The sequence below is a fragment of the Mytilus trossulus genome, chromosome 1 (assembly GCF_036588685.1).
Source record: "Mytilus trossulus isolate FHL-02 chromosome 1, PNRI_Mtr1.1.1.hap1, whole genome shotgun sequence".
Taxonomy (NCBI): Eukaryota; Metazoa; Mollusca; class Bivalvia; order Mytilida; family Mytilidae; genus Mytilus; species Mytilus trossulus.
In genome coordinates, this window is record NC_086373.1 from 97619642 (window position 1) to 97907999 (window position 288358).

General features: G+C 32.2%; 12 protein-coding genes across 22 annotated transcripts; 6 read left to right on the forward strand and 6 right to left on the reverse strand.

Moving 5' to 3' along the window:
• The first annotated feature begins 29500 nt into the window (after positions 1–29500).
• LOC134705112 (heat shock 70 kDa protein 12A-like) lies at positions 29501–34000 on the forward strand. Its single transcript, XM_063563875.1, has 4 exons — positions 29501–29896; positions 30895–31113; positions 31968–32127; positions 32825–34000. Exons 1-4 carry the CDS (start codon positions 29594–29596, stop codon positions 33958–33960), a joined length of 1818 nt encoding a protein of 605 aa, XP_063419945.1. The 5' UTR covers positions 29501–29593; the 3' UTR covers positions 33961–34000.
• Positions 34001–39210: 5210 nt separating this feature from the next.
• LOC134692409 (SMC5-SMC6 complex localization factor protein 1-like) lies at positions 39211–75894 on the forward strand. Of its 2 annotated transcripts, none has more exons than XM_063552869.1 (21): positions 39211–39328; positions 45551–45680; positions 48267–48577; positions 49559–49742; positions 50277–50430; positions 51003–53038; positions 53568–53651; positions 54063–54093; positions 54519–54667; positions 55476–55654; positions 56075–56173; positions 56487–56646; positions 59511–59661; positions 60365–60519; positions 64114–64184; positions 64742–64914; positions 67516–67587; positions 71068–71202; positions 71921–72040; positions 72683–72808; positions 73398–75894. In XM_063552869.1, exons 2-21 carry the CDS (start codon positions 45555–45557, stop codon positions 73775–73777), a joined length of 4896 nt encoding a protein of 1631 aa, XP_063408939.1. In that variant the 5' UTR covers positions 39211–39328; positions 45551–45554; the 3' UTR covers positions 73778–75894. The 2 variants fall into 2 exon arrangements, with proteins under 2 accessions (XP_063408939.1, XP_063408931.1); XM_063552861.1 differs by lacking the exon at positions 54063–54093 and adding an exon at positions 54148–54178.
• A 12686-nt stretch (positions 75895–88580) lies between these two features.
• On the forward strand, positions 88581–91750 carry LOC134692424 (uncharacterized). The gene has a single exon (XM_063552879.1). The coding sequence runs from the start codon at positions 88610–88612 to the stop codon at positions 91658–91660; it is 3051 nt and encodes a 1016-aa protein (XP_063408949.1). The 5' UTR covers positions 88581–88609; the 3' UTR covers positions 91661–91750.
• An 11004-nt stretch (positions 91751–102754) lies between these two features.
• Positions 102755–110292, reverse strand: LOC134692445 (large ribosomal subunit protein mL55-like). The gene is made up of 3 exons (XM_063552900.1): positions 110193–110292; positions 103396–103600; positions 102755–102925 (listed from the first exon to the last, which is right to left on the reverse strand). The coding sequence occupies exons 1-3, from the start codon at positions 110207–110209 to the stop codon at positions 102770–102772; spliced, it is 378 nt and encodes a 125-aa protein (XP_063408970.1). The 5' UTR covers positions 110210–110292; the 3' UTR covers positions 102755–102769.
• LOC134692435 (cystinosin-like) lies at positions 110261–119258 on the forward strand. Its single transcript, XM_063552889.1, has 9 exons — positions 110261–110542; positions 111267–111360; positions 111817–112023; positions 112374–112514; positions 112833–112932; positions 114323–114442; positions 115734–115904; positions 117388–117505; positions 118517–119258. Exons 1-9 carry the CDS (start codon positions 110488–110490, stop codon positions 118702–118704), a joined length of 1194 nt encoding a protein of 397 aa, XP_063408959.1. The 5' UTR covers positions 110261–110487; the 3' UTR covers positions 118705–119258.
• A 4131-nt stretch (positions 119259–123389) lies between these two features.
• LOC134692465 (DNA-binding protein RFX2-like) lies at positions 123390–146062 on the reverse strand. Of its 9 annotated transcripts, none has more exons than XM_063552924.1 (17): positions 145758–146062; positions 144139–144210; positions 139925–140033; positions 138655–138790; positions 136571–136594; positions 135863–135950; positions 134550–134702; positions 129859–130040; positions 129578–129694; positions 128969–129194; positions 128555–128646; positions 128113–128267; positions 127650–127747; positions 127248–127397; positions 126488–126696; positions 125971–126124; positions 123390–125338 (listed from the first exon to the last, which is right to left on the reverse strand). In XM_063552924.1, the coding sequence occupies exons 2-17, from the start codon at positions 144199–144201 to the stop codon at positions 125003–125005; spliced, it is 2292 nt and encodes a 763-aa protein (XP_063408994.1). In that variant the 5' UTR covers positions 144202–144210; positions 145758–146062; the 3' UTR covers positions 123390–125002. The 9 variants fall into 9 exon arrangements, with proteins under 9 accessions (XP_063408994.1, XP_063408987.1, XP_063409021.1 ...); XM_063552917.1 differs by having other exon boundaries at positions 125962–126124; positions 145758–146055; XM_063552951.1 differs by having other exon boundaries at positions 125962–126124; positions 138697–138790; positions 145758–145960.
• Positions 146063–164055: 17993 nt separating this feature from the next.
• Positions 164056–172649, reverse strand: LOC134692521 (coiled-coil domain-containing protein 25-like). The gene is made up of 9 exons (XM_063552981.1): positions 172552–172649; positions 170911–170958; positions 169923–169962; positions 167783–167834; positions 167334–167409; positions 166682–166785; positions 166155–166357; positions 165333–165378; positions 164056–164255 (listed from the first exon to the last, which is right to left on the reverse strand). The coding sequence occupies exons 1-9, from the start codon at positions 172574–172576 to the stop codon at positions 164223–164225; spliced, it is 627 nt and encodes a 208-aa protein (XP_063409051.1). The 5' UTR covers positions 172577–172649; the 3' UTR covers positions 164056–164222.
• Positions 172650–172838: 189 nt separating this feature from the next.
• On the forward strand, positions 172839–191147 carry LOC134692455 (uncharacterized). Its single transcript, XM_063552910.1, has 15 exons — positions 172839–173002; positions 174307–174400; positions 175082–175176; positions 177824–177957; positions 178957–179055; positions 180244–180396; positions 180855–181013; positions 181471–181584; positions 182733–182861; positions 183496–183600; positions 183807–183965; positions 185422–185517; positions 186293–186992; positions 187476–187615; positions 191038–191147. The coding sequence occupies exons 1-15, from the start codon at positions 172933–172935 to the stop codon at positions 191128–191130; spliced, it is 2340 nt and encodes a 779-aa protein (XP_063408980.1). The 5' UTR covers positions 172839–172932; the 3' UTR covers positions 191131–191147.
• A 5767-nt stretch (positions 191148–196914) lies between these two features.
• LOC134705133 (neurogenic locus notch homolog protein 1-like) lies at positions 196915–245724 on the reverse strand. The gene is made up of 28 exons (XM_063563891.1): positions 245613–245724; positions 244394–244482; positions 236778–237244; positions 235985–236154; positions 234362–234520; positions 233986–234057; positions 231733–231864; positions 231196–231333; positions 230196–230330; positions 229539–229650; positions 228337–228446; positions 227140–227204; positions 223837–223908; positions 221808–221949; positions 221519–221644; positions 220608–220923; positions 220054–220241; positions 218842–219036; positions 214214–214329; positions 211710–212188; positions 211303–211466; positions 210793–211035; positions 207979–208110; positions 207086–207220; positions 202375–202509; positions 201408–201519; positions 200160–200287; positions 196915–197464 (listed from the first exon to the last, which is right to left on the reverse strand). Exons 1-28 carry the CDS (start codon positions 245656–245658, stop codon positions 196968–196970), a joined length of 4875 nt encoding a protein of 1624 aa, XP_063419961.1. The 5' UTR covers positions 245659–245724; the 3' UTR covers positions 196915–196967.
• Positions 245725–252217: 6493 nt separating this feature from the next.
• On the reverse strand, positions 252218–253195 carry LOC134711350 (uncharacterized). The gene has a single exon (XM_063571901.1). The coding sequence runs from the start codon at positions 253093–253095 to the stop codon at positions 252619–252621; it is 477 nt and encodes a 158-aa protein (XP_063427971.1). The 5' UTR covers positions 253096–253195; the 3' UTR covers positions 252218–252618.
• Positions 253196–255575: 2380 nt separating this feature from the next.
• Positions 255576–267144, forward strand: LOC134692532 (protein aveugle-like). Its single transcript, XM_063552992.1, has 6 exons — positions 255576–255682; positions 257773–257898; positions 258267–258432; positions 260065–260131; positions 262438–262514; positions 263148–267144. The coding sequence occupies exons 2-6, from the start codon at positions 257851–257853 to the stop codon at positions 263216–263218; spliced, it is 429 nt and encodes a 142-aa protein (XP_063409062.1). The 5' UTR covers positions 255576–255682; positions 257773–257850; the 3' UTR covers positions 263219–267144.
• Positions 267145–268913: 1769 nt separating this feature from the next.
• On the reverse strand, positions 268914–281632 carry LOC134692543 (trimethylguanosine synthase-like). Of its 2 annotated transcripts, none has more exons than XM_063553010.1 (11): positions 281588–281632; positions 280241–280335; positions 277685–277910; positions 275802–277107; positions 275127–275238; positions 273726–273806; positions 272266–273038; positions 271696–271827; positions 271076–271294; positions 270025–270101; positions 268914–269470 (listed from the first exon to the last, which is right to left on the reverse strand). In XM_063553010.1, the coding sequence occupies exons 2-11, from the start codon at positions 280333–280335 to the stop codon at positions 269114–269116; spliced, it is 3378 nt and encodes a 1125-aa protein (XP_063409080.1). In that variant the 5' UTR covers positions 281588–281632; the 3' UTR covers positions 268914–269113. The 2 variants fall into 2 exon arrangements, with proteins under 2 accessions (XP_063409080.1, XP_063409073.1); XM_063553003.1 differs by having other exon boundaries at positions 268915–269470; positions 281486–281621.
• Positions 281633–288358: the final 6726 nt, after the last annotated feature.

Sequence of the window (288358 nt, forward strand, 5' to 3'; positions counted from 1 at the left end):
TATTCAGAGGTCAAAATATAGGACTCTGTGACATATTTTCAGTATTCATATGACGTACTGAACTTCTAAGAGTCTAAACTTTTACTAAACATCTATACCACCCTTACCTCTATATTTAAACCTCCTTAGAATCAAAATTTAGGCGCTACCATGGTTTTCTATACTGGTTACATTCCCAAATGATGTCTTTACGAGATGAAACGCAGAGATAATAATTGGGAACCAATTATCATATCTATGAATATTATATATCTCCCCAAAAGAGGCGTGATTTGAGAAACTGCTGTATTTAAAAAGTGTAACCTTTAATGAGATCGTGATTCTGCAAAATACCTCCAACTGTTAGAAAATTAATCAAATCACTCAATAGATTGATGTATATTAAAGATATAAACACAGCAAGTATTTACAGCACATTTCAGTCAGTATGTAGCTAATGGTAATATCTTTGGTTAGCTTGCTTGTTATCTGAACCGTGAAGTCATTGTTAGGTAAGGTAAACTTCTCTCCTTTTAAAGTGGCTTAGTCCTACAGAGAGATAGATTGTTTTTCTGTTGGGCTAGTCTACTATTAAAGGAGGGAAGTTTACCTTACCTAACAATGACTTCACGGTTCAGCTCACAAGCAAGCTAACCAAAGATATTACCATTAGCTACATACTGACTGAAATATGCTGTAATTTTAAAGAGGCACAAGCTACGATACGAGATATATAAAAATTCTAAAGTTTGATGTTTTTTGTTCAATCATTAATGAAAGTGAAATACTGAAATAATAATTATTTTTTTAACAGTCAGAATGGTGCAATTTTGTCAAATGAAGTTTAAGGTAAGAATCTTTGATTGGATCCGTATTCATGTGATCTTCAATTTCACCCCTTAGCTAGAGGTGGATAACGCATGCAGTGTGCGTGTTAGGTTATTTAAAGAAAAAAAGATATCAACATTGAAAGTGGATCAAAAGTAAACCATTCGATTAACGGAATCGATTCACACAAATCATAGTATGGTAATATATCAGATACCGTCATATAAATATATGCTTTAAAATTGAAATATAATTTTAAATTCATTCTGATAGTCATCCACTCTTTAGATAAATATAAAAGTAAAAGTAAATATTTGCAAAGGTGTGAAGTTCTCAAATGTGCAAAAACATCTGTAAAACAAACGGTTTTCAGCTGAAGATATAAAATACTTACATGTCTAAAAGAAATTTGAAACTTAGTGCAGAAAATTCAAAGTTAGTTAGATAATGGTTGCAAGAAAAATAATAAAGGAGATAAATAAATTTTATGGAAATGTTTCATCAGAATCTTTGGAATCAAGGGTCTTTTCGTAGAATGCCCAAAAAACAGAGAACAGCTAGAAGTAATAAACAGAGTTCACTTCCAAGGGACAGTTTGGTTTACTTTTAAAGAAAAATTCATTCTGATATTATGAAGTTTAAAACTTTATATTATTATTAGATCATCCCTAGCAATATTTTGAATGATTTCATGAAATCCCTAAGAATTTCAGGGATCTTTTTCAAAATTACTGAAACTGTAAGTGTTTTTACAAAACAGAATCTCTAATTTAAAGGAATTTTACAAAATCCTTGATTTTGCAAATTCACTGTTGTCTATATAAGGGATGTATGTTTCATGTCAGGATATAATATTAATTTTTCATTTGTCTTTTGTGTTTGAGCTTTAGATTTTTGACAATTGAAAAAAGACTTTCCGTTTTGTATTTTCCTTTGAGTTCTGTATATTTGTCATTTTATTTTTTACTAACACGTCTTTATATAAGTGAAGGTTTACAATAATATTGACATAAGATGAAGTTATTTTATATTTGAGGTTTCAATCTGATATTGTGTTTTGATTTGATCATCAAACAATCTTGTTTCAAACTGCGGTAATACACGAATTTAATGATTAACCATAGATGTATTACATAACAATAAGGGACAAGAAATCCTGGAAGACCGAAAGGCACATGGAGGAGAGATGTAACAGCAGAGATAAAAAGACATGGATACACCTGGAATCAAATAGAAAGAATCGCGAAAGATAGAACGAGTTGGAGGTCCCTTGTATGCCTTATGTTTTTAAGAACATGAAGAGGGTTAAGTAAGTAAGTAAGTAAGTATTACATAACCATAGATGAATTATATCTATGGATTAATTATCCAAGAGATATATCATGTCTGTGGACGGCAATTTTCATAACCTTGCTAATTTTTTTCGCCATATAACATTTCATGACAGGAAATACATCGATTAATACATTTTCCAGAACTTCTTTTGCATTACGCATTCGACATAATTATATTTTACAGTGGCTTTTTTATTTTATATTAAAAACGTTCGTCTATATGAAAGACAACTCCCTCCACTTCAATTAATGTATCGTACTTAGGAATATTCAAATTTATATAAAAATTAACGTTTCACTATTTGACAGACTTCGACATTTTCATATAGTATAAAAGAAATTTCTACAATCAAGTAAGATAGATAATTAGGCTTAAAATATTTGGTAATAAATCTTTACCTGACGGTTATCCATTTCCAATGGTTGTAAGCAAGTTCCAGCTCGTCAATTAGCAAGATTATCAACTTCCTTGTTATACAACCGGTCGTATCATATTAGGATATAACGCTGAACAGTTCAAGGTATAGTAGCTTGATTTTATATAAATTGTATAATGCTCTTTCTTTTACGATTATAACTGTTACAGTAAAAATATGTTTTGTATATCATTTGCGAAATTTGTAAAAATAAAGTATATGACATATATAGATTGACTAGAATTGAAAATCAAATACATTTTAATTCATTAATGTCCATTTCAACAGCAAAACTGCACTTAGCTACATGTATACCGGTAATATATAGACTAAGTAGAATAAAAGTCATTTATTGTAAATTAAGGAACTGAAAACTGAAAGAAAATGTCAAAGGGAAAAACAAGATTGGTTGTTGCAGCAATAGACTTTGGGAGTCATGGATCTGGATATGCTTTCTCTTTTCGACACGAATTCGAGGCTAAACCCATCAATGTTTCATCACCAGTGTGGTCTCCACGAAGCGGTGGTGACAGTTATTATAAGACTCCTTCTGCCTTATTATTGGATTCTAAAAAGAATTTTGTGGCTTTTGGACATGATGCCGAAGACCGCTACTCGGTTATATGCGAAGACAATGAACAAAATGCCTGGTATTATTTGAAAAGCTTTAAAATGAAATTGTATAGAGCCGTTTTGGAAGGCAAGGTAAACAGTCTAATCAGTTTAAGTATAATACATTATCAATATAGTTTCTAAGGACTTATCTCAAATTTTGTTTTGTGTGTTTATATAATTTATCTATCGATAATCAATATTAAATAAAAGTATTAGCAAGCAAGTTTCGAAGCAACCGAGACGACAACCAAATTTTGCTGGTGTTGAAATTGAACTTTAGTTCTACGGTTTAGTGCCTTATAGATTTTTGCATGACTTTTCATAGTTTTTTTGTCTTCGCCTTGTCATTTTTTAGACTTATCATCTTTGTTCCTTTGGCTTCTTTCGCCTCTTTTTAACATAGAACGTACTTGTCTGTCATTTAAGTTTCTTTTTGAAGTTGAGGAGATGGGGTAAGAACTATTTTTGTCAAATCTAATTATAAAATGTTTGTGTGACTGAGCAAATTAAACGCAAGTGGATGACACACTATTTGGGACAAGGTATGCAATTCATTCAGATAAGCGAAAATGGAAGCTTTTTCCTCAGTGCCTCTGCTCATATCTTAAACTTGGATATGTATGATGAGTCTTTTCGAATCTGAGCATTTTCAATAATAATGACAACAATAATATACCGCTGTTCAAAAATCATAAATCGATTAAGAGAAAACAAAAAGTAAAATAACAAAACTTCCGAACTCCGAGGAAAATTCTAAACGGAAAGTTTGTAATCAAATGGCTAAAACAAAAGCTCAAACACATCAAACGAATAGATAATAACTGTCGCTTTCAGAATTTTACTACGTGTGTGAAGCAAATTGAAAGGAAATTTACCCTACCTTACGACATATGTTTTCAAATATAAGCATACTATCTTCTTTTAGGATAAAACTCTTGGTATACTATCGAAACATAATAAATAAAATTGTCAAAAATAGGGGTACCGCAAAAACAAACCCTAATGCATCAAACATAGAAACGATTTGTTTGATATCAGCTGTCATATTTCTGACTTGATACAGGATATTTCAAGAAACAAATTGTGGGTTTTACCTAGTTTAATAGCTAGCAAAACCTCCCGCTTATATGACAATGTTAAAAACATTCTGCCAAAATGTCAACATTACTTAGCACAAGAACACTTAGCACAGAAAAGTACATAGTAAATAATTGAATACTAGTAGTACATGGCAACATGTAAACCACAGAATAACAACGGACACCTCCCATGAATTTACGACAGTACACCAGGACACCACGAACGAGGAATAACTACATTACACGAATATATCAACGCTATAAAAAGTGACATTTTTGTTATATCTATACTATCACAGTTAAATTTCCAAAAAAAAGAACAGATTTGTTTTATAATAGACACGTACAAAAATATAGGATTTGGATTTGAATGTTCTTCTAACTAGTATATAAACATCAATGTTACAAGCACATTATGTAAAAATGGTTGAGTTTTTTTTTAAATAAAAGAAATACTGATAGAATCGATTGAGAACTGCAAAAGGAGCAAGCCGGAGTCGTATTCTGCATAAACTAATGTCCGTTTCACTTCATATTAAAAAAAAATGAACTTCTTCCAACTGTATAAGATATTACGAGGAAATATCACGTCCGTGTAGTGCAATTTTTAAGTTGTTGATAATATGTGATGGCACAAATCATATTTTGACTGAGCACACATCTCGTATAAGAATGAAACGAATTTGAACCACCAAACACTTCATTATTCTTTATATGTGTTAAGTTATGGGCTATATTAGAATTCAATTGTCTTCCAGGATATTCGAAACGACTTTGAAATGTCAGAAATCAATGGTAAAGCTATTTCAGCCAAATTAGTAATTAAACTAGCCATCCAATTCCTCCGCACACATTTACTTGATCAGTTTGAACAAAGAAATATTGGTGTAAATCCAGATGAAATAGAATGGATAATCACTGTCCCGGCTATTTGGAATGATGCCTGTAAACAGTTTATGAGAGAAGCTGCTGAAGGGGTGAGTACTACACCGTACACCTTGCACATCTTAATTTCTATACATTTCTAGGAACATGATTGATTAAACAGTGTGAACACCATTTATATTTAATATTGGGTTAGTAGGAGTGGTTTATTTCAATACACGGTAAGTAGTGGTGTAACGTCCTTTTGTAAACACAACATGGTGTTGAGGAAAAAATAGATTTTTTTTTTAAATGTTGATAAACACATGAAATATATTCATGAAACACATTAAAAAATGAGAATTTGTTATCGTTGGCATTTATTTTTGATTACTCCAAGAAGGTTCTTCTTAAAGACAATATTACTTTGAAATGTCACTCATCTAAATAAATCATGCTGAGATAGTCGGTAAGATATAATATGCGTTACAAAGTGTGCGAGTCACCAAATACGATATATATGGGGTCAGTAAATTCTATATGCTTTTGTGTTATTATTTGTCTTTTTGTAGTTTTTCATTTTTTATATGGGGTCAGTAAATTCTATATGCTTTTGTGTTATTATTTGTCTTTTTGTAGTTTTTCATTTTTTTTGCAATGGCATTGTGAAGTTGATTTCGACTCGTGCGCTTGAATATACCGTTGGTATTTTTCGCCTGTCATGTATAAATAAAAATTAAAAGATTTAATTATTCCAAACCATTTTTATTTGTGAAGTATAGCTATAAGTTATCTTTCGAATAAAATGATATTCATACTATTAGACATGTTACGAAAGGTATATTCACGACGCTGAGGTTTGACAAACTACACTTGAAATTAGGGGAATGTGTCAAAACCTGTGTGTATATATATATATATATAAGTACGTCTGAGTAAGTGACAACTCTACAACAGATTTATCCATCGGATCGCCATCAATGATTGTGATACATGGCTGTGTACATAATGTATATACAACTCGTCTAAAAATCAACCCAACATCGTTAGATCTGTAAATTTGCTTTCGCAAATTTTTGGTTCTTCCCACGCCGGGATTCGAACCCATGCTACTGTGATATCGAGACACCAAATCGCCTGCACTGCAGCCGTCCCGCTAGACCACACGACCACCTGGGCTTCACTAAAGTAAAGCTTTCGGTGGGCATGTGTTACCTTTCCACGTCAGTTTTAATCTAGCGGCGTACTGCAGTACATGATATATAAGGCATGGAGATGTTATTGTTACAGATCAGCTAAACTATCTATAGTAAAGGATCCTACAAATTCATGTAAGATACAGTCACAGAAAATAATTATATTCATAAGTACGTCTGAGTCAGTGACAACTCTTAAAAACAACGTACTTATGACTATGTGATGATTTTGCATCTAAGGTTAAATTGTTTACATTGGCTACAGTTCGTTATTTTATATAAGTATATATACTTTAATAAAACATAGAAAAGAGTAAGATGTTTCGCGGGTAAACTTTTGGTCAGGACAAATGTAAAGGGGTGTTCCTTAGGAAAGTCAGATACGAGTAACGAGACACTTTGGTAGAACACCCCTCCTTCAAGAATGGGACAGCTCCCATCGGGTATATAAGTAGGAGAGAATCCTAGCTCAGGGTCAATGTCATAAAGTCTTCAGAGACATAAGACCAAGGTACGGTACGTTGATTTTCGAGATCGCTTGCTCGTATATATTATTACTAAGTGTAATAAAGAACAGGTCGGTGCCTGTTATAAATACGGACTTGTTCATTTACAAGCGAAACCGTATTGTACCGTATAGGACAAGTGTGAGTCTGTGTGACCACCTTGTAAAGTACATAATTGTACAAGAGGAACAAAGACAAGTGGGTAAACTTGTAAGGTACATTATTGTACCAGGAGGACAAGTGTGTTCCTGACCCAGGACAAATTTGTAAGAGACAAATTTGTAAGAGGAAGAGTACAAATTTGTACCAGTTGTATATATTATATTTGAGTAGAACAGTTTATAGATAGTTTATCAACGATTGCAAAAAGCAGTTGTACATATTTTGGTTCATTGTTGTTAATATTTGAATAAACCTTATTTGTTATATGTTTTGTAAATAGAGCAATTTTGAATCCAGTATCAAACTGGTAACGGACTCATTCTAAATAGAAACAGACACGCTTACCCTGTGTACACGTTACATAATTTGGTGGCAGCGGTGGGATCCAAATTGTTCATTTTTAAATCCATAGTGGAAGATTAAATATCCAAATTTGATCAAATTATAACTCAAATATAAACTATCTTGTGAGAATTTACTGTTCACTTTTGCACAGATCATATTTGTTCAAACTGTTCACTTTTGCACAGATCAAAATTGTCCTGTTAACGTTTTAAATTTCCCACGGTTAAGTTACGATTATTATTTACATTGTAAGGGATTAACGATCGATAGTGGTGCAGGCAATATTTTGATTGACATTTATTACATTGTACACTTATGACATTGTGTATGACATTAGAAATATATTGTGTATGCATGGTTACACCGCAAATTAAAATACAAACATGTCTTTTGATGATTCAATCGACGAGTACACGAAACAAATTTATGATATGGAAGAAGGAACACCAAAAGACCAAGGTGTTCGTCCAAATATAATATTGTATCAAGAAATGATTCGGGTCTGGGATCAAAAAGGTCCTCATTGTCAAGAAAGGGAGATAATGAAAAAGTTGATTTACCAACATTCAACAACCCGAATACGCACAAAAATGTTAAATTTTCCCAAATTGATTTATAGAAAGGGGATACTTTAACCCATAGATAATAGTTACATTAGGGAAAAAAACAAAACTGACAAATCAAAGTACCGACATACTGGTTACACAGATAATTCTGGCGTAAAGAATCAAACCATGTCAATAGGATGGTAGCACATCATGGACGGACTATTTGTCCCATTTTGAAATGTGTGCACTTGTGAATAATTGGTCGGAAAATCGAAAAGGGTAATACTTAGCGGTATTGTTAATGGGACAAGCACATGCTGTACTTGGAGATTTACCAAGTGAGAAAAGACAAAACTTTTCCGATTTAGTCAGCGCACTTGAAGAGCGATTCGCGCCTTCTAGTCAAACTGAGTTATACAGAGTTCAGTTTAAAGAAAGACGTCAAAAAGCGAGCGAATCACTTCCCGAATTAGGCCAGTCAATTCGGAGATTGTTCAACTTGGCATATCCTACTTCCCCATTGGACGTACGTGAAACTCTCGAGAAAGAGCAGTTTATTGACGCTCTCGTTGATTCGTGATACTTGCCGTTGAATAAGAGGCGTACAATAAAGCCGAAAATAAAGTAAAAGAGGGACGAGATTATTTACGGCAAACTAAGAACGATGACGAGTTAGATAGGGAGGAAAAGAGTACTAGTAGTGACTCTACGACGAAAGACATTGCATCATGGATGCAAACAATGGAGAAAGAAAAGTCTAAGTACTCTAACGACTGAAATGGCCAAATTAAAATATAGTGGTACAAATGAGGGGACTTCTTATAATAAAACGAGATATACCCAAAGTAAGAGGACAAATAAGGGTTGTTACAATTGTGGCAAATTTGGTCATTTAGCAAGGGACTGTCGCCTACCCCGAAGAAATCAGAACAATTATAATGGAAATAAGGGGGATGGGACTGTCAAAACATTAATGAAAACTAGGAAACAAAATAACCGTAAGACAAACGAAGGTGCGGTTACAACAGCATCTGAAGATGCTGGTATGTATGTCAAACTAAATGTAAGAGACATTGAAGCCAAGTTTGTGGTTGATACAGGAGCAACTTTGACATTGGTATCTTCCAAGTTATACGATATGTTGACTCCATTAGATAAATCATATCTAAGCGAAGTTAAGACAACTGTTAGGTCAGTGTGTGGCACTAAACTAGAGCTTCGTGGAAAAGGCAGGTTCAATCTTCATTTCGGTCCAAATATGTTGCAATCTGAAGCTGTTGTGACTGATCTGCAAGTTGAAGGTATACTTGGTTTGGACTTCATGAAACGACATAATTGTTTAATTGATGTTAAGAATGGACACTTTTGTATTGGGGATTTTAAGGTAGATTTGTGTTTTCAGGGATCAATAGACTATTACCGAGTGGTTGCTTCAGAAGCGGTTGTTATACCGCCAAGGTCAGAAATTGTCATTAATGGCACGGTTTGCTTAGCAGAAGGTCAGAAATTACCTGCTGACAATGCTTTGTTAGGAGCAAATGAGCATGCAGAGACAGACTACATTTTGACTGCTAGAACGTTGGTAAGGTCAGGCGAAAAAGTCTCTGTTAGATTAATGAACACAGAACTAGATCCTACGACAATCTATCCTGGTACAACTATAGCCCAAATGTCTGGAGTTGAACAAGTACTAGATGGTAATATTAGTTCAAATGAACAGATACATGACGGACTTAACCCATATTTACAAGATATGTTAGACAGGACATCATATGAATTGACTTTGAAAGACAAACAAAAAGTTAAATCTTTGTTGATAGAAAATCAGAACTTGTTTGCTTCATCTGATGTTGACTTGGGAAGGACCAATCTTGTAAAACATGAAATCAATACGGGAAACGCAAGGCCGTTTAAAGAACCGCTTCGTCGTACACCGTATCATTTGAACAAGGTAGTTAATGACAACCTTGACAAAATGTTACCAAAAGGGATTGTTGAACCCCCCATAGTCCCTGGGCGGCAGGGATAGTCTTAGTTAAGAAAAAGGACGATAGTTATCGTTTTTGTGTAGATTATAGACGCTTAAACAGTGTGACCCTTAATAAAGACGCGTATCCTCTACCAAGGATTGACGATTCGTTGGATCATTTAGCAGGAAATAAATGGTATAGTTCTCTGGACTGTTGTTCAGGATATTGGCAGGTGGAGCTGGCCGAAAATGACAAACACAAAACCGCTTTTGCAACGCGAAGGAGTTTATTTCAATTTAGAGTCATGCCGTTTGGGTTGTGTTGCGCTGCACAGACATTTGAACGATTGATGGAAACCATACTAGCTGGTTTGCAGTGGGAAACATGTCTGGTTTACATTGACGATATAATCGTTTTGGAAAAACACTAGATGGTATGCTTGATAATTTAAGAGACGTTTTTGCTAGGCTTAAATCGGCTGGTTTAAAGCTGAAGGCAAAGAAGTGCACCTTGTGTACCACCAAGGTTCGTTTCTTAGGACAAATTGTATCTGAGGAAGGAATTTCCACTGATCCCGATAAGATAAAAGCTGTTAAAGAGTGGCCTACCCCTACAAATATAACTGAAGTTCGTTCCTTTTTAGGTCTTTGTGGGTACTATAGGAAATTTATCAAAAAATTTGCTCACATTGCTAAACCGTTACACAAAATTATAGAGAAAGAAACAAAATTTGTTTGGAATTTAGAATGTCAAGACTCTTTTGATCAGTTGAAAGGTAAATTGATAAACGCACCAGTTCTTGCATATCCAGATTTTAACAAAGAATTTATTTTGGATACTGATGCAAACAATTTGGCAGTTGGAGCTGTCTTGACTCAGAAATCTGATGAAGGACTAGAACATGTTGTAGCTTATGTTAGTCGTACTCTTTCAAAATCAGAACGAAGGTACTGTGTGACACGCAAAGAGTTGCTCGCTGTGGTTTGTTTTGTTAAACATTTCAAACCATACCTTAACGGTAGAAAATTCATAGTAAGAACTGATCACGGATCATTAAAGTGGTAACTTAACTTTAAGAATCTGGAAGGACAGATAGCTAGATGGATAAAGACATTAGGATCATTTGAGATGCAAATTCAACATCGACAGGAGTGCGACATAGGTATGCAGACGCACTAAGTCGCATTCCTTGCAAACAATGTGGTTATCATTCTGGTTTAGAAAATGAAATTGCTTCGGCTGAGACTGAAAACCAACATGGCAATGTTAATGCTATCACCCATTTTGATAGTAGTAATGACAGAGATAATGACAGTGAAGATCATGATGTTTTTAAAGGAAATTCAAAATAATGATCATGACTTGAAAAAAGTGACAGAATGGGTAGAAAAAGACGAACGTCCTGATTACAAAGATATTTCCGATAAGGGATTTTTCTTAAGATCATTTTGGAATCAATGGAACAACTTAGAATTTAGAGACGGACTTATCTACAGACAGTTCGAAGACCCTGCAACTAAAATTGTAAAAATGCAGGCTATCATTCCTTTATCAGAACGCAAAAAGGTTTTACAATTTTCCCATGATGATAAATGTTCTGCTCATTTGGGTATCCATAAAGCTTTGGCAAAAATTAGACAATCTTATTATTGGCCTGGGTTTCAAAACGACATCAGGACTTATAAAAAACGGATGTGACAAATGTGCAAACGGAATCTTTTGCCATGCCAAATACGGAAGCTAAGACTGTAGCTAAGATTATTGTTGAAGAATTCATTGTGAGATTTGGTGTTCCTCATTGGCTACATTCAGATTAAGGCAGGCAGTTTGAAAGCTTGTTGTTTTAAGATATGTGTTGTATTCTAAACATTAAGAAAACACGTACCACTCCATATCACCCAAAATCTGATGGTATGGTGGAAAGGTTTAATAAGACTCTTGCAACAATGTTAAGTTCATTTGTGGAACAAAACCAGAGAGACTGTGATGAATACATTCCTTTTGTCATGATGGCATATAGGGCATCCGAGCACGAGACGACTGGAAAACGCCAAATAGTCTCATGTTAGGTAGAGAACTATCAACCCCTTTAGGCATCATGTACGAAATGCCACCATCAGTTAAAGATATACCTGCACATAAGTGGGCTTGGGAACTTAAGGAAAAGTTAGAAAACTCCCACAGTTTTGTCAGAGGTAAAATAAAAGGGCAAATGAGAAGACAGAACACTACCATGCCCTCAAATCGTCATACCGAAATTTCAGAAAAGATGACGAGGTGTACGTTTATTTCCCAGTAAAGAAAACTGGGATGTCTTCAAAACTGACTAGTTTCTGGAAAGGTACTTTTAAAATTCTTGACAAATATGGCGACCTTACATATAAAGTTGACTGTGGGTACAGAGGGAAACCACAAATCATACATGTCGACAGACTTAAGAAAAAGAACAAACAGACATTAAGGACAGAATCGGATAACACTTTTGTTCCATTAGACACTGAAAACAAAAGTGTTGAAGATGGCCCTATGGACATGATAGAGACTCCATATCTGCAAGACATTGCTGAGTCAATGTTGCCTATTGAAGATACACAAGAAAGTAGTTATGAAGGGCGTCGTACTAGGCGAAACCCAGCTTGCTAAGTGTAATAAAGAACAGGTCGGTGCCTTTTATAAATACGGACTTGTTGAAGGCCGTACTTTAACCTATAATGGTTTAATTTTTAAATTGTTATTTGGATGGAGAGTTGTCTCATTGGCACTCACACCACATCTTCCTATATCTATTGTACATTTACAAGCGGAACCGTATTGTACCGTATAGGACAAGTGTGAGTCTGTGTGACCACCTTGTAAAGTACATAATTGTACAAGAGGAACAAAGACAAGTGTGTAAACTTGTAAGGTACATTATTGTACCAGGAGGACAAGTTTGTTTCAGACCCAGGACAAATTTGTAAGAGACAAATTTGTAAAAGTAAGAGTACAAATTTGTACCAGTTGTATAAATTATATTTGAGTAGAATAGTTTATAGATAGTTTATCAAAGATTGCAAAGAGCAGTTGTACATATTTTGGTTCATTGACGTTAAATATAGAGCAATTTTGGATCCAGTATCAAACTGGAAACGGACTCATTCTAAATAGAAACAGACACGCTTACCCTGTGTACACGTTACAAATAAAATTATTTTCTGTGACTGTATCTTACATGAATTTGTAGGATCCTTTACTATAGATAATTAAGCTGTTCTGTAACAATAACATCTCCATGCCTTATATATCATGTACTGCAGTACGCCGCTAGATTAAAACTGACGTGGAAAGGTTACACATGCCACCGAAAGCTTTACTTTAGTGAAGCCCAGGTGGTCGTGTGGTCTAGCGGGACGGCTGCAGTGCAGGCGATTTGGTGTTACGATATCACAGTAGCATGGGTTCGAATCCCGGCGAGGGAAGGACTAAAAATTTGCGAAAGCAAATTTACATATCTAACATTGTTGGGTTGATGTTTAGACGAGTTGTAAATACCAAATTTTACTATCCATACTAAGAAACTTAGTAAAATTTGGTATTTTCACAACTTAGTATGGATAGTAAAATTTGGTATTTTCACTAAATCGTTTAAATCACTCGAAACTAGGTGAGACATGTACAGAAGTGATAGATATGCATATGATACAATTTTATTTATTTTTTTATATTAAAATATTCAATTTTCTTTATTTGTAATGCATACCTATCACTTCTGTACATGTCTCACCTAGTTTCGAGTGATTTAAACGATTTAGTGAAAATACCAAATTGTACTATCCATACTAAGAAACATTTCTCGAAACTGGGTGAGACATGTACAGAAGTGATAGATATGCATTATAAATAAAGAAAATTGAATATTTTAATATAAAAAAAAAATTAAAAAATTGTATCATATACCCAAGCGCCTGTGAAAAAAACCGGTGTACTTTTACACCTTGGGTTTCTTATATACTGGTCATAATGTTAAACTATTTTGACAGACAGTTTAACAAAAAAACGGGGGGGGGGGGGGGGGGGGTATATATATTTTTTATATTAACAATAAGGGACCGTTCAAAATTTATCAGATGGATGGGCCGGTGCATTCTTGATATTGATTCATTAAAAGTGATGGCCCATCCTTTTAAAAGTCCTCGCCCATCTAAAAGAAATCTGAAAAAAAATTTCTTGCCCATCTAAAGTTTAAAACATCCCAAAAAAAAAAAAAAATTTTTCTATTTGAAAGTTGGCAAGTTTATGTCTTGAAATCAAAGAATAGACCTTGGTGTAAATACAAAATTTAAAATGTGCTAGTTAATTCCATTTATATATAAATATTTATGTGTGTATCAGAACCATACATTTTATTGTTTTTAAAACCAGTATGAGTATACATGTATATATTTGATTTCATATTTGCAGCCTCAGATACAATATTGATTTGAAATAAAGGAAATAATTTACACTAAGGGACAATAACTCTTGGACTAGTAAAAATATTATCATATGCTGAATTACTAATTATTGTCTTAATAACGCAGCATTTTAGATATAGTTCAAATACCAATGTCCCTTTATCTAATCTACTTGTCAAAAAAGAAATTATGGTCTTTTTAAGCAATTTAGGCAGGCATATTTTTGACTTTGATGTACCCTTTTTCACCAATTGATTAATTCCGTACATTTGACAAAAAAACACCAAACAACCTGGCATTCTGTAAGATTAATATATAAATGAGATAGCTGCATAGAGTTATATGAAGATCTAAATTGATTTAAAAAAAGTTATAAAAAAAGTTTAAAGATGACTATCCAATGATTTAGTCTAAACTAAAAATTTAAGCTTTTTATTAACATTTGTATTAAATCCATAGAATGACAGCAATTCACCAAACTACCAAACAACCTGGTATTCTGTAAGAGTTTTATGAAAATCCATGTTGATTTGAAAAAGTTATAAAAAAAATTTATAAAGATGACTATCTTGATTTAGCCTAAACTGAAAATTATTGTTGAGACCATGGGCCTGTTTATCGAAATTGTCCTAAGATCGGTCCTAAGAATTTCTTAGGACCGACTTACGACACGTCTCAGCATCGAAGCTATCTTAGGAACATCTTAGCTAGGACGTCCTAACTGATGTCCTAAGTATTAGCGGAAAAGAAAATACAAGCCAAATATAAAAAAAAAAAAAATTATGATATCATATTTCATCAATAATTTTATTTCAAATAAGGTTAATTAGAAACTAATAACTAATACTAGTATGTAGTTTTAAATTAAAGGTAATAAATATTTTTTTTGTAAAATAATTGTACATTCAAACTGTATGAAACAAAACATGACACAACAAGAATGTGTCCAAAGTACACGGATGCCCTACTCGCACTATCCTTTTCCATGTTCCATGGACTGTGAAATTGGGTAATAATCTAATTTGGCATTAAAATAAGAGAGTATACTATAGGGAACATATGTACTAAGTTTCAAGTTGATTGGACTTCAATTTTATCAAAAACAACCTTGACCAAAAACTTTAACCTGAAATTCCCACTTTCATTTTCTATGTTCAGTGGACCGTGAAATTGGGGTCAAAAGTCTAATTTGGCTTTAAAATTAGAAAGATCATAGCATAAGCAACAAGTGTATCAAGTTTCAAGTTGATTGGACTTCAGCTTCATCAAAAACTACCTTGACCAAAAACTTTAACCTGAAACTCTGACTTTCATTTTCTATGTTCAGTGGACCGTGAAATTGGGGTCAAAAGTCTAATTTGGCTTTAAAATTAGAAAGATCATATCATAAGCAACAAGTGTACTAAGTTTCAAGTTGATTGGACTTCAGCATCATCAAAAACTACCTTGACCAAAAACTTTAACCTGAACGAACGGACGCACAGACGGACGAATGGACGAACAAACGGAGCCACAGACCAGAAAACATAATGCCCCTCTACTATCGTAGGTGGGGCATAAAAATAAAAAATTAGCAAACTAACTGTAAACAAGATATATAATACGTAAAAATCATAACATGTTTTTGAGTGAGTTGAATTCGAAGTGTCACATTTTTGTTTATTTAACAGTGCAAATGCAAGTCTCGTGCATTATTCATATCATTATGGAGAAATTCAACTATGTTTACTACTGCTTTAAAAATAATACGCGTGAAAATGAACAAAAGACGAAATTCGAATGTATCCTAAAGTTAGGACCATCTTATACCATCTTAAGACACCTAAATTGGTATCTCAAAGTTAGGACAATTCCTAGGATTTTCCTAGGTCGCGACATGTTCGATAAACCCATTTAGGACTAAGATGTGTTCTAAGTTGATCTTAGGACACGTCCTAATCCTAAGAGAGCTTCGATACACAGGCCCCATGTCCCTTATATTTTTTGTGCATGCAAAAGAAATTTCCTACACACCGATAAAATTGAGAGCAATTTTTTTCCAATAAAATAAGTTCTAGCCCATCCACTATATATATTTAAAAAAGTTCTTGCCCATTCAAATATTTCCACAAAAAAGTGCTTGCCCCGCCCCATTTTGCACCGGCCCATCCATCTGATAAATATTGAACGGTCCCTAACAACGTACACACATGTTGGCGTATGAATACACAACGTTAGAGTGGGCGTGTCGCCATCAAAATTAACAACATTGAAAATAAAACTAATAATTTTAACCAATCAGAAGACAGTAAAAACACCAAATTTATTTATTCCTTCGTAAACATTTTTTTTTCTCGATAAGCCGAATGCCACCAGTTGAAATGTGACAACTCATTCCGTTGATTGATAAAGTAGGCGTTTTTTATTTTGTTATGTTTAATGGACTTCCCACCTTGTGTTCGGTATCTTTTCTGTACATTTGTTTACATGGGGATAAATGTTAGATAAATAATGAAATAAGAATGGTTTAATTTTAGGCCGGTATACATGGTGATATGTTCTCAATCGTGTATGAACCAGAAGCTGCATCTGTTTATGCCAGGCTATTGCCAGTTGAAAGTTTTGCAGGCGAAAACAAGACAACAATTCTGAGGACTTTTGATCCGGGAACCAAATTCATTGTTGTAGATGCAGGAGGTAAGGTTTATTTCCACAGAGACATACACATTTTGTATCTTATTTCTTTATATTATTGCTGTATCTTACTGAATATAAATATAAAATTATTTAAAACACTTAAGTTTTTCTACAACCAGGTAGATTGCCTGAGTGGTATTTGGAAGAATCATTCTGATTTTTCTTCTCTTAAATCTCTTCAATTTTGTATTTTATTTGGCCTTCTAACTGTTTCAATTCGAATACCATGGATAAGTCTTTTATAGATCAAACCTACGTCTGGCCTACAAATTTATAAGCATGGTATATTTTGATGCGTTTTTCAAATCATTATATTACAGATAAACAAAGAACTAAAGGAGTAGGTCCAGTAATACCCCTTTTTGGTCCCAAAATAAAGTGGTTTTACAAAATTGTTATAAGGTAAACTTTTAGCTATTTATTGGCAAGTAGAATACTTCTGTAAGTGTTACATATATATGGTCGTCTCTTACATGTATACAATGTACATGTATCGGGTACTACTATAGCATCGTTAAGTCATGCTAAATTAACCACCAATTACTCCCTCAAATTTAGAACGTAAAAAGTAGTCCTACTCTGACACAAAATAGTGCGTTTGATGTCCTAGTTTACTTAAACTAACCAACACATTTGCAGAAATGAAACTTTTGGTTAAAGAGAAATATATGAAATAAATTTAGACCATTTTCAGCCAAAATTTACTTGTCTATGAGTTTGCATTAAGATTAATGCGCTCCAGAGTATACTAATTTAAGATTTCCAGAAAACCAGCGGTTATTTTTGGAGTAACTCATTTTGAAGGTCAGTTTTTTCTTGGAAGGCTTTAAATGTTTGTTGAAAATTGGCATCCAGAAAGCTCATACATGTACAATTCATGATATACATGTTTTCTATGAAGTAAACCTTAAGGTAAAATATTTAGAAAGCTGTAAAAATTGCAATTTGGTTGAACAGATAGGGATATTTAATTGGTGATCTGACACCTATGAAGGTTGAGAGGGAACACGGATGCGGCCACTTTCATTTTTGACAAAAACCATCTGAAAAGTATCATGTTGTGGCATATTTGATAGATTTTTCATATTTAAGCCTGAATTTGAGCGTCTTTGATGACTAAATCAGTTCAAATATTCTCATAAATTAATTGAATTGACTGAAGTAGACACGTAAGGGTTTAGAAAGTGTCCAAAATCTCTCATCAGATGAACCTCAAATTTGATGCAAAAATCGTCCCTTACCGTACCTATAGATATACTCCTTTTTGAAACATAAGGGCAACACTTGTTTTTTCGGTAATCAATTTATATGAAATGATAGCTTGTGGAAAAAGTACTTGATAATTCAGATATTAAACAAACCATGATAAGAGATTATTTCAACAAAGAATTTAGAGGGACATATCAATTCAGTCCTTATAGTCCCCTTTTTATCATTCTATTCATGTTTTTTTTCAGGTGGAACTGTTGACATTTCTACTCAAAAAGTTGCTCCGAATTGGAAATTTGAAATTATTCACAAAGTAGGCGGAGGGTCTTGGGGCGGTGAAATAGCCAATGAGAACTATAGAATCGTTCTTACAAAGCTTGTTGGAGGTCCGGTTTTACAACAATTTAAAAGAGAACAAGGTGCAGATTATAATGAAATGATGAGAGATTTTGAACGTAAAAAGAAAACATATAAATTAGGCAGTACCGAAACTGTAATTATGAGATTTCCTGTTTCACTGAATGATCTTACTACAGATTCTATGAATTGTTCAATTGATAGTCTTATTAACGAGTCGACTTTTAAAGGTAAAATAATCATAAAACGGGATAAAATATTTATAAAACCAGATTTATTTCAACAATTTTTCAAGGAATCATGTGATCTGACAATTGAAGAAATCAGGTCTGTTCTCAACCATCCACGTTGTGTAAACGTCTCAGCTGTTATGATGGTTGGTGGGTTTTCAGAATCTGATGTTTTACAAGATGCTGTCAGAAAAGCATTCCCAAAATTGGAAGTATTTGTTCCGGTAGATGGAGGTCTTTCTGTTCTTAAAGGTGCTGTCATTTATGGACATAATCCAAACATCGTTGCTTCGCGAGTATGTAACTATACATACGGTGTTAGTTTAAGTGTTCCGTTCAAAACAGGGGTTCATCCTGAAAGCAAAAGATATTCTTGGGACAAAGACGAATGGTGTCGTGAGAAGTTTCATGTTTGTTTTAAAGCCGATAGCGTGGTTACGATCGGGACTATGATACAAATTGAAATGAACGACACTTTTGAAGAAAAACAATCTCAATTTAGACGGATACAACCGCTAAGAGCAGAAATATATATTTCTGATAAGCAAGATCCAGAGTTTGTAACAGATGAAGGTTGTCAAAAACATGCCACTATATACGTAAAACCACCCGGGGGACAGTGGCCTAAACAGGTCAAAGGATGGGTAGAACTGGAAGTGGCGGGAACTGAAATGATTGGAACCTACGTAAATGCCACAACAAAAGAAAGGACTTCAACAAAATTTGAATTCCTACCTTCAGGTTATAAATTCACCGAAGCAGAAAAAAAAAGATTGTTTGATCCCGCGGCTTTTGAATGACCTGATTCGAATTATTGTTTATTCATTTTCATAGCGTTTATTGTTAAAGATATGCTTAATGTTTGATTTTGATAAAACATGATCAATGATTATCCTGCTCAGTGTTTCAAAAGGTATTTAGAAACAAGAACTATATCTAAAGATATCCGACGTATTTAAATTTGAGTATATGTTTAAAACTATAATTTCGATAACCTTCAGAAGCACAATGACTATTAATGATGCAGGACCTTTTTGATAAAATCTACATCAGAATGTAACTACAAGAAATTCTTTACTAAGTCTGGTTATATTAAGGCAATAATATATAAGAATATTGTGATGACACCTAAAAAAATTATTTGTCACAAATCCAGTGCAAATAACAAGAAACAAATATACATTTAATACTGTTTACATTAAACTTAATTCATGGTTAACAAAGCTAGAAACTATTGGTAGTATAAGTAGTATCTTTCTGTTTACATTCACCAAAACCCCGCGGAAATCGGTCCTACTAAAATGCGCCCGGGAGCGCCCGGGTGAAGAAAAAGCGCCCGGGGAAAAGAAAAAGCGCCCGGAGAAGAAAATATAGCGCCCGGGGAACAGAAAAAGCGCCCGGGAGAAGAAAATAATAATTTTTCATAACAATATTTGTTTTCCTTAAAAAATAACTAATCATTGATTGTTTTGTCCTAAGTAATAAAAATGGGGGTTTGTACGATGCTACATCTAAAGTGTTGTTGTACTTTTACATTTTACATTTCAAAATTGTATATAAGTAAATATAAATAAGAGTATATAGAAGAATCATGATTGCCGGTTATTAAAAATAATCGGTGCTTGAGGTCTATTATTTTCGAAACTGCATGTTGAAACATGTCTTTGATGTCTCACATGTTATAAATCTGCCGCATAAACTGTGATCCATTAATATTATTATCAGTCTTTCGAAATAGTATTCATATAATATTGTTAAAATTGAAATACTCATACTTGTTTTTGTGCTTTGTTACAAATGTCTATTACCTGAATTTGCAAATTACTTGTCTAAAATTTGCAAAAAAATCAATGTCCATTACTTAACAAAGTTGTCTCATGCAAATAAAATATCTAAATATTTTCCCCGGGCGCTTTTTCTGTTCCCCGGGCGCTATATTTTCTTCTCCGGGCGCTTTTTATTTTCCCCGGGCGCTTTTTCTTCACCCGGGCGCATTTTAGTAGGACCCGCGGAAATCTCACTTGCGTAGGTGCGTTCTAAACGTCATGTACGTTCGTACAACAAAGTTTACATTAACAATTATATAATTGTCCCGAATAAACAGCTGTCATGGATGCAAAGATCTGTTGGAGAAACAATTATTTTAATAAATATATAAATCTTTGTAAGATCTAGTTCAAATATTTATATTTTTTCACTTGCTTTCCATCACGATATAATTTTCGAGACGTTTTTTCAAAAACAACCAAATCACCCACCATGACAGCATTTTGTCCAATCACAGAAAGGATTTTCGAGCCTGCGTATTCTGTTGCCATAGTTAAGCGTCATTAAGTTCAAAGGGCACAAACCGAAACTATGCCGACTACGATAGAAGGAGAGTAGCGGATTCTACCGAGGATTGCCGAATGCGTCGGAAAAAGTAAAATCACTGTAAGAAGTTTAGTTTCGCATTATGAATATTTTAAATATGAAAGTTTTTGTACATTAAAATTGATTTTTAGATAATTGAGGAATAATATAGCCTTCTTAGTGGGTTTAAATGAACATTTAGATTGATTTTAACATGTTTTATAGGCCATTTCTATGATTGACAGTCCGTATTTTCCTATCCGTACCGTTCATAGGTCCATAAATTATTGTAGTGTTTATCAACAAAGATTTTGCGCTCGATCTTTTCAATTCAATTTTATGGAAAAACGAGTAGGAAGGCATATGATTTTTTTTTGACCACTTGATAGATATAAACCTATGGATTCAGAAAAGGTATCACTGTAATTCATTGAAATTTTCCTTTATACCAAATTTTGGAGACTTTTGTGACATGTTCACCCCCCTTTTTGCTATATTGTGTTTCTAAGAAATGCAGATTGTTGCCATGGTTACACCCAAAAGGGATTTTATTTCACCCTTATGACCATTAGAAATCTAATCTATGGAAGATTTTCTTTCTACAAGTATATACATGCATAACACACATACAAAGCCTTCTTTGTTAGACAAGAGGGGAAAGAGGGTGTTTAAAGTTATGAGTGTCAATTTTAAGTTTTTTTCCTAACTGTGTATTGCTACCTAAATGCTGAACTCCGGGAACATACTTACCTCGAAAACCCGTATCTGCTTTATTATTTTTTTTTTATAGTAGATGGCTTTCCAAGCACTATAATATGTTATATATATATATATTGAATTGACTTTTACTTTAATAATTAAGAAAGTAAACGGTTATTAACTGCACAAATATATTTAAGAGAAGACTTGTATCTTTTGTCTATCTGATGAGTTACGCCTTTTTCAACTGATTTTTATAGTTCGTTCTTATGTTGTACTGTTATACCACTGTCCCAGGTTAGGGGGAGGGTTGGGATCCCGCTAACTTGTCATGTTTAACCCCGCCACATTATTTATGTATGTGCCTGTCCGAAGTCAGGAGCCTGTAATTCAGTGGTTGTCGTTTGTTTATGTGTTACACACATATTTGTTTTTCGTTAGTGTAAACATATTTATTTATAGTGGATTGGGAAACAAGTTTTGCAACTTATATTAATCCCTTTCCACTTTGCGGGTGCGTGTCAGCCGTTTAACGTCCCCTTCCGACGGACTATCATCGTTTCCTTAAGACCATACTCGCAAATGGTGTCAAGGGAGAGCCGAAAATTGAGTTCCTGAAATTTTCATCCCGAACGGGAATCGAACCAGGAACCTTTGTGTTAGTATTCCTATGCACTGACCACTACACCACGGCTCTCATTCATTTTTTTACAAATAAGGCCGTTAGTTTTCTCGTTTGAATTGTTTTACATTGTCTTATCGAGGCTTTTATAGCTGACTATGCGGTATGGGCTTTGCTCATTGTTGAAGGCCGAACAGTGACCTATAGTTGTTAATGTTTGTGTCATTTTGGTCTTTTGTGGATAGTTGTCTCATTGGCAATCATACCACATCTTCTTTTTTATATTACAGATAACCGATCTAGCAAGCTCTATGTAATGACTTCACAGTTCAGCTAGCAAAAAAACTCATCATAGATACCAGGATAAAAAATTCTTATCTTCGCCAGACGCGCGTTTCATCTACAAAAAACTCACCAGTGACGCTCGAATCAAAAAATGTTTAAAAGGCTAAATAAAGTACGAAGCTGAAGAGCATTGAGGACCAAAAATTCCAAGCAAGCTTATTAAAGATATGACCTATACCTACACATTCAATGCCATCGGCTTTAATCAAAACTGTATACGATAGTTTTAGTCTGCCCTTTTACGAAATATTTGAATAGATTTTTTTTTTAATGTTTTTGAACTTTCGAAAAAAATCCATCTGACAACCGAACAGACAACAATATTAAGTTGACTGAATGTAGAAAGTACCATAACATGAAGCTCAATAGCTAGTAGATATGGTGGCCGGTTAAGGCCATTTCGCGTTTTCGCGTTTTCGCGTTTTCGCCCATCATATTATATAGGGCGAAAACGCGAAAACGCGAAATCGCGAAGTCGAAAACGCGAAAACGCGAAGTCGAAAACGCGAAAACGCGAAAACGCGAAGTCGAAAACGCGAAAACGCGAAGTCGAAAACGCGAAAACGCGAAATATTTTTTCTTTCCGATTTCGCGTTTTCGACTTCGCGTTTTCGACTTCGCGTTTTCGCGTTTTCGACTTCGCGATTTCGCGTTTTCGCCTTTTCGCGTTTTCGCGATTTCGCGTTTTCGCGTTTTCGCGATTTCGCGTTTTCGCGTTTTCGCGATTTCGCGATTTCGCCTTTTCGCGTTTTCGCGATTTCGCGTTTTCGCCTTTTCGCCTTTTTGTCTCGGTACCATAAAACAAAATCTTAGATATCAATTCGTGGATTATAATCCAAACCCGAAAGTTGAATTATCGATTTTATATATATCTATGGGGGTTGTTGTTGTTTGTTCATGCAGGTCATATGGTCTTATTAAGGAAGGCAGTAAAAATCGTAAATTATTTTGTAAATTAGGCCGTTAGCTCGTTTGAACTGTTTCATTTTTTTTGTCGGGGCATTCAATGTTCAAAGCCACACAGTGTCCTTTGATCACTTTCTATTTTAAACATATTTTATTTGATCAAGTTCAAATTGGATAAGACACAAGTCAAACAGATTTATGAAGTCTTCTCCATTTAACATTTTTAGCAATATAATACAAAATGTATGTATGAGCATTCATGTATAGAATGGTATATCTATAAGTATATATTGATTTATGTCAAAAGACAGAGAAGAGCAGATAGAAAAAAAAAAAAAAAAAAAAAAAATATATAAAAATAAATAAATGAATAATTAGAAAACTAAAACACAAAAAATAAAAATACAAATTAAACAAACGAGAAAAAAGGATAGACTGTCACGTAAATGAAGATGTGTGTGCGATCATGGTTTGCTATCTAGAAAATTAGAAATCTTTCCGAACTTTTAATATACTGGAAGACATTTTTTAAATTAGTTTGGTTTTAACTAGATCAGTTTGAGCTGTACAAGATCTGCAAAGAGACCCCGTCTGCAATAAACTGATACAAATATCCACTGGAGTTAATTAACTCATGTAGCAGAAAGTGATGAACATCATTATACCATTCTGCAGACTAATGATTCATTTATTCCATCAACCATACGTCTTTGGAATAATCTTGATGATTCAACTCGTGATGCGGAATCAATAAATAATTTTAAAACTGAACTAAAAAAACTTTATCCTCAGAGTAACATATTTCTACCGAAGAAATTTGAGTTAGAAATTCGAAAACTTAATATTATTCTAACCCAACTTCGATGTTTTTGCATCATCCTTAAACTATGATCTATATAGGGTCAATATCATCCCTGACCCTTTTTGCCTGTGTGGTGTTAATCGTGAAGATTTCTATCATTTCTTTTTTAAATGTATATTATATTCAGAAATACAAAATGATATATTTGAAAGTCTGCGCTGGCTGTAAAATTAACTAAGAACTGCCAACCTCGGGTAGTTGTCTTCTTTCTCTAGATAAAAACCAAACTAATTTAAAAAATGTCTTCCAGTATATTAAAAGTTCGGAAAGATTTCTAATTTTCTAGATAGCAAACCATGATCGCACACACATCTTCATTTACGTGACAGTCTATCCTTTTTTCTCGTTTGTTTAATTTGTATTTTTATTTTTTGTGTTTTAGTTTTCTAATTATTCATTTATTTATTTTTATATATTTTTTTCTTTTTTTTCTTTTTTTCTATCTGCTCTTCTCTGTCTTTTGACATAAATCAATATATACTTATAGATATACCATTCTATACATGAATGCTCATACATACATTTTGTATTATATTGCTAAAAATGTTAAATGGAGAAGACTTCATAAATCTGTTTGACTTGTGTCTTATCCAATTTGAACTTGATCAAATAAAATATGTTTAAAATAGAAAGTGATCAAAGGACACTGTGTGGCTTTGAACATTGAATGCCCCAACAAAAAAATGAAACAGTTCAAACGAGCTAACGGCCTAATTTACAAAATAATTTACGATTTTTACTGCCTTCCTTAATAAGACCATATGACCTGCATGAACAAACAACAACAACCCCCATAGATATATATAAAATCGATAATTCAACTTTCGGGTTTGGATTATAATCCACGAATTGATATCTAAGATTTTGTTTTATGGTACCGAGACAAAAAGGCGAAAAGGCGAAAACGCGAAATCGCGAAAACGCGAAAAGGCGAAATCGCGAAATCGCGAAATCGCGAAAACGCGAAAACGCGAAATCGCGAAAACGCGAAAACGCGAAAACGCGAAAAGGCGAAAACGCGAAAAGGCGAAAACGCGAAATCGCGAAGTCGAAAACGCGAAAACGCGAAAACGCGAAGTCGAAAACGCGAAAACGCGAAGTCGAAAACGCGAAATCGGAAAGAAAAAATATTTCGCGTTTTCGCGTTTTCGACTTCGCGTTTTCGCGTTTTCGACTTCGCGATTTCGCGTTTTCGCGTTTTCGCCCTATATAATATGATGGGCGAAAACGCGAAAACGCGAAAACGCGAAATGGCCTTAACCGGCCACCATAAGTAGATGCATTTATCTTTTAAATTACAAGTGGCATATGTGGATCGTAATGGTGCTCTGTGGCGTAATAGGGAGATACTTTTGACAAAGTAGAATCTTGACTGTGTGTGCTTTTCTATTTATATACTGATATTCAAGTTATCCTGAAGGTGAAAAAAAAACATTAAGAAAAAAAATCAGCAATTTGTTCTTTTTAAATAAACTCTTCATAGAAACCAGGATCGAGATTTTGTATTTACGCCAGACGCGCGTTTCGTCTACAAAAGACTCATCAGTGACGCTCAAATAAAAAAATGTTAAAAAGGCCCAAAAAGTTGAAGTGCATTTAAGCCTCACAAAACTATATCATATGAAAAAGAAGATGTGGTATGATTGCAAATGAGACAACTTTCCACAAGAGATCAAAATGACACAGAAGTTAACAACTATAGATCACCGTACGGCCTTCAAAAATGAGCAAAACCCACACCGCATAGTCAGCTATAAAAGGCCCCGAAATAACAATGTAAAACAATCTTATTTATGTACAAAAAATGACTGAAAAACACACATAAACAAACTACAACCACTAAATTCACGCTCCTGAATTGAGACCGGCATATACATACAGAATGTGGCGGGGTAAACATGTTATCGGGATCCCAATCCTCCCTCTACCTTGGACAGTAGTATAACAGTACAACATAAGAACGAACTACAAAAAACAGTTTAAAATGGCTTAACTCATCAGATGGACAAAACTACAAGAGGACGTGACCGAGTACTTGTACGTCTTTTAACAACAAAAATACACTAGGTAAATATCAGAGGGTACTCGCAGTCAACTGACAGCTAGTTCAAAGCCACTAGTAAATAAATTCATGCATCTAAGACTAAATTAGCAATCCGTACACATCAAACATCCCAGGGATTTAGTGTAAAGACGTCATAAACTATCAGAGAAAAACATGAAATTGTGCAATGCCAAGATACAGGTATCGCGGGTTGAGATTTCAAGAAAACATGTTTAACCCCGCCGCAATTTTTGCGCCTGTCCCAAGTCAGGAGTCTCTGTCCTTTGTTAGTTTAGTATGATTTTTAGTTTCTGGTGTATAATAATTTGGAATTTAGTATGACGTCCATTATCACTGAACTATTTGTGTATAAATATTTGTTTAGGGACCAGTTGAAGGACGCGACCGGGTGCGGGAGTTTCTCGCTGCATTGAAGACCTATATTGTTGACCTTCTACTGTTGTCGACTCTATGGTCGGGTTGTTGTCTCTTTGTCACATTCCACATTCTATTCTCAATTTTATTCAAAACCAAATATTTATATATATGGAAAAAACTAGTAAAGCTTTTAAGTAATTAATGGTAACGAAATCCCTGGCTTAATAATTTCAGTTGCGCGCTTCGGTCGGTATATGACGACGGTGAAAATACATTTTGAAAATGAGACAAGCAAATATCATTGATCTTTTTTATATTAGAACCAGTATAAGTCACACCATCTTTCACTAACGCACTTGATTTCTTTTTTTCGATTATTTATGATTGTCCAAACCGTTTTCTGATTAATATCAAGGTAACTTTCAACTGTTTTTGTTACATTGCTTTCATATTCATAAACTGCTTTTCTTAAAGCTGTACGAAATTCTCTTTTTGCAGATTTGTATTTTTGAGAAAAAAAAATAACAGTTTGTATCATGACACTGATAATTGAATATCAACTCATTTTATAAAGATATATTTATGAGTGCACATTCATGTATATGAATGATTTTGTGGGGCGGACCAGTCAATGAAATGATTATTCCTGTTGTCTCCTTTTCCTTTCCATAGATTTTTTAAGATGGATTTGTCGAATTGGGATCAAATAAAGATATTCTTTATTTCGCTTTTATAAATGATTGAAAGAAAGTAAGAGAAATATTTTCAATGGCATGTCTGATTCATAGCACGACTTGAAAGTGGCGGAGTGAAGCCTGTTTGTCAGCAATAAATTCTCCATTTAAACCTGTGTCATTGATATAATAACAAAACATAAAAGCAAATCGTAAAAATCATTTGAAAATGGCGTAACTCATTAGACGATTCACAAAATAATCACATTTTAAAAGACGAAAGTAAAGATATATGGGTACTCGCAGTTACTTACGTTAATAAAAACTTAAAATAAATCATGATCTCCCAGAAAGATGTTCATTTGTCAAAGGAACAAACGACCTTGTGATTTTTCTCTGTCTGTTGTCTTTCTTGCCCGCCAGTCTGTTTTATTGTTTAACATAAACGTTTGTCAACGGAAGGAAGCCAAAGATTTTTTTAAATAGAAACAATGTTGTAAATGCAAATCTACAATTGAACAACTGTCTCATAGCTTGTCCAATTGTGCGAAATCAGAGACAGGTTTGTTTCTGACGAAGAGAACAAAAAATGTAATGAAAGACGAATACGTACGACAGCAGTTTCATTTCAATTTTCTGGACGCAGTTTATAAATAACCAAATGAATTAGAATCAGAATAAAGAAATATAACTATGATAATTATTTTCCATTTTACTTCCTTATGTAATGATTTTTTTTAAATAAAATTAAAAGTCCATCTAGTTGCCAAATCAAACTAGCATGAAAGCGGTAAGTAATGAAACAGATTAGGTTTCAATGATTGATTCAAGCAAAATTGTGAAAGAACCGTGTCGAATGATAAAATAAACACGCTCTAAAGTGAAAATTTATTTTATGCAAAGGCTTAGTTATGTTTATATCAAAAGTTATATGCTATCGTATGGTCAATGAGACAAATATCCATCCGAGACCAATGGACAAGATGGTACACACCAGCATAGGTCACCGATTAGTCATCAATAACGAGTTAAAAAACATATGCCGTACAGTAATAAGTCATAAAAGACATCAGCGGGAAAATGTGAAAAAAAAATCAAAAGAGAAAACCGATGGACTAATTTAACTTTTTGAAAAACTAAGGATTTTCTTATCCCAGGCATAGATTACCTTAGCCGTATTTGGCACAACTTTTTGGAATTTTGGATCCTCAATGCTCTTCAACTTTGTATTTGTTTGGCTTTATAATTATTTTGATATGAGCGTCACTGATGAGTCTTATGTAGACAAAACGCGCGTCTGGCGTACTAAATTATAATTGGTACCTGGTACCTTTTGATAACTAATTATGCTTAAAATAAGAAACCGTAAAAACAAATGATTTAGACTACAGCTGTTTTAGCCAGTTTGTAATTATAATATGATAGAGGTAATCGTAAAACATAGTATGAATTCGTTTCAAACGGATGCATTGTGTGTTTTACCTCACACCATCGCCCTTTATCTTTAGGATCAATTGTTTTAATTAATATTGAACTTATAGTACGGTTTACTCAAGAAGAAGACAGTGTACAGATGTAATGTGATATGTCGAAATTATATTTGATAATTGTGATTGTCACGAAAAGGATTAAAAATGCTAAAGCGGAAGACATTTTAATCGATAATTTCAATTTAAAAATATCAATGTAAGATCATGTAAGGCAGCAGTGAAAAATACAACATTGTGTTTTGTTAATAGTGCATAACGAGTCGGCGGCCTCAGCAGAAAGGAAGATGTTTAAATTCATTTTTAGAAAATGAATCGACAAAAGCTTATTCCTTGTTAACTTTCATTATATAAATTTAAACCTCAAAACATTCAATTCTATACTCATAACTTGTCCCATAAACTTTATACGACCGACATGACAAATTTTAATGTATTAAAATCGATATTAAATTATTAAATTATTCACAACAAGTAATGGAATCCGACAATACAGTGTTAGTGATTGGGATAGATTTCGGGACTTCTGGATCAGGATATGCATTTTCATTCAGACACGAATACAAGAACGATCCTTTGAATATTTCTACATATTCTTGGACAGGATCTGCTTATAAAACACCGTCAAGTATCCTTATAAAACCAGATCAAACGTTTGATTCCTTTGGAGATGAGGCTGAAGAGAAGTATAAAGACTTGTGCGAAAATGGATTGGAGAGAGAATGGTATTTTCTTCAGGGATTCAAAATGCAGCTATATGAAGCTGTAGAGAAGGGTCAGGTGTGTTGTACTTATTAGTAAGAATTTGTAATCAACTATAACAATGACAATGTAATCGACTGTTTCTAAGTTACGTTTGTAATTGGGCCGTTCTGATCATGTTGAAAGATATTAGCTTTTGGTCTGGGTTGCTTTCGGACAAAGAGCAATACCAGTCTAAAAATCAATTTGCGTACAAATAATACCTTGACATTCGACTGTTAATGTAACTAATGAATGGCAAGCTATAAACATCTATTAGATGGAGAGGTGGTACCAATACCACATCTTCTTGTATCTGTTTTATGCATATTTCTTGTCTAAATCAAATGTTCAGTGACTCATGTAAAGACTGTGGTAATTCGCAGTTGTGATAATCAAGTGGCATTGAAGCAAAAAAAAAACCAAGTTGCCAATACATTGTTGCACAGTTTGTAATGCTTTATTCAACATATGATGCGAATGATCACAGACAATTACTGCCGGTACCCCTATTTTCGACCTTATGTGTAAAAAAAATTATACACAATTTATTTAATCATCGGATGTTTTAGACATGTTAGAGCTTGACAATTTAAAATATAGGCACATATAATTTTTGAAGACCGTGTTAGTTTTCAAATGTCTTTTGATATTTTTCTCTCTGCTTAATTAAAATAAGGAGATGTGAAAATATTGCGGCAGATTGCCAATGAGACGATAATCCGCCAAAGTTGTAATGAAGTGGATGCAAGCGATTATAAGTATTCGTATAGCCCTTAGCAATGAGAAAGGCCCTTAACGTATAGTCGGCTATAAAAAGGACCCGACATTAATCACGGTTCTTTTCTAACTTAACCTTTTAGTCTTTATTTTACAATATGTCTGCAACCGTTGTTAGAAAACCAAACAAGTGAAAACTTTTAAAAAGTAGATGTGTTTTATTGGAATAGTTATCCCTTTACAATTAATAACCTAACTGTGGCAAATAATACTGTAGCACCATTATTAATTGTCCGCCGTACATATTTCATACACAGGATGCGCGACAGGACATACTTATGAAAGACAATAGCGGGAAAAGGATTTCAGGCAAATTAGTTTTGTCTTATGCCATTGGTTACTTGAGGAAGCACGTGATTGACCAACTTGAACACAGAAGTACTGGGGTACCAGAAGAATACATTACTTGGGTAATCACTGTTCCAGCGATATGGGATGATGCATGCAAACAATTTATGAAACAGTCAGCCCAACAGGTATGTAGAATACACCAACTTTAAACCAAAACAGGATAATTTAACGTTTTACAAGATAAAAACAGGTAATACATTTTGCATTTATTCTGACGATTTCCCAATCATGTAATCGATTAAGAAGAGACAAATCAAGGCAACAACCAAACAACAGAAGGTAATGTTTCACCTCAAAAAGGAGCGCGACAGGGAAGCCACACTCTGCGATCTATTCATCATCTATCATTCAAATCAATAGTCAATCAAAATGTCATAATCGGGGGGAAAGAACACAATTTATAAGATTCTATTACAGATCATACGACTCTACTGGTATCCAAACATCTAAAACCACAAAAACAAGATCCTAACCATTTGCAGCACCGACACATCGTGTGGTGAATGTAAAAGAACATGTTGTTCGGATTTCTTCCTCCCTACTTGGATAGATCTTATTTTGTTTAAGAAGCACACTCATGGTAATTTTGTCCGTATAGTGTGAACATGATAAAACAGATGAAATAACAAAACTAAAAAAAGTTCGCGGAAGATGACACAAACAACTAATACTAATTTAAATATAATCAATTTAATAAAGATAAATACAATATTTATAGAGCGCATTATATAATAACAACAATAAGATCTAGAATGGACTGAAATGCTCAGAAGGGTACGTGTTCAATCCTGCCCCTCGTGTGGCACTTTTTTTTCATGCGGTATATCGACGGTGACAAGAATATCAAAGTACGACAAACGATATTTATTTTAAATTATCAGGTAAAAAGCAGTTGAAATCAAAATTGTAAATATTTTAAGATTTCCAAACTTTTTACTATTTAAAAGATTCTTTTTGTACTTTTTATTTGCTATTCTAGGCCGGTATTCATTCAGATAAATTTTCATTGGTTTATGAACCAGAAGCTGCTTCTATTTATGCCAAAAGTTTGCCTCTAGAAAGAGTAGCTTGTGATGATAACACAATTTCATTGAAGAACTTTGACCCGGGAAAAAAATTTATAGTTGTAGATGGTGGAGGTTTGTGCTTTTTGTAATCGACTTTAAGTAATTTAAGATAAGGCGGGAAAATGTTATTATATAAAAAAGAAGATGTGGTATGATTGCCAATGAAACAACTATCCACAAACGACCAAAATGACACAAACATTAACAACTATAGGTCACCGTACGGCCTTCAACCTACTACAGGAATGTATGTTCATTCGCATTTTTTGATATTATCAATATGCATCTCAAATTTTTTCAACTAACTGGGTGTTTTTATTTCCGCCGATTGGTAGCAAACGTATGATTGATGTCGACCAAGGGAAAATATCTACTTTCTCGCCTATAATTGACAAGTAGCTAGTAAAAATATTAACAGGTTGTTAAATGCAATTTTTTTAATAAATTATAGTATCTGTATCGTAATGATTCTCTCTATCGTTTTAAAAATTCTATACAAACAATGTGTCATTTTCGTGCAGATCCATTTTATTAAAGTTTTAAACTTTAATTATGCATAAGAGAATATATCTCAATTATAAACTTATTATAAGGACACGTAATGTTTTAATTTGGATCAGTTAAATAAAAAAGTTCATCGAGAAAGTGGAAGTAACAGAATTTTCCTTTGCTAGTTTGCTGCCCAGGGGCATCTTTATTCCTCCTATTCTTCACTGTAATGCATACAATGCAATTTCTTATAATAAAAAAAAACGTATTTAAATTTTAGGTGGGACAATTGACATATCAGCCCAAAAAGTGGAAGGAAATGGCGGTCTTGCCATAATACATAGGGCTGGCGGAGGACCGTATGGCGGTGAATATATTAACCAAGAATACAGAAAAATGCTCACAAAAATATGTGGTGGAGAAGTCCTTCGTCAATTTAAGGAAAACCATATTTATGATTATACAGATATGATGAAAAACTTTGAAACCAAAAAGAAAACATTTGTAGGTAAAAATGTCGTTGTAAGATTACCAGTTACATTGTGTGATATTCTTTCTGAAACAACCGGCTGCAGTTTTTCAGATTTAGTACAAGACGGTAGCATGAGAGAAAATTTGAGCATAAAAAGAGATAAGTTAATTATCACAGAAAAAATATTTCGTAGCTTTTTTGCTGAATCCATCAAATGTATAGTTGATGAAATAACAAAAGTTTTAAAAGATCCACAGTGTTCTGGAGTCTCAACTATTATGATGGTTGGGGGATTTTCTGAGTCAGAAATAATACGTGTTCGAATAAAAGAAGCATTTCCTGACAAAGAAGTATTCATTCCGCAACAGGGAGGGCAGGCTGTTCTTCAAGGGGCAGTACTTTACGGTCATAATCCAAGAATCGTCTCATCGCGTACTTGTAATTATACGTACGGGGTGGCTGTCACAGCTCCGTTTCAACGTGACGTACATGACCCCACAAAATTATTTATTGACAATGATGAAGAAATGTGTGACGATATTTTTCAAAAGTGTTACACCATTGACGAACAAGTTGATATGGGAGAAAGACGAAGTATATCTTTAACTTATAATTATGAAGATGAAACCACACAAGAAAAAAGAAAAGAAGATGGTAAAGTAGAAATATACATTTCTGAAACCCAAAATCCAATGTACGTTACAGACCAAGGCACAACATTGCATGCAGTTATACATGTGCCGCCACCTGGTGGATTATGGCCACCAATTTCTCATGGTAGAGTTGAACTAGAGAGAGGAGGAACTGAGATGATTGGTACTTATATTGATAAGATAACCGGGGCAAGGACATCTACCAAATTTGAATTTCTTCCAAAACGGGAAAACGAGTTTCGACGAAGGTTATACGATCCGCAAAATGTTTTGCTGCAGTCTGATGACTAATATAGTTAGTTGTATCATTTATCATGCAATACAGAGCAATATCAAAAAGAATCAATCAAAAAGAATATCAACAAGATTGGTCTGACGTCTGATGACTCTGTGCAGTGGACTTGCTTGGGTAGTGGGACAAATGTCCCAAAGTTACATTTTGTGATTTATTGAATGCATTCACAACTTGACTAAACTTAGAAAATTTGGATAAAGGTATTGCTTCTTACATATATCATGCCAACCACTGTGTTTTCAATATTGTGAGTTTACTAATGCAAGACATTTTAATTTTCAATTACAAGTAGCTCCTACAAAGTAATCTTTAATGTGTTTCAATTAAATCTCAATTACCCGAATCATATCACCACTTTAGATTGCTCACTGAAATACATTTTCATCATTAACGATTTTGATATTGTGCGTTTTTAAACAGTATATGGCATTAGTTTATAGGATACAACAGCTTTGATACAGTTTTCAAAAGCTTATTTAAAAAAAAGGCGAGTATTCCAAAGGCACAGTCAAAAGTCATTACAAGAGAAAGACAGACTGCGCAATGACTAAATACGCACTATTGATTAACATCGCTACCGGGTTTGGTAGCAGTCACTTCACATTTGACACCTCTTTGATTCACGTTTGACACCTCTTTGTTGTTCAGAATACCTATTTGTTATAAATAATCATCTCTTAGTCTTTTAAATTTTGCCCATGGTAAACGTCTTTTACACCTAGTTTTGGTGGGATTCGTTTTGCTTAGTTTTTAGTTTCTTTGTTTCATATGCTGTTGTCTGTTTTCTGTTTTTGTTCTTTTGTTCTTTTTTTTTGCCATGATGTTGTCAGTATATTTCATGAGTTTGAATGTCCCTTTGGTAATTTTCGCCGCTCCTTTAGTACCGCTGCTGATGATCTGTCAAACTTCTTCTTATCTTTATATAGTCCGTCCCCGATGGTCACAGATCCTCTCGAAGGCATTTAAGTTGGCATTTGAAATAATTTTTACATAAGATTGGTTTATGCAATGTTGTACCGAAACTGTGAGCAACTCACTTAAGCAAAGATTGTTTTATTTGTATCTTAGTAATAGCTTACCAATTATTTTTTTCTCGAGCGAACATGATGAATAGTAGTTCGGATACATCAGTCATGTACACTGTATTCGGTATCATATGTTTAAACATTACATTACAAAATATTATGAACATGTTGTGTCAATTTGAAATTTATATTGTTACCAATTTAAAAAATATTATGTTTATATTAAGCTTTCAACTGTTGGGTGTGTGTTCCCTATATCTTTTAATGTGTAATCACACTGTGGTACTCAGCTTTCGCAATAAAGCAATAAAGCAATACAGTCATATAAACTTTTCCTAATCTCAAATTGATATTTACAGTTTTCAACGTAAAGCAAGTCCAGTCAATTCAGACTGAAAAGCTTTTCCCTTTAGAGAAAAGATGTTGAGTCTCAGCATTTTGATGGATCTAAGTATATTGGATTTTTTTTTCAATTCATGGACATTTGTAAAAAAAAAAGTCAAATTATGGGAATTTCTTTTTAAAATGTTTGCGGTTTATATAGGCCATTACATGGATGTGGAAGATCGGAAGAGACTACAGGGTCCGTGTATTCGAACGAACTCTATGCAGTCAAGAGTAATGTACTGGTTTAAAAATATTACAAATGAAACTGTATCAACGTTGTGGAATGTTCAGCATAAACAAAACCTTAATCCCCTACTAAAAGGCAAAATTCTGTGCTCCAATAAATAACAAAAGCTACATATCATTGTCACTCACAAAGCAACTAAAAGCTTTACAATAAAAGAGAGGCGAAAGCTACCACAGGCATATATAAACTTATATAATGGGAAAACAAACTGACAATTTCAGTGCAAAAAAAACTAAGAAAAAACGACGAAAAGACAAAAAACAGTGTACAAAACGCAACATAAAGAACTCTAAAGACTGAGCAATACTATCCTTACCAAACCAGGAAGTGATATCAGATGATCCAAAAGGGTAAGCAGATTCTGTTCTACATATGGCATCCGTCATGTTGCTCGTGTAAGTACATATCCGACGAAAAGTATTACTCGGTATGTCACATTCGAGGTCAAGAGAATGGGATTGTAGTTACAACAGTTGGAATATATTCGGCGTCATCTGTGAAACAGAAATTATATAATGGTCCAAACATCAACCCTCTATCAAAGAAGTCATAACAGGAAAGGTAAGTTCTGGAATGTCGTATCAACTTGGAGATGTATACTTCATATATGTAGGTGCTTCTATAATGTTGATACATAGAAATGGAGAAATCACAATTAGGCCTGAGATTGGCATCATCCCTTTTGTTTTCAATCGACCTGCTTTGTCAATTTCGATATGCTAGTCAAGATATGAAATAGACTTAACTGTCGCTATTGTATCCGTGATATTGAAATCGATGTGTTCAACATCATTATCACCAAACTCTGAAGTATTTAGTGAGAAAACATCATCTATATAGCAGAACGTACATCAAAGCTAAAGGATATCCCAAATTTTTTTTCATTCTTCCTAAGAAGCTCATGTAAGTATTGGGCATCATATGAATAAATGAACTTATCAACAAGAGGAAAAAGACAATTTGTTTCCCTTGGGAATGCCGATTGTTTGTCAGTGTCCTACAAACGTAACAAATATGTTGTCAATAAAAAATTCAAGCAACTTGATAATGTCAGTTTTGGAGAATTTGTTGTGTGAATCAGGGCGACGTTTTATAAAGCACGATTTATCATTACTTTAAACAAGATACTTGTATCTGTATCTGTATCTGTATCTGTATGTTACACAGTGCAGGATCCGATCTCGGATATATGCGCACTGGAAGGAGAGCGGGTTGGTTAGTCCACCCGTTGGAGGGCAGCCGTGAAACCCTCAACTGTCTTTTGACATGCAGTTACCTCGTCCAGATGGTTCCACTCAACTATTGTTTTTGGAAAAAAAGAGTTCTTTCGAATGTCTGTTTTGCAGTCTATTAATTTATACGATCTGCTATTTCTGGTTTCTTGTCTTTCCACTATGTTTGAATATTGGAAGTCACTAAAGTTTTTTGCTTTGACTTGGCGTTTATTTCTTGTCTTTTGTAGATAATCTGTTGGATCAATAGCCGGCACCAATCCCTCAACCACTTTGTAGAACATAGTCAGCCTCTGATGTTTCCTTCGCTCTTGGAGAGGTGGTAGTTTTAGCTTAGAAAGCATATTTGTGACGCATCCGGTGTCTCTGGATTTATAGTCGTGCAGAATGAAACGTGCTCCTCTTTTCTGTATACTTTCTATTTTTTCTATTTCCCTGATGGTGAATGGGTCCCAGATGACAGCACCGTATTCTAGTACGGATCTTACCATGGCTAAGTAGGCAAGTTTTTTGCACTCTTGGGGGCACTGGCGTAAGTTTCTTCTCAGGAACCCTAGTGTACAGCTTGCCTTGCTTGTTGTTTTCCCTATGTGGCTGGTCCATTTTAGGTCATCAGATATGTTAAGACCTAGGTAAGGATTAGTTTGTACCTGTTCTAGTATGTGGTTGTCTAGTTGGTAGAAGTGTGTCGATTTTTGTTTGAAGCTCATTATATAGCATTTTTTGGCGTTGAATTTCATTCCCCAATTTAGTGCCCATACTTCCAGAGCTTTTAGATCTTCTTGGAGAGTTTGGTGGTCTTTTGTGTTTTTAATCTCTCGATAGAGTAGGCAGTCATCTGCAAATAAACGAACTTGAGATTTTACGCTTTCCGGGAGGTCGTTGATGTGGCATAGGAAAAGCAGCGGTCCTAGTACTGTGCCTTGTGGTACGCCAGAGTCTACGTGGGCGTATTCTGAGTGCTCACCTTCTACAACAACCCGCATTGATCGTTTTTGCAGAAATGCTGCTAACCATTTGTTCAGATTTCCATCTATTCCGAAGCTGTTTAGTTTTGCCAAAAGTTTGTTATGTGGCACAGTATCAAAAGCCTTTGAAAAGTCGAGTATAGCCATATCGAGTTGAATGCCACTGTCGAAGCTCTTTAGTAGGTCTTCTGTTGTGACCAAGAGCTGTGTTGTACAAGAGTAACCTGATCTGAATCCATGATTTAAATTTGTCAGTATTTTGTGCTTTTCCAGATGTTTAAGGATGTGTTTACAGATGATGTGTTCCAAAAGCTTACATGATACACAGGTCAGTGAAACTGGTCTGTAATTTTCAGCTGCGTGGACGTCCCCCTTCTTAAATACTGGAGCTATGTTTGCACTTAACCAATCTTCAGGGAGAGTGCCTGTGTCAATTGATTTTTGAAAGATGGCGGATATACTTGGTGCGAGTTCTTCTGCACATGTTTTAAGGACAGTGTTTGGTATTCCGTCTGGTCCCATTGCTTTGGATGGATTTACGTTTTTCAATAATTTTTGAACTCCTTCTGATGTTATGTCCAATTTTGAAATGTTTGAAGTTGATCTTTTCTTTAGTGGTGGTATTTGTGAGTTCGGATCTAATTTAGTGAATACTGATTTGAATTGGTTATTTAGAATTTCTGCCTTTTCTTTGCTGTCGTTTGTAAGGCCTCCATTTGACTTTAGTGGTGCTACTCCTATATTATCTTGTTTCTTTGCTTTCATGTAGTTCCAGAATGGTTTAGAACTATTCTTTTCAAAACCTGCATTGATGATGTCATTAATATAGTTCCATTCTGCTTTTCTAAATTGGCGTTTGCAGTCTTTTTGGAATTGTTTATATTCTTTGTAACTTCCAGTTTTTCTAGCATGTTTGTCCTACTTGTATTTCCGTTGACTTGTCCATTCTTTTTTATGAAACATAATTATACAGAATCATATTATTTCAATTTGTCTTATAAGTTTGATATTTGAAATACTTGAATAAAAGAGAGAAAAGGCCAATTGGTTTAACGCTGCTGCAAGAGGAAAGAGACCTAGAGTTATGTCTGAGTGTATGTTCTGTAACAGACCTTTATAAAACAACCAACTGATTCAGTGGTGTACCGGTTCTGGATGGTTCTCGAATTCCAACTTATCTTCTATCCAATTCTTTTAAACTGAATAAAGAAAAAGGGATTGAAGTAATAGTAAAATTGGATCATTTATTGTTATTTGTCGATTGCTGTTTAATCAGAAATCCAGTAGTTTCACAGTGTATCCAAGGAGGTTATATCTAATATAACCTCCTTGGTGTATCTATATAAACCGTTTCGCGATAACGGGTTTCGTCGTGTACATTCCGTATCCGATACGGATATTATTATTTTTAGTGCTAAAATTGGAAAAATTGCGGGGAAATGAAAGTTCTGTTCATCAAGATAATTCGATAATTTATTGTAAAGACGTTCTTACAAAGACTTCAGGTATGAACAGGGTTGATTTTGTATAATTAATATATTAAATGAAAGAATACACAAATTTCCTATAAATGAATAGATACCGCTGTAATTTTTGGTATATTGAACATGGGTGGCCAGCTGTCTTTTTGCACTACAATGTTGACTATTGTAGACCATGTTAGATAGCCACATGATAAAAGATTGTCCAGACTGAGGAAAACTAAAACCTGACCATCCTAAGTCACCATACCTGCCAACTGTCACTATTTACTGGGGATTTCTTCCATAAACAGATGAAGGATCTCAAATGGAAATTTTGAAAGAGCAATTTTAAATCTCTAGTTTGATGGGTATTGGGATAGATGCGTACAACATAGTCGCCAAATTTAGAACTATTTATAAAGAGAACATCATCTATAAAGCGTTAAGTAAAGTTAAAGGATATTGCTAACTTCTTACCTTTCTTCCTAAGAAGTTAGTACGAAGTCAGCCTAAACATGCACAATAATTTGGGAATTCTATTCAAATTGGCACCTGGTTAAATCAGCATCTTGTCAAATCAGCACCTAGTCGAATCGGCATCTGGTTAAATCAGCACCTGAAATAGTTACTTCGGCACCCATGTTAAAAATGTTGAATATATAGTTGAAACTTTATTTTGTATTTTAAGCAAAAAATTTAAATAAAGAGGGATGTCCAGAAAAATTGAATTACTATTAACATTTGTTTGTTGTTTCTGTGTGTATTTTTTCTTTCAACCATGTGTGTATTCTAGGTATTGAATAAATGCACGTTTTAACCAGTTGGGCATTTTGCATGATTGTTGGTTTAATGCCGTGAAAACTTTCCAGAAATACCACATTAATTGCTGATTATTTTGCATTTGAATGAATATTCTTTTATTACAAGTCTATATATGGGATATGTTTAAATCATATTATAAGTTTACTAAAGAAAAAAAGGAAGAGCTTTAACCTATAAAATCTGATAAGAAAGTTACAAGATTAAAGTAAAAAGAAAGGAATTACGCACATACATGTACCAATTCAAAACATATTCTATTGGACATAAAACCAAAATTCTTTATATTTAAAAATAACAATTTGTTTTAGCACAAACAAGAGAAACAAAAACTTTCGTTTGTTTGTTTTATTAAATGATTACTTAATATATATATATCAAAAATAATATAAATCTTTTTATTTGTAATTACAAAAATGAATTATCTATTCAATACACAAATGTAGATATTTATCAATATAGGAAGATGGTTATGAACATCTTTTACATTTAAAATTCTATTTTTATTACAGCTAATACATTAATGCTAGCAAGACAAATCTTTGTTTGGCTTGCTTGCTTTGCTTGTGTCAATGTTTGCTCAAGCATGGCAATTAAGATAGGCGGGGCTTCAGCTTGTATACATCAAACTTAAATTTTATTGGACAATATGTTTTAGGTTAAGGACACTAGATTTTAAAACATCACAGGATGACAAATATAAAGCGCAATTGTAGAAATGGAAGCCAAATTTTTTTTATTTTTTTCCCAAAGATATGCCTTTTCATCATCCAATTTAAAAGACTATCGTCAAGTACTTTTAGTAAAACAAAAAAGCTATTCGAACACACCCTCTCTGATTTTGTGATTCAATACATAGGTATTTCATTTGACCCATATATTTCATCTTTAAGTACTAGGATTTTATATGTTATAAAGTCAACCTGTAGCTTTGCTATATAAAAATGATAGAATCTGAAGCGAGATGATGTATCAAATGTTCTTGCATTGCACGTTTTTAAGACAAAATATTCATCTCAAACACACCCTAACATAACAAGGTGCACTCGATTTTCTAATAAAATGGATAAATTAAGAAGGGGGGATGACTAAATTCATCTCTCTTATTTATTATGTCCATTGTTATTGAATATTGCGCACTTTGGATTAATTTTTGCTTGCTCTTCAAACTTGTACTCTATTTGGCCTTTTTAACTTTTTTGGAATCGAGCGTAACTGATGAGTCTTTTGTAGATGAAACGGGCGTCTGGCGTATATACTAAATTTAGTCCTGGTATCTATGATGAGTTTATTTTGCTTGTAAACCTTCAAACTGATTATACTTTGTTTATAGAGAAGGCGATAAATGCTTTCTGTAATGTTTACTATAGTAACGATTTTTTTAAAGCTAATAGAAACAAATAAAATAATAATTTTCTTCTCAAATATTATAAGAAGTGTTTTATTGTAAAAAAAAAACATTTGCATAAGTTTTCAATTTATCGTTTACAGAAGTTAACAATTAGATATCAAGTCGACAACATGGTTATCTATCAAGTTGGATGAAGAAAATGCATAACCTTCGATTTTTTTAAATTACCGTGGACGGAGTACATATCAATATATAATTACAGCTATTTCCTTGTCTGTCCTTCCATTATGTGACTCAAGAAAAAAAAAGAAGAAAATTGGTAACAATTGTATCAAAAAGAGAAAATCGAGTGCACCTGCTTATGTAAGGGTGTGTTTGAGATAAATATTTTGTCTTGAAAACGTACAAAGCAAGAACATTTGATACATCATCTCGCTTCAGATTCTATCATTTATATATAGCAAAGCTACAGGTTGACTTTATAACATAAAAAAATCACAGCACTAAAAGATGAAATATATGGGTCAAATGAAATACCTATGTAATGAATCACAAAATCAGAGTAGGTGTGTTTGAATAGCTATTTTGTTGTACTAAAAGTACTTGACAACAGTCTTTTAAATTGAATGATGAAAAAGCATAATTATCTTCGAAAAAATCAATTTTTTGCTTTACATTTCTACGTTTGCGCTTTATATTTGTCATCCTGTGATGTTTTAAAATTTAGTGTCCTTAACCTAAAACATATATTGTCCAATAAAATTTAAGTATGATGTATACAAGCTGAAGCCCTGCCTATCTTAATTGCCATGCTTGAGCAAACATTGAAACAAACAAACCAAGCAAGCCAAACAAAGATTTGTCTTGCTAGCATTAATGTATTAGCTGTAACATTAAGATAAATTTTAGATTTGATATATATATTAAACAAATTCTTTAACATACTAAAGGCGAAGATTATAGAAATTATGAATAATATATTAATACTTAATAGCAAAAAATATATTCTATAACGTGTTAGTCTGACAGACAAAATAACAGAAAAGCAAAATAAAGTTAGAAAATACTCAATTCTGTGAGGACAACACAAGTAAATTTACCTGTTCAGCTAAATATTATATAATCAAGACTTAAATTTCTACCTATTAATAGATTTGAAACACATGTCCCTCTACTTTTCATTTTCCCAGCATCTAATCTGACCATCAGCCAGTGATTTATGACCACCAATAAAAGCCCAGCAGGTGGTATAACCATCAGCCAGTGATTTATGACCCACAATAAAAGCCCTTCATCTAATGCCAGACATGCATCATGCTGATGATTTTTTCAGACTACCCTATCAGGTCCCAGTGTGTACTGTATATTTTTAAATTCACCTTCATAGGTTTAAAACAATACAATTTATAGAGAGTAGATACATGTAAACATATGCACCAGAAAAAATATGTAATGAGTGTTTGGACCTGTAGAAACATGTATGTATACATTTATATAATTTCTATGCATAATATGCTTTTGAATGGTAAAATCTTACCTGAGTTTTGCCATGTACTTTTTCCTCATCTGCAAAAGATGGAAATTAGGTACACAAACAAAAGTTTAACTTGACTTTGGACTCCCAAGTTACACAGTTTAAATCGCATACATTTGTATATTATTTTGCAGATATATATTGTCACCTAATGTTCATGTCAATCAATTCAGTTAATTACAATTATTCTAAGTAGGGAAGTTCTCAAACATGTTTTACAGCTAAGTTAATCATGACACCTTTTGCAGGAACCAATATAAAGGGGGTAACAGAATCCAGTTAATTTTTAGCTTTTCTCATCACTTGGCGTCCGGCGTCGTTAACTTTTACAAAAATCTTCTCCTCAGAAACTGCCGGGCCAAATTAAACCAAACTTGGCCACAATCATCATTGAGGTATCTAGTTTAAAAACTGTGTCCGGTGAACCGCCCAACCAACCAAGATGGCTGCCATGGCTAAAAATAGAACATAGGGGTAAAATGCAGTTTTTGGCTTATAACTCAAAAACCAAAGCATTTAGAGCAAATCTGACGGAGTAAAATTGTTAATCAGGTCAAGATCTATCTGCCTTGTAATTTTCAGATGAATCGGACAACCCATTGTTGGGTTGCTGCCCCTGAATTAGTAATTTTAAGGAAATTTTGCTGTTTTTTGGTTATTATCTTGAATATTATTATAGATAGAGATAAACTGTAAACAGCAATAATGTTCAGCAAAGTAAGATTTACAAATAAGTCAACATGACTGAAATTGTCAGTTGATTCCTTTAAGAGTTATTGCCCTTAATAGTCAAGTTTTAACTATTTTTCGTAAATCTTAGTAATCTTTTACAAAAATCTTCTCCTCTGAAACTACTGGGCCAAGTTAATTATAGATAGAGATAATTGTAAGCAGCTAGAATGTTCAGTAAATTAAGATGTACAAACACATCACCATCACCAAAACACAATTTTGTCATGAATCAATCTGCGTCCTTTGTTTAATATTCACATAGACCAAGGTGAGCGACACAGGCTCTTTAGAGCCTCTAGTTTATTTTCTCAAAACATTTAAAATGCATTAGAAATTTATTTGTTCTAGGTCTAGTCACCCCTTAAACTTTTCCGTGTATATGTTCCAGACCATATGAGTTTATGACCTATATGCAAACTTTTTTAAAAGATGCATTTGTTCGAACTGTATGCATATGGTCTGTCTGATATTAAGAAGTTAGTCAAATTTATAAGACACAAATGTATATATATTACAGATCAACATAACTTTAACAATCATAAATTGATATAAAAAGTTTAATTGTAATTTTGAAATGGTCACACCAAATAATCTATTAATCTTCTGTATTTAGCATGTCAGTTATCATGGTTAGTTACATAAATTGAATTATGCTTACAATGTGAAAAAATATCAATTATATGATGTCCTTGTGGTAGCAATATTGTGTCACCTTGGGAGAAAGTACCAAAATAGGATTGAAATGGACAACTACTAGTACATGTAGTAGTAGATATTTAATTTCTATTGATTGAATGTTCGCTTATTAAATTTATTCATCTTATTGTAATAATATTAATTTTTAAAACTTAATAAAAGGTTAGGAATGTTTGTCTAAATCCATATGATCCAAAGCCATGTAAGGTCTAGCTCATACTAGGCCGCACAAGTATATATACTCATATGGTCCGACCATATGTATACAGTGCAGACATTAAGTGTACAGTCTAAATACTACATGTATATGGTCAGGAACATATACACAATCATTTTCTCTGAAAGTAAACATTAGAAGTGTTATGATTAGGTAGGAATGATAGGCCTATTGAATACTGTAATGCATCAATGAATGATCATATAGAAGGACTTCAAAAAGTTGTATAATGTTTGTGGAATATCATTTTAAAATTTAAAATCTGTAAAGTTATCCTACTGTTGATTCATTATTACATGTTGGATACTAATTTTTTTATGGGTTTCTTGGGTACAGGTAAACATCAAATTTTTATTTTCAACAAAATACAATTTTTAATAAACATGATAAAGTTGTATCAAGACTTTGGAAGAACCACAAAATCGCATGTCCACAGAAATGCAAGATTTCAACAATCCACAAAAATTTGTACCGACGAAAATGAATGAATCCACAGTATATATATATGCATTTGTGTAAATGTCTAAAGACAAATGTTAGTAATAAAGGAAGTTGAGAGCTTTAATGATACACTGCAAGTCTGAAGGAAAATTTACATAAAAACACTGAAACATAATTATTCTTTATAGAAGACAGTTTCACAGTTGCATGGAAGTTTTGTTTTGGTTGCTGATGTCCTACCAGACAGTATAGATGTACCAACAGCGATATGGCTTGTGGAAGAAATGGCTCCAGAACAATAGTATCTTCCTATGGTCTGATGTATATATTGACATTTATAATGTGTTTACATTTTACTTGCAGAGATACAAACTGTATGGCTTGTGGATGAACTTGACTCCAGAACAGTCAAATATTCCTATTGTCTGTTTAGATTAAATGTATATTTATAACATGTTTACATTTAACTTACAGAGATATGGCTTGTGGAAGAACCAGACTCCAGAGCAGCAAGATCTTCCTATTGTCTGGTATAGATAGTGAAGAAAGGAAAGTTCTGTCTACTTCCATACATCAACTTGGAGGACTATACTTGAATGTAGATGTAAGTCTTGTCAAATATGTTCAATATAGATATAGTTAAAAGAACAATTTCCCTGAGATTCTAATACTTTGTTCAAAAATCTAATCTGTCAGTTGGCAAGCCGCTTTGTACCTAATGCATAGGACTAAAGATATGTTAAGAAATTCTTTTTTTCTTTTATAAATGCTAAGTCTGTTATCTACATTTTGTAAATTGGCAGTTGTATTATGTCATGTATGTGATATACTGTGGATTAATATACTCCAGCTTTAAAAAAAGGGGGGGGGGGGGGGGGGGTATACTGTTTTACCTCTGTCTGTCCTTCCGTCAGTCCGTCCATCCCATGAATATTTTTCGTTGCATTTTTTTCAGGAACTAAAATACAAGGATTTCTGAAATTTGGTTTCAGGGTTTATCTAAGTCAGCTATACCGTGTGATGTGTTTTCAGATTGATCACTTGACAACTTCCTGTTTACCGAACACTTGTATGATTTTACACATGATGGCCAAGTTGAAAATTTTCGTCACAGTTTTCTCAGGAACTACAATACAAGGAATCCTGAAATTTGGTTTCAGGATTTATATAAGTCAGCTATACTGTGTGATTCGTTTTCAGATTCATCACTCGACAACTTCTTGTTTAGTGAACACTTGCATAATTTTACACTATTTATATTATCCACTTGCGGCAGGGGTATCATCAGTGAGCAGTAGCTCGCAGTTTCACTTGTTTGTTTTGATGGGATCCAATTTTCATGGACAAAGGAAAACTTGTATGTTTGTGTATATTTAATTTTGTGGTTTTGCTGAGGTCTGCATACAATTTAGAAAATTTGTCATTCGTTGAACTTTTAATTTCGTGGTTTACCTGTACCCACAAAATCCACAAAAAATTAGTATCCAACAAATAATTATGAATCCACAGTATTGTTCAATTTGGGATTTAAAATTTAACATACTGTATGGATGGCAATCTATAGTTTAAGACTATATATTACCTTCTAAATATCTTTCAATTATTTTAGTTGTTGAAATGTTGTCTCACTGAAATATACCCCACATATTCCTTTCTTCAAAGATATGTTTTGTTCAATGAATTATTTTTTTTTTAATACACTAATTCATTAAACTAAATATTAACTGAATAAAAAAAAATGTGAGGTATAAAAAAGGGGCACATCTGTGTATGACAGGGCTTATTTCAATGTTCTTTGTTTAACACTATGTTTTCTTATTACATATAGTAAGACTTTGATCTCTTACAGATTTAACTTATAAAACATTAATTAACATGATAAATGTTTGTATTTAAGTAGGTGACCCTATAAAAAAAACCTACAGAATGCTTGTAAATTATAAATAAAGACTACTAGCAGAAAAAGGTTTGACAGTTGAAAAGACAAAAAAAAAGAAAGAAAAATGCAGTAAAACCTATCTAAACTGAATCTTGCTTAAACTACAAACCTGTCTTAACCAAACATGTTCTTCTTCCTGTTTAATCAAATTCTATGCATTGTGAGCCTGATAAAACCAAACATCTGCCCAAACCAAACAAAAACACATACCTGTCAACTGACCCGTTTTCTGCGGGTGTGAACCGAGATTTTCACAATTCTGAGGGATCACCCGGGACACCCGTCGGGTCATTGAAATAACCCGGAAATTCCGAAAATGACCCGATTTCACCCGTATTTCTTAGCCTTGAGATTGATTTCATAAGTAATATTCCTTTGAAATACCGGCAAATTCGTATTCTTCCATGAACAGGAAGTTCATCTAGCTATGTAAACTGTCAAAGTAAGTGACCCATTAAGTGCATGGCTTCATTTGACAGCTTTGGTATCAAACACACTGTTCATTAACACCAATTACCTTTAGCTTTAGGTCGTAAATAAATTGCACTATAAACATAAACAAACATATTTCAACTAGTTACTTCCCCTTATTTGTCACCATTCAAAATTATTCCTTATATTTATGGGTGAAAAAGATTAAATCATAAGAAATATAAAATTCTAATACATATTGAAAAATAACTTTGCAATATTTTAATACCTTTATACAATATTTAAAAAAAAGTTGAAAATTATTTTTTACATTTATACTTCCTTTTACTGTATTTCTATATTTTATCATACTCTAATTTCCCTACAAACTAAGAGATGGTTTGTTTAAAGGCAATATAACTAGTAATCTTACACTTTCTAAAATTACAATAGAATATTAAATGGTAGTGGTTGATGATTACAAAAAGTAAGGGATACAAGACTGACTTACACAAATTTATAAAAATCTTTAAGAGTGCAATGAAACAAAAATTAATAAGATTTAAAATGACTGAACCAAGTGAACATGCATTGATGTTTTGGTATCTTTGATATACATTGTAAGAAGATGTACCTTAAATACTGAAATTCAGCTCGAAAAACTTCTTACGCGTTATGACCTGAGATTTGATTCTTCAATGCAGGTCATGACCTGCATTTTCATCGTCACAGGTTGACAGGTATGAAAACATGATGCCCAAAGAAGTTTGGTTTGGACAGATTTCACTGTATAAATATTTATGATATATTATTGACAGTGATGAGGTCACTTTTTTGTAGAGTTACCAGACAAATGTCACTCATGTTGTTTGTGGCAAACTGAGTAGGAGTGAAAAATTTCTGGGTGCTTGTGCCATGGGCAAATGGGTATTGCACCCAGACTTTATAAGAAGGTCAGCAGAACAAGGACACTGGTTGCAAGAAGAATTATTTGAATGGAGCAACTACAATGAACCCAGTGTTTCACTCGATATGAAGACAGCAGGAAGTAGATGGCGCTTTAACTTGGAAGTGTTTCAAACACTGGCCTTCAGTGACTGGAATGTGGCTGTTGTTGTTTCTGATCCCAAGAAAAGATATGTTTACAGAAGGTTTATAGCTTATATGTTAATTGCTATACCCATACATTTTTTTCTTGAAAATCATGAAATAACCAAAAAATCAAATAATTTACTATTAACTATTGTCAAGGCACAATGACACAATATTGTATTGTATGCATGCAAACTTGAGCCAAAATATGCTTATTGAGTTATTGTTATAAGCTCATAAAATTTTGGTAGATATACTAATAAAATTGAGAATGGAAATGGGGAATACATTTTTAGTTCTATAAAAATATTACGACTTATATTAAATTACAACATAGATAGAAAAATCGGAGATAGAAGTTAACTATTTAACTTGCAGTATCATAAGGGGAAATAAAACCAATATCCTTTAAAATTGGGTATACCAGAACATTTTTTCTTTTCCACAAATATTAACATTGTACACATGGCCTCTGTCACCATCCACATCTAGATTAATACACATGTTTATAATTGTGTGTGCAGGTAGAACATTTAAGTCCAGAATTAATAGAAGGTAAGGTGACAGTCATAACATGTACAGGTTTATTTAAGTTAATGCAACAGCCTTTTATCAAACTAGGTAATTCTTGCATACATTTCACACTGACACTTAATTTTGTGTCTTCAGTTTTAAGATACTTTCTGACATGTACTTATATACAGTCAAAATTGCTGTGAAGGACCTCTGTATTAAACGAAAAACCTGCTTTGCTAAGTCATATTTTCTGTGATCCACTGTAGCTATGCATTATGAACCTTGATTTCTCAATTATTTTCCATAAGTTTAACGAATTCCGATTTAAGAGCTATTAATGGCATTCTAATTAAAAAAAAACCTATAAATTTTTAACTGCTTATTTTACATGTATATGTTCATGTATACCTATTGATTTGGTGTATAAATTTTAGTCTGAGTCAAACTTAGCACTGATCTACTGGTCATTGGCAAGTTTAAACTTATTTTTCTTGGTAGAAAGAAGTTTTAAATTTTCATTGTAGATTGTTGGCTTGTGGAGGAGCCAAAGTGTATAACCTGAATTTACCTGTCAAAGATATTGCAAAGGTGGCAAATACACTAACTTACATATTTGTAAGTGAGAAAACTGCAGCAAGTCTACTTCATCTGGTTGAATATGGTATTCTGTGTTTGAGGCCTGAATATATTGGGGATTACCTTGTTAAGGTGAATACAATTTTTAAAATTGCTTCAATTTGCTCTTCTATTTACAGCCATATATTTTGAGACTCTAGAACCTTATGTTTTATTATACTCGTTATACATTTGAAGTTTTTTTTGTAAAGGTGGAATGTATTTTGGAAAAATCAGTACTTACATACAGCATGAATGTACCTTTATATTTTTGATTTTTTTTTTTAACTTAAATCTTATGATATGGCTTTTATTTTTGTAGCGTTTGGTGTCATTGGCTGATCAAGAAATTTTCATAAGGGAGGGCCTGCTGACTGACCTAAAAAAAAAGGGGGACGCTGGGCTCCAGTTATGCTTCAGTGATTCCCAATATCGTCAACCAAATTTTCCCACTAAAGGGCCCCTTCCCCTGGATCTGCCTATGGGCGTCATAATAAATCAGCAAAGATTTTAATATGATGTTATTAAAAAAAATAATCTATTTTAATACCAAAAGCTTTTTTTTTTAAATTATATTTTATAAATATCTCCATCCTGATAATTAATTTTTGTAAAATGTCTATGTAGGATCCAACACCAGACCCTATGGAATATTTAGTACAGCCGAGTTCTGATGGAGCAGAACTTGATGTTTCAATGGATATAAACTGCAGCCAACAGACAGACACTCCTTACAGCAGCCAGGAAGTGCCTCAATATCTCAGTCCAACAAATAGTCTGGGTAAATTTATTTCATGTTACAGTTTTAAAGTTTTCAACTTCAAAATTGATTTAACTAGTAAAATACTATTACCTCCATACTAAAATGTATTGGGAACATTAATGTTTTGACCACATGAGGAAAAGATTGTTCTAATATTTTTTTCATATAAAACTCAATGCAATGCTATAAACTAAAGATTTATTTTACGCATAGCCAATAATAGAAGGGGTCATGTTTATCAGTATCCCTATTAAAAAAAAGAAGATAGGTAGGATTGCCAATGAGACAACTCTTCACAAGAGACCAACTGACACAGAAATAAACAACTATAGGTCACTTTACGGCTTTCAACAATAAGCCAAACCCATACTGCATAGTCTGCTATTAAAGGCCTTAAAGGACAACTGTAAAACAATTCAAACGAGAAGCTCATTAGAGCTTGTGTTTATATAGTTTGTTGAATATGATTTATATTAAAGACTGTTAGCTCAAAGATGGTCAATAGATTATTCATTTTAATGTGTACATTCTAGACTATATTTCTCAAATCCAGTGATTTAATTGATTTAAATGTTTTAATATTGTTGTAGGCTTTCTACCATTGAGTCAGCATGAAACAAACGTCATTGATACTATCACCAAAAGAACTAGACATAAGTTACAAATGACCTCGAAAAAGTCCCCAGCATCTGATATTGTTTTTGGGCTGACTCCACAGCATAGTGCTACTCCATCTCCACAGGAAACACCATTGAAGTCTGTCAACACCTGTAGAAGGTTATTAAATCAGAACACTGTTGTGTCAGACGTGTCACCAAGTAATAGCAGCAGAAGTTCTACATCTACAAGAAATACCCCAGAGCAGACAGCAGAAACAATATTGTATACAAGGAATGTTGTTCAGACTAGATCTAGAAGAAGTTTGATATGTTCTGATCCTTTGGCGGAAGGAGTATCAGCAGATGTATCACAAAGTGCTTCTGTTCGAACTCGGTTACGCAGAAATACACCAAACACAGATCAATCTCTTGAAGGAATTTCACCCTGCCAGTCGCCTAGTAACTTTATTAGGACAAGGTCAGGCAGAAATACACCAAACACGGAACAATCTTTTGAAGAAATATCACCTGGTCAGCCGCCTAATAACATTGATAACTTTATTAGAACCAGATCAGGCAGAAATACACCAATCACAGATCAATCTCTTGACAAAATATCACCCGGTCAGCAGACTAAAAACATGAATAACTTTATTAGAACAAGATCAGGCAGAAATACACCAATCACAGATCAATCTCTTGAAGGAATATCACCCAGTCATTCAACTAGTAAATTTATAAAAACAAGATCAGGCAGAAATACACCAAATACAGATCAATCACTTGAAGGAATATCACCCAGTCAGTCGCCTAGTAACTTTATTAAAACAAGGTCGGGCAGAAATACACCAAATACTGATCCATCACATGAAGGAATATCACCCGGTAGGCCAAATAGTAATTTTATAATAACAAGATCAGGCAGAAATACACCAAACACAGATCAATCTGAAAAAATATCAGCAGATCAGTCACCAAGTAATTTAAATAGAAGATCAATCAGAGATGCACCAATCATAAATCAGTCTTCTGAAGTAATATTGCCCGGTCAACTGCAGAGTGACTTAATTAGAAGAAGATCAGGCAGAAATTCACCAATCACTAATCATTCTTCTGATGGAATATCAATGGATCAATCTCAATGTGTGATTAAATCTGTGTCAGGCAGATTAACATCTGATACAAAGCAATCTATAGAAAATTCTTCCTGCAATACGATCATCTCACCAAGGAGAACAAGAATGAGTTTGAATAGAAAATCAAATGTGGTTAAACAGTTATCTGATTCAAAAGACAGTTGTAACAAAAATGGGGATACAGCAGGTTCTAAGCTAGCCATACAATCTACCAGTAATGAAAAAGTTATTGAAAAATCCATAAATATTCATCAAATTCATATAAAACCATTAGAATCTCAATCAACTTCAGGTCAGTCCAGTTCATCAGGTACAGAGGAATTCAGTCCTGTTTACTCAGTGGTTAAATCTAATGCTGTCCGTGTGGACAGTGTATTGCCTACACAGAATGAGGCTGGTTCTAAAGAAATATCCACTAAGGTACCAGATGATCAACAGATTAGTGCTAAACAGTTCAATAGTGAGGACAATAACATTAACATAGATGGGGGAACATGTGCAAGTACAACAGATTTATGTAAGACAATATCGAAGCAATGTCACTCTACTCAAGTGAAGGTCAAATCAGAGGAAAGGTTACAGACTAATCTAGAAAATGAAGTAATGTCCATAGATAAGGAGAATTCATGTAAACCAATGAAAAAGTATGTGTATATAAAACCTGTGACTCGAAGACAAAATATGCAGATAATTGAAGCTCAGAAACTTATAACAAACAAAGACAGTGTTAAAAACACAGTTATTTTGGACAAATTTGAAAGTTTTGAAAGTAGAGCTGAGAGTGCAAGTACAAGTTCAGATGTTGGAAGCAGTACAAATTCAATATTATTAAATGTTCCCACTAAGAGGAAAGCAGAAGATTTAGACTTTGGAAATGTCAAACGACAAAAGGTAAAATGATGGGAGGTTTATATATTTATTATTTTTATTTGTCAGTTAGATTGTTAGAAAAAGTCTTCAAATTTGGTGGAGAAAAAATGAAGTGATAGATATTTTAATTGTAAAAACAAATAGTATATTTGTATATGAAACCAAATGAATGATGACAAGTTTTTTCGTGAAAATTTTCTTATGAAAAAGTAAAAAAAGGAGGGATGATACATTGCACCATAAGGGGAGAGGATTTCCACTTCAAACATCATTTGTATTGTTCTGGGCAAGTAATTATAGTGACATCCTATAATCTCATAAGCAAGGAAGGGAGTACAACATTTGGGCTACGACAAGATATATGACTGGGATATATATATCAACAGTCATCTGTGAAGTAGATATTCCAGAACAATCAACCAAATTATGATGGCATCAATAATTGTATAGGAGATTGTAAGCAGCTAAGTAGAACTGCAAACTATATCTGCTTATCACATGTGAATACATTCAAATAGAATGTAATACAAAACACTGTTTTATTTTACAGGTATATGATGACAAGTATCACTGGTGTCCTGTTGTTGGAACTCTTAATCTGTTTTTATCAGAAGAAGATATGGAAGTTGAAAAGGTAAGTAAGATTAAGCTTTCAATTAGAAGACTTCACAGTGTATATGGATATCTCTAGGTAGATGTAAGGATGATATATTTACCTAGATCACTGGCATCAAAGTTAAAGATGTTAGTTTAACTGGTGGAGTTTAATTTCATTTCCCTGACAGATTTATGGTAATGTGTTGCAAAAAACAATCAAACCTCTTTAAAAACGTCACCAATGGGACAAGAGAAAGCTATCCTTGCCAAAGAGTCGACAGTTGAACTGTGTCCAAAATCTTTAGGAATCACTACAGTAGGACTAAAAGAGAGTGACACCAGGATTTTGACTTAAAAGAGGTAACCTCAAATGCAAGTTTTACTGTACAAAATACAATTGATTAAGGTTTACCTTCTAGAATCTTTGTAATTATTTTCTGTATTTCAGGTAGAAGAGACTCCTTTCCAGTTCTCCACAGGTCTTACTAATATTATACATTACTGTTTAGATGTAATTATTTTCTGTATTTCAGGTAGAAGAGACTCCTTTCCAGTTCTCCACAGGTCTTACTAATATTATACATTACTGTTTAGATGTAATTATTTTCTGTATTTCAAGTAGAAGAGACTCCTTTCCAGTTCTCCACAGGTCTTACTAATATTATACATTACTGTTTAGATGTAATTATTTTCTGTATTTCAGGTAGAAGAGACTCCTTTCCAGTTCTCCACAGGTCTTACTAATATTATACATTACTGTTTAGATGTAATTATTTTCTGTATTTCAGGTAGAAGAGACTCCTTTCCAATTCTCCACAGGTCTTACTAATATTATACATTACTGTTTAGATGTAATTATTTTCTGTATTTCAGGTAGAAGAGACTCCTTTCCAATTCTCCACAGGTCTAACTAATATTATACATACCTGTTTAGATGAGACGTGTGGAATGCGTTTCCTGTTTGCTGGTTTGGAGGTGTTTAAGTCAAGTCTGACTGAGAAAAAATATCCCAATTCTGCCACTTTACATCTTCTAATGGACCAAATATTAATGGTATGCTATTAATATTATAAGGGATCTCCATGTCCTGAAAAAAAAAACAGAAATAAAAAACTAAAGAAAATAGACAGTCAACCTTATGGACTGTCTCAATCATGCTGTTAGGTGTGAATTGTTTAAAATTTAGTTTTCTTTCATGTACACCCCAAAAAAATACAAAGTGAAAATAAACAGGTTATACGTACTATTTCGGTTTGTCTGGTTTAATAGACAAGAGTATAATTAAAACTCATTTTATCATTGGCACATAAATGTGATATATAGTTGTTATGGAATTTTACTCCCTGTAAGTAAATGTTGGTAAAAACTATCTATTAAGGGGGATAAAAAGCTTGTCACATCATATATAGACACTTGCCTATTTTTGAAAAGTATGTTGACATAAAATCCCATCTATATATGAACATAAAGGAGATTTGGTATGATTGCTAATGAGACAATTATTCAAAAAAGACCAAATGATGTGGATGTAAGCAATTATGATCACCCTATGACTTTCAATAACGAGCAAAACCTACACCAAACTCATGACAAAATGTTTAACAAGTTAATTCAGAAAACCAACTGATTTACATTATTAAAAAAACAGCAACCATTAACATTGCCTGAATTACAGGCTCCTGATCTCCTTTAATTTATATTGAAAACAAGTTTTGGAAATTAATGAATACTGGAGCATTTTAAGCCAACAATACTGTTATGCAACATACACAACTCCTTTTAGTTTTAGGTTTGTAAAAAATATGCACCTGTGCAGGATAAGAGAGTACATGAATTTGACCTAAATATTTGATTATTGCAGGGAGAGAAAACCATTGATTTAGTAGGTCAGCGGACATACTGTGCTCTTATGAAGGTTCTACAGTTACATCCACCTACCTCACAAGTTGCTATCAACATGTATAATGAATCGTTGGTGAACAGCAAAAATAATGAATACGTGGAAGGGCAAGACTGGACTTTTATAAAAAATGTTATAAGGTATTGATTACTGTGATATTAGATATTTGCATTTTGAGTTTTTTTCTTGTAAAGACAACCCACTTTCAATGTTAATTTGGGTCAATCTGTTCCATTTAGGTTTCATAGATCTTTTTCCTTCGGGATAACCAACACCAACTGAAATAGATTTGGCTGGTTTTTAGTTTGCATGAAGTTTGACAAAATAGTACTTTGACCTGCTGACAAAAAAATAAAGAAATTTGAACCAATTTATATGAATAATTTCACTGCATATGTATCTAAATTTGATCATTCAGAAAGTTTTAAATTTCTGTTTTAGTATGTGATTAAAGCATTCAACTGATTGTAAAAGAGTTAACTCCCTTGTTTGTTACATACCCCCTCAATAACACTTGAGAAAAGACATCCAACATTTATTGAGGTTTAATATCTTTACAGTGATACAGTCCATGGTGATGTTCGTAGAAGTAATGGTATACACCTGTTAAGGTACCTGGTAGCTGTTTTAGAGCAGAACTACTCATTTGTAATACAGAAGTATGTACTATATTGATGATTTGGTGATAAAAGTAGGAAGAAAGTGATAACCTTAATCTTGACAGAATATTGTAAAAAACCTTGTATTATTTATTAGCTGTAATAGAAGCCTGCAACATTGTTCTTAAGCAGGTCATGCGCTGAAAAGGGATATTAAAAATTACAAAATATCTTTTAAACAAAGAAGCTAAATCAAGAATTGCAGGATAACTGAACAGCAAAATACAAAAACAATTCAAACATTTAGACAACTATACGGTTTTATACATATATAATTTAGATCACTTGACAGGAAATGAATATGTAATTACAGGTATAAAGACAGTCCAGGAAGTGTACAGAAGTTGAGATCCTCCATGTTAGGTCAGCTCTTGTGGTCATCACTAAATCAGATATTCTTTAACAGTAGATGTAGAGATCTTTTGGTATTTGTGGAAGAAGTTATCACATCTCAAATCTCACCAGACGATAAGGTTTGTAAAAAACTTTTGGTGTTAGCAGTTTTATTAACTTGATTAAAATCATTACCTAAATATTTTATCATTTTCTTAACCAGCATTTATATAAGTAGAACAAAGATGATATCAGCACACATGCTTCATTTATTTATATTATATAAGTTATCTTCTTTATATCAGTAGATATGGATATTTGAATACCCTGAAGTATCCAAGCAAAAAGCCTAAGGGTGTACAGGGTACTAAATGGACACATTCTCAATTTATTTATATATTACAAGATTGGTCGTTTATATAAATATACAGTGTTAATTTCCATTGTTTAACGCAAGCGTACATTTTAGGTAATGAAAACTACGGTTCCTTATTTGTGCATTGTGATTAAAAATTCGTGTATCATTATTTTCATTTGTTTACAACTCTGTCTTGTATTGTTCTGGTCGTACTATTGCAACTTTTAAATTTTATGATTGTATCATGTGTTTCCATCAGTTTACCATAGAACTATTTCATGGTTAGGTTTGAAATTAATGGTAAATCCTAGTTTTTAGTGCTTTCCGTTTTAATTTATTGACATAACTGCACGACTTGATTCTCAATTGATAGTGATAAGATAATCGTTGCAAAGAATCCTGTTAATCTTTTGTGAAAGACGGTTTTAATTTTGCAGTGTTGCGAGAGTTTATGTTCTATTTTGAAGGCAATTGTAGTGACCTACAATACAAGTACCGTTCCATTGATTTTAGTTATATGTGTTGTGTTCCTGTCTCTGACCTAGGTTTTCTGTATTTGGCATGTGCAGTGCATCATGACATAAGACATTGTTAGGTGTACCATGATGAACTTTCGTGCATGACTGCTGTGTATATTTTTGACATGGAACTATTGACCAGAATATGACTGTTTGACTCTTGACCTACATGTATGCACGTTAGGTGTGTCATCGGGATACAGTGTGTATATTACCTTGACCTCAAAATATAATTTTCAATTGACCTTGCTTCTGAATATGTGGCATGTAGATGTATTTTCATAAGATGGTAAGTCTAGTGGCAATAGAAACTTCATCTGAGCTTGACCTTTGGCCTCAATGTACAACTTGTATATTTTGTTTGAATTAAATGAGGAATTGTCTGATTGGCACTCATACCACATCTTATTATATCTATTTTAGATATAAAGATATATATTTTTTAGTTTTGTGTAGCACGATTATATAATAAAGAAGATGTGGTATGATTGCCAATGAAACAACTATCCACAAAAGACCAAAATGACACAGGCATTAACAACTACAGGTCACCGTGCGGCCTTCAACAATGAGCAAAGCCCATACCGCATAGTCAGCTATAAAAGGCCCCGATAAGACAATGTAGAACAATTCAAACGAGAAAACTAACGGCCTTTTTTATGTAAAAAAATGAACGAAAAACAAATATGTAACACATAAACAAACGACAACCACTGAATTACATTACTAGTATACACTTTGTTTAGGGGCCTCTGGTCGAGGGATTTTCACGCTTTGTTGAAGACCCATTTGTGGCCTTCGACTGCTTTCTGCTCTTTTGTCATGTTACTGTCTGTTTTACACATTCCACATTTTCATTCTCAATTTTTAAGAATGTTGGGTTCAAATGAAAACTAAATCCTTTAATTTCCGTGAAAAATTTGAGTGGGTCGCATTGGGGTCTAAGAGTGACGCAGGATTGCTGACTTTTTGTAAGCGTTACACGTGAAAGTCTAATTATTGTGCCGTGAAAACGGGAATTGAAGTCTAGCAGGACACGGGAATTTACAAAGATGAGAATTGCTTACGTACATAGTGTGAGTTGGATACGGGAATCTGACAAAACAGTTAGCGGGATCCGGGATCAGAACCCCCAACGAGACCCCCATTAGAGAGAACATTTACTGCTTTAGTAGCATCATGTGCTGCCAGCTGTGATAGATAATGCAAAATGTTTTAATCATTTTACCTTGGATTTCATTTCATTTCATGGACATGCAGACATGTAAAAATTCACACAGAAGGTATACGCATATCAATAAACTGAACTCAATGCAAAGAACCTTTAAAGTACACTTCGACAGAGAGTTCAATCTAGTGAAACACTTTCAAATTTTTATGCTGGTCACATGTAACTTGAAATATCGTTGTCTGTTACCAACTGCACCGAGATACTGAAAAAATATGTAAATTAATTTTAGAAGTAGAATTTAATGGAAGTAAATAAGCTGTTTACTTAAATAAATGTAAAATATGTCAATGGGCCACAGATGCCCCTGCTTGTGAAAAAACATCAGTTAACTTCCACATATAGATGCAGGATTCACATTATTTTGACCGATTTGTGACCATAAGCATTATGTATAAGTTTCAAAATATTTGGTTAAGGCAAACTGAAGTTGAAGAACGGTAACAACAGATTTAACATTTTTCCTATCTTAATTAAGGCTCTGTGTTTACATTTGTATCATTGGTACTCTATGTTTTTATAGGGACACGATTTCTCATAAACGGTCAAAGTGACGCTACCAAATTTAAAATTTTATTTTGTGTTGTGTGGTAATAAGCATTGTCCCAGGTTAGGGGGATGGTGGGGATCCTGCCTTATTCGGTATGTATGTGCCTGTTTTGATGCCTGCCTACAAGGGGGATTATATTTCTTGGTCTATGGGTTTGTCTGTCCTTTATCAGTTCAAAATCATCAATTAAAAACTTTGCAAACATATTCATTCTGAAGTGAACTGTTCAATATGTATGCCAAATTAGTTTTTTTTCCCCCATATTTCATGGTTCACTAAACATTGGTATATATTTGATAATGCAAGTCAGGCTTGATATTATCTATGTTTGATTACTTTCTTTTTTTCAGTCTGACTTACTGAAGTTGTTATTGAGTATATTTAGTATGGCAATGAATCTGTGTTACCTTGTTGAAAACAACATGTCACAACAGAATGTCGGTACAGCTATATTTGGTAAAACAGTTTCCATATTTCTACATGAAGTTACAAAAGTTATAAGTAAGTATTTTGTGTTAAAGGATATTTTACCTAACAGCTTATATAATCTAACACATAATTTGAAGTCTAGATCAAGCATTTAGTTATTACATTTGGTATATCAAGGAGCCAACAAGATTTTATTGCTTTATAAACATTTGCTGTTACAGACATACACGGCTTACCTGTAATTTTAACTTTTCAATGCAAAGAAGGGTATGATAAATTCCAATGATGAAAACATTGGAAAAAATAAGTAGATTGTGTTGCATCCAGTCAATGTCTAAAAATATCTTCACACTTAACAGTAGAGAGTTTTGTGACACAAGGTTTTGGTGATCATGGTTCCTTAAGATTAGGGCTATTCCAGGAAAAAATGTATGGGGGGATGGAAGGCAGTTTTTGTCAGCACCCGTCACCCAGACAATTGTAATTGAGAATTATAGTGCATTATAGTGTGAAAAGTTGCTCTGATACCAATCACCCATGTATTATTAATACAATGTGCCTTCCACCCAACCCCCTCCCCTACATTTTTTTCTGGAATAGCCCTTACATAAATTAATGGGGTGAAAAAGCTTTCATACCTGAAAAATATGACCTCTTTTCTTGTCATGTAAAAGGTTTGAAAGTCACAATTTGGGAACTTTATCTGAAAACCTCTTTGAATAATTATTTAGTTAAGTTTGTAGTTGTTTTAATACTATAGATTGTTAATTTTCAGATAACAGCTTAGATGAATGTTTGTTGAAGGAAGTACTGATGACTTTACAACCCTCCTGGTTTTGTCTTGGTGTTTGTACTTATTTATTGGCAGAGTATGACGATTATCTTCTTGTAGAAGGACTACCCAAAGATAGAATATCACTTAAAGATATAGTAAGTACTCTTCTTGGTGTATGTAATGACTTCTTGTAGAAGGACTACCCAAAGATAGAATATCACTTAAAGATATAGTAAGTACTCTTCTCTGTGTATGTAATGACTTCTTGTAGAAGGACTACCCAAGGATAGAATATCACTTAAAGATATAGTAAGTACTCTTCTCAGTGTATGTAATGACTTCTTGTAGAAGGACTACCCAAGGATAGAATATCACTTAAAGATATAGTAAGTACTCTTCTCAGTGTATGTAATGAATTCTTGTAGAAGGACTACCCAAAGATAGAATATCACTTAAAGATATAGTAAGTACTCTTCTCGGTGTATGTAATGACTTCTTGTAGAAGGACTACCCAAAGATAGAATATCACTTAAAGATATAGTAAGTACTCTTCTCTGTGTATGTAATGACTTCTTGTAGAAGACTACCCAAGATAGGATATCACTTAAAGATATAGTAAGTACTCTTCTCAGTGTATGTAATGGATTCTTGTAGAAGGACTACCCAAAGATAGAATATCACTTAAAGATATAGTAAGTACTCTTCTCTGTGTATGTAATGACTTCTTGTAGAAGGACTACCCAAAGATAGAATATCACTTAAAGATATAGTAAGTACTCTTCTCTGTGTATGTAATGAATTCTTGTAGAAGGACTACCCAAAGATAGAATATCACTTAAAGATATAGTAAGTACTCTTCTCAGTGTATGTAATGAATTCTTGTAGAAGGACTACCCAAAGATAGAATATCACTTAAAGATATAGTAAGTACTCTTCTCTGTGTATGTAATGACTTCTTGTAGAAGGACTACCCAAAGATAGAATATCACTTAAAGATATAGTAAGTACTCTTCTCTGTGTATGTAATGAATTCTTGTAGAAGGACTACCCAAAGATAGAATATCACTTAAAGATATAGTAAGTACTCTTCTCAGTGTATGTAATGAATTCTTGTAGAAGGACTACCCAAAGATAGAATATCACTTAAAGATATAGTAAGTACTCTTCTCTGTGTATGTAATGACTTCTTGTAGAAGGACTACCCAAAGATAGAATATCACTTAAAGATATAGTAAGTACTCTTCTCTGTGTATGTAATGACTTCTTGTAGAAGGACTACCCAAAGATAGAATATCACTTAAAGATATAGTAAGTACTCTTCTCAGTGTATGTAATGACTTCTTGTAGAAGGACTACCCAAAGATAGAATATCACATAAAGATATAGTAAGTACTCTTCTCAGTGTATGTAATGAATTCTTGTAGAAGGACTACCCAAAGATAGAATATCACTTAAAGATATAGTAAGTACTCTTCTCGGTGTATGTAATGACTTCTTGTAGAAGGACTACCCAAAGATAGAATATCACTTAAAGGTATAGTAAGTACTCTTCTCAGTGTATGTAATGACTTCTTGTAGAAGGACTTCCCAAAGATAGAATATCACTTAAAGATATAGTAAGTACTCTTCTCTGTGTATGTAATGAATTCTTGTAGAAGGACTACCCAAAGATAGAATATCACTTAAAGATATAGTAAGTACTCTTCTCTGTGTATGTAATGAATTCTTGTAGAAGGACTACCCAAAGATAGAATATCACTTAAAGATATAGTAAGTACTCTTCTCAGTGTATGTAATGAATTCTTGTAGAAGGACTACCCAAAGATAGAATATCACTTAAAGATATAGTAAGTACTCTTCTCTGTGTATGTAATGACTTCTTGTAGAAGGACTACCCAAAGATAGAATATCACTTAAAGATATAGTAAGTACTCTTCTCTGTGTATGTAATGAATTCTTGTAGAAGGACTACCCAAAGATAGAATATCACTTAAAGATATAGTAAGTACTCTTCTCAGTGTATGTAATGACTTCTTGTAGAAGGACTACCCAAAGATAGAATATCACTTAAAGATATAGTAAGTACTCTTCTCTGTGTATGTAATGAATTCTTGTAGAAGGACTACCCAAAGATAGAATATCACTTAAAGATATAGTAAGTACTCTTCTCTGTGTATGTAATGACTTCTTGTAGAAGGACTACCCAAAGATAGAATATCACTTAAAGATATAGTAAGTACTCTTCTCAGTGTATGTAATGAATTCTTGTAGAAGGACTACCCAAAGATAGAATATCACATAAAGATATAGTAAGTACTCTTCTCAGTGTATGTAATGACTTCTTGTAGAAGGACTACCCAAAGATAGAATATCACATAAAGATATAGTAAGTACTCTTCTCAGTGTATGTAATGACTTCTTGTAGAAGGACTACCCAAAGATAGAATATCACTTAAAGATATAGTAAGTACTCTTCTCTGTGTATGTAATGACTTCTTGTAGAAGGACTACCCAAAGATAGAATATCACTTAAAGATATAGTAAGTACTCTTCTCGGTGTATGTAATGACTTCTTGTAGAAGGACTACCCAAAGATAGAATATCACTTAAAGATATAGTAAGTACTCTTCTCAGTGTATGTAATGACTTCTTGTAGAAGGACTACCCAAAGATAGAATATCACATAAAGATATAGTAAGTACTCTTCTCAGTGTATGTAATGACTTCTTGTAGAAGGACTACCCAAAGATAGAATATCACTTAAAGATATAGTAAGTACTCTTCTCGGTGTATGTAATGACTTCTTGTAGAAGGACTACCCAAAGATAGAATATCACATAAAGATATAGTAAGTACTCTTCTCTGTGTATGTAATGACTTCTTGTAGAAGGACTACCCAAAGATAGGATATCACTTAAAGATATGGTAAGTTCTCATCTCTGTGTATGTAATGACTTCTTGTAGAAGGACTGCCCAAAGATAGAATATCACTTAAAGATATAGTAAGTACTCTTCTCAATGTATGTAAGGACTTCTTGTAGAAGGACTACCCAAAGATAGAATATCACTTAAAGGTATAGTAAGTACTTATATTCAATTATATTTTGTCAGAGTTCTTTTTAAAGAACTACTATATGATTACCTTTTGATAGAGTTCTTGCTACCATAGCTAGGTTATCTGTTAGTAATTCTATTGTTATATATTGTTGGATATTTCCCCATTTAATTTTAGTTAATTGTTAATTTTCTATCATAAATATAAGTTCACTGTTCAACTCCATCCATAGTTTCCAAGTAAGAGGAGTTTTATTTTGCAGAATGTTCATTCAAGACTGAATGTGTGCATGTGGTCAAGATATTGATTTTCTTGGATTACTTTAGAATTTACAAAAAGTTTCTTTCTAGTTAAAACTTTTAATTTTGCTGTATGTATGCTAAATATTTCATACATTTTTCATTTTATTAAATAAGTACTTAAAAGAAATGCAATTTATCAGGGTTTTCCATATTTAAGTGAATTTTAACAGAATTAAAAGATGTTGAAATTTTTATAACTACATAAATAATGCATTTTATCTGCTCAACTCATTATGTTTCCGAGCTAAATTATTTGAGTGAAGAATATAAACATTTAAGTGTGCATATTTTTCTTACAGATTGTGAAACTAAAAACAAAATATTGATTGTCATAGATTTAAATTACATTTGCTATGCCTTGAAAGTTCTTAATGCTAAACTTTATTTTGCAGGTATCAAAATATTTTTATTTATTGCCACATATAAATTCTCAACCTGTAATCAGAAGTCCACACAAGAAAAGGTAGGTTTATAACATATCATGGTGAGATTGTTGGGGTGGCCACCTTGATTGTGGGATGTGATGGGTTCAATTTCTGGCTTGGTCAAATAAAAGACTGTGTTTGCGGATTCAGTATTAAAAAAAAGAAAATCAGAAAGTCTGATCAAAATGATGTTTTCCTGCATACTGCTTTTTATCATATCAATGTTGTTCCAACACTAGACAATTTTACTCATACATGTCATATATCATTAACTTGTGTTTTTTGTTTTAGAACAATGTTGAGGTAATATTCCCTGGCTTTCCATAAAACAATTTATGTCAAGTTATTCTTGTTGCATACATTTACTTATGATCTTGAAGAAGATGTTTTCAGATTGAATCAGATAAATAAAAACATCAATAAAACATTTTATAAAGGCCTATCACTTCGCCATCTTTGACAAATCTATGCCTAAAGCATTGTGTGAACATAACTAAATAGGAATAAACTGATCTGGAAAACCTTTTCTAAATGTAAATGATTTATATTGTGTTCTTTAAACATTTTTATACAATTGAATTTATTATGCTTGTAGAATTACTACATCTCGACCTTCTACACCTCAGTCTCCATCAATGTCACAGAGAATGTCACTACTGTCAACTCCACAAAAAGTAGTTCCATTATCACCAGCATCATCAACAAGTAATACACCTGAAAGGAGAACAAATAGACTCATGAAGAATATAAATAAAAAGAATTTCAAAGGTACCAATATATATGTTATATGTAAATCAGATATGATTAAAGATTTCTTTCCTTATGAAAAGGCAATTTACCAAAGATTTTCAGATATCTGTTATTATAATCAGTCTACTGAATCCTTCAGATCATATCAATGCAGTGTCATATAAAATTTTGTTTCTCCTTTGACCTTTGATATTTGTCTCAAGATATAAAGATAACTAACTGGCAGCATTTTGAACTATATGTATAAAGCTTCATGTTTCAGAAAAGCAGAAGGTTACTTATGTTAAAAAAGTTTATATGATAACTTGTAGTAAAATCTTAATTTTGATTTCTAAGACTTTCAACCTTAAATCAATCCTGGATAGTAAAGCAGGTAAGACATTTCAGCATGTACACTCTTGTTTATTATGGCCCTGCCTTTAGGCGGGTCGCCCTATAGTGATCCATCTGTCTGTCCGTAACACTACTTTGTGTCCGCTCCATATCTAGAGAACCATTATGATTTCATACTTTATACTTTACATGTTTATTAACCACCACCAGAGGGCGTGTCATGATGTATGTACAACTTCCTAGGTCAAAGGTCAAGGTAAATAAACTGGTTTCAGTTGACAACCCTGTGTCCTGTGGTGAAGATCCTGTCCGCTCTATATCTTGAGAACCATTATGATTTCAAAGTTTATACTTGACACCCATTTTAACCAACACCAGAGGGTGTGTCATGATGTATGTACAACTTCCTAGGTCAAAGGTCAAGGTCAAAAACTTTGGTTTCAGTTGACAACCCTGTGTCCTGTGGTGAAGATCGTGTTCGCTCCATATCTAGATAACCATTATGATTTTATACTTAATACTTAACATGTTTATTAACCAACACCAGAGGGTGTGTCATGATGTATGTACAACTTCCTAGGTCAAAGGTCAAGGTCAAAAACTTTGGTTTCAGTTGACAACCCCATGTCCTGTGGTGAAGATCCTGTCCGCTCCATATCTAGATAACCGTTATGATTTCAAAGTTTATACTTGACATCCATTTTAACCACCACCAGAGGGAGTGTCATGATGTATGTACAACTTCCTAGGTCAAAGGTCAAGTAAAAAAAACCTTTGGTTTCAGTTGACAACCCCGTGTCCTGTGGTGAAGATCGTGTCCGCTCTATATCTTGAGAACCGTTATGATTTCAAATATTATACTTGACATCCATTTTAACCAACACCAGAGGGTGTGTCATGATGTATTTACAACTTCCTAGGTCAAAGCTCTGTCTGTTTGTTGGTCTGTCCATGGCTAACAAATTTGATCCACGCTATATTTTGAGAGGACTATGGCAAGCCAAAGTGGACAAAAAGAGCTATTTTCTAATATTAGAAAATCATTTTCTAATATTAAAAAAGAAAAAGTCTATTTATTAATATTAGAAAATGATTTTCTAATATTAGAAAATGATTTCTTAATATTAGAAAATGCTTTTTTAATATTAAAAAATCATTTCTTAATATTAGAAAATCCTTTTTTAATATTAGAAAATCATTTTCTAATATTAGAAAATCATTTTCTAATATTAGAAAATCATTTTCTAATATTAGGAAATCCTTTTTTAATATTAGAAATTCATTTTCTAATATTAGAAAATCAAAAGTAATTTCTTATATTATAAATTCATTTTCTTATATTAATAAATGATTTTTTAATATTAGAAATTCATTTTTTAATATTAGAAATTCATTTTTTAATATTAGAAAATCATTTTCCAATATTAGAAAATCATTTTTTAATATTAGAAATTCATTTTCTAATATTAGAAAATCAAAAGTAATTTCTTATATTAGAAATTCATTTTCTAATATTAATAAATCATTTTCTAATATTAAAAAATCATTTTCTAATATTAGAAATAATCATTTTCTAATATTAGAAAATCATTTTTTAATATTAGAAAATGATTTTCTAATATTAAAAAATAAGGTACTTTTTAATATTAGAAAATGATTTTCTAATATTAAAAAATGGTTTTCTAATATTAAAAAATGATTTTCTAATATTAAAAAATGATTTTCTAATATTAAAAAAGGATTTTCTAATATTAAAAAAGGATTTTCTAATATTAAGAAATGATTTTTTAATATTAAAAAATCATTTTCTTATATTAAAAAGTACCTTATTTTTTAACATTAGAAAATGATTTTCTAATATTAAAAAATGATTTTCTAATATTAGAAAATGATTTTCTAATATTAAAAAATGATTTTCTAATATTAGAAAATGATTTTCTAATATTAGAAAATGATTTTTTAATATTAGAAAATCATTTCTTAATATTAGAAAATCATTTTTTAATATTAGAAAATAGCTCTTTTTGTCCACTTTGGCTTGCCATAGAGGACAGCTGTTATTATTCCATACTTTATACCTGACAAACAATAACATGAGACTATGTAATAACTTCAAATAATGCTTCATATCAGATTATCCATACAACTTATTTATCCCACGTTATTGACAGCGGGGCCCACAGAGATGGCTTCCATCTCAATGGCATCTAGTTCTCTTATAGTTCAAAGATATTTTTCTCAGTATGTCTGTTTGCATCATATGAATTGTTAATCATGTAATTTCAGGAGAAACTCCATTACATGCTGCCTGTATAAAGAATGATGTACTCAAGTTGAAACAGCTGTTGAAAATTCCAGGTAAATATTTCTTAATGAGAATTATCAAGTGTATATCTAAAACTTCATATACAATGGCTGTACATATTTAGATAAGTGAACAAAGTTTGAAGTGATCATTATGAATCAATCATTTCATGTGTTGTGTGATGAAATCCCTTGCCCTTGATTTAACTAGGGATTGACTTGAATGCCTGTTTTTATAAAAGCACAAGAAATTCAAATTCAAAATACAGATTATAAATTAAAAACCAATTCTTCAGAGAACAATTGAAGGTCTTTCCACCTCGATAATTAAAATGAAATTTAGAAAAAGATGTTAGAAAGGGTCACTCCTTGTTGATGTAATTTGGTACCTCAACTGATATAGAAAAATAAGATTGATAGGTATATGCAGACGACTTAATTGTTTTATAATGAACAAATTTTTTTTAAAGCAAAGGTCAAAATCTAGAACGTCAATTTGAACTTTGACCTTGACCTCAATTTCAAGGTCATATATCAGTGATCTCAAATCAAAAGACCCCAGGTCAATCACTTGTATGGTTGTAGAGAAATATCGATTTCAAATACAAAAGGGGAGGAAACTCCTAAAAGGGTTGACCCAAACACTTCGACTTAAATGGGTTGAAGTTGCCCCTTGTTGTAAACAGTAATTTGGCAAACACATCGTATCATTAACTGTTACAGTTTCTTTTGAATAACGATAACAAGCAAAATTCAAAATTTATATCTTGAGGTCATGGGTCAGTGAACTCAAATTAGAAGGTCCAAGGTCAATCACTTGTATGGTTGTAGAGAAATACCGATTTCAAATACAAAAGGGGAGAAAACTCCTAAAAAGGTTGACCAAAACACTTCGACGTAAATGGGTTGAAGTTTCCCCTTGTTGTAAACAGTAATTTGGCAAACACATCGTATCATTAACTGTTACAGTTTCTTTTGAATAATGATAAGCAAAATTCAAAGTTTATATCATGACCTTGACCTTTGACCTTGACCTCAATTTCAAGGTCATGGTTCAGTGAACTCAAATGAAAAGGTCCAAGGTCAATCACTTGTATGGTTGTAGAGAAATAATGATTTCAAATACATAAGGGGAGAAAGCTCCTATAAGGGTTAACCAAAACACTTCGACTGAATAATTTGAAGTTGCGCCTTATTGTAAACAGTGATTTTGCAAACATCATATCATTAACTGTCAGAGTCTCTTTTGAATAACGATAACTAGCAAAATTCGAAATTTATATCATGACCTTGACCTTTGACCTTGACCTCAATTTCCTTTATATGGACCAAGGACTTCATATCAAAAGACTGTAGGCCTCTACAACTTATACCGTATGAATTAACCCAACATTTCGTTTATTATAAATTTTCAAAGGGAAATAACTCCCATCAGATGTCTTTTGATCACCTCAGTCAAAATAAAACAAATCATTCTTAAGAGTAGACGAACAATTTGGTGAAAACAGTTTGTAATAATCTTTTACAGTTTTAGAGATATAGCAATAACAAGAAAAAGGGGACGCGGGGAGATAACTCCTATAAGAATAAGTGTTCGGTCACACAGGGTGAGTTTTGAAACCTCCATCACTGAACAACATCATTGGCCAAACATCCATTCGGTATGTTGTAAAACAAAAAAGCATCTCAGACGGCAGAAGAAAAAAAAAAAAAAAAAAATCAGAAGAAAAACATTAGGTCTTTCCACGAAAAGTGGAAAGACCTAATAAATGCTTTATTAAAGGTAAACCCCTTGGTTGAAATCTGACACTATTTCAGAGATTGATTAAAATGATTCATATGGGGCAATATGCGCAATAGTTTCTCCATAGACGGTAACATTTTCTTCTGTTGCTCAGCCCATATCGTAAACTTGTATATGTATGATGGCTTGTTTCGAAGCTGGGACATTTTTGTCGAGCCTTTGACTTTAGTCGAAAAAGCGAGACTAAGCGATCCTACTTTCCGTCAGCGTCGGCGGAGTCGTCGGCGGCGTCCACAAATATTCACTCTGTGGTTAAAGTTTTTGAAATTTTAATAACTTTCTTTAACTATACTGGATTTCTACCAAACTTGGACAGAAGCTTGTTTATGATCATAAGATAGTATCCAGAAGTAAATTTTGTAAAAATAAAATTCCATTTTTTCCGTATTTTACTTATAAATGGACTTAGTTTTTTCTGCGGGGAAACATTACATTCACTCTGTGGTTAAAGTTTTTAGAATTTTAATAACTTTCTTAAACTATCCTTGGTTTGAACCAAATTTTGACAGAAGCTTGTTTATGATCATAAGATAGTATCCAGAAGTAAATTTTGTAAAAAAATAAATCCATTTTTTCTGTATTTTACTTTTAAATGGACTTAGTTTTTCTGCGGGGAAACATTACATTCACTCTGTGGTTAAAGTTTTTAAAATTTTAATAACTTTCTTAAACTATCCTGGGTTTGTACCAAACTTGGACAGAAGCTTATTTATGACCATAAGATAGTATCCAGAAGTAAATATTGTAAAAAGATAACTCCATTTTTTCTGTATTTTACTTTTAAATGGACTTAGACTTTCTTCCAGTTAACATTACATACAGTCGGCAGTTTAAGTTTTCAAAACATTAATTAGATTCATTAACTATCCTAGATTTTTACCAAACTTGGACAGAAGCTTCTTACAATCAAAAGATAGTATCAAGAGGATTTTTTTTATCGATTTTTTTCCTCATTTTTTGTTGAGCCTGCGATTTACAGCAAAAGTAGGCGAGACACTGGGTTCCGCGGAACCCTTACAAATTTTTACATATGTGGTTAAATTTTTGGGGTACAAAGTGTGATTCATTTTTCCGTAAATTAGCAAACCCTGATAATCCTTTTGCGATGCGGCTCCTCATGGTCAAAAATCCCATTTTTAACACAATAAGTGGTTTGAAAATTTAATTATTTGAACACATTTAATAGTTCCATAGTTTTACACATTTATTCTGTGTTCCCCTACTTTCTAAATTAACACAAATGGTTCAGCTCAGTCATTTGTTTAATATAGAAATGTGTCAAATATCACGACACAGAGATTTTTCGTTTACACGTGACCTTTGAGTTCCTCATTTCAATGGGCATTAGGGATATAATTTTTCCCATATGTTAGTTGAAAACATATATGCCTTTGGCAGGGTAAACCATTTATCTTCAGTCAGTACTTGACACATTTATCACATGTTAAAATGAATGTACTTTGTCATATTTGCATTGACCTAAAAGGGAGTAAAACACCCTGTCATACTTGATATAGAATGATGAATGTACACAGTGAATGCTGATTTACTAAAGCAATCAAGATACTTCAGAATATAGTTATGAAATTTGGATTATTTAATGACTTTTTAATTAGGCTTGAAAGTCTCCTTTCACATCTGTCTACATAGAAAAAAAATCATTTTTCATTATTTGTTTTTTTTCAGTTTGGGATGAATTAAAAAAAACAATTACAACTTTATTCTTTTAGGTGTAGATGTAAATGTTCAGGACAATGCAGGATGGACACCTATGCATGAAGCCTGTAATCATGGTAGAGTTCAGTGTGTTGAAGAATTATTACATTTTGTACCAGCTAAAACAGTAGATCATTACTTTAGTACAGGTAATTGTTTTACTAAAAAATATTGTTACAGGAAACAACAAACATTATTCCACTGTTTATTCATATAGATAGTTTAATCAATATTTGATTGGTTGAGGCCACATGTCATTGAACAAAACTTCATATTCCCCTCTGAGTATCATATTCCCCTCTGAACATTATATTCCCCTCTGAACATTATATTCCCCTCTGAACATCATATTCCCCCCTCTGAACATCATATTCCCCCTTCTGAACATCATATTCCCCCCTCTGAACATCATATTCCTCTCTGGGCATCATATTCCCCTCTGAACATCACATTCCCCTCTGAAGATCAGGACCTTGTCGTATGACGTTACCTACGGTTATATGATACCGTTTTGAAGGTGTTTGTTTTTAATTAATGTAAGTAAAGTCATTACCATGTTTAAACTAGTTAAAGCTTTTAAAATAAGACTAATAATTTAATTTTGATCGGTACTGTTCATCAATGTTTATGTCGTGTTTAGTTATTTTTATAGAACTTGTGACAAGCGGATAAGAAAACAAATGTATGTAAATTAATAGCATTTATTCAGATAATAGGCATAAAACGTAGGTAGTGGAATAAAACATTCATTTCCCTTGGCATCGAGAGTTATGAAGATTTGTTCACCCTGGAAAATCAAGATGGCTTCACTATTTTAAGATTTTTAATGATTAATTTGTTCCATGCTGACATTTTTATTTTTTACAGGTGGTCCCAGGTGTAAGAAGGCTGACTTGCTCATTGGGAATGATGAAGGGATTACACCATTACATGATGCTGTGCTAAATAGCAGGAAAGACATTTGTCAGTTACTGCTACAGCATGCAGGCAAGTAGTTGTTTTATTTTTGTTGATGTCAGAAATGTTTGAGGAAATCCTACATATCTGAGGAGTTATTTAACAGAAAAATCTGTATGCCTTATGTTATTCTTTTTATGATTTAACCTTAAAAAATAAAGTTCCACAATGGGTTTTTTGAACATTTACACTGATGATAGCAAATATCACAGGGATGTAATGTAACACTTTTGGGATCTTTTGAATGCCTACTTTCTGTTTGCTGGTTTGTTTAATTTTTCAAAATTTTGAATGAAAACAAATGTTTTTGTCACACTTTTCTCAGGTATTTTTTTTTCTTGATTTTAGCAATATTACAGTGAACCTTTCACGTTGATCCTGTTGTTTTGCACGGATATTTAAATTTCTTGTTTTATTTTATTGCGAAATAAGCAAATACATCATCACAAAGATTAACTAGAATTTAATTTATTCAGATCAAGATGGGGAAAGTTGATACCCGGGAAAACTATGATTTTGGTTTCTTCAGGAAATCTTGGGGACACTTCATACATGTGGTTATTTGAGAAATTTAATATTTCCCATAAGATGTTAAAGTGAGTTTCTAAACTTGTTGTTGATTAAGCTATGCATTGTACAATGTATTAATTCTATATTCATTGAAACATTTAGGTGGTGTTCTCTTAAAACAGAAAACTGTGATTGGATATACACCTATTGAGATGTCTGAAGATGATGATATGAGAGATTTATTAATGTCTTACTCAGATGATCATTCTGCCGTTACTAGTTCACAAGGTAGGTAGAAAAATTGCTGGATTTCCATTACTTGTTTGTTATTAGTTCCATGTCAACGTATATGATAAGATGGAAATAAATATTTAATTTTACACATTTACCAGTGTTCTTACAAAGACAGGTACAAAAGGTTTGGAATTAAAAGAATTGATTAATTTGATATCATATATCAAGTTTATATGGTAAGGAGAAGAATCCCAGGATTTTATGAAAACTGTCATTTGTTAATCAGTACCTGTAATCTGTAAGCGTTAACAGTCACAATTTTTTTTATGAGAAAAGCCTGAATTTACACTTATAAGTCACTACTTCACTAGGTACATGGAAATAGCCCCATTTTTTACTTGATTTTCAAAAGTTATAAAAGCTACAAGGAGAAAGGTACGACTAGTAACAAAACTAAAAAATGTATGTAAATGTTAGATAACAATAATTGATTAATATTTTGATAATCTGAACTACCAAAATAGTGCCATTTTTTTGCAAACTTGGTATTATTCCAGGTCCAGTATAAAAAAAAGTATAAAATATCTCAAAAAACAATGATTGTAATTATTAAAAACTTATTGTTATTTTTTTTCTTTTTCAGAAAGTAGCCAGGGACAAATACCCGGAAATCATCTTTATGACCAAGTCTTAGGTCAAGGACAAAAGGTCAGATGTTGTTCTGTTGAAGACTGTGTGAAGTATGTGTCACTTGTGTCGTTCCTCATCACTTCCTATATAAATGCTACAAAGACAACAACCATGTCTTTATACAATGACAAGGAAAATCACACTGGCAGTGCTGTAGATGAAAAAGAGAAACTGATTTACTCTGATGTCAAAATATTACGTAATATGAAGAAATATTTGATGAAGTTTGAGTACCATGTTAGAAAGATATGTGACACTAACACAACAGACAGACTAGACATGCAGTTAGCTTTGTTGATGTGTATACAAAGTAATGGCATGGATGTCAGCTAAAGTCTTAACATTATTTTATGTTTACCAATACAGTATTGAGAGGAGCAAAAACAGTTATTTTATTACTGACATAGTTTATTTCAATTTTTTCAAGGAATGTTATGTAATATTTTAAAGTGTAAACGACAAGCAAATATTTCTTATTAATGACTGTATAGGTTCTTGAGTCATATATTGAATTTGAAAGTTGTATTGCTGGTTAGTGAAAAGTCAAAGAAAGTTGTTTTGACCTATTCCAACAGTGTAAATAAATCCTTTATATTGCAACAGATATGCAGTGCTCTTTATGGGTGGCTTTTGAAATATGGCATAGACTTTTGATAACCCAGAACACAAAGTTAAGGATATAATGGGTTTGACTTATTATTCAGACATTTGGCTACCACTTTGTTGTCACTGTGTTAGCGCCTTCATTCTTTTGCCAAATCATATTTGTATGAAGGTATCCACTCATCTAAAAATCTGGTTGAGTATGATAGTCCATAAATCTGAAAAAGGAGCATTTATTTTTAGAGAAAGGAAAATGTAAAAATTTTCAATAATAATTTCTTTATTTTTACATTTGTTTGTTAATTAGTGTTTGAATACATAAATACTCATTTATCCAATATTTTAAAAGAGTCTGCCATTGAGATTTTATTGATAAAGTGTATGATTTTTTCCAACAAGAATGTGATAGGGGTTTGTGTGTGTGTTTGGCAAACATTTCCTTTTGAAATGAAGCAGAAGAGACAAATTGAAATTCTTCAGGATAAAATAAATAATGTAATAATTTTGTAGGAAAGAATAATAGTTATGTATAGTGCATGAATTAAATTGATTTTTATATGTTGATCAAACTACTCAATCATTGATTACCAAGGGCTTATTATTATGATATTATGTATCTGTGGTTTTAGTTGATAGATATGATTTCTTATTATACCTTGGTATCATCTTGTGCCATTCATCCTCATTTGTTTACAAGTTAAGAAAATATGTGTTGTTGTTAGCTCACCTGGCCTAAAAGGCCATGTGAGCTTTTCTCATCACTTGGCGTCCGTCGTCGTCGTCATCGTCTGTCGTCGTTAACAATTTTTCAAACATCTTCTCCTCTGAAACTGCTGAATGGATTTGGATGAAACTTAAAAGGATTGTTCCTTAGAGTATCCTGCACAAAGTGTGCGCTTTGATTTTTGATCGGTCAAAAAACATGGCCGCCGTTACTTAAAATAGAACATAGGGGTCAAATGCAGTTTTTGGCTTATATCTCAAAAATGAAAGCATTTAGAGCAAATCTGACATGGGGTAAAAATGTTCATTAGCTCAAGATCTATCAGCCCTGAAATTTTCAGATGAATCAAACAAACCATTGTTGGGTTGCTGCCACTTAATTGGTAATTTTAAGGAAATTTTGCAGTTTTTGGTCATTATCTTGAATATTATTACAGATAATGATAAACTGTAAACAGCAAAAATGATCAGCAAAGTAAGATCTACAAATAAGTTAATATGACCAAAATTGTCAATTGACCCCTTAAGGGGTTATTGTCCTTTAATGACAATTTTTCACAATTTGTTCATCATATTTGCTAACTTTAAAAAATCTTCTCCTCTGAAACTACTGAATGGATTTGGATGAAACTTAGCATGATTGTTCCTTAGATTATCCTGCACAAAGTGTGTGCTTCGATTTTTGATCCGTCAAAAAACATGGCCCCCGTTACTTAAAATAGAACATAGTGGTCAAATGCAGTTTTTGGCTTATATCTCAAAAACCAAAGCATTTAGAGCAAATCTGACAAGGGGTAAAAATGTTCATTAGGTCAAGATCTACAAGCCCTGAAATTTTCAGATGAATCAAACAAACCATTGTTGGGTTGCTGCCACTTAATTGGTAATTTCAAGGAAATTTTGCAGTTTTTGGTCATTATCTTGAATATTATTATAGATACAGATAAACTGTAAACAGCAAAAATGATCAGCAAAGTAAGATCTACAAATAAGTTATATGACCAAAATTGTCAACTGACCCCTTAAGGGGTAATTTTCCTTTAATGACAATTTTTCACTATTTGTTCATCATATTTGCTAACTTTGAAAAATCTTCTCCTCTGAAACTACTTAATGGATTTGGATGAAACTTTTTTTTTTTTTTTTTTTTTTTTTTTTTTATTCAACAATATATTGCTTGCTGTTAACAATTGACTCCACTAGTCCAGCCTCCTAGTGAAGAGTACCTGCATTTTAATATCATTTCTCTCTGTGTAACAATGATAAAGTACAATTTATCTAGACTATAGTGTATATAATTCATTTTCAACCGTAAAATAAATAATTATATATGAAATTCTAATTTATCAATATGTATATCTAGTTTGTTTAGAAGTAAAAAGTTTCCGGAAATAATTCACACTTGCCGTTATCGGTTTCCTATTATTGAATTGATATCTCTTCTTGGTTTGGAAATACCAGTTTTAATAATGATTTATGATTAATATAAGCAATTCACAGGTATGTATAAACAAATATTACAATATATGTGTATCGATTCTGATAAAAATAGAATGTAATTAATTTTTTTCCCATTTTTTTAACGATAAAAAAAAGTGGAGTGCAATACCGTTATCTCCACGCTTATCGGTGAAAGGTGAAATTATTTCTCGAAATCAGTTCCTGATCTGGACATTTTAAATTATTTATCTTTTTCTTTCTTATTTTTTGCTAGATTATACATTTGCAAACATCAAAATTATTACAACAATTTGACAACTTTATCAAGTAGACATTTATTCTTAGTATGTTTACTAGTTGCCTGCATTTTGTAGCTGTACATGAATTCTGTTTTAAATACAGTATATACATCTAAAGATTTTGTTTTCTGTTCAGACATATAGTTTGCCTTGTATATACAAAACATTATAATTGTAATCAAATAATTAATTTCATAGTATTGTTCATCATTTATTTTATAACCCCAAACTAAATTTTTTAATGTTAGAATATTATTATTAATATTCAGTTTTTCTAAGAGTGTTTTTACTTTTCTCCAGAAATTATCAAGATAGTGACATGTTAGAAACATGTGATCATAATCCTCTGTGGTGTTGCAATAATGACAATTTGAAATATCGCATATCTTCCACTTTTTCAATAAAACTTTACAAGGTAAAATAAAGTGTAGCAATTTCCAACGGAACACTTTGTATTTATTATCTTTTAAAAAATAATGAACAAACTTTAACATATTACATGAAAGACTCTTAATGTATACAAGGTTAAGCTTTGTCTTCCATTTATAAAAACCAACAGGTATTTCAATTTCATTCTCAATTAATATATTATAAATTTTTCTGGTATCTACATTTTCTAATTTTTCTTTTTTATTGCAATTATCAATAATATGTATTGCATAGGGCGTTTTTACTTTAGTTTTCTTTGAGTTTTCCTGTTTTAAAATCTTTAACCATTCTCTTGGAATAGCTTTCTTTAATTGGTAAAATTCTGACATCCAGTTACTTTTTATTTTAAGCTTTTGTAAAATAAAATTTTCTTCTATATTACCATTTTCATCAATGATGTCATTAATAAAGATAAAATTACTATTTATCCAGTTTTGGAATAAAAGGCATTTATTTTTTATCTTTAAGAAACGATTTCCCCAAATAACTTCTTGACGTTTAGATCTAAAGTTTTTTGGCTGTTGTACTTTTTTATTATTTATCCATGCTTTTACAATGTTGAAATAAAATTTTGGCAGCTCCTTTAACTCTGGAATAGAGTCAGTGTTATCAATATTCATGTGAAAGATAAGGAAATCTTTTCCAAACTTATTAAAATAAAAAAGTGGAATAATTTTCCAATTTTTTAAATCTCCATTAATTAACCTTTTGATCCACCCAATTTTGATAGATTCTATATATTTATCTATGTTAATCATTTTTAAACCCCCATCTAGTTCACAAAAACTTAGTACTTTGGTTTAACCTTTTCTCTTTTGCTTTTCCATAAAAAATTATAAATAATTTTTTTAAATTTAACAATATATTCTTTTTCAATATGTGAAACAGACGCTAAAAAGGTAATGTTTGGTATGATCAATGATTTGATAACTGTTATTTTACCAATCATTGTTAAATGTCTTTTCTCCCAATTTTTTATGATCTTTTCAGACTTTTCTATTTGTTTTTCTGCATTTAGTTTTTGGCATTCATTTTTGTTACAACCGAAAAAAATTCCTAAACATTTCACTGGTTTGTTTGTAAAGTTGATATTTTCATATTTTTCTTTGCAATGTTTTTGTTTTCCTAACCAAATTCCTTCTGTTTTTGATCTGTTTAATTTAAGCCCTGACAAAGTGCCAAAAATTTCAATCATGTTTAATACTTTTGAAATGTCTTGTTTTGTTTTTAAAAATAGTGTGGTGTCATCTGCAAGTTGACTGATTTTTAAAGAATGTGTTTTCCATCTATTTTGATTTCAAATCCTTTAATATTATTGTCTTGTCTTATTCTACATGCTAATATCTCGACAGCAATAACGAAAATTAAAGCACTGCACGGACATCTTTGTCTAATCCCTCGAAAAATGTTGAGGGGTTCAGATATCCATCCATTATTGATCACTGAGCTTTTAATATCTGTATACATAGTTTTTATCCATTTGAGCATAGAATCTTGAAAGCCAAATTTTTTTAATGCTGAGAACATGAAATCCCATTCTAAAGAGTCGAATGCTTTTGAAAAGTCTAAAAATAATAATGCTCCTTCTATATTAAATTTTTCTGCATAATCAATTATATCCTGGATCTGTCTAATATTATAACCTATATATCTATTTTTAACATACCCATTTTGATCTTCATGGATAATTTTTGGTAAGACATTTTTAATGCGCTGAGCTAATGAATATGCTATTAATTTTGTATCAATATTTAATAAAGTAATTGGTCTATAGTTATCTAAACTCAGTGGATCATTTTTTTTTATGGATAAGAGAGATAACTCCTAATTTCTGATAAGTTGTTAACTCCCCTTTTTTATATGAAAAATTAAATGTGGATACAATGAATTCTTTTAATTCTTCCCAAAATGTTCTATAAAATTCTACGCTTAAACCATCAATTCCAGGCGCTTTGTTCAATTTCATCTTAAATAGTGAATCTGTACATTCATCTATAGTTAATTTTCCTTCCATAATATCACTCTCTTGTGTTGTTAATTTATGATCAATATTTGTATCATTAATATAATCATTTATAGATTTTATATCTGGATTTGTACTTTTATAAATATCTTTATAGAATTCTGTCTCTAATTGTAAAATTTTGGATGAGTCAGTTTGTATCACTCCTTCTTTATCTCTTAGTGCAGTTATAGTTTTTCTTGTTTGTCTAGCTTTTTCTAAGCCTAAAAAGAATTTAGTATTTTTTTCCCCTTCTTCTACCCATTGAATTCGTGACCTGATTTGAGCTCCTTTTGTTTTTATTTCATATTTGGATGAAACTTAGCATGATTGTTACTTAGATTATCCTGCACAAAGTGTGTGCTTCGATTTTTGATCCATCAAAAAACATGGCCACTGTTACTTAAAATAGAACATATGCAGTTTTTGGCTTATATCTTGAAAATGAAAGCATTTAGAGCAAATCTGAGATGGGTAAAAATATTCATTAGGTCAATATCTATCAGCCCTGAAATTTTCAGATGAATCAAACAACCCATTGTTGGGTTTCTGCCACTTAATTGGTAATTTTAAGGAAATTTTGCAGTTTTTGGTCATTATCTTGAATATCATTATAGATACAGATAAACTGTTTATAGCAAAAATGTTAAGCAAAGTAAGATCTACAAATAAGTAAATTTGACCAAAATTGTCAATTGACCTCTTAAGGAGTTATTGCCCTTTAAAGACTTTTTTCAAAATTTGTTCACCATGTAGACTTACTTTAAAAAATCTTCTCCTTTGAAACTGCTGTATCAATTTCAGCCAAACTTAGGCTAAATGAGTGTCAGAGTTTCAGAGTATCTAATATAAATTTTATATTTCATTTCCTTGTATGTCAAGAAACATAGCTCCTATGGCTAAAATAGAACATAGGAGAAAATGATTTTTTTTGCTTTTGAAGAAAATAGGACGATTCAAAGAACATTTAAATAAATTGAAAAGCCAAAATAATCATTGATGAGAGATTAAACCAAAAAAATTCAGGTGAGCGATTCAGGCTCTTGAGAGCCTCTTGTTTTTATCATTGTTTGTAAAAGTTGAGACCATGTCACCGTAGAACAAAATAAATGGCATCGAAAAACTGTTTAATTGAGAGAGAAAAACATTTGCCAAAAAAAATAATATTGAAAAAGTGATCTTTATGAAAAAATAAATATGGTTAGTTTTGCTAGGTGAGCAGTTCAGGCTGCCTCGACATTCTTGTATAAAAAGCCATACTTCAATATTTATCCTTAGATACATTTCATACTACCTCATACAGTCATTTAGGATTAGTTTAAATATGTCTTATTAAGTCAGCTATTGAAAAATGGGAATGTACTATGAAAGGTTTAATTAAATGTGTGTGATGTATTTCATATTTCTGAAAAGGAAATATTATGGTAACTTTATATCTATCTATCTATAATGAAAGGTGTTTAGATGTGAAAACTTTATCATAAAGTGTTTGGATGTGAAATCTTTATAATGAAAGGTGTTTAGATGTGAAAACTTTATCATAAAGTGTTTGGATGTGAAATCTTTATAATGACAGGTGTTTCGATGTGAAAACTTTTTAATGAAAGGTGTTTAGATGTGAAAAATTTATAATGAAAGGTATTTAGATGTGAAATCTTTATAATGAAAGGTGTTTGGATGTGAAAACTTTATATTGAAAGGTGTTTAGATGTGAAAACTTTATATTGAAAGGTGTTTGAATGTGAAAACTTTGTAATGAAATGTGTTTGGATGTGAAATCTTTACAAGTTGCATAGTTTGCATCAATGGAAGCACATTCATTAAGTGAAATTATCGTTTATATTACTGTTTAAACATAACAATTTTTAGTGTTAATCAATTTTGAAATATTTAGATGAAATGTAAAATTTTAATTTTCTATTTTTCTAAATGAACTTTGTCAATTTTATGAAATGTAACATTTTAATTTTCTATTTTTCTCAATGAGCTCTTGTCTATTTTTCAGTTAGTAAATTTTTTTTCATAAATTCTTGCTTGAAATTTTAACTTTGGCAAACAAAAACATTAGAAATACAACTTTAGCATGTTTATATACTTTAAATTTGAATTTGAATTTGACCTACCGAATTAGACTATTTACCGGATTTGTAATCACATAAGCAACACGACGGGTGCCGCATGTGGAGCAGGATCTGCTTACCCTTCCGGAGCACCTGAGATCACCCCTAGTTTTTGGTGGGGTTCGTGTTGTTTATTCTTTAGTTTTCTATGTTGTGTCATGTGTACTATTGTTTTTCTGTTTGTCTTTTTCATTTTTAGCCATGGCGTTGTCAGTTTGTTTTAGATTTACGAGTTTGACTGTCCCTTTGGTGTCTTTCGTCCCTCTTTTAATGATCACCCATTTAAAGGAAGTTGATATGTTATTAAGTTCTGTCTTAGTTTTTATCAAGATAGTGTTTTATCAGGAAGAGTGAAGTATTCAATTCATTCCAAGATGTAGGTTAACCTACAAAACCCAGTACTTTATTATATTAGAAAAAATATTTCAACAGTTTGTTTTAATTTAGTTTATATGAATTATTCATTTTACATAAGGAATGTCATAAATACTTGGAAATAATACAGACATTTACAACATATAATTCTTCATTTGTTATTTAGAAAGCATGTGGACAGATGTTATGCCAAGCCTAAGTTTATAACAAACATTATGATTTCTGTATATATAGCATCTAATTTTCTGGTTTGTCAGGTCAAACTGTTCATATAAAGTTGTTCACCATGAAGTGGCAGCCATATATGGATATGATATGGCTCAACTCACTAGAAAATATCATCACAGTCTTACTGATTGTGTTCTATTAAGAATTGTGACATTCTGATTTTAGTGTGAATTCCCTTGGTAGTTGATGCATAAATACCAGCTGACACTCACCTCGTCAACACACCAGATCCCACTGCTTTTGAGGTACACACAATCCCCTCAGCTTTAATTTCAACTGGCCCAAACAGCTGTGAGAGCTTTGACAATCACTGGGCCTCATTGGTTGTCCATTAACTATTTTGGAAAATTTTGTCTAAAACTGAAATGTACTCTAACCAAAGTTTGTATGTGTCATCTTTATGATGTCAGTTATAAAGCTTTAGATTTTTGTTCAGGTTGACCAACCTGGTGACCTCTATGTCTAAGAAAAGTATGCAGGGCTGAATCTGTCAATAAGTAATTAACCAAATAAATAATATTTTTATGCAGTTTTTGCTGTCATGGTTATCAGGTGAAATATAGCAGCAAGGGTAGAGGGTAAATTGCAAAAACAGGATAACCAAAGGTAGCAATACACAGTTAGAAGTTTAGTTTCGCATTATGGCCCCTGTGGATTTTTCAAATAGGAAAGTTATTGTGTAATAAAATTCATTTTTAGACAGATTAGTGCTAATTTAGCCTTCAAAGATGGTTTATAAGAGCATTAAGATTATTTTTTACATGTTTTATGGGCTGTTTTCTGTTTGACAATTCGTATTTTCATAGCTAGACCGGCCATCGGTCCAGAAATTAATGTACTGTTTACAAACACTCTTTTTCTACACGAAGTTTTTGACGCAATTTTACAAACAAATGAGATGAAAGACATATGATTTTCATTGAATTTGCTGAATGATATATGTACACAATTTCAGAAAAGGTATTACTTCAAACGATTGAAATTGTACTTTTAGCCAAATTTTGGGGAAATATGTGACATCTTTCCCCCCCCCCCCCCCCCTTTTTGCAATATTTTATAACAAATAAATGCAGATTGTTGCCATGGATACACCAAAATGAAATTATATTTTACCATTTTATATACTGGATATAAAATCTATGGAAGATTCTGATTACATACATATGCCCATATATGATAAAAACAGTAAGCTTGATATTGCAAGAAAGCAATGAAAAGGGGATGGTAAAATTCATAAGGGCAAATTTTAGTATTTTTTCCTAACTGTTTATTGCTACCTTATGGCATACTTACCAAGCTCAGAGTTGTATAATTTAAGACTTTTCATGCCACAAATCTATTGATATTTTGATTCTAAATAAACTTCTGAGTAAATTAAGTGTTTAAGAATGACAATATATGTCAATTTTATTGTTTACAGTCCTTAGCAACCAAAATTAGACATTTTTGACTCAAGGCTTATATTTATACTCTATCAGCTTAAATCTTGCTTCTGATGGATTAGGCTGCATGTAGTAGCCTAAGAATTGAACGCGTTGGTTTTTTAACTTGCGAATATATCAAATTATTGTTTTTATCAAGATTTCATGTTACATTTTGGTATATATTAAATGTATAGTTAAATCAGATGTAAGAAATTGATTCCCTATCACCAAGTTTTTTAATCAAGTCTTTGGTATGCAATAAGCATAAAGATTAACATTTTTATGCTTGAAATTGCGAAATTTTGTACAATGTTGCATCATCAGAGATCTTATTAAGATATTCAACATTAACAAACTGACAAAAGAGGTACAGTTTTTAAGATTTGGCTAAAAATTGAGGTAGAGACAAGATTTTACACATTGACTTGGCACCTTTCTTTAAAATCAGTTTTTGTCGCGTTTCAGTGTCAACTGCTAACCTTCATAAAATATTCATTACTCAACCAATTTTCAAAAATAAAAGGCCATTTTACTTGTATTAGCTAGCAAAACTCAGATAATAAGTTAAAAAGGAGAATTTGAAAAAAATATTTACTATTAAGGTAGCAATACACAGTTAGAAGTTTAGATTCGCATTATGGCCCCTGTGGATTTTTCAAATAGGAAAGTTATTGTGTAATAAAATTCATTTTTAGACAGATTAGTGCTAATTTAGCCTTCAAAGATGGTTTATAAGAGCATTAAGATTATTTTTTACATGTTTTATGGGCTGTTTTCTGTTTGACAATTCGTATTTTCATAGCTAGACCGGCCATCGGTCCAGAAATTAATGTACTGTTTACAAACACTCTTTTTCTACACGAAGTTTTTGACGCAATTTTACAAACAAATGAGATGAAAGACATATGATTTCATTGAATTTGCTGAATGATATATGTACACAGTTTCAGAAAAGCTATTACTTGAAACGATTGAAATTGTACTTTTAGCCAAATTTTGGGGAAATATGTGACATCTTTCCCCCCCCTTTTTGCAATATTTTATAACAAATAAATGCAGATTGTTGCCATGGATTCACCAAAATGAAATTATATTTTACCATTTTATATACTGGATATAAAATCTATGGAAGATTCTGATTACATACATATGCCCATATATGATAAAAACAGTAAGCTTGATATTGCAAGAAAGCAATGAAAAGTGGATGGTAAAATTCATAAGGGCAAATTTTAGTATTTTTTCCTAACTGTTTATTGCTACCAAATCTTTCTACAAATGAACTTGATATCCAATAGCATATTTAGCAAAGGTTTGGTTTGTTTTTTTCCCCTCGTTTTGTTAGGGAGTTGGCTAATTATATTATTTTGTCCGATTAAACTGTATAAACAGAATGACGCTTCTTTGTTGTGGTTTTCCAGTGTCAATTGTAAAGGGCGATTAAATAAAGTTATCGCGAGGAAACCAGAATTTCCTTAACTAGTTTTAAGCTTCTTATTTTTGAACAGACCCTGTGTTTCAGGTCAGAACCAAAGGAGACTTCAAACTTTTTTCTGCTTGATAACTCACCAAGGATAGCAACTTAAACAGTGATATTGTCTGCTTTTAATTTATGGAGAATAAAGGCTTTTTCCCCTGGAGAAGAATCCCAATTTGAAAAAAAAATGGCTTAAAATTATTCCAAAAAGACCTTTTTTTCCCAAACAGTGCAGTCTGAATAGTAATTGTGCACCAATACAAACTGAAAAACACACATTTACACATTTTTATGTTTAAAATGGCTATTTGTGCAGATCTGAGGGTCTTTTTATGTATCATCACTTTCAAAAAGGGGTACTATTTCAAAGCAGGGTTTGACTCTTGAAAGGGGGTCTGTAAATTGAAGTCTCCGCCATTTTCATGGTTTATTCTAAATTTCCCAATTTGATGAAAAATCCGCATATTTTCCCAATAAAAAGGGGTAGAGGTAGTTTTGAAAAAAGCCAACAATAATAAATCACTATTTTTTTGGTGATAAAATTATGTTCTATTATCTGTCAACTTTTTCTTATAAGGCTAGACCAAATTTTAATTGTTGTCACAATTACTGTTCTGAATTTGTTTTCTGTTTATAGATTTAAGACTATTGAACAGGGGTATATAGTTATCAAAGGTACCAGGATTATAATTTAGTAAACCAGACGAGTGTTTTGTCTACATAAGACTCATCAGTGACGCTCATATCAAAATATTTATAAAGCAAAACAAGTTAAAAGTTGAAGAGCATTGAGGATCTAAAATTCCGAATGGTTGTGCCAAATGTGACTATTGAACAGGGGTATACTACTTTTGCCTTTTTTGCCTCTTGTAATATACAACAATTGTTAAAACAGTGCATTCAAACTGAAAGGTCTATCAGGGTCTATATGGCAAGTTTGAATTGCACAACACTTGCAAAATGATGCTTTCATATACTGTGGATTCATTATTATTCGTTGGATACCAATTTTCGTGGTTTTCGTGGGTACAGTTGAACCACAAATTAAAATGATCAACGAATTACACATTTTCTTTAGGATATGTATGAAGCAATTACTAAAACCATGAAATCAAATACCCACGAAAATGCAAGTTTTCCTCAATCCACGAAAATTGATACCCACGAAAATAAATGAATCCACAGTAGTGCAATTGTACGGCCTACTATGATATGCGGATCAAGTTTGATTTTACCGTAGCTAAAACCACCAGATTTCAGCCTCATGAATTGTCTAAAATTGGAAACAAAATCAATTTCGGGATAACAAAAATCTACCAAAAAATTTAGTTTTTTTTTTAATAGAGATAATCATTGACAAGCCGCAGGAAAATCATAAAAACAGAGACTGAAAAGTTTGCATGAGTGGGGATTGCAATAGAAATATGATCAAATGTGCAAATCATATGATTTAGTTTTTAACTTATTTCATGACTGTATAAACGATTACGACAATAACAGATTACAACCATTATCAAATGATTTTAAGAAACAAAGTATGAAAGCTTTTATGTTTTGTTAAATTATCTCACAAATTAGGAACTGGTTTATAGTAGTACACGTATAATTATTGGTTTGAGAAGAAATGAAACATTTGACACAAATGGGGAACTTTTACCCGAATATGGCATACTTTCAGATAAATTGAATAGAAAAATAACTTTTAACTACTATCCAATTACTCCAAGGCTGGGTATCTTTGTTTCCATGCAATATCCTGATTTGATAAGACAATCTCATGTGTTTATAAAGAAACATAAAAATGTGAAGTTGAAGGTGGCCTATAATTAGGGCCCCGCCGAAAAGGCGGGTCGCCCTATAGTGATCAGTCTGTCCGTCCGTCCGTCCGTCCGTCCGTCTGTCCGTCTGTCCGTCCGTCTGTCCGTCCGTCTGTCCGTCCGTCTGTCCGTCCGTCCGTAACACTTTCGTGTCCGCTCCATATCTAGAGAACCATAATGATTTCATACTTTATACTTTACATGTATATTAACCACCACCAGAGGGTGTGTCATGATGTATGTACAACTTCCTAGGTCAAAGGTCAAGGTCAAAAACTTTGGTTTCAGTTGACAACCCTGTGTTCTTTGGTGAAGATCGTGTCCGCTCCATATCTAGATAACCGTTATGATTTTATACTTAATACTTAACATGATTATTAACCAACACCCAAGGGTGTGTCATGATGTATGTACAACTTCCTAGGTCAAAGGTCAACGTCAAAAAAACTTTGGTTTCAGTTGACAACCCTGTGTTCTGTTGTGAAGATTGTGTCCGCTCTATATCTTGAGAACCATTATGATTTCAAATATTATACTTGACATCCATTTTAACCAACACCAGAGGGTGTGTCATGATGTATGTACCACTTCCTAGGTCAAAGGTCTGTCTGTCTGTTGGTCTGTCCATCGCTAACAAATTTGATCCACACTATATTTTGAGAGGACAGCTGTTATTATTTCATACTTTATACCTGACAAACATTTTCAACTTAACATATATATTAAATGTGTCATAATGTATGCATCCTAGGTCAAAGGTCAGTCCGTTGGTCTGTCCATCCGTTCGTTGTTCTTAACAAATTGTGTCCGCTTTACCTCTCGAGAACCGTTAATATTTCATACTTTATACTTGGTGGGTCATAATATATTGAAGGCATAATTCTAAAAATATGTGACAAATATCAATTGGGCAGCATCTTTAAACATTGTTCAAACATCAATCCATATATCCAGAAGTCACCTTAGAGTAGTCAACAATGAGTTCACATCATGCAGTCATATCACTATTATACTATGAAAGTAAGTTGAGAATATTTATCAGTTTTAACTTAAAATCTTAGATTAAAATCACATGTGAGACTATGTAATAACTTCAAATAATGCTTCATATCAGATTATCCATACAACTTATTTACCCCACATTATTGACAGCGGGGCCCAAAGAGATGGCTCCCATCTCAATGAAATCTAGTTGCTTCAATTAATGCCATTTAAACTCCGGCAGAACGTTGTCTCATTGGACCTTTACCTTAACTAGTAACTGAGTCCACTTAATCCGTCAATCTGTATGAAAGACCTTCGATAGAGTAATTTCGTGAAGATTGTCCTGGCTTGCATCGTAAAACGTAACTTTATATTTGGTCTGGAGCTTGATAACGTTTAATTCCAATGTCAAATTTTACATCAGCAATGAATTTGCAATTTAACAAAACTTACTGTACAAGGAAAAGATTCATAGAAGCCAAATGATTCTACAATGAACGGAGATCTTTCTTTGTTTTTTTCCCTTTGATCTCGACTTGATAATATTCCGAGTACGGTCAGCTAAACAATTTAGTAGTTCATCTATCATTGGTAATGCAACTGTCTTTTTGCGTTTAAAATAACCTGACGATAATCAATGCACAGTTTGTGAGTCCGTCTTTTTCTCAACAAATAATTAGTTACACAGTTTTGGTAAATAATACGGTCTCATTATTCTATTATTAAGAAGTTGACGTCAGTGCGAAGGAATTTCATCTTGTTTTTGCAATTTAAATTCTAATGTATCTCGCTCTAAATAGCTGTCCAAATATTAACATCGCCTTTTTATAATGCATCATTATATGAATTAGGGACGACATCAATAGTTCAATGAAGGATAAAGAACTTAATTCACATAGTTTTTTTCACTGACCCCCACCCCTTTTTTTTTCCTAACTTAATTTGGATATATGTAAAAATCAATAAACAAAACTTGCATCAGTTTAACCCCTTCTTGAAATTGCTCATCTGTCAAATGTATTTGCATGATTCCTTTGTACTTCATATATACTAAAGATATGACTTGTTTAATTTTCGGTCGTATTGATGACAGTATTGATTTTATGATGAATCTTGTATGAAGCATAACGACATTTGATTTTTTAAACATCCTGATTTAGGAACTGTCACTTCCGTTTTCAATGACAAGGAAGTAAATCAACAAGTTTGAAGCAAGTATAACAATTATTTATGATCTATTAAGTATGACCAAGGAGACAAATCGTTGTTATTCACGTGAATTATTTGAAGCATTCGATGATAACGACGAGGGAACTTTTGTAAAAATACTGGAAAGTGGTGTAAGTACCAATTCATGCCTCTATGATAGTGAACAAGGAAACGTTTGCATATTATCAAACGCAGTAAGGAAAGGATCAACAAAGTTCGTAGATATATTATTGAAATATGGTGCTGACCCAAACTACGAAGACGAAGATGGAGAAACCCCACTGTTTGAAGCCCTTTTTTCCGATTGCGATAATTCAATTCAAGAGCGTCTTTACAAATATGGGGCCAACAAGAACCATAGAAATAAAGCTGGAAATACTCCGTTCATTCAGTTGATGATCAGATGTGCTGATGACCATACTTATAACTTTCAGTCTACAACATTGTTCTATCTTTTAGAAGGTGGAATTGATTTTCAGCTGAGAAGCAGCAGAGATCAGAAACTTATTCATTTCCTTGCTTTAATTCATAGGTGCCATATATCAAAAACAGACATTTCAAAGAGGCATATTTGTATTCGATACTTAGAAATCCTTATTAAAAATGGATTGTCTGTTCATTCAAAGGACGGTTCTTGTTTAACTCCTCTACATTATGCAGCCATGGCGTGCTGTGAAGGCGCTGTAGACTATCTTATTGGTCATGGAGCTAAAATAAATGCACAAACTATTTCTGGTCAACAACCGATTCATTTTCTTGGTCAAAATGCAGATCGTTCCGGTTTTCAGAAATGTTTGAGACTTCTTCTTGACTCTGGTTCCTCCATTCAAAATGTTGATAACCAGGGACGAAATATCCTTCACTACTTGACAACAACAAACAAAGTAAGTAAGTTAGCAATAGAAACAGTGATAAATGAAGGGATGAGCCCCGATATAAAGGACAATTGTGGTTTAACACCATTACATCTTTGTGTCATTCCGTCAATATTTGTTCATCCAGATGAATTGGAAGATGACGAAGAAGACAAAACAGACATTTCCAATATTCTTACATGTTTGGTGCATTATGGTGCTAGTGTAAATGCAGTAGATAAAAATGGATTAACACCACTTCATTATTCCCTGAGATATGAATTAAAACAAGAAATTATTAGCACATTACTTAAACTTGGGGCTGATATCAATTTGCGGACTATGACTGGTGAAACGGCATTACATAGAGCTACCTTATATCCTAATCTTCTACTAGAAGTGTTAAATAGTGGTAAAACATTTGAAATAAATGCCACAGACAATTTTGGGTCAACATCACTGCATTGGGCTATCTATTATTTTGAAGAAGATTGTATCTTTCAACTTTTAAAAGCTGGAGCCGATGCGAATATTTGTGATTTCGAAGGGAGATCGCCCGTACACTATGCAGTTATTTCCAAACGAACTTCACTGTTCAATGCGCTGGGTATAATCTACTGTAGAGAAACCGATCCACTACCATGCAAGATAGATCCGTCAGAAGAAACTGATCTTAATGTATTCATAGAAGCTCGTATGCAAGTAGATGGGACTAATTTGGACGAAAAAGTTCCTAAACAAATCAATGTTTTGGAACAGGCACACAATAGCCTGAGTGGTGATTGCAAATTGTCATCTGATGAATCACCAAGTGACTTCTCTGAGCAAAATATTACATATTCTAGGTCAAATACCATTGATTTGTCAGAAGAAATGTACACAGATTTGTTTTCTGGTTTAGATGAAGAATGCATTGGTGAGGACCACATGTTCTGCGATTGTCCACTACTGCAAACAGTCTTTAATCACGATAAAATGGTTAATACTGTTAAATGGACATTTCATTGTGAGAAGCACAGACAGTCGTTGGCTAATTATATGGAACTCATCCTTAATACAAATAATATGGGTCTATATATAGACACAACCGAGAACAGCTTAGTAGCAGAGAACATCAAAAAGCTTCTTGAAAAACTAACATTCGGTGTCAAACAGAGAAATTCTCTATTCGAATGCGAGCTTCAGCTTGCGGGAAGCTGGAAAGAAGGAACAAAAATAGTATCTCCCGATGAATTTGATTTTAAATGGATTTTAACGAAATTCAGTACGGCTTTTGAGGTGATTGAATCTGATGAGGAGAATCTACGAAGTTATGTTAAGTTCCATTTAAAAGAGCAATATAGAGATTCGCCGTTTAGTGAGTTCCTAGATGAACACTTTTTCCTAGACGGACGAAAAGTTATACGAGCACTTTATACTTTAATCAATGACGTTTTGTTCGAGATGCTTCCACACGCACAGTTGTATCCGGTAAAATATTTGAATACAGAAAAAGACTCCATTGACACTTTATCATTCAGATGGGTTGGTTGCACGTATAAAAACATGCTTATAGACATTGATATTGTGCCTACGCTTACTCCGCCTAACTGGATTCCTACATACATGAACAATACAAAGAAACTATTACAGAGCCTTCAACTGGGAAATGATAATACTTATTCAGTAGTTCTAAAGACTCCGGATTCCAGATTTGTTAAAAACTGGAATACTTTATTCCGACTTTCTTTGTCTGACGTCGAAGTGGCAATATTCAAAGCGATTCCAGCATCATCACTGAAAGGTTATATACTAGTGAAATCATTGACCAACACGTTGTATTTTCCACAAATATATGTAACTGATGAAGACTGTTATCTGAAGAGATTCATTACTACTTATATTATGAAAACATGTTTCTTGCATGAACTTGAAAAGGACTTTACCAATATCTCCCAAAACCAAGAATGTCCGGATCATTTAGCTAAAATATGGGCGTTGAAGATAGTCAGAAGTGTCGAGAAAGCTATAGACAGTGGTCATTTAGAACCATACTTTTTTTCTGGAGTTAATCTTTTTGTAAATAATAGCTTAACACTGTTCAATAACAAACTTTTTTACACATGTGAAATTGAATGTATTCAACACTTGCTTCGGATAGGGATTGAGACATTATGCATTCGCCATGGGGATGTTGATTTTATACAACCTTTTCTCAACGACATCTATAGCAAGAAAACAAATGCTATTTAAAACCCAGTGTTTCTTTCGGAATTAACTGGTAAGCGCGTACGTACTATTTCCAATCGAATTTTATTGCAACAAACTGAATTGCTTGTCTGAAACAAAATATATATTATGTCAAAATGATTTTTTTTAATTTGCCTAAGATAGTTACATGTGACATATCGACAATTTTAATTCGTTACTTAACCTTTCCTTGGAAGCTTCCTCGAGATATTCACCCTGGAAGGATAATTAAAAGATATTCTTGAATTTTTTAAGCATACTCTTTGTTAAAATAAACCCATGCATAATGTTTTGTTGTGATTATACCATGTAATTGATTATACAAAAAAGCAAGGTAAAGTTTGGCCAATTATTAACTACAAACAGAAAATGGGGCAAACCCTTCTCAATTGTTCTGTGGACATTATAAAACTTTCCAAACCGTTAATCAAGCTATCAATATCGCATCTATAATGATATGCTGAAAGTCTGTCATTGGAGATTTCACCACAGGTTACACATAAACTCAACATTGTCAATGAACCATAAAGATAAGATCAAGATAAAAAAAAACTGACATGATAACATGTAAACATTACAATAATTTCATATATATTAATATTAACATATTTCTTATAGTATTTCAGAAAATCATCTATTTATGCTTTAATTGGTTGACCATTGAACAAAAGAGGAGCGAAAGAAATCAAAGAGACAGTCCAACTTATAGATGGAAAATAAACTGACAACGCCGTGGTTAAAAAAAATGAAAGACAAACAGACAAATAATAGTACATAAGACGCAACATAGAAAACTGAAGACTAAGAAACACGAACCCCACCAAAATCCGGGGGTGATCTCAGGTGCTCCTGAAGGGTAAGCAGATCCTGCTCCACATGTGTCACCCGTCGTGTTACTTGTGTTATTAAAATCCGGTAAATAGTCTTATTCGGTAGATCACATTCGTGAATAGGGAAGGGTATTGTAGTTACGACATAAAGAGCATATCGATATCATCTGTGAAACGGTTATTCCATAACGGTCAACCAACTCGTGATGGCGTCTGTAAGAAGGGATGACTTCGCCATTTTGGAAATCTTGGTTTAATAGCTTCCTTGTAAGCAGCAATCCTTTATCAAGGAAATCATGATAGGAAATACATGCCTGGGAATATCGGTTTTAAGCTTTATATTCATGGACGTATGCAGGCGGTGCTGGAAATTTGCTACATAGAAATGGCAAGTTCACAATTGGGAAGCTGAAATCATCTCTTTTGTCATAAAGACAAAGTTTGGTTTTCAACAGACCCTCATTTTCAATTTCTAGATGTAAGTCAAGGTATGAGGCAGACTTAACTGTATCTAAAGTATTCTTTACCTCTAGTCCGTTCAACATAGTCACCAATTTTTTATTTAATGAGAGAACATCATCTATATAGCAGAACGTAAATTTAAAGGATATGGCTAACTTCTTATCTTTCTTCTCAAAAAGTTCCTGTACAAAGTCAGCCTTATAATAATAAAAATAACCAAGTCGACAAGAAGAAGGACACAATTAGTTCCCATTGGAAATCCGAGTCTGTTGAAAAACACGTCCTCTTAACGGAACAAATATGTTGTCTGTCAAATAACGAAGCATCTTGATGTCAGTTTCAGAGAATGTTTTGTTTGAATCGGAGTTATTCTTTACAAAGAAGGATTTATCCCTCCCCAAGCAAGATACTTGTATTTACGTTCGTCATTTTTTTTTTTTATGAAACAAAGCAATACCAACTCCTTCAATTTGTCTTTTAGTTTGGAATGAGGAAAACTTGTGTAAAGTGTAAAAAAGTCAAATAATTTTGAAAAATACTATTGCAAGATGAGAAAGTCTTAGATTGTATGTACTCTAAAAGATGTTTGTTTTTTTAGCTCACCTGGCCCGAAGGGTAAAGTGAGATTTTCTCATCACTTTGCGTCCGTCGTCCGTTGTCGTCGTCGTCGTCTGTTAACTTTTACAAAAATCTTCTCCTCTGAAACTACTGGGTCAAATTTAACCAAACTTGGCCACAATCATCATTTGGGTATCTAGTTTAAAAAATGTGTGTGGTTACCCGGCCAACCAACCAAGATGGCCACCATGGCTGAAAATAGAACATAGAGGTAAAATGTAGATTTTGGCTTATATCTCTGAAACCAAAGCATTTAGAGCAAATCTGACGTGGGGTAAAATTGTTTATCAGATAAAGATCTATCTGCCCTGAAATTTTCAGATGAAGCAGAGAACATGTTGTTGGTTTGGTGCCACGTAACTTGTAATTTTAAGAAAATTTTGAAGTTTTTGGTTATTATTTTGAATATTATTATAGATTGAGATAAACTATAAACATAATAATGTTTAGCAAAGTATGATCTACAAATAAGTTAACCTGATAAAAATGGTCAGTTGACCCCACCAATTTTTTGTAATCTTCTACAAAAATCTTCTCCTCTGAAACTACTGGGCCAAATTTTATCATCAAACTTAGCCACAATCATTATTAGGGTGTCTAGTTTAATAAATGTGTGCAGTGACCCGGCCAACCAACCAAGATGGTCGCTGCAACTAAATTGGTAATTTCAAGAAAATGTTGAAGTTTTTGGTTATTATTTTGAATATTATTATAGATAAAGATAACCTGTAAACGTAATAATGTTCAGCAAAGTATGATCTACAAATAAGTTACCATGACCAAAATGGTCAGTTGACCCCTTACTGAGTTATTGCCCTTTATAGTCATTTTTTACCAATTTTTTGTAATCTTCTGCAAAAATCTTTTCCCCTGAAACTACTGGGCCAAATTTGATCAAACGTAGCCACAATCAGTATTGGGGTGTCTAGTTTAATAAATGTGTGCAGTGACCCGGCCATGGCAACCAACCAAGATGGTCGCCATGGCTAAAAATAGAACATAGGGGTAAAATATAGATGTTGGCTTATAACTTTGAAACCAAAGCATTTAAAGCAAATCTGACAAATAGTTAAATTGTTTATCAAGTTAATATCTATCTGCCCTGAAATTTTCAGATGAATTGGGCCGGACAACAGGAGTCGATTTCACAAAAAAACTTACGACTAAGATTAATCTTAAGTATTCTGAATTGTTCATGACTTACGATCAATCTGAGTCGTAAGTTTTTTTGTGAATTTGACTCTTGAAATTGTTGGGTTGCTGTCCCCCAATTGGTAATTTTTAAAGAAATTTTGCCATTTTAGGTTATTTTCTTGAATACCATTATAGATAGAGATGAACTGTAAACAGCAATAATGTTTAGCAAAGAAAGATCTACAATTAAGTCAAATGACCAAAATGGACAGTTGACACCTTAAAGAGTTATTGCCCTTTATAGTCAATTTTTAACAATTTTCATTAATTTGGTAATTTTTTGTAAATTTATACAAAATATTTTCCCTGTAACGAAAGGGCCAAGTTTATTATAAACAGAAAAAAATTGTAAGTAGCAAAAATTTCAGAAAATAAAGATCTACAAACACATCAACATCACCAAAACACACTTGTCATGAATCCATCTGTGTAATTTGTTTAATGTCGTTAATATGCACATAGACCAAGGTGAGCGACACAGGGTCTTAAGAGCCTCTAGTTTAGTATCTACATCTGATTCCCGCCACATCTAGAATAGGCAGTTTCACAATAACTTTAAGTTATAACGCCCTGATTTGATTGCTGATAAAATAGATGTTAATAATTTAGAAAGATATTGCTTAGAGCACTTGGAAGAACCAGAAATATACCGTTGTTTGTAAGGACACTGATGTAGTTTAGGTATCAATGATATGGGGGTCAAGGTCAGATGAACCATACTAGATAGACATATATACACCTTACAACTTATCATTATATTCACCAAATACAGCTGATCCGTTGCATATAGTACCTCAGAAACCGAAATAACCACGAAAATTGGACGTTGATTACTTTGTATATAGATGCCTCATGATATGAAGTTTCATTCTTTCATGTGTCGGTTGTCCTTGTCCTCATTTTCATGGCTCAATGACTACTTGAAAAAAAAGTTTTGTTTTTTTGTTATGTTACTTATCTCTTATTATGAGTAATAGGATAACTATGCCAATCAGACAGTTTTTATCTAACCTCAATCTGATTGTATGGTCAGTTTTCATGTCAAGTTCATATATCATATACTATAAACAATAGGTCTTCTATATTTGGTATGGAATGTTTGTAAAGTGTACATTTTCAACTTGCAGGAGTCGTCTGACCTTGTCCTTATTTTCATGGTACATTGTTTGAAGTTACGTTTTTGTGTTTTGAACTTTTTCCCTGATAATAAATGGAATAAGTAAACTATATTTGATGTAGGGGAATATTTTACGATGTACATGTCGTTGGCAGGTTTTATTTTACCTTGACTTCATGTTCACGGTCCATTGTTCAGTGTTAAGTAGTTTGTGTTTTGGTCTGTTTTCTTGAGCAATAACCAGTACGTCAACTATTTTTGTTATATGGAATGAGTGGAAGGTGTATATGTCTGTCTGGCAGATATCATCTAACCATGACCTTATTTTCATGGTTCTATGATTAGTGTTAAGATTTCAGGGTTAGATTTGTTTCTTAGATACTATAAGCAATAGGTCAACTATATTTAATCCAAAGGTTGATCGTAAGGTGTACATATCTGTCTGGCATGGTTCATCTTGCCTTGACCTCATTTTCATGGTTTATTGGTCAATGTTTAGTTTTCCTGTTTAAGTCTTTCCGAGGAACGATAAGCAAAAAGGTCAACTATATTTGGTGTATTGAATGATTGTAAGATGTAAATGTATTTCTTGGTTTATCTGACCTTGACCTTATTTCCTTGGATCACATCAAGTTAATGTGATAGTTGTAGTAAAGCTTTATATTTAGGACTATCAACATAAAATCAATGGTCAGTAAAGAAGGAATAAGAATAAGAATTTTATTAGTTTAAAATTCCAAAAAATAGGATTGTTACTAAATAAACAAACCAATACAAAATAAAAACAAAACAAAACAAACAAACAGACAGGCATATTAATGACAAAACAATAGTCATTAAACAATACAAACATGTGGCATTGAAGAAAAACTAGAGGCTCTCAAGGGTCTGTATCGCTCACCTGATTCTACTTGGGTTTTTGAAATCATATAAAATAATATAAAATTTGGCTAAAAGTATCAACACAACCTCATAAGGAAAGGAACATACAGGCTATGTTCGATTTCATTCAAAAGTCCCCCCACTAGCGGCCATCTTGGATGATGGATCGGCTACAAAGTAACAACACTTGGTCGGCACCTCATAAGAAACATTCATGCCATGTTTGGTTTCATTCCATTCAGTGGTTCTCTAAAAGAAGTGATTTGTTTGCATTTCCCATAGGGTTCTATGTTAAACTAAGTCCCCCGCTGGCGGCCATCTTGGATAATGGATCGGCTACAAAGTAACAACACTTGGTCAGCAACTCATAAGGAACATTCATGCCATTTTTGGTTTCATTCCATTCAGTGGTTCTCTAAAAGAAGACATTTGTATATATTTCCCATAGGGTCCTATTTTAAACTAAGTCCCACGCTGGCAGCCATCTTGGATGATGTATTGGCTACAAAGTAACAACACTTGATCAGCACCTCATAAGGAACATTAATGCCATGTTTTGTTTCATTCCATTCAGTGATTCTCTAAAAGAAGTCACAAGTCATGTCTTCTTTGACTATTAATGAAGTTAAAATACTAAATCCCTGTGATGTGTTTTAGTCGATTTTAGTCTCTGATGCATGATTTTTTACTATTAATTGGTTTTGGTTTTTAACTAGCTGTCAGTAACTGCGAGTACTCTCAAATCGTATTTTCTTGTTAATTCTACCTGTTGATACTGTTTATAATGCTTTTTTGTTATTTTTTATTTATATGGATCTTGTCTGTACACCAGCTTTGATTATTTGTAATATCTTCAATTTTTCACTTATTCTTACAACATTTGTATAAACTTCAAGATTATAAAAAAACGGTTTTCTTCTAAAGTGAACATTGATTGGTTAAATATTTCTCAGTGTGTTTGAATTTGTTTGTTAGCTTTTTGGTCATGAATGTTTGTCTCTAACATTTAATTAACTGTGCATTTGTATTCAGATATCGCAGATCAAATTTATTCGTTCATTGTGTAATCATACGTTTTTTGATTGAGTTAAGTCTGCCAATTGATATTTTATCGTATGTTTTTCTATGTTGTGATGTTATGCTATTGTTTCAGAAAAAGGGAGAAGGTTTGGATCCATTAAAACGTTTAATCCCGCTGCAAATGTTTGCACCTGTCCTAAGTCAGGAATCTGATGTACAGTAGTTGTCGTTTGTTTATGTAATATATACGTGTTTCTCGTTTCTCGTTTTGTTTATATAGATTAGACCTTCCCGTTTGAATGGTTTTACACTAGTAATTTTGGGGCCCTTTATAGCTTGTTGTTCGGTGTGAGCCAAGGCTCCGTGTTGAAGGCCGTACTTTAACCTATAATGGTTTACTTTTTAAGTTGTTATTTGGATGGAGAGTTGTCTCATTGGCACTCACACCACATCTTCCTATATCTATTTGTATGCATTTCCCATAGGGTCCTATGTTAAAATAAGTCCCCTGCTGGCGACCATTTTGGATGATGGATAGGCTACAAAGTAACAACACTTGGTCAGCACCTCATAAGGAACATTCATGGTATGTTTGGTTTCATTCCTTTCAGTGATTCAATAGAAGAAGTCATTTGTATGCATTTCCAATAAGGTCCTATGTTAAACTAAGTCCCCCTATGGCGACCATCTAGGAAGTTGGATTGACGACGAAGTAACAACACTTGGTCGGCATCTCATTAGGAACATTCATGCTATGTTTAGTTTCAATCCATTCAGTGGTTCTCTAGAAGTCATTTGTATGCATTTCCAAAAGGGTCCTATGTTAAACTAAGTCCCCCGATGGCGGCCATCTTGGGTGATAGATCGGTTACAAAGTAACAACACCAGGTCAGCACCTCATAAGGAACAATTTTGCTTTGTTTGGTTTCATTCCATGGCGGCCATCTTGGATGATGGATCGGCAACAAAGTAACAAAACTTGGTAAGCACCTCATAAGGAACATTCATGCCATGTTTAGTTTCATTCCATTCAGTGGTTCTCTAAAAGAAGTCATTTGTATGCATTTCCCATAGGGTCCTGTTAAACTAAGCCCCCTGCTGGCGGCCATCTTGGATGATGGATCGGCTACAAAGTAACAACACTTGGTCAGCACCTCATAAGAAACATTCATGCCATGTTTGGTTTCATTCCATTCAGTGGTTCTCTAAAAGAAGTCATTTGTATGCATTTCCCATAGGGTCCTATGTTAAACTAAGTCCCCCGCTGGAGGCCATCTTGGATGATGGATCTGCTACAAAGTAACAACACTTGGTCAGCACCTCATAAGAAACATTCATGCCATGTTTGGTTTCATTCCATTCAGTGGTTCTCTAAAAGAAGTCATTTGTATGCATTTCCCATAGGGTCCTATGTTAAACTGAGTCCCCGGCTGGAGGCCATCTTGGATGATGGATCTGCTACAAAGTAACAACACTTGGTCAGCACCTCATAAGAAACATTCATGCCATGTTTGGTTTCATTCCATTCAGTGGTTCTCTATAAGGAGTCATTTGTATGCATTTCCCATAGGGTCCTATGTTAAACTAAGTCCCTCGCTGGCGGCCATCTTGGATGATGGATCGACTACAAAGTAACAACACTTGGTCAGCACCTCATAAGGAACATTTATGCCATGTTTGGTTTCATTCCATTCAGTGGTTCTCTAGAAGAAGTTCAAAATGTAAAATGTTAACAACGACGACGACGGACGACTACGGACGCCAAGTGGTGAGAAAAGGTCACTTGGCCCTTCGGGCAAGGTGAGCTAAAAAGTTAACGACGACAACGACGACGGACGACGGACGCCAAGTGGTGAGAAAAGCTCACTTGGCCCTATGGGCCAGGTGAGCTAAAATAAGAAGATGAGACATAACAGTGTGTGCACTCTTATTTTATCACAAGTATCACATACACTTAAAGTTATCAATGAACACTGGAGCTGGCATGTCAGTTAACTGCTAGTAGTCTTGTTATTTATGTATTATTGTCATTTTGTTTATTTTCTTTGGTTACATCTTCTGACATCAGACTCGGACTTCTCTTGAACTGAATTTTAATGTGCGTATTGTAATGCGTTTACTTTTCTACATTGGTTAGAGGTATAGGGGAGGGTTGAGATCTCACAAACATGTTTAACCCCGCCGCATTTTTGTGCCTGTCCCAAGTCAGGAGAATCTGGCCTTTTTTAGTCTTGTATTATTTTAATTTTAGTTTCTTGTGTACAATTTGGAAATTAGTATGGCGTTCATTATCACTGAACTAGTATATATTTGTTTAGGGGCCAGCTGAAGGACGCCTCCGGGCGCGGGGAATTTCTCCCTACATTGAAGACCTGTCGGTGACCTTCTGCTGTTGTTTTTTTATTTGGTTGGGTTGTTGTCTCTTTGACACATTCCCCATTTCCATTCTCAATTTTTAAAATATTGTTAACCTATTACTTATAGCATCTGAGACATGGACCTATTTACAGCAACATAAAGTTGATCATAGAACCACACAAATGAGTAAAAAGTCGGGTGACCCCTACAAGATGGACATGTTCACCCTACATGCATCTAATTCACCAAATTCAGCTGGCCATTTGCTTATTGTATCTGGGAAACAGAATAACTTTGAAAGTTTAATGTTTATCACTTTTCCACAAAATGTTACCACGGTCAGATGAACCCTGGCATACATGTGCATTCCTGTATACCTTACTTATTATTAATTACCAAATATACATGTTTTATTACTTACTTTAACTGAAGAAAAAAAATGTCACTTACAGCTTAAATAATAAAGCAAACAAACAAGAGTTTAAATGACTTGCTTGCAAAGTTTGTTTGGTTGTTTGCTCTGACATTGTAATTAAGATTGAAACTTAAATTCAATAGGTAGGTGGAGTATAACAATCTGTTTATTATATATAAAGGTTTGATTGGTCAATGAATACTAAAACTGTTTCCAATATAATATCCATTGTCCAATTAACTCTTCTTCTTTTTTTATATATAAACTAGTGTTGTCAACGGTTAACTGGTTAACCGGTTAATCGGTCGAATGACCGAATACCGAATACCAAAAACGCTTACCGGTTAACCGGACTTTTTTGGCAATTTCGATAAATTTGATATAAATTTGTGTTGAAAATCAAATCATTGAAAAGTTAATTTTTATTTTAAAATTGTCGTCGAGGTTATAAGTTTGACAGATCAATTGTCCAGTATATTGATTGCTATTGTTAATCCTTTATCAATTAATTAGAGTTCTGGGTAGGATCTTTGAAAAACATAATAATTAGTAAACACTTTTTTCTTAACAGTAACTTTAAATCAGTAATGAGATTTAATTTTACTAATTACTTCATTACTTCGTTTTCGATCTTATTTTGTGTAAACCTAAATTTAAATGTGCAACCTCCGTATAGTGCAAGGGTTAGTCTTACTTTAAATTCACAAATTGTGAAATACAAACCAATGTGAGTGTACTCAATGTATATGTGAAAGTAAGAGTAACATGCTTAAAGAAAAACTCGGCGAAGAAACAGGTCTTACAGCATGTAAAATGACCTAAAGTTGTTAATTTCTGTGTCATTTTGGTCTCTTTGAAGAATTGTCTCATTGGCAATCATACCACATTTTTTTTTTTAATTTTTAAAAAACATTTCAAATTGAAACACACTCCATTATTTTCGAAGAATAATCGGTTTCAGACATATGACACATTCAATTCTACGAGATTAAGATTGTTTTTTTTTTATTTTTTAATCTGAAGTTAGTACAAACGCTATAGTTGGATACGGTGTTTTTGATTATTAAAAGTCAAACTTCGCCAGGAATCCTCACAGTCAAGCCTTATAATGCTAAAGAAAAGATCAATTCTATAAGCGTATTTATGACTTGGATGAAAGGTTGTCAAATTGACACTCATACCACATCTTACATCTATGTGTAGGGTTCTATTGATAAGGCTTTTAAACACCAGCTTAAATTACCGGTTAACCGGTTAATCGGTCGAACAATTATACGAGTAACCGGTTAGGCAAAAGTGTACGATTTGACAACACTAATATAAACAGACTGTTACTCTACCTATCAAGCAAGTAATACATTTAAACTTTGATTTGCATGCTTTATTATTATAACTGTAAAAACAATTAATCATGTATGACAAACACTTCAGAACATTAAAATTCTACACAAGATATGAGAAATGAGGATCTCATGCCTTTTGAAATGTAAAACTTTATATTAATACATGTAGTTATTGTTGCAGTTGTTAGATATTATCCATTATGTCTTGCATTCTGAGACATTAGTAATAGGTGAGATACAAACCAAAAAGATATGTTCATGTTTCAGGTCCATTTCATGTACCATAAATGTTTCAAAAAGGCAACAATAGCTAACCAATCATGAATGATAATCATTGGCGGATCCAGGGCAATCAATGCATTTGAATGGGGACGTGTGATTGGAACCCCCCCCCCCCCGGATCCACCCCTGATAATGTTATAAACTCAAGTCCATTTTCAATATATTAACAAAAAACTTTCGTCACAACCCTCAAAAGTGTCGAAAGAAGATTTACCTAGAGCTATTTTGTTATTAATCTATTAAATAGACATGTGTGTTGTAGACCCTACTTTGAGCTATAATGGTTAACTTTTACAAATTGTGACTTGGATGTAGAGTTGTCTCATTGGCACTCATTCCACATCTTCCTATTTCTATTGTTAATATTTGCAAAGAAAACACAATTCTCTTTCAATGAGAATAAATTAAAACCACAGAAGCCAAATGAGAATGGTCTTGCTCTTATCAAAGCCTTTCAAAAAAAAAGATCATTTCATAAAAGCTTTGAATTTTGTACACTGTATTTTTTGTCCACCTCAACGGAATTTGCAATATATATGAAAAGCAAAAATAAGAATCTAAAATGTTAAAAAAGTATTAAAGTAGATAATTTTATTTTTTCTTATTTTTCCATAAATACTGATATTTGTTCATACTAAAGTCATCTTCATTTCCATCATCTTTGACTTCTATTTTCCTTATCTTGGTCCTTCTTTTCAGTCTCTTTTTCCTGTCTTCTTCAGACAATGTTTCCACATCTAATGGCAACTGTAAATAAACACCAGAGCAATGATTTAATACACAACTAACACACGTTCAAAATATAATCATTATTTGTTTAACACGGCTATAAAACTTTAAATGAAGCATTACAATTTTGTCTTGTCATATAGTGAATTTTTAATTATTACTGTAATAAATAAGGGTTAAATGATTGACATACAAATAATTAGAAATGTAGTGTATTGTCTTTGTTTTTTATGTAAACTTGTTCTATGATAAGTACTGCAACAAGTCTGTTTGGGTTGATATAGCCAACTGGGACAATCATCACTTGAAAATCAACTCCACAAGAAAAATATAATGATCACTTATAATTTAATGCAAAATGAGTTTTATTCACATGTACATGTATATGATAATATATGTGCATTGTTAATACAATTATTTGGTGCATTGTTAACACAATTATTTGTTTTCATAATCATTATATAATTAGTAATATGTCCAGAAATTACCTTTATTATTCTTCTAGGTTCATGATATCTGATATTAATTGTTGCTCCATCTGGTAAAACTAAAGTTGTAGGATACATTTGTCTAAAGATAGATCTCTTCACACGACATACAGATGTTCTATTGGAATTCTGACGACTTGAGATCATTACTGTCTGTAGTGGTAAGTTGAAGAAGGAACATTTTGGACAATGGTTTAATGTGTTCCTGCAAATAAAAAACTTTATAATACTTCATTCTAATTAGTGTGCAATTATGTGCAATTATGAAAGTGGTAAAAATTATACCAGAATTTTAAATAAATGATTACTAGTAAATGATGAAAGCAAGAAGATATATACAGAAGTCATATGAATTTTCTTACTAAAGCTATGCCTGAGAAAAAAAAATGTTTTGCAAACTTGCCATGCATGCTAAATCTACCAAAAAAGGTATAATATCTTTATTATACCATAAGGAGCAAACATGGCAATAGGGTTTATTTGCAGGGTCAAACAACTAATTTCTCTCACATCTTCAACAAAAAAGCTATCAATGAAACCTTTTATTTCTTTTGGGTACTTATTGTAAAACATACAGAAGCATACAATTTTCTACAAATATGATCAGATGAGCGAACATTTTCCAGAATTTCGTTTCTGGGAAGTTTAAGATTTCCCTGTTTGCCCAAATGTATGATATAATAGATAATATTAAACAATAATACATGTACAAATTAACCTCTTGAGCTCATAAGGTAGCCTGGTATTAAACAGTGCTCACAAGCAATTTCCTTCTCCTCAATTGAAAAGTTGAGGTGAACTATGTCCTGTATAGCCAAAAATATAGGGCACAGCTACACTTCAGCCATTCTTTACTACTTTCTGTCCTTCTTGTTCACACATAGACATTTTTTCCCTCAAAGCAAAAGAATGACTTCTTTTTGCAAAAAAAAAAATGTGGACACAGAGATATGTCTGGCCAAAAAGCAGAAAACTTAGAGAAAACAAGAGTGCACACGCTAGAATGTTTCGCCTTCTTTACTAATCATTGATATTATGTTGATAGTCCTAAGTATAAAGCTTTATTACAACTGTCACATAAACTTAACATTAACCAAGATAACTAAACAAAGACCAATGAACCATGAAAATGAGGTCAAGGTCAGATGAACCATGCAAGGCAGACATGTACAACTTACAATGCTTCCATACAACAAATATAGTTGACCTATAACTTATAGTTTACGAAAAATAGACCAAAACACAAAAACTTAACACTGAGCAATGAACTGTGAAAATGAGGTCAAATAAAACCTGCGCGACTGACATATAGATCATAAAATATTTCCATACACCAAATATAGTTGACCTATGACATATAGTATTAGATAAAAAGACCAAAACTCAAACACTTGACTTTGACCACTGAACCATGAAAATGAGATCAAGGTCAGATGACATCTGTCCGCTAGACATGTACACATTACAATCATTCCAAACAACAAATATAATAGAACTATTGCATAAAGTATGAAAAAAACAGATTAAAACACAAAAACTTAACTATATAACCACTGAACCATGAAAATAAGGTCAAGGTTAGATGACACCTGCCAGTTGGACATGTACACCTTACAGTCCTTCCATACACCAAATATGCTAGCCCTATTGCTTATAGTTTCTGAGATATGGACTTGACCACCAAAACTCAACCTTGTTCACTGATCCATGAACAGGGGTTAAGAAATTTTGTATTAGCTCACTAGCCCACGGCTAATTGGTAGCATGATTTTACTAGCCCTGTTGGAAGAACCACTAGCCCAGCAAAACTGACCCGCTAGCCCTAGTATGCCTCACAAATTCAGAGTTTGCTGCAAAAACAATGAATTATATAAAGTTAACAATTGTTATCCATTTTACAGTAGATTTGTGCAAATTAAATACTCAAAACTATCCAATTACTGGCATTAGGAGATATATATAAGTAATTGATAATTGAATATTCACTGAATATTCTTTAATAATGAGTTGCTTAAATCCCGACATGATACAAGTCTTCAAGTACTGGAGGGTTTTTACCAGATACATTATCGCGTTTGTTTAAAAGAATTATCAGCTGATTAATTACGTAATGCTCATATTGGTTATCTGTTTATAAAATCATAACCACTAATATTTATGTGAATAAATATCACCATCTATAGCTTTTATCTTCTATAATTGTTTTATAAACAAAGTTCAGTAATGTCCATATTTACATTTATTACAGGTAAGCTAATTGTGGCCTTTAATAGATTACAACCTAAGCACGGCCTTTTAACTGAACTGAAATTGTATTTGTAAAAAGAAACAATTTCTTTAAACATCGATTGATTGATTGTTGGTTGCTTAACGTCCAGTGGCAAATATTTCATGCATTATCAGGACGAGAACATGTTCACAATAAATACAATAGGTAGGTTGATACAATAGAGGCTATCTTGGAATATGCTCGGGAACACTTGGACTTGCCTTTTGTTATCTATTAATCATGTGTTTTTTTTTTTGTCTAATATGTTCTCCTTTTTATTTGTATTGTAGTCCTGTATGTTGTCATTTTAATGTTATATTTAACATTGCCATTAAAGTGTTAGGCTTGGCATGCCTCAAAACCAGGTTCAACACACCATTTTTTGCTTTAAAATGTCTTGTACCAAGTCAGGAAAATGGCCATTGTTATAATATTGTTCGTTTTAGTGTGTTACATTTTAACGTTGCGTCGTTTGTTTTCTTTTATTTTTAGTGTAAATTCACATTGCGACAATACGTGTCACGGTACTTGTCTATCTCAAATTCATGTTTTTGGTTTAGATGTTATATTTGTTATTCTCGTGGGATTTTGTCTGATGCTTAGTCCGTTTCTGTGTGTGTTACATTTTTGGTGTTGTGTACTTGTTCTCCTGTTATATTTAATGCGTTTCCCTCGGTTTTATTTTTTTACCCAGATTTTGTTTGTTGTCCATGGATTTTCGAGTTTTGTACAGCGGTATACTACTGTTGTCTTTATTAAAGTTTTCCGAGACTGTTCATGATTAGATCATGGTTCTGGAGGCTTCTTTACAGTATGTAACCAATAACAAAATGACGTCCATAACAAGTTTTAAAAGTTATATCTGACAAACGTCAGGTTTCTGCTGCCAAAAAGGATTCACATTTATATTGCAATAAATTATTCAGAAGGAGGTGCAATCAGGTTTCATATAAAGCCTGTACTGATACATCGATATTGAAAGTTCGGGATCCATTCAGAGTTATTTGTTCTATTTTAAAACTTGTACAAAATATGTTAACATTCTGATGACATAGTCGAGAATCTGATTGGCTTGGATAGAAAAGTGATGAGGGGAGTTGTCCCGTTCTATTTTAGAAACGCCAATAATTTTTTCTCACTAGTCCGTCGGGCTTATTGGGTTACAAATTTGGTTGCCCGAGGCCTAAATGCTGTAGTCCCGGGCTTCGGGCTAGTGGATTTTTTAACCCCTGAATGAAATGAGGTCGAGGGTCAATTGAAATCTGTCTGACGGGCATCAGGACCTTGCAAGGTACACACATACCAAATATAGTTATCCTATTACTTACAATAAGAGAGAATTCAACATTACAAAAAATCTGAACTTTTATTTCAAGTGGTCACTGAACCATGAAAATGAGGTCAAAGACATTGAAACTTCGCAAAATGAGGCATCTATATACAAACTATGAAGCATCCAGGTTCTCCACCTTCTAAAATATAAAGCTTTTAAGAAGTTAGCCAACGCTGCTGGATCGCTTTCCCTATGTCAAGCTTTCTGCAACAAAAGTTGCAGGCAGGCTCGACAAAAAACCACAGGCACTTGTTTCTGTCAATATTGGGTTTACTATCCATACTCGTACAAAAAATCTAAATTGTTGATTAATTACAGATGATTATTGGAAATTTATCAAGTAAATTATAGGCCTTACTTGAATACCTTTTTAATATTCATATCTATATTCATATTTCCATTTTTTCAAAGATTTTGTTAATCCATTAATCATTTATCTTTCATATATAATTTACAGAAATTCAGAATCACCCCATGTAATGTAGATCAAAAGTAATTGGCAATAAATAAATCTACGGTACCATCCTTATATATCAAACATCTAATATATACATTTGTGTATTCAATTATGAGGTCAAATATTTGTATATTCAGATGTATATTTGGTCTGTATAATTATGTAAGACTGAGGTTGATAAGTAATGAGGTCAATTTGATTGACGGTTTCGGAGGTGGGGCATTGTAATTAAAGGTCTACCTTGTCTCTGATTGTTTAGTGATAATGACAGTTGTCAATCATACTAGTATTGTATCAACACCCAATTACCTCATCAAAATGTTTTAAAAAAAAAGCCTGCAAATCAACACACCATAATGACAAACTGTTCCAATAATATACAAAAATTTTTCAGTTTATATGTGTATTACGTACACATATGAGAACCATAGGGAACTATATTTCAGTGTGAATACATTTAGTAACAGTAGCTAACCTGTTGTGTTGTTAGGGAGGTTGGTGCCTCAGTAAAGATTTAGAACAAGTTCTAATCTTTCCAAAAAGCAGGTATGTTCATAAAGATCATCATTATAAATATAGTGTTTACATTCAACATGGCAACCAATATATACCATGTGACATGGTCGCCATGTTGGATGGACACACCTATTGACACTATATTTATAACGATCTTAATGAATTTACCTGCTTGCTGTAAATCATTTTTAAGTTATCAAATACACTTATATTATAATTTTATTTAATAATCAATGTTTAAGATAGAATATAGGTATAAGTTTTCTGGGATAGACTTTCTTATACTTTACCAGAATGAAAATTTCACTATGCTCTTATAAAAAATATAATAAAAAGGATGGGTCACTGTGCTATTTTCCAGGCTAAAAGTCGTTGAAATTAGCCTAAATTTGCTGAGACTAATCATGAAACAATAATGTGTCTAAAGTATACATATGCCCCACTCGCACTATCATTTTCCATGTTCAAATGAATTTGTTTTATTGCTACAAGTAAAATAAACTAGAAGCTCTAAAGAGCCTGTGTCACTCACCTTGGTCTATGTGAATATTAAACAAAGGATGCAGATGGATTCATGATAAAAATTGTGTTTTGGTGATGGTGATGTGTTTGTACATCTTACTTTACTGAACATTCTTGCTGCTTACAATTATTTCTATCTATAATGAATTGGCTCAGTAGCTTCAGTGGAAAATGTTAGTAAAAATTTACAAATTTTATGAAAATTGTTAAAAATTGGCTATAAAGGACAATAACTCCTTAGGGGGTCAATTGACCATTTTGGTCATGTTGACTTATTTTTAGGTCTTACTTTGTTGTACATTATTGCTGTTTACAGTTTATCTTTATCTATAATAATATTCAAGATAATAACCAAAAACAAAAAAATTTCCCATCAATTATCAATTCAGGGACAGCAACCCAACAACAAGCGGTCGGATATATCTGAAAATTTTAGGGCAGATAAATCTTGACCTGATACACAATTTAACCCAGGTCAGATTTGCTATAAATGCTTTGGTTTTTGAGTTATAAGCCAAAAACTGCATTTTACCCCTATGTTCTATTTTTAGCCATGGTGGCCATCTTGATTGGTTGACTGGGTCACGCCACACATTTTTAAAACTAGATACTCCAAAGCTTATTGTTGCCAAGTTTGGAATAATTTGGCCCTGTAGTTTCAGAGGAGAAGATTTTGTAAATGATTACATAGATTTACGAAAAATGGTTAAAAATGACTATAAAGGGCAATTACTACTAAAGGGGTCAACTGACCATTTTGGTCATGTTGCCTTATTTGTATATCTTACTTTGCTGAACATTATTGCTGTTTACAGTTTATCTCTATCAATAATAATATTCAAGATAATAACCAAAAACAGCAAAATTTTCCATTAATTATCAATTCAGGGTCAGCAACCCAACAACGGGTTGTCGGATTCATCTGAAAAATTTCAGGACAGATAGATCTTCACCTGTTACACAATTTAACCCCATGTCAGATTTGCTCTAAATGCTTTGGTTTTTGAGTTATACAATGTAAGCTAAAAACTGCATTTTACCCCTATGTTCTATTTTTAGCCATGGCGGCCATCTTGGTTGGTTGGCCGGGTCACGCCACACATTTTTTTAAACTAGATACCCCAATGATGATTGTGGCCAAGTTTGGTTAAATTTGGCCCAGTAGTTTCAGAGGAGAAGATTTTTGTAAAAGTTAAAGACGGACGACGACGACGGACGACAGAAGACGGACAACGGACGCTGAGTGATGAGAAAAGCTCACTTGGCCCTTTGGGCCAGGTGAGCTAAAAATGTCCAGTAAAAACTTTGCCCTCAAAGAGTTGTCTCCCCCCAGAAAAAGCTTAGTTGAAAAAAAGATTTTCAAAGAGAGATAAGGTGTATTAGGGATGCTTACTAAAACAAATGAAATAGCTTTAAATACTAAACCAATCTTATGTAACATACATGATCCTAACACAAGACCTAATCGTAAAACTATCCTAAAACCTTTCCTAACTGGGACCTCCTTTGGCAAAGGACAAAAAATGCAATATTCTGCAACTGCTTTCTGACATGTTTGGACTGTGAAATGAAAGATAAAATAAGTTTCTGGCAGAAGAAAGACTATGTTCAAGAACTGGAAGATTTTTTCATAAGGTGAAGTCTTGCGTGAATATGGTACAATGATCATTAACAGATCAAAAAGTTTGTTGTCATTTCACCTCAATAAGGCAGCCATGTTTGTAATTTTCTACTTCAGGTTTATATCATTGCAAAAAAACCGTGAATAGGCTCAATATAGAGTACGTGTTCTTATCTGGTCTAAATAGAACTATTATTTGTAAATAATTGTCATAATTAAGAGAAAACAAATAATAATTTATATAGAAAATAATTAGCTTACATCATGTACAAAAATACAATGTCATGTGACAAATCATGTGTGCAGGTGTGTTTACATCCAACATGTGAAAATGTGAGAGCTATTTTCATTTCTCTAAGAAGTTTGAACACCTTATGATGGCTATATTTTCAGTAATCACTGTGTGCTTTGTCGCTTTTCTAATAAGAGGTAAATTGTATACATATTTGAGGTTCCAATATATTTAAAAGGGAATGTTAAATGCATTTGTCATTACAAATTATAAATTGTTTTATTTGATAAAGAAAACAAAATCATTTGTATAGGATTTGTAAAGTGTCTCACTATACAAATCCTTTAGAAAACTTTGTAAACTTCACTTCAAAAAGCAACAGCACTTTTAATGAACAATAATTTGTCAATATGAAATTAAAACATAAGAGTTTTTTTTATTGATTTTTATGTTTTGATGCTTAAATCCAGGTTAAAGGTAAAGTGAATTATAAGTTTGAATATGTACATGTATTGTCATCTTTTGTAACTCAAATAATTCAGTGCCCTCCATCCACTGCTATTTCTCATCAGTTTGATTGTAAGTGACAGGCATATATGGAGTGATAGTCATGATAGTTATGATAGTAGTGGTAGGAATTAAATGACTGGATTATTTTGTTTAAATGAAGTGTATATATTTGAAAAGATGTTTGATTAAAATGTATGTTATTTTATAATGTATGTGTATGAAGAATTAGACAGTCTGCAAATTTGTAACTTACATTCTAAAAATATAAAAAATCCTTTTAAAACATTCCATCATTCTACTAACATTTCTACTAACATCCATTCCACAGCTATCTAATACTGTAACTGATATTTTAAGCATTTATTATAATTTCTATATGAATTGTAATTTAATGGTTTCCTTTTTTTATAGGATGTACAGGTACAGGTTTACCATCTTTGACATTCTCCAAGACTGATATACAATTAGCTGTTGATTCTACTGAGCAATTAACACTAACTCCACAGTAAGTTTAAATTGCACAGTTGATTTTACAAACTCACTCTCTACATGTATTTAGTGAAAACTTGTTATAAAGATATTAAAACATCCTCCATAGCAAATTAAAACTCTGCAGCCCTTTTCACAAAAAATCTTAAGTGTAAAATTGATCACAAGTCTAAAATATTCCTTAACAATTCAACTAAATATTTTTATCGTAAGATTAATTCTACACTTAAGATTTTTGGCGAAAAGGGCTACTGAAATGACATATTGGGAAAATCATTTGGAAAGGGCTTGACTCATCTGATCTTTTCTAAGCACAAACACATAGTATTGATCTAAGAGTATACAAAGTTAACTAAATGCTACACACAATTGTTCAAAGCCCATTTCAGCTAATAAAAAAAGCCATATTTCAAGACTTTAAAGAATTACTAGAATCTGTAAACATGTAATATGTTCAAATCTTATATTACAGATCACACATCATTGAAGATGCAACAATTTTATTTATGTATGAAAGTGGTAAAGACACTTCTTACAAAGAGAAGCATAATTTAATAGTACCAGTACCTAATGTTATAATACATGGAAACACAACAAAAGGAGTGAAGGTTAATATAACAGCAGTAACTGCAGGTCATCTGACGTTACGAGTCAATTCATCATCGCCAGAAATAGAAAAGTATGGATGTTACTTATGTGTATAAAATAAATATGCATGTACATGTATGAAGTCACAAAAATGGCTAACAGTACATTGTGTTACAGTGATTTTTTTGTTACATTTTGAAGATAGTTCAAGCAAACCCTTACTTATTGTTGCATGCAGAAATTAATTTGTTTGAAAGAATATTGGGAAAAAAAAGAAAAAGCAAAGCATTTGATACCAAAAATAACAACATTTGATATGTCCTTATGTGATTTAATGTACAGTAATGGAAATTTTATTTTACTTACATTACAGTTGAAGGTTATATTTTTTATGACATCAAACACATTAAATCATTCAATGCTCTCTTTTATCTACTTCAGCTTAGAGAAATGTTTTGTAAGAATAACATTAGTGCATAATAAAGCTCTAGTCATTATCAATGCTGTTATTGGATGGATATACTTTGTTGCTTGGTCAATCTCATTTTATCCACAAGTCATCTCCAACTGGAAGAGAAAAAGGTATTATTGTAACTGAATAAGTTCTTTTTGTTAATGGAACAGTTCAAATGTCTTATCACTTTAGTTATTTTGATTAGATATTTCTTCTCAACATCTTGGAAGCTGAGTCTCAATTATTTTAGAATATTACAAAGTCAAGCAAGTTTGCATGTATCACAACAACATTTTAAAGAAGTAACTTCTGCTAGAAAACTTACTTGACCTCCAGCTAGGTCAAACAAAAGATTTCAAAACTTATGTACAGCTTTCTGTAATAGCATGTTAAGAGGGAACAAAATTAATAATGATTAAATAAAACGGTTCAAACTTTTTTTCCAGTGTTGTTGGACTGAACTTTGACTTTCTAGCTTACAACCTGACTGGTTTCCTTGCCTATGGATTTTTCAATGTTGGAATGTTTTGGGTAGATAGTGTGAAGGTATGGTATATGATAGTAATATAAGTAAGCTTACAAAAAAAAAATCATCTGTAATAAAAACAAGTTTTTATGAACTCCCCTCCAAACAAAGTGGATGGGTATATAAAATAAAAAAAATCTGACTCTTTTAACCTAAGTTCAAATCATGCTTGACTCAGAACTTGAATTCCAAGAAATTAATTCATTTGTGCTGCCCTAGAGCAGAGAATGTAAGGATGGAAATTCTGCAAGGTCAGGGTCATAAACTTCATTTAATGTTGAATATCCTATGTATGCAATATTTATAAAAAAAATGTCTTAGCCTAGAATTTTTGATGAAATTGATCATACTTTGTTCTTAAAAAAAATTGTACCCAGAATAAGTGAATTACTGTATATTCATTACTTTTTGGGATCCAATTTTTCAGGTATTTTCATGGATATTTAATTTTGTGGTTATGCCAAAGTCTGTATACCAGATTTTTGTTATACTGTATTTCATTGAACATTCAAATTCTTTGTTAACCCATAGTTACCATATAATATCTGAAAATTGGTCTACCACAAATAATATTGAATTTACAGTAGGTTGGAATGTCTATCTTCAAGATCAAAGTCACAAAATTAGTAATGTTAAAGATGGCTTATACAACTGAAACATATAAAACACAGACATTATTTAAGGTGATGCAATGATGTTTTGTAGATATACATTGGGAGGCTATTTCCAATGGCATTTCATAGATTTTAAAATGACTAAGGTAAAGAAATTTAAGTGTTGGAAATACCAATTACCAACAATTGCTTTTTTGGTTAAATTTTTATTTTTTTCTAATAACACAAGAAAGGCAAGGGTGAGAATCAAAGAACTTTTTCAACATTTTATCTAACATTGGTTTGGCATTTTTTCTTTTTATAAAAATGGATATCAATAGACAATTACTCTTAAAAATAGATGTTTTCTTTCAATGGTAGTACTATAGACTTCGGGTTATTCCCCAAATATCAGTAGGTGCTGTGCAGAAGAAGAAAACAATAGTATTTTTTTTTACTTAGATGTAAAGTCAAATTAATCAAAATAATTATATATTTTTTATGCCACACCTATAGGAGCATAAGGTTTTTCAGTCTGTGCTTCCATTTGTTTGTCTGTCTGTCCCACTTCAGGTTAAAGTTTTTGATCAAGGTAGTTTTTGATGAAGTCCAATCAACTAAAACTTAGTACACATGTTTCCTATGATATGATATTTCTAATTTAATCCCAAATTAGAGTTTTGACCCCATGTCAAGGTCTACTGAATATAGAAAATGATAGTACAAGTGGACACATTCTTGTTTCTTTGAATACCCACCTGTTATCATTTTTTTTATGTATTGAAGTTAGTATATGATTATTGACTTGTGTTTACAGAAAGAATATGCAGATGCACATCCAAGGGGAATTAATCCAGTACAGCTTAATGATGTTATATTTACAATACATGCAGTGTTTGTCACTATTATAACTATCTTCCAGTGCACAGTGTATGAGGTATGCCTTTTTTGTTTGTTTTTTGTCATTTCACAGGTTTAACAAATTGAGAATATGTTGCATTAAAAAATAGAGATACTGCCTTTAAATTACATTATTTTTGTCTATTTTCTACAAAATCGTAATAGATAGTTTAATTTTTTACTGGTTTAAAAGGATTGGAGAAACATACAAAGGGATCTTTTTGAAATAAAACAACAGTACATTCTAAAACATCAAGTGCACACATGATTACCATATGGCAAAAATCAAAATATTTAAATGCCCAAAAAGGTGCAAGCCACTCACTCACTGGGCCTACCATGCATGAGCTGTATAGCCAATCGGCTGTTAAAAATTTCCATCATCACACAATTTTATGGTTTTTTTTTGCATTCTCATTTCTTATATGAGTACTACAAACACATTTATTTTGAAAAGAATAGCAAAATGCTCTAAACTTTTCAATCAGTTTAATTGAGGTCTGAAGCTGGCATGTCAGTTAACTGCTAGTAGTCTGTTGTTATTTATGTATTATTGTCATTTTATTTAATTTCTTTTGTTACATCTTTTGACATCGGACTCTGACTTCTCTTGAACTGAATTTTAATGTGCGTATTGTTATTCTTTTACTTTTCTACATTGGCTAGAAGTATAGGGGGAGGGTTGAGATCTCATAAACATGTTTAACCCCGCCGCAATTTTGCGCCTGTCCCAAGTCAGGAGCCTCTGGCCTTTGTTAGTCTTGTATAATTTTAAATTTTAGTTTCTTGTGTATAATTCAGAGTTTAGTATGACATCCATTATCACTGTACTATTCTGCATATTTTTAGGGGCCAGCTGAAGGACACCTACGGGTGCAGGAATTCTCGCTACATTGAAGACCCATTGGTTGACTTCGGCTGTTGTCTGCTCTATGGTCGGGTGGTTGTCGCTTTGACATATTCACCATTTCCTTTCTCAATTTTATAGTTAAGTGGGGAGAAACAACTGAGGGGTAAAGAGAGGGATTGATATGTTGCCAATCACATCACATCTCCCTTTTTTGTATAAAACAAATAGTAGATGTTGAATGACCATTCTTGAAAGGTATGTCAAAGCTAATGAACACCATGTTATAAAAAAAATTCTGACCTTTTTTTATCAGTCAATATATATGTTTTATCAACAAAATAAAGGTATATTGACTTTGGACTGCATCCTAGGTTATTAATACACTTTCCTCAGGTGGATAAAATGTATAAAATTCATCAAAAGGCTAAAATTGTATTTTATTTGATTATAACTGAAATATGTTGAATTATCTTTTCAGAGAGGTGGACAGAAGATATCCAAAGTTAGTTTATTTATAGTGATAGGAGCATGGTTGTTTATACTGGTGTCATTATTTGTAACCGTAGCGAAAGTTATAACATGGCTGACGTATCTGTACTACTTCTCCTACGTCAAGTTAGGAGTAACTCTTATAAAATATGTTCCTCAGGTAAGCATGCCTCACATATCTATACTTCTATGTTAAGTTAGGAGTTGCACATATAAAATATGTACCACAAGTTGACATGCCTCACATATACTGAACGGCTTTAGAAACGCAACACTCGTTTTGTTGATTTTTTTTACCAAATCTTGTTTGATTCTCTGATAACTTTTGTCCATGCTTATCATACTTCTTTTCTCCTTACAAAAAATCAAAATCTGACTTACCTGTGGTTATTGAACATACCAAATTTTTAAGTCGCACGAATTTCTTAAAGCGAAATTTAGGACCCATGAAAGATTGTTTCAGGTTTTTTTGCTTTGTCAAACAGTTCTTTAAATCCTTTGCCTCACTTAATTCAGTTTAAAAATGTTGCATCCCCATTTTGCCAAGACTGAGAAATAAAAAACTGAATTATCCCTTAAAAATGCTGCAAACATGAAAACATAAACGTGCTGCAACCATACTTTATGACTTCAGAAACTCGTCTTACTGTCCTTCCGACAACGAAACAAGTAGACTAGATTTGTTTCTAGCCATCAATGAACAAATCAACGTGTAGTGATAATGAAACGTCAACAGAATTTGAATACGCAACGTCATTTGCAAGACATGTTTACGGCCGCAACGTCAACTGCTAATCAAATTGCCGAGTGTCATTGAGTACAGATTCATGCCATAAATGTTTCCCATAAACTGAATTACCAAAAAATCGACTGAAGGAAAACCTTTAAAGCCCTCAAGTTCCGACTGCATAATTGCCAAAAGCAATTAATGGGTCGAACAAATGCAAAATCAGAAGGTGTAAAACAGAACCTAAAACATGTCAGACAGTATTTGTTGACCTTTCTGACAATCATTTTGGCGTTTGTAACAGGCAGTCATCGCTTTTGACGGTGACACATTCATTCAAAAACAACACAAAAATAATCTAGTGTTGCGTTTCTAAAGCCGGTCAGTATATCTGTACTTTGTCTGCTATGTCAAGTTAGGAGTTAATAATATAATGTATCATATATGTTCTTTAGTTAATCATTGCTAAGTACAAATTGTATCATGTGGATTACGAGAATCTTAAGCCACATGTAGGGTAAAAAGCATTTAACAGCATCTTTGAAATAACAGTGCATTAGGGTTCTCTAGTTGTTCAATGGACCATGTCAAATATTATTTTACAACCAACTTTAAAAATTTCTTGTCATGACAACACATAACTTTTATCTTTGAATGGTATATGTTATACTCCTTTGATATTTAATGTTTCGGATCCATATTTCCGTGACATTTACTTGTTACATAGTATTTTTTTTATAAAATGCAATGATAGGAACTCGCATTCTGATATCTGATTGATATATTTGAAAGCAGTTTTTCCTGAAATTGCAATATTTAATCTCACAGTTTTGTCCATTCTTAAAAAAAATTGCAATAATTTCTTAATTTACAGTAACAATAGTAAATGAGTTGTACTTATTATTTTTTTAAATAGGCTTATATGAATTTCAAGAGAAAAAGCACTGACGGTTGGAGTATTGGAAATGTTATCTTAGATTTTACTGGTGGATCATTTAGTTTGTTACAGATGTTTTTATTGGCTTACAATAGTGGTAAGTTTATTTTTAAACTCTACTCCCTAGGAAAGAGGTTATAATATGGGTTTACCACTGTCTGTCAACCCATTACTCCATCTATGTGTTCATTTGTCTGTCCCATGAAATTTTTGTCTCATTTAAAAAAAAATAGTTTAGGACAATAAACTTGCAGCAATGAATAAGTGGATGTCAAATAGTGTGCATACTGTTGATTCAGTTATGTGCATGGTAACTTATATTCATTGATTGAGAATAGAGTTTTTATATAGATAGTGGGTACTGTACTTAATTTTTTGGTTCTAACATATTATATGTAATAAGACTATAAAAAAATTGTACGTTTTTTTAGAAAATAGAATTGTGGTTATAAACCTAAAATACTATTGAAATCCACAAAAAAATAGTATTCCATTGTCCAAATAGCGGATATATAAGTGTTTTATTGTACAGAAAGAAACTGTTATGTTTAAAGGAACAATGCAGGGTTATTCCATTTATACTGCATCACTCACAATTGGTTCCAATGAAACTTTTGGGGTTAAGCAGATTGATGTAGAATTCTGAAAACATATTATTTATTGACACCATGAATAAAACTACAGAAACACATTGCCAATGTGAAAAAGAAAGATAATAAACATTGATTGATTGTTGGTTGCTTTACGCCGCGTTAACACAAAAAGTAGATAATATACAATCTGTGTCAATGGGACAATAAACTTGCGTTTTTCCAAGTAACCAGAAGATCATTGTTTTATTATACAGAAAGTACAAAATGTTTGGCTTCCAGTAAAAAGTTGATGTACAGTTGTTGATACTATTTACCCATTGATAGGTTTTTTCATAAAATTTTGTAAAATGAATAAATTTATTAATCGAAGACTTTTTTTAAAGAAAAGATATTATGATGCATAATATGACATATCAGACTCAATGGTAAATTAAGGCACAGCTTCCTAATCAGTAGGAGTAACATGTCATTCATCAAAATACAGATTAAAAAGTTTATGTTTGTCTTTTTTTCAGATGACTGGGGTTCTATATTTGGAGATCCAACAAAGTTTGGTCTTGGATTCTTTTCCATCTTATTTGACATTTTATTTATTATCCAACATTATGTGCTATACAGAGGAAGAACACCATACTATACAATCATACCAGACACAACTGAATATGTTGAAAAGCCTGTCAATACACCAGTTGCAACAGGTTAAAAATGAAAAAGTGAGGGAAAAAACCCCACTTTTTTAAAGAAATGGATCTTGTATATATTTTTTTAATATTTATATGTTTATATATGTAAAAAAAATTAGCGTTCAATTAATCATGTTGGAAAAATTAGAGAGAATGCATTTAATAAAAGTTATATGGTAAAGAAGGATTGCCCATGGGTGGCCTTAATTGGGCTGTTTTCTGCATTTTGGTGTGGTTGTTGTCTTTTTAAACATTCAACATTTTCATTCTCAGTTTTAGTTTGTCAAAAATAAAAATAACCATTATAAATATTCTGTAAGCCTTTAAATAAAGGAAGTACTAGAATGTTTACACTTTTGTTTTACACATTTGTGAACATGATAATATCTGAACTCATAGCTCATGCTCATAACTATTGCCTAGATCATGTGTTTAAAAAGTTCTGTAAACTCTGTTTACACATCTAATGGCAATTGATATTGTTATTTCTTGTTGAAAAATTGTTGATATGTGACTACTGTAATGAATACCATATTGTTGTCATGAATTGTATATGAATAAACTTTTTATTATATTTTGAATGTATCAATTTACTTTTCAAAACTGATATTATGCCAACAATCGTTCTGAGGGTATTTGCAGTACAAAGTCCCCTACTGCCTGGAACATTTACATAAGATGTGTTTAGGGTCATATGGGACAAGCTTTAAGTTGCTAATAATGTAGAGGGGTCTCTCCATCATATCATTAACTGGACCAACATATTCATGTTCAGATGCTGGGATTGCAAACAACTGCTACCTCAGCCTGGCCAAACCAGAGTCCTTAGGCATCTATTTTAAACCAATTTTATATGTCTTGAAGTCACAACTTCAGCAAAAGTCATTCAACCACAACAAAACTAAAATTTCTGAAACTGAGTTTGACTTTTAAAAGAAAAATTAATTAACCGATTTAGGCTAAACTTGATCTGTTTAATACTTGTAATGCTATTGCTGGATACCAAATATCAAATCAATATTGCCTAAGGCTTACAGAAAACTAAGATTGATTTCTATCATACTATTGAGGTCAATAATTGTGTATTGAGTTGTTATAAAGTTTCTAGTTAATTATGTGTGACAAAAGTAGATTGTTTTGTTTTAACCCTTACCATGTGGGGGCCGTACTATTCAGCATTACCCTAAATACCATTATTTGGCTCCAATGGCTCTCCATGCTTTTTTTTTAACTACTGATCTTGTTGATTATTGAATTATGCCTTGGAAACAACTGCTTCTGGTTGCAAGTCCAGTTGAGGTAAAGCATCTTGAATTTAGGGTCAAAATGACCTTCTTTAGACTGATGTACGAAGATCAGTACCACTCTGACCGAAAAACTGTTGTGGTAAATGTGTTCACTGCTTCCACTCTACAGATGGTAAATCTATCAGCATCCCTCGATCTTCCAGGTCAAGAAATGGGACGATATATCTCCAAATTGACGCTTTGCACCTGATGACCAACTTATAGCTCTTTAATACATTCATTCCTTACATCAAATATAGTTAGCTTACTGCTTTTCCACAACAATTTAACATTGGCAAATAATTGAGGTCAAAATCATATGAACCTTGTCAGACAAGTGTGAACAGTCACCTTATGAATCATTTTACACTAAAATACAGTTGACCAATTGCTAATGGTTTTGATAAATGGACTGATTCACAAAACTTGAACATTGACGAAGGAACCATGACACCTTACAGAAAGACATGTACATCTTACAATCATTCCAAACATAAAATATAGTTGACCAACTACTCATAGGATCTGAGAAATTGACTTGATCACTGATCTATGAAATAAGGTTGAGGTCAGGTGAACCCCATCTTGCAGGCACATAGACCTAGCATGGATCCCATGTACCAAATATTTTATTATCCTATTACTTGTAACATTAAAATGAGAAATTCCCATGACAAACAAAATAGTTTTTCAAGCAGTAAATGACCCATCAAAATGAGGTCAAGGACAATGTACATATGACAGAAGTAAATGTCATTACCGGTATATAAGGCATCAATATTTCTATAGAAATTTTAAAATCAAGGTATAAAGCTTCCACATCTTATATCATCGGAATAACAAAAACTGAAAACCCCACAGACTGTGTTGTCCATTCTGTGCCTTTCAATTAAGACCAGACCAAATCACCTAGCAAATTGTCAACTATTGACATGCTTACAAGAAGTATCTATTCTTAAGATTTAACCAATATTTTTAAGATATCATTCTTACATAGACACGTAAGTACATAATAATGAACTGTAGTTTTGTGTATAAATTTAGTGGCTAACATCGCTACATCCATCACTTTACATTTAAGAATGTAATCTACTGTTGTGGTTATGATTTCTTAAAGCAGTTGGGTGATGAGGTCAATGCCTTTGGAAAACATTAGTTCTAATCTTTCAAAAAGAATGGAAAACTTACCTCTCAAACTGTCCGATAGCAAACCTTTACATATAATCTTTTGTTTATTGGAGTCATTTTAACATGTTTCCTATTTGAGAGGGGTATATTCAGATGTCCAGGTATAATGGTGTGTGTAGTGACAACATGTCTGAATACAATACTTGTAAGAGACTGTTAAGCATTAATAATATCTTTTACAAGGAAGCCATGTTTACTATAGTCTATACATCATTTAACACAGTAAGTGTTGTCATTCATCAGGCATCTCTAGACAACACAATACAGTATATATTTTTCCTCTAGGAGTTGGTGCCTAGAACAAACTCCAAGGTCATCGTGATAAGAAAAAGACTATATTGATTGATATTGGAAACATTTCATGAAGAAATTTGAGAAGCAATGTTTTCAATTGGATGATTTCATTATAAACATTTATAACAGTATTCATTTAAATAAGATGAAGGTCAAGTCATCAGCTAGACAGACATATACTTCTAACAATCATATGGTACATTAAATAAATGGGGCTTATTGCTAATATCATCAGAGATATATTTATAAAAACTAAATATTGATCAATGAACATTTAAAATGAGGTCACAATGAGATGAATTGATTATTCTGCCAGACATTTTTACTATGTAATCATTCCAGACCAAATAAATTTGATTAATTGATGTTAGTATCAAAAGCATAGATGCTGTGGTCTGACAGGGATGTAGATGTGTCTATGATACACCATGTAGACAGATGATGTGTCCATCATATAACAAACATTAAAGAGACATCACACATGAATGCTAAAGTTTCACTTCCCAAATTCTTGAATTTTGTGGTGATAAGCATTGTGTACAAGTTTCATGACTATTTGTCGAGTCAAACTTAAGTTGGGGAACAGAAAAGAAAAGAACCAATTTTTCAATTTATAAAGGTGCATAACTCTAAATCAGTTAAAGTGATGCCACCAAAATTCGAGCTTGATCTGTGCAGTGTGGTATTAAGCTTTTTGCACAAGTTTCATAACATTTGGTTGCAGCAAAACAAAAAATTGAAAAATGATTTTTTGGTCTCGAAGTGTGTGCAAAATTATGAGATGCCAGTACCTCAAGCCTTACTTACCATTTTGGTTAAAACCTGAACTAAAACAAAGACAAGAGTGCACACGCTGAAATGTCCCCTTCTTTACTAATCATTGATATTATGTTGATAGTCCTAAGTATAAATCTTTATTAAACACGGTCACATAAACTTTACATTAACCAAGATAACTAAACAAAGACCAATGAACCATGAAAATGAGGTCAAGGTCAGATAAACCATGCCAGTCAGACATGTACAGCTAACAATGCTTCCTTACAGCAAATATAGTTGACCTATTACTTATAGTTTAAGAAAAATAGACCAAAACACAAAAACTTAACAATGAGCAATGAACCGTGAAAACAAGGTCGAGGTCAAATAAAACCTGCGCGACCGACATATAGATCATAAAATATTTCCATACACCAAATATAGTTAATAATAAACATAATGTCGACCTATGGCATCTAGTATTAGATAAAAAAACTAAAACTCAAAAACTTAACTTTGACCACGCTAACATGAAAATGAGGTCAAGGTCAGATGACATCTTCCCGCTAGACATGTACATCTTACAGTCCTTCCATACACCGAATATACTAGCCCTATTGCTTATAGTATCTGAGATATGGACTTGACCACCAAAACTTTGTTCACTGATACATGGAATGAGGTCCAGGTCAAGTGAAAACTGTCTTGACGGGCATGAGGACCTTGCAAGGTTTGCACATACCAAATATAATAATCCTATTACTTATATTAAGAGACAATTCAACATTACAAAAAAATCTTAACTTTTTTTCAAGTGGTCACTGAACCATGAAAATGAGGTCAAGGACATTGGACATGTGACTGACGGAAACTTCGTAGCATGAGACATCTATATACAAAGTATGAAGCATCCAGGTCTTATGCCTTCTAAAATATAAAGCTTTTAAAAAGTTAGCCAAGTCGAGCTTTCTGCAACAAAAGTTGTAGGCTCGACAAAAATGAGGGTAGTTTTCCTATTGTCTTTTTTATAATATCTCTGGTTTCTGTAACTACTGTAAAGCTACTGCATACATTTTGTTTTTTGTGCATAATGTTATTGTTTATGACATATTTGTTTTCTATAACGATGGTCCACAATGGCCTAAGTTTTAAATCCTAAAGAAACGAAGACAATTAAATTTATCAGTAACCTTTATTCTGAATGACATTTTTCTATGTTTAATTATCCAAAATAAAATTTGTCATCTGTTGTTTGCAAAATGTGACAGCAGTCTTTTTTATGGCCACCTTATGAACACAATGTGCCAAAAAAATAATAAATTACACAATAAATAATAGCAAATGTCTGCTTGGCTACTATTTACAATTGTATTGTACATTAATAATGATATAAATAATGTTATCTAAGGCAAACATACAAAGAAAATAAGAACATTCATTTTAACAATTGATATTTAAAAAAATACATAAAAAGTAACATTTTATTCTGAAAATAAGAATATGCAGAAAACTGGTAAAATGTCAAAAATGTTTTTAAAAAGATAACATTAATAATATATGATAATACTGTTATTTATTTTAAGAATCAGATGGTAGTAGCATTCTTTTGAACAGTTACCTGCAATATTCTCACATTGCTGTATACAGCATGTTTAATGTTTCATAGATCTAAACTAAAAACACTGTTGAGAATAAACAGTTGTTTGATTTTGATGTATTAAAAAATATATCACAATTTGATACTTATTCTTGAATGATCAACATTTGATTAGACTATGGTACAGAAACACTGATCAATTAATCATAGATTTTAGTACAGTTAGAAAATGTTGTAACAAAAACTTCTTAAAAGTATACAAGTCTTGTGTTTACTTAACTCAGACTTGTATCAATGTAACACAAGTCTTTAGCTTGTTTCTAAGGCGTACAATCTTAAATCTCGTATACTTAAGTCTGATGCATGTAGAAAGGTTGCTGGTATACAAATTTCATGTTCATGTCTTAGCATGCCAAACATGTTTTTTTCTTGTAAGTAAATGCCAAAAATATGTATAAAATGATTATTTGTTAAAAACAGCACCTTGAATGACAAAATGAAATGAAAGCAAGTAATGGCAAAATCAAAACAGGCAGTGAAAAAATATAAATGTTTTAACCCAGACAACTTGTCTGCGATGCAGTATGTTCACCATCATTATAAATGAAGATGGTAAGATTAAAAAGTTGAGTATCATCTGAAAATTATTGATTTTTTAATTGTCTAAACTATATTTAATATTTCTTCTAGTAGTCAGTAAAAGACAATGGTTAAGAACAATCTGTGTTCATTGTTTGTTCTTGTTCATAGCCTGTATCATCTTACTGGTTTAAATAGAAATCAACAGCAAATAAGAAAAAAATAAAGAAACCATGCTGCATGCAGAAAACTGGATATTTAAAACCTGTACGACTTGGGAATATGAGAAAACTTTGGAGATTTCATTTTGGATTGGTATATTTTCTGGAATGTGAAGGGGAAGTAACTATTTATCTAACAAACAATAAAAATAAAAGGAAATCAAGCTAGCTAAATTATTTCAATCATACAAGAATAAATTTCATTGTAAAAACCATTGATTTTCATTGTTTAAAAAAAGATAAAATAGTAACACAACAATCTTAATGCTAAGAAAACACTACTAAAATGTCTGAATATCACAAATCTTATAACACTAGCAACATTGTTTATGCATATGAAAAAATATATACACATGAGATATGATCAAAGATCCTTGTCCTTGATACGACTAGCTTATTCAACTTTCAGTCTTTTGGCACTTGCATCACCAGATCCAACTGCATTGGAAACTGGCATAACAACAATTGTTTTTGCCCCTGGGACAGAATTTTGGGCGGTAGCTGCTCTGACTGTCACTGTTGTCGGATTAGAGGCTGTAGATATCACATTTCCATTGACATTGTGTGAACCTGAATTTGAAGTCAGAACCATAAGTGTAGTTGTATGTTCCTGACCAGTATGATCTCTGGTAACTGTTGGTTTACTGGCTGGAGCTTTGTTTATAACAGGTGAAGGCACAGAATCAGATTCTAATGTTCCTAACATAACAGCACTACTAAGGTCAATGAACTGAAATATAAATAAATACATTTTTATCAAATAAATCTTCCTATATAGTTTAATCAAGATTTCCCAAGTTACTGTAGATTCATCATTATTCTTCAGGTACTAATTTTCATGGGTTTCATCGGAACAGGTGAATCATGCATTTAAATGATAGACAAATTACAAATGTTTACTTGCTTGTGTGCAGATAAAAGTGAAATCTGGTATCTAATAATAAGTTTTTCTAAATCTACGAAAATATTCAAATGAATCTACAGTTAAAATTAACTGAAATATAAATACATACATTATTATTAAATAGATCATTCTTATAACATAGTAATTAGTTATCAAAGGTACCAGGATTATATATAAAATCTTCCTTTTTCTCACAGCTATGACAAACACAGCTATGAATTCTAAAACAATGTACAGCTACATGACTCTTTTAATATATCACTTTATTTCATTTTTGTTTTCTTGATAACAAGAGTTTTATAATCATCAAGACTTAAAATAATCTATAGACTATCATTCTGAAATGTTATACATTTTGATGTTTTGCTTACAGATCTATTGCTTTCATGATTTGATTAACATGAAACAAAAGAAGATCATCTGTAAAACAGATGAGTATTATAACAAACCTGTCTGACCTCTCCCATAACAGCTATAGGGGTTTCTCCTGTGGCTGCTGCTACTTTATGTTCCACCAAATAAAACATGTACTCATCATATAGTAATCTAATCAGGTGAAAGGATCCAAAACTTGCTGCACTACGTAAGGTCAGGTCTCTGATCACCATTGAGCTGTTCAAATAAACACACAAACGTATGAAAATAAGTTAAAGATTAAATTCAAGATTATTTCATTGCTGTGTGAAATTTTTAAGGCAAGATATCCTACTTTTCAACTGAGATCATACAGAGAACAGATAGTTTATGCCTCGCCATATAGTAATACTTGTCTGGCATGTCACAGGCGAGATAAAAACTACAGTACATCCCTCTAGCCCAATTCAATGGGAAAACGAAAATAAGGTAATTTTAAAGACATAACTATGAAAAAGAGATACTCTGATATAGTTTATTGCTTAACATTTTCCAATTTAAAGCAAAATTATATAGTTAAACAACTATTTTTTTAAAATTAGTTCTAGAATTAAATCTCACCTATAAAAGGACCATTTTAACAAAAACTGTCTTGCAGCTTTAGGAAAGTTATCTGTGTTTTCATGTGGTTTGAGCACTTTGTTTACAACACTTTCTAGCCATACAGCCCATTGTTCTAAAGAGTTTTGTCTTTCTAATGTCTGTTTGAAATCTTCTTGCAACTGTTGAACAACTGTGTCTTCACACTGGCATACCCATGATGCTTGTTCCTGTATTGATAGATCAATAATGAATATTTATTAGGTTTCCACTAGAAAACATCACACAAGTAGATTAGGTTATACAATAAAAGAAATATTTCTTATGTCTTGCTAAATTGTCTTTTCATGGAAGTAAGATTTGTATGGGGAGATAGATAGACGTGATAAAAATGGGTTTCAATAAAGTTGGAGTATGATATTTTTTTGACATTTTCTTGTACGTAACAAGAATTTCTCAATCTGGTATTTTTTTGCAATTAAAGATGCTTTTTTTGCGTTTTTCCTTTATCTAACAGCAATGATAAGCCATGGAAAGTTGAGTGATTATTGATTCTCAGGATTTAAAACTGTGAGGTAAGATTATGATAAGACATCATCATAACTAGTAACAATCGGACATGAATATTCATTTAAAAGAACATTCAATAATTATCTCCCCAGAAATTATATTACCTCCCTTGAATAAACAATAGTGCATAGGAAATATGTGCATTACATTCCCCTTCTATTAAAATGTTGATTAACACCAATCCTCTATTCCATTCTGTAAAATTACTTACTTGAACATTAGCAAAGTCCACTCTATTGAGGTCAGTTAACATTTGGTTTATCTGTGATGTGTTCTGTAATACTGCCCTAGCTGCCTGTGCCAGATGATTTAATGATGTGTATCTCCTTAATGTTTGAGCAAAAGCACTAACTGCTCCTGCCTGGAAAACAAATGTTTCATCTTTTAACAACATTAAGCATTTGCTTTATAGCCATCCAGATTTTTCTTTAAATGAGAAACTTCATTTGGAGACCTTTCTTCTACATTTCATTTTCTAATAGCATCTAATTTAAATGAATGTTAAATAAAAAAATTAAATATTCAAGAAGTGAATAAAATAGATTGTATAACTAACTGTATGATAATATACTCCTGATAACAGTGAAAACAATTCCAAAATAATAATCCGTACCTTTGCTTTGTACATTTTATCAGGAACACCAGTCATTGCACCCTTCAACCAATTTTCTAAACTTTTTGCAAAATTTCTGATGGCTTGAGTAAGAGAACCTGCAAAAATCAAACATTTATATCAATATTCAAAATTGTTATTGTTTTATTCATAAGCAGCTTCCTTTCTTTTTTATTACAATACAGAACACTAGTTATTACTTATTACTAGTGCCCTCATTCAAGAAAATTCATATTTTTAACAATTTCAAGTAACTTTTCCAAAGAACATCAAAACGTGAGCTGTACACTAAATTTTTGGATATAAGTTCACAATTAGCTCCATTCAGCTGACTTCATGGTAATTTATATTTTCAATTTAACATGGTTTTTTTATCCACTTAAATAAGGAGTAACAACTGTATTTTCTCAATAAAACAAAATATATTCTACAGGGAAATTTATGGCAAATATCTTGAACTTACTTGGTATTGGCCTCAGCACATCAGGTATAAGAACTTCTACTAAGGCTTGATAAAAAGCATAATCTGCCTTTCTAACATATTCTTGAAGTGGTTCATATGAACTAACAGCATATAATTTTTCCCTTGGCAATCTCTTTTCATAATCATTATCTGCTCTGAAATTGAGAAACATTCTTTTATAAAGCATGTATTAATTAAATAACTAATAAAAATATTCAAACCAATATTAAATATTAAACATGCCCATATAAAACAATTTTAACAAAAGTGCAGAAAATCAACATTTTCCTTATATTGCTAAAAGAGGTCAATCGACAATTTCAAAGCTATATGCATGTTACTCTTGCAAGACTAGTGGCTTAGATTTTATACATACACAGATTAAAAGACAAAAAGTGGGCTAACTGAGTCCAATAAACTGCCATATATCTATAATACTTACATCATCTGATCAGGAGGTGTATTTCTCCAAAATCCTTGCCATAAAGCTTCAATCAATGAAAACTGTAAATTGACCACTACATCCACTATTGCCTACAAAAAGACAAATCATGATTAGTTCTTTATTTTCTTCCAAAAAATTCCTACAGTGACTGTATATGGAATCAAAAATGTCCCTACATATACACATTTGTAGAAATCCAATTTTGTAGTTTAAATATAATGATATGGTATCATTGACTGAACATAACAGTACAGCACATGCTAGAATTGTGAGCTACTTCATATTTATAAGCCATTTATGTTGTTTTATCAATATAGAAACAGTGAAATTACAAATTTTTCCCATTTCAATGAAATCATTTATAGCTTTAAACTTTGATAAATATACAATTCAACTGCATAGCATGTTTACCTCAGCATGTTCTTTATGCATTTTTTCAAAGGCTTTAATATGGTCCAGGGTAACACCATCTGGTAAGGGTATTTTTGTTGTGTCTATTGTTCCAAAGTTAGGTAAGGCTCCAGAAGCATCTCCAAGAAACTGTTGGTGTTGTTGCTGTTGAGCTGTTGCAGCATCTACTGGTCCATGTTGGGCACTGTCATAACTGTCTTCATCTGACTTGTTGGGGGGACGGAATCTATAAATGTAGTAGTAAAATAATAGAATAACTTCTTAAGTAAAATCTGACATAAAAATAAAGCTCTTTAAAATGGATTAGATTGTTATATCAACATATCAGGAAGAAACTACTCTAATCCACAGAAATATATTTTAATTTTTAGATGACTTCTGAAATTGTTTTGGTTTGTCAGAGTAATTTTTATTTTAAAAGAATAATTATAGACATATGAGTCTTACATAGACTGAATGCTCAACTGGTGTACTAATTATACACCAGGTATCGTTATTGAGGTTTTTTTTGCCATATAATGAAGATTTCTAAGGGCTAAAACTCTTTATAATTGGATGGTCATGTACACAGGATGAATGAATGGACAGACGCACTAAATATTTACTTACTTTTTACCCTGATACATGGGTTGTTGTCTCATTGCCATTGTTTGGTCATCTGTAAATTGATTTAGAGGTGAACTGGCCTTTATTCTAATACCATAGTAATGGTACTTGGAATTTCCTCTGAAAGATAAACCATTTACTGTTATATGAAAAGTTGAAGATCATTTAATGATTCATTTCTAATATCTAAAATCTAAAACATTTACTCTATTTTGCTAAGTTCACTTACTAATTTTACTACATTTATTGAAGGCATTTTAATTGCTAACTCTGTTGAATTTTACCTTGTTCCTAAACGTCTTGTTCTCAGACCAAGAAATACAGATCTTATCAGTTTACCAAAGGACGCTGGATTCATTGGGTCTAAATTCTGCTCTTGACAATGACGAAGGTAATGATTATATAATGTACTCCGGGGCAGACTTACACCCTCTGCTGTCTCATAATTGTCTATCAACCACTGAACCTGTAGTATAGAAAATTTTCATATTCATAAAACAAATTATTTTATTGGAAATATTTATAAACAAAGGAAGCATAAGGCCAAACCATATTAATACCTATTTCTTTAAACTCTGAACGTAAAAAAATCCCAGAAGCAAACAACACATAAAATTTTAAAGTAAAAATGAAAGAAATTAATTCTTTTCAAGTAGATGGCAATGGTCTTATAATTTGTTTTATATTAAATAAGTGCAAGGATTTTTTTTTTGCAAGAGTGATAAAAGATTTTGTGCATTATATTTCTACTTCTATTAGCCCTAAGATTATAACACATTAGATTCATTTTCTTAAACAGCCTCATGCAGTTAACAAGAGACCGTCAGATAAACAGTAAACTGGTTTTCTGCATGAAATGATATTTGTAAATCTGCACCCCCAAACAGGATTTTTTTTTATGAGTTCATAAATTAAAGAGGCCATATAAACCAAGCTTATATCACTTTTTACTACTCAAACTACATCTCAAGAAAGATAAAAGTGAAGTGTGAAAATCAAACTTGACCTTCATTTAGTCACAGGAAACAACAATTGTATGTATGATAAGGTTCCATCAAAGCCTTTTCAAGTTCAAGTTCATGCACAAACACTGTTTGGCTGTGGGCCGTTCCCCACTCTATGCAATATTATTTAAAAATTTATAAATCATTTACATAGCATGAAATCAACATTGAACTGCTCAAACACTGATTCAGTCATATTTATTCTGTCTCTATTGAACAAGTAAACCCTTATGCCATAGTTAATTGTGTGTAATAGCAATGATAAAGACAACTTTGTTTAACCAGTTCAACAGTCAGGGGCGTTAATTAAACAAGTTATTTTTTTAAGTTACTTATATAAGTAATTTTGGTCTCTAAAAATAATAAAATTACTTAATAGAGTTATTTTAATTTTTAATAGAAACATAGACTAAATGTAGTTTTCATGAATTTTTACATTACTTTATATCATAAAACAAAGAATTTATTCGATTTCAGAGGAGTATAGAAATAAAGGGTTAATTTAAAACATAATGACAAAAATATGACTTGAATAAGTTATTTTATACATTTTTGAAAAAAATTAGTAATTACACTGATTTTAGGAACATGTGATTGATTTTGATTACAAATTATAAATAACTTCAAGTCTTAATTAATTCTCAAGTATCTATCTATTTATATTAGTCTACCTTCAAGATTTTGGAGGAAAATGACAATTTAATAGTCCCAAGAGACCAATCTTTGACCAAGAAGCTTCGGTATTAAAGCTAAGTGCATCAAAAAGTTAATTAGTGTTTCAGAAGAATTAGATTTTATATTTCATGGGAAAAATAACCAGATGACTGTGAAAATTTGTGAAAGTTAGTAAAATCTGTATTATTGGACACCTATAAAAATATTATTCAGAAAAGTTACTTTTATAAGTTATATTTAAAATAGCCTCATTTTCAACATTAATTGTATAAGTTATTTTAATGTTACTTGTTTAAGTAATGCCCCTGACTGTTCAATGCTCCCTCATAAAATAAATAGAATTTTCAAAAACATTAGAACCTATCAAGTATCTTCCATTACAGCTAATTTCCAAATGCATGTTAAGCAAAACTTTAGTTGGCTTGCTTTTTTTGCTTGTATGATTGTTTATACAAGCTTTGTAAATAAGATTGACATCTTTAAACAATATATACATAGGCATAGTTTAACCTGTATATATAATATTTGAATTTAGTTGAGTGTTATCCTAATGATTATACAATATAACCAGATGCTCCGCAGGGCGTAGCTTTATACGACCGCAGAGGTTGAACCCTGAACGTTTGGGGCAAGTATGGACACAACATTCAGGCTGGATTCCGCTCTAAATTTGGATTGTGATTAAATAGTTGACACAGCATAGGTTTCTGACACAGAATGAATGTATTCAAATGAACTTAAAATTTTTGTTTTCTCTTAGAGCAATTCACTATGCTGTTGAATATTAATCCTCTCAAAAAATGTTTGAAGAAATTTTCTTTTTATTTATGAAATTTCAAATGAGAAAAATTGAACCCAATTTTTAAATCACATCCCCCTTTCCCTTATTCCAAAACTAATTTCAATTAAAATATTCTAATGGAGTTTGCAACAATTACTACTCATTTAAATACATCATAAAATATTAAGATGTAAAAAAACTGCTTGTTATCAATGAATGGTAAAGATTATTTAAATTTATCAGTTGGTAGTAAAAAGTGAATATACATTGTATATTGTATATAACAAAGATTTAAGTTGATTCTGGACAAAGAAAGATAACTCCAATTAAAAAAAATCTTGCAGATATTTCTTGCTTACTATACTGGACAAAGAAAGATAACTCTTAATTAAAAAAAAATTTGCTATTTCACAATATTGTGAAATTAGATATTTCTTGCCATTGCACAATACTGTGCAATTGAAAAGACTTGCTATTGCACAATACTTAATATAATCATTTTAGATCCTGATTTGGACCAACTTGAAAACTGGGCCCATAATCAAAAATCTAAGTACATGTTTAGATTCAGCATATCAAAGAGGACCAAGAATTTAATTTTTGTTAAAATCAAACTTAGTTTAATTTTGGACCCTTTGCACTTTAATTTAGACCAATATAAAACTGGACCAAAAATTAAGAATCTACATACACAGTTAGATTTGGTATATCAAAGAACCCCAATTATTCAATTTTTGATGAAATCAAACAATGTTTAATTTTGGACCTCGATTTGGGCCAACTTGAAAACTGGGCCAATAATCAAAAATCTAAGTACATTTTTAGATTCAGCATATCAAAGAACCCCAAGGTTTCAATTTTTGTTAAAATCAAACTAAATTTAATTTTGGACCCTTTGGACCTTAATGTAGACCAATTTGAAAACGGGACCAAAAATTAAGAATATACATACACAGTTAGATTCGGCATATTAAAGAACCCCAATTATTCAATTTTGATGAAATCAAAAAAAGTTTAATTTTTGGACCCTTTGGGCCCCTTTTTAACTGTTGGGACCAAAACTCCCAAAATCAATACCAACCTTCCTTTTTATAGTCATAAACCTTGTGTTTAAATTTCATAGATTTCTACTTACTTATACTAACGCTATGGTGCGAAAACCAAGAAAAATGCTTATTTGGGTCCCTTTTTGGCCCCTAATTCCTAAACTGTTGGGACCGAAACTCCCAAAATCAAAACCAATCTTCCTTTTGTGGTCATAAACATTGTGTTTAAATTTCATTGATTTCTATTTACTTTAACTAAAGTTATTGTGTGAAAACCAAGCATAATGCTTATTTGGGCCCTTTTTTGGCCCCTAATTCCTAAACTATTGATACCAAAACTCCCAAAATCAATCCCAACCTTTCTTTTGTGGTCATAAACCTTGTGTCAAAATTTCATAGATTTCTATTAACTTAAACTAAAGTTATAGTGCGAAAACCAAGAAAATGCTTATTTGGGCCCTTTTTGGCCCCTAATTCCTAAAATGTTGGGACCAAAACTCCCAAAATCAATACCAGCCTTCCTTTTATGGTCATAAACCTTGTGTTAAAATTTCATAGATTTCTATTCACTTTTACTAAAGTTAGAGTGCGAAAACTAAAAGTATTCGGACGACGACGACGACGACGACGACGCCAACGTGATAGCAATATACGACGAAATTTTTTTCAAAATTTGCGGTCGTATAAAAACAAAACAAGCAAGCTAACTTAAGTCTTGCTCTACATGCTTTAGAATATTAGCTGTAACACTTAAACTCAATGAGACTAATGTGACTGGGTGAATATTGCAATACTCTGAAATTGCATTCTGATATGTGACACATAGTACGCATGAAGCTTTTCCTGTAATCGCAAATATTAATGTCCAATTTTTGTTCAGCCTTCAAAAATCGCAATTATAAAATCATGCAATAATTCCTGAAGTTTCAGAAAAAGGAAAATGGTATCTGACAAATCTGAAAGGAACTAAAACATTTAAGTAATTGCTGCAATAACTACCAAGCTACTGGCTTAATATGTAGTATCAGGCTGACGACTATGATGTCTTTCTGTACAGTAGTAGCTCAGAAAACTGTGAATGAAGTAATTGTTGGACTTAAAACAAACATGGAGAATGCAATTATAGTCTCTACACCTAGATAGCTTCCAGCAACATAACAGTTGTGTTTTTTCTTTACATCAGTTAGTATTAAAATAAACACTTAGTCAGACAAAAATCATGCAATGAATAAAATAACTCTATTGACTGCAACACATGACTTTTGGTTGTTAACAACACTTAGCATATTGTACAAATTACTTAACATATTACAATAAAGGATCATGATAAAAGCATGCAAGTTGACCACTTGGAAATTCATTGAATGTACATATATACAGGGTATCCTATACTGTCATACCATACAAACATTAAAAGCAAAACAACAGTCTATCTAAACAGAACATGCTTTTATTATGAATTCCTTTACCGTAGCACTTACTGTGGCTGGTGATGCCCTGGTAGTGGTAGTAAGTGGGGTACCTTCTCCGTCCATTGTCCCTCCCTGTATCAGGTATGTACCTGTCTGGTGTTGTAAAATTTGTCCTTGCATAGTACCCAATTGTGTTAATCCTGTAGCTACCTACATAAATTATCAACAATGTAAGCATGAAATATAAGATTGCTATGCCTAAGTTTCCTCTATTCTGTATGAATGAGGATTTAAATCTTGTCACAGTGCGTTCCTGTTTTATTGAATCAATCAAAGTATGTTTAAGTCCCAAAACTTGTGAAAAAATTGTCAAATCATACTGACAATATACCCATTTCAAAACCATGATCAAAAACATCTTATCAACTTCATAGTATGAAAGCTTTATGACGAACATTCATAGAAGTTATGTGATGAGCAGTGGAAAGAGGAAACTAACAAATAATATTGAATCCATATTGTTTTTTGAAAATTGCTGTGAGTTAGCCCTTTTACCAATAGCCACCCTGAATGAAGTTTATCTCAGGCAATGGCTTCCCAGGCAATTGTGGCACAAGTGGATAATCTTGATATTTACTATCAACAAAATATGTCTTTATTTTATTAACTTACGCCATTTAAACCGTTTTATTTGTTTTTATAAAAGAAAATTCACAACAAAAAATAAATATCTACAATTGTTTTCACTTTCATTCGGGCAATAGACAAAGAAAGATAACTTGTGTTTGCAATGTTTATCAGTAGGAAATTTAGGCATATTCCAGTAAAGTAGGACTCTTCTTCCCTGTCAAGTCACAAAACTTCACCAATGTTGTCAAGTATGAAATGTAGAATATATTATTGACGTTTCTGACCAATATTCTACCACATAAAAACAGCTTGATCTCTCTTTCCAAGAATGTGTCCATAAAATCAGATGCTCTATGTTAAGTGGACGGTAGCATTGGGGTCAAACCTCTGATTTAACATTAAAATAAGAAAGATCACATCATAGGGACATGGGTTCTAAGTTTAAAGTTGATTAAAAAACTATTTTTACCAAAAACTTTTATTTTGAGGCAAGACTGCTGGACAAAAACAGAAAGAGGAACAGATCAGAAAATATATTGCCCCTGTTCTATTGTGGGTGGGGCATAAAAATAAATCGTTGCAAATTACCATGTTGATAAATAATGTAATTTTTCATAAAGTAGGTTTTTTCTCTCCATCATACTGCAATTTTCTTCATAATAATCTGAGGATAATAGAACAAAATATTTTCTCATTGCAATGACATTGCTTTAGTTCACAATTTTGTGAATTAATCTTACCTGTGTACCAGAAGCTGTCTGGTAGTAAGTACCAGATACCGGTGTGTACATTGTTTGTCCATATTCTGTTTGAAAAGTTGTACCCTGCCTAAAATATATCATTTAGAGCATATAGTAAAACATGTTCAAAAGTCTACTAGGGACCCTGCTTGATGCTTAAGAGAATTTTCAAATTATCATCTAAATCTATTCTGAAAGTTGTGTACCAAACATTGACCCATACAATCATAAAGTTCCATGTAATTGATACAGTTGTCAAGGACTGAAACTTTAACCGTAAAAGGTATTTATTTACTGTAAACTCTATAAAATACAAAAAAAAAGTCCTTTTATTCTCCAAAAGGGCCATGTTAACTCTGTATCAGTACCATGAAAGATAACACAGTGCAGTTGGTTTTAAGTAACATACAACGAATATGCTGTTTTATTTGATGTCCAATTAATATAACTGCCATTCTAGTATTGTTTATTTCATTACACCTGCTAACATTTTAATGTCTAAATGATTGGATGTGAAATGCATGAAACAAATGTGAATTGAGCACAGAAATAAATGTGAATGTGTTCAGTAACCAGAACAAACTCCATAAATTCAGATGGATGTGAACTCATTTGTGAAAGGTTTGATACCCATAATAAATGTGTTAGTGCACACAACTTCAAACAACTGACTTCAATTGTTAGTTTAAAAATCATTCCAATAATTACCACTGAGGTTCTGGTGATTGCATTCTGTACAATAAAGTACAACAGAATGTTAGGAAAGGATATATGAATTGTGTCATGTTAATTTTACTTATCATGTGTCAAGCATTAAGCTTATAGTTTGAAAAATTTATGAATCAGTCCTAATTCGGCATAATTAAAGAGTTGAAGTATTCATATAATATCACATAATAAATAATAATTCTTCTATACTTAGTAATTTCCCAACATACCAGGCAAATGTACGTATCATCAGGACTCGATGTGATCAATGCAAAATAATAAACTTAGATGAGAATTTAAACAAACATTAACTGAAAGATGAAACAAATGTTGAACATGTATGTAAAGATAAAATCATCTGAAATCATGCACCTAAAACAACTACTCAAAATAATAAGATATGTCAATTTCACCTGAAGTACCTATTGTCTAATTTATAATCCTATACAGCTGAATAAATATTTGCAGATTAAAAAGTACATCAAAACATGCATTACTACACTTATACAAAATGAGTACATTTAAAATTTCTAGTAAGGAAATATCAAAAGAAAAACAAAATAAGGAATGTAGTGAACTGAAAATAAATAAGATACAACATTTTTGAAATATGCTTAAAGAGGTTACAACAAAATGTATAGGAACAGGTTAATTGTGAGGAAAACAAACACATCAGGTCAAAAATATTTAGAACAAAGTGCATGATTATCAATCTTATGTTGCAGAAAAAAACAAAATAATAAAAATAAAAGCATCAAAATCCTATGTTTACATTAACTGTGCAATAAGTTTACTCATGTTGACAAATTCCAGGGCTCATATTTTGTATGAAGGATTAAGAAAGTGAGGTTCAAATCATTACAACAGACAAATTGAACATATTATAAATCTTTTAAAGCTAGGACAGAACTTTTTTCTGATAATAGATAGTCAAACCTGTCTTAACAGTCACTTTCAAACCCTCCCAAACATTTTCTAGAAAAAAAATTCATGTCACCTAATCAAGCTGAAAAGCATCATTTCGGCTTTTAACAATGATCATTTTAATGTTTTAACTCCCAATAAAATTATGACAGAAAATAGATGGGTAAAGTATGGAGGCCAAAATGAGAATTGTAATCTATTTGCAACTGAGAACCGCAAGAAGTGAATTCTACATCTTTAAGTTTCCATTAAAAACATTTTCACCCTACTTATTTCTCCTTGAATATCAATATATTGCTAAAGTTTTCATTCATTTTGCAACAATGATTCTTTAATTTATTTGTTTGTTTGCAAGAAAGATTAATTGATTGATGACACTAAAGCATTTTGCCATGATCCAGGAATAGGGCAAGTAGGAATTCAAAAAAAAAATTGGAACCTTATTAAAAAGCCCGCATTTCTTGGGCAGTCACTTGAAACACTTCCATTGAGTGACTGAATAATACAGGTTTGACTGCAATACTTCTATAAAATAAATAATTATTCAACAATAGCTCTTGAAAATTTAGCCATTTGGAAATAATGAAAAACAGGGATTTTATATTTCTGTTAATCAAGAAGTTACCTTTAAAATTGATTTCAATGAGTTTAAATGGTACAAGAAATGTACAAGACTGATACAGAAAAGTGATTTATCAATTTTCTTATGCTGTGGGAATACAAAGTATTTATTTTGTTTTTTTTATTTTAAGATAAGAAATTTAAATAAATACTTTCAAAAGCTTAAATTACTAAAAAATACTGCTAGCCTAGCTGACATTTAATATTTTAGTACTAATTGAAAATTTCAAATATTGTTACTTTCACTTTAAATTTTCTGTTTCTTGTTAGAGACTTTTCTTGTCAAGTAAATTTTAAAATGCACATTTGTTGGTTTAGATACTGGTAGTTTTATGAAAAATAGTAAGATTTTCTTGATTTTATCTTTATATACTATTGTGTTGTTCTATTGACAACATTATAATTAATTCTGTTTGATCAGTTTTAAGGAAACGTTTTTTTTTAAATCATGCAATTCAAAAAGCCTATGAGCAACTGTGCAAAATAAATGGAAAGCCACAACAAAAAACACTGCACTGCCACATCTATAGTATTCGTACATTTGCCCGTTGGTTGAGTAGAGACTTGGATCATCTACATACTGTACTTGGGTGGAATAAACAGTTGGTCCACCTTGTTGTAACGTTACATTTTCATGTCCATGCTGGTTCTCTAAAGCTTCCTGGACAGCTGATGCTAAAATGTATAAATATATTATTATCAAAACACTTCATTTGCATTTGGACAGTCTGAACAATTCATTTTGTGCTGAATTTGCCTCTCAAATTGACTTTTTTATACAAAGAGATCCATTTCAAAATCAATTAGATTTCAAGACAAAAAAACTGCTTTTTCTCAAAAATTGAATTGGTATGAGACCAACCATATATCTAATCTTAAGGACATCCATGATGATTGTATGCAACTTAATGAGAACCCTGCTTTTTATTCATTATGTACATTGCATCCTTTATACCACAACTATGAAATGTCTTAAAACACAGGACTTTTATTATGGTTAACTGGGATGACTTATTTTATGGTCTTTATTGAGATTTTTTTTTATTTTAAATATAAACAATCCAAAAACCTCAAATTAAAAAAAATATGCATGTTTTTTAAAAACTAAATGGATAGTTTCATTATACAACTTATGAACATATACTTTTTTCTGAGGAAAATTCTTTAATTTGTCCACATTTAGAAGTTTACTTATTTTTAATTGCTTGCTGCCAGGAAGCAATTCACTGACATATTTTCTGTATGCATAGTGACCTAAGCGTGACCCTCCTCGTAAAAATCTGGTGATAGCAATACGCATGAATCTGTCATTAACATAAACAATTACCTGATTGTATATGTTAAACACATGCTAAATACCCCAGTCTTTGCGCTGAATGGCAGCCCAGGCTTGTAAAATTGCCCTCAGGCCTGTAAAAATCATATCTACAGGCCAACAGAATCTAACTAAAAAAATTTATAAATCAAGCTCTGGGCCTGTAGATTGAAAAGTTCATCTTGAAGACTGATACCCATGCTTTTTGTTGATTATTTACTGTAAGGGACAATCAGTAAACTTCGGCTTCAAAACACAGCATTTAATGAGTAGCAATATTTGTTAAATCATAACAGAGAGAAAAAAAATTGACGATTATACGATAGATTTGCGTAAAAAATGATAAAATCGAGCACAGAGGACTAAGTTTATGATATATACATGCATTGGTTCAAGAATTGGATAAACATTATTTTTCACCAGTCACTCATTTCTTATGACTTTAATCATGAACATTCTGCACTTATCTGTGCTGCTAGTTTACATAGACTTACTTGTTATAACAAACTGTTGAGGATGACCTTGTGCAGACTGTATAATTGTAGTACCCTGAGATTTCTGAGATGAATCTGCATTCTGAATTTGCTGTGCCTGTTTTGAACTCTGCAATACATATAGAAATATACAATTCCCAATACTCTCTAGTCATTTCAACATGGTATATTCATGATTTGCCAGCATTTAAGTTTTTTGTACATTTTTATACAAAATTTGACTAAAAATCTTAAAAGATCTGACATAGTGAAAACCTGTCTGGCAAAGTAAAGCTGACTGATAATTTACTATCTTTGACAATTTTCTCTGAATGGTAATACAATGTCTATTTCCTCCAACCAAAACAATGGAATCTTAAACAAATGACAACTTTTCCAATCTTCTACAAGGGGTATAGACAGTACAATGAGAAAACTGAGGTAAAAGAAACATTCTATTTATTGAATACCCAGGGATCTCCATGGATGAAGTGTAGCGTGATCAAAAGGTATTTCATTCCTCCTTGTAAAGAATGGTGAACATGCCAATTCTTTGTATATTTAAATTTTCCTTATAGAAGTATCAATATTTTCATTAATTACTGTTTGTAACCATTCAAATGCCAAGCCTGAAGTCATTAACCATTCTTCAGTTTAATATTTCAGTTTCTACTTTTTTAATTTTAAAGTACTTCTATCTTATCGTTACAGCAGTACATGTACTTGATTTATTAGCGATGAAATAAATTAAATCTTTTACGTTTAATTTTGTACTTCTTACAAAGGGGATGCTGATTGTGCAAGACGAAATAAAAGCATGTGGACTTGTTAAACTGTTCTTTTTAACTAAACTGGATTATTAATTTAATCTAAATTATTATAAGTATTTACTGAAATTTAGTTGAATAATTCAATAAATGAATAGCCGATCTACCTGTACAAGCTCAGGTACAAATGATTAGTGATTTTAATCCGGATATCCCTCAGGTGTTAGAACTGTATTGGATTATAATGTAAAAAAGCCTTAGGGTTATGCAATTACATATTGCTAAAAAAATGACTTTGGGCTATAAAAAAGGATAACAGTTTTGAATGTTGGCGGAAGACAATTAAATGATGTTGCAGGTCATTTGATGATTGTGCAGGTCATTTGATGATGCTTCAAGATACTTGCATGATGGCGTGCGCCATCATTAAACAGGCCATGGAGATCCCTGAATACCAGTGGAAGTTAAAAAGAATTTTGAAACACAATTTGAAAGTACAAGAGCAAACATAAGACGCAAATAAGTTTAAATTGATATGATAACCAATCAGGTTGCTATTCTGAGGGATAAGTTTACATGTAGCTTCTTCAGTTGGTGGTTAAAAAAAATCTTTCTCACACTGGAGGTGAAAACTATTATCATCAACAAACATTAAAAAAAGCTGTCGACACTTTCATATCATATAGAGAGCCGTGGTGTAGTGGTTAGTGCATCGGACTACTAACACAAAGGTTCCTGGTTCGATTCCCGTTGGGGATGGAAATTTCAGGAACTCAATTTTCGGCTCTCCCTTCACACCATCTGCGAGTATGGTCTTGAGGAAACGATGATAGTCCGTCGGAAAGGGACGATAAATGGCTGACCCGTGTTAAGAGAGAGCCACATCTCTAGCACATTAAAGACACCCTTGTAGATTTCAAAAAAGAGTAGGCTAATGCCGCTACAAGGCAGCACTCGCACCCGCAAAGTGGAAAGGGATTAATATAAGTTGCAAAACTTGTTTCCCAATCCACTATAAATAAATATTGTGACGTTTTTGACAGATAGCAGTGCCTTGGTTTTTATTGATATTGTCTACATAGTTTTCTCTATATTTCTGCCAACCGTACTTTGTATTATTTTATTAAAGCAGTAAATGTGTGTATTCTATTTCATTATTACCTATATATTGTGTAATCGTTTTAATATTGTATGTTCCAGAACGATAGAAACGTCTGTTTTCTTACCGGCATCTTTTGATTAATTGTACGTTACTTTCACTTTCATTGTTACCGGAAGTCACGAGTATTATTATAAATATAGTGACCCTAGAAATCGTATAATATGTAGACTGTCCTGAACATGCTGTAGTTATAATTTTGTATGTTTTTCAAATTAGGGACACATGTTAGAGTATTTTATGTAAAGTTTATTTAGAAGAGAGCTTTATTTCGATTATTGTAATAAGTTCTTATGAACTATTTTTGCACCGACGTTGCGCACCTTTTCGTAGTTATTGGGCTGTATCGACGTCATTTGATCAGACGTTAAGTGCAAAGATATGTACCTTATAAGGAAGTCTCCTTATTAGGTCATTGATTTCACCCCATATTTGGAATATTTCTCACGCGAAATAACAACACTAGCGTAAGATTTATAGTATTTTACGTTAGTTCCAGCTTGTCCCTGCCGCCGGCTAGCAGCTTTATTTACTTTCACATAAATTTCAAGGTACAGTTATCTTTCTAAAGCAGAAGTTTTAATATCTTTTAAGTTCCAGAATATTGCATTATTTATGCAATATAATTATTTATGCAGTTCATTTAATTGTTCCAGTTTCCAGTTTTTAACGGAGGCAGAAATTTAATAGTTTTAAAGAGAATAAAGTTTGATAATGAATTTTAACTTTAAATAGGAGAAAGGTGTGTAAAGTCGGCAATAGTGTCCGTTTGTTTTAAATAGTCAGGGTTGTTGTTAAGGGGTTAGGAACATTGTGACTTATTTATTTGCGTAGTATTTTACTTGTATTTACATAGAGAGTTGCTGATAGTATCTGTGTTTGTTGAATGCTGATTTTGGTGTAGCTGTTTTAAAGAATTCTCTGTTTGTCTAATCTATACGAAATATTGTTAATTATTGATCGCTGCTTTAAGAGATTTATATCTGTCCATTCTTGTTCCTGTTGTTATTAATATTATGTCTGGTGAATAAAACTTGTTATACATTTGAAGCGACTTTGTGTTTACATTCAGAACATCAAACTGATCTGATACTTAATTACAATACATATAAAAATGCCATCGTTTTACACACACACACATAAAAAGGAGACCGTTTGCCGACCTAGAAACTATATTTGTGTGATATGCAGTATGCAGTAGCGGTAGCAGTAGTAATTCTGAGCATTCATATTTCCTATTTATTTCTTTTGGTTTGTTGTTGGTGTCTGTCTGGTCTGTTGGTTGGTTTGGTTTGGTTGGTTAGAAAGGTTCTCTCACCGGTTAGCGAAAACGTTACAATATGTTTAAACTAAACTAAACTTTCATATCATGACAAAGTTCCTTGCAATGGATTTTCTGCAAAATGTGGTTCAAGCAGTGGTTTAAAATATCTGATTAGCTGTTTTACATGTTTTAGGGAAAACCTGGTATAATTACTAAATCCCTAGAAAACTAGATTAATAGTGTGCCTCAACCTGTATCACTGCATGCAATTGATTGAGGAAACATATACATGTAATCTGAAGCAGAACTGATCATTCCCTGTCATTGATACTACAGAAACTATATATCGTCGCTGTTATGCAAAAACCTCGTATCTCAATTTTTTGCGGAAATCTTTTTATCGATTATTAAGAATTAAATATGTATGTTCCACTGAATGCGAAAATATCTGATCTTCTAACCAATCATTAACCCGAATTCTGACAAGTGACGAAAAAAGTGTAGTCGGATTGGTGAGACATTTTGTTGTGCGAAAATATCATATCTCAAAAGAAAAAAAAGATGGCACTAGCAGCTGAGATTATAACAGGTACAGTTTTGTCAATTTTTTGTCTAATATATTATGTATAGCTTAGAAATAATGAAAAGCTTTGAAAATACAATATAGGTGCAGAAATTTTTGCTCGCCTTGGTAATTGATTGGTTAGAAGATACGATATTTTTGCATACATTGGAACATAAATATTTAATTCTAAATAATCGATAAAAAAAAATCAGTTTTTATTGCCTGGTGTAAAATTATGAAAACCTTAGATACGAGGTTTTTGCATAACAGCGACGATATGGATTATACAATGACATGAATGAGTATAGAAAAAATTGTAGCTTTTTTACTTTTGTAAGTGGCTGCATCAGAAGAAAAAAAAAAAAAAAAAAATCCAGTACCAATGGTGTTTTGACCAATTGAATGACTGTGAAGTGGTAATTTTAACTGCCTCATTAAATGGTAGTGACATGGGTAAACATTATGTTAAGAGGTCCTTACCTGTAATTGAACTACTGTTGGATTCATGGCCTGCAGATCTGTTACAAAGGTCTGTGTAGCCATGTCTCATGCCTATCAAAATAAAGAAAACTGTATGTGAACCATATGGTAGGGATAGGACTACAGCTTCAACTTTATTTTAATGTAATGTCAACAAATCTCTCTGTATGTTTACATGTATATCTCCTTCCCATTGAGATGTAAAACCCCATACTTAGTCTGGTCAACAGGAGCATAATTGTAAGAAAGTGGTAAGTATTTTGGTAATTTTCATATTAAATGAAAATTTTATGGACTTGGGATTACTGCAAATTAAAGCCCAAGTGGAAAACTTCTTTTTGAGAGAAAAAGTCAAATTAAAATCTAAGTGCAAACATGCCCTGTACATAGCTCATAAAGTAGTACCTGTATTTATTCTATAACATTCTCTATATTAATTGTTGAACAACTTATTTAACCAAAGACAGTTTAATGCATGTACCATAAACATGATTTTATAAATCATTATTAATCAAGTACCTAATGTCCAGTTCTCTAAAATCTCTTTAACCCTTTCCTCAATAGTGACGCCATCCCCTTTACTCCATAATGACCCCTGTGTAGAACTTCAGTTGAAACGCTTTGACTACAAAGTGTTTGCAGTAGACTTAATAAAATTTGTATCCAATATGAAAAGGAATATCGTAGGAATATCTGATTTTAATTTATTTGATGAAATATTTGTTTTTTGAAATGCATTAATACTTCAAAGTATATTTTTAACAAATTTGATTTACATTTCATATGCTAAAATTAAAATTTATCATTAACAATGTTAACATACATGTAGGTTTAACAATTATTTTTGTATTTATAATATTCTATTTATAATATTATAAATGAGGCTGTCTTGATTTATTTTAAAAAAAGAAAACTTTAAATGTCCTCAATATTCATAATAATGCATATTCTTTGTTTGAATATCATAATCATGATAATTGATAGAATTCTATATTTCTGTATACATGTTTGTATCTTAATAAACAGATAAACAAGTTGGAAAAAATAAATACATTGAATTTAAACATGACACATGATTGGACATGTCTCTTATAATACAATGCCAGAAAACACCCACCTCTCAAGATATTCATTGTTAACACTGAAGAGTTTAAGTATTTGTAATAAAAGTAGAAATTTCCATACATTTATCACACTTTTAATACCTGTGACCACGTTTTTAAGCATTCAATCCTGTTACTAAGCAACCCTCTTTTTGGTCCTTGGTATCAGGCCAACAACCATGGCATTTGCCCTATATACGAACCAATCGACGTTTCGAATGCTATTAATTACCAAAATGTCTTTGTTACTACATATCTAGCCAAAAAATACAATTATGAGTCTATACTAAGTAAAATATAACTTTTGAGGTGAAATTACAAAAGTTTAAAAAGTTAAAATACACAAAACAAACCAATGTTTTTTTTAATGATTCGCCATTTTAACTTGTTTACACAACGACAGTAACTGGGGTGTGTAAAAACACAAAAAGGGGAGATTTCTCTTCATCTTAAAGGGTATCATAATTTCAAATGATGCGCTCTAACTACATATGATTAGATGTAAAGAAAATTCACCTTAATTGTTGGTGGGTAACAGTCGTCAGAGCTACGGTGGCTATGGCGTTTATTCCTACGGCAACTGTTGCCAGACTCCTCGCGTCAGCAAAAGGAAATATTATTCCGCACAGGAACTGAACTATTTTCTTCATATCCTGTTTTTTATAGAATCAATAACATCCAATTGAACTATTGAAACTTGAATTATATATTATAACAAGCTATCCAAAATTAGTACCCTTTGTTCTTCTTTTTTTGCAAGTAAACACAATTAAATAATATGAGGGATTATTTTATCGGAGAAATATCCTGTTGCATGTACTGCGTAAAATATGAAAATGAATTTTAAAATGGCGGAGATGCTATTGATGACCTTTTGCGTCCCTTAACAACTGGGGCATGTTAGGAGATTACTTTGTGTTTACAGAACAACACAAAGATAATAATATCAATAAAAAGATAACAGCGAAAATCTTCGCTTCCACCCATTTGAAATTTATAAGCTTCTTGTTGGAGCTAAAAATAAACCGTTAGCATAGGTCACGTGAAATATTTACATTCGCACGTGGCTTTTCGATTTGATGAGGCCAACAGGGGAACTGGATTTTTTTTTATATTTTATTTTTTTTGTTTAACTTATAATATATAATTAAAAGTCTTGTTTCTAGCATGGAAAGGCATGGTTTACGTTTAATTTATATTAGAAACCAGGAAAATGACTTTTGGGGAAACTCATTATAATGTACTGACCGTCTCTCCATTAGTATTACTCCCGCGTCGGGCTGAACAGACGTGGAGTGGACCCCCTTTTTTATTTAGAGTTTTTATATTTCATTTGAAAATATATTTTCATGTAAATAATTTCAACTTATATAAGCTTAGTTTTACATAAACTAATGTCCAGTTCTCTAAAATCTGATTGATCATTGTTCTCTAAAATCTGAGTGATACAGGTTGAGGCACACTATTAATCTAGTTTTCTAGGGATTTAGTAATTATACCAGGTTTTCCCTAAAACATGTAAAACAGCTAATCAGATATTTTAAACCACTGCTTGAACCACATTTTGGCCCCCGTTTGGCCAGTGGGGTCGCAATGCGGCATACTCTCAAAATGACTCTCAAAATCAATGTTAGGTTGTTAATCATTTATATGACATCAGGCAATATTGTACTAAGTATTATTCCGTTATACACTTTTTTACATACAAAATATTGTGTTTATCATCAATATATACATTATGTTGTTTTTAAGTGTACTTATCATTGTTATATTCTTTGTACACATTTTGTTTTGTTTTATCTAGTCTCATTACATGTACATTCTAGTCCCCTATGTGATCAATATTAAGTATATTGATAAACAAGTATATTGATAAAGTATTATCATTAAATATAACTATTTTTGTATTTATTTTTTTTAATTTGTTTTAATATTTGTTTGTTTTTTTTTTTATTTTAATATTTGATCTTTTAGAGAAAAAAAAGACACTTTAAATATATATATTTGAGCAGGAATGATCTTTCTCTTTCAATCTGCCTAATATATCTTTTTATTTTTATTTTTTTTATATTACTTTGTCCAGTCTAAAAATAGAAATTTTCAATATATATATAATTATTTCACACACCCAACATCCCTAAATAAATTACATTGTCAATTCATCAATCATGTCAAAACATTTTTCATCTCATTATTCACTCAAGACAGCTATGTGGAATATTGAAGGATTGACCACAGATAAATCACAAGATCCTTACTTTCTGGAAACAATTTCTAAGTTTCATATAGTCAGTTTTGTAGAAACTTGGAGTAATTCTGATCCAAAATTAAGTTTACCAGAATTTAATTTGATATCTTCAAGTAGTAGGAAAAAACACAAAAAAGCCAGACGTCATTCTGGTGGTATCAACATATTTGTAAAAAAATCTATAAATAATGGAGTAAAATCAATCCATAATGATCACTCTGATATAGCTTGGGTTATACTTGATCAAACATTTTTTAATTTAAAAAGAGATATATACTTGGCTGCTGTTTATGTATCGCCTGAAAACTCCAGTTGTAACGTACCGGATATTAACTCTGTATATGCACATTTACTGTCTGATATTGAAAAATATTGTAAACTAGGAGATATAATGGTGCAAGGTGATTTTAATGCCCACACAAATACCTCACCAGACTATGTGTTATTTGATGAATCTAAACAACCATATGTAGTTGATAATTATTATGTAGAAGACAGTATAATGCCAAGAAATAATCTTGACCCCAAACGTATTAATAATAGTGGTAGATGTTTGCTTGATCTTTGTAAAGAAACAAGCCTTACAATATTGAATGGTAGAACGATTGGTGATTTACATGGTAAACAATCATGCGTAACATATAATGGATGCAGTCTTGTTGATTATACACTTGTGTCTTTTGATTTACTTAGCTTAGTTGGTTATTTTGAAATACATGACTTAACGTCACTATCAAACCATTGTCCAATCAGTTGTACATTGTTAACTTTTTTCCGTTCCACAAATTTTGTTAACCAAACACAACTGGATCCCCTTCCAGGAAAATTTATTTGGTCACCTGGAGCCATAGAGGCATATGTGAAGGATATCTCCAGTAAAGAAAATAAAACTAAATTAGCATTATTTACAAATAATTCCTTTAAAAGCAGTGATTCAGCTGTACAATCATTAACATCAATTTTATACGAAAGCGCAAAAAAATCAGCAAAATTAGTAAACAAAATGCCTAATAGAAAAAAAATAAAATCTAAAAGAAAGCCATGGTTTTCAGACTCTTGTAATGATTTGCGCAAAACAGTTAAAAGTTATGAAAAACTGGTTAACAAATTTCCATATAATAACACTTACAGAAAATCTTTTTACTCCTGCCGCTCTAAGTATAGAAGAGCTTGTAAAAAGGCAGAAAGATCATACAAAAATAAAATATGTTCTGAGATAAGTGCAAATGTTAATAAAGATCCTAAAACATTTTGGAATCTTTTACAAAAACTAAGTAAATCTTGTAATAATGAAGATTCTGTACAGTTTGCACAAGATGAATTTATCAGCTATTTTAAAAAACTAAACAAAACGGACGAGAATTTTAACCCATTCCAAGAAAAAATTCTCAAAAATTTTGAAACATTATTTGATGATTTTCAAAAAAACAACAAGGCTAATGACTTTCAGGAACAAATTACAACAAGTGAGATTGTAAAGGCAATTAAGTCCCTTAAAAATGGGAAAAGCACAGCTACTGATCTTATTTCAAATGAAATGTTGAAAAATGGAATATCAGTCTTAACAAAACCATTACAAAAGCTATTTAACTTAATTTTGAATAATGGAAGTTTTCCAAAAGTTTGGAATGAATCATTTTTAGTACTCCTACATAAAAAGGGAAGTAAAAGTGACCCTGGTAATTACAGAGGGATATCCATTACTTCAAACCTGGGAAAATTGTTTAATAAAATAATCCTCTCTCGATTACTTGCTCATATAAATGTAAACAAATTAATAAGTAATAACCAGATTGGCTTTAAAGAAGATAGTCGAACTGCAGACCACATTTTTTCCTTAAAATCTATTGTCAGCAATTATAAAGCCAAAAACAAAAAAATATTTGCTGCTTTCATTGATCTCAGAAAAGCGTTTGATACAATTTGGAGAATAGGATTATTTCATAAACTACTACAAAGTAATGTACCAAAACATATTTTTAATATAATATTTTCAATGTACTCCAATACAACAAGTAGAATTAAATTTTCTAATGGTCTTAGCCCATCGTTTGAATCAAACTGTGGTGTTAAACAAGGAGATGTATTGAGTCCTCTTCTCTTTAATTTTTTTATAAACGACATACTTAAAGACTTGGAAAATATCAATGCAGATCCAGTTGTAGTTGGTGATGTTTCATTAAATGCACTTTTGTATGCAGATGATATTGTATTATTATCTGATAGCAAAGAGGGTTTGCAAAATTGTATCAATACATTAAGTAATTATTGTTCTTCTTGGAAATTGCAAGTCAATACAGAGAAATCAAAAGTAATGGTTTTTAATTCAAACGGAAAGTCTTTTCTGAACGAATTTTATTATAATGGCAAATCCTTAGAGACAGTTAATACTTATTGTTACTTGGGTATAAATATTAGATATAATGGCAGTTTTAATGTCGCCATCACTTCGCTTATGGAAAAAGCTAGGAAAGCGTATTTTAAAATAAAGAAAACAATAGGATTAGATAACCCTTGTAAACTTCTGGAAAAACTTTTTGATTCCTTAGTAGCCCCTATTCTCCTTTATTGTAGTGAAATCTGGGGGATTATTTCGACATTTAAAGACAGTGATGCCTACGAAAAGTTGCATATAAAATTTATTAAAGAAATCTTAGGAGTACACTGTAAGGCCTCGAATGATGCATGTCGTTCCGAACTTGCAAGACTGCCATTGAAAAATAGGATAATGTTATCTAGCATTAAATTCTGGGATCATTTAATCACTTCAGAAGGAAGTTTAGTTCACCAAATATATAATGCTACAAAAAAAAGCAACCCATGGGTTAAAAAGTTAAATATTATTATTCAAAACTTAGGTTTATCTTATTTGTCAAATGATAACCTTACTATTAAACCCCTGTTTGGTTTCATAAAACAAAGACTAACTGATCAGGGTTTTCAGGAACAACATGCAAATATTTCAGCATCTCCTAAATTAATATTTTTCCAGAGTGTCTACAAAATTAATGAACGGGCAGGTTATGTTGATGCTTTAAAAAATAGATCAGATCGATCATCATTATGTAAATTAAGAGTTAGTGCTCATAACCTTGCCATTGAAAGAGGAAGATATTTAAAAATGCCCAGAGATCAAAGAATTTGTGAAATCTGTAAAAGTGGCGAAATTGAAAATGAACAGCACATGTTGCTACACTGTAGCGGTTACTCCAGTATTAGAGAGTCTTTTGTATTAAAAATGTTTAATATTACAGGAAAAAGTGTAACCACATTGTGTGATAAAAATATAATAAATCTCATACTTAATAATACATCCTATAAGGCACTAAAATTATCTTCCTCTTTCGTAACAAATTATTTAATGCAAGAAGTAATCTATTGTAATAGATTTTCATTATACCTTTAATCGTTTATTCACATATATATATAATTGTTTGTATTTTACTACCATGTAAAGCAAATTGTTTATCCATTCGGTCATTACCATTTATTGTAAATGCGTTTGTGCCAATAAAATATTGTCTATTGTCTATTGTCTATTTAACTGGCAAAATCTGTTAAAAAAAAAATCCCTAAAATAGCTCTTTCCTTATCTTATTTTAATATAAAGATGGGAAAATATGTGATTTTTTTTTATATAGAATTTGATTTAGTACGCCATACGCACGTTGCATTTCCGGTATTTCGCTGAAAAAGTAAAAAAAAAATGATATCTTTAATGTAGATATCAACGAAAAAAGAAGACGGGTGCATGGAAACACATATTTGAGTTTTCTTTTTTTATCGGTGATAATATGCATCAATTCTCTCTGATAATCACATTATGGTATAAATAATTTTAGAATAAGCTTGATTGCATTTCATTTTAAAAGTTATATTTTTATAAATGTTTATCATACTTATTGTATTTTCAATCACTTTGAAGTCTGGAGCTGTCATGTCAGTTTAATAACTGCTAGTAGTCTGTTGTTATTTATGCATTATTGTCATTTTGTTTATTTTCTTTGGTTACATCTTCTCAGTGACATCAGACTCGGACTTCTCTTGAACTGAATTTTAATGTGTCTATTGTTGTGCATTTAATTTTCTACATTGGCTAGAGGTATAGGGGAGGGTTGAGATCTCATTATTATGTTTAACCCCGCCGCATTTTTGCGCCTGTCCAAAATCGTGAGGAGCCTCTGGCCTTTTTTTAGTCTTGTACTATTTTAATTTAAGTTTCTTGTGTACAATTTGGAGTTTAGTATGGCGTTCATTATCACTGAACTAGTATATATTTGTTTAGGGGCTAGCTGAAGGACGCCTCCGGGTGCGGGAATTTCTCGCTACATTGAAGACCTGTAGGTGACCCTCTGCCGGTTTTTTTCTATGGTCGGGTTGTTGTCTCTTTGACACATTCCCCATTTCCATTCTCAATTTTAATGTTTTATTACAATATAGACTACTTAAGATAAGATAAGATATTTTATTTTCCAATTATGGGCCCCAAAGGGCATAAACATTACAACATCAATAATTTTTTCATAATACAATACAAACAATGAGATAAAAAAAAAAAAGTTAAACGAGAACTATTTAAGTTCTTAAAGAATATATAGACTACTAATATTAAATCGTGTGTTCAATACAACAATACGAAACCAGATTACCTCCCTTGTATGATTGGAGTTCGTCAGGGTGAAAATATTTTTCCATTTTTGTTTTCCATACTCTTAAAGAGTTAGCCTAGGATGATTACGTCAAAGAACTTCATGTTTTACCTCTAGACTTAATTAAAGAAAAATGTTATAAGGAATTACATGTATTTTTTTTTAGAAATTTTCGTTTTATTGTATGCCGCGAGACTATGCTGGTTTTTTTTGGCTAATAATTATAATGCAAAATGCTCTCAAAGTGTTTGAAAATTATTGTGAAATATGGAAGTTTAGTGTAAATATTGGCAAAACTGAAGCTATGGATTTTTAGCAGAAGAAAAACGAGAACAGCTCTTGATTTTAAACTTAATGGTACATCTCTGCAAGTTGTAGATATATCTTTATACGGAGTTGCTATTTGTGCCAGGGCTATTTGTCCGGCAATGGAAATGCGCATGTCATATCATGTGCATTCGGACGCGGGTGTAATATTATCTTCAACAGCACCAAGGGGGCGCGTGTAATCTAATCACTGATATTCAATTTTAAGATGGCTGAAAAACAATATTTGTGATATTTTTTGCAGTTTTCGGAATTTGACAATGGAATACGATAGTATGAACTTCCAAGAATGATATAATCTTAAAAGTGACTCTAAAAAATTGAAATGGAAAATAAAAGATACAAAATTATTCGACTCGCTTTACAGCTATGTAAATGGTGGAAAATATGTCCAAAGCAAGAGTAGTTGAGAAAGGCCTTTACAATTTTGTATGTCTAACTGAATGAAATTTAGCTTATAGTTTTATTCCAAAAATGAGTCTTGCAAGTAGCCTTCAAAGTAGTACATTAGGGGGGGGGGGGGGGGGGGGGGGGGGTTCAAACTTGAAGTGGGGATGTTGGAAATATGATTATAAAAAGTGAGGTATTGAAATACACGGGACAACAAAGAAAATTTGGGAAAAGGAGTAGACCGTGTAACCCAACCTCCTCACGAAAATAAAAAAAAAAAAAAATGTTTGGTTTTTTTGGGGGTGGGGGGGGGGGGGGGGGCATTATAGAAAATAATCTCAACTTTCACTCAAAATATGGATAACTTTATGGCAAGGGGTCTATAATTCTCTTTGACGGCTACAGACATAATAATTTTGTACCTTTTTCAGCTAGACAAAATCCTTTTCGCTAAATTTAAACACTACCCAAATTTGTTTAACAAGTAATTTCTTCTCTCTTCTTATATTAAAAATATAGGATATTTTATAAAACACTACCCAAATTTGTTTTACAAGTAATTTCTTCTCTCTTCTTTTATTAAAAATATAGGATATTTTATGATTTTTTTCGATGTATTGTTTATTGACATTGGACTATATAGTATGAAGAAAAAACATTCAATTACTAATAACAAGATTAGGCCCTAACACTTAAAATTACAAACATGTGTTACCCCCTGGTGCTGCTGAAGATAATATTACGTACACGCACACATTAATATTATAGTGACATGCGCATTGTATTGGCCGGACAAATAGTCCTCGAACTATTCGTCCGGCTAGCCGGACAAATAGCAACTGCCATCTTTATAACCAAAGTTTTAAGGTGACCTAGCTATGTTTTATTTTGTGTATTATTTACCGAAAACTCTCCTAGGCCTATAACATATTTCAAAATTATAAAAATGACATTATATCGAGAAACTACATTGGATGCCCTTAAAATAAGAAGGTAGATATCACCCTAATATTTGTATCTGACTTTGTCTCACAGCCACCTCATAGCAAGAACACTTATTGCACACGACTTTACTGCAAAGATGTTGGATTCAGTAAATGAGACAATATCTGAAAAAGTCGATTTTTTGGCAATGAGAAAATACACAAAAAAAAATATTTTTAGACCCGGTATTTTAATAGCACGAATCGAAGAATACACATTGTAGATCTAGGAACTGTTGTCTGTAATTCAAACAATTGTTTAATAAGAAAACAATGGCTATTTTAAAAATGGTAAAAAAAAATCCAGTTCTTTCCTGTTACCAAAGTGAACCAATTTTAAAAAGTTTCTAATGGGAATAAGGAATAAGTTTAAGACTTGATTTGAGGTTTACTAGTATATCCTGCAATAGTTTATCAAATGCCAATTATTGATTTTAGCATTTGCAATTCAAAAGGTTTAGAAATATACTTAAATATAGTCAAATATGTCAGTAACATGAAAGAGTCTTGAGTAACAGGACAACGGTAACAGGATAGAGTTGGTAACAGAAAGGATTTTTCTGCTTTATTTTAAAGTTTAAGAAAAATACATCATTATAGATTGGTCACAATTGGAAGATAAACAGCAAACAATGTCATTTATCCTTTGAAACTGTATTTGCAAGATGAAAAATCTGCCTAGGTTATGAAACATTCTAAAATAAATTCCTTGCTGTTACTATCTACTATACTAGAATTGCACAATGTTCTCTGCTGTTATCAAAGGGAAAAACCCTATTTATTTATTCAATATACTGTGTATTATTCTGAAATTTATTTGATAGGGTGGTGATAACATAAATTAAATGAAATGGTTGGCATATAGTACATAAACTTTTTGATTCTTTAGTGCATGAAATTGTCTTTAGCATCCTTCCTGTTACTGATGATGGTTATGCTGTTACTTTTTATCAGGTAACATGACAGAACGTACAGAAAGGAATTACGCGATAGTTTTTGTCCTTTTTATCACATTAAATGTAAGTGTATTTCCTATGACATATAACATTTAAAAAGATGACATAAAAACACACCTAATGTTGTGGTGCACACTTAAAATTATTCCCAGAAAGTGTAAACCAGATGCTCCGCAGGGCGTAGCTTTATACGACCGCAGAAGTTGAACCCTGAACGGTTGGGGCAAGTATGGACACAACATTCAAGCTGGATTCAGCTCTAAATTTGGATTGTGATTAAATAGTTGACACAGCATAGGTTTCTGACAGAGAATGAATGTGTTCTAATGAACTTAAAATTTTTGTTTTCTCTTAGAGCACTTCACTATGCTGTTGAATATTAATCCTCTCAAAAAAATGTTAGAAGAAATTTTCATTTTATTTATGAAATTTCATTTCAAGTGAGAAAATTGAACCCATTTGTTTTAATCACATCCCCTTTCCCTTATTCCAAATTAATCTCAATTAAATTTCTAATGGAGTTTGCAACAATAACTACTCATTTAAATAAATCATAAAATATTAAGATGTAAAAAAACTGCTTGTTATCACTGAATGGTAAAGATTATTTTAATTTATCAGTTGGTAGTAAAAAGTGAATATACATTGTATATAACAAAGATTTGAGTTGATTCTGGACAAAGAAAGATAACTCCAATTAAAAAAAAATATTGCTATTTCACAATATTGTGCAATTAGATATTTCTTGCCATTGTGCAATACTGTGCAATTGAAAAGACTTGCTATTGCACAATACTTAATATAATATTTTAGATCCTGATTTGGACCAACTTGAAAACTGGGCCCATAATCAAAAATCTAAGTACATGTTTGGATTCAGCATATCAAAGAACCCCAAGATTTCAATTTTTGTTAAAATCAAACTAAGTTTAATTTTGGACCCTTTGGACTTTAATGTAGACCAATTTGAAAACAGGACCAAAAATGAAGAATCTACATACACAGTTAGATTTGGCATATCAAAGAACCCCATTTATTCATTTTTTTATGAAATCAAACAAAGTTTAATTTTGGACACCGATTTGGACCAACTTGAAAACTGGGCCAATAATCAAGAATCTAAATACATTTTTAGATTCAGCATATCAAAGAACCCAACCGATTAATTTTTTGTCAAAATCAAACTAAGTTTAATTTTGGACCCTTTGGACCTTAATGTAGACCAATTTGAAAATGGACCAAAAATTAAGAATCTACATACACAGTTAGATTCTGCATATCGAAGAACCCCAATTATTCAATTCTTGATGAAATCAAACAAAGTTTAATTTTGGACCCTTTGGGCCCCTTTTTCCTAAACTGTTAGGACCAAAACTCCCAAAATCAATACCAACCTTCCTTTTATGGTCATAAACCTTGTGTTTAAATTTCATAGATTTCTATTTACTTGTACTAAAGTTATGGTGCGAAAACCAAGAAATATGCTTATTTGGGTCCCTTTTTGGCCCCTAATTCCTAAACTGTTGGGACCTAAACTCCCAAAATCAATACCAACCTTCCTTTTGTGGTCATAAACATTGTGTATAAATTTCATTGATTTCTATTCACTTAAACTAAAGTTATTGTGCGAAAACCAAGAATAATGCTTATTTGGGCCCTTTTTTTGGCCCCTAATTCCTAAACTGTTGAAACCAAAACTCCCAAAATCAATCCCAACCTTTCTTTTGTGGTCATAAACCTTGTGTCAAAATTTCATAGATTTCTATTAGCTTAAACTAAAGTTATAGCGCGAAAACCAAGAAAATGCTTATTTGGGCCCTTTTTGGCCCCTAATTCCTAAAATGTTGGGACCAAAACTCCCAAAATCAATACCAACCTTCCTTTTGTGGTCATAAACCTTGTGTTAAAATTTCATAGATTTCTATTCACTTTTACTAAAGTTAGAGTGCGAAAACTAAAAGTATTCGGACGACGACGACGACGACAACGACGACGACGACGACGACGACGACGCAGACGACGACGCCAACGTGATAGCAATATACGACGAAATTTTTTTCAAAATTTGCGGTCGTATAAAAAAGGCTATAACAGGATAGAACACCATAAAGTATTTTTCTATAAATTCGTACCTTGGATGGGCTTGAATTTTCAAACCTGGCCGCCTTTCCATCTATTTCTTTGTACTAATGCATTCAGAAAATGATGCTCTTCAAAATACATAATGGGAAAATAACTCTTGGTCTTGTAAACGTTTCTACTGGTAAAAAAGACCTAGTGGTAACAGGAGGGAAATCACCCCTGGGGAAAAATTTTGTTTCTCTTAAAATTTGCAAAATTTTATTACATGCTCTAGTTATAATATAAAAAGACAAATTAGGGGCAAGTTTATTATATAATTTATCATATATGTGAGAATCGGACGCCTGTTTAATAAATTTGGATATTATTTGAATGATTTAATTTTCCAAAAAACACAGGGGACAACATGATTTTAGGGGGGGTTGAACATTTAAATTACAATATTTTATTGGAAGAAATATAAGAATGAGTGTTTAATTGTCAGGGGTTGGTGCATTATATAATTTAGTTTATACTGAAACTTGAAATTTTCAAAAAAGATGGTTGAATAAAAAAATTATTGCTGGTGAAGTTGGGGACATGGAAAATCAGATATTGTCTCAAATATAGAATAATAATTATGGGCAGGCGTCTGAGACGATCTTTATTTTTGATTATATAAATGTGTAACGTAAAAATCAAACTAAGCAATACATGAATCAACTATTAAGGCATTACTGGTTCATTTGCATAATATGAGTAGTGATCGTATATTTTGATTTCTTTAATCTTAAAATTATTTTTTATTGAAAATATCCATCTAGATTCGGACAAAGAGAGACAACTCTATTGTTCCCATAGTAGATTTCGGGTCCAATTTCCCGCTTCTTCAGTCATTATATGGTGACGTTTTAATTATAAAAGTTTTTGTACAATTTTAAACATTGATTTTAAGCTGAAGCTAGGATACTATATAGCATTCCGAGTAGGTTTATGTAAAAATTTATACATAAAGATTGTTTTTTGCATGTTTTATAGGACATTTTTCGGTTTGACAGTCTGTATTTTCACATGCATATAGTACGCCCATAGGTCTAGAAATTATTGTAGTGTTTATTAACAAAGATTTTACCCTCGAACTTTTCAATTCAATTTTCTGCAAAAATGAGCTGAAATGCATGTGATTTTTATCTTTGACCTCTTGATTGATATATGACTGGTTACCGTTTCAGTAAAGGCATCACTTTGATCGATCAAAATTTTCCATTGGACAAAATTTCTGATACTTTTGTGACATTTTCATAAAAAAAAATGCATTATTTTGTATCATATAAATGCAGATTGTTGCCATGGTTACATCAAAAAGGTATTAATTGGAAAGTAAAATCTATGGAAGATGCTGATTCATATGCAAATGCATGACACAAACATGGAAAGCCTTATTTGTTAATAGAAAGCTAGGGAAACAAGGTGGTTGAAATTTTAATACCAGTTTTTTTTCTTCTTACGGAGTAACCTTCTACTCAAGGGGTTAAATTAAAGCTGACATGAATACGGATTCAATGAGATCGAAATATTCACTTGCAAGTGAATATTCATAAGCAGTGTTGACCAGTGTTGCTGAGCTTATTTTGACAAATTTGAACAATACTGCCTGCTAAAAGCGAATTATTATTTCACTTTATTAAAGAAAAGAAAATAATAAAGATTCAAGAAAAAGGGAAAGGGAAAATTGTTCTGTCCCAAATTAACTTTTAAATCGAAGTCGAAAACTTTTATGGTGAGAACGCCATAGCTGATTTGGTTTTATTACCGCTTGATAGTACAAGGTCACTGAGTCATATGCTCCTGACACGGGGTAAGAAATGTTTGCTGGAGCCATTCCCTCTCCTAATCTGGGACAGCGGTGTACTACAACATTAAAACAAACAATAACATTCAGTCGAGAATGGCTTAATTTAACCCATATAATAGATACAAAAGCACACACACAAAAAATAACAAAAACACAAAAGATCAGATGAACATCATAAAAACCTAACAAGATGTCAAAGAAGGGAAATACAAGAGTACCGCAAAAATGGTAAAAATATTGGACAAATGAGAATAAGGCACTAGGTACTAGTAATAGAAAATAATTGAAGACGTTGGGAAAAGGAATACCAGCATAGAAACTTTACTTACCAGAATGGGCTTTGAAAACAATAAAGAAACAAGTAAGCACAAAGAAAGTATTAAGGGCAGAGACATTAGTAGGCAAACCGTCATCTTAGAAAAAAAATGTGCTAACATGCCATACTTGCTGTTGAAAAAGTATTACTTTTGCATTAATTGGTAAGGCACATTTTTAAAGGCTCCTTTGTTAATTCATTGAATAAATTGTGTACACTTTATTAAATTTGAACTAAATTTTCTGGTTGTTTTAAACCAAAATGGATAAGCTTTCAATTAAAAAGGATCCCAATCCTGTATCACTGAATCAGAAATCACACATTTCAACATCTTTACTTGAATAATAAAATTGAGAAAGCAAATGGGGAATGTGTCAAAGCGACAACAACCCGACCATAGAGTAGACAACAGCCGAAGGCCACCAATGGGTCTTCAATGTAGCGAGAATTCCCGCACCCTTAGGTGTCCTTCAGCTGGCCCCTAAGAGCACTCTGAAGTCTGATACTAAATTTCAAGTCGGACTTGTTGTTCCTGAGTTAGGACTGTCTATTGATGGATAGACGAAAGGACAGATAAAGAGACAGACTGGAGTAATCTGTATATCCCCCGTTGGAGCATGGTATAACTATAGTTCAGCATACATTTAGTGAAAACCAAGCTACATCTTGATTAGTGAGGCAAGTGCCTTATGAAAGAATTGAAACAAAAGTAGAAAATCATATATGAGATAAAAGACAATAGACATATACCAAAATGAAAAAATCAGAAGTTATATGATATCTGCATTTATACATCGATTTGTCAAGCTCTTCTACCACCTTTAATGAATTTGTATGCCCAATGTATATATTGGCATACCTATAACCTCAGCCATGGATTGGCATACCCATGTTATCAGCCATGGAATGGCATAACTATGTTGTCAGCTGTTGATTGGTCAGACTATGTTGTCAGTCATGGATTTGCATTCAATGCACCTATGTTGTCAGGCATGGATTGGCATACCTATGTTGTCAGCCGTGGATTGGAATACCTATGTTGTCAGCCATGGATAGGCATACCTATGTTGTCAGCCGTGGATTGGCATACCTATGTTGTCCGCCATGAATTGGAATATTTATGTTGTTAGCCGTGGATTGGCATACCTATGTTGTCAGTCGTGGATTGGCATACCTATGGTGTCAGTCATGGATGGGCATACCTATGTTGTCAACCATGGATTGGCATACCTATGTTGTCAGCAATGGATTGGTATACATATGTTGTTAGCCATGGATTGGCATACCTATGTTGTCAGCCATGAATTGACATACCTATGTTGTAAGCCATGGATTGGCATACCTATGTTGTCAGCCGTTAATTGGCATACCTATGTTGTCAGCCATGGATTGGCATACCTATGTTGTCAGCCGTGGATTTGCATACCTATGTTGTCATACCTTTGTTGTCAGCCATGGATTGGCATACCTTTGTTGTCAGCCATGGATTGGCATACCTATGTTGTTAGCCATGGATTGGCATACCTATGTTGTTAGCCATGGATTGGCATAACGATGTTGTCAGCCATGAATCGACATACCTATGTTGTTAGCCATAGATTGGCATACCTAAGTTGTCAGCCATGGATTGGAATACCTATGTTGTCAGCCATTGATTGACATACCTTGGTTGTCAGCCATGGATTGGCAGTCCTATGTTGTCAGCCATGGATTGGCATACCTATATTGTTAGCCATGGATTGGCATACCTATGTTGTCAGCCATGAATTGACATACCTATGTTGTTAGTCATGGATTGGCATACCTTTGTTGTTAGCCATGGATTGGCATACCTATGTTGTCAGCCTTTGATTGGCATACCTATGTTGTCAGCCGTGGATTGGCATACATATGTTGTCAGCCGTGGATTTGCATACCTATGTTGTCACCGTGGATTGGCATACCTTTGTTGTTAGCCATAGATTGACATACCTAGGTTGTTAGCCATGGATTGGCATACCTATGTTGTCAGCTGTGGATTGGCATACCAATGTTGTCAGCCGTGGATTGGCATACCTATGTTGTCAGCCGTGGATTGGCATACCTATGTTCTCAGCCGTGGATTGGCATACATATGTTGTCAGCCATGAATTGGCATACCTATGTTTAAAGTCATGGATTGGCATACATATGTTGTCAGCCGTGGCTTGGCATACCTTTGTTGTCAGCCAGGGATTGGCATACCTATCTTGTTAGCCATGGTTTGGCATATCTATGTTGTTAGCCATGGGTTGGCATACCTAAGTTGTCAGTCATGGTTTGGCATACCTATGTTGTGAGCCGTGGATTGGCATGCATTGGCATACCTATGTTGTCAGCCGTGGATTGGCATACCTATGTTGTCAGCCATGGATTTGCATACCTATGTTGTTAGCCATGGATTGGCATACCTATGTTGTCAGGCATGAATTGACATACTTATGTTGTTAGCCATGGATTGACATACCTTTTTTGTTAGCCATGTTTTGGCATATCTATGTTGTCAGTCATGGATTGGCATACCTATGTTGTTAGTCATGAATTGACATACATATGTTGTTAGCCATGGATTGACATACCTATTTTGACAGCCATGGATTGACATACCTATATTCTCATACATTTATTGCCCTACCTATGTTGTAAACCATGTATTAACGTACCTATGTTGTCAGCCATCGATTGGCATACCTATGTTGTCAGCCATGAATTGACATGCATATGTTGTTAGCAATAGATTGACATACCTTTGTTGTTAGCCATGGATCGACGTACCTATGTTGTTAGCCATGAACTGACATACTATGTTGTCAGCCATTGATGGGCATACCTATGTGATTAGCCATGGATTAACGTACCTATGTTGTCAGCAATGGATTGGCATACCTATGTTGTCAGCCATGAATTGACATGCATATGTTGTTAGCAATAGATTGACATACCTATGTAGTCAGCCATGGATTGGCATACTTATGTTGTGAGCCGTGGATTAACATACCTTTGTTGTTAGCCATGGATTGGTATACCTATTTTGTCAGGCATGGATTGACATACTTATATTGTCAGCCATTTTAAATTGGCATATCAATGTTGTCAGGCATGGATTGGCATACTTATATTGTCAGCCATGGATTGGCATACCTATATTGTTTGCCATTGATTGGCATACCTATGTTGTCAGCCATGGATTGGCATACCTATGTTGTCAGCCATGGATTGACATACCTTTATTCTCATACATACATTGCCATACCCATGTTGTAAGCCATGGATTGACATGCGTATGTTGTTAGATATGGATTGGCATACCTATGTTGTCAGCCATGAATGGCATACCTATGTTGTCAGCCGTGGATTGGCATACCTTTATTGTAAGCTTTGGATTGGCATACCTTTATTGTAAGCTTTGGATTGGCATACCTATGTTGTCAGCCGTGGATTGGCATCCCTATGTTGTCAGGTATGGATTGGCATACCTATGTTGTTAGCCATGGATTGGCATACCTATGTTGTCAGCAATGGAATGGCATACCTATGTTGTCAGCCTTGGATTGGCATACATTTGTTGTCAGCTGTGGATTGGCATACCTATGTTGTCAGGTATGGATTGGCATACCTATGTTGTCAGGTATGGATTGGCATACCTATGTTGTCAGCCATGGATTGGCATACCCATGTTGTAAGCCATGGATTGACATACCTATGTTTTCGGCCATGAATTGGCATACCTATATTGTCAGCAATACATTGCCATACCTATGTTGTCAGCCATGGATTTGCATACCTATGTTGTCAGCCGTGGATTGGCATACCTATGTTGTCAGCCTTCAATTGGCATACCTTTGTTGTCAGCCATGGATTGGCATACCTATGTTGTCAGCCATGGATTGCCATACTTATGCTGTAAGCCATGAATTGACATACCTATGTTGTCAGATATTGATTGACATACCTATGTTGTCAGCCATTGATTGACATACCTATGTTGTCAGCCATGGATTGACATACCTATGTTGTCAGCCATGGATTGACATACCTATGTTGTTAGCTATGGATTGGCATACATATTTTGTCAGTCATGGGTTGGCATAATTATGTTGTTAGCCTTTGATTGTCTAACCTATGTTGTCAGCCGTGGATTGGCATACCTATATTGACAGCCATGGGTTGGCATACCTATGGTGTCAGCAATGGATTGACATACTTATGTTGTCAGTCGTGGATTGGCATACCTATGCTGTCAGCCTTGAATTGGCATACCTATTGTGTCAGCCATGGATTGGCATACTTATTTTGTCAGCTATTGATTGGCATACCTAAGTTGTCAGGCATGGATTGACATACATATGTTGTCAGCCTTGGATTGACATACCTATGTTGTCAGTCATGGATTGTCATACCTATGTTGTTAGCCGTGGATTGGCATACCTATGTTGTCAGCCATGGATTGGCATATCTATGTTGTCATCCATTGAATGACATACCTAAATTACCTATGTTGTCAACCAAGGATTGGCATACCTTTGTTGTCAGCCATGAATTGATATATTTATAGTGTCGGCTATGGATTAGCATATAAATGTACTTTTATTGACAACAATAGATTGGCATACCTGTATTCTCAGACAAATATTGAAATACATATGTCTGGCCTTCTAATTCATCCCAGATGAGATAAAAATGTGGAAAGAATAAGCAGCACTGGACTGAAAGAAACCATTTTCAAAGCAATTCAAAGATTCATTGAATGGGAAAAAAGTATTGATACAAACACAATTTTCATTGCATCAACATACATATATAAATAAATATATATCTTCATTATTCTTTTTTATTCCTTTGTTTCAACTGCTAACCTTGAGCAAACTGTCAAAACTGGATATCTCATTGAATAGCTATCTTCAATTTTCTACGTTTATAAGAATTGAAAATAATAATAGATCTCCAAAAATAATTAAATAAAGCAAAAAAAAACAAAAAAAAATTTCAGGAAAAGACACTAGATAACCTATAATGTTTAACTCTGTCTTTTTCTTGTAGATACAATCTGATTTTTAATTTCGAAGATGCCATGATTGGCATACCTATGTTATTCAAATTTACTCGGATACCATTTTCCTTTTCAACAGAGAATAGCAAAGCTGGATGAAAGACATTGAGTAGTTTCAAAAATTGTCCTCACATAAAATCATCAGAGTCATTATCAGCATCCTAAAATAGAAAAAGGAAAAAACCATTAAAATTAATTCCAAGTTACCTATACGCCAATCTTTACCATATATGTGTAGGACTCTAAAGTGTGATGGTCTACGCTAAAGTGCGATGGTGTCATACACTAAAGTGCAATGGTGGCATACGCTAAAGTATGATGATGTAACAGGAATGGGGTTCAGGAAATGATTTTTGTTTGTTTTTTGCTGTGTTCATATTAGTTTTCTGCCTTTTGTGTTGTTTATAAATTCTCTTATAGATTGTTTTACAATAGTTATATTGTGGTCCTATATGTCTTGCTATGAGATGTAAGCCAAGGCTACAAGTTGAAGGTCACAATGCTATTATTATAATGCTATTATTATTATGCTATTCATTTTTTTACATAAATAAGGCCGTTAGTTTTCTCGTTTGAATTGTTTTACATTGTCTTATCTGGGCCTTTTATAGCTGACTATGCAGTATGGGCTTTGCTCATTGTTGAAGACCGTACGGTGACCTATACATGTAGTTGTAAATGTTTGTGTCATTTTGGTCTTTTGTGGATAGTTGTCTCATTGGCAATCATACCACATCTTCTTTTTTATATTAATGGCATGTCTATTTTTATTGGTACTGAAACGTCTAGTGTTGTAAATGTGTATATTGGTTATTTCAAAGTAAAGGAATATTGTTATTATTGTATTAAGAAAGTTTATATAAGTTGTTAGAAGTAATTTTAAATTGTAACGTCACACACTTTAGCGTATAAAACCATGGCACTTTAGTGGAGACCATCACACTTTAGGGTGACCATTGTTGTTTAGCGTCACCATCACACTTTAGAGTCCTACATATGTAATGTCATATCAATTCAATAAACAATTCACCAATATAATCATGTTTTTATTTAACTTTTCTAATAATATATTCCTTAAGCCTTTTTTTTTCTTTCTTTTTCTATGAAATGTTCTTTAACTACAAATGGAAGTATGGCCCATAAAGTCCATTTTATTTTTATAAATGCACAGCATATATGCTTTGAGTGAACAAAATAGTTTTGCAATCATTACTTTTCACTACATTTATAAAACTTACCAAATTTGATGTCATATTTTCTGGCCTCATAAGTGTGTCGTAAGATCTGTAAAATTAAAAAAAAAAAACACATTTCTTTTGGGTTTTGTTTAAGGTCGATGAACAGTTAAGGGCATACGATACAGTTTTGATCCTGTATTTACAAGTTCATGAAAATTTGCATGTAGGCTATTTTTTACCTGATTAAATCAAATATGTAATAAAAAATATACCTTCATGTGCTACTTTTTGAGTAAAATGAGGTCGAAATTTTGTATTTTTGATCAAAATTCAGATTTGTGGCCGTAATTTCTTTTTCGAAAGAAAGACATTACTTTTTTGTTATAAAAGATAAACACAAATTGTTTTTTGTTAAATGATCGGTAATTTCTGCATTTTATAAATATCCTAAAAAATATGCAATTTTTTATTCAAAAATAACTCATATTTATCAAATGTTCATGAATTGAGGAAAAAACGTCATTTTTTACTGCATGTTTATCAAAATAAAAAAAAATCCTCTATTTACAGTTTTATAAAATTTGGTTCACATAATCTCCTTGCAAAATGAAACAAAATGCCGTTTTGAAAAATAGGGGTCCATGAACTCGTTTTCAAATTAAATCAGTTTGAATGATAAAAATCTGTCGAAAAATGCATCTTTTCCCGATATGTCACAGTTTGACGTCGCGAAAATAACAAATTACGTTAGCAACGTCGTTACCTTCCCTGTAACTGTATCGTATGCCCTTAATAGGCTATGTCACAGAATATTGTATTGAATTTACCTTATTGCCTCTAAAACATGTATTCACAGTTTTTTTTCTGTTTTAATATTCATACCTAGTTTCAGCATCCTTTTTCTTTTTATCATCATCGTCCTTTTCTCTTTTTCTTTGTTCTAGTAATTTTTTCTTCTGATCTTCTCTTTCTTCTCTATCTCTTTGCTCTCTCTCTGCACGTAAATCTACTGTTCTTTCTGTTTTTGTTTTATTAAGTCTATTTACAATTTCATTCATTCTTTTTTCTACTCTGATTTTCCGCACCTAAAATCAAAATATAGTTTCTATAAAAATAAGAAGATGTTGTATGATTGCCAATGAGACAACTCTCCACAAGAAACAGTTCACACATGTGTTTTGTAACTGGTACCTTCACATATTCAAGGAACCAAAAGAATTAATTTTTAATTTTCAAATTTTTTGGAAACAGTTACCATTTTCAATCTCTAAACAAACTCTGTATCAAAAAAAAATCTGAATTTACAAAGGAGGATATGTATAACATGTGCACAACTCCATGTCCGATAGTGTTACCATGCATTGAGTTCAAAGATTTGTTATAAAAAAAAATCACAAAATTTTTATTACCTCTTTATCTTTGAAGAAGCCAACTTGACCTACATCCATACCACCTGTCTTTTTTAGATTGTCCCACATTGTATAAACTACATCTACATTGTTCATTTTATTTCCTGCAAATTATCATATTTATTATGTACAGATATTTGTATCTAGTATATAACTATTTTAAGTGTTTCTGCTTAAATTTCAAAATGATAATGCTATTTTTTTGTTGCCCTTTGAAGTTAAACAAGGAATGAGCTGTCTTATTGAGCACTTACATGCTTATTTCACATGCCAAACATTCTTTGCATATTTTCAAATCTTTAACTCCTGAAATTTCTTGCACGTTGATCTTTTTACAAATTTACGAAATGCTGCGAATAATGAGCCTTTTTCACGGATGCATGTGAAATGAAAATAACCCTTTACCACCCTCACTATAAATGCAACACTTATTTATCACCTTACAAGACTTCTTAGTGATGTTGAAATAATGTTAAGAACAATTGTTTAGGGGCAAATTCAGGTAGGGGTGTATAAACACCCCATGATTGAAATTCTTTTTTTAGAGGGGTGCAAAAAAGTGTTGATGACCAATGCTGTTTACCATTACAGATGATTACACCCCCTTTCCTTTAACCCTTGACCATCCCTAGTGTTAGATTTTATTTAAAACCTGATATACTGTTGGCTTTAACTAATTGAGCACACTCTTCTATCACTGTTTGTGGTAGATCATCTAATGTCTCATACTGAAATATACAAAATATTGTGTAAAATATTTAAAAAATACACTAGATACTATTGTCAATTTTTAGAAAGATGTATCCCATCACACTTTTTAAATTACTGGTAATAGTCTGAGCTACATCACACACAGTGACAAAACAAGCTGAATAAATAAACTCATCATAGATACCAGGACTAAATTTAGTATATACGCCAGACGGGTGTTTCGTCTACAAATGACAAAAAAGTTAAAAGGGCCAAATAAAGTACAAAGTTGAAGAGCATAAACTGATATTTATCGGACATTCATGAGACATAACAAACTGAACAGACTGATACTTATAGGATATTCATGTGACATGATAGATTTAATATTTTTAACAAACTGATACTTACTGGATGTAGTCGGAGGTAGACGTGGGCTGAGGATACTTTATCTACATGGAACCTACAAAAGTAAAACCATTGAACTTAGGAGAACTACTGCACTATGGAACTTACATCATTACTGTTTTATGGCATTTAAAAAGCTACTGAACTGATACGCAATATTTTCCTTTACAAAGATTAATATACAGTCATATACTTATATAAAATTGGTTTGAAAAAGCAAGAACCTATTCTGTAAACCTAACCAGCCCTTCATGTACAAATGTACTTCAATCTGAAAAAATCAATGAAACAAAACCCCTTCTGATAAACTATCTGGCTACAACTTGTTTTAGACTATAATGACATTTATAAGAAAGATTTTTAATCATTCCAAACAACAAGGTCAGTCAGGGGTACTACTTTTACAAGTTATTTTTATTTACTTGAGGAAGTCAAAATAAATATTCACAAGTTTATTTGTAGGATACATGTATAGGTAAACAAATTTTTAACTCAGTTATGTCCGTGAGACATTTAGAATTTTTTACTTGTATAAGTGAAACAGGCACTCCGCAGGGCGCAGTTTTATACAACCACAGAGGTAGAAACCTGCACAGTTGGGGCAAGTATGGACACAACATTAAAGCTTGATACAGCTCTGCATTTGGATTGTGATCAGTTTTATTTTACATAATATGAGTTTCTGACACAAAACAAAAGTCAAGATCCTACCAACTCGTGCAATTAAAGATTTCTTCTTCAAACTTTTCAAAAATTTGGAATTTGAGAAATAAAATTGAAAACTACTACCATCCCCCTCTATTTTGCAATTAGTCCAAAACCTGACATTTCTTTATACATAATTTACAAGAAGTGTAAATCCGAACATACCCAACATTGTATGTTAAATGTTTCTGAGTTACCTCTATTACACTGCTTTTAAATTGTCTTTATTGTCCATTGACCAAAACCTAATTTTCCCCTTTTTTTGCCCCTAATTCCAAAATATTTTGAGCCATAAACCCCGAAAGTCAAAACTAACCATCCCTTCATAGTATGGAAACTTGTGGTATAGTTTCAGAGAGATTCATACATTTAAACACAAGTTATTGTTTGAAAACTACAAAAAAAGTTATTGTGGGCCCCCTTTTTGGCCCCTATTTCCTAAACCTTTGGGACCATAACCCCCAATATCAATCCAAACCTTTTACCTGTGGTATTAAACATTGTGGGATGTACAAGTTCAGAGCAATTGAAATACTATTACACAAGTTGATATCCTGGAAGTAGAAAAATACTTGTTTTGGGCCCCTAATTCTAAAACGGTTTGGACCATCATCCCCAAAATTTATCCCAACCTTCCTTTTGAGGTATTGAACCTCTTAATAAATTTCCATAGAGATCCATTCACTTAAACTAAAGTTATTGTCCAGACACCACATGTGTCTTTGGACGACACAGACGACGATTTTACAAACACAAAAACTTTTTGCAGTCATATTTTTCAGTCGTATAAAAAGTCATCCTATCTACTTTTCTTGTATTCTTAGGATTTCTTTGCTCTAATAGAATTTTAAATTGTCTGCCCTTTGCAGAGTCTTTACTAATCATTTAAGTGTAATTTCATGGGCAATGAAAATCCCATTTGTCTGTTATCTTCAGAACACTGCTGATTTATATGGCCTCAAGGAGCAATTTTTGAAGGCCTTGCCCAAATACTTTTAAAAGATCTTTGCCCAATTAGTTTCTTTGTTTAATTAATGATGAAACATTGAACTCTAACAAAAAAAATATTTAAAGCATTGATTTTACATCTCAAAACTTAAGAATTTTTGTGGGATTGAATATTTTAATTTTTGAGAAAATTAATGGGAGATCATTTAAACATTATAATTAACTTACAACTACTGTACAACTACAAATATGTGTTTATTTATTTTTACTTCCTCAAGTGAATAAAAAATACTTGTACAAGTAGAACCCCTGACTGAAGGTCATGAAACTTTTTGACACATATCATTAGACTTCTCAGGCATATTTTTTTTTATAAATCCACTGTTTTATATTGTTTAAACTTGCATTCTTATGAAGATATCAAAGGCTACTGAACACCTTTATGGTGTTTAAGAATTATCTCACCTACTGTCCAATATTAAGTACTCACCATACATCCTCAGGGAATCCCCATTTAATTAAGTCTTCATCTAAAATACAATTGAAAATCAAATAATAATCATCAGAATATAGTCTCAGTGATTTATGTCATTTTTTTGTTGTCACTGAGGGCAGGACTGGACTACAGACTTCACCTGAATTTACCTTTACCATCATAACTATAGTATTAATCTACAATATATTTTTTAACTGCAAGACAGTAAGACATGGGAGAAATAAAAACTCCTTAAATTCCACTGGACAAATTGGAAGGTGGACATTAATTCACTGTTGTCAGCTTAATGTTCAATGGTAAAATTGAGAGGGGAAACGTGGAATGTGTCAAAGAGAAAACAAACTAACCAAAGAGCGGACAACAGCCCAACAGCTGCAGGGGGCATGCTTCAGCTGGCTCATGAACATGCATCAAGTATTCCTGTACAGCAAATATTATTGATTACTTTCACCAAAGGATTTACATAAAAAGATTCCAGTAGCAATTTACAGAACACCATATGTTACAGTAAACTCAGCTCCTGTAATGTAATTTAAAGGGGGGCGGGGCTCACATGTAGAGAGGTCTAAGTAGTTCAATTACACAAAGAACTGTTTCAACACTTTCAACACAGAGTTCATATTCCGCAAGGGGATTTAATTGATGAGGATTGTCAGTTTTCCATAATAAAATGGGTGGTTCTCATTGGGCACTCAGGCTTCTTCTACCTGTTAAAATAATACTGTCCTGAAATAGCACAATAGTGCTGAAAGTGGCATGAAACATCATTCAATCAATAAATGTTATTCAATCATTGCCAATGCACTATTACAATATTATACAGTGAGCATTTTTTTTTTTAAATGTACAACAATAAAAACTGATATAAGATAGTAATATAAAGATAAATTTTACTCATTAATCTATCCCTTTTATAGGTTATGGCACCTGGAGCACTTCCTAAATAATTTTCTACATGTTTAATATGCATAGCCATACTCACTTTCATGTTTATCCAGACCCATATAAATAGTGTGAGGTGGGGATGTAACTGAAAATATAAACTAAAATTATATGCAAAAGATTTTTTTTGTTATGTTCAATGAAAGCTACATTTTACTTTTTGTGTTTATTTCTGGCATATGTATATCATGTATATATATCATTTAAAAAATTCCAAAATTAGACCAAGAGTGTTTTCAAGCACAAAGCATGATATCTATTATTCAAAATTTAATATACATTGTAATGTCAGGGTACCAAAATTGCACCTATTTTGACAGTTTTTTAATCTATGTTTTAGTTTATTTATATATATGCGGCCCATTAAAACGTTTAATCCCGCTGCAAATGTTTGCACCTGTCCTAAGTCAGGAATCTGATGTACAGTAGTTGTCGTTTGTTTATGTAATATATACGTGTTTCTCGTTTCTCGTTTTGTTTATATAGATTAGACCGTTGGTTTTCCCGTTTGAATGGTTTTACACTAGTAATTTTGGGGCCCTTTATAGCTTGTTGTTCGGTGTGAGCTAAGGCTCCGTGTTGAAGGCCGTACTTTAACCTATAATGGTTTAATTTTTAAATTGTTATTTGGATGGAGAGTTGTCTCATTGGCACTCACACCACATCTTCCTATATCTATTCAGACAAAAGTTTTAATAATGTGTTTATTTTGAAGATGTATTATCTGATCATTATTTACTATATGGTTTCACCAATTTAATGATTCTGTAATGAGGAGTACCCACATTGCATCCATTCTTAAATTCGCATTGTCAAATACTGTGAATGTTGTGTGTATATCTAAATATTTTTAGAAGTGCATAGTAGCAAATCATAAAAATACAAATTGTTCAGTCTCTAGGAACTCTTATAAGATTTCCACTGCTATTTTTGCTGAATAGGTGCAATTTGGGTATTCGGTTTAATTAAGGTTTCATGGATAATTAAAGTCATTAAACAGAACTCAAAATCAGGATTTTTTTTTTATTGTCATGTTTTGAATTCCTGCATCTGCGCAGAAATCTACAATGTACTTCCTTTTTCCGGTCTAGTTTGTATGAAACTGAGTAAAATATATATATATCAGTCTAGTATAAAATAGGAAGGAATGCAATACCAGTTTCATTTTTAATAATTCCTTGATATGAAAAAACGTTACCTGATGATAGGTTTTCTTTGTTTACATTGCATATGGCATCATAAATTAAATAACGTCACAACTCGAATCCCTAATAACAGAACCAAAACCAGAAACGTTGAGTATTTCCGTTTCTTTTATTTCAACCAATATTTAAGTTACAAAAAATAATGCATACAGACTTCGTCCCCAATTACAGACAAAATAAAAACTTCAATTGGCCATATTGAGATAAAAAAAAACAACAAACAAAACAGTGCATCACATTTTTTAGATCCTAATAACCACACTTGGCTGTATCACTTATTACAGTACATGTTAGTGAACCAGTCCTGGTGACAGATTGATAATTTGATGTTTTTTGCCAAATTATCGTCCAGTGGGAAATATTTCATGAATGTTCAGGACGATCAACCATAATATATGATCTATGAGTTTAGATTAAATCTATAAAATTTCTGTCAATCATTTGATATATTTGGGGTTCTATTTTAATTGAATTACCATTTGTTGTGAAGAAAAATACCATTTTCCCTTTTTTTCAAATTATCAATTTCACGTTTTGGGGAAAAGTATTTTTCTAACTTCAATGAAAAAGATTTTTAAACGTGTAAAGTGCTAATTTAAGGCTGTATATTTTCAATATCAAATACAAAATCGTTCTTACATCGTATTTGCCTATATAAGAGAATGTAATACATAGATCTGAATTAATCTATTCGTTAAATATTAACTTTAAATATACTTCTGTTAGACTACACTGTTATTGTAAGGATATTTTATACACGAATATCATCACTTTAAAAGAGGAATCCATGTGGTATTGACTTCCGGTAATTGCACGTTTATCTTTTTCTATTGTTCCTTCATTTGGATAGAACTAAAATGGGAAAACCTGGAATGAAGCCGACTAAGAGGGATGGCATCAACAAAGCAAAACATAGCTTGAACCCAGGTGAATAACAGTTTGATAGTTTGATTACAGTTCTTCAGGGGACGAACCCCCCCTTTTTTTTTTAGTAAAAATTGTATAAATTATATTTTAACCTATGTTTTCTTTCTCAATATTTTCTGGCTCTTTTCATACGAAACAATACAATATCACTATGAGACAGGAGTAACCTGTGTGTGAGGTCAAAGACTATAAACTATTTTTTGAAATGTAAATTCCAGCATATAATTTTAAATACTGTTGAACATGCAGATGTTAGAGGAAATGAAATAGCTGATAAACTAGCTAAAGATGCAGCCAAAGAAGCAAATCAAATTCCAAAAGAAGCTCATATCACAGTAACTAAACAAGATATTAAAACAGCAGCAAAAATTTTAGTAAATAAAAAGTGGCAATATAGATGGGATAACAGTGATACAGGAAAATTTTATTACAATTTTCATCAGACTGTCAGCAATAAATCAACATTTGATTATCCAGATCATAAAACAGCAAAAATTATTAGAAATTTAAGATCCGGATATTATTTAAAAAATTACCTAAACAAAATCAATCAAAATATTGACCCCAAGTGTGATTGTGGTCAATTAGAAACTGTGGAACATTATTTATTATTTTGTGAAAACTATGAAGAGGCAAGACAAAAACTTATACATGAGATATACTTTAACACAGGAATCGTTGCATATTGATTTGGAACTTTTATTGTCAATGGAAAAAAACGACAATGTCTCCGTCTCTAATGAAACACTAATGCGTTTGTTGGGTGACTTTATTTGCGAGTCGCGCCGTTTTGATTAATGAAATATTATTTTTTTTATTTTTAAATATTTTTTTCCCTTAATTAATAAATGTATATATTTTTAAATTTTGTCAAATGATGTTAAGCGCAGTTGCCACCTAAAATTATATATTTTAAAGTACAAGTGAGTGGTTTACCAGAGTGATATATATACACGCGAGATTTCAAAAATTACAAGGGAGACAATCCAGTGTCAACAGCGACACCTACAGAATACAGAATACAGAACATGTTAAAAATTAGAATCAAGTTCTGTTTGTTCAAAACCATGTATGTGCCAACCATGTTGCATACTTTCATGCACACAAACTTTCACGTTCACACAAAAGTTGTTTTATTTTGAATATTTTTTTAATTATAATTTAGTTAGTGTATAATTTTCTAGTCCAAATCATCATGATGTTTTAAAAGTTATTTTATCAAATTATTCAGAAAAAAATCTGTTTACCATAGACTACTGTGAGTGCTATTAAAAGTAATGTTATGATTTTTTTTCATTATTCAGATCGACCTAAAATAAAAGATGGAGGAGGCACAAACATGCGAGACCGGTCTACAATCAAACGGCTTAAAATGTACAAGAACTTCAAAGCTAAAAGGTAAGCTAAAGGAAATGAAAGGCAAATAGTTGTTCACATTAGACATTATACATTATTTTATTATACCAATCATGGGCCCTTGTAGGGCAAGATACAAAAACATCATAATACAATGAATATATAAACATTAGTGAAATACACAATATGTAATACACAAATAATAAATTGATAATATGAGCAATGTAGGATATAATTATGGTAAGAGGCATTGAGTGTAATGTTTACAGAAAGCAATATTTATAAAACACAAAAGTATAGCAGATGCCTTTTACTATGTTGCAAAAAAAAGAAGATGTAATTGTGAATTTGAGATATGTTGTACATCAATATAAACTCTTTAAGCGACATATTCTACTGTGCTTGCCATAGAGAAAAGTGAGGTCCAAAATTGCTTTTTTTTATTTGATTCAATGTGTACTTCTTCACAATTTTAAAATGTTGTTTTGAAGTCCTGTTTCAACACTCTGTATTCAAACATCATCATAAACATGATAAACAAAACCAGTAAAAAAGGGACTTTAATTTTAATTATCATGTGTTAAAGATTATCTTTCCTAAAATTGTATAAACTTACTTTTGAGTTCAGAAGTAGGTGAATCAGTGAGTCCTTTGTAGGTACTCAAGGAATCTAATTATATTATTTAAAAACTGTATTTGAACTTGTGTTTTTTTTTTTTACAGAAACAGGTCGGGAGAAATAATAAAGGCTGCCCCATTCCAGTCATGGTTACCCTCAGGATCTGTTGCTAGGGTAGAACCTAATAGAAAATGGTTTGGTAAGAATTCAGATTTATTTAACAATATAAGTCATATCATGTCACTCAGAGATGACTGAATGTTTACTGAATATATCTTAAATTCAATGTTATATTAAGATAATAAAGTTAATATACATTGAATATCATTGAGATAGCAACAAACAACACATAGATCCAAACATTTATAATGTTTTTTGTCTTGTTCTGTATGACTTTGTCCTGTTTTATGCCTAACTATGAGAACAAAAGTAGAGGGACATTATGTTTAAATACTGACTACCACTAAATAGCACAAGAGAGCTGAAATAGGCTCCAAACACCAACCTATCAATCATTATGTTTTACAGTCTGGGTCCATTTATCTGTATCAGGATAAAGTTTTGGTTAAAGGTGGTTCACCATGAAGATGTGGATACATTAAAATTGAAACTTAGTGCACATGTTCATTATGTGGTCGAGCAACTGTAAAATATTTGAACAAGAAAAATCATTGCAACTGTAGGAATATGGAAAATGTTGAAGTACTTCAATTATACTTTATTGTATTTTTTAAAATGAGTATGGAGACCGTACTTTGACCTACATGTATAATGTTTTACTTTTTAAAGTTTGAATAGGATGGAGAGTTGCCTCATTGGCACTCATACCACGTCTTCTTATATCTATACAATGTAGATGGCATTTAAAAATTTTTTTTGTTTAACAGCAGAATAATTCTGGTATATAATTATAGATTATCGTTGATTATCTCAACGAGATTGATTTTCTCGCTTGAGCTGGTACAGCGAAAGTGAGAAAAGCAATCGAGTTGAGATGACCAATGATAATCTGTTTATCTCAATTTTACCTATGACGATGTTGTCAATTTCAATGTCAATTTCGTTAGCAACGCCATGTGGCCTCCTTAGTTTCTAGTGATAATTTTTCCATCTCAAGCGAAAAGCATGATATGAAAATTATCACAAAAAAAGATCAAAGGAAAAATGCACAAAATAGCGATAATCTTTAATTCTTAACCACTTCTTACTGTAGTCTAAATAAAACCTCAAAGGCCACACCAATTTAATTTCTTGTTCTACGGATTTTTGGACTCCAAAATTTGGTGCGAGCGAGCGATTTGAAAATTTAAATAAAAAATATTTATTTCACAAATTCTTGAGGCGAAGCTTGAAAAGTAAAGGCGAGCGATTATAATTTTTTTTTGTAAACATAAAAAAGTAGGTTTCGACAATATTAAAACTTGATTTATCACTTGTACTTTGTTATTTCTTTAATTTCTGAAGTATTTTTTCCCTGTTCACCAAGAAATAATTAAATCTGGTCTATATATGTGTGACTGACAATGAGACAATTCTCCATCTAAGTCATATTTAGTTTGGGAGCCCCTTAATGTTATAAATATCCCTTTTTTCGTGTTTTATGAGTGATCAATATAAGTTATAATATATTTGTTTGTACAAAAGGGCTCATATTTTCTCAAAGAAATATACATCTATCTCGTATTAAATGGTCAAAACTTGTCCAAGAATTTTGTAATATTCCTGGACTTTAATCATGTTCACACATTTACTTTAACAGTTTAATATTATTCAAAATAAGTGGACCCCTTTTTTTAGAAAAAAGTTGTTTAAAATATGATGTAACTCTCCTCTTTTTGAGTACAAAATTCCAAGTTTTCAAAGGTTTTGAATAGAAGAACTATACAAATCCTTGGTATTTCTATTTTCTTTTCTACATCAGAATAATGACCCCTTGTCTGAGGGAAGATTGTTCTTAACCTGATAATAACAAACACAGGTAAAAGTACGACCTTTTACATGGGGCTTTGATACAGACCAAACAACAAGCTATACACGTCCCCAAAATTATTAGCGTACACAATTCAAACAGGAAAACCAACGATCTAATGTATATATCCAAACGGGAAAATACCAATGAACAACATCAATAAACAATAACTGCTGAACGACAGGCCCCTGAATCAATCAGGAAAGGTGCATAAGCATGCAGCGGCTATGGATAGTTTTGTTTCGCCAGCATACAATATAATTGCCGTTGAAGGCAAATCCTTCAAAAGTTCTGTACTTTATTCTAACAACGAACATATTTTGATAGGGAATATAAGTAAGGGGGAAAGAAACCAATGTTTTGTTCTTTACCGGTTTATATTTCCGCTTTTATAAATTTATATCGGAGCACTCCTTCTTTGGATAAATAGGTTTCATGCTGAAAGTCAACAAATATTCTCACAGATATTTAAGAAGTGTGGTGGTGTGCTTTTATGTTTAAAATCGTTATATGCAGGTTAGACTGTGATTTTGAAAACAAATGTTGATATGTTTTTATAATATTTACAAAAAAACGGTGTGGGAAATGGACATGATTACATTTCCGGAAGCGGGAATACAAAAAAAATAAAAAATAAATGTTTTGAGAAAAATAGGTGCGGACGGGTCCGTCGAACAAGGAATCAAATTGGTGTGGCCTAAGCTGTAATTAAAAATTTCTTAATACACAAAAAGCTTGTTTGACTGAAGGTAATTTTTTTTATTGAAAACTACATTATATGCTTATTACATTAAGTCTGTATTTGGAATAAGTGCTGGGTAATACATTTCAAAATACTTGTTTTCAACTTTACAGTGTGAGTATATATATCTTAAAGGTAATACAAGAGTAATCACACAGACAGCATTACAGAATTTCCAGGAGGAAATGGCCAAAGTAAAAAATGATCCATATAAAGTTGTAATGAAGCAGACCAAATTACCTATTACTTTACTAAATGAAACTGCTAAAGTATGTATAATTATGTTATTACTGTGTATACTATATCAACAAAACACATTCATGTTTCTCTAAATCTCAAATTAGGTTTCAGACAATTTCTTAAAAAAAATTATGTTTAAACTGAAAATAAAATATCAAGTAAAGGAATAACGCAGTCTTTAAATTGGGTAAAAAAATGATATAAGACTTCAAATGAAATTAAATGCTGTTGTACCTTAAATATAGCCGGGTTAGAGGAGGTCTTAACAGCATCCAGTTTGATAATGTTGGGTTGGTGGGCAGGGGGAAAGTGGCTACTTATTAGTGTAATTATTTTTATGCCCCATTTATTGGCATTATGTTTTCTGGTTTGTCTATCCGTCCATTTGTCTGTCCCCCTTCAGGGTTTTGGTCGAGGTAGTTTTTGATGAAGTTAAAGTAATCATGAAACCTAGTACACATGTTCCTTATGATAAGATCTTTCTAATTTTTATTCCAAATAAGAAATTTAAGCCCATTTTCATTGGTCCACTGAACATAGAAAATGATAGTATGGATGGAACAACCGTGTACTAGGGACACATTCTTGTTTTTTTTTACATTTTCAACCCAGGTCCTTGAATCTTTCCAGCAAGATTTTCTAAATAGGCTGTACCATGTACTTTTTTTTGTAATTATCTACTTCAACAGTTTTCAATTCTAATGTGTATATCACTTTATAGAAAATATGTCCTTATATCTTTAACAAATGTTTAAATCTTATTCTTTTTTTAGTGCAGATATTTACAGTAAAGTCTTTCAGACCCTGTAGAGCAAAATCGTTCCCATATCAATCAAATTATGCGTTTGTTAAATGGTAAGCAAACCATCTGACAAACCATCAGGCCATATATTTTATATGCTGGTCACTTTGGCAACACTTTTTTTTTTCCTGCTGTTCATTTTGGTTGCTTTTGTTTGCCATTGAAATGTGAAAAAAGTGTTTGGGACAAGAAAAGCATTTCTGTATCTTTAATCAATCTCTTTCAGCATGCCAGAGTACATCTTTTAGACACTGAATCCTTTGAAACAACATTTGGTAAAAAGGCACAAAGGAAAAGACCAAATATAAAAATAGATGACTTAACGGTTAGTATTGAAAGTATTTTTTAGTAGTTGCAATATAACTCTAACATAATACTCTGTAATTAGCATAGAATATATACTTGATGAAGAGTTTTATATTGAATTGACCAGACTGAAGAAAGGAGACCGGTAAGAACCAATTTTGGCCTCAAATTTCAGGTTCATCTGACGTAAGATTTTGAACACTTTTTAAACACGTAAGTGTCTATTTCAATTTATTCATTTATATTATTTGAAAGATTTTAACTGATTTTGTCATTAAAAGGCTCTGAATCTAGCTTAGATATGGAAATCTATCAAATATGCCAAAAAATGTCAATTTTCAAATCGTTTTTGTCAAAAATGAAAGTGGTCGCATCTGTGTTCATCCTCAACCCTTATATATGTTATGTATTATCATCAAATACAACTTACATTTCAATATTATGAATGAACACAAATGGTCCACTTTCATTTAAGATGAAAAACGTCAAAACTTTCACTAAAATGCTTAAATTATAAAGATTTCATTAACTTAGCATGACTTTATGATGTTAGTATGTGATATATGTGCATTGTTATGTAAAAAACAGCACATAATTATGTAGCAAAACCATTCTTCTTTCCAATAGATAACTAGAAGTTTACATTTTAACAATTTTGTAAAATTGCTATATTTGAGGCCAAATAAGGGTCTTACCGTACCTACTCCTTTATTTAGTTATTTATAGTATGCTCTAAAATGTATGGTTTAGTAAATTTTTAGTCATTTAGGAATAAAAATTGGCATTGAAAATTTGTTAGTCCATATTATTATAGAGAAATGCAGCTCTGCTCACTGTTAAAAATTACAGAGAACAATTATACATGAAAATTGTAAATTATACAGTTATACAGTTTGGTTTCAGAATTTGTCAAAAGAATCAATTTAATACATTTCTAATAATGAAAAAAAAGATTCAAACATTCAAATTACTAATTTCTTAATACCATAATTGACCAGTTTAAAGTGGATAGTATGTATCCTAACACTTTTGAAAGGCATTCAAATAAATATAAGCTTTTAAACTGACAAGTCTTCACATAATATCGCTGTAGATTAGTTGAAATAAAAAATTGTAAATTTCTGCTTCCAAACAATTTTGTAAGACATTTGTAACATATCTCATCAGAGTTATAAGTAAAATTATTTTAAAAACTTTGTGATTGTAGTCGTTAGTGAATAAAGCAACAGAATCCAGTGAGAAATATGATGTTGAGAAAGACCAGGATTTGGAACGAGGTGAACCAGAATTTAAAAAGGAAAATATAGAAGTAATATTTAGAGCTGGACAGTCAAAGAGAGTATGGAATGAATTGTACAAGGTAGGAATTGTTTAATGGTTGTTGGATAAATTCCTTGACTTTATTCATATATATTTCTATCAACCTTTCAGTTAAATAAAAATCACTCTGATGTAACTTTAATGGTAAAACTATGGTTGAGTTGTCAAAAGCAAGCTATAAAAGTTTTGGTAAATTGATAATTGGTTGCTGTTTATTTTAATACTCCTACTGTTAGACAATGGGGGTAATAAGGTTTACCCATGTCCATCTTTAAGTTTATAGATTCATATGCTCAAAAATTGGTTTCTGTCATATAATTCTTACAAATGCTTTTAACCACCATATACAGATGATCAGTACAACTGTTTCTGTATACAACACATATTCTTTTATTTAAATATATATACCAATTTGCTAAATTTTCTTAATGATATTTAAGGGGACAAAATCATTACAAATTTACAACATTGTTGTATGTTATTTTTTCTGTACTTCAGGTGATAGATTCATCAGATGTTGTGGTACAGGTGTTAGATGCCAGAGATCCCATGGGAACCAGGTGTTACCAGGTAGAAAAATACATGAAGAAAGAAAAACCACATAAACATCTAATGTTTGTCCTCAATAAAGTGGATCTTATTCCTGTTTGGGTTACAGTAAGTGCTTTTAGCAACCTGTTATTATATAGAATACTGGGAAAATGAATAACTACACAAATATCAGAAACAATATCTTATTAAAATCAAAAGATTTCCATACATCAACTAACACTTGTTCAAATTGATTGGTATTAGGCAATAATAAATTTATTCCTAGCTCTTTGGAAAATCAGAAAAGTTTAATTTATACTGTTGGTTTTATTTCTTTCCATATACAAGATAGAACAAGATGTTCACATATCTAATGGAAAAGAAAGGATACATGGTATACACCCATGACACCAAAGCAGAAAATGCACAGCAAATCATACAAAAAGTTAAATTTAGTTTGTCAGATTAAAAAAATATATACTTCACTACTTTGCAGAACATTATTAACAAATGGAAATTTTCATAGTTCTCTGTCGCTAACACTTTGTGCATGTTAAAGAACAGGTTTATTATTTTTTTTCAGCAAAAGTGGGTAGCTATATTATCTGCTGAACATCCAACGATGGCTTTCCATGCTAGTATTACAAACCCATTTGGTAAAGGAGCTATGATAACTTTACTGAGACAATTTGCAAAGGTTAGTTAAATGCATAAACAGAGCTTGATCTTTGTTTTTTTTTAAATAGTTGTTTACTATATAGCATAAAAAAATATATATTGACATTAGACAACATAATCCTGATTAAATAATGTACTAATCTTTGAAAAAAAAGAAAAAAATGATAAATTTCCATTCTCATGCCCCTGTTCCTATAAAGTGTCAACATATATAATACTAGAACACACCCGTGTTATTATGGGTCCGTGACTGAATTAAAGTATATAACTATGCGCAAGCCTTATTTTAGTATTAGTATTGTCATCTGATAAAGTCATGCCGATTATAAGATACACAGTTTTTTCTCGGCTTTCAAATCTTTCTGTTTGAATCCGTCGAACTGGAACTTATCAATTATTGGTAGTATTAATTATTTGGAAAACAAAAGGTCCTGGAATGGAGTATTTTTTAATCAACAGCATTGTCCTATATTAGTTATAAAAAAGTTGAATTCTTTGATTTGCTGTTTTACGTCATGCCCTCTAACAAATTGAAGTGTATATAGCATATTAATCCTGGATCCACCGTTTGGTGGTGCGCATGGCAGATGCAGAACGTACATATAAGGTAATAGGTAACAGGTGAATATACTATTTGTATCGGTATCGGACTCGACCCGGAACTTCTTAATTATTGGCAATATTAATTACGTGGAAAACAAAAGGGCCTGGAGTGGTGTAATTTTTAATCTACACCTTTGTACTATATTAGTTATATATAAAGTTGAATTCTGTGATTCGTCGTTTTTACGTGATAACGGCTGACAAATTGGACCTCGTAATTTTAGTATTATAGATAGGTATTACAACATATCATAATCATTAATGAAACCATTATTAAATATTAGAGAAAAATGACAGGTTACCATTTTCATGCCCTTGCCACTAAGGGGAAGAAGCACATAGTGCTATGAAATGTTCTTTGTTAGATTATACTGTTATACTGTTAATCTGTTAATTGGAAATTTAACAGTCATTCATCTTACTTTTTGTTATATGTGCAGATGTTAATCTGATTAGTTGTTCATTAGTTGATAATCATGAATTAAATGATTGAGTTTGCATTTTGTTCTGGATAACCTTCCTTTTATGATAAGACTTCATGTTTTAATCTTTTATCTTTTTTAGTTGCACTCTGACAAGAAGCAAATCAGTGTAGGATTCATTGGATATCCTAATGTTGGAAAAAGTTCCATTATAAATACTCTGAAAGCAAAGAAAGTTTGTAAAGTAGCACCTCTGGCTGGTGAAACAAAGGTAAGTTTATTATTATTATTATATAGAGCAGTATAGTTATCTAGCACTCTAATTTTATACTGATCACGGAAAATTTCGATTTTGATTAAGGATACTTTTTAAAACCTCTAAATTTTCTTTTAAATTTTGAAGTCCTCATTGTTTACGTTTTTTATTTCTTTTGACAGCTTTGGTAGCATAATATTATGTTTTTTTATTTCTATAGACAGCTTTGGTAGCATAATATTGTGTTTTTTATTTCTATAGACAGCTATGGTAACATAATATTATGTTTTTTTATTTCTATAGACAGCTTTGGTAGCATAATATTGTGTTTTTTATTTCTATAGACAGCTATGGTAACATCATATTATGTTTTTTTATTTCTATAGACAGCTTTGGTAGCATAATATTGTGTTTTTTATTTCTATAGACAGCTATGGTAACATAATATTATGTTTTTTTATTTCTATAGACAGCTTTGGTAGCATAATATTGTGTTTTTTATTTCTATAGACAGCTATGGTAACATCATATTATGTTTTTTTATTTCTATAGACAGCTTTGGTAGCATAATATTGTGTTTATTATTTCTATAGACAGCTATGGTAACATTTTAATGTTAAATTAATATATATGTATTTTGATATGACAGGTATGGCAATATGTGACATTGATGAGAAGGATATATTTGGTAGATTGCCCTGGTGTAGTATACCCTACTGCTGAAACACCAACAGAATTTGTTCTAAAAGGAGTTGTAAGTACCAACATTATTGTAACAGTGTATAAACATAAAGAGAATAAAGCAACAATTATAAAAAAAGTTAAATTAAAAAAAAACATGCATAATGTTTGAATTAAAAAACCAAAACAACATTATAATGTCAAGTTTTCAAAAATCATTTATTTCCCCTCATGAGATGAAATGTTTGTGCCCTTCAGCTGTATTTAATGTTTTTTTAGGTAAGAATAGAGAATGTAAAAACCCCAGAAGATTACATTGAGGCCATGCTGAAAAGAGTGAAAACAGATTACATAAAGACAACATACAGTCTGATTAGTTGGGAAAGCCATGAAGATTTCCTAGAACAGATTTGTCGCAAATCTGGCAGGCTTCTCAAGGTAGTGTATGTCTGTAGTGAAAATATTCTTTACAAAGCACAAAAATTTCAGCACTTTCCTCAAAGGCTCTCCAAACCTTTAACAGACTTACTCAGAAGGGATATAGTTACCATACTGTTGTCAGGTCATTAAAGATTGCATATTTTGGTTTTAATGGTCTTTGCAAAACCAGTTGTTAGCATGATATGAGTTATGTTCTTCTCATATGTTTGATGATGGTATGATACTAAATCCCTAACAAAAGAGATGGTGCTTGACTTTCACATAATGAAGACATAATCTTTCAATCAGTTTAACTGAGGTCTGGAGCTGGCATGTCAGTAATTGCTAGTATTCTTTTGTTAATTTATGTATCATTGTCAATTTGTTTAGTATCTTTTTTTATCTATTCAGACATTGTACTCAGACTTCTTTTTCACTGTGTGGAAGACCCATTGGTGGCTTTCGGCTGTTTTCTGCTCTTTAATCAGGTTGTTGTCTCTTTGACACATTCCACAGTTCCATTCTCAATTTTATTGTTTTTGTACAGCCTTATCGGATATTATCAATGTAATGATTTTTAAAAACTAACTATTCTGAAATTTTGAAGAGATTTTAGAATAGAGATTGTAATATTGTAATTTAATATCAATTTACTTTTATTAGATATTCTCTCTGGATACCTAATAATTAATATATCAGGGTTACTTGGTGCAATGCTGTACACTATGTAAACTGTTAACAGCAATAGTGTGCCATAAAATATATCGGTCAAGTTATAAAAAAAACAATGTAAGGTTGGTTTTTTTTCCGTTTTGGTATTTGATTTGGTTTTAACTATAATTTCATGCTAGGTGCAGAATTAATCAATGTCATTTACATAAAAAAAAATTATGACATGCTTCTATGCAAATGGCTTTTTAGTTTTCTGACTGTACATTAGTCCATAAGTCAAGACATCGGTTTCCTTTCTCTAACTTAGATAGATTATTCAATTTTATTAGACTTATACGAAATCATACCACCAAAAGCATTTAAAGTTTGAATTTGGAAGCTGTTCTCGAGTTATGCCCCGTTATATACAGGAAAAAAGCTGAATTTGCTGTTTGTACACTCTAACTTTACTTTGTCTAAGCTAATTGTCACAAAACTTATACATAATGCTCATTTTTCACCAAACACAGAAGTAGTTTGAAATTGGGTGGTTACCAGTGGTATCACTTTCACAGTTCTTTATGAATAAAACAAATCGCTAAATTTGCAGCATTTAACCAGCTGGGGCATTTTTGTTCTATCTGCATTTTCTTCTTTTATTTGATTTAACATCAGTTCTCAATAAGAAATGATAGACCAAAATATACCCGAGATTAAGGACCCATATGGCAAAATGTATGTGAGGAAATATAAATACCACATGAAGTTGGTTTTAAAATTTTTGATGTGTTTAATTATATTAATTATATAAATATTTTTATAGGGAGGTGAACCAGATATATCTACAGTAGCTAAGATGGTACTGAATGATTTCCAGAGAGGCAAAATACCCTACTTTGTTAAACCACCTGGTACTGAGGTAAGATACAGTGTAATATACATCTAACAGGAGTGCTATTCGAGCAATCTGAATATACCTTGGATACATAAATTTGTTTGCAGCCAGTCACTATCCATTTTGTGTCTTTGTGCACAACCAAAATATCTATAAAAACAACAGAAAGCATCTGTACCTCCCTCTTATTAATTTTATTATTTTCTTCTTGCCTGATGCAGAATGAGAGAATGTATGAATGTTAGTTATGTGGTAATGGCCTAAAATATTTGTGTAAAGCTTTATATTGCAGAAGGTCAGGATACAGATTCTTCATCATGTTAAGAATTTTCCATCTGGTATATGTCAATCATACTTTACTTCATTTTTATTGTTCAGTGATTTCTTTTTCTTCACATGAAATTTAGGAACTTTACTAAAATGTCATTCCTATAGAATTCTTTATTAACTGATGAAAATGTTTTAAAATTTCAATTATTATTTTAAGGTGGTACCCAACCCATTGACTGAAATTCATTTTGCTTGTTTAATTTTCATAAAATTTTGACAAAATATTTACTCTGACCCTTTGACAAAATTATAAAAATTTCAAAAAACTTGAACCAACCAATTTATCAGAAAAATTACACTGGTTATGTAGCAGTTTGACAAACACTAATTTTAATAAATGAGAAGCTTAATACTCCCTTAAATCACAACGTTATTAAAACGCTTAGGTGATTTTACAGAGATATCTTCCTGTAGTGTTAGGTACCACCTTAAAATGTTTTATAAACTTGTGCATTGTTTCCTTTTTCAGGGAGAAGATATTGATAATAAAGTAGAAAAAGGTGAACAGAAAGTAGAAAAAGGGGAACAGAGTTCTGCTTCCACTGACAAGAAAGAGAAGAAGTTACCTCAAGTAGCTCAGAAATTCAGTAAAATAAGAGTTGAACCTGAGTTTTCTGGAAATGATGTGAAAAATCTGGATGAAGGAAAGGACCAGGATGCATCAGACATGGAAGCCATGTCAGATGAGGATGAAAATGTTGATGAATCTGGTGATGAAGATGGAGAATTAGACGATTCAAATAACAGCCTAAAGATGGAAACTGATGTTGAAGTAAAAGAGGAATGTAGTAACACTCAAAGTGAAGCAAGTATGGTTGAATGTGATAGCAGTACTGATAAAGACAAGACAACCAAATCATCTAGACGTGTTATTGACTCCAAAAACATTAAACGTGATAAAAAAGGAAAACAAAAATCAGACAATAAATCTAAAGCAAAAAAGACAAAACATACAGACTTAAGCTCAGATAAACAAAAAGTTGTGAAAAAAGAAAGCAAAGAAGTAACAGTGGCTTCATCAATAGAAAAGGAAGAAACAGACAAATTAAGAAATATTGATAAATATACACCAAGTCGTAAAAGACAGTTTAAGGCAACAACAAGTGGTAGCTTTGTTGTAGAAGATATAACTCCTGCAAAGAAAAAGAAAGATATTGCTAATCCTACAGGTATGTAACTCTCAAGTATTGACTATTTTTTTGTATTTGAAGTTCATTTGTTTGTTTATCATTTCGTTGCATTTCAATGAGATTTTCAGAAATTTACGCTCTGCAATTTTATAATACATTATGATTGTTTTTTATGGCTAAATCATGCATACAGCTGGATATATAAATTTGCCTGCCCTGTGTCTGACCTTCTATATGAAAAACACATCCTGCTTTGTACTTTTGGGTTAAGGTCCATTTCTCAGCAACCTAGAGTTATAGGTCAGAGATATTTCAGCACTACAGTCCTGTTAAGAAGTTATTTGGATCGCTTAAACACATTTCATGCTTGAGTAATTTTTGTTACATTAAGGTCCCTTTTTAGAAGTAAGTGCTTTATTTATAAAACTACGAAATATTTTCAGAATGTTAATAGACAAAGCTATGGCAAATAATTATATGAAAGACTGCATATAATCTTTTCTCATTTTTTCACTGTTACAGATGGAAGTTGTGTTTATACTGTACAGGACAGTCCATCCGTGACTTGTGTTGATGTTGTTAGTAATCCTAAAGCTCCTAAGGGACCTAAAAATATCATACCTGAAGACCCTGTACCTAAACGGAAGTTAACCAGTAAACAGGTGAGCAAAACATCATCTATTGTTTCATATTGATAGATCTTGACTGAACATAGTTTTTTTTTTTTAAATAACCATTTCTCATGGGGTGTGATTTGATAAGTATATAGCCAAAATGATCAACAAGATCTACAAATAAGTCATTATAGCCTGAATCTTATTTGACTTATTACCTAAAAAGGACGATTTTTGCCCATTTTTTTGCATGTTGTCTATTATCTTAAAAGTTATGAAAGATGCATAGAAAATTTGAATAGCAAATATAATCAGCAAGACCAGAATTACAAATAAGCCATCATTGATGAAGTCAACTAATTATTGGAGTTATGTGCCCTTTAAAATGATTTTTAGGCAGTTAAGCTGCCTTATGCGAGCACCCTGGATTTGTGTGCTACCAAATAAATGCCGAAATACGTGCCATTGTTATCATCTAGCTGGCTACTATATTATTTATAACTTATTGGACAGTTTTTTCATACTTTTCATTCTGGATTACAAAAAATATGACCAGAAAAACCTTAAATTATCGTCGATTTTCCCAAAAGTTTTGAAGTTGCACATAGGAAGTAGAGCACATTAGGAATCCTTATGTAGTTTATTATCCCCCGAGCTTTTGGCTATGATGTCAAAGAACAAATGTATGAAATATTTAATCGCCGAAAATCTCTAAAGACAAGTAGTTAAGATTTCCAAAATTGCAAAACTCATAGGAATATTGCTTGTCGTCAATACGTAGTCAACTACGTATATAAGTTCAACTGATCACGCTGTTGGCGGCAATTTTGAATAAGAAGACGAAATTTTCGTATCTTTTTAATTAGGATGCAGGGGTTCAAATTAGCGGTGGTCCGGGGTCTGTGACCTTCCACTTTTCAAGTTTTGCAGTCGGACTTTCTACTAAATTACTAGCTACGCCCGACGGACCTTGAAAGAAAATAAAAAAATAACTTTGCAAACATTTTTACCAAAGTTTCCTAAAAAACGATCTCAAACATATTTTCATCATTACTAATCATGACAGCGATGTTCAATTTGTTCAACCGCTAGCTTTATACAGAAAATCGCCGATAAATAATGTGTAAATCCGACTATAATCGTATCTCACTTTCTGTCAAAAACAACATTGTTAACAAAATGGCTTCCGCGAAATTACAATATGGGATCCGATTCCGGAAGCGGACAAGGGGAATCTCGGGTTTTGGGGCTATCAAATAAAAAAATCCAGACAGGTGACAAAATACAGCTATGCATGGTAAATAAATATAAACACTAGAATTGAAAACCAAAATTGTTTAAAAGAAAGAAAAAGCAGAAATATTTTGTACACCAATTTTGATGTCAAAATCCAATACAAGTGACAGCTGGGAACAGTTTATCTAACAATATATATGTTCCTGGTAACAGTAAAAAAAAAAATTATCAGTGATAAATGTTGGTAATGCATGTTAAATGCTTTTCAAGTTAAACATATTACTGCAATTTCAAGGGGTATTTTTTTCTTCTCAATTTTGATAGGTCAGAAAAAATAGCTGGAAGTTTCTTATATAAAAAAAGATGTGGTATGATTGCCAATGAGACAACTAGTATCCACAAGAAACCAAAATAACCAAAACTTGGTAACGGTCAAGATCCCCACCCCTAAACAATATATATTCATGTATGGGACAATATAACAAATCATATGGAATATAGGTGGAGTTCGTGGGGCCACTCTACCCCTTTCTGTTTGAGAATTTATAACAGTGGAGATCCACAATCTTAAACAATATATATTTATGTATGGGCCAATATTACAAATCAAATAAATTTAATAAGGGGGTCCCTATGGTCACTGTACACCTTCATGTTTGAGAACTTGGAAAAATTCGAGATCATCACCCCTTAACCATATATACTCATGTAACTATATATAACAAATCAAATGAAATATAGGGGAGGTCCCTGTGGTCACCCTACACCTCATGTTTAAGAACTTTGAAACAGTTAGGATCCCCAACTCTAAATTAAATGAGATATAGGGGAAGTCCCTGCAGTCATCTGAATGAGAAATTGGAAACAGTTGAGATCCCCACCTTTAAATTAAACCATATATATTCATGTATGAGAACTAATCAAATGAAATATAGGGATAGTCCTTAGGGTCACCCTACCCACTCCTGTTTGATACTTAGAAACAGATGAGATCCCCACCCCTCAACCATATATATTCATGTATTGGACAATATAACAAATCAAATGAAATATAGGAGAAGTCACTGGGGTCCCCCACCCCTCCTGTTTGAAAACTTGTCGAGATCCCCACCCAGACCATATATATTCATGTATGGGACAATATAAAAAATCAAATGAAAAATAGGGGTAGTCCCTAGGGTCACCCCACACCCTCTTGTGTGTGTTTTGAGAACTTGTAAAAGATTTAGATACCAACGCCTAAACCATATTCATTCCTGTTTTTCATTTCAAAAAGATGAATGACATACAAGGTCAATCTCATAGGCGACACATATGCATATCACTTTGCTAGACCATAACACCTGTCATTTTATTCCAAACTTAGACATCATGGACTTGGGGTGAAGGTGGGAGTCATTTACTTTTACTATGGACAGGTCAGTCAGACCTCACCATTGATCCCTGTAGTAGTAAACATTTGTCTGATTTGTGTCTCATAACTTTTGTACTGTAAAACACAAACTCAGTTTTCTTTCCAGGGAAGCAAGTCCATTCATACTTTTACAAGCTCGTACTAAAGTCAACTTGAACTACTAACAGTCAACTAATACGAACAATTACGCTCAACTAGAAGAACTGCAATCATTGCAAATGTGTACCACTGCTGACTCACAAAAGACTCATGACCATTCGTGGTCATGTGCATTGCTATTGAAAACCTTGATAAAATAAGAATTATTTGCCTTAATGTTTAATTCATTAAATGAACATAAATGCACAATTATATATGAATGTTTAATGTTTGTTCTTTTAAATTTAAAAAAGTTGAAGCAACATTGCCACAGTTTTCATAATTATGTTTGCCTTGGTTTTTGGTTAACTGCCTACAGTGCTTACAGCACTTTGATTTACGAATTTGTTGTGTCTTTTGCTCATATTCTCGAAAGGTATAATGAATACAAATGTACAAAGAAACTTTAAAAAATGAAATACGATCAGCAGGACAAGATCTACAAATACGCCATCTTGAAGGAAATAGTCAGTTAAATTTTTATGGAGTTTCATATATTGGGCTTTCATGATGATTTTTTTTAGTCAATCAAAACAGAAAAGACAAATGAAAAAACATTTCTAGACTGATTTGGAGATAACAGGATAGATTACCTATTTCTTAGTACTATACTTATCACTCTTATAAAATTGTTTAAAAAAGTATATTTGCAATACTAAAAATATTTTTTATTTAATTTCAGAGAAGAAAACTAGAAAGGGATGCCAAGGAAACGAAGATAGGGACTCATTTCTATGCTACTGCCAATGTCAAAAATAGAAGGAACAGAAAATAAAATTGTTTGGATACATATTTATTGAATATTTATTTCATTAATTTTTCTTCATATTCTTCCATAAACATAATATGTTTGAAACACTTCATGGAGTAAAAAAATCAATGAAAAATAAAAAGTAAGCAAAATGCAAACAAGGCCCTACATACTAAGGCCTCAAAAACTTTTAATATAACTCTCATTGTTTTCCTCCTATAGTTGATGTGTTTCTCTTGGTTTTAGTTTGTAACCCTGATTGGTTTCCTCTCAATTGATATATGACTTTTGAACAGCAGTATACTTCTTCTGCCTTTATTTAGCCTGAGGATTATGTATGGCTGCATCAATTTTATGTCATGCAAATTTGGAATAATGTCATTTTCAAATTTTCTTTTCTTCATTCCCAGAAGAAGATAGTCTTTGTAGCATATTCATTGTTTTTAACTTAAACAAAAAACAATTTAAGAAAAAATAATGATAGAATTCTTTGAATTGACTCATTTCAATATCTTATTGAAATTCAAGTAGGAGCAAAAGCTCTTCTTCAAAAAAACATTTTGTGAAACGGCCTCAAAGGTTTCCTCAAAAGAATGTGATGAATTAGTAAACTCTTTAGTATGAATAGACAGTTAAATATAAATTTTGTTTGACTGTAGTCACATTTTAGTATAACAAAGTTACTAGTAAGTACACAATGATAGAACAAAGTTAACAAAAGGAATAGTGACATTATTAACAATGTTGAAAGGAAAGCTTTAAAAATAATGGTAATGCTTGAAGTAATTAAAATTTATAAACCACTGACATATTCTGAGACACCAAAATACAAGACCATTAGCTGAGATGTATGGTGGTATCTGGGATGAACTAAAATAGAATTATCTGAAAACCTAAAAAGGAAAAAAAATCTGTGAAAGATTGATTGAAGGAGTCGTTTCATGTATTAGAAAATTAACCAGTGGTTGTTTCTACAATCACTTGTTCAATTTGTTTGATTTTGGTGCAGATAAAAGAGGCAAAATACACCAATGTCAACTTTGTTTTACCTAAATGACAAACATCAGTCTTCAAAACAAACTAAGCAACATACTGTATAACACAAACGCCACCACAAAACATGGGATTTTCTCAGTTACTTCTGGATGGTAAACAGATTAAACAAGAATGTGTCCAAAGTACACGGATGCCCCACTGGCACTATCATTTTCAATGTTCCGTGGACCTTGAAATTGGGTCAAAAGTCTAATTTGGCTTTAAAATTAGAAAGATCATATCATGAGCAGCAAGTGTACTAAGTTTCAAGTTGATTGGACTTCAGCTTCATCAAAAACTACCTTGACCAAAAACTTTAACCTGAAACTCCCATTTTCATTTTCTATGTTCAGTTGACCGTGAAGTTGGGGCCAAAAGTCTGATTTGGCTTTAAAATTAGAAGGATCATATCATAAGCAACAAGCGTACTAAGTTTCTAGTTGATTGGACTTCAGCTTCATCAAAAACTACCTTGACCAAAAAATTAACCTGTGGATGAACGAACGAACGGAGCCACAGACCAGAAAACACAATGCCCCTCTACTATCGTAGGTGGGGCATAAAAAGGGATGACTTCAACTTCACCACTTGAAACTCTGAACTCGATAGCCTCTAGTTAGCAGTAACCTTTTATCTAGGCAATCAATAAACGGAAACACAACCTATGGATTATCGTCTCAACTGAGAGTTGTACACTATATATGTAGGAGCTGCTGGAAGGTTCTACAAAAAACAAAACTCTTGCAAGCCGAAATCATCTCTTTTGTCAGCAAGGTTTGTTCTAAACTTACCTTCATTGTAAATTTCTAAATAAAAGTCAAGATATGAGGCATATTAAGCTGTATTTGTTGTATCCTTTAATAATGTTAGTTTTTCATTCTTTCTTAGAATCTCCTGTATAAGGTACGCCTAGTATGAACATTGAAGTAAGTTCAGCAAGAAGAGGAGCACTCTTTGTTCTGATAGTCCTTAGAAATTCTGCATCTTGACAATATCAGTTTCGAAGATGCATTTGCTTGTATCAAGAGTGGTGTTTTTGTCCAAGTACGATATATCTCCTACTTAAAACAAGATATTTTTATTTACATTAGACATTATTTTAATGAAATAAATCAGGACGTCAAATTTATCTTTAATTTGAAATGGTAAATACCTGCGTAAAGGGTAGAAACGTCAAAGGTTTTAATACTATTTTAAGATGAAGGAGACTTCGATTGTGTGTATTATAACATATCCTTAGCATTTTGTAGTCTAAACATCTGAATAACACCGCCCCTAGAGTAGGTAATTTCACAAGTTAATCATTCAAAGTCTTGTAAGTGTATTCAGTCTTTTAGTTTTAATCAGATTTGTGTCAGACTTGAAAATATTTCTTGCTTGTGAGTGGGAGTACTACAAAACACTGTGCAGCAATACTTGGACATGGTCAATAGTTTGGTTATCATGAATTGAAGAATTATACACGCCAGATAAAAGCTTAAATAAAGTTGCAATTAACATATGGATGGTTGAATTATGGTAGCCTGTGATAGGTGCATGGAATTATTGATTTTTAATGCATACCATGCTCTGAGTGGACTATATATTGAGTTTAAAGGTTTTTTGTTCCATTTAGATTGAGATTTTAGACTGATATAATTTCAGTTGATTTATTGTTCTGAATTGAGCTATTACGTTCTTTGGTTAAAACATGTGTGTTAAACTGATATCTCAATTTAATATTATCAACGTGACGTTAACAGTGGTATAAGGAAAATGGCATTTCATAGATGCTTGATGATAATATTGAATGGCTGCTTAACGTAAAACGGCAAATTTTAGTTTGTGATAACATTTTGAGAGAGGAATCCGATGTTCTCAATCTTGTATTTCCTATGATAGTTTTCTTGATAGAGTTTCTGATAACACAGAAACTATTACACCAAGAGTTCCACATGGTGAAGTTGAATTCATCCCCTACGAAAATATTATAGACGCCATCAGGATTTTAGTCGATTGTTGTCGAATATCTGTGTTTATAAATGTACCAATTATTACCATATTTTCGTTACCATTTTCTCGAATGACTTAACGAACTAGACGTATCACAGGTCTGTACATACATGAGCAACACAAATGGTAGACCATGAAGAGGATTTGAAGCTTTCAGAGCACATGGAATTCCCCCGATTTTAAGTGGGATTTGTAATACTGAGTGCATTGTTTTCTATGTTGTGTTTTGCATACTCTTGTTTGTCTTTGTGTCATTTTTCAAGTTTTTTTCAATGACATTCTCAGTTTGTTTTCGACTTACGAGTTTGACGATCCCTTTTGCATTTGTCGGCTCTCTTCAACTTCTTATCTGATTTAGTATTCCAACGCGTTTAATTAAATGTATATATACAATATTAAGATGTGCATAATCAATTAACAGTAAATACGAGACATTTTATTACTCGAAGCGATCATAACGCATGCCTCGAAGACGAAAAATAATAACCAACAATCCCACCAGTAACAAGTACAAACATATTTCTATTTTGGCAAGACTCATAACATCGGTATACTACTGTTGCCTTTTATCATTTCGCGAAACCTGTCGTTAATATTTGAATGGTCAATTCTATTCAACTTCTTATAATATTTGACATACTTAATGATTCGAGCATCACAGCTGGACCTTTTGTAGACAGAATGAGCATTTCGCTTTATTGTTAAGCCTTGGTGTGTGTATGGTGAGTCCATTTACAACCACTGGATCAATGCAACTTCTGGTAGAGGCTCCCTTCTAGAGTTTATAAACAACTCAGGTTTCATTACTTCTTTTGGTATGACTTATCATTGTTATGGTCACAACTATGACTTAACTTTGAAATTGAAAAAATACTAAGGAGTTTCTTCTGATAACATAAAAGAGGGACGAAAGACACCAAAGGGACAGTCAAACTCGTAAATCTAAAACAAACTGACAACGCCATGGCTAAAAATGAAAAAGACAAACAGAAAAACAATAGTACACATGACACAACATAGAAAACTAAAGAATAAACAACACGAACCCCACCAAAAACTAGGGGTGATCTCAGGTGCTCCGAAAGGGTAAGCAGATCCTGCTCCACATGCGGCACCCGTCGTGTTGCTTATGTGATTACAAATCCGGTAAATAGTCTAATTCGGTAGGTCAAATTCATGAAAGGGAAGGGGATTGTAGTTACGACGTAAGGAACATATCCGATATCATTTGTGAAACGGTTATTCCATAACGGTCAACCAACTCGTGATGGCGTCCGTAAAATTTACGAAGGGATGATTTCAACTGCACCATTTGGAACTCTTGGTTTAATAGCTTCCTTGTGAGCAGTAACCCTCTATCAAGAAAATCATGATAGGAAATGCAAGCACGGGAATATCGTATCAATTGGGAGATATATACCCCGTATGCAGGTGCTGTATTTGGCAAAACTTTTCGGACTTTTTGGTATCAATCTTATTCAATTTTGTACATGAATTTTGCCCCCAAAAAGATTTTTAAAAACCACAATTGTCAACACTTATGTGTTGAAATGAACTAACTCTGATCTTGATCATTATTAATCGACTCTTTACAAACCTGCAAACTGAAATATTTTTAACTCTAAGGATTATCTACCACAGAGATAGATAACCCCAGCTGTAGTTGGCAAAACCTTTCGAATTTTTGGGACTTCAACGCTCTACAGATTCGTATTTTTTTGGGGGCCTTTTTCTCTCCTTTTTTTCATTTGGGCGTGACTTTTGAGTCTTTTTAAAAGACGTAACGAGCGTCTGGCGTACATTTGTTTAAATCTGTCCTGATGAGTTAATCATTAGGATTAGGTGGTATAAAATTTTGAATGGTAAATTTTAAGTCTTTGGATGAAATACACAATATATTGGTCGGGTTGTTGTCTCTTTGACACATTCCTCAATTTTATAAGTTAATAAAATGTAAGATTGTACCACCATTGAGTAGTATCACCACCGGATATAAGTACCCTGAAGCAAAAAAAAAAGCAATGATGGCAACCAGTACTTATTATAATCCCTGTACTGTAAACAAATATTCACCGCTTTCAGCCGTACAATTACTCGCCTTTATTTACACGAATTTCTTTGTGTAATTAAGGGTTTATTCTGAAATACAGTGTTGTTCAAGATTGCAATATGACATACATTTGTTCTACGAAAAGGTCAAATGAATAATTGATCGATAAATGTGCTTCGGTACACAGGTACTCCCTATCAGTTTCTGACGATTATAAGAGATACCAAGCTAATTACTAGGAATCTGTATCCCTCTTCAGCAAAAGCTAGAATACAATAAAAACAACAATGACCCTACATAATTTCACATTTGTTTTTCCTATCACTTTGTAGGTACTTATACCCGTTGGTGATGCTACATAGTGATCATATTCCTTGAAAATATCAATAAATTTTACTAATCAATTTGACCAAGTTGACATAATTGTTGTCTACTAACGGGATTTTTAAACATAAGCGATCATCATGTGTATAATTGATAAATGTTTCAATCATTTCGATTAAAACGTTTGCATAAAAACTTCTTTATCACTTAGTCTCATATCAGCAATATTCATGATGTCAATAGAGAAAAGTTAAGATGGGTTCATATCATTAAGACAGGGATGATATATTGAAATTCCAAAGCATCTGAATCACATTTCTGGATTAATTACCACCAGGAACGTTTAGATATAAACATATGTAAAGAAGGGATGTATAAAAACGAGTTTACGACCAAAAGGGACCAAAGTATGTACAAACTTTTATCTTTGATTTGTTTAAAGAAGAAAATATCAACAATATTACAACTGATTGGTGTTTACTACACCATTATTGTCTACAGTGGTTACATGTTCTTCTTGATTTTCGATTGTTTCTTTTTCTTCATTTGAATCCTGGCCTTTTTCACTTGCTTTTGAAGAATTTTCATTCTGGTCATCTAAAGACAGTTGTTTGTCATTTGCTGCAGAAGCTTGAGCACTTTGTTCATCAGACTGCTCGGAATCTTCCTTACTAGTTTCCTGAAAGCTCATTGGTGCAGATTGCTGTCTATCTTTTTCGGGACTGTCTTCGCTCATCTCACATGCCTGTGTCTCCGAACTGTTGTTAGTTTCAACTTGAACAACACCGTTTTCAGCTGTGCCGACATAAACACCTCCTGGGCCATTGCCATGAATACTCTCTGGCCGGAAGTCACTAGCCTTACTTGACCTTGTTGTATCACTCTGCGGTTTGTCATCTTCTTCTTGGTTACCACCTTCACTTTCTATGACAAGTTTTGCGTCCGGGAAGGTTTTATCTACAAAGTGATAACATCAGACCTAACTTTAGTATATGACATTTTAACTTTTTTATATTGTGAATTCTCTTTGTGTATGTATAATCAAATAACCTTCGGAATCGAAATCGTTTCATTTACATAGATTATTAAGATTCATATTGACTGTCATTCCGTCCTTTTTCGTTTTTCTTTTACCAAAGTATTGTTAGTTTGGCTTATGAGTTTAAATATCCCTTTGGAATCTTCCTTTCTCTTTTAAAGGCTGTTGTAAAATAAAATATATAACGACATAAAACAACATTTGCTTTTACTTCTTACTATTTCATACTTTAACCACTGCTTTTAATCGTGACATTTCTTTGGAAAAAAATACCACTATCAAATTTATTTATTCTCAAGAACAACGTCGTGCAGGTCGTTTGGGTTTTGATATATATTTTATGAATGCTGCATATCATTAATAAGTGAAATAGTTAGACCAATTTCGAGTAATGTACTTCATCGGAAAAGAGTAGGTCCAGTAGGACCCCTTTTGGCCCCAAAATATAAGAGTTTTACAAAATTGTTAAAATGTAAACTTTTATTTATTTATTGGAAAGTAGAATGCTTCTGCTACATGAATATGGGCTGTTTTTGACAATACAATGCACATATGTCGGGTACAATCATTAAGTCATCCTAAATTACTGAAGTTATCACAATTTTAGTTAAAATTTAAACAGTTTCTGTCTTTAATAAATAAAAGTGGCCGCATTTATGTTCATCCATAATATTGAAATGTAAGTTGAATTTTATAATAATAATACATAACATATATAAAGGTTGAGGATAAACACGGATGCGGCGAGGCCACTTTCATTTTTGACAAAAAATATCTGACAAATTACATTTTTTGGCATATTTGATAAATTTTTCATATCTAAGCTTGAATTGGTGCGTTTTTAATGACCAACTCAGTTAAAATCTTTCACATTAATAAATTGTATCAACTGAAATAGACACTTCAGTGTTTAAAAAGTTTCCACAATCTTTCATCAGATGAACCTGAAATTTGAGGCCAAAATCTGCCCTTACCGGATTCACCGGACCTACTCCTTTACAACTATGCTTTTAAGGCGTTCTTCACCAGATATAGTGGCCTGCCTGTATCCTTACACTATTAAAGTTCATTAAGCGTTTTCTGGATCGTCATTATGCAGGATGAACTGTAAGCAATGTTTGTTCCGTAGGTATGTTCTGGACCATATGAGTATTTGGACCATACGCGTATGGTCATGTCCATATGGGTATATACTCATATGGTCCGACCATACGCGTATGGTCCGACCATACGCGTATGGTCCGACCGTACGCGTATGGTCGGGGTAATTAACACTCTGTTACAGTTTACTTTAATGCTTCTAAACTCTTCATATGGTATGACAGTTCATCAAAAAGACCCTATCATATAGGTAATTGTTGTATTATTATATTATAATAACAAGATAAGCTAAATAAAAATTAGAACTTTCACCTAGTTAATTTTGCTTACATGTCAAAACTATAATAAACACATTTTATACTTATGGTCATTACCGATGGTCATTACCGATGGTCAATACCGATTTGTTATTACGAGCGAATGGCAATATTTCGACTTAAAAAAATAAATTCCAAAAATTTCTTAATGAACTGAACAACATTACACAATTAAGAAGTTACAGGAAAGGGATATAGTTTATTTAAGTGGTTTGTGAATATGATATATTGCAGTCATGTTACGATATATGAGATTTAGAGCTTCTTTTAAAAAAAACACATATCGTAAACATATAGGAATGGCCCAAGTCCTAGGTGTCACTGTACGCAGAGCTACGGAAAGACTCGCAAATAAAAGGTGTAAATGAAAAGGATCGTGCACAACAAGACTTGCAAATGCAAAAAAAAACTATGATATCGTATGGAAGTAAATGTCACAAAGCCTACATGTAAGAATGTAATTAACCATGAAAACTAACTATGGCATCAATATTTATTTTTTACGTTGTATTTGTATTATGAAAATAATACATTGTCATGTTAACATAATTTTTTTTAGATAAAGTTTTTGTATTATTGAAACTTTTATAATGCAATTTCAAAAAATATATACCTATTTGGTCCAAATACTTATATGGTCCGGCCCGATAATAACCAAACGAGTATTATACTCATATGGTCCGACCATACGCGTACGGTCGGACATTACACGTATGGTCGGACCATATGAGTATACGCATATGGTCATGACCATACGCGTATTGGCCAAATACTCATATGGTCCGGAACAGGACATAATCACAATTATCTAGTGCTTATTATGAATTATAAAATTTGTACTAGTATTTGCCGAATAATTCGTGCAATACAGCATCATATTTTTCATCCGTTCATTAAGCATGGGACGAAGGTGACGAATACCGTAGCGCACAATTGATGTTCACTAAAACGATAGTTTTTGACGGATAAAAAATGAATCTAAAAATGGTCTATAAAAGGTTGGCTTTCGGTGTGTGAGTTACTTTTTATAGTGAAAGATATTTTTCTAACTTCCTTTATTTATCATATGTTTTTAAACAAGCATATGCCATTTGTATCTTTTTTTGTTTAGAACGTGTATGGAACAGGTGTAGTAAAGGATTACATATCTACTTTTGCTAAGCTTTGTATCTAGTATAGGAAACATATGATTTACCAATAGGTGTGACAACAACTAAAGGTTCCTCTTCTGTATCTGCATGAACCGCCTGTAGTTCTAATGCAGATATGTTTTTCTGGTCTAATTTTTCGTCCATAACATAAGAACCTTCCTGATTCCTTCTCCTGTTGTAAAAATCAGATAATCAAATATGCATGCCATAGGTTTTTCAATCATTCGCATCACATAACTAAAAAGTGATATGTATAATTCCGTATAATTGTTTGAAATCAACAGTTTAACTAAAATAAAATGAGCCCGGAATAAGATTTTTTTCTTGAAAATTTTTTTTTTTCTCGAAATATCTATTAAATTTTCGATTAAATATATCTTTTCAAGCCAAAAATATGGCATTGGATGATCTGGATTAAAACATGAGATGATTTAACCAAAAAATTTACATTGACTATTTTTGGTGTCCTAATTTAGTTTTATTTTTGTCTTCATTTGTGGGGTTTCGACCTTGATCATTTCGTTCATACTGTTTCATTACCTATGTACACATCACTGTCCTTTTATTTGTATGAGACTACCAGACTGATTTTTGTATTCTTAATACAGCATTTAACCAATATTGCAATTGGTTCAGCAAAATATGTATCACACAGAAATGTAGTGTTATTTTTAAAAATAAAAGAGGTTACCATCACGAGTTGGTTGACCGTTCAAATATGGAATATCAGTTTCACAGATGATATCAGATATGTTCATTATGTCGAAACTACAATTCCATTCCCTTTTCACAAATTATACTATTTTCCAGGTTTGTTATATGAGCAACACGACAGGTGCCACATGAAAAGCAGGATCTGCAGTCTTACCCTTCCGGAGCATCTTAGATCGCACACAGTTTTTGATGGGATTCGTGTTGCTTTGTCTTTAGTTTTCTATGTTGTGTCTAGTGTAATATTATTTGTCTGTTTGTCTTATTCGTTTTTATCCATGACATTGTCAGTTTATTTTCGATCTATAAGTTTGAATTACCCTCTATTATCCTTTGCTCCTCTTTTATGATAATTTGTTCATAAATTCATTTAAATGAAGTATAAAAAATATACGAAATAATATCAATTAACAAAACAATACACATAAAACAATACATAAAAATTTAAAAACAAACGCACCCCCCCCCCCCCCAAAAAAAAAATAAAAATACGAAAAACAAGTCAACAAACAATTTTTCAATCCAATATAATGTATTGCTATATATGCCATAAGATAAAATGTTAGAAATGTATACGATACCATAATATGCATGCCACTGCTAGTCCGACAACTATAAGTATAACAAGTACAATTATCACTGCTATGATGGTTGAGCTGTTGGCATTTTCCTGCTTCTGTCGAGAGTTTAAAACTGAAATAGAAATATTCAAACAAAATGTTTTTTCTTCCTGCTGTTCTTACGATCATACTGAGATAGAAATTTTCAAGCAAATTTTTTCTCCATTTGTTTATTCATGTGTCATAACATCTTTTATGTAGAAAAAAGAGAAAATAATCTAGGCAATTGTAATAATTTATTTATCTAACGCTTGGTTCACAAACAGAAATTGAAATATATGGGGTAACTAGTTTCTATTGAGTAGTCTCAAAGAGAATATGTTACTTTTAAGTTAAACTTATATAGACTTTTTTTGATTACACTTTATTTTACAGTGATATGTAATGTAATTTGACATTGTTTTATGTAAACATTATATTTATCAAAGTAATTAATAATAAGGTTCTTGACAATGGAAAACTCCCATGCTATATAGTCGAACGGGATAAAAGATAATCCATGCTAAATAAAGGCCAAAACTTCCATACTGTATAAAAAAAAGAACAAGATGATGTTTTATTTCCATGATATGCGCATTTTACAATATCAGACATATTTGAAATACGCAAGCCAAAAAAGACACAAAGGGATTGTGCTACATTGTACGGTGCATGATATATGAGTTACTTTTATTTTGATTTGACGGTCGCAGATCTCCGTTTTACTGTCTCCACTATGCGTCGCCAGTAAAACTGCATTTGCGACCGTCAAATCTACAATTGACGGTGGCAACTCTTCAACTACAGTACTGTTATTCCTTAAATCTACGCTCCCTTCACTTAACAAAATTGTCTAATTGTAATCGTTCTAGCCTTTCCAAAAAAAAAAAGCTTTTTGACACTACCGAAAAAAGCACAGCCATAAAATTCATACTAAATCATGAAATACCTGTTTTACAATCGTTTCCAGTATACGCCGGTTTACATCCGTGAGTGCATGCCCCAGTGTCAGAATTACACAATTCCTTTTCACAATTAGAGCATGAAAGTTTACAGTCTTTGCCATATTTTCCTTGTTCACAATCTAAAGAAGAAAATGTATTAGATTAAATTTCTAGCTAAGCCATGCACTTATTGAGTGTTTACATTCACTTTTGTGACACAAAATTAAGATTATTCTTTTCAACTGTTCAGTCTACATTGAGGAAGTCTAGTGTTAAGCGAAGTGAGGTTGAATGTCTTTTATAATCTTACCAGAGAAAAGGGACGTAAATTGTAACGTAGATGATCATTATTTATAAAGAGGCTTTGTGGAGCTTTTGGCAAATACTTAACGTGTTCTATATCGGCAATGCTGGTTCCAGTACAGTGAAAGAAGACCTAGTTTTTTCACCTTTGAAAATAGTCAGGATTTTTTAATTTGTGTGCTAAGGAGTATACGAGTATCCAGGTGACTTATAAAAATGATGATACATAGTGAATTATTTGCATTGTTGTTAATGTCTAAATAGTTATCAAAAGTACCAGGATTATAATTTTATACGCCAGACGCGCGTTTCGTCTACATAAGACTCATCAGTGACGCTCAAATCGAAATAGTTAAAAAGCCAAATAAATACAAAGTTGAAGAGCATTGAGGATCCAAAATTCCAAAAAGTTGTGCCAAATACGGCTAAGGTAATCTACTCCTGGGGTAAGAAAATCCTTAGTTTTTCGAAAAATTCAAAGTTTTGTAAATAGAAAATTTATAAAAATGACCATATAATTGATATTCATGTCAACACCGAAGTGCTGACTACTGGGCTGGTGATACCCTCGGGGACGAAACGTCCACCAGCAGTGGCATCGACCCAGTGGTGTAAATAGTTATCAAAAGTACCAGGATTATAATTTTATACGCCAGACGCGCGTTTCGTCTACATAAGACTCATCAGTGACGCTCAGATCGAAATAGTTAAAAAGCCAAATAAATACAAAGTTGAAGAGCATTGAGGATCCAAAATTCCAAAAAGTTGTGCCAAATACGGCTAAGGTAATCTACTCCTGGGGTAAGAAAATCCTTAGTTTTTCGAAAAATTCAAAGTTTTGTAAACAGAAAATTTATAAAATGACCATATAATTGATATTCATGTCAACACCGAAGTGCTGACTACTGGGCTGGTGATACCCTCGGGGACGAAACGTCCACCAGCAGTGGCATCGACCCAGTGGTGTAAATAGTTATCAAAAGTACCAGGATTATAATTTTATACGCCAAACGCGCGTTTCGTCTACATAAGACTCATCAGTGACGCTCAGATCGAAAAAGTTGAAAAGCCAAATAAATACAAAGTTGAAGAGCATTGAGGATCCAAAATTCCAAAAAGTTGTGCCTAATACGGCTAAGGTAATCTACTCCTGGGGTAAGAAAATCCTTAGTTTTTCGAAAAATTCAAAGTTTTGTAAACAGAAAATTTATAAAAATGACCATATAATTGATATTCATGTCAACACCGAAGTGCTGACTACTGGGCTGGTGATACCCTCGGGGACGAAACGTCCACCAGCAGTGGCATCGACCCAGTGGTGTAAATAGTTATCAAAAGTACCAGGATTATAATTTTATACGCCAGACGCGCGTTTCGTCTACATAAGACTCATCAGTGACGCCCAGATCGAAATAGTTAAAAAGCCAAATAAATACAAAGTTGAAGAGCATTGAGGATCCAAAATTCCAAAAAGTTGTGCCAAATACGGCTAAGGTAATCTACTCCTGGGGTAAGAAAATCCTTAGTTTTTCGAAAAATTCAAAGTTTTGTAAACAGAAAATTTATAAAAATGACCATATAATTGATACTCATGTCATCTATTGACGCACATTTTTTTCTTTTGTCGTCATCTAGTTTTACCGACATATACTCACACACAAAGGTTATACACGTAAACTAAAATAGGAGATTTACAATTTAAGACACGTAAAGTGTTCCATGAAACCTCCATTTTAATCATAACAATTATGTATTTTTTTTTCTCAAAACTGAGCTTCCATGAAACTATTTTACATAATCGGATGTGAATACTTGAGATCTCTAAGAGTACATGCAATCTCATTCTTCTAGCAATAGTATTTTTTAAAAAAAGGTACCAAAATTATGATTTAGGCCAGACGCGCGTTGTGTCTACATAAGACTCATCAGTGACGCTCATAACAAAATATTTATGAAGCCACACACTTTAAAAGTTGAAGAGCATTAAGGATCCGAAATTCCAAAAGGTTGTGCCAAATACGGTTAAGGTAATTAATTCCTGGGATAAGAAATTCCTTAGTTTTCCGAAAAAATCAAAGTTTTGTAAACATAATTGAAATTCATGTCAACACCAAAGTGTTGACTACTGTGCTGTTGACACCCTCGGGGACAAAACGTCCACCAGCAGTGGCATCGACCCAGTGTTATAGGGAAAACGGTAGTATTACATTTTCCCAGCATTAGGTTGGCCTTTTGTGTACCCAAGACAGGTGAAGGAAGTCAACTTATGAGCGCTGTGATTGGATGTAAGGGTACAATATATTTTTTATTTATCTATGAATAACTGCAGTTTGTATATTTACAATATAAATTTTAAAACCTATTGAAATATTTTCTAGAGAATTATTTGAAAAGGCTTCCAAAATTTCATAAATTTGATGCAAAATGACGGTGGGCATGGATAACATAAACCAGCTCCGTTGGAAATTGGTCATGATACTATTTGGCTTCAATTTTTAGAATACAGTAATAAAGTACAAACACCACACATAACTGTTTTATGCAAGTTTTTATTGTAAAACTGGTAAATTTAGAAAATGTTAGTATTGTCGCCTATGGCAGAATAAATACTACCGTTTTCCCTGTAAAAAGTTATCAAAGGTACCAGGATTATAGTTTAGTACGTCAGACGCGCGTTTCGTCTACATAAGACGCTCATATCAAAATATTTATAAAGACAAGCACATAAAAAGTTGAAGAGCATTGAAATAGTCGACTTTTCTACCATTTACACCTGAGATATTACCTGTTCCAAACTAAAAGAAAACTGAAAGAATTGGTTCTGCTTTGTTTCATAAAAGAGAATAGCTAATTTAGATACAAGTATCTTGTCTTAGGAATGCATAACTCGTATTATGTAAAAACCCACTTGGATCGAAACAAAAATTACTCAGAAACGGACATTATCGCGATGCTTGATATCTTGATCGATAACATAATTACTACGTTTGCATGACGTGTTTTTTAACAAACAATTGATATTGTTCTTGAAAACAAACTGTGTTTCTCTTCTTGTGGAATTATTTCTTAATTCATTTTAGGCAAATTCACACAGCAGATTCTACAGAAGAATGAAAAGAAACTAGAAATATCATTTAATTTCACGTTCCGTTATTTAGATAATGTCTTCTCACTAAATATTTGATTGTGTGGTGACTTTGTTAAACGCATAAAGTCCATCTCAATTGGAATAGAAGATACAGCAAACACAGTCAAGTCTGCCTTAATACATCTAGAAATTTACAATGATTGTCGGTTGATAACAAAACTTTACGACAAAACAGATGATTTTAGCTTGCCAATTGTGAACTTTTCATTTCTATGTCGCTTATAATTTCGTATCATAATACATCAGGGTTCACTTTAAAGACGGTTGCTGATCACATGGGAGCTTTTAAACCAAGAGTCTCACGTGGTGTAAATGGAATAGTTTGGCTTTGAAAAAATACTAGTTTTATTCACCGTTCTCGAAACGTATCCGAGTTATTGTTTACTTCTAAGATAAAGGAGTTATAGTAACTATCTTTGACACTTTATTTTATTAGTTTAAGTCATGTTTAACTAATGTTTCTTATTTATGATATTTTAAAAACGTAAAAAAACGTAAATAGCAAACCGATTTTTTTGCTTTGGAAAAGTGGGCTCGGTCGGATTACCAAAATTTTGCTTTCATTGTACTTGACGAAGTTTATTCCGTCATACGACTTGAAATCGGCATGTGAAACTTTATCTTAGTTGTCAAAGTTCACTTTTTCCATTGTAGATCACTTTCAATACTCGCTGTTATATAATGCTCATTCGTATCATCTTACTTACGATATTTTTATCTTTGTCGAAACGAATTGAATGTTTTGTCTAAACGATAAGAGGTGAAGAGTGTATGATCTTATCATTTTAGGCTTTTAACTTAGTAGTCCCTTATGCAGGGGCTCTATCAGTCAATAATGAAAGAAGTTGGGTATTGATACTTACGATTGCACATTTCGCCACTATATCCTGCTTCACGTAAATAGCAAACCGATTTTTTTGCTTTGGAAAAGTGGGCTCGGTCGGATTACCAAAATTTTGCTTTCATTGTACTTGACGAAGTTTATTCCGTCATACGACTTGAAATCGGCATCTGAAACTTTATCTTAGTTGTCAAAGTTCACTTTTTCCATTGTAGATCACTTTCAATACTCGCTGTTATATAATGCTCATTCGTATCATCTTACTTACGATATTTTCATCTTTGTCGAAACGAATTGAATGTTTTGTCTAAACGATAAGAGGAGAAGAGTGTATGATCTTATCATTTTAGGCTTTTAACTTAGTAGTCCCTTATGCAGGGGCTCTATCAGTCAATAATGAAAGAAGTTGGGTATTGATACTTACGATTGCACATTTCGCCACTATATCCTGCTTCACAGCCAGATTGACATTTTCCACTCATTTCATCACAAGCTTCTTTATTTAAACACATCCCACAGTCTAACATACAGTTTCTTCCATATTTTCTGCTTTCACATCCTAAAAAAAGATTAATGGTAAAATGAATAACAATTGCGTTTAATGTACCCAGTTTGTTTTCATGTTAAAAGTAGAATAGCAAAACGTTAAGTCCTCTATGAAATGGCAAAATCAAAAGTTCATACCTACAAACTGTTATATTTCTGTCTTGGTACACGCATTTCCTTATGTACACGATGGTGGATAAAACCTGGTTATATAGCTAGCTAACATCTCACTTGTATGACAATCGCAAAGAATTTAATCATATTGACAACAATGCGTGAGCAAAACAAACTGTGAATTGTATATTGGATACATTGAATATTTTCATTGTTTGTTTTATTTTCGAAACTTTACACGACTAATAATTTTGTAATGTTCTTTTGTAGATTAAATGTCTAACTAGTTGTTGCACACTAACCCTATTGCAATACAAGTTGTACTAGATCTATATTCCTTCCATATTCTTATAGCAAGTAGTTATTACCATACCTGTCCGATAGTTGTACGTAACTTAAATTCCCAGTCTCATCAGTTAATATTCGTATCTGTTATACAGTTGTACGTAAAAGAGGGACGAAAGATAACAGAGGGACAGTCAAAACTCATAGATTGAAATAAACTGAAAACGCCATGGCTAAAAATTAAAAGACAAATAGACAAATGATAGTACAGAAGACACAAAATAGAAAACTACAGACTAACCAAACGAACCCAACCAAAAACTGAGGGTGATTTCAAAACTATAACTTTCAGTCTTTCGGTAATACCTTTACCTGTTGTGCAATTTTCCCCTTTATATCCTGCCATGCAGGTACATGACCCGTTCTCGTTGTCACATGTATCAGTCTCACAGTTTACACTACAATTCTGTACACAGTTCATTCCATACGTTCCGACCGGGCATTCTTTGATAAAAGATATGAATAAAAAAAGATATGAAGTTTATGCGACAATAACAATACAAAAATCCAAAATCAAGAAATATATATAGTCCAACAATACAAATAATAGTGTTTGGACAATATATCAAGTCCTTCAAATAATAAAACTACCCTTTATATATTTTATGCGTCCGAAGTACTTTTGGGATTATCTTATAACCTCCAAAATGTATTTATTGATCTTCAACGTATACAGTTCTTTGATTAAATGCTAACACATGGAAACAGAATATATTTATTATAAGGTATATTGGCGTGTTTTATATTAAACAAAAGTCAGTGGTCGTGGTTTATCTTAATAACGAGGCCAATAGTAGGGTTCTATTTCTTTGTGTGTTACTAGTTTAACTTTCTTCTTTAAGACAAAACATGTAAAAAGTAAAATCACAAAAATAATGAACTCCAAGAAATTTTTTAAATGGAAAGTTCCTAATCACATGACTAAATCAAATGCTCAAACACATTAAACAAATGACCAACAACTCTCATATTCCTGACTCGATTCAGGCATTTTCTTAAGTTGAAACCTAGTTTTATAGCTAGCTTAACCTCTCATTTGTATGACAGTTGCATAAAATTCCATTATATTAACAACGATGTGTGAACAAAACAAGCAGACATAATAGGTGAAAATGTCAAAAACAGGGTCACAGCAGTCAAAATTGTGTTATTATTTTAATTATTATTAAAACAAACAAATATGGCACAATAACACAATGAAGGGATGTATAATTGCAGATATATGTCATACTAACAAAGAAACACAAAAAGGCATATAGACAAAGCATATAAGTAAAAATGTCGGATAAAAATACAAAAATTATAATAGAATAATAAAACAATGACGGGATGTATAAGTAAAGGAGCCATGTCATTTGTAAAAAAAAGAATAACACTAAAAGGCATCAAGACAAATGATGTTAGCTAAATTGAAAGACAAGAATAAAAAATTATCATAATGCAATAACACAAGGATGGGATGTATAAGTAAAGAACCACTTCATATGTTAAAAAGAACACAAAAAGGCTTCAAGACAAATCATATTAGCAAAAAAGAAAGACAAGAATACAAACATTATTATAGAACAATAGTACTGACAGGATGTACAAGTACAGACTCGGGTCAAATGTTTACCACTACTAAAATAGTATAAAATTCATCATGGCAAATAAAAGAATACTACAACGTCTAATAGACGCTGACTTTTTCATATAATAATTGAATGATCTGTTTTATATTGTTTTAAAAAGCTATATAATCATAGTACACCAGATAGTTTTTTTACTTTTTTTGTATGCGAAGAAAAATGTAAAAAAATAAGATTTCTGTTTAAAAAAAACCATATATGACCAAAAAATATATGTAAATAATTGCATTATTTACCGTGCAAAATGTTTTTCTGGGAAAAAATTCCAAAATTTGCAAAAAGTTGTATGGTAAAAAAGGGTCAAATGGCTGCATATTTTATTGTGCCAAACAGATTATCTTCCAAATTTTAAGTGAGGAGAGTAATATCCTAAAAAAACTCGTTTAATGTTTATCATAACACATAATCGAAAGTCGATAAAACGTTATGCTAAGCATCAACGAGATGAATAGAAACTTTTAATTTTCTTATTTTGATAAAGATTTGTTTTTTCATTCTTGTAGATTGTGAAAAAAAATCAACCTAATGTAGTAAAATCATTTTTGATGTCCCCTCTCTAGTAGCAGTTAAATTGTATTGATTGGTAGTATAATGGAATATATGTAGACAATGTAATTTCTCATAGGAACGCCTTTTACGCCTAAAACTGTACCACTTTTACTAAGAAGTTTCGTAAAAAAATATGTCATTCTAGAATGGAAAACTCTAATGCACTACACTTTTTTAAAGTTCACAATATTATACTGTGTGGCATATTTTCAACATGTATATGCCCCTAACTTCTAAGGTTTTAAACTTATACTAAAGTTCTTTACTACCCCTCACTTTGATGTAATTTATGTTTATTTATACTAGTAACATTCCAATGTTGAGATAGAATATGAAGATTTATAAACAAAACAAACCTTACCTTAATTCTCTCCGCGCCAGAAGTCGCATAAGTCGCACAAAACAAAGTATCTATGAAAATCATATATCTCCTCAACCTATGAGTGGTTTGTTAAACAGCTGTATTAACAAAGTACAACCATCATGATTGTAAAAGAGTCGAAAGTATAATAAGTAACTCGGGTGGGTTTTTTATAATAATATTCACGTGATTAAAAAAATGCTCCTCAAAATTAGACAAAGTGATGCCCAATCACTCCAATATGAAATAACTGTATCATAAGAAAACCAATATAGGACTTTTCTAAAGATATTATTCTAAGATACAAAAGACGGACAGTCAATCTCAGTAATCGAAAATAAACTTAAAACGCCTGGCTAAAAAAGGAAAACATACAAACAAAAGTAAACAAGACACAACAAAGAAAACTAAAGACTAAGCAACACGAACACCAAAAACTGGGAGCGTCTCGTCAATTGATACATCAGCGTGAAGTGAATATGCGTTTTTCAACAAGAACCAGTATTATCAAGAGTTTTCTTACATGAAATCGATTAGGAGTTAATGATTAACGAAACCAGAAGATTGTGCTTTAAAAGTATAACTTACTCTGATCACATTGTGCTCCTTCGTATCCTATTTTACAGGCACTATCTGTACAGTTCCCATCTAAATCATTGCATCCTCCTTTCTCGCAGTGCTCACTACACTGCTTTGTACACTTTGTTCCCCAGAAGCCTCTAATACATCCGGTAAGACATGCTCCCGTAGCAAGATTACACTCTGAAGTATTGTTACAGTGTGTAGGACAAGGATGGTCACAATATTCACCATAATAACCAACCAAACATGCTGAAATTATACCAAACGGTTATTCTCTTTAAAGCAACTATGTATCTGGTAATACACATTTATTGCAGACGTTTTATGTGAAGACTAGTTTTAGGATAGTGACTTAAAAAACAGCAAAAATTGGGCGGAGCTTTGCTTCGTTTTTTTGAATAGCGAAAACTTAAACTATGTAGCGAATAAAGCTGAACTTCTTTTTTGGTTTATCACTATTTTTAATGCTATTTGAACACATCTAAAATTCAGTGAAAAACGTTTACAAAGACTTACCTCTTATATTTTGTATCGTAAGTGGCATCATATTATGGTGAAAGAGCATTTCATTTTTCATATAGATCACTGCAGAAAATCTGGACAATGATTCAGTGTTATTCCAACAACCAACAGATGTTGTGCAATTCACGGAATTACTTACGTCATAAAACGCTGTATACCTAACGAATAAAAAGAAATTACACCGATGTAATCTAGTGTCACATTTGCAACTCAAAACTAAAAAGAACTGTGAAATGAAACGGCATGTGCTAGTTAATTAAGCCAAATTAAACTCTATACAAATATAATGAAAACTATTGCTGAACATTATTATTTCGGGCATAGTGACTGCTGATAAATTGATGTACATTTTAAATGTAATTATCAAATACTCATTTAAGTGTCATATTCATAAAACATACTTTGATTCTATTCTAGTTGTAGACATAGGCTTTTGTTGTTCTGTTATTATCAAAAGACTGGGTGTAGTCTGTGATTTGTAGGTAAAATATGCTCCACTGTGGCTGCTTAATAAACGTCCAACTGATCGGTATCCCTCATCTGATCTTGAAATGTAATTCACTACTATTGTTCCTATTGATGAAGTTTTAGTCCTCATACAATCGGAGCTATCATAACCACATTCACGTGAATTACATTGCGGTTGACATTGTTCGTCGCCCCATGCCTCAGTGCAATTATCCGGACACGTTGTGTTGGTTATTTTGTTACAGTCTGATAAGTCATATAGACAATCTTCATTATTACACGTCTGGTCACATTGTCCATTGCCAGACAATGACCTGCAGTACCCTTTTACCTCTTTGCAACTGTCCCAGGGATCTGTGCTTAAGATACAATCGCCGCCATCAAATTTACAAACTAAATCATTACAGTTAGCCTACAATCATTATCGTTGTATTAGTTTTTTTTTAGTTTTTTTTTATAATGTTCAAACATCGTAATAAAAGCAAGCTAAATATTTTGTTATAAACCTTACATTTTCCTTACAAACGTAGTACGTAGAATGATGGTGTTTCTTTATTATCACATATAATATAATTGGTTTATTAAAACAAAATGTTGATATTGTTGTTAGACGCATATTTTTTGTGGTTTTTGTTTTTGATGAAAAAATAAAAAAATCTTTAAGATTTTTAAGATTTAATCATAATCGCCTACTTCTACAGTATGAAAATAATGCTATACAAAACAAAATACAATATTCAATTGTATATTTTTCGTTGTTTCCGATCGTTGAAGACACAGTTTTCTCGTTACACGACACTAGAATCTAATTTAAGTTTTTTTTATATAAAGTGTTTTCTAGATTTTTTTCTTTGTTTCTTCGTCTTTTTTCTTTTGTCTATAGGAATAGTCGAGTTTCTTTTCGACTGAAATGATGGTCTTTTTTTCAACTTATGTTCTATTTATTCACAATTTGGTATCTTATGTCTCTTTTATCTTAACGAACATTATCATATCAATCTAGCGGGGAAATTGCCTTCATTGTTCGAACACAAGCTTAGAATAATGCAACAAAGAATAATTGTATACCTTTTTTGCATTTGTATGACCTAATGTTGAAGTCTTTTTCATACGTTAATTACATAGATGTTTCGTATTATTGTGTTAGTTTGATAGACAGAAAACAATCAAGGGGCATTGCAAAAAAAACCTTTTTTAATAAAATAAAATAAATGACTGTACGTGCTCTTCATGATAAAGTAACAGCTATGCATTTTAACAGAAACAAAAAGCTTGAATTAACTCCTGGTATCATGATTAGAGTAAACGTGTACCGATAAGATTTGACTGAAATTGAAAATGGAAATGTGCAATGTGTCACTGGTAAGTCTTGTGTGGAAAAAATGTACTTCTGAAGTATTAAAATTTTAAACTTGTTGCCTTTTATTAGCTATTATTCGTGTGTTTCTTTGTCAATTATGTTCTTCTATTTATTTATATTGTAGTCCTGTAATGTTGTGTTGTCATTCTAATGTTATATTTCACATGGCTATAAAAGAGGGAGGTTTGACATGTCACAAAACCAGGTTCAACCCACCATTTCTTCCTTTAAAAATGTCATGTACCAAGTCAGGAATATGGCCATTGTGTTATTACAGTTCGTTTCTGTGTGTGTCACATTATAACGTTGTGTTTCCGTTGTGTCGTTTGGTTTCACTTATTTTTTAGTGTGAATTCCTATTCCTACATTTCTATAAGACGTGTCACGGTACTTATCTATCCCAAATTCATGTATTTGGTTTTGATGTTATATTTGTTATTCCCATAGGATTTTGTTTAATGCTAAGTCCGTTTCTGTGTGTGTTACATTTTACTAGTGTGTCGTTGTTCTCCTCTGATATTTAATGCGTTTCCCTAGGTTTTAGTTTGATACCCCGATATTGTTTTTTGTCCATGGATTTAAAAGTTTTGAACAGCGGTATACTACTGTTGCCTTTATCTAATAGACAACAACCCAATAAAAAAAACCAGACAACAGTCCAAGGCCACAATGGCTATGCCTTTTTTGGTTATTTCATTGGAGTGTAATGCAAGCGTGGAAGCACTTCAATCAGGAATGTGTGGATAATGTGGTTGTGTCAGTTACTAACTGAATGTGAATGCAAAAAACGTGTTTGGTGTAAAATCTACGAAAAGGTGTAACTATGACTATGAATAATATCGTTTGATATTGTCTTATTATCATTCTTTAACTACCAGTTATGCATCTATTTTATTTCCTATATAATGAATTGAAGTAAAAGTGTATTAAAAAAAAAACAATCGGAAAATTCAGCCTCATATATCTCTTTGAATAAGTCAATTAAAAAAAAACTTTATGGAAATTATTGCTAAAACAACTACATTAATCCAAGAAGCTTATTTTAACGGTCTCTTTCATTTTAAGTTTTATACATACGTCACATGTTCCATCTTGTGCAACCTCTAAACATTTATTAGGAAACAGACAATCACTTAGAGTATTGTCACAACTCTTTCCAGTGGAATTGTCTGGACAGTGACATACAAAAGATCCTACAAAATTTACCAAAATTTCTATTTTGCTGGTCTTGTGCCAATCACTTCTGTCATTTCAATACAGTTTCAATGCGAAATTGAATACCATCAACTATTGTTATACTAGACTAAACTCTTTGTTGGTAAGATTGCCATGGTTTTTGCTATAAATTGACACATGTACATTGACCTATAAAGGTTTACTTCTATAACATGTTATTTGGATGGAGAGTTGTCTCATTGTCACTCTTACCACATCTTCCTATATCAACATGTGTCAATACAAACCAGAGGTTCACCTATGTATGTATCGCTCACCTGCATAATTATTGCTAGTCTGCTATTGAGGACCTGTACAGGAAAATATATAGTAAATTTTCCTTTATTTTCAGAGTATAGAAACCTTGTTATTCAGATAAGTTAGCAAAGAACTTCAAAAATTGGTAAACATGTATTTTTCAGGAGAAATAACTTACAACTTCAAATTAAGTCGAAAGGATTTTCTAACTAAGGTAGATAAATCTTGTCATGCGTATCCTTTTTAAAGTTAAAAATTTAAGTCTGGCTCCTGTTATATTTTTAGAAGACAGTCACTTACATTTCAGGGGCAATAACTTCATAAAGGTTCTACAGAATTTCATTCCGATTTTTTTGGTAAGTAGATAGAACTTGCCGTGTTTATATATTTTGCTATTCCACTTTTAACATAGCTTCTATAGCTTTCGAAACATTACCAGACACATGCCCAAAAAGTTAAAAAGTTAACTGTCAGGAACTACAAAACAAGCCGACATATTTTTCTTCTTTTTTTTTAAGAGTTGTGAATGCTTGTTTAGCTAATAATTTTTATCCCATTTGCTTACTTTTAATGCAAATATATTTCAGCTATAAGTCAAAAACTGAGGTTTGATCCCAATTTAAGCGACCAGGATGGTAAATCAACCTGAATTGAAGTTACAAACATCATATTAGACATCATGAAGACGAAACAGACAAAATTTGGCTTCAATCCATGCAGCAGATTCAGTAAAGAAGATTTTTATAGACAATAATTTACGAAAGACGGACCAATGATGACGAACGAAAATTCACATCCCTAATTAACTGGGCATTTAAAAAGTCGGAATGCGAGTACATATGTTCAAACTCTTTTAGATCATTTTTTAGTAGCAATAAATAAAAGAACTATGTCAATTGGACATGCTTTGATACTATTTATGCACTTGAATTTTTACTTGATAACATTTTTGTTCGCTTTGGAGATTCCGTATATCGTCAAGTTATTGGAATTCCAATGGGGACTAACTGTGCACCACTTATTGCGGATCTGTTTTTGTATTGTTATGAGTTACAATTTATGACTAAAATTAGCAAAGACCCATCAAAACAACATTTGATACAGAAATTTAACAATACTTTTAGATATTTGGATGATATATTGGCGCTCAATAATGACGACTTCAGTATGTATACTAAAGAAATTTATCCTGTAGAACTTACATTAAATAAAGCTAATGATAACAATGACCACTGCCCTTTCCTCGATCTTGATATCTATATCATAAACGGGAAGCTTAATACAAAAATTTATGATAAAAGAGATGATTTTTCATTTCCTATTGTTTATTATCCATTTTTAGATGGTGACGTTCCCTTGTCACCATCTTATGGTGTTTATATATCTCAACTTATGCGATTCGCTCGTGTATGTAACAACGTATTAGATTTTAGCGAGAGAAATTTATGTATTACTGAAAAATTATTACACCAGGGTTTTCGATATCATAAACTGGTCAACACATTTACCAAATTTTATCACCGGTATAAGGAAATAATTCGTAAATATAACTAAACATGCAGACATCTTATACGTTCAGGTATTTCACATCCAATTTTTTATGGAAATATTCTTTATAAAGCATAAAAATGTCAGTATTCTCCTCAGAAACTAACAAAACCTTTAAATAGACTTATTAAAAAGGGATATAGTTACGATACTGTTGTCAGGTCGTTAAAAATTGCATATTTTGGCTTTACTATTGATTCACTGATAGGGTCTTTGCATCGGAACTAAACACATTTATTTCTAAACAAAACAGTTGTTGGCATGACACGGGTTATGTTCTTCTCATATATTTTATGATAGTATGATACTAAACCCCTAACGGAAGGGATTGTGCCTGATATTCATATGATGAAGACATACTCTTTCAATCAGTTTAATTGAGGTCTGGAACTGGCATGTCAGTTAACTGCTAGTAGTCTGTTGTTATTTATGTATTATTGTCATTTTATTTATTTTCTTTTGTTACATCTTTTGACACCGGACTCGGACTTCTCTTGAACTGAATTTTAATGTGCGTATTGTTATGCTTTTACTTTTCTACATTGGCTAGAGGTATAGGGTGGGGGTTGAGATATCATAAACATGTTTAACCCCGCCGCAATTTTGCGCCTGTCCCAAGTCAGGAGCCTCTGGCCTTTGTTAGTCTTGTATGATTTTAAATTTTAGTTTCTTGTGTATTATTCGGAGTTTAGTATGACGTTCATTATCACTGTACTATTATGCATATTTTTAGGGGCCAGCTGAAGGACACCTACGGGTGCAGGAATTCTCGCTACATTGAAGACCCATTGGTTGCCTTCGGCTGTTGTCTGTTCTATGGTCGGGTGGTTGTCGCTTTGACATATTCACCATTTCCTTTCTCAATTTTATTTAAATGAATTTTATTTTATATTTATAACGTTTCATTATTAAACATACTGTCTTAATACCCTTAAACTGAAAGGACTGAACATGAGACAAATCGGCCCTGAGAAAACTCAGATCATACAGCGATTTTTAAAACTTTGTTACTAGAGTTAATGAGGAGTTCCTTGTTCGAGGTAAACGTAGACCATCGGTATATATTTCCTTAGATAGAGTTTTTTTTATACTTTGCCAAAATGTAGATTATATTATATTTTTTTTTACAAATTAACTCATAATATATAGCAGGATTAAATTTAATAGTTGTGCCAGACGCGCGTTTTGTCTACAAATAGTATATAAAGTGTGGATCACCGTGTTACTTTGCAAAGATTGTTCATGAAAATAAAACATGTTAGTGAATAAATAAAAATCTATCAAACTAAAATTTGGAAAGATAATTCAAAAGATAGGTTATTATAATATGCTTAGAGATAATTTAAAAAAAATGGTGTCACCGAACTTGTTTTCTTGCTCCCACTAAAAAAATGAAAATGTCCTTAAAGAGGCACTAGCTACGAGAAGCATATAAATATAATATCTTTTTTTAATTTGCTCAATCAATAATGAAATTGAAATAGTGAAATAATAATTAGCTTTTAGCAGCCAGTATGGTTCAATTTTGTCCAAATAAGCTTAAAAACATTGTTTTTGAAATATTCACTTGCAAGTAAATAATTCGACCTCATTGAAGCCGTATTCATATGAACCTCAATCAACCCGTTAGCTAAATATTGATAACACGTGAAATGTATGTGTAAAGTTATTTAAAGAAAAAGAATGTCAACATTGAAAGTGAAACAAATGTTAACCATTTGATTGACTGATTCGATCCACACAAAAATATTCTTATACAAGTAAAAACTGTGATAAATATTTATTTTTCATTTAAATAGTCCTAGAATAATCAAACAGCACCTGTTTTCTTAATCTATTTATATCTTTATTTATGTTTACATCGCTGATATGGTCATCGTATGAATATAGAGGTCAACTCGATAATTAATTAGAAGGAGTCTGGGCTAAAATACACACGAAATGGAGCTACGTATTTTTATGCTCGTGCCCTGTTTATAATTATTTTAGACTTTTAAAAGTTTTGATAGACGTTTTACATTGTTATGAATTAAATATGAGATTTTAAATTAAATCGGTGAACATAAATTTGACAGCTAGTGCTCCTTTATCTGTTTATCATGCGTTATAAAATGTTTACTTTTAGAGTTATCTCCCCTTAAATTGGTAATTGGGGGACATTGATTAGAACCCAAAAAAATATTGGATATCTGTTAAAACAGTCTTCTCAATGCAATTAATCAAATAACAGTCTTACATATTACTGTTCATATATTTCAAAATTTGAAGATTCAAGCAGAGAACAAGATAATATTCTAATAAGATGGAATATGGTGTTATACTCGTAATCTATCAGTAAGATTAGTTGTAAAACACTTTCTAGAGTTCTACGGGGTTTTGTTGAAGTTTATATAACCAATACATAATGGTTTTTTTTCAAATGTCCAGAAGATGACATACTATGGAATTTGGCAATGATTTGATAGTTTAAAATATGACTAGTTTCATTTTTACATTAGGACACTAATGGAGAAAATTTTGTCATTCTATTCTTTGGTATAAATTTAAACACAAACTATGGACCAGAAAGGGGTCCATAGTTTGATATTAGGACAGGTCATCATATATATGCATGGCGTTAAATAAAAAACATTTGGCAAAACTATTTTAATTAAAACTGGTATATAAGTAATTAAAAATCTTACCTGGTATATTTTTGCATGTACCATTATTGGAACAGGGTGTGTCTTTACATTCATCAATATCAACATTACAGTAGGTACCACTCATTCCTGATGGACAGACACACTTTGATTTTTGGGCTGTCGAAGGATCTGAATAGCACAAACCGTATTCACATTCATTCTGTTTTGTGCAGTCCAATAAACCACATGTCTTTCCTAAATTATAAATTATTTATAACATGAATGTTTGATAATTCTACGCTAGTTAAAACACTTTAGTAACGGACATTATTCATAATGTTACAGAATCTTAGTTTCAACTTCTTACCTGACCTAAGTAAAAGTTGAACTTGAATGATCTTGTTTGCTCTTTGTTGGTGATTTGAAAAGTTAATTTATACGGATCTTTTATTCTTTTAACTCGGAGCATTACTGATGAGGGTTACTAAGCAAAGAAGAAAAACAGTGCTGTAGTTTTAATGTAAATCAAAAAGTTTCTGGATTTCTTCAATATGGTTATCAAAGGTTTCAACAAATATTTTCAGTGTATTATACTATCAATACAGTCTTTTATTCTCTTTTGTAAATCAAATAGGATTCCATTCGCAGTTTAAATGTGTATTGTGTTACTGAATGTTATGAAAAGTGTCTCAAAGACATGTTTTTTTTAAATTTGAAAAAAGAACATTTCTAAAAATTATGTTTTTTTTTCAAATATCAAATTATAACAAGTGGTCTTATCTATGATGAGTTTGTTTACAACCACTGGGTCGATGCCACTCTGGTGAAGATTTATTTCCCCGAGGGTATCACCAGCCCAGTAGTCAGCACTTCTGTGTTGACTTGAGTTATCACTGATATGTTCATAACAATAAATTAACTGTTAACAAAACTTTGAATTTTTTGAAATACTAAGGCTTTTCTACCTCAGGAATAGATACCTTAGCTGTATTTGGATAAACTTTTAGGAATTTTTGGTCCTCAATGCTCTTCAACTTCGTACTTTATTTGACCTTTTAAGCATTTTTTGAGTCCAGCGTCACTGATGAATGTTTTGTAGATGAAACGCGCGTCTGGTGTATATATATATATTTTTTTTTATCCTGGTATCTATGATGAGTTTGTTTATTAACTTGCATATTTTTCTAGTAAAGGACATGTTTTTCATATAAATAGTACAAACAAAACAAAAAGGTATTAACACACAGCTTTTTGGCGGCGTTTTACAATCACCTTTAAAATTTGGCTGGCATATGCATTCTGTTTCATTCGTGATGGGATTAGTGGTTATATTTCTTGTTGAGAATTTATCACATTCGCCTAACATGTGATTGTTCTCACATCGTGGGCCATCATAACCTGGCATACATCTACATTTAGCATGTTCAAATTCGAAGCAGGTTCCACCATTTGTACAAAATCTAAATTAAAACAAAAAAACAAAAAAATAAGTACTCACAGGGTGAATGCCATTTGCTTATTACAAAACCTATCGTTGTTGATTATAGAAGTAACTGAACGGTCATTAACTATGAACGGAACATTGCATACCCTTCGACAATGTTTAGTCGATCTGTTGTCTACCTAAGTGGTAATCTTTATTAAAAATCGATAACCGCTGTATTTGTCTTTGAGGTGAAATTTGAGTGAGTAATCAATCAAATATACATAAAACTAAAGTTATCCAACACATACTAACATAATTTATGGTTTTGGCGACAAATTGCAAAATTGGCAAAAACTATGCAAAATATTTCACAAAAAGCATTTAAATCGAATGTACTCACCCCTCTGTGCAGTGTATGTTCAGTTTACAATCTTTACCCACACCTCCGTTCGGACATTTGCAATCATAATCATTGTTTTCCCTAGGTATACATTCACCAATAGCACACGGCTTTTCATCACATCGATTTGAAGTACAGTCTGTTACATTAGATGGACATATACAGTATGGTTGATTTTCCTTTATTACACACGTTGCGTTATGTTTACACGAAATAGTAACATTGCTGTCACATGGTGGTAGCGTCATACAGGAAAATTGGAGATCTTGTGCACATGTACAGTTTCCGTGCATACATTCTTCTCCACTGGAACAGTCTGCATCAACAACAAAAAAGGAAAACACTAAAATGATCTGTATGAGAAGTAAAGAGCCTGTAATTCGGTTGTTGTAATTATTGTCTGTAATATAAACTTTTTTCTAGTGTTTGTTACTCATCTAATGCGACATTGGATTTGTGTTTTGACCTATTGACATCATTGTAAATAAAATTGAATTTATGCAACTATCAAAGGTTCAGCTAGCAATAAAACCAGGTTTAACCCACCATTTTCTACATAGGACAATGCACATACCAATTCGGGAATATGACAGTTGTTATCCATTCGTTTGATGTGTTTGTGCTTTTGATTTTGTCATTTGATAGGGGACTTTTCGTTTTAAATTTTTCAAGTTTTTGAGTTCGGTATTTTTGTGATTTTACTTTTTACGTATTGTCATGTTGGTACCTTATATAAATGACTATATGGTATTGTTTTTTTATTGTTTCGTCGTGCATCGACTTATAGGTGCTGACATTCGCGTCATTTGAATCTAGAGTTTCTTCATAACAGTCATGCCTTACTTCAATTAGAAGACAGTATTTACGAAACTAAAACATAGCATGTGGTGATATATATATAGATTACTTACAGCACATGTCAGAAGATTGAGTACAGTTTGTTGTATTGAACCCATCTCTGCATTGACAGTTTCCACCATGATCACAATATGTTGGATAAGAACAATTACATGAAGTATCTGCCGAACAGCTTACTACTTTGATAAAAGACAAGATAACATTAATAATGTATGAAAAGGAAAACTGGCGTACTTATTTCAATACAACTCTTTTCAAAGACTTTAATAGTAACATTTATATTGGTAATCTTTTTGCTTGAATGTACAATATTATTTCATTCAAAATTTTTAAAAAACTTACTTTTAAGAAGTGTGAATAACGATACATAAACATACAATGTTATATGTAACGCCATGTTGATGATGAGTAAACCCTTCCTTATGTAGGAAGTGATTTCAAATTCGGATGTGTACTTAGTCGTGCATACTTGAGATCTGATAAACATTTACAAACTCTTAACTGTTCCCCATATAGGAAAGCATAGATGGTAATTAGTTATTTCCTTTTAGGAGAGAACACGCAAAACCGCATAAAAGAATAGTTAATACTTAGTTGAAAAATAGATAAATGTTAACAAATCGTATCTTTTCACAATAATGATTGTAAAACGGATTTATAAATTAGATAATGTATGAACACTTTAATTTCAACTCAATGTCCAAAACCTATTTCACCATACAAATCAATGTGACAGTTACAAAAGTAATTTTGAGGGATTTATTTATAATTTGATAAATATACAGCAAAAAAAATGTTTTTTTTCTTCATGCATGAACATTTGATAAATATGAGTTATTTCTGAATAAAAAATGTATAAATTTTTAGGATATTTCTGACTTCTGCTATAAATATGCGTTTTTTATAGATGGCGCGCCAGCTTAATAAAATAAAGTCTGTTCCGATAAAAGAAGCGAAAAGTGTAACGTCGTCTAAAAAATACCGTTTTGTTTGACAGGACGCAAATTTCATTTATGGTATATCAATAAATACAATACCATGTAAAAATTCTTTGAATAATCATTTATTTTTGCATCGAGCAATAGTTGGTATCTCACGGACAACAAACTTGCTATTAACCTCACACCCTGTCAATAGGTGTATAGAATTAATCAATATTTTTGTTTAGATAGTGATATTTCAAAGTTGCAAAGACTATTCTCTTTCACTCACAAGTAAATGAATTTCGTTCTGTACTAGTAGTTTTGAACTTAACATCATCTTAAAAGTGTGAACATTGAATTAATCAGTCATATTCAGTCCTTCGGGCTACTATCAGTCTTAACCTACCACAATTGACTGCAAGCGTATTAGCTAAACAGTACTAAACTTATTGTGTAGTCTTTTAAGAACTGTTCAGAACAAAATTATTGTTTCAAATCAAAATTAGTTTAACTGTATCATTAAAACAAAGTTTTCATAAATTGATCTTATTTACTTTATATTTCTGGATGTACTGATTACGTTTAATTCAATGATATTTACTAAAATGAGTATAATAGTTTGTATGGATAATATTGCATGTATTTTGTTGGTACATATTTGATAAAGGTCTTGTCTATTGCTATTCATGCAGATATCCCTTCGGTTGTTTAACGGGTGCAATTATGAGTTAGATGAATAAGGGCAACAGTAGTATACCGCTGTTAAAAACTCATAAATCAATGGACAAAAAACAAAATCGGGATAACAAACTAAAACCGAGGGAAACGCATTAAATATAAGAGTAGAACAACGACACAACACTGAAATGTAAAACACACAGAAACGGACCAAGCATCAGACAAAATCCCACGAGAATAACAAATATAACATCAAAACCAAATACATGAATTTGGGATACACAAGTACCGTGACACGTCCTATCGCAATGTGAATTTACACTCGTAGATGACCGTTACGAAATATTTGTGTCAGAGATGACTATGTAAATCTCATAACAGTCTTAGTCATTCTCTCGTGTTCCTTTTTCGGATGCCATGTGTTGTTCAGTATATTCTTATAGACTATTACCCGAGTTCTACTATGGTTGGTTTGTGTTATTATGTCTTTTGTTCTTTATGTATTGTTTTGTATGCTATTGTCAGTGTTTCTACTCCCTTTTTTATTGTTCGTCTCTTTTTTTTATTATTATTATTCGACTTCATATCATTACTGGGTCGATGCAATTGTGGTTTGGTATTTCAACCAATCTGATTCCTCAACCCTTTAGAACTGGGAACTAGCACCAAATTGATGTATTTTCTTGATATTGGGGTATAGGTATTCTATCAATATCCCCCTGTCGCTTGATTTATGTGATAGATATTTCCATATGTTCTTCTCGACATACCCTAATAATGATCATCATCAACTCATTTTCTAATATCTTTACAGAGGCCATATGGTATATCACACATATCACCTTTAATAAGAATCAACTTATCGTCTATAATTTTTGAGATTTTTTTTATCGACGTTCCAAACTATTTGGTATTGCAAAGATCGCACAAAAATCTCCACCAGCAGTGGCATCGACCCAGTGGTTGTAATTAAACTCAGCATACATCACAGAATACAGCTAAAGTATAGTCTATTCCTGGGGTAGAATTAACAAAGCATGAACAGAATGCATGGCTACTTTTTATGAATTTGTTTATAAGAGAGGATAAATATACCAAAGGGAAATTCAAGCTCAAATTCAAAACGTTTAGATACCAGCATCTTTTGGTGGCGGCCCATATACCCTTATTTACACAGTAGACCGTACTGGTTACCGAAACGTTCAATGTACCAATTCAGGCAATATACCCTCATTTTTAGATTTATTGGTATTTTTGTGTTATTACAAATTATCAGTCAAACGCTATTGTACAAGTATCACCAGTTATTCACCTTTCATTTAATACTTAAATGAACAAAGGTATTCTATATAATTTGAAAGTTACACCTCTACGTACAAACTATTTTGTTTTAAATATGTTCTATTTTTCAGTATGTTCTTTTTGACAGGGCCCGAGCTGGTGGCGTTACAACTTACAAAGTGAACCCGAAGTATTTTACATAGAATTCCACTCAAATCATAGGGACTTCTATAACCTGGAGTGAGGTGAAAGTGTTTTTTACTTCGTGTTGAAGGTCTCACTGTGACTTTGAGATAAAGAACAACGATAAAAGCGCTGTGTCTTTGCTTTGAGTGTGTATATTGTGTCATTGATGGAAACCCAATATCCTTTGATCGAAAACAAACTGATAACGCCATTGCAAAAAAAAACCGAAATAGACCAAAAGACAAAAAGACAAACAACAGAACACAAATCAAAACATAGAAAACCCAAGACTGAGCAAAATGAACACAAACCAAAATCTGGAGTTTATCACAGGTGCTCCGGAAAGGGTTATCAGATCCTGCTCAACATGCGGCACACTTGAAGGGTTCAAGTCTTTCATTACAATCAGAATTAAAAACAAAACACCCACAATCGCCCACACTACTTATATTTTCATGGATTAACATATTTCAGTAAACACCTGTACATGAAAAATAAATTGTTGTTTATATCCTTGCAGACAAATTCCCCCAAAATATCGGTCGATGTGTAAAGCACATTTAATTTATTAAACTGTTTGATGGGGACTAAAGATATCGACCATTTACTTCAAAACCTACGATTTTATTGTTATTTTATTATTCAAAATCTACACAATATAATTGTTGTAAATGAGAAAGCTTTGCTGATCCATATTGTTTTAATGAACCTATTGAAAATACAATAAAGTTGAATGTATATCTTGACTCACATCTGAACATTGACAATAAGAATCGGTTTACAAAAAAGATTATTTATATTTCCTATTTGCAAGTTTCCATATCTGTGTAACAATAAGGTAGCAACGCCTGTATATGACTAATATATTATTTACCAGTTGATAGGAATATGCATGGCTTAAGTATCTTATCATTATTGTTATAGGTTAGGTGCCCTTAATTAAACAAAGTCTCAACATCCATATTTTTTTTTCAAATGTAACCCATTTTTGTGAGATAAAACTGTTTAGTATATAATAGGGTCAGTGTGCGACTATTTACTAGATGTAAGATGCTTAACTTCAAAACAAGTGTTTTAAAAAAGCACTACCTGTTATACTACTTTGTTGGAAAAGAAAAATAATTGTGTCTTTTATTTTGTAAAGGTTTGCAAGTGAACTTATAATACAGCCAAATATAACGAAGAACTATTAGTGTGCTATAAACAATGCAATATATATAATGGTCTGCATTACATAAGAAGCTATTCAAAGGTAACGTTACGTATCTCTCGGCGCGGTATCTCTATAGTCAACAGTATTTTATCAATCTTTAAATCTCGTTGGTCGAACAAACCTTTAGGGAATCGCTTGAACTCCAACTGCAGCGAGACTATGTGTGAATACAGGGTATATATGGGGTTCGTGTTGTTTATTCTTTAGTTTTCTATGCTGTTTCCTGTGTACTATTGTTTGTCTGTTTGTCTTTTTCATTTTTAGCCATGGCGTTGTCAGTTTATTTTCGATTTATGAGTTTGACTGTCCCTCTGGTATCTTTCGTCGCCTTTTAATAAAAGCGTCATCGAATCTTCTAAACTGTTCCATGATTTAAAGTTTACAAATAACATATTCATTGAACTATGATGAATATTAGTATCATTGGCAATCATACGACATCTCCTTCCCTTCTTTTTATAAATGAGTGTTCTCCTGAAATACAACGCTTCAGGTCAATCACCGAATCTAACTTTTGCAAAAAAGATTTCAATTTTATAGTGTATTTTTCAGTGCCATATCTTAACAGTTTATTTTCGCTTTATAAGTTTGACTACCCCTTTGGTATCTTTCGTCTATCTTTTAATATATGGGAATCAATACACAACCTATAATTTGAATGATCATACTTTTTGAACACCGGTATACTTCTATTGCCTTTATTTGCCTTTCAAAAACAATATTAAGTTTCGAAAGCATTCAAATACAGTTTTTTCTATATACATAGTGTTCCCTTGATTTAAAAGCAGTGTTGTCAATATGATGCGGCGCTAAGTTCTGTAGAGGCGGTTTTAATATTGCTGTTTCAGTTGCTTTAGTTAAAATCCTGATAATAATAATGTGTTTATATAAAACTCATATCAAAACATTATTTAAACACATTTTTTCATGTTTTCCGGTCATACGACAGCATGTTTTTATAATATCAAATATTTTTGACACTATGACTGATGAGACATTTAATTATAACTGTATACCATGTGCAGTTACATTAGTACCTTTAATATCAATGCTGTTTTTCAATGGAATATATCATTTCAAAAATAAGATATTGCATGTGAGATATATCTTATATTTCAAAAATCATTCATTTTATATAAAAGCATTCACCTTTCAAACAATCAGGGAAATTGTGTCATTTGATCAAGTTTCGATCTTTCGTCTACTGCCCACATTTCTCATGTTGAATATTCTGAGCATTCTTATAGCATTTGTCTAATAAAAAAAATGTTGTGTTTTGTAATTTTGTAAAAAGCAATTATCTGTTTTTTTTTATTTGTGTTGTTATTTTTTTTTAGTTTTTTTCCCTTTTCCTTTTTTTCATGTTGTATGAACACTCATTGTAATTGGATTATAATCCTATTACAGTTATTTGTTCATCATCCGATTCATGTATTGCTTCATCAATTCCACAAGCATCTACAAAGATAAATCAAATAAAGTCAAGTAAATTTAAGTAAAAAAAGATTTTATAGATGAGATAAAAATTACTTGACGAAAAGTAGATCATTAGAGCGTTTTCATCAAATAAAAAATATTTCCTTATGTATCCTACAACTGGACAAAAGAACAAAATATTCATAATTATATTAACCCCTTTTCATTTTGCAATAAAATTGAGAATGGAAATGGCGAATGTTTCAAAGAGACAACAACCCGACCATAGAAAAAAAAACAACAGCAGAAGGTCAACGAAAATTCTTTGATAACAGGATTATAAAGTGGATCTAAAACATGCATATCTTCAAACAACAACTAAGATTTAAATAATACAAGACTAACAAAGACCAGAGGCTCCTGAATTAGAACAGGCGCAAAAATGTGGCGGGGTTAAACATGTTATGTCTATACCTCTAGCCAATGTAGAAAAGTAAACGCATAACAATACGCACATTAAAATTCAGTTCAAGAAAAGTCTGAGTCTGATGTTAGAAGACGTAACTAAAGAAAATAAACAAAATTACAATAATATGTAAATACCAACAGACTTCTAGCAGTTAACTGACATGCCAGCTCCCGACTTTAATTCAACTGATTGAAAGATAATGATTTCATCATATGAATATCAAGCACAATCCTTTCCGTAAAGGGGTTTCGTATCATACCATCATAGATATAGGAAGATGTGGTGTGAGTGCCAATGAGACAACTCTCCATCCAAATAACAATTTAAAAATTAAATCATAACATATATGAGAAGAACATAACCCGTGTCATGCCACCAACTGGTTTTTTTTTTTTACTTTATTTGGCCTTTGAACTTTTTGGGATTCGAGCGTCACTGATGAGTCTTTTAAAGACGAAACGCGCGTCTGGCGTATATACTAAAGTTAGACCTGGTATCTATGATGAGTTTGTTTTGAATAAATGAGTTTAGTTCCGATGCAAAGACCCTATAAGGGAATCAATATTAACGCCAAGTATTACGTAATAAGATATCTATAAGGAACACGTGTATATTTTAAAACAGTGTTATATTGTTATCTCTCGTATTGCTTTTTTAAAGTTATATATGTAGCATCTTCTTGATTGATCAAAAAGTCAGGTATACCTGAGGTAGATTGTTGACTTTCTGTATCTGAATGCTGTGTTTTCTTCCCTTCGCCTATGATAATTTGTGTATCAAGATGAGATTGGTAATTGTCTTTCTTGCCTCTTCTCCTATATAATATACCAATATAGAAATAAAGTAAAGCTTATCATTCCGAATGTACTCAAATATAAGAATCTAATATTAGTAGACGTCAAGACTATAAGAAATCACAATTCCCAATTGTATAGCAGTAGCGGAAAAAAAAAGACAAACACGGGTATAACTGCACACTAATGGGGTTAACATTCTGAAAATGTTATTTCACGAGGAATACTATCCCCACCATACCTGCGGACCAAAAACACAAGGGTAAGTGGAAGATGAATAAACACCAATTTAATATGACGAAGGGAAATAGACACTGAAATGACAAGAGAAAAAAACAAACTGACAAACAACTGCTTATAAGACAATAGACTGTCATACTACAGTACAAGTGAGAGGTTTAGCTATAATACTGGGTTTAATACACCATTTTCTACATAAGGAAACACATGTTAGGAATATGTCAGTTGTGTTTCTTTCGTTGATGTGTATACCTCTGATTTTTCCATTGTTAACAGACTGTTTTGTTTTGAATTTCCTTGGAATTCAGTAATTTTTTTTTTATCTAACTTTAAAACAGAGACTAAAGTTTGAGCAACAAGTACTGTCATTTTAGAAGATTCAAATCGCTTCATGAAGATATCAACAATTCTCACAAATATTAAATAATAAGTTCGCGTGAAAAGGATTCAGTAAACCCGAAATGTTGTTGGTCGTGTATTACTCTACAAGATTATGCTTAAATAAAGAAGATATTTTGTTTCCTCAAATTAGATAACACGTATACATTCAGTGCTGAGCTTAACTTCTTTGATGAATATTTATTATTTTTATTTCTAAAAACGCATTTACAAATTATGTCATTTATTTCATCGTTTTCGTAGAAAAAGCAATACAAATTGATTTGAAACATGGTTTGTTGTTAATTTATGCGACTCATACCAGTGAGAGGTTTGGCTATATGACAGTTGTTATCATTTAAATTGATGTGATTAAGCCTTTGATTGCGCCGTTTGATTCGGGACTTTCCATTTTGAATTTTCCTCAGAGTAAGGTATTTTTCTGATTTTCAATTCTTGAAATAATTGACAATTAATAACAGTACATGCACTTACCAAATGAGAACAAAGAGAATAATGCCACATCCAAACAAAGCAGCTACTACACCCACAATAGCAAGGGTAATATGTGTTGTAGTGGTCGTTGTGTTTATTATTGTTGTTATCTCTGAAATCAGAAATAATTGATCAGAAATAATAAAATTAACTAACCCAATGACATATTGCAACGATCAAAGTCATTTTCGTTTTTTTCTGAAAATTATTTTGGACATTATTCTTCCACCGTTCATTATTGGCGATATTTGTGACTTTGACTATGAACCATACCTCATGTATGATATGTTTTTGTCCTTATCATTAGGCAATACTTATTGCATACCTTGATAAGATTTTATATCCATACATTTAATTTATAAATCAAAGATATTTTTCTTTGTGCTACATGAACACAGATTGACGTGAAAATATCTTTTTTTCTAAATATATATTACTTAAGGTTTATGTACCCTTGATTTATTTGCCACAAAGTCCTCTTTTTCTATCAAATGCAATGAAACAGTAAAAAATAATGCTTTGCATCAAGTTTCCCCTTGGAATATGCACAAAATGGCCTATCTCTATTATTCATTATATCTGTAGTTTTGATACAATTGAAGTTTGAAAAGTTCGTACAAAAAGGCTACAGAAGGGTACATAAACCTTAAATTATACCTGTTGAGCAGTCTTCGCCAATCCAACCAGTAACGCAACCTGCTCTGCAGTTTCCTGTTGTCGAGATACATGTGCTATTTACGCAGTGTGTACAGTTAATTGAACAACCAGAACCATATGTTCCATCAAGGCATACTAAAAGATAAAAAAGTAATACTGTGTAACATTGAAATGTTGAAGCAATCAGCATTTGCTAAATGCATCAATTATAAATAATCTGCAGTAACAAAATTCGGATCTGTTTTCTGGTTCAAAAGCAAAATTTTACCGTAAAAATTCTATAGAAATACAAACAAAACTTTTTAAAGATTTAAATTACATCCCTAGCAACAGCTTTTTTTTTTAGGAAAAGTCACGAAAAAAATAGAAAAGAGATAAATAGATATAACTTTATGTTCAATAAAATTGAGAATGGAAATGGGGAATGTGTCAAAGAGACAACACCCGACCATAGAGAAGACAAAAACAGAAGGTCACCAACGGGTCTTCAAGGCAGCGAGAAATTCCCGCACCCGGGAGCGCCCTTAAGCTAGCCCCTTCACAAACATATATACTTGTTTAGTGATAATGAACGCCATACTAAACTCAAAGCTTGTTTGAATTGACTGTTTTGTCTTGCAAACGTATTAAGCAACACTATTTGATACAAAGTATCGCGTCAGATTCTAAGAATATTGTATATTTAGGCTACTATTTGATAAAATTACATTTACAATTCACAATACAAAAAAAAAATATACAGGTCAAGCACATTATCTTCTTAATGAGCCATAACAAGGGTATGTGTGTTTGAAAGGCAAATTTTGATTACATGATGCTAAATACCTAATAGATAATTTTGGCGATGCAGAATCCTGACTGTGCCAATAAATTTTGAAATGTGAACTTTTCTTTTAGTTACAAGCAATTTCTATTAAGACTTTGACTCATTAATATCATCAAAGTCGAATTAATTACTTCGTAACGATGAAATGGGATGCGCTTAGTTAATATTCAATACCGTTTGTACACATATTTCCATAGTACCCAGCACTACAACCATTAATACAGGATCCATTTATTTTGTCACAGGACACTCCATACAAACAGTTCCCACAAGTTCCATTACAGTTTAAGCCATAAGTACCATCTGCACATTCTGTATAATAATAATAGAATAAAAAAATCCATACCATTTAGAAATAATACTTTTCTTGCTAGAGGAGAAAATGCTCAATTATTTTAACTTAAAATTTGTGATTCAGTTTTAAAAAGCACACTTGGAATGTATCAAGTGTCATACATAATAATCCAATTTGTGTCATATAAATCGTAACAAAATTATTTATTAACTATAATTTATGAAAGCCATGATCAAATATATCCTTTTTTGATCGTCTTTTATTGTTTTTTATTTGCATCGATTGTGAATATATTCTCTATCACATTATTCGATGTCTGCTATTTATCCATCTTGTCGTTTACAGTAGCCCATTTGTTTTTCAGAGGAGAGGTTAATATGTATTTAGTGGTGTCAATAAGTAGCAGTTATAATTACCTATTTCACATTGAGTACCATTATATCCACTTCTACAGTTACATGATCCGTCTAATATGTCACAATTACCATCCAAGCATCCTAAACTACAGTTACGTTCACAGTTATAGCCATGCGTTCCGCTACTACATTCTAACAAAAAAAAAACATTGTTAGCCTTTTTTATAGAAATTTTCAAGTAACTAGACCAAACCACAATTTTTGCCAATATTGTAGGCTACTTTTATTTAAGTAGTCGATGTATAGTAAATGTTATTTCTAATCCATTAATTGTGTTTCCCTACATAAAAATACTACATAATTAAGTGACTTTCAGAAAATTTGTTAAAGTTATCCTGCAGGTAAGAGGGTTCTGTGCATCACAGAATCAAGGGTTATCTAAACATTATTAAATGACATTAAACTGTAAATATATTTAAAACGGAAAACTTTAAATGATTAAGAGGGCACGGTAAACCCTGGTCCTTTTGAAACAATAAAGTTGATATAAAAATAAGAAGATGTGCTTGAAACAAATCAATTGAGAAAATTAATGGAAAACAACATCGCTGTAAATTATCATTAGTTACTCTGTTCTACAGGTTCAGCCAAACAAAATATGTGTATCTATATAAACATATATGGAAGAATTTAGTAAAGGTTTTAAAAAAAGGTTGGTAACGAAATCCTTGAGTTAATTACATACCATTAATACATAGTTATACTTAGATTACGCTCTTTGAAATAAAAATATTTATTACAAACACGGTTAATTGCGAACGAGTTTGGATAAATAAACACCGAGAGACGGAACAAAAGGACGACCACCGTCCAAAAAAGGAATATTAGCAATGTAAAAAATAGTCGACAGTTTTGTCGTAATGTAGCAGCACTTCGGTGTTGACATGAATATCAATTATATGGTCATTTCTATAAATTTCCTGTTTACAAAACTTTGATTTTTTTCTAAAAACTAAGGATTTTCTTATTCCAGGAGTAGATTACCTTAGGCGTATTTGGCACAACTTTTCGGAACTTTGTGTCCTCAATGCTCTTCAACTTTTTACTTGTTTGGTTTTTTAACTGTTTTTGATATGAGCGTCACTGATGAGTCTTATGTAGGCGAAACGCGCGTCTGGCGTATTAAATTATAATCCTGGTATCTTTGATAACCATTTGTGCAGAGTTTCTCGTGTAAAACTGAAATGTCTACATCTAGGAAGGAACAGTTATTACTTTTCGTATTTGCTTTATTTAAAGTCAGTTCCTTTGAATAAATTTCGGCAGTATATTTCGATAGTTCATGATTATTTACCGAGAAATATCACCAAGGAACGGTAAGTGTTGTTACATTTGTCAATAAATTGGAATTAAATCTGGTTTTACTAAGTTTGGCCAAAAACTGTGATTTATAACAATACAAGAACATGCCTGTTATAAAGAGGCACATGTGTGTTATCTGTGTTATTTTTTTAATTTTATTTATGTATTTTGCTATGGAATACATGTTGTGTCGTACTATGCAAAGTTCGTCCAATTATATATCATAATTGAGAATACTTTAGTTTTCCGCCCCTTTAGAGTCCCTATATCGACTATTCATGCAAGAAATTTCATTTCGAAAGCATTAATAAAAATACATTATTGCTGTAAAAAAATCTGTTGCGCCGTTGAACGTACTTCTCTTTTCTTTTGAGCCTTTTTTTAAATGCACATATTTGAACAAGAATTTGTCTAGTGCTTTTCTTCTATAAAGTCATCATAGAAAACAGTCTTACAATTTCGCACGCCAGATGCGTGTTTCGTCGGCAAAAGCTTCATTAGTGATGCTCGAATGAAAAAAGGATCAAAAGCCAAATTACATCTATATATGTCATTTGGTGGTTTAACAAAGCTCGGAATTGTAAGTTGTTGCATTTAAATTTCCTACACTGTTGTAAATAAGTGTTTCAGAAGGCTCGACCGTATGACGTATTGAAAGACACACGTCTACTCATCGTAAAACGATTCCATTGAAGTAAGCCCTGTGAAGGACATTTACACAAACTTTATATTACCGATTTGTTATTATATTTGTTGCCTATGTCAATATTAAGTAACTTACATGTATTTTGTTTAATTTTTCAGAGTGAATAATATCTGTCGTAACACCTTTACACCAAACAAAATAGCACTCGATTGACTTTACACAATCAACCTACCTGTAGTATATTCAGCACCAGTATACCCCTCATTGCATTCACCGCTTATACAAAGGCAAAATAAGCAACCTACCTGTAGTACATATAGCGCCAGTATATCCCTCTTCACATTCACCGCTTACACATTGGTTATCAGAGGAACAACCTACCTGTAGTACATATAGCGCCAGTATATCCCTCTTCACATTCACCGCTTATACATAGGCTACCAGCGGAACAACCTACCTGTAGTACATATAGCGCCAGTATATCCCTCTTCACATTCACCGCTTACACATTGGTTATCAGAGGAACAACCTACCTGTAGTACATATAGCGCCAGTATATCCCTCTTCACATTCACCGCTTATACATAGGCTACCAGCGGAACAACCTACCTGTAGTACATATAGCGCCAGTATATCCCTCCTCACATTCACCGCTTATGCATTGGTTATCAGAGGAACAACCAAGTCTACAATTAGAACTGCACAGGGACTGACACATATCTCCACTGAAGTTCCCAAGACAACCACCAATACACGATCCATCAAAAAGGTTACAACCAGATTTACAGTTGATATTACATGGCAGTTTACAGTCATCTCCATAGAAACCATCTTGACAAGCTGAAACAAACAAAAAATGATCGCACGTTTTAAACATATGGAAACTGGCTAATTTCTCATCTGCATTATGTGTTTTATATATGTAGGACTCTAAAGTGCGTTGGTACTCTAAAGTGCGATGGTCACGCTAAAGTGCGATGGTCTACGCTAAAGTACGATGGTGTATCACGCTAAAGTGCGATTGTTGACGTTTGTTTGCCAAAGTACGATGTTATATCACGCTAAAGAACGATAGACCAAAAAAGGGTAATGTTTAAGGACTTCAAACATCAAAGAACATGGATAAATAGTGTTTTTGCAAAACTAGTATGCTAAGGTAATAAAACATATGTGATAAGCTTTATAACTACCGGTAGACTTAAGTGATTGTTTTTAGATCAAGAAGAACGACCACGTAATTATTGCTAAAATGATAATTTAGGTGTGACAAAAATCCAAGTTTTTTGTTTATGATTTGTTTTTAAGTTCGGGCCGGTATCAAATATTTTGCCATAATAACTTAAGATGGCGTAACTTGCCGTTCACATAGTCAATCACTAAATAAATGTGAACATCTCCCCTGAAAGTCGTAATTTTTTAACTGAATGAGGTCGTTGGTTTTCTCGTTTGTATTGTGTTACATTGTCTTATCGGGGCCTTTTATAGCTGACTATGCGGTATGGGCTTTGCTCATTGTTGAAGGCCGTACGGTGAACTATTATAGATGTTAATGTCTGTGTCATTTTGGTTATTTATGGATAGTTGTCTCATTTGGCAATCATACCCCATTTTCTTATTTATATTTTACATTAAAAATACGAAATTCGTTCATTGTGTGACATTTATTAAAAAAATCTCAATTTAAATGAGAAAGAAATGCAATGTTCTCCGAGCTTTCTCCTTTTTCGCAGCGAGTACAAATAAAATGTAAAAACTAATGTTTTAGCTGGCAATTTATAATTTACGCATGAAACAAGTGTAAAATAGAGGTACATATTTTTGTAACTTGTTATAAATGAATGTCTCTGATTTTACCGACTTTACTTTTTCAATAAAATCGTCAATATTTTTAAAAACAGGGACCGCAACGTAAACTGCAACATAAACAATGATTCTGATGTATCCGTTAGCTTCTATTAGAAACAAGATAAAGGATACTTATGCACTTTAAGTTAATTTTTTGTTAATCATATATTCCACAATTTTCTTTCGGCATGTTCATTTTAGTGTTTGTTTTTAAAATACACGTCATAATCCAAAGCACGTTTATGACGCCTATACTTTTGCGGACCATCGCACTTTAGCGTGTGTAGGCACCGCACTTTAGCGTATACCATCGCACTTTAGCGTGACCATCGTACTTTAGCGTCCCAATCGCACTTTAGAGTCTTACATATATATATATATATATATCTTCATTTCGACAAGAAAATATAAATACCTTATCATAATACATTTTACTTCAAGTTAAAAGATTGTATTTACCTAAAACTTTTGTTATTGTCACGTTAACACCTAGGGAGTGTACCAAATTGTTCATCTCTTTGCTGAAAGCGGCACTGTACATTGCCAACTGATTCATACTGTTCCAACATACTGTATGAATATCTGTGTTACAGTCTGGTGTGTTCTGGACTTGATATAACATTCGTAGCCTGAAAATACAAAGGATTAAGTTTGAATAGAATGATTTGTAAGTGTTGTAGAATATGAGGACAATGACAAAGGGCGCTTTCATAACAAGAAGTTATTTTTTTTTTTTCTACTTTTCACAATAAATATATTATTCACATTTCATGAATTATGTACATGCGTATATTTTTTTTAGTCAAGACTCAAACTATAAATCGTTTTAAAAAATTGTATAAATTGTGGCACCAACAATTATTGTAGCAATATCCATTTATTATGTCAACTTTGTATAATTAATTAAAAACATGTTCATTTAGGTATTTTTTTATTTAGGAAATACATGTGTTTGCATTATTAAATCTAAAGATACATTTGTTTCAGTGTAAATTCGCATGGTGGGTAATGTGTGCAGAGCAAAGACCGCCTATCCTAACGTTACGACGCATTCGGTCTAAATCCTTTTTGAGTTCATGCAATTCTTTCTCAGTTTATGTTTTTTTTTACCTTGGCTTGTCTTCTAATCGATTGACAATATGTTAACAGACGTTTACCGCTTTCGCCTCACCTTACATAAGATTGAATAAAATGAGTCCCCTATGCAAAATGATAAAATCAATTTATGAATATATGAAATAATAGTACTTACCCAGGATGGCCTAAATATTCAACTTCAGGGACTGTTTCATTGTACTTCTCACTCAACTTCATAGATACAATAGTCCGTGTTGCTAGACTCAAGCAGAATCCAATGAACCTTGCTGTTTCGATTAGTAGTGGCATATCTGACTTAGCATAAACTAACATTGTACCTGATACAGTTCTACCGTCAACATTACAGTCGTTCCCGTCATATCCACACTCTACACTATTGCAGGTATTATTACAATCGCCATTCCCCCATTCATTCAAGCAGGTACCAAAACAGTCAGTTCTGAATGAAGGCTTACATTTTAGCTGATCGTATAAACAAAGTTCATTGTCACATTCAGCATCACATGTTACATTATAAAAGCTAGTTTGACATCTGGTAGCTTCACTGCATTGACTCCACGTGTTGTTATTTGTTAAACAATCACCACTGTCGTAACTACAGTTTAGATTATTGCAGTTTGACTGAAATAAAGATGAGCATGCTACTATAACAGTTTGAAATAATTGTCAAGAAAAATAATGGCAACAGTAGTATACCGCAATTCAAACTTAACAAATCGATTTAGAGAAAACAAATCCGGGTAACCAATTAAGACTGCGCAACATACATAGTAACGAACTATTAGATAACAACTGCCATTTTCCTGACTTAGAACAGAACATTTAAAAAAAATGGTGGGTTGATCTGGTTTTGTGGCTATCCAAACACGCGCATTGATGGCAATGATAAATATACCGCTAAAATGACAATATTACTTGACAGGAATACAGTACAAGTAAATACAAAATGAAGAAAAATGCAAGACAGAGAGATTAATAAATAATTAATATATTAGTACATTCCGACACGTTAACCACAGAAAGAGACGAAAACATAAAATAATTTAGGACAGAACACAAAAACTGCATACTAGTAATAGAATGACGAACTGTCAGTCACACGAATGTATCAACACCATTAATAGTTATCAAAAATACCAGGATTATAATTTTATACGCCAGACGCGCGTTTCGTCTACATAAGACTCATCAGTGACGCTCAGATCAAAATAGTTAAAAAAGCCAAACAAATACAAAGTTGAAGAGCATTGAGGACCCAAAATTCCAAAAAGTTGTGCCAAATACGGCTAAGGTAATCTACTCCTGGGGTAAGAAAATCCTTAGTTTTTCGAAAAATTTAAAGTTTTGTATACAGAAAATTTATAAAAATGACCACAAAATTGATATTCATGTCAACACCGAAGTGCTGACTACTGGGCTGGTGATACCCTCGGGGACGAAACGTCCACCAGCAGTGGCATCGACCCAGTGGTGTAAATAGTTATCAAAAATACCAGGATTATAATTTTATACGCCAGACGCGCGTTTCGTCTACATAAGACTCATTAAAAGTTTCGTCTACATAAGACTCATTAAAAGTTACGCCACATGTATATTTCTAAATATTGGACAAGAGAAGAGAAAGATAAAAACGGATTTTCAAACTAAAAAGTCGAAAATAAACTGACAACGCCATGCCGAAAAAGAAAAAAGACCAACAGAAAAATAACAACACACATAACACAACATGTGACGGAGCATCTTTTGTGCTGCTCAAGTCAGTACATAAGAAGCAAACAAATGACGTACAACAAGTATAAAAGACTCATACAACAAAAAGATATTTGAATCTCTCGTCCAAATTTATCATTTTGGTACATTGATAACCAACAATTAGTTTACATCTAAAACGAAAGTTCAATCTATAGCTAACTTAGTATCTTGGAGATAAAAAAAAATCCTTTCGTAACAATTTGAAACTGAAAACATCAAGATGGCTAATGAAAATATTTGCATCAAACATGTTATTAACAGGTTTTAGTCTAATTGTAAGTCATTATGTTTTGATTAACCCATTAATGACACATTGCATTGCATTTCAATCACCTTCCTCAATAGTAAACGAGAGAGAGATAAATTTATCTTCTAAACTTTGCTCTTTGAATTACCGAACTTTGATAAAACGGACAGATAACAGTATAATCATCTTGTGATCTGTTTGGTTATTTTGTATCATTACATATTCCTAGTTTAGGTTTACATTTTGTCTCATTATTTTTGTACTCATCATAAATATACCTTTGTCAGATTTTATGTTATATTCTGTCTTGTTATTTTGTACAAATGAAGGTAACAGTAGTATAACGCTGTTCAAAATTCCTAAATCCATGGACAAAAAACAAAATCGGGGTAACAAACTATAACCGAGGGAAACGCATTATATATAAGAGGAGAACAACGACATAACACTAAAATGTAACACACACAGAAACGGACCGAACATCAGACAAAATCCCACGAGAATAACAAATATAACATCAAAACCAAATACATGAATTTGGGATAGACAACTACCGTGTCACGTCTTACCGCAATGTGAATTTACACTCAAAAATAAGAGAAAACAAACGACACAACGTTAAAATGTAATACACACAGAAACGAACTATAATATAACAATGGCCATATTCCTGACTTGGTACAGGGCATTTTTTTAAAGAAAAAATGATGGGTTGAACCTGGTTTTGTGGCATGCCAAACCTCGCACTTTTATGGCCATGTGAAATATAACATCAAAATGACAACACAACACCACAGGACTACAATATACATTAATTGGACCTACTAGTGACGCCCAGATACAAAAGTTTGAAAGCCGAAACAAGTACAAAGTTGAACAGCATCGAGGACCAAAAGATAAAAAAATTGTTCCAAAAAGTGCAAGGGTTTTCTGTTAGTTACCAGATCATCCCTATTATTTAGAATAATATATGCTTTTGCAAACAGTAAATTTTATAAAATGACTATACAAAAGATGTACATGATAAAACTGAAGTATAAACTAATCACAGGAAACTATTGAAATACATTACATAACCAGACATTAGAAACACAACAGTGGACACATCCGAATAAGTTTAAACCTCAACGCCAAGTGACGTCATATTTGAAACTGTAAAAAATGACGAAAAAATGACGTCATTTGAATTTGTAAAACAGATTATCAAAAAAGGAAAAATGACGTCACATTAGAATGAATAAGATAAAATTAGGATTGTTTTAAGATTATATTTTTGGACTAAATACTGATATTGCATTTAAAAACAAAGCACATTTCAATACTTATTAATAGCAAACTAAGGTAGCAATTAACTATATTATAAAGCTATGTCCGGTCTGTTTTGAATGAAACTTGAAACGTAAAATATCGTACTGATAACGTTGCACGAAATTAAATGTAATAAATGAAGGAGGTGATTAATTTTCTTTACCATAACACATAAATATAATTAAAAAGACGTCAACACATTTGACAAAATCGATGGGAATTACAAATATAACATTAAACATTTAAACCAAACACATGAATTTGGGATAGACAAGTACCGTACCACGTCCTATAGTAATGCGAATTCACCCTTAGCAAAACAGTCACAATCGGGAATAAGTCACGTTTGGTAATTAAGAGATTAGACGACATAATGACAAACCACAATCTACCATGTGGTAAAAATGTCCTTAGCTAGTTTGGTCAAAGACACATCGTATGGATCCACCAATTCGTGATGGTGTCCATAAAATTTATGGAGTGTCAATTTTAATCTGTCCTCCTCATAACTTTGTTGGAGCAGTTTCTGCGTAAGGAGCACACTCCTGTATATGAAGTCCGTATAGTGTGAACAAGCACGAGAATATCGTATCAATTGTGATATGTAAACACCATGCGAAGGGGCAGAGGGTATGTTACTGCTGAGAAATGGGAAATTGATAATTGGGAAGTAGAAATCGTCCCGTCTATCATAGATTTGCGTGTGAAGTCGTCCTTGTAAAATAAAAAAATTTCGCAAGGTGCTTTTTCTTTTTGTATTTTAGAAGGTTCTGAATGAATTCTGCTTCATACGAGTACAAAAACAAATCAGCCAGCAGGGGTGCACAATTAGTACCCATTGGAATACCGACTTCTGTTGAAATATAAATCCCCCAAACTCAACAAATATATTGTAAATCAAAAAGTCCAGCATTTTGATAATATTATCTTCAGTATATTTTCTGGAAGATTCATTGTGATTCTTCACAAAATATGAATTATTGTAACCCAAAACAATAAATTTGTATCTACGATTTCCATTTTTATAGAAAAAGCTCTGTTTTATGAGATGGTGTAGTCGATCTTTCAACTGAGCATGGAGAATAGTAGTAAATAGCGTAGAAAAGTTTTTATGTTGCTGCAAAATTGCAAAGATTGTGATCGAAGGTTAAGCAGTAGATCTTTCGAATTTTTGAGAATCCACATCTGGTTAACACCACTGGTAGAATATATCTCCTCACAATATTTTTGAAGCCCATCTTTAACTGTCGAGAGAATAGTAGTCAGTACTTTATAAAGATGTTTAGTCGAACATAATGAAGACCCAGCTATGTATTGTTCTTTTTATGGAGTTTTGTGTAATTTAGGTATCCAGTATAATGAAGGCAAATTTTCTTCGTTTTCTTTGATGTTGATATCAAAAGAAAGAAGGACAGATTTATGATTTTGTAAAATTTCGTCCTTGGTAAATGATGTTAAAGAATATGTAGGATTACCAGTAGTTTTATCAATTCCAAGCTCTGTAGTGAGACATTGCAAATAATGTTTTTTTTTACACATGAAGACAATATTATTGGAGGCTTTATCTGCTGGAACAACGACATATTTGTCATGCAAAGAGGATAAAGCATCCACAACCTCCGGATTCTTGAAAGGGTTAGAAACTTTAGTACTCATATTACATCGTAGTTTTTGTACGCACCTCTGAATGCATGATCGAGTAGCTTTGATCCATTCAGACAAAGTGTCTGGTTCGTCTGGTTCGCGCTTTATCCATGTTTTTGCATAGTCCTCAACTGCATCCATCAGCAACTTGAAATTCTTTTTCCAGTTGATGGGCTAGGGGATTCTATAGTTTGGCCCCTTGGCTAACAACTATCTTAGTTGTTCATTGGTAACGATGCCAAGATCACCAGTAATAATATGACCAGCTGGAGTGTAATTGTATTGTGACGATGCACATGAGCAATCCGGAGGCTTGGATTTTGTATCTTTGAGGTTAAAAGCCTCTAAAACTTTCTTGTGGTTGAAAATCTTGGATGCAATAGACTTGGTGTAAGTATAAGAAATAACAGGTGTAGTTTTATTTTTGAAGTAATCAGGTATAGTTTTTTGTACAGATTTTTGGTGGAAAATATTGCTAATATTTACAGCATCTAAACCTTTAACGGCGAATTCTAACTTAAAAAAATAACGTTTTTCTTCACTACTGGATGAAGTCGATACGGGTTTGAATAGTCTATGGTTAGCAATGTCCATGATAATTGCAACTAATCTATACAAAACAGAACGAGGATCAGTAACGGAAGTATTTTGGGCATCTTGAAATAGTGAAGAAAGTTTTGACAATGGAATGGAGTATAATTTAGTTCTAATATGATGAATTCCTAAGGGTTTTTGAACAGACGTTAATAGACTATAAATGGTCACGGTGTGTACAGCAGGTGGTATATATTTTCTGTGACCATGACTTCTATTTCGTCGAGCAGAAGTATTAAATAATTGTAATGTATTGACGGTACTACACCTGGCACTAGACAAAATATCTACACCATCAATTTTGTCATTGCATCCATAGGGAAACCTTGGATTTGCCATCGCCAGTTTTTATGTTATACTAAGTATTCTGTCTGGTTATTTTGTACTAACTTTACATTTGCCATTGCCAGATTTAAAAAAACTTCATGTCTTGTTGTTTCTTACTTACATCATACACGCCATTGACGGTTTTTAGGTTATATTATGTGGGGTTATTTTGTACATATAAAAAAAAAAACTGTTGTATGAATGCCAATGAAACAACTCTTCCCAAGAGACCAAATAACACATTGCTTAACAACTATATGTCACCGTACGGTCTTCAACAATTATCAAACTCCATACCGCATAATCAGCATTGAAAGGCCCCGAAATGACAAATGTAAAAATAATAAAACGAGAAAAATAAAAGTCAAACGTTTGTACAAAAAAAAAATTCAAAACATTTATGTAGCACAGCAACAAATGACAACCACTGTTAGAAGGGATCTCAACTTTCTATCTAACCTGGGATAGTGGTGTAATGTTACAAGACAATATAAGAATAAACTATAAAAATCAGTTTAAACTCATCTGAGGGATACAAATAGAAATACATCTAACTTAAATATAGGGTGGACGTGTTCTTAAACATCTTAACAATAAAAAGGCACTAGGTACAGATCTGAAAGTATTCGTATTCAATGACAGCTAAATCTTTAAATATATGTTAGAATTAAGTAAAGCTTTAAGAAATTTGAGGGAACGAAATTCCTAGATTAATAAGAATCATCCCTTTTGTCGTACATTTTAGTGTTGAGTTTCCCGTGTAAAACTGAAATATTTAAATCTATGAAAGTGCAGTTATTACTGTTTTCATTTGATTAATTTAGAGAAAATTCCTTTGGGTGAATTTCGGCAATATATTTAGAAAATTCTTGATTATTTAACGAAAAAATATCATCAAGATAACGGTAAGTGTTGTTGCATTTGTCAAGAAATGAATTAAGTAGGGTACGCACTGCTCTTGTTAATAAACACACGTCTGTTATTAAAGAGGAACAATTAGTGCCCATAGGAATACCTATAACCTGTCGACAAACTTTGTTGCAGGAACGTACACATATATTATCAAGGAGAAAATTAACAGATCCAATCACTCATCACACCTAAGGTAAGTATATCTAGCACATTTACCTTTCTCATTTGGGAAGAAGGCTTTAGATTAGTTGCAGCAAATACATTGGCATTCAGATTTCAGATTGCCTTGGGACAGGCACATACATACAGAATATGGTGGGATTAAACATGCTAGCGGGATCCCAACCCTCCCCTAACCGTACACAGTGGTGTAACAGTACAATATAAGAACGAACTATACAAATCAGTTGAAAAAGGCTTTACTCATCAGATGGATACAAATAGAAATACATCTAACAAAATCACAGAGTGTATGTACGTGGGCAGGTACTTGTATATCCCTACAACAAAAAGACACTAAGTACTGATCTGAGAGTACTCGCAGTTACTGAAATCTAGTGCAAAGCCACTAACAGCTAATAAAATAATCATGCGTCTAAGACTATAAGACACTGTTTCAAATGTATTTTAGATGACGGACTATTTTGTTCCTTTTTCAAAAAGTTTTTAACCTCTCTGTTACATTACATTGCATATACCATTGCCAGATTTTATGTAGTATTATGCCTGGTTATTTTGTTCTAACTTTACATTTGGCGTTTTTGCCATTGTCATATTTTATGCTACATTATGTGTGGTTATTTTGTACTTACTTTACATTTGCCATTGTCAGATTTTATATTACATTATGTCTGGTTATTTTGTACTTACTTTACATTTGCCATTGCCAGAATTTATGTAACATTTTGTGTGGTTATTTTGTACTATCTTTACATTTGCCATTGCCAGATTTTATGCTACATTATGTCTTATTATATTGTACGTACATCACACACGCCATCTCCAGCTGTATTGCTACATTCTGTCTTGGTATTGCATTCATAGTTACAAAGTATGTTTCCAAAGCAAAAGAAACCTGCATGATAAATATGTTATATTCGTATATAAGGTTTATTGCGGGTATATAAATGATATAAATATTCATATATTTTGTTTTAAAAACATAACGATTGTAGAAACACTGTAGAAATTATGAAGCGAAACTTCTTCTGGATAACTTGTATTGCAAAATTAAAAGATTAAGAGTATAACTGTAGACTACTGTACACCTATTTATGGGATTTTACCTATTATGTCTGTTTGTTTTGTTCACACATCGTTGTCAATATAATGGAATTTGATGCGACTGTCATACAAGTGAGAGGTTTAGCTATCTTTAAATCTAGGTTTAATCGACCATTTCAACATAAGAAAATGCCTATATCAAGCCATTCGTTTGATGTGTTTAAGCTTTTGATTTTTTCATTTGATTAGGTACTTTCCTTTTGAATTTTCCTCGGAGGTCTGTATATATTTGTAATTTTACTTTTTTATATACATCTAAGTGTTTCATTATAAAATGGTAATTGAAGGAGGAAGATACTGCGGGGGATATATTCTCTTTAAAAAATAAATAAAAATAAAAAAACAAAAGTTTAAATGTTTATGAAACTCAATACAGATGACTAAAGATTGGAAAATTTGAACCCTATTTAACCGCGAGAAGAATAGCGGAAAGTTTGGTAGTTCCTGTGTCACTTTAAGTGTCCATCGTTTTGCTTATGTCATGTAATGATGAGGAAATAAGTAGCAATTGTGTGTAGTCATATATTCGAGGAAAGATACGGATTTTTGTTAATTTGTCATCATAAACAACACTCACTCATAGCTTACTAAACATTTATGTATCTGAAATGTGTCCAAAAAAGGTTTTGAGGAATATGAGGAAGTTTTAAAATGAATAATTCTGTGGTATCATAATGTGAGAGTTGTCTCGTCTGAATTCAATTTAGTGTATGATCTTGTTGTGTGGTTAAGTCCGTTAAACAATCCAATTCAATTCATTAACTAGTTATTAATTTTGAATAAATAAATTGTTTTATTCTAAACTAACTCATATCAACCCATATTAAATGTTCCAAACATGCTATCAAGAGCAATATAGCAATAGCTATCAAATGGTGTTTTTGTTTTTTTTAAATCAGAGTATACAAAATTAAAACTTACATAAAAGAAATGTGTTTATCATTATCACTTTCTGTTTACTGTCCATTTTTATACATGTTATATATTTAGCAACCTGTTATGAATGAGTTGACAGGAAATAAAATTATTAAAGAGATTTATCAGGAAATACAAGTTTCGGTTGTTTATCTTTGACCATCGCCAGGCAAATACTAAGAAAACGGGAAAAAATATACGAATGAGTATCGTGACCACTACACAGATGTCTGGTTTAAATCGGATTGAGATCAAACGATTAGAAAGAAACGAAATAGGAGTAAATCCAGTAGAACCCCATTTTGGCCCCAAAATATAGCAGTTTTACAAAATTGTTAAAATGTAAACTTTTAGTTATTTATTGAACAGTAGAATGTTTGTGCTACATAAATATGGGCTCTTTTAGACAATACAATGCACATATCGGGTACTAGCACCTTTCAACCATGCTAAATTACTGAAGTCTTCACAATTCTAGCATTTTAGTTAAATTTTAGACGGTTTTCGTGTAAAACGAAAGTGGCTGCATTCGTGTTCATCCTTAATATTGAAATGTAAGTTGTATTTTATGATAATACATAACATATATAAAGGTTGAGGATGAACACGGATGCGGCCACTCTCATTTTTGACAAAAACCATCTGAAAAGTGACATTTTACGGCATATTTGGGAGATTTTTCATATTTGAGCTTGAATGGTATCGTTTTTAATGACTAATAAAGGCAACAGTAGTATACCGCTGTTCAAAACTCATAAATCCATGGAAAAAAATCTAAATCGGGGTAACAAACTAAAACTGAGGAAAACGCATTAAATATAAGAGGATAACAACGACTCAACACCAATATGTAACACACACAGAAACGGACCGAGCATCAGACAAAATCCCACGATAATAACAAATATAACATCAAAACCAAATACATGAATTTGGGATAGACAAGTACCGTGACACGTACGTCTTATCGCAATGTGAATTTACACTCAAAAATAAGAGAAAACACAAGACGCAACGTTAAAATGTAACACACACAGAAACGAAAGTATAATAAAACAATGGCCATATTCCTGACTTGGTACAGGACATTTTTAAAGGAAAAAATGAAATCAGTTAAAATCTTTCACATAGACTCATATGAAATAGACACTTTTTGATTGAGTTAAGTCTGCCAATTGATATGTTATCGTGTGTTTTTCTATGTTGTGATGTTATGCTATTGTTTCAGAAAAAGGGAGAAGGTTTGGATCCATTAAAACGTTTAATCCCGCTGCAAATGTTTGAACCTGTCCTAAGTCAGGAATCTGATGTACAGTAGTTGTCGTTTGTTTATGTGATATTTACGTGTTTCTCGTTTCTCGTTTTGTTTATATAGATTAGACCGTTGGTTTTCCCGTTTGAATGGTTTTACACTAGTAATTTTGGGGCCCTTTATAGCTTGTTGTTCGGTGTGAGCCAAGGCTCCGTGTTGAAGGCCTTACTTTAACCTATAATGGTTTACGGTTTACTTTTTAAATTGTTACTTGGATGGAGAGTTGTCTCATTGGCACTCACACCACATCTTCCTATATCTACTTAAGTGTTTAAAAAGTGGTCAAAATCTTTCGTCAGATGAACCTGAAATTTGAGGCGAAAATCTGTCCTTACCGGACCAAACGGGTCTTGATGGGTGCAGTTCAAACCTCAAATGTGAAATCATGCCAAAATCAAATCATTGAGGTTCTTACTAGTCATATAATAAGTCTGTATTATGGATGTTAAAAAAACTTCACAGCAACTCAGCAAAGAAAGAAGAAGATCAAAATTGATATTAGAGGACAATACGCGACCTTGAACAACGTGCGCAACCGATAAAAGTTATGTTTATACTAATTATTTTTTTTAAAATCGTCTCAAATCTAGATAGATTTTCTATGATACATATTTCCCTTTGAGATCTAATGTATAAATCTCTAAAACACGAAATAATGACATTTTCATGAACTACAAAAGTTTAAGAAAATTTACTTTAAAAAAAGACGATAACTAAATAAATTCCACAAAAATATGGTTTGTGAGGTATTTGTGTATCATGGTTCAGAAACAACTATGCAGACAAGAAGCATCACACACTTTTAACTTGTCCTTTTTACATGAATGGATGGCAATCAACAGATTAAGATCAATTAGATAAGCCAAGTAAAATTAAAAAATGTTTTAAAAAAAAACTAGAGGCTCTAAAGAGCCTGTGTCGCTCACCTTGGTATATGTGAATTAAACAAAGGAAGCAGACAGTTCATGACAAAATTGTGTTAAGGTGATTGTGATGTGTTTGTACATCTTACTTTACTGAACATTCTTGCTGCTTACAATTATCTCTATCTATAATGAACTTGTCCGTGTAGTTTCAGTGGAAAATGTTAGTAAAAATTTACAAATTTTATGAAAATTGTTAAAATTTATTATATAGGACAATAACTTCTTAGGGGGTGAATTGACCATTTTGGTCACTTTGACTTACTTTTGAGTCTTAAATTGCTGTACATTATTGCTGTTCACAGTTTATCTCTATCTATAATAATATTCAAGATAATAACCCAAAACAGCAAAATTTCCTTAAAATTACCAATTTAGGGGCAGCAACCTAACAATGAGTAGTCCGTTTCATCTAAAAAAAATTCAGGGCAGATAGATCTTGACCAGATGAAAATGTTTACCCCTTGTCAGATTTGCTCTAAATGCTTTGGTTTTTTAATTAAAAGCCAAAAACTGCATTTTACCCCTATGTTCTATTTTTAGCTGTAGCGGACATCTTGGTTGGTTAGCAAGGTCACTAAACACATTTTTCAACAAGATAGCCTAATAATGATTCTGGCTATGTTTGGTAAAATTTGGCCCAGTAGCTTCAGAGGAGAAGAATTTTGTAAAAGTTAACTAAGATTTACGAAAAATGGTTAAAAATTGACTATAAAGTGCAATAACTCCTAAAGGGGTCAACTGACCATTTTGGTCATGTTGACTTATTTGTAAATCTTACTTTGCTGAACATTATTGCTGTTTACAGTTTATCTCTATCTATAATAATATTCAAGATAATAACCAAAAGCAGTAAAATTTCCTTAAAATTACCAATTTAGGGGCAGCAACCCAACAATGGGTTGTCTGATTCATCTTAAAATTTCAGGGCAGATAGATCTTGACCTGATAAACAATTTTATCCCTGTCAGATTTGCTCTTAATGATTTGGTTTTTAGTTATAAGCCAAAAACTGCATTTTACCTATATGTTCTATTTTTAGCCATGGCGGCCATCTTGGTTGGTTGGCCGGGTCGAAAAACATATTTTTTAAACAAGATACACCAATGATGATTGTGGCCAAGTTTGGTTTAATTTGGCCCAGTAGTTTCAGAGGAGAAGATTTTTGTAAAAGTTAACGACGACGGACGCAGAACGACGACGACGGACGACGGACGCCGGACGCCAAGTGATGAGAAAAGCTCACTTGGCTTTTTAGGCCAGGAAAGCTAAAAAATCAAAGAAACTTAAGTTTATATACTTTACCACAAATTTGAAAAAGGTGCCTAACAGATAAAAGTTCCATCCTATTTTGACACAAGACAAGTTTTTGTTGCAAAGATTAAACTTTGAATCATGTTTGCCTATTTATAAATCTTCATTGTTATCCTAGCCAGAAAGAGAAGAGGGGCGAAAGATACCAGAGGGACAGTCAAACTCATAAACGGATACTACTCAGATTGACTGTATGAAGTGGCAAAACGAATCGATGCTGAAGTGATGCGCTGTCTACGGGGCGCCGAATGGGACTCTTGTGATTTTGTACTCAAAATTCAATTTTGTACGGACAAAAGTGACTTTTGTTCAACAAAAATGAGTTCAGTTTAACAAAATTTGTATCATACTACAAATTTGAAATTTTGTCATACAAAATTATCTATCAGCGGACAAAAGTCACTTTTGTCATGACAAAATTCATTTTTGTTACACAGACTTGACTTTTGTTACCTAATTTGAAAATTGAGCGACAAAAGTCAATTTTGTATTTAAATTAGTTTAGTTCGGTTTCTGTGAACTAATTTGCATACAAAATCGACTTTTGTTACACAAAATTGACTTTTGTTACACAAAATTGACTTTTGTTACACAAAATTGACTTTTGTTACACAAAAATTACTTTTGTTACACAAAAATTACTTTTGTTACACAAAATTGAATTTTGTCTCAACAAAATTGACAAAATTGACTTTTGTCTCAACAAAATTGACAAAATTGACAAAATTGAATTTTGTCTCAACAAAATTGACAAAATTGACTTTTGTCTCAACAAAATTGACAAAATTGAATTTTGTCTCAACAAAATTAACAAAATTGAATTTTGTCTCAACAAAATTAACAAAATTGAATTTTGTCACAACAAAATTAACAAAATTGAATTTTGTCTCAACAAAATTGATTTTTGTCTCACGAAAGTCAATTTTGTCTCACGAAAGTCAATTTTGTCATCACAAAAATGAATTTTGTCATCACAAAAATGAATTTTGTCGTCACAAAATTGACTTTTGTCTCAACAAAATTGACAAAATTGACTTTTGTCTCAACAAAATTGACAAAATTGACTTTTGTCTCAACAAAATTGACAAAATTGACTTTTGTCTCAACAAAATTAACAAAATTGACTTTTGTCTCAACAAAAATGACAAAATTGAATTTTGTCTCAACAAAAATGACAAAATTGAATTTTGTCTCAACAAAAATGACAAAATTGAATTTTGTCTCACAAAAGTCAATTTTGTCTCACAAAAGTCAATTTTGTCTCACAAAAGTCAATTTTGTCTCACAAAAGTTAATTTTGTTTCACAAAAGTCAATTTTGTCTCACAAAATTGAATCTTACCGTACACAATTGACTTTTGTGATTTAATTTCCATATCAGGTAACAAAAGTCAATTTTGTATGCAAATATGTTTATATTTGCATACCTTTAAGACAAAATTGACTTTTGTCATGACAAATATGAATTTTGTCTACAAAAATGAATTTTGTCATGACAAAAATGAATTTTGTCTACACAAATGAATTTTGTCTACACAAATGAATTTTGTCATCACAAAATTGAAGTTCTCACAAAACAAGTCTGTAGCACATAGTTTTGTAAGACAAAAATGATTTTGTTATGACAGAATTGAATTTTGTACAAAACCACAAGAGTCCTATTCGGCGCCCCGTACTGTCATCTCTATTGAAAAGTGCTATGTCACTGTGATACCACATAAATAGTTATGTCAAATCATTGTGACATATAGAGGTGCATCATGTGAGAAATGTTATAATAATCATAAGATGTAAGGTTTTATCATTTTATATTGTCTAATCCTCTGTAAGTTTTGTAAGAGGAAGATATTCAAAGTTGAAACAGTTTACTTTATTACTTAAGTAAAATAATAATCAGGTATATAAATACAGTAGTACGAGGATGTCTAGACTGTTATATGTCATTGAAAACACCATTAAAGAGAGGCAGAAACTACAGAAGGAACGTCCAAACACATATGGGGAAAATAAACTGACAACGGCATGTCCAAAAAGGAAAAAGACAAATAGACAAACAACAACTTTCAAAAAAACATAACTTAGAAAACTAAAGACTCAGCAACACGACCTCCCGCAAAGAGTGGCGTGATATCAGGTGATCCGGAAGGGTAAGAGATCCTGCTCTGCTCCACATCTGACACACGTAGTTTTACTCATATTAGTACTAACCCGGTAATTAGTTTTATTCGGCATGTCTTATTAAGGGAAAGGGGGACAGGAATTGTAGTTACATAAGTTAGAACATATCCGTTGTCATCTGTGAAACAGATATTACATAACGGCCAACCAACTCGTGATGGAGTCCGTTAAATGTAAGAAGGGATGATTTTAACTTCACCACTAGGAACTCTTGGTTTGATAGCTTTATTGTGAGCAGCAACCCTCTAGCAACTTGTGAAAATCAAAGTAGGAAATACAATCCCTTTAACATCGTATCAACTCAACTTAGTATGCATCCGCTGCTAAAATGTTGCTACATAAAAATGGAAAGCTCACAATTGGGAAGCTGAAAACATCTCTTTTGTCGAAAAGTTTTGTTTTCAACCGAGCTTCATTGTCGATTTGTAGATGCGAGTCAAGATATCAGGCAGACTAAACTGTATCATTTTTGGTAATCCTTTATCACAAGTTAGATGGGAAAGCTCCATAATTTTTGTGTCGTTGTCTCATTGTCTTTTACTCTACATCACAATCTCGTGATATTGGTGTTTAATCTAAGTGCAAAACGCATTTAAATTGAAAAGTTATACCATAAATCTGTCCGTTGAGAGTAATCAGAAAAAAATCTAGAAGCGTTGTTGTTATCGAAGATGCTAATAAGTTTTGTTTTTAATGAAATAACCACAAGATTTCAACGGACCAGAATCTCTTTATACTGGTACATTTGTATTACAATTTCCCAATCAGCAAAAATTCGTTTGTCAAAACAATATAATATACATGTACCAAACATTTAAAAATATCACTTTGCTAGATTATGTATGTGTATACTATTTAATTTCTGTTTAATCAAAATAAGGTTAAACTAAGTATCATTTAATTGTTTGGAATGACTTATGTTGATTTGTCAAAATCAAGACCTACGTATTGATCTAAGTAACACAAGTTACAGAATTTAACAAGAATCATAAGTAAGCGGTTGTTGTATATTCATGGAATTTAAATTATAAAGACTGTTTATATCAATAAATATTTAATATAAGTTTAACAATAGAAATAACACAGTTACCAGTCATTGCACATAGATTTATCACGATATACAAAGAAAGACTTTAAATCCAGTCGGCAGTGTTTATTCCACATCAGCCGAACAAAATCTCGCTATGGCAGGCAAATCACATTTTAAATGCAAAAGCTGATAAATGCGTGAGCAAAAAAGATGATAGTTAATACTGTTGAAATTAGAAGAAATACTCCGTTTCTCTTTATAATCCTAATCTCTGTAAATAGTCCCCCAACTTCATGATTTCTTCATTACATTTGGAAGACTTGACGCCATTCCCATTGGTAGCGATAATCAACATACTAAATGTTTTACACACGGTGCAACCTTTGTCTAATGTCCGAGAGTATATCCCATATTTACCATCAGCAACTTGTACGTTATAATGATAACCGTCCACGGTTACACCTTTCCTGTAGACAATGTTCGGACATTCCATTCCATCCTTGATATGGTCCAATTCCTCAGCAGAAATTTTGAACTTTTTAGTAGTAACAATAGTTCTGTTATTCTTCCATTCATAAATCCCGATCTCACATGGTGTAGATTCAATAAGACTTTCAGTAATATATTCGTTCCACAACTTCAAAAGACATTCTTCTTGTAGACTAGAATTGCCGATACGGGAAACGTCCATACTGTTGTCATAAGATACTGGAGTTTCACCGACAGTGGCCATTTATAAATCACTCATATGAAGCTTAAGAATATAGGTATGTTTTGTTGATAATAAATTAAATTGAAATATTTAGAAGCCCATTTAAACTTTTTGAAAGAGTTAATCAGTTGTATTGACGTGCGATCAAAAGAGTAGCTTACCGTAAATGTGTGATAAAACCTGATTATAGCATGTCACAACTGGATTGCGCCAAACATAGTTTATTTTCTGAATGCACTCTAATCAAAGTTTAAACCATCCTGAATTATTATTTTTTTCTCTTTTTCGTGCATTTGTCATGGGAATTGTAGAAAACAAGTAAACAAAGTTCGATCGTATAAGTGAAAGATGACGATAGTACACAAGTCAATGTTTTTCGTATAATTTATATGTACTAAAAGTATGAAGGAAAATGTCTGGCCAGGAACATATATATTGTTAGATATACTCAGGGACGTATATAGAGGGATAGGTAACTTCTTAACAATCCTTGTTGCGATAAAAAAAAATATGAAGAGAATCATTGGAGAAACCTCACTGTACACCTTAAAACTTTAAAAGTTGTTGATGGATTTTAATGAAATAAAGATTTTCTTAAATTTAAATGATTCCTACATTGATAGAGTTAATTTGGTTTATAATGTTCATGTCCTTCATGTAATTTGAATTATTTAAGAAAGGAGGTTAATTATTTTGGGGCATTATTCTACATTTTGGGTGAAAAACACAATAAAACGTAGTTCAACCGTTCAGCTAAAAACTTAAAAAGTTCTTGATTGATTTTGATGAAATTGATTTTGTCTGAAGTCTAAATGTTTTTTACATGTACAGAAGAATTTTCATGGTTATCAATAAGGTATAAGATTGAATATAAGCAATTTAAAAATGTATAGAAGATATGTTCAAATCCAACGATTCTCTACATATTTTCCAAAAAATATGAGATTCTTATCCTTCTATATAAGTCCTTGATATACTGTTCTTAGATCTGGTCCGACCGTGCAAGGGCTGTATAGCCAGTCAAGGTCGTTAAAAACTTCCATTTGTTGTCTTAGATCTGGTATAAAATTATTGCTGTTTAGAAATGTAGTTGATAAATATGGTTGTCTGTTGACTTAAGTTGATCTCGATTTATTAACCTTATCTCTATATATATATTTATTTATTCACTTATTCGGGTTGAACAGGATTTTGATCTGATTTGATTATTTTTGTTATAAATAATTTCTCAGGTATTTGCAAAATTCATAAAAAAAATCAGTTCAGTAGTACCAAGTTTAAAATATTGGGTATTGCTGGCAAACCTCAAGCGATCGACCTTTTATCGTATTCAGAACGAGTATAAAACTAGTTCGCAGGATACATTATTCGGCCTTTATCCGTCTTGCAGCAGACAATGACTGTTCTCCCGTATACATGTCGAATAAAACAACCGTATGTGATTCTTAGATAATTTACGGTATCTAAATTGAAAGGCAATTAAATACCTATCTTCAATATTTTACTTTCACAACCATTAATTTCCGTTCATTTAATTCAGTATGACAATAGCGGGGTACATATTACGTATTGACATTCAATTTCAATATATAATTTCAATGATCTAGTGAAAGTAGTTTTATTTATCTGAGACTACTATAACACATGTGTTATAGTAGTCTCAGTATTTATAGGTAAAAATCTTGTATCGTAAATGCCGGTATAATCTTTTAAAAATAGGTAATCATGACAAATTTTAAAACATCGTTTATCGAAGGTCCATCATGTATGCTCTAGGGGGGGGAAATGATGAATACCAAAAACTATCGTTACCTTTTCTTCCTTTCTCTATGAAAATTTCAGTTATTCTTTATAACTATCTTACTACTAATGATTGTGTATGTACCGTCAAATAGCAGTATTATTAACAATTTCAGTGACTCCCGACTCTAAATTGTACCATAATTGTATATGTAATATACCTATGATTGGCAAACTGAACATAGGCACGTAAATTCCACTAAATCGATCGGTGCTTACAGATACTTTTTTTTGTTACTTGTTAGCTGTAGATTAGGCCGCTACTTTTCTCTATTGCATTTTTTCATATTTTTCATTTTGGGGCCCTTTATCCGACAACATGGTATGGGTTTTTCTCATTTTTTTAATGCCTGTACGGTTGCCTATAATTGTCGACATCCACTTCATTTGAACTTTGGTGGATAAATACGGTGTAAAGACGAAACAACTTAAATCATACCACATCTCCTTATTTCAAAAGCAGTGCCTAAATGAGTAGCATCATTATTTAAAAAAAAATACAAATGGCCTTCTTATATTAGCATAGTGTTTAACTTAATATTTCCGAAATCATCGAAGATATGCGAGATATATATACCAGAGCAACTGAAGTTAAATTTGACAATAGGCTTGTTAAAATAAAAAAACGTAGCTACTCGACCCACTACCCGTCGCCGAGATCGTATCCGTTCCGACCTGGCTCCACAAAACTTCGATTAGTATTGTTTTCTGAATTGACTTCCGGTTAGAGGAAAACAAATATTTTGAAAGAGAAAATAGTGTTTTAGGGCAGTTAAAATCAACATTTTATCACAAAACCAATTTCAAGGTAAACTTCCAACACTTTGTTCTTCGTTTTAACGTGTTCATGTCCTCACATAGATTATTGAAAATAGTAGTTTCCCCTTGTGACATGTCTCAAAGACAAAATGTATACCTTTTACACCTCTTTATCTACATAGTACATATACATAATACTTCTTAACTTCAATATGTCGAAGATTACAATAAGCACATACTAGGGAAACAAATTAAAAACTAAACATATTTACAATAATTGCAAATTTTTTTTGTATTTGTTTTTTGTATCAAATCAAATATTTTATTAGATAAAGCACATATGATACAATGCGTATTCCAAGATACAAACACTTAAACATGGCAATTTATGCAAATACAACATAAAGAAAACATTTCAAGTAATAATTATAAAATCACAGTATTACACAGTATTATACTTATGGTAGACCAACTGACATTAGATTTTTATTACGAAGTTCAAAAGCTGGACTTAAATAATTACATATTTGTCTGGTGTCAACCAGATATACTGGGTTAAGTAAATAAATCGTTGATTTAATATCATCATCATTATTAAGGTTTTTGAAAATATCAAACTTCTCTCGAAGGTCTTTATATAGAGGGCAATATAAAAGAAAGTGAACTTCATCTTCCACTTTATCTTTACAAAGTTTGCAGTATCTTTCACTTGCAAAATTTTTGGTTTGCAATACCTCCCAGTTTCAATTGCAAGTGAATGTGCACATAAGCTAATTTTTGTAAGCAGTGATCTATCATATTTCTTAATATCAAATCTTAAGTAAGCTTTTAAGTCAAATGATTGAAATGTATATAGATAAAGACATGATTTGGTTTAGCAATACATGTCCATATGTGGTTTTGCACCAAACTTTAAAGCTTCTAAGTCTGGGCTATAGGCTACTTGGTATGCTAGGGAATTCCTGTTTACAGTTTAGTAAAGGTATTTAGTTTATGTATATTATTTACAAAGACAAGTGCCTGTGTTCGCCAAACTGATCATGTAGTATATTACCCATTTTATTGTACAATGTAGCACAGACAGTATTTGGTATTTGTGTAATAAATTTAGGCGCAGTAAGCTGCTAAATGTATGTTTTTGTTGTATAAATTAGTAATACAATTACATGTACACACTGGTCTATGTAAGTGCCTGGTAATTTGATATGGTCATTAGGTTTGACCAGGTCATTGGATGACTGTGACGTCACATGGCTGGGTGACCTGCAAGGATCTGGCCAGTGGGTTTTCAAGTGAGAGACTCTATTAAAGTAGTGGTCATATTCTGTGGCTCAATTGGTTAGAACACTGACATTAGATCACACAACATTGAGAGTTTGAATCTCATGGAGTTTACAATATTTTTTAAATGAAGTGTGAACAGGTACATGTTCATATAGGACACTAGTTCAAATTATTAAGTTAATAACACATCTTGAAAGGCTACTGTGAATGTGGAAATTATTGCATGCATTTATATTGCTATTGTTCAAGAATGGAAATGGACAAAAAATTAGTATGTTATTGGGATACCAGGAAAAAATTTAAACAGGTATATACATGTATAACAGGTATTTGAATGCAAATATATATTATTGCAATAGTCACTCACTAATTAATTTTGCATTAATAAAAACATCTTTATAATTTCTGAATTTTCAGTATTCATATTTTTGGCTTATAACACATGTAACACGAAAGCCTCAAACTGGAGACCCAATTTAGCCAAAAAATCTTCATGATGGCCAGAAATTTGTGCATATTTACAAATTCTTACCTTTTGTGTGCTCTTTGGTGCAAAATTTTTCCAAAAGTAAAAAAAAAGAAGATATAATTCCATTCAAGGTAACTTTAACCTACAGCTTGAACTGTTGTTGTGGACTGATGTGTGTCTTTTCATTGTCTTTTTAATTTTTTAACATGATCTTTTTGATCTCTCTTTGAATGTTTTGTTTGCTTTCTCCCTATTCTATTATCAGATGATTTTTTAATGGATTCCCTCAATTTACTTAACTATTTGCATTAACCTGAACATGTTAATTTAAAATATATAATTATAATATACGTGTACATTTAAAAACAAATGTCTTTTTTAATTAGATTTGTAGATTGCTGTTAGATACATAAAACATTGGAGATTGGTGTCACATATATGGAAAGACGAATAATGGTTAAACTATGGAAGCCGAGATAGATAGAACTACTAAACAGGAACCAAAGATGCATGTATGTATTTCAAATTAATATAGATATAATCTCAACACAAACCCTTACAAATGTACAATGAACAACAGTTTTACTAGCACCCTGATCCATCATGCATTTGATAAAAATAGTCACTGGATTAGGAAAAGAATGCTATCAGTATTCTTATTTATTCTGCTTTGGTATGATTTTTAGTTCTTGAAAGTAAACTTTATACAAATGCTTGTTTAATTTTCTTATTTTTAATTTTAAATACAAGAAAAAAATTATTTGAAAATTGATTATAATGGTTACAAAAATAAGCAACTTTCAAATTATTTGGCTCTTGAATGTTAACATTAACTTTAGATTTATGTTTTTAATTGTTTTTTTCTTTTAATTTCATTTAGTCCAAAATAAAGGAAACCTCTGGAACTTCAGGGAAAAAAACTAATAAAACCAAAACAAAGCCATTGTATTTTTGGAATAGTTTTGATGTTAATAAGTGGCTGAAAAAATATGGAGGAAAATATTTTGAGCTGTATGGAGATCTTCTTCTTAGTCAAGAAATAACAGGTACAAGTAGTGATATTTAAATTTACATGGTGGTATGAGGATTCCTCAATTTCAAAACTAGTATTCTAAATGAAAGCTTTAAAAATAACGATGAATTTTAATGTCTGACAACAGAATACATGTAATTCTGGTAAAAATACGACACTTAAGAAACTTATTTCTATCTCACATAGTAGTGAACCGAATGTTATAATGACAGATACATTTATTTCAAATATATAATTTTCCTGTTTTTTTTTGTCTAAATGAGTGATCTAATATTAGATTACATTTTGCTTATCAAGTTGCAATTAAACATAAAATTTGCATTTTTTATCATTTTTATTTCACTTGACCAAATGAACCTTTTGTTCTTTTGATTTCTAGAGGACAAGAACAATTTTGTAAGGGTTGAAGGTTAGGGTGTATACCTGCACAGTGATGGAAGTCACACAAGCAGTTTTTGTCGAGCCTTCGACTTAAGTCGAAAAAGCGAGACTAAGCGATCCTACTTTCCTGTGTCGTCGGTGGCGGCGTACACAAATATTCACTCTGTTGTTAAAGTTTTTCTAAATTTTAATAACTTTCTTATACTATACTGGATTTCTACCAAACTTGGAAAGAAGCTTGTTTTTGATCATAAGATACATGTAGTATCCAGAAGTAAATTTTGTAAAAATAAAATTCCATTTTTCCATATTTTACTTAAAAATGGACTTAGTTTTTTCTGCGGGGAAACATTACATTCACTCTGTGGTTAAAGTTTTTAGAATTTTAATAACTTTCTTAAACTATCCTTGGTTTGTACCAAAATTGGACAGAAGCTTGTTTATGATCATAAGAGAGTATCCAGGGGTAAATTTTGTGAAAAAATAAATCCATTTGTTCTGTATTTTACTTTTAAATGGTCTTAGATTTTCTTTCAGTTAACATTAAATACAGTCTGCAGTTAAAGTTTTCAAAACATTTATTAGATTCATTAACTATCCTAGATGCGTACCAAACTTGGACAGAAGCTTCTTACAATCAAAATATAGTTTCAAGAGGAATATTTTTATTGATTTTTGTTGAGCCGGCGATTTACAGAAAAAGTAGGCGAGACACTGGGTTCCACGAAACCCTTACAATTGTTTTCATTTTTACCTGCTTTTGAAAATTACAGGTTTCCTGTTCCTTTTTAGCCAAGGCTCCATGTTGAAGGCTGTACTTTGACCTATAAATGTTTATTTTTCATACATTGTGACTTGGATGGAGAGTTTCCTGTAATGCTAATGTGCCAAGCTCATTCATGAAATTTTAAAGAATTTTATTACATTGTAAACTTATACATTTTCCAAGCTTCAATGCATCATTTCTTTGCATTTATTAGAATAGAATAGTTTCTGTGTATTTGTTTTGCTTTAACCCCTTCATCCCATGCATCTGCGTCGCACATGAATTGATCACAATGAATTGATCACAATGAATGTTATGAATATAGTTTTCGGAAGCATGGTCTTACAAGTCTAAACCCAGGGGAAAAATTCTAAAGAACCAATGCAGTTGAAGCGTTAGTAGATATGCAAATAATATAAGATTTGTAAGTTAGTTTCAGCCCTAAATGAGCCATATACTTCAGCAATTTCACATATCTTTGCTTCATTATTATTGCAGGTAGAACATTGATACGAATGAATGATATTAAATTAGAGAGACTAGGCATAACATCAGCTGATCACAGGTAAAACATTGTTAATAAAGTCAAGTTAAATTGAGACATTCTTTGGTCACATCATAGGTAAAAGATTAATGATAGAGTTACAATGGTAATGTATGTATTACACATTAGCTGGTAACTGGTTAATACCATGGTAAATTAATGAAACAGTATATTACAGGAAAAATGTTTATACATGTACATGTGTAATCATTGATTGAATATAGTTGCTTTACAGCATATATATATATATAAATCACAAGAACTACATACATGTAGAAAAATAAAAAATGTATACACTGAAATCAAATCAGTATTTACAGGCATGACAAAAAAGTTTGAGCAAGCTAATTTCATGATAGTTCAAGGGGAAGTAATTACATCTAATGTACGTCAAGTGTTACAAAGTATGATAAAATGTCCATAAATTCTTGAAAATCAGATACTTTTACCAATATAACCATGTTTTAAAGAAGTGTCAAAGAGATAGTTACAGACAATTGTCTTCTTCAAGTTACACATATTAGATCTACTGAATGTAAAGTACTGGTATGGACTTCCATTAATTTTTCTAAAATTCCTCTTTGTACATCAAGATTATTTAGTAAATTTTATGTTACAAATAAGGGACAAGTGAATGCAAACCTAAAAATAGCATATGTTTTTTATACGCCCACCAAAAATTTTGATGGGACATGTTTTGAAATATACAAATGTCCGTCGTCCCGTCTGACTACCCGGCGTCCACATGTCGCACTGTAACTTGAGAACCACTTATCCAAATTTCATGAAACTAAAAACAGTTGTTTCTTATGATGGTCAAAAGATCTGTATATTTTTTAGTGTAAATAGGATTTAAACTTTTTGAGTTACTGGACTTTATAACTAAAACGGGGGTGTATTTTTCACATGTGGCACTGTATCTAAAAAACGATTTCTGATTATGGCTTTATACTTCACACACTTCCTATATTAATCCAAAAATCTGTATACTTTTTGGTGATAATTCAAAATTTTATTTTACAGTTGTTGAGTCTTTTGTAAACAAAGGTGTTTTTTTTCACATGTTGCGCTGTATCTCAGAAACTATTTATTATTATTGCATAAAATTTCTAACACAAGATGAAAGGCATATCATGTGCTCATGGCGCAGCTGTTAATTAGGAGATGTGATAAGAAATGTTTATAAAGATTTTTTTTGTGTTGAACAGTGTGATGAATTCAAAAAATTATTTACACATGGTTAATTTACAGTCAAGCAGTTCAATGTATTATATAAACATGATAAGACTAGAGATAGATAACACTGTTCAAGAAGTACAAAAATAATAAAAAAATATACAAATATACAAATTAAAGTAATCCATTGTAGAAAACAAAAAAAATATCAGGTTAAATATGAATATTGATATTGCATTGAATAAAGGGAAAAAGAGAAACCAAAATTATTAAATGCAAAAAATATAATATTTATAAAGAGCAGTAGTATATGGAAAGGATTGTTTACATAAATCTCAAAATTGTAACCCCTCCTGTATTTTAACACTTAAAACAATTGCATTGTTTATTCTAACAGATATAAGATACAGTTAAGATAATTGACAAACAATTACTGATTTCCTACCAGATATTGTTACAGGAAACAACATCTCAGGAACACATGTATGATTCATCTGTAAATAATTAAAAGCAACACCTTCTCTTAGGTCATATACTGTTCTGTAAAATTTGACAAAAAGATAAGTCATTTGTTTACAGCCTTTTATAGGTATAACTTTTATTGTTGTAAACTGGACATTTGAGTTCCATAATATATAAAATGTCTCTTCTATAATATGTCTATTTCTCAGACATTTATAGGTCCTCTTTTTCTGGTTCCCCTTTGTATCTGCTCATCCTTTTTGATATTAAAGATAAATCAGTTCACTGGTATTGTAAATACAGCGCTGATCAGTAATATTTGGGTCGCTATTGCTGACAATTTATGTTTGAGTTGTCTTGGCAAAGCTCAGAGGTAATGTACTTTACTCAGATATCTTTTATAATTTTACAGTGATATTTCATCACAAATTAATTTAGTATAATATAGTTAATGTTTTTGCAAACGAGAAGCATAATATACCAGAGGGACAGCAAACTCAAAATCAAAGTCAAAAATAAACTGACAACACTGGCAAGGCTAAAAAAGAAAAAGACCAACAGTGATAGAATGTCCTGTTACATTTATATTTAGTTTCCTTTAATTCTGATATATATATATAATATTATGATGTTCTTAACATTCATTTTCCAAGAAAATTATCAGTAATTTTATTTATTTTTTGTAACAGGAGAGAGATAATACAACACATTCTGAGACTAAGACTGAAACACGAAGCAATAGACCTAAAAAACTTAGAACAAAAGGGTAAGAATGCTATGTGGATGTATTTTTAAATTGCCTTATTGCCAAATTTGAATTTAGTTGATTTTCAACTTTAAATATTGTCAGCAATTCTATAAATATATTTCTTTTATGACATTTGAGAACACACCCATTAAATTAAAAAAATAAAATATGAATAAATCATTTGTCATGTGCAATGTCATGATTTATTTGGGTTGTTATAATCATACTCCCACATGGTATGATTTTTATGAATGAGTTACCCGTGATCAATCAGTGGAAATGATATCAATAAACAATGATATAAAAATATAAGCATTCTATGGTTAAATACTAGAATGTCTCAGATCCGAAAGTCGTCAAAACAAGGAAACATAAACAACCAATGATAAGAATTTGTTGAAATAAGATGAGAGTATCATTTAATTTTGTCCAAATTTGTTTAAATATAGTATTGTATTTTTTCAGGCAGGTCACTAATTATGTCTTATTTGTCAATAAAGATAGTTTGTTTAATTAAAGGAACAGCAAATATTTGCCTTCAACTGCTTTGCACTGTATTTTTAGTGATCATGTGGTCATTTATGTAACAAATTCTTTAAAATCCACATGTACACATAAAGTGCTATGTTTAACAATTTAATTATTTTTCAGGGACAGGATTTGAACTTCGCCTGCCAAATACAAACAGACTGCAGCCACCAAAAGTAGATATGCCAAAGTGAAGACCAGAAACAACAGTTATTTAAATCATATAATGCAATTTCAGATATGATTATTAGTGCCGTTTTGCATTTAAATGTTGTAGATATTTCATTTTGAATTCATATTTATAACATATTTCCTTGTTTGGTTTCAAGGTTTTTTTTCCAGTAGAAATTCAAGAAAAGTAGTCATTATATTAGTGTAATCAATGTGCAATATAGAATGGTTAACCAAAGCATTATAGTCATAATATTGTTTATTTCAAATATATTCAGTTGTAGAGTATAACCTGTTTTCATTTTATACTAAATATGAACTATATTTTAGTTTTTGTCATAGTAACAATTATCTTGTTTCTAAAGGTTAAAAGTAAATTTTGAAAAACAAATGGTATTCTATAAGTAAGATTTCTTTGAAATTAAAGTCTATATGAAAATAGATTACTGAGAAAGACCAATCTAGTCAAAGCATGTTTGATACATGTTATAAATGATATTCTTTCAGATCATTCCATCTATTTTAATTAATATCATCAATCATGCTACTAATAAGTTTAATGGTTCACTGCATTCACAATGACTGTCATACTATGGATTCATTTATTTTGGTGGGCATCAATTGGTGAAAACTTGCATATTCGTTGATATTTGATTTAATGATTTTGCCAATCACTATATACAAAGCCTGTTGAAATTATGATATTTTTGTTGAACATTTAAATTTGTGGTTCAAGTGTACCAAGGAAAATTGGTATTAAACAAATAATAATGAATCCACAGTACCTCTTTTATTAGGTTCCATGTCAGTCTGATTTAGGGGTGTTTTTGTCATTGAGATGAAGCATAATAATTGTATAAATAACTTTAGATCTGCTTGTCTGCCTTTTTATATTTGTGGATTCTTTTGAGTTTTTCCACTCTTACCATAAATGAAATAAGTTTATGAGTTTTATTTATTCAATTCTGGTTTAATCATAATCAATTAATCAAGTTCTTTTTAAATATTTGGTAGTACATAACTGCTTTAATTATATATTGGTGATATTGATGTATCAAGTCGTTAGTTGATGACAGTGTTGTTCACAATATGTATAAAGATCAACAAGGAAACTTTGTTTTCACTCACTTCAAATATTATGTTTTTAAATGATAGATAAGAAAGTTACACAGATTTACTTTACCAATTAAAAAAGATAAAAACACATTTAATGTCAGAGATGGAATAAGTATATTTATTTATGAATTGAAACAGCTGAGATTTAAATTTTAGCATTTATCTATATAAATGATTTCAAACTAACATAAAAATTTGAAATATTAATTACACAAATAATTGTCTCCATTCTGAAATATCATGTGTTTGATTTAATTGTGTGAACATTTATCTTATATTCCAACATAGAATTTAAAATTAAAAGTGTAGATGGAAAAGAAAATGATTCCTTAGCAAAATAAAAACTAGAAAAAACAAGACGTATTTTCGCTTGACCTTTAAAATAATTATGAAGAAAGGGAGATAACACAGGAAGTCAACTGGAACTGACATGTTTAGAATATCTGTAAACATTCATGTTATAATTTTTCTCTCATACATAGACAAAACATTTCTTATCTATATGGAAAACATATTATGTTGACCAAATGAAATACACCTGGCCTTTTTGCAAGGTTAGTTATGCATTGAGTATGATTTATATCATGAAATATACTTATTATTTTTCTTTTCAATTCAGTACTTTCTTCTTCTTTTTTTATTTAAATCCATGTTTCATTGTTTTTTTCCTTTGTGAAGTTTTGGAAAAACTGAACTAAATATTTGAAAACACACTTGACAATGTTAGACAATTATTATACATATTTTAAAATATTTATGAAAGTTATATGGTATATATATGAAATGCGCTTTTTATACATTGATTTACTTATTAGATTTTCTAAGGGTATGAAATATCTTTTTAAGTTTACCTTTGGCCAAAGGTATATATAAGTTATTGTCATCACCTGGCAACAGTTTACCTATGTTGTCAGAAATCTTCACTATTCAATTGGTCAATGTCAACCATTAGAGAGGCCATTAACTGTCAAATTTAGATCATACTCCTTCAGTTTCATGAACATTTATTAATCATAGTTTGTGTGCAATACTTCAATAGGACATATCATGTACATTGGATAAATGGATGATTATTTTGATTTCTTACTTCATCAATTTGACCTGATCAGGTCTAGTTAAAATGTTAATTACTTAACCCTTTCCTCCATGGATTTTTCTCTCTCACATAGGATTTTTTCAATAAAAAAAATCATCAGGTTTAAAGTTATAATGCATTGTGAAAAACAAATATTTCATCAATGAAATTCAAGTCAGATATTCTCTCTCATGAATATCCTTTTCATATTGGATACAAACTTTTTTAAGTCTGATGCAGACATTTTGAAGTCAAAGCGTTTCAACTGAGGTACTACACAGGCGTCAAAAGGCGTCATTAGAGAGTAAAGGGGTGGCGTCAAAAAGCGTCATTATGGAAGAAAGGGTTAACTTTATGTGTATCCTTATAGTATACAGGTCAAAAGTGATAATTCTTAAAATATTGAACATCTGTTAGTAAAAATGGGCATATTACTTTAGCTGTAGAAGAATGTGTTTTGGTTATGCAGATGTTTATGCCAGTAGTTATCACATGATTTGATAAAGTAAAATGGTTGTGAAAATGTTTTTTGCTCATTCTTCATGAAAATTTCAACTATCCCTTTACAGCATGTTAGAATAATGTAATTTTATTTAATGAAGAAAAATGTTTGGCAAGATATTTTTGCTGGATTTTGAAAATTGTTATAATTCTTCTGTCATGCAGTCTCTTGTAATACATATTTTAAGTCAAGGTAATAGGTGAGAAATTGAGAATTATATGGTAGTTGCTAGTTTCATTTACATAGGTTACATTAGGTTGTGTGAGTTAACAATTTGCATTTAATTTTGATTCTGTTTTGTTATTTAAAGTTTATTTCTTGTTTAAAGTGTTTTCTTTATTTTTGTTGTTGATTTGTGCTAAGTTTTGTTATTAATCTCACTAACACTCACTAATCAGACTTTATTATTTTTTTACAGATATATTTGTCAACATTTTTCGGAATTTCAATGATTACGTAAACATGTTATTATAAAAGAGGACAAACATGGGTTTACTTTTTTGTTTTATCCAATAACATTTCTGAGCAGAGATCATGTTTTTCATTTAATAGTTCCCTAATATGATAAAATATTAAAAAAAAATTATTTAAAATTAAGTGGCAACACCTGAATGTTTTCTGTTATTGTTTCAGTCAAAAACATTTTCAAAACAAAATTTTGCTAAATATATTGTGAAATGAAAATTTTCCAAGCAAAAACTTATAGGATTTCTTTTATGTTGTAGAGTCAAATATATAGTATCATGTAACCTTTTCATTTCCCCATGATTTTAATAGAAACAAATCATTAAAAATTGTAGCATTTTGCATTTTGAAAGGATTGAATTTCCATTTCTGGTACATAAGACAATGATTGCATTGATGTCGTAATTTTTTTTTTATGTTTTTGATTTAAAAGACAATGGATTCTATTACTCAAATATTCAAAGTAAAAATCTCCTTATCAACATACTAATTAAAAAATCAAATTGAAAATTTTAGACATCTCACTTGACGAATACATGTATATACAATGTACGACAGTGAGCTCAATTGGCATTAATGAACACTGCAAGAAGGGTGAATTCAAATTATTTAGACCAGTATTTATACTGACTTCATTTTTATTTAGAAAAATATTTCCTTATTAGACTCATTGAATATGATAATCATATTTTATGTATGTTGAGAGTTGTGAAGTATGAATTTTATTTATACATGTTACTTAGTACTAAACTCTATTTGTAGTAAAGATATTTGTTATCAATAGCAGTCAATACTTTTTTGTTTACAGATCTAGTTTAATTACCTATTATTGATTCAACTATGCACTTGCTTGCAAAAAAAGACTTTCAAAGAAAAAAAAATGAAGAAAAAAAACCTGAAGATAGACACCATAAAATCATACTGAAAACCAAACAGCCTTTTATTGCTTATAGTATCTAAAAACACCTTATTAAGAAAATTGCTAACCAATGAGCCATATAAATGAGGTCAAAGTTAAATAAACCTTACAAGACAACATGTACACCTTGATATCACACCAAATGTAACTGACCTATTATTATTAGGTAATAATAGGTCAGTTAATGGACCAGGAAAATGAGGTCAAGATCAGAAGGAACCTGTCAAACAGACATGTAAACCTTACAATCAATCTATACACCCACATCTAAGAAATAGACCAAATTGGAAAAAAATAACATTGATATCTAGGTCAAATAAAACTGTACACCTTACATTTATCCCATACACCAAATATGGTCAACCTTTTGCTTATAGTATCAGACTTTAGCAAATACAACTTTACCTTGATCACTGATCCATGAAATGTGATAGTGGTCAAGTGAACTCTATTTTACACCTTTCAAGGACCATATATACCAAATACAACTACCATGTTACTCATAATAAGTGAGAATTTTGTAAGACAGGTTTTAATACAGGTAGCATACAAGAGTGAACCATGAAAATGAGATCAAAGATAATGGACATGACTGATGGAAACTTCATAACATAATTGCACCTGCATTCAAGGTATCAACCATCCATATCTTCTAGACTTCTAGCTTCTGATAAAAAGCTCTATACAAAAAGTTAATGCCACTGTGTTGTAATCCCTTTGTCTTGCATACTGGGATTTCCATGGCATGAGAGACAATAAAATTCACTGTTTTATTGAACATTGTAAATTTTTGAGATAGGGATTAGATGAACCCTGCCAGACATAGATTCATCGAGGATGGCACTCTTGATACAAGCAATAAGTTCTAGCAACACAACTCTGACAAAGTGGCTGTGAACTTATAAAACCAGCACAACCAAACTGACAGTCCACTTGGCAATAGTTTTAATGCTGTTGTAGAATATTAATATTCCCATGTCACCCATGGGGATTACACTACACATAGAAATTGACAATGAGGGTTGGTTGAAAACAAGTCTTTATGACCAAAGAGATGATTTCAGCTTCCCAATTGTGAACTTTTCATTTCTATGGAGTGACATACCTGCAGAACCTGCATACAGAATACATATCTCCCGATTGATTTGATATTTCCAGGCCTGTAACTCCTATCGTGATTTCTTTGAAATAGGGTTGCTGTTCACAAGGAAGATGGTGAAGTTGAAATCATCCTTTCGTATGTGACCTACCGAATTAGACTATTTACCGGTTTTGTAATAAAGGATGCCACATGTGGAGCAGGACCGTTCCATAGCACCTGAGATCACCCCCAGCTTTTAGTGGGGTTTGTGTTGCCAAGTCTTTAGTTTTTAATGTTGTTTCTTGTGTACTATAATTTGTGTTTTTGTGTTTTTCTTTTTTAGCCATGGCATTGTCAGTTTATTTTCAGTCTATGAGTTTGACTGTCCCTCTGGTATCTTTAGCCCCTCTTTTAAAGACAATGGCTTATTATGCATTCCAATGCAAAAATTAACAATACATCTAAATGACCTACAAGACAAACCTAACAAGCTTAAAAAAAATAAAGAAAACAAATTCCCTTAAATCCTTTACATTTATTTCTTTATAAATGTACAAACAATCATAAAATTTTTGCTAAATACTTTTTTCTGTAAAAATTTTCATTAATAATTTGGTATACAAAATAGGTAAACAGCAACATAAAAAAAAATATGGTTCAATATGTGACAGACGATGTTCAATGCTAAAAGAGATGCAATCAATTTAAATTGATTTGCTGTTTTTCTTTTCTTCTTTTTTTCAAGAATATTATTCCCAGATTAATCTTTCTGCTCAATATCATCAGGTTGTTCAATTTGCACAGGACTGAAATTCTCAGTGTTACTGTCTTCTATATTATCAATATCCTTCTGATCACTTTGTCTCACTTTGTTGAGAACTTTATTTGAGTCATTTGTTTCTCCAAGATGTTGCTCAACGCATGGCTCTACATCTTTGGAAATCTCTTTTAAATTTTGATAATCAGTTTTTTTTATGTCATCACCTGGTTCCTCGGCATCATATTCCTCTCCATCGAGTATCAGTTCACCATAGTACGCACAAATTGTTTTTAACTTTTTATTCAGGATGTTTTGTTCTATTTCTACCCTTCCTCCAGGTCCAGCTATTACTGTTAACTAAAAGTACAGAAAAAAGCCAGAATAAGGCCAAAATAAAAACAGAATACAGCCAAAAGCATTAGTTTTCTATGATTCTCTTACACATTATTGACAACCTATCCCCCCTTATAATCACTTTTTGAAATTTAAAGAAATGTTCATTGTGAACTTTGGACATTCTGTTTATGTCAGAAACAGTACAAAATCAAATCAAAATATTTACCTCCCTACCGGTACTCAAATTTGGAAGAAAGAAATAAATATGTGTAAAGAATATATCTATTATGATGCAATAAAATAAAAATTTGTAAGGGTTCCACCAAACCCAGTTGCTCGCCTACTTTTGCTGTTAATCTCAGGCACAACAAAAACCAGGAAAAAATTTAATAAAAATATTCCTCTTGACACTATCCATCTATAAAAATATCAAAATAACATGAAACAGTCTAACTTGCCATGACTGATAATTCTTCAGTACGGTACCTTTTATTGTCTGATACACATAATTTTGAATTGTGACTTATTGATTATAATTATTGGATATAAAATTTAAATCTTTTAATACTTCATACCTGTTCAATGTCTGTGTTTCTTGGAACAAAGTACACAATATTTTTTGAAATCTTCTGCGCAACATCAAATATCTTTAAGGTTTATAAGTTAAGGATAAATTTCAGTAAACAACTAATATTTTTACATAATATAAACAGTTTGACACAGTCCTAGACAGAATTCAAATCATCCAAGAACCTGGCTTAATGGAAGGTTTCAAGGTAATATTATATAGATCAAATTTATTTGTTTAGTGTATGTTCACTTGTGTTAATATGTCTTTCAATTAAGGTAAGCCATTTTAATTGATATTTTATAGTGTGTCTTTCTATGTTGTGATATTACACTATTGTTTCAGGTAAGGGTGAAGGTTGGTAATAATTTAAACTTTAAACTCCACTGCATTTGTTTGCACCTGTCCTAAGTCAAGAACCTGAAGTTCAGTGGTTGTCATTTACATGGTTTAAAAGTGCTTCTCATTTTATTCAAGATTAGACAGTTGTTTTCCTGTTTGAAAGGTTTTACACAATTCAATTTGGGGACCCTTTATAGCTTGATGTTCGTTGTGAGCCAAGGCTCCATTTTTAAGACCGTACTTTGACCTATAACGGTTAACTTTTACAAATTATGACTCTGATGGAAGGTTGTCTCATTCACACTCATACCGCATCTTCTTATATCTATATAGGTTGATTTGTAAAGAATATTTTGCTGCTGTAAATAAAGGTACATGTATTTATGTTTTGCAAAAACAATAAGTTTAACCATTGAATGTAAATGCGGATCTTTGTAATTTATGTAAACTGTGGAAAAGTAGGACCTAAATTACAGTTTGTATCAGAGCTATTTACTTCAGCACTGTGTTACTTTTTGTGTCAGCATGATCTGAAATTCAGTTTGACTGTTTGATTCTGTATGAATGGGGAAAAATAGAAATTTCTTGCATCAAACTCACACTTGTCCTAAATAGTACTGATACACAATTATAGAAAATGGCAAATACATTTATGTTCAATAATAATTGTTTTTTGGTTGATTTTTTCCACTGATTTTTGTACATCAAAAAAGGATATCCATCAATTTCTATCATGGTCTCCAGATCAAACACTTCAGCAGTAAGGTAGTCTGGCCCACCCCATGGTGGACTGAGGAACACTACATCAGCTGATAATGTAGGTCCAACCTTCAGGAAGTCTCCCTGTATAAATTCTATGTGGTTCTCCACTCCGTACACAGCAGCATTATGTCTGGCTATCTCTATCTTTACTGGGTCTATATCTATTGCAATTACTAAAAATATAAAAATTGACAAAAATTACAATTAAGTCATAAAGTAAATGCATCTCATGGGCTATGTTGGTATGTTGAATAGTTAAAGACTTGTTAGGTTTTAAAAAAACAAACTTGTTTTTAATAATGTTCTACATTGTTCTATTGCATATCAAACAGTTTTTTGGGAGGTAAACTTTAAGAACCTTTCCATTTACATGGGGAAGATTGGATTAGATTACCAAAACAGTTAATCTTGTTTTGGTTGGTATAATTATTTGTGTTTTCCATATACAAAGCTGCATACTGTTACAGAAAACATCTTTTATCAATAGAACTTCCTCATCTTTTCTTTCTTAGTTAATTTTTGTGATTATCTAGTATAACACCCTGCAATACTGATTATTTGTTGTTTTTCTTACCATGATTACAGGTAAAAGCAAACTGTATAGCATTTCCACCAACACCACAAAAAGCATCTACTATAATATCAGAGCGACATCTGTCTGCAATATGTTCTGCTATCTTCTCAGGAGTCACAGAAAACCAGCCCTCTGTAAATTCAAACAAATAACGTTATATAGCAACTAATTATTTTGAATCCCCATTTGATGTAATTTATTCAGTCAAATGAATAAATATTATGCTACATATGTTATATTTGTGGAGTTTTTTCTGGTACAATGTATATGATGAAAAGTAGGTAAATAGTGTATGGTGTACAAAAGTTGCTTGTCTGTGAAAATTATGATTTTCGAAAATTAAGAGCCCTCAACATTTTATTGTTGGTGAAAAGTCTTTGTTTTTATTTTGTTTTTATTTATTTTTTCATGATGCAAAGATAAAGTTAAGTTAACAAGTTCTACACCTATCAAAACCTGATACCTGAATCTTTCCATTGCCGTGAACTTAGTTAGACCCTTTCAATAATTTTATGTCAAGTCAAGTTTATACATTTATTCCTATAAAAATCAGTCCTCTACATTGCTTACCTCTGTCCATCTTTATTCCTTCATCAAACTTAGAAAACAACCTGTATCTCTGAGCCCAGTATTTCCTTAATTCTTTATCATTTTCTATTTCTTCTGGAACTGGCATTTGTTTTCTTCTCCTTCTTTTCTTCCTTCCTTTCTTCTGTTGAACATTTTCTACATCACCTGGCTCCTCAAATGTATCATTAAGAACATCATCCATATTATCATCTAAAAACCCATACAAATTAAGCTCCTCATTCACTTCATCGTTATTGTACAAGGATAATGTATTTGCAGTCTCTGTAAAACTGTTATTGTCTTGGTTTTCAGACTTAACAATAGGTACATCTGTCATTATCTTATGTAGATGGCTACTACTTGATTGGTCTCCATGTGACTGAATCTGTGTATCATCTGATTTATCACATGGTACATTATCTCCTTTTGAATCAACAACATTTTTTTCTTTTGTTTTAACTTCATTATCAGAAACAGATGAATCATTTGAGTCACTATCCTCCAAATTATTAAGTATTTTAAAGTTATCTGGGAATTGAAGTTGAAGATTAGGGTCATGCTGATCTTGCAAATCTGGTTCTGTATTTGTTAAGTCCATAAAGTTTTTAGCTTTACCCAGAACTTTACTTGTCTTAGACTGCAGAAGACTACCCTCACTATCAAACCTTACATGGGAATTTTTCTTTCCTAAATTGACATATTCTGTAGATTTCTTGGCATTACGATGTTTGTATTTAACTTTTCCATCTTTAATTTTCATCTTTTTAGATAGCCTACAAAATGACAGCATAACTTATTACTGTGGATTCATTGATATTAGTTGGATACCAAATTTCATGGTTTTCATTGGAACAGGGAAACCATGAATTTAAATGTACAATGAATTACAACGTTTCTTGCGGAATGTATACAGACTTTGACAAAACCACGAAATTAGATATCCATGAATATTTAAATTTTCCCCAAACCATGAAAATTTGTATCCACGAAAAAATAAATGAATCCACAGTATTAGATAAGACAACTTAACTTATCATTAAATATATAGATATGATGGTACATGTATAAATCTGAAATAAAAATAAAAATTAACTAGTTTTCATATACATTTTGAGTTGTTGTGAAAGGTTTGATTTTATCTTACACTACAAATAATATACATTATGAATACAACATTGTATAAAATTTATTAAATATTCTTAAACAATAAAAATATTCTACAAACCAAAAAGCAAAAGGATTGAATCTTTACAGAACTGAAATTTGCATTAGTGTATTTCTTTTACATTGCTAGACTTGCAGACAAATAAATTTTCAATTTTGAATAATCTGCATTTAATTGGTGCAATGAGTTATTTATTTGAATTAAATTCAATGCAGTAACAGTTCTCAGAATAACAGAATATTCTTGTAACTCAAATAATAAGTAATTATGTCACCCTTATTCTTAATGTACATACTTTGTATCATCTTCATTCAGTGAAAATCCCAGATGTTTTAGTCTTTCCTTGTAGCCTTCAGTCTCGTCATCTACCTCGTGACTGAAATTATATTCACTTGTTGTAAAAAGAATCTAATACATGTACTTACATTTATATGCATAGTTATCCAGGCATATATTTTCATGAGAAATTGCTTCAAAATTGATAATGACTTTAAATACACAAGTTCAAATCATAGGAGAAAGTGCAATTGTAACCTTGTACCTAAAGCCTCGGTCACACCTTACTGGATAGCACAAACGGACGCCTAACAAATGAAAATAAAAGTTGTCTGTTGACAAAATTGTTATCCATTAGGATTCCTTGATGTATTGACCAAATAAATCGGACACGTAACAAATGCATAACAGACACACACCTGATATTCAATGTACGAGAAACAGAAACGTATCAGATAGAACGTATGTCGAAAGTACATCCAACAATCGACAACCCCCTAAAACAGACACCTAACGTAAGCATACCGAATAAAACGGATAAACAAGATACAGAAAATTTAAAGGCGACAATGATAAAACATGTTAATCGCATTAATATTCAAAATCTTTCTGTGTAACTAATTTGGGTTTGTTCTTTAAAATTCCACCAAAGGGCAGTGTCTTGTCTGAATAAGAGCTGTTTGATTGTGAAGACATGCCCTTACTCTAAGATCTATTATTATGAATAATGAGAATTCACAAACCCTAAGAAATCTAATTGCCGTTTTTGACGTGAAATTTTCAATTGGCATTTATCCGTTTCAGATCTGTTCATTATCCATTCTATCGATTATACATCCGATAGAAGTTCGTTTCACATTCCTTCAACATTCATTTTATCCGTTAGATCTCGATTGGTGAATTTATCTGCCAGACTTCCAACGAATGGACACATAACCTATACAAAATGGAAATGAAACGGACGAGTACCGTACTGTTCAACAGACATTTCATTCGTTGGACGTTTTAAAGTTTTGAACATGCTCAAAATTTTCCACTGGACAGAAGGGAAGTCGACGGATAAAACATACGCTAAACGGATATGCAACGGATATGGACAGACGTCTAATGGATTAGAACAAATATCTAACGGACATGAAAGGATTGAAAAAAAGTTATCCGTTAGGCATCCGTTCGAACTTTTGGTTAAGGTGTGAACGAGGCTTAACGAATGTTTTACAAATGAACCTAAATTGCACTCAAGTAGAAATTCTATGTATACACTAAAAAGATGTGTTTTAAGAGTTACAAGAAATCTTATAAAAGAATGCAGGATCAATGTTCCCCTTGAAATTTAAGCTAGCCAGACATTTTTAAATCTTATCTTAAACCTACAATAGGTATGCAAGATGAGATTTATGTCTCAGTATATTCATCTTACCTGTGAGGCAGTTCTATAGGTTTGTCATCAGGAGGGTCTTCTCCATCACCACTGCCATTAATATTTCCCATTGCAGAATCAGGGTTAGTTCTTAAATTGTTCACCAATGACCCTAGAAATTTACATGATATATTACAATTCAGTATAAACTTCTGTCTCTAATTATAATATGTCATGAATGTGAATGTATACAAAAAGATGCCAAAACCTTATGATAAAGTTCAAAGCTAATAACAACTGCAATTAGAACATGAAAGAAATTGTTAATAAATAAACTCATCATAGATACCAGGACTAAATTAAGTATATACGCCAGACGTGCAAAAGACTCATCAGTGACGCTCGAATCCAAAAAAAGTTAAAAAGGCCAAATAAAGTATGAAGTTGGAGATCATTGAAGGTATATTTGATAATTAAGATTTATTTCCCCTTGCTTGTCTGAATATTGAGATAACTTTCGCACCTTTCTTCATGTTCTAAACAGTGTAAAATATTTTTCATTTTGCTTTTTAAATCCAGTGATAATATTACCATTATTTTAACAATTCAGTGTTTATATTACTATTATTTTAACTATGGACAACAACATAAAAAGTTTGAATGAAAATGAAAATAAATACTACATTATGACGATTCTATAATAGCTCATTGTGTACTAATGTTTATTAAACAAACCTAAAGAGAATGTTTTAGCTTTTGACTTCTTAGCATGCTTCCTTTTACCACCACCAGATCCATCACATGGTTCACAGTCAGTGACACTTTGTTTTTCTGTTTCAATGGAATGAGATGAACCTACATTTTGTACATTAACATCATCTATAGAATCAGCACATTTGTCAACTGAACATGAAATGTCATTATTTGAATCCTTACTATGAGTAAGATCATCATTTATGCTATTTTTGGAGTCATTATCAATATTTTCAGTACTTTTTTTTTCAACTGAGCCATGTGAATCAGAAATATTTGCATGTGTCATATTTTCACTTGACTGACATATATATATGCATTCTAGTGCTGATGTCGTATCACAGTTATCATGTGACTCTTCACCACCCTGCACTGATGTACCACAGACATCATGTGACTCCACATCACATGGTACTGAGGTATCACATTCAGCATGTAAATCCATATCACCAGATATTAAAGGATTTTCAGTCACTGTGTTATTCTTTGCTTCTAACTTTTGAAATTCCTCTTTAAACTGACTATAGTAATACCAGTAATTCTCTGTGTAATGTTCATTCCATAAATCTTGCCATTCAACATCATCTGCATTTGTTACCTCTTCATTGTTTTCATCTTCTTCATTTTCATATTTTTCTGTTTGTGAACTCTGACCTGGACCTGAAGAATAACAATGCATCATGTGAACCATTTCTACATTTTGATTGGCTAAATTATTAGCTTCTGCAGATTCTAAGTCAGATATTTCACTATGATCCTCTGTTTCTTTTAAATTGTTCATAGTTGATTCTATTGCACGGTTGTAAGATGTCTGAAATCCAGAATAGCCTGCTGAATCAGGTATATTTTGTAAATTTCCAGTTTCCTTTGTTTCAGCGAATTTTCTTTCTTCTTCATTTTGACCTAACATTTCACTATCTTTAGCATTGTCTGTGCTTGTCTCTTTATTTGCCTCTTCAGAAAAACTCTCCTTGGGTTCAGAATCTTCCTCCCCAATTCTACCAGGAGATTTTTCTATGACCATTTCTCCATCAGCTGTTATTTCTATCTCAGACACACATGGCATTCCTCTGTACTCATTAAAGTCCACTTGTTCTGGATATTTGTTAACCCATCCCTCCCATACTAGATACTCTCCATATTGAGCCCAGTAACTCTCCCATGCAGTGTCAAAGTCTAGTTCCTTATAAGGATGTAAATCTCCTACAACACCATCATCTTCATTCTGCTCCTTATTTCTTCTTTTTCTCTGTTTTTTCTTCTTATGTCCATGATTCTTCTTCTTTTTCTACAATGGTAATAGGAAAGTCATTAAAAATATGTACATTCATATCAAAATTTAGGGATTCTACTAACTGTTATTCATCCAATTTAATAAAGTTTATATACAATTGTGATTTTCTGTTGTAAATTGATAGAATCAGTTAAAACTGCTGTGGTTCAAATTTATAGTTTTAGTAATAACTGGTGACAGTATATCTTTAGAGTACCAATGAAATGTTCATACAATAGAAGTTTGAGCAAAGTTAAAATCTGCAGTATCTAAATAAAACCAAATAATATTTCTGTATCACAGAGCTATATAGACAAGCATTATATTTCTGTATTACAGAGCTAAAAAGACGAGGATTGAATCGGAATCATTTATCCGTGAGAAAAAAGAGACACCAGTCACTGGTTTAGTAAAAACTGTGGATAACACAAGGATCAACATGCAGATATAAAACACTAATATCTTATGATTTCAATAAGGCAACAGTATTTTGTTACAACAGAATTTTTTATTATGGATATTTTTATTGTAATAATTGAATAGGTTGATTATAATTTGGCTGCTCACCGTGTATATATCATTGTATAAATACCTTTATTGATGGTTGCTCTATCTTTGAACTTCCTCCAAATGAAGCAAATCCCATGGCTTTCATAAGTTCCTCATCCTGTTCACATACTTTCTCCTCCTCTTCAATGGGAGATTCATTTTCACTCGACTCCTCATGGTCGTCCTCTTTTTCCTCCTCTCCCTCTTCTATTTCATCCTCACTGTCATCAAATTTTCCATATAATCCTTGTCTATATAATTCATTATCACTGTAATATAAGATGGATGACAGTAGAAAACAGAATCAAATACCACAAATATGTATTACTATTTAAATGTATGCAGAAAGAAGTGTAACAAAATATTTGTTCCGGCGTGACATTTGTTCCGTCGGAACAAATTTCATATGAAATATGTTCCACCGGAACTTATGTCACAGAAAATATGTTCCAGTACTATAAAATTTGTTCCGGAATTAATTTTTTAAACAAGTGTGAAATAAGTTCCGGAACAAAAAATACAGCACCATGAGTTTTGTTCCAATACTAAAATTTAAAAGAAAAGGTGAAATAATTCCTGTGATATTAGTTTTGAACAAAGGTATTTAATAGAAATCAATGAAAATGTTCTGCTCGAACCTATTTCACAAAAAATAAGTACTGTGCTTGCATGGGGTACATTTGCAATTGAATGCATGACTGTAGGATGAAGATAAGAAATAAAAGCGATGATAATGTATCATAATTTGTATCTATGTTTTATCCTTTATGTGGTATTCGACCTCCTTGTTTCCTGTTGATCTGTCATGGGTGTTCTTATGATATCATACATGTACTTATCTATGGACATTGCACAGTTTTTAAACAGTGTGTATTTTGTTTCTTTGTCTTTTAAAATAAGTGATCAGTCACTTTGTCCTTTTTTAGAAAGTACAAATGTTCATCTTTAACTATGTTACCTTTTTTTGGGGAATGACTTTTATTATTATTTCTTATTCTACTCTTTCCTGGTTCATAATTGTCATTTTTAGTGTTATTAATTGAATATGTTATTTAACTTTTGCTGAACTCCACATGATCCAAATTGGATGTTTACACTTTTTATTTATTACATTATCAATATAATACAGACTAAATACATGTTTTTTATAATGACTTTAAACTGACTGATGACAAGTGCTCAGTATATAAGATAACTTGTTTAACCAGTGGAACATATTTCATAGACCAGGAACTTATTTCACCAGGTGAGGAACAAATCTCACAAATCCAGAACTTATTTCACCAGGTAAGGAACAAATCTCACAAACATGGAACTTATTTCACTAGGTAAGGAACAAATTTCACCAACCCAGAACTTATTTCACCAGGTATTAAAAGTGTGGAACTTATTTCATATAGATGGAACAAATTATATAGAAATTGTCTGTGTAAAAAGTTCTCCCAGAACATATTACCTGTGAAATTAGGTCCACTGGAACTTTTTTCACAGGAACAAATTTTGGCTCACAAAAGCACCTCAGTACCTATTTCAAAAGTTTCAGTTAATATCTGTTAACAATCCTTGTGCTTTAAGGGGTGTTTCTGAAGGTAATTTGATAGTTCAAAAGCCAAAAACTGAACTGTTTAAAAAATCATTTGCTTATTCTGGATCAGTTTTATGGAACTGACTACCATATGAAATGCCTAAAGTGCAAAACACTTATTCTTTTAAGACAAACCCTATATACAGTCTGAATTGATTGCAGCTATTACTAGTACTCCTTTTTTAGAATGTATGATTTTAATGTTTTGTATATTATGACTTTTTACTACATGCAATCTGTAACTGTTTTATATCTTTAAATCATGGTACATTAGTACATATTTGTTTAGGGGCCAGCTGAAGGACGCCTCTGGGTGCGGGAATTTCTCGCTACATTGAAGACCTGTTGGTGACCTTCTGCTGTTGTTTTTTATTTGGTCGGGTTGTTGTCTCTTTGACACATTCCCCATTTCCATTCTCAATTTTACATGTACACATTGAACTATTATGTCTATATATGATTGTTCTCTTATTATTATTTTTTATTCCCCCCCTCCTTGTATTGTATATGAGGGTCTCAGGGAAGATTAGTAATTGTAACTAACTGTGTAAAACATCTTTAAATACAGAATTTATTATTATATTATTATTATATTATACTATAAATGTTTGACTATTTTGATTGAAATAATGCAAGTTCATTCAAAATTTGCTTCTCACATTTATGTCATTAATATTGTAAAAGTGACAACAACTTTTTAATTTAAAAGGAACTATATAACAAATCTAAAGGTTCATTTCTGGCAATAAATTTTACCACATTTAATCTGCTTATAATACTGGTCAGCATATCTGCAAAGATAATATTTGCATATTTGGAATCCACTCAACAAAAAAGGCATTTTTTTGTTCATATTAATTAATATTTAAATCAAAACCACAAACTTTATTTAGACACAGAATAAATTTCCTATACCATTTATATGAAATATGAACTTCCAACATTATAAAATGTCTTTTTTTTAAAAACTGCTAGTCATATTCAAGACTCAAGTTTGCATAAAATGATACTTACTTGATGAATGCTCTTGTACAATGACAACTTATTATCTTGTCTTCATTCTCCAAACTTAGTTTCATGTCTGCAAGATGATTCCATCTATAGCACATCTGTAATATAAAGTCATGTCATAATACTTTGGAATATACAAGGCTGAAGAATCTAATAATCACTATGCCTAAACTGTTTCAACGAAAATGGGACAAATAATAATGTAAACATATTGAAATCACACAAGATCTAAACAACAAAACAAACAGCAGTAAATGTAAAAGTATCTGACCAAACTTGTTCACCAAAACTAAATGTCTGTGATATCTGAAAATTATTAGACATTGTTTCTTTGTACAATAAGTAATGTGCTTTTTCAACACAATTTATGACAGAATTCCCACATAAGCATTAAGTATGTGAGTATGGCTAAACACGATGGGTGCAACGTGTGGAGCAGGATCTGCTTACCCTTCCAGAGCACATGAGATCACCCCGGTTTTTGGTGGGGTTTGTGTTGCTAAGTCTTTTGTTTATTATGTTATGTCTTGTGTATGCTTGTGTAATATTATTTGTCTATTTCTTTTTAAGCCATGTCAGATTATTTTCGATCTACATCATACATGTACATGATCTAGTTTGAATGTCCCTCAGGTACATGTAATGTATCTTTCGCCTCTCTTTTGAATGATGTCTTATACATGTATATGAGGGTACATATGCCCTTTCCTGTCAGGCTTCAACAGTAATATTTTGGGCTCCTGTTAGAGTCAAATGGATTAAAAATTTTATCATGACGTCAAAATATCCTTACCGTGATTTGTCAAAGGTTTCAAATAATTATTGTTACCGTTATTTTTGAAAAATGATTCGTTGTAATCAATTGATTGTTCCATTATATAATAGAAAGTGGACATTTTATCGTCATGCACCAAAAATTACCGTTAACGTCATTTGGCAAGAAATTTTACCATTATTCTTCATGAAGGTAACCCCCATTACCACCCTCATATATTGTTTATGTTCTGATACAGTTAATCAAAATAATACCTTTAACTTTTATAATTGCTTTTTATTTCATTCTGAGTTCGTGAGAAAAAGATATTGTATTCGGCTTGTTCTGAGGCTATGTTGTGAAACGGATACCACGATTTCCCCAGGATTACAAGAAAGATTGTTATAACTTTTTTAGTTTTTATACAAGAATTATTTTTCAATTAGTATTTACATTGAAATTGTGGAAAATTGCATTGGTGCACCTGAGCTTACAGTTTGAATTCGATGTATCTTTTACTTTGAAATGACTTTGGTGTGATTAAATGCACAGAAAGTGCAAAATCAAAGTTGAAAACAAAACGTGATTTCGCGCACCTTGCTCCAAATACAACTTGTGTTTCCTTGCAAAAATTCGGTATCTTAAACGTTCTAAAGACAACGACAAAACCTCCAATTTAGGAGAGTAGGGACGGTTTATTTATATTTATATTTTTACCCAGTATAAGTAATAAATTTCTAAAGAGCCCTATATCAATGAATTGTTATTAAGGTCTTTCCTTTTTCAAAAGGGAAAGACCTTACTGTATTTCTTCTGTTTATTATTACTCTTTTTCCGCCAAACTTTGACGAAGTTAGCCTCCGTAACCGTAAGAGGTGTCGCTTTCATGTTCACACTTTGTATCGGTGTCATGAATATCTATCCGGAACTCACCCTGTTAGTCGAAATATTTTGTCGGTTCGGAGTAATCCCTCCGAAACCCAAAAACCTTGTTATCATTCCAACACCGTAACCATAATAGGTAGAAAAAAAACAAAGGGTCAAATTTGTTCAGGACCAGACCCTGGTTCTTCATTCCATTTGGATCGAAAAGATTCAACGACTCATTGGTAGGGTTATGCCCCTATGAAAATTAAACGGTGTCGGGGTTGGCCACCAAAACTCAGAAACCGTAAGTCGTAGACACCTAGGATCTTCACCCATCATCATCAATTCATGTATCTTTGAAAAATATCTCAAGGTCAAATGTGTATGTTGACCTTGACCTTTAACCTAACACCTTGTTATCAGAACAACTCAGAAACCATTATACTTACAGAAGTTTTAAATAGTGGAAAATGTTTGGGTCATTACGGCTCACATTTGTTACATTTTCACCGAAGAGATTTTACTTTTTTTAAGGGGCATAAAGCCTGTTTTAGGTTTCTGAAAAGACAAAATCAGCTTTTACTACATAACCAAAGGTCCTAGACTCGTCTTCAGCAATGACATTGGGGACTAATGACCTTGACAAAGGTCAAAAGGTCAAGGTCAAGTCCCATATAGCTAATTATGTGTTTTTGACCTTATTTAAAGGATTTTCAGTGTGTTTTAAAGCTTTTCAATGCATTTTACGTCTATTGGAACATGTATTTTACGTTCTAAAAGGAAAGACCTCTCAATTGTTCAAGAACAATTGACATTTTAATTCTTCTTTTTTTTGTATAGTAGTTTCAGAATAGCAATTCGAATCAGAGATATGTTTTATGTTTCTTTTCGAAAATTTAGTAGTGGAGGAAATTTCAACCGGTTTTCAAAAATTTAAAGGATGTACTTAATAGCCGGGTCAAATGAAACAATATAGAATTCAAAATTTATACATTAAATCAGAAGAGCATTAGTAAAGTTATATCGATAAAGAACTCCTTTTTGATGTATTTTTTTAAATTTTAAAAGACTGACTCAGACTTTTACCTTATATTATGTTTGGTATTATTTGGGACTTAAATCAAAAGAAAAGAAATCTACAAGCTGCTAAAATTTTGGGAAATAACCTGTTATGGGCCGTTATTGCGAACCCAATTGAACCTTTCCATTGATTCACCTGATAGTTACCTGTCCATTTAAACTTTTGGCAGATCATCTTTCACGTACCTATACCACTAGTAATGAGGAACCTTGTCATTTCTAACAGTTGTAGTATTCATACACTAATGTTGTTTTGTTTGTTTTGTATGAGGTAAGTATAAGATACTAGACAAACCGGTACATTTGCCTAAAACAGCTGGTCACTCACAACTAGTACCTCAAGTGTCTTGTGTAATCAGTGGCGTAGCTGGGTCATTTTTACGTGTACGCCCAAACCTTGGCAAGGGATATGAGGGGTTTCAACCGCTCAATGTTAAAGCACTTGCTGGTAGTGGGTTCGAAAGGGAAAGCTTTCGAGAATGTACCATAATGATTCCTGTCAGTAAAAAATCATTGATAGCAACATACTTTTGAATATAAATGGTTTATTTGTTTTGGTTAAATTTTGTAATATGTTAACTTATTCATCGTGTTGAACTGGAAGCTAGCCTAATGCATGGTCATTGGTTTTAGAGAAAACGTCCAAACCAATATTATTTTGATATTAAAGGGTGCCATGAGTGAGCATACAATCGACAATAGCACCTTTTAATGAACATGAAAAAAAAAATTCTAAGAGGAGCAATATAAAAAAGTTCTGGAACACCTAGGATTTCTTCCCACAAAAAAGTGAATCAATTTATCATTCCTTTAAAGAGATTTAAAAAATCAAAAATTTTCTTTAGATATTTTTTTCTTGATCTGGAATATTTCACGACAATCTATGAAGGTTTTATAAATTGAGCATGTAAAACAATTAATTGCGTAAAGAAGAGTATGGCTTTCTTTCTATCAGAAAAGAAAAGAAAAATGAAAGAAAACAAATGCTTTCAAAATATTAGCTTTAGACATTATAGTCATAGAAAAAGCTTCTTCGGCATTTTCATAAAATTCAATGAAGGTTTGACAAGAAGTTTATGTAATTGAGAAATAACAATATGTCAACCCAAAATGCGACCACTTATTAATTGTAGAAAGAAATACATTTTGTCCTAAAATGGGGTAAAATTATAGATATAACTGCATTATTATATTGCTCTAAATACTCTTTTGATCATAAACAGTTTCTATCCAACTTTCGTAAAATTTCATTCAAAAGACTTTATCCACATTCGGAACCTAAATATTGACGCCGCTTTGTCTCGCTTTTGGGATATAAATCACAGGCTCGACAAAAATACAAACAGCGTATCGAATCTGAGCAGATAGTAAATTGCTTTAAATAGAAGGAAAGTACGTAGAATTCATAGTCGATTCAGACTTTTACAAAAGATTCGAATAAATATATTAAATGACATATTTGAGTAAATTTAGTCCCTTTTTATTCAAAATTAAAATCCTTTGAAAAAAGAAGCACAAGGCTGATGTGCTCTTGACCAGTTTTTCTTATTCTATGTCGATTATTTGTTTTATTTTAAAAATTCAAGTGTACGCACGGGCGTTTTGACGTAAACTAGCTACGCACATGGTAATACGATTGAGGTCTGTGTTGATTGCATGTATTTGCGTGTCTGTGCTGTGCTGTGGTACAATGTAGTATCAGGACTTAGCAAAGAATGTCAAAGTTGTTCTCATTATTCAATTTCTATTCAATAGACTTGTATCAAATAAAACTATATAAGAAATGTATATTCCTCGAATATTCCCATTAAAAAAGTGCCATGTTGTTTCGCCATTTTTAAAATAAAATGTAATTTCATTTATGTCAATAGTTAATATTTCAGAAAGTCGAATCTCAGCAATCTCTGCCTTAAATAGTAGAGTTCGGAGAGCATCTGGTCACAGTTCGGAACTCCCATCAACATTATCGTGACTTACCGAAAAATAAAGCAAATGTTCGTATCTGTTATATATACTTTTACCTGCATTATTGGTGTAAATGATTTTTCTTTCTTTTCTTATTTATAATGCATTATAAATGAAATATGGGTTGTTGCGCAAATGAAATGGCAATTGGTGCATAAGTAAAGCACCGAATTCAATGACATATGATAAGCAAAGTTATTTATTACAGCGATTTTATTTTTTTGTTATGAGACGCAATAAGAGGTCATAACACTTATGTAATATATGTTCCAATAATTATCAATCATTCTAGGTTTTACCATAAATATTCTGTGTTGAATTTATTCACTTCTTAGACTTGAGGCGGTTTTCGGGTTTACATAATGAGAGCATGACTATATATATATTTCGACAGTTGATAACATTAGTAGTAATTTACTGCTGAACTCTAAATATATTTTCGTTTCGTTTTTAAGGACTGTAAGTGTTGCTGTCTCATTAAAGAATATCCGAAATTAATATATCATAATCAAATTACAGCTAATTTCCCAATGCATGTAAAGCAAAACTTTGGTTGGCTTGCTTACGTTGTTTGTATAATTGTTTATACAAACTTTGAAAATAAGATTGACATCTTTAAACAATAAATATAGACATAGTTTAACCTGTATATATAATATTTTAATTTAATTGGGTGTTATCCTAATGATTGAACAATTTAAAAACAAAGCAAGTAAGCTAACTAAAGTCTTGTTTTACATGCTTTAGGAAATTAGCTGTAAATGTCTGAGAACCTTACCTTGTCTATTGACCTCCAGATGTCTTTTTGTTTTGTGTTTTAGGGTGGTTCATGTCTCATTGAAGTATAACCAACATATAGTTTTATATATAATCTTAATGCCATAGAATAAATCATGTCTTTAAAAATAAATTCATCACAGAATGTGCGCTATAGGGAAAACACATTAGAAAAAAACCATTCTGCAACCTAAACGGAATCAGTATTCTATGTTATGATGAGAGAAACTTCTTGTTTGGGAACCGCAGATTTTGAACTTCATAAAATCTCAAACAATTGTTAACAAGAAGTTTTACTCTTCTAAGAAGATTATATTAATGTGATATTAACAAACCTTCTCCAACGCCATCATCCTTTCAAACCGTAGATATTGTCCACGGACAATGCAGTGAACAAAATTCGAATAGAAAAATCATGAACGAGGACGTGTATATATTTATTTATAAGGACTACACAAGCTCTTTAAACACTCTACATGAACAGCCTTAACTACCAGCACTACATATAAAAAAGAAGCAAACCGAAAATGCCACGGTTTACGAGGCATGCAGTAGTTAGCATGACCCACATGCACCAGTGCAGTAAGATAAGAATTTGGGCAATGTCAAAAACAAAAACATGTCCAAAGTTTTAATAAAGAAAACAAATGAAGAAAAACACATTTCAGTTTTTAGTTTTTAAGGATGCTTGCTTGTCATGTTTTGAAATTTTTGTCAGATTTTCAAAATCCTCTGGTTTTATCCGTTTGAATGACTTAACAAATTTTGCACATGACACCCCCCCCCCCCCCCCCCCCCATTTTTCTTTCTATGAATCTTTTGCGTGTATAATTATAAGCCATTTGTTAAAATCTTATAAAATCTTATTTATTTTTAATAGTTTTTTAACTGGTCGGTCAATGATAAAAGCTATGAAAAATCAAGAGGGATAATTTTCCCGCCAAAATTCCAATGGCTAATATCTTGAAAACAAGCACATTGACCCCCATATTTTGTTTGATTTTTTTATTTCTCAATTAGTCCCCTAGCATTTTATACGAGTTTGAAGCTGAGCAGCAAACATCCTTTAGCGATTTTATATTATTAATCTTGAAATACCAGACGTCCGATCAAATCGGAATGGTCTATATGAAAAGAGTGTGAAGGCAAATAATGGCAAAGATCACATCGAGCCTAAGGGTCCTGGAAGGTATATAATAAAGAAACGTCACTCAGAACGAAACTAGAACAACACTCTCACTAGTGCTACCGAGTTGAACCTTTGCTTGCTCAACTTGAAATTCATCCGTCAATAATGGAATAAAATCATCTATATAATTATTTCGGATTTTTCAGCTGGTGGTATATCTCTTTGATTGATTTGCGTTTCTTCATGATAAAGACTTTGGAACATCCACCTGATTGCCAGTCTGATTCTGCTCATTCACCAAAACGAACACACGTTCCCTGTTCATTGTGTAACTTATTTCATTGGGACCCAGAACGATTGTTTGTACTAATTGTAACTGTTTAGACTAACTTTTTGCAGACGTACAAAAATCTCATAATAAGACCTACTGATTGCAAATAAACCAGTAAAATACCATTTCCTTTATTTAAAGAAATCTTATACTGATAACATGTCTCGTATGGTATGATTGAAATGTATTGGTTTCAAATGTTATCATATATGCCCTTAAATGCAATTTACTTCACCACTTTATCATGTTGATTAATTTGTGCTATTGGCTATGCGTTAGTTCAAACTAATAGAAATATAATTTGTACTATAAATTCATGAATCCACATTAAGTTGTGACAAACTAATCAGCGATACAAAAATAGACACAAGATAAAATTTGTTGATACCGAGATTTTTTACCTTTTACCGTCTTGTTTTCTATGTAGCTCGATGTCTGATAGAAACTAACTAAAATCTGTGCAGGAAAGTATGTGTCTATCGGAACTGAATTGAATTCTACAAAAGTTATGTCCAATTTGACTGTAAATAAACTGGATTTAGAATCTGAGCAAATTCCTTTTCATTCCATTGATTCAGAAATAAGTTTTCAGAGAATTAAGGATCTTCCAAAGAAATCTAAATATTATGGTGCACATAAACGGTTGTCATGGATATGTGAAAGAGACGTGCAGAAGTTTGCAAAGGATACCAAACTTGTTACTCATGAACTTGAGCGCTCACAAACGTTTTATAAACAAAAACTTAAAGATTTAAAGGAAACTAGAAAGAACTTGACATCAGCTGTAAAGAAAGATAAATATATCCGCTGTAAGAGTTGTTCCGATGTTGAAGAAGAAAATGAAGTTAAAACCAGCAGTGAAAATATAACTGAAGACGACAAATTGGATGCAATAGAGGACTTGAAACCACCACCGAAAGTGATGGGTAGACGTTTTACAATGCCAAATTTGTCTAAACTACCGTTCGGAAATAACACTGTGAAGCTTAAGGCTCAAATGGACATTTAGGAATAGTTTTCTTTGGCTGTTGTGTTGGTTTTGCTCACTCTTTCTTTTGCATCGTGTTTGTGCATAATGCAATAGTTAATGTTTTCATAAATAGACAATAAATATAGACAATGAATATAATGAAACAAACTTTGCATCAGTAAGTTGTTTGTACCGAAATGATCTTTTTTGTATGCAAAATACTAGTAACGCAAAAAAACTTTTGATGA

Excerpts from the sequence above, each read along its gene's own strand:
- LOC134705112 (XM_063563875.1), top strand. The coding sequence starts at position 29,594 with ATGGAATCCGACAATACAGTGTTAGTGATTGGGATAGATTTCGGGACT. Across the intron at positions 29,897-30,894 it reads AAGCTGTAGAGAAGGGTCAG|GATGCGCGACAGGACATACT; the intron begins GTGTGTTGTACT and ends TTTCATACACAG. Across the intron at positions 31,114-31,967 it reads TGAAACAGTCAGCCCAACAG|GCCGGTATTCATTCAGATAA; the intron begins GTATGTAGAATA and ends TTGCTATTCTAG.
- LOC134692409 (XM_063552869.1), top strand. The coding sequence starts at position 45,555 with ATGGCTTGTGGAAGAACCAGACTCCAGAGCAGCAAGATCTTCCTATTG. Across the intron at positions 48,578-49,558 it reads AAAAGATATGTTTACAGAAG|ATTGTTGGCTTGTGGAGGAG; the intron begins GTTTATAGCTTA and ends TTTTCATTGTAG. Across the intron at positions 49,743-50,276 it reads TTGGGGATTACCTTGTTAAG|GATCCAACACCAGACCCTAT; the intron begins GTGAATACAATT and ends ATGTCTATGTAG.
- LOC134692424 (XM_063552879.1), top strand. The coding sequence starts at position 88,610 with ATGACCAAGGAGACAAATCGTTGTTATTCACGTGAATTATTTGAAGCA.
- LOC134692445 (XM_063552900.1), bottom strand. Across the intron at positions 102,926-103,395 it reads AACCTAGAAGAATAATAAAG|TTGCCATTAGATGTGGAAAC; the intron begins GTAATTTCTGGA and ends GTTTATTTACAG.
- LOC134692435 (XM_063552889.1), top strand. The coding sequence starts at position 110,488 with ATGATGGCTATATTTTCAGTAATCACTGTGTGCTTTGTCGCTTTTCTA. Across the intron at positions 112,933-114,322 it reads TTTGGGTAGATAGTGTGAAG|AAAGAATATGCAGATGCACA; the intron begins GTATGGTATATG and ends TTGTGTTTACAG. Across the intron at positions 115,905-117,387 it reads TTATAAAATATGTTCCTCAG|GCTTATATGAATTTCAAGAG; the intron begins GTAAGCATGCCT and ends TTTTTTAAATAG.
- LOC134692465 (XM_063552917.1), bottom strand. The coding sequence starts at position 144,201 with ATGGCTACACAGACCTTTGTAACAGATCTGCAGGCCATGAATCCAACA. Across the intron at positions 140,034-144,138 it reads CAACAGTAGTTCAATTACAG|AGTTCAAAACAGGCACAGCA; the intron begins GTAAGGACCTCT and ends TATGTATTGCAG. Across the intron at positions 130,041-134,549 it reads CAGCCACAGTAAGTGCTACG|GTTCAGTGGTTGATAGACAA; the intron begins GTAAAGGAATTC and ends TCTATACTACAG.
- LOC134692521 (XM_063552981.1), bottom strand. The coding sequence starts at position 172,576 with ATGGTATTTTTCTTCACAACAAATG. Across the intron at positions 167,410-167,782 it reads TCTACCTCCGACTACATCCA|TATGAGACATTAGATGATCT; the intron begins GTAAGTATCAGT and ends TGTATATTTCAG. Across the intron at positions 165,379-166,154 it reads AAAAAGGATGCTGAAACTAG|ATCTTACGACACACTTATGA; the intron begins GTATGAATATTA and ends TTAATTTTACAG.
- LOC134692455 (XM_063552910.1), top strand. The coding sequence starts at position 172,933 with ATGGGAAAACCTGGAATGAAGCCGACTAAGAGGGATGGCATCAACAAA. Across the intron at positions 183,601-183,806 it reads AATTTGTTCTAAAAGGAGTT|GTAAGAATAGAGAATGTAAA; the intron begins GTAAGTACCAAC and ends ATGTTTTTTTAG. Across the intron at positions 183,966-185,421 it reads AATCTGGCAGGCTTCTCAAG|GGAGGTGAACCAGATATATC; the intron begins GTAGTGTATGTC and ends ATATTTTTATAG.
- LOC134705133 (XM_063563891.1), bottom strand. The coding sequence starts at position 245,658 with ATGGACAGTAAACAGAAAGTGATAATGATAAACACATTTCTTTTAT. Across the intron at positions 237,245-244,393 it reads CTGGAGATGGCGTGTGTGAT|TCAAACTGCAATAATCTAAA; the intron begins GTACGTACAATA and ends TCTTTATTTCAG. Across the intron at positions 197,465-200,159 it reads AGTTGTTGTCACACCTATTG|ATAAAACCTTCCCGGACGCA; the intron begins GTAAATCATATG and ends ATCACTTTGTAG.
- LOC134711350 (XM_063571901.1), bottom strand. The coding sequence starts at position 253,095 with ATGGCCACTGTCGGTGAAACTCCAGTATCTTATGACAACAGTATGGAC.
- LOC134692532 (XM_063552992.1), top strand. The coding sequence starts at position 257,851 with ATGGAAGCCGAGATAGATAGAACTACTAAACAGGAACCAAAGATGCAT. Across the intron at positions 258,433-260,064 it reads TCTTAGTCAAGAAATAACAG|GTAGAACATTGATACGAATG; the intron begins GTACAAGTAGTG and ends TTATTATTGCAG. Across the intron at positions 260,132-262,437 it reads ATAACATCAGCTGATCACAG|GAGAGAGATAATACAACACA; the intron begins GTAAAACATTGT and ends TTTTTGTAACAG.
- LOC134692543 (XM_063553010.1), bottom strand. The coding sequence starts at position 280,335 with ATGTGCTATAGATGGAATCATCTTGCAGACATGAAACTAAGTTTGGAG. Across the intron at positions 273,039-273,725 it reads CTGAATGAAGATGATACAAA|GCTATCTAAAAAGATGAAAA; the intron begins GTATGTACATTA and ends GTCATTTTGTAG. Across the intron at positions 271,828-272,265 it reads AGGAATAAAGATGGACAGAG|AGGGCTGGTTTTCTGTGACT; the intron begins GTAAGCAATGTA and ends TTGAATTTACAG.